Source organism: Denticeps clupeoides, chromosome 10 (assembly GCF_900700375.1).
Source record: "Denticeps clupeoides chromosome 10, fDenClu1.1, whole genome shotgun sequence".
NCBI classification, from domain to species: domain Eukaryota; kingdom Metazoa; phylum Chordata; class Actinopteri; order Clupeiformes; family Denticipitidae; genus Denticeps; species Denticeps clupeoides.
In genome coordinates this window covers 2,884,157-3,124,804 of record NC_041716.1, presented here as the reverse complement: position 1 = coordinate 3,124,804, position 240,648 = coordinate 2,884,157, and the positions used below count along the sequence as shown (strand labels likewise).

The following is a 240,648-nucleotide window of genomic DNA, read 5'->3' as shown; positions in this document are numbered from 1 at the left end:
CTGCAGGAATAATGGCAGAATAATTTGGCATTAAGTGATGACATCACAACAATTTACGATGGCGTTAAGACTGTGTACGGCCTAGTGGGTGAGCGGGTGGTAGTTGCCTAGTGGGGTAACAGAAGACCCAGGTTCAAACTCCACTTACTACCATCATGTCCCCGAGCAAGACACTTAACCCTGAGTGTCTCCAGGGGGGGACTGTCCCTGTAACTACTGATTGTAAGTCGCTCTGGATAAGGGTGTCTGATAAATGCTGTAAATATAAAATGTAAATCTTGCGTGGAGCTCCAGATGAAGCTCTCCACACGCTGCTCCCCACACGCTGGCATAACCAACAAAGAAATGAAACTGATTTTGGTTTGGCTGGAAGCGAGAATCATTCCATGTTTGAGTTTCGATGAGTATTAGTGAGCATTTCTGGCCACCCCAGGTCTTTGGGGGTACCGTCTGCTTCCCCCTCCTCCCGCACGTGTTCACACTTGATTACATTAGCACCCCATGGCTGAGATCCAGATCTTAAAATTCATTGCGGCGTGGCACCTGTTACCCAGATCCTGGGTAGGCGGGAGAGGGAGAGAGAGAGGAAGAGAGAGTGAGGGAGGGAGAGAGAGAGGGAGGGCAGAGCAAGTGGAAGGGAATAGAGAGAGAGAGAGAGAGAGAGAGCAGCAGCAGAAGAGGGGGATGTGCTGCCTTCCGTAGCATCCTGAAGAATTCCGGCCGCACAAAGACGCGTCTCCCCGTGCTCAGCGTGGGACAGCCGGGTGGGAATACCTTCCCCGTTCTCCTGCTGCAGTGGGTGGGGGGAGCACGGTGAGGGACTGCTGGGAGCGTCCTCCGCTCCTCCGCTGGGGGAATTTGCATCGTTCTGTCCTGCGCCGGACGGTGATTTTCTGCACGGGCTGGAATAGGACGCAACTTCTGGACGTGTCCTGCACTTTCCCCCTGGAACAAGGGCACGGAAAGGATTCCCCACTGCAGAGCTGCAACGCAACCAGACTGGATTTTACGTGCGACAAGGGGAGGCTGTTGCCTTTAGAGAAAGAAAGGAAGGAAGGATGGAAGGAAGGATGGATGCAAATTTTGCTCTTCAGACATTAATCCCCTGAATTCATTTCATTTCGATTTCATAGGATAGGATGCAAATTAATTTTATGGAGCTGATTTTCGATCCAGCTTAAATCCATTCCTGTTTCCTTCATCCCCCTTTCTTCTCAAACTCGGCACCTCGCCGCGTTCCTGAGTTACACGTCTGGTGTAAAAAGCAACTTACGCTGGAGGAAGTGTGTCAGTGTGAACGAGTGTGTGTGTGTGTGTGTGTGTGCCTGTCTGAGAGCATCGATCAGGCTGCCTGTGAAGAATGGGACGTTCTGGACTGGGCTGTGGGCTGAAGGCCATTAGTCCAGAATTCCCACTTCATGATGTGAGAGACGTGCGTTTTTCCTCCAACCTGGAAATCCGCGTCAATACATTTCAGAGGTCAATATGCAATTAAAGGTGCTTATTGATTATTATTTTTTTAATCTGCTGAGGGGTGAAATTTAATTAGCGTGACCCCGGGTCGTCATATTAAGCAGTTCCGGGCTCAGTGATGCCCGGCACTGAATCCCCCTCACTGTCGCTTTGTTGATGACCGACGGTCTCTGCCGGGGACGGGACAGATACAGAATGTAGGGTGGGCGGGGAACCGCCGGCGTGTCCTGGCCTCGCTCCGCTGCGCAAACACGGGTGAGGCATGTTCTCGGTGTTGGTGCAGGGGAGTCAAGATGAACTTACCAGAACCCAGGCCGAGCCAGGCCGGGGAAATGGCCCTTTAGAACTCTGCGGGACAGGAAGAAGGAATTGTGTCTTTGACATCAGACTCCTGGTGCTTTGAGGATTAAGAGTAGGGCCCGGGGCCTGCAGAGCGTGGTGACAAGGACGGGGACTGGTTCGTCTGCCTTTCCATCTCCAGCGGACCTTCACTGTGTGGTCTTCATGTCCAAAGCCCTCCCACCGTTCTTCTTACTGAAATCTGATAACAAAATTTACAGATTTGTCCATTTACAGTGTTCAAACTTATCTCCATCAATCTTTCTACCCGACTAGCAAACTAAATCAACCGATGCATGCAAAATAGAAGCAGACATCACTTTCAGCAGAGAAGGATGGAGACGGAGACGGATGGCAGAGCGGCGCAATTGCAAAAAATGCGACATTTTTGGTTCCAAAAGCGCTAGAGCTGAAGTGAAAGGGCCGGCTGAGGACTGAGGGCCACCAACGCTCAGACTGGCTGCTTGTCGTGACTTTTCCTACCACGGTCTGACATTTGGAGAAAAGTTTAAGACATTCTACCCTGGGTTACTTTCACCCCAGGTGTCTGCTGCAAAGGGCAGGAACTAAGAAAGAACTGAGTGTGGGGTTTGGTTCGGACCGGAAAAGACGAAGCGAGAAGACGACACCATGGGGTGCAACATGTGTGTCGTGCAAAAGCCGGAGGAACAGTACCGGGTCATGTTCCAGGTAAGAGTTCACCCTTTTTACCCCTCCCGTCCTGTCATGAAGCCCCTTGCCCATCTTTCTCCTCCTCTTTTGGTCTTGGCTCCGAGGGTGAGGCGGACGTCTGGCTGGTGTCGGCCTCCCTGCTGTTCCTCGTGACAGCTCTGCCCGATGCCTCGTGTACACACGTCACCTCCGAGTGGATGAATGCCCTCTGAACCAGACAGAGACGCTTCATGCATCGCATTGAATTGTTTTGTGCATTTCTCATAAAATTTTTTTAAAAAAAGCAACATTTTTCATCCATTGTCCTTGACCACTTTTGGAACTGGTGACCTAAAACCAAGAAATCACAAAATGAAGCGTGTCAGTGAGAGAAAAAGCACTAAATTCATGGTTTACCAAGCAAACTCCAAAACTGCTGCACACAAGGAAAGGAGTCCAAAAGCAAAGGGGCGGTTGACGTTGGACATACATGTCCCTTTAACGCTATCAAATACTGTATGCGATTGATTAAGGGGTCCAGCCATGATACCCTAGTGGAGAATTAATCACAGTCATCGAACCAATTAGAAAACCCATCGAAGCTACTGTGTTCACCAGCCATTAGCGCTCAGACGCACGTGGGTGCAACCGATGTAATTATCGTGATGATGATGATGATGATGATGGACCGCAGAAACGTGCCTTCTGTTGGTAAAAAGACTGTCCAAACGTTGAAACGTAACAGGCTCCGAACATCCATTATTTATTGGGCTGGGACACCAGTCATCCGTCTCGTGTTAATGATTGTACACGGCATATTTCAAATGAACATTTTCTCAACCGAGGTGATCATTTATCCCGACTTTGTTGTTCTGTTGATGTGAAGGAGAGAAGTAATGATGAAACAGTAGCTGAAACTTAATAATGTCACCTAGAATGAAGAGCGAAGATGAAATCAGATAAAGGGAGGTGTGGGCCAGACAAAAGAAAGCAGGGTGGAGGACCGAAGGACTGCGGGGACGGCGGCGGCCGCTTCTGAGCCGCTTGCCCTCAGATGCCAGACGTAATTGATTTCTGTGCTTCACGGAGCAGGGATGAATGGCCGGATTTGAGTGACTTGCGTTAGCCTGGAGGGGGCCGTCTGGGGGCCGCGCCCGACCGTAAATTCACTGGAGATTTTTAATAGAGGAAGGGCACAAGATAAATGTGTCCCACACTGGAAATTTCCCACAATATACCTGAGCAAATATTGAATCACATGTCCCTAACAAATGCTTGGAATCCATAAAAATATATACTGTAAGTGTGCTTGAACTAAAGCGCCTGATAACCTGCATGTTGGTGTTGGTAGTAGTGGGTGTGGTCACGTTTGTGTACAAGGGGAATTAGAAAAGAAACGGTGGAGAAAAGGAGGAGATGGGCGCTGTGTTACACCCGGGTGTGTGACTTATGGACAGGAGGGGGTTTAAATTGTGCATAATGTGGGTGACAGCCGTCAATCATGCTTGCAGGCTCCTCCCATTTTAAAATTGTGTTTATGTTTATGAAATCATTACAGTTCATTTTCTGGGTGTCAGAAAAATAATTACACACCAACAAGAAGGGATCCTCTTGAAAATGAATTAAGTACAAGTTAATAATGTCTGGCCTTGTGTTTTTTTTCTGCCCATTGTTTAGCAGATTTCTAATGACATTTTCTATGAGAAATTAAAAAAAAAAAAAACGTTGGCGCAGCAGCAATTAAAAAACAAGCGAGTGAACAAAAGCAGCAAATGTCTCAAAGGAGGCTAATTGCAATGAAAAGCCAATGGCTTAAAAGAAGCTGTGCATTTTCTCAGAACAGAAACAGAAATTGAAGCATGAAATCGGTTTAGAGTTGTTTGTTTCCACTAAAAAACGTGAATAACAATGCCCCATAATTAGTCATTTTCGGCCGGTTCCATTTACATGAATCAAATTTTTTAACCACAGACATTTCATTAACATTTCAATATTGCACAAAAAAATCCCAAGATGCACTTTGCATTCATATTGCACTTTTTATCTATTATTTAGTTTGGAGAGCAAATCAATCAACAAGTCGCCTATGCATTCAATGTGTGGAAATGCAGTGATTTTGTTACGACTGACTTTCGAATATACAGTACATGCCACACTTCAGCACTTAAATCTTCTCCAGGTAATATGACTGGTAGATGGCAGTCTGCCTGTGACTTGCGGTGTCGCAGAACATTCTGGATGCAGACAGCACTTAACCAGTGGAGCCTGAAAAACTCCGGTCAGAACCAGGTTCTGTGAGCCAATGAGCTCATCGAGCTCGTAAAGCTTTAGCATTATTTGTGGTGAAGAAACATTAGAAGCGGGTGATATTAACAGGCACGCTGAAACGTGGCAGCGGGGACTGGAAAAATCACCAAGATGGTGGGGAAAATGTAATCGTCGAAATCCTCGTAATCGCCGGTGGACAACACCATGGACAGCTCCCCTTCCTGCTCAGTTACTGTGGCCGACACGCAGGTCTGAAACTAAGAGGCGAGCAACAGCGGTACACACAGGAGACGTCTGGTGGGGTGACACCAACACAAGGAAAGTCCTCCAGTGGCCAACTCCAATGGTCGTCAGAAAAATGACGCCCAATCATCTTGAGCGATTTCTTGGAGAAAGAAAACGACAGCAACAGAAAGGGACCGTAGATTTGGCATTCGTTTCTAAGACCAAGCATCGAACTATTTATATTTTGTCATTTCATTTAGACACTTTGACATTGTTGAAGACCTTCAGTCATAAACTCCCATTCAGGACCATGGCAGCTCCGCTGGTAGTAGCCTAGTGGCCAACACACTCGCCTATGAACCAGAAGACCAAACTCCACTTACTACCATTGTGTCCCCGAGTGTCTCCAGAGGGACTGTCCCCGTAACTACTGGCTGTAAGGTGCTCTGGATAAGGGCGTCCGCCATAAATGTAAATTGAAACTGGGGCCATCAGCATACCTTCACATTCCTTACATTACACTTACATATTACCGCTCGACCAACCATTTTTGTGTAGTGCATTAAAAATGTCATGGTGGCAAACATGAAATATGCATTCATTTATTAGTCATGGGTTTTTAGACACACCAATAGACACACCAATAACACAGCTCCATCCGCCATGCAGGAGGGATTTGCTGTAGGCACTCCATTCAATCAGGAGCCTTTTTTTCTGTGGTGTCAGGGCAGACTTGCTCAGTTGTGAGCTATTAAATCTTTTGAAATGAATTACATGTGATATTTTTGGATAAAAACGAATATACTCGGCACAAATCTGTGCCGCTAAATTGAATTATAGTCAAACTTTTCATTGAGTACAATATCCGTGCTCTGTTTTTGCTGGCGCCTGCAGGTATATAAAGGTACCCTCCCAGAATTCAATACTTCCCTTCGCAAAGGGATCCGATCACCATGGAAACCAGAGTCATTAAGGCCGTAATGTGCTGCCTCTCACTGATAAGAAACATGTGCTGACATACGTGCCATCCGGACCTCGTACACCGACCCAAATCGTCTTATGGCCAGACATAAAGCATTTCTGAATGTGGCTTTCTCTCTCTGGATCATGTTCTGCTGTACAGCGATCGGGGGGCTAATCACTTATCTCTTCGGTGTTAATTAACAAGAGATCGTTCATGTTTGCATCTGGAATAATAATTCTGAAAGGGCACAGCATTTTTTTCATCATCTTTATCATTTTGTGGATGTCCTCACAAACACAACAAATGCTTAAATACTCATTACACATTCACAATACACATGTTATATATTTATAACGCAAGGTCCTCACAAACATGTTCCACAGCTGTGACCTTTAACCCTGTCAATAGACATGGGTCACATGCTGCATTGTCCATGGGGACGCTTTTATGAAGTGACACAGTCCAGAGCTGGTTAGGTAATACCTGTTGTAAGCCCAGAGTTGCGGCCTTTAGCTTTTTAGCTGCACCGTAAGTCTGGTTAGATGCAAATCGCCCACTGAGTATTACACAAGTTTATATACAGCAACTCTGTATACCACCGATCACTGAACAGGGAAATAATTGCACCTGACCAATATTTCCACAAATAGAAGTAAGATCAATGGTTGCAGAAAAACAGACCAATACTATTTTGTGGGTCATGACATCAGTCATATTGATAGTGTATGAAATTGCCATGCTCTCAGGACAGAGTGTGCATGTATGCGTGTGTATACACACACACACATACACACACATACTATACATATACACACATATACATTTACATAAATATATATATATATATATATAAACACACACTATATATATATATATATGTATATGTGTGTGTGACACACACACACACACACACACATACTATACATATACACACATATACATTTACATATATATATATATATATATATATAAACACACACACTATATATATATATATATGTGTGTGTGTGTGTGTGTGTGTCACACACACATATACACACATATATATATATACACACACACACACAGACACACACACACACATATATATATATATATATATATATACACACACACATGCACACATACACATACTGAAAGCATTGCAATTTCATACACTATCAATATAACTGATGTCATGACCCACAAAATATATTTTATAGCTAGGACTGTGGTGCAGGTCCAGGCTTTGGTTGAGGGTGGACTGGAATGGTTTAGTAGGTACTGGTTTAAGAGCAGCAACGATGGGCCCGGAAGGTCATTAGCATGCGCCTTGCATGCTTTTCTGGCCGATGCGCGGTCCCACCGCTTGTGTATTCATCCAGCCTCGGGGAGCCGGTGGAGGGGGGGGCGCATTTCAGCAAGATGGCAGGAATGTAGGGTCTGTGGTTCGCGGGAGACAGATGTAGCGGTTATCCATCAGCGATAATAGTGCCGCTGTCTCACCGGCCGCCACTCGGTCATGTTCGCGTGTTTGTCGGTTTCTCGCACTCGGATTGAACAGGGGCTGGAGCGAAGTGGTGCAGAGTCACTCAGGCCTCATTATTCCAGGACGTGTGAGCTGGAGCTCGCGCTCGGCTGTGGAGCTGCAGCGAGTGTGTGTTTTATTGCACGCTGCACCCCGAGCCAGATTACAGTCGCATCGCCGTTATTTACCACCTCCCAGCTCCGCCCCTCTCCATCTGCCTTCCACAATTTCAGTCCTTTTTCTGCCCTCTTTGTACTCCCGGCTCTGCTTTTATCCACCAGCCACCCCCCTGCTGGGCCTTTCTGAATAATCGACTGACAGAAACAATCAAAAATCATTTCGGCTCATTTTTCCACGATGAAATATGCCAGGCTGCAGCGCATCTGCCACTCTGCAATGAGGGTGGTAGTAGCCTAGCAGGTAACAGACTGGCCTGTGAACCAGAAGACCCAGGTTCAAACCCCACTTACTACCATTGTGTCCCTGAGCAAGACACTTAACCCTGAGTGTCTCTAGGGGGGGACTGTCCCTGTAACTACTGATTGTAAGTTGCAGATAAATGCTGTAAATGTAAATGCACTGGGACTGGCAGCTCCTTTCTGGGTTCATGTGACCCAGCTAAAGGACAGAGGTCAGAGGTCAAAATGAGGAAAAATTACAGTCGCCGACCCAGACAAAGATGCCGGTGTGGAGTTCATTATCTTTCACGGATAATTAGCGGTTTCACGCTCTTCATCCTGGTCTCTTGCTTGCTCTCTCTCTCTCTCTCTCTCTCCGCGGGGTGTCTGCAGTGTTTACCTGGCTCCACCACACAGACGGTGTTAACTGCGACTTCCAGCCCCCTCCATCTTCTCCTCGCCGTTGGAGACGGAGGGGAAAAGCAGGCCGAGGCGAGGGGCGCGCGTGCTTCGAGTCGCGCTCCTCTCGATCTCTGTCCCGGCAGGAGGGCGGGGCGGGCGGGGCGAGGGGAAGAGAGCCGCGGAACTGTCACCCTCTGTCTGCCTGGGGTTTGCATCCTTTTAAGGAAGAGACGAGTGAAGCCAACAGATGCTTGACAGTCACCGCGGTTCACTGTGCATAAGTTCCATCTGACGTTCCACGAGTTCCACGCGTGCCACCTCGCTTATTTCGAAAAACGGTGCATGGAATAATTCCCACAGTCACATTAAACCAATGTCAGAAAAAAATGCACCTACAACCTGTTCAGTTCCATGACACAACAATGCAGTACTCCGGTTCCAATGACTGTGACGGTGAAAACTCCAAGGCTTTGCTCGCGTAGTGAAGGTTCGGCTGAGCCGATCGGCGCCTCATTAAGTTGAATCAGATCAACGCATGGACGGACACATGCACAGCGGTGGACGGCGTTCGATTAGATTAGAAGTGGTGTGCTGGGGACAGAGGAATATATCTGTCACCTTTAGGGAGAGAGGAGAAACTGCTGCGCCAGCGCTGGCCAGTGACAGTGGGTAAGAAAGACATAGAGAAAATTATGGGGCGGAGAAGAGGAAAGGAGAGAGTAATGAGACGAGCGAAGAGAAGGCGAAGGTGCTTGAGGAGCGTGAAGTTTTTGTGCTCGACTGCACCGAGCCGCATCGATCTGAAATGCAGTTATTCGAAGGAGGACAGAAGAGAGGCGGGGCGGTGAGACTGGGGGGGGTGAAGACATACATTTGGTTGTAAAATGGCATCACTGCGGTGGTTCGCCAATGCTTATGTAAATCTGCCTGAAGGTGAATGTAACGTCCATCGGTGGGACCTCGTGATGCTGGTGACCAAGTTCGGGTTGACCTCGGCAGATTGACACGCCCAAATTCTCAATAATCACCGTTAAACCGAGACAGATAAGAGAACGAGAAGGTGCGATCAGACTCCAACACACCTAGATGGGAACGTGAGATTTGGAATGGAGGCCTGCGAGTTAATTTAAATTGGATTTTGCTTCAGAAATAAAAAAAAGGATCTTAAAGGGCACGCCGGGATTAATTTGATGCTGTGGGGTCACAGGTCAACGGGGGGGTGTGAGACTGAGGTCGCAGGAAGCTCACCGTCCTACTACCAGCTTAACTCTGTACAATGATTAGTATGACGCAGTTTCTAATACAGCACTGGAACGGGGATACGAAACGAGTTCTTAAAGGTGAAGTCACAGGGCGTATTCCTACTCCATTAAAAAAAGGGGGCAGTATTTCACCAGAAACCTGGTTTGTACACACAATGGAAATACAGGGCTATCGCAATGTTTACATCGAACTTGCCAGCTAGTCACTGTGGTCATGGGTGACACGTCTGAGCGAATTTCCCAGTTTACCACCTGATTGCGGCTGAACTGGGACGTATGAGCTCACATTACTTCTCCACCTTCTTAAATTACTGTCACATTTATGGGGCAGGGGTGGCCTAGCGGTTAAGGAAGCAGCCCCGTAATCAGAAAGTCATGGCTGCCCACTGCTCATTCAGCGTGATGGGTTAAATGCAGAGGACAAATTTCACTGTGTGCACCGTGTGCTGTGCTGCTGTGTATCACATGTGACAATCACTTCACTTTAACTGCTTTAGCCATTATTTTATTGTATAAAAATGCTAATTAGCTTTAACTCAATGTTGCAATTAGTTTGAAACCACCTGAAACTGTCACTTGATTCACAAAATGATCTTTCTTCTGATCTAGATATCGTGTCATTATTTGCCAGTCTATGAATAAACCATTAAAGACCTTTACAGAATAGGAATGGCCTAATTTACATGCTTACATCAGTAAATATCAAATTTCAGTGTCACGGGTGGGCTGGACATGGCGGTGAAGGAGGGTGGGCTGGACATGGCGGTGAAGGAGGACGCATTCGCATGATCACAGGACAGGGGTTTAATACGAACTTCACGAGACAAGGGAACATTAACACGCACAATGACCCGACGTTGAACAGACACGAACAGGATAGCTTTATACAATTATATAAATAGACACCAGGTGAACACGATCAGGGAACATCACACGAGACGAACATGAAACTCCGGTCCGGACCCCGGATCCGGAGTCAACCCCTGCCGGTCCGGATCATGACATTCAGTTATATTTTAAGTAAAGGTTTAAACTGGAAATTGAACACATTGCCGCTTTTAAGGTAGCTGCTTTACAGCTACTGAGTATGAGGTGAGGACGTGCACCAGACGCCATACAGCATCGACACACGTCATGTCCTGTCCCCAAGCCGTCACTCGTGTCTCCAGTACTGCACTTCTCCTCTGCACGCTCAGCCTTCAGGCAAACACTGTTTTCTCCTCCACTTCTCGAACTTACCCCCCTCTCTCTTTTTCTGCGCAGAGGGGTCACGTTAATAGCATGCTGTGGAACGGTCACCTGAAGGTTCCAGTATGACCTTTTCTTCTCTGTGTTGTGTTAGAGAGCACCGTGTCTCGTCTGTCTCTGTGAAAGTACATGAAACGACTGCCTGTGGTCATGACAGTACGAACGTTCTGATTATCGCTCTAGTAATTCATGTTTTCTCTTTTTAAAAGCACCACATTGTGCCAAAAACCTCCCACTAATGTCTGTCCTTTCTTTAGTCGGTTTCTTTCTTACGTCAATGCACAGAACAGGACTCACCAGCATGTTCATTAGGAACGCCTACCTTGCACCTACCATTACACTGTCCATCACCACTGGTAACCAGATGTGATGAGAAAGTGTTACGACACACCTACTCATATATGGCAGTGGTTGGACTCGCGCGTGAGGAAACGGACCCGTAATCAGAAGGTTGCCGGTTCGATTCCCGAACCTCCAAGGTGCCAGTGAGCAAAGCACCGTCCCCACACGCTGCTCCCAGGGCATCTTTCATGGCCGCCCGCTCCTCACCAAGGGTGATGGGCTAAATTCAGAGGTCACAATGTGCTTCGCGTTCGCCTAAAATGTACGCGGACCCAGAATGGTTATTTTCTGAAACGGGTTTCAAAGTGAATTTCTCTTTTTTGCATATCCATGTGGACGGGAAAAAAAAATGCAGACATATTAACCCAACCTCCAACTTGACCTCCAACCCCAAATGTGTCATATATACAACAATGAAGGATCACACACCCGTGGTCGGGCTGCAGCAGCTGCAGGACCTTATAAAGCATTTCTACGTGTTTAACGCTGGCGTCCAATGAAGGAGAAAGTTGCAGTTTTTTAGAAACCGAAAACCCGTTTCAGAGAAAATCGTTCTCGAGTGGACGGGGCCTAAATGACATTTTTTCAAAATAGGCCCCGAGCCTCCATAACCTCTATAGAGTTAGTCTGTCCAAACTTTTGAACGGATCAGTGCTATGTAGAGTGGTACACCGCTCAACAATACCCAAAATGCAGCAGACGGGGGTCAGAAAATGACCGCTGATACGTGAACAGAAGATGCTGAACACAATCAACATCCAAACTCATTTCTGTGTCTAGCAAATATGTACGTTTTTAGCGTATTGTCTCTTTTTTAATGTATAATTTCTCTTCCTGTACCTCCATCACAACTCTTTGCTCCCTGTCCACCCTCCTGGACCGTAGGTCAACGGGAAGGAGCTCTCTCGCCTCTCCCAAGAGCAAGCTCTAGAGGCGCTGCGCTCAGGTCGGGAGCCGAGGCGTGGCCCCCGCCGGAAAGCGGGCGCGCCCGGGCCTCCGGCCGCGGCGGCGCCGGCCGACTGCGTGGACAGCGGCACCCAGACGGACATCAGCTTCCAGCGCATGTTCACGCTGGGCCGAGCTCTGAATGGACGAGGAGGCGGGACGCCGCCATCCCCGCCTTCCTCTCCGCCGCTGCCCCCCCTCCCTGGGCCCTACCTGCTGAGCGAACTGTGAGTGCGATTGGCGCGTAATTCAACTTAAAGGCGGGCCTGTCCATTACAGGGAACCATAACCGCCTCCTCTTTTCCCTCAGGCCGCCCTTGGAGCCTGACTACTACGATCCCAACGACTACTTTGACATCTCCCAGCATGAAGTGGACAGGCAGGACGAGCTGGAATATGAGGTAATGTCCACGTTACGTAACCAGCCGTCTCTCCTCGTATATTCTTCCACCAATTAACGAGGGAGCCTTTCACCACAACTCATTCTCCCCTCTTCCCCTCAGTCATTTATCCGCACTGTCTCACTGAGGCTCTTAATTTGTAATAATAATGTAATAATCCTTTGGTGTCTGGATCGCTGCTGGCACGAAGGCCATGGGGTTCATCAGTCAGATCTTTGGCCGGAAGTGCTTCTTTCTACAGAGTGCGTATATTCAGCGGCTGCATAGACGTAAATAAATGCCAAAAAAGGTGTGTGTGTGTGTGTGTATATGTGTATTTGTGTGTGTAACAACCTGTAACAACATATTCATTTCGCACAGGAGGTGGAGCTGTATAAATCTCGGCAGCAGGACAAGCTGGGACTGACTGTGTGTTACCGCACCGATGATGAAGAGGACCTGGGGATATATGTAGGAGAGGTAATAATATTCACCAGAGGAGACATGTGCTGTGAAGTCTGAGCTATATATGAAAATCTAGAAAAATAATAAAATAAGAACACATGCCAATAATGTGTTATACTTGTTAGCATATAATACTTTAAGTATTATATGCTATTATGTGTATTATATAATATTTCGTGTGGCAGTAGTGGCCTAGCGGTTAAGGAAGCGGCCCCATAATCAGAAGGTTGCGGGTTCGAATCCCGATCCGCCATGGTGCCACTGAGGTGCCACTGAGAAAAGCACAGGAGCAGGTAAAAGGATGTCAGGATTAGGACACGCTGTGGGCGACGGTGCATGATGGTGGGTGAAGGTTTGCGTGCAGAGAGGAGGTAGCCTGGTCACCTCATGATTGTGAGGTGATAAATGAGGCGTGGTTAACACTGCACGCGGCCGCTTGGGGCGTCGATCGGTGCCTGCTTACCTGCTCCCTGTTTCCCGCAGGTTAACCCCAACAGCATAGCTGCCATGGACGGCCGCATACGAGAAGGAGACCGAATATTGCAGATAAATGGGGTGGACGTCCAGAACCGCGAGGAAGCAGTTGCCATCTTAACCAGAGAGGACAGCACCAATATTTCTTTGCTTCTGGCCCGGCCAGACATAGAGGTGAGCATTTACTGCAGCCAGCATCAGGCTCTCCGCTGGTGATCAATATGGCGTAACAATCACTAGTTCCCTGATCAGAGTAGTGGACGTGGCCCTCAAAAGTACACAGAACAGAAGTTAAATGGTCTAAAAAAAGGAATGAGGAAGTAGGGTGTGCGAGAGTAGTCACCCACGCCTACAAACCCCTCCCCTTGTTCATGAAAACATCATTAAAATTCATCTTCTGGATGTTAGAATCAATTGACCACCAAGGAAAAGGGCTGGGTGGGTGGTTAGATCCTTCTCTCAAACATACGCAAACCCCACTTGCTACCATCATGTCTCTGAGCAAGATGTGTCTCCTGTGGGACGGTCCCTATGGATAAGGGCGTCCAGTAAATGCCATAAATGTAAATGTTGAAAACATTTTGATACTAGTGAACACACCTCATGCATTGGGGAAATATGACCTCCTTGTTGCACAGTAAATGTATGAAGGATTGATATAAAGCGCAATGTTCCTTGAATCTGTTTTTGATTGAAAATATGTTGAATATTGCCGCGGAGCTTCTATTGTCTAGGTAGAGCTGCTCATGCATGGGTGACATATCTGCACCTCTCCATTTACGAATGAGACGAGACAGGGAAGGTACACAGAAGACTTGGGCAGGCATGTGGGAGGGAAGAGAGTGGACCACAGAGGGACAGGAGAAGAATAACGAGAGGGACAGGAGGAATATGCCAAAGGGGGAGGGGCAGTTCTCCCTCAGCCGACGTGGAATTCCTTTGTTTCCCCCAAGGTCGTGTTAGGAGAAGGACAACAGATAGCCAATGGCATGTTGTATGGATCTGGGCCTATAACTGATGGAGTCTAGGAAGGAAAAAGCACCATGTAATCACCATACATGGAGATATGAGTGTTGCAGACACACTTTACAGTAGATGCATGCACACAGGCATATTTGAAGACACACGCCTAAGGGCAGGTAGGGCCATTAAAAATCCCTCTGTGGTCACACACACACTCACATGTTGAGGGGGACAAGAGAAAACGTGTTATGGAGTGGCAGGGATGGAAAGAGAGAGGATTAGACGCTGGGGGAACACAGACTTCTGAGGAGAGAAGCACATTAATAAATGTAGGAATGGAGATTAGGGGCTTACATGTCTGCCATGGAACAGAATGGAATGAAGATGAAACAACAAACAGGACACAAAGGAAACCGCGGAATATGAATTCAAGGAATAGAATAACACTACGTGAGACGGGTGAGGTTCTGAGCACTGCTTCAATTGAAACGGGATGAAAAAGGGCAATCAGTGCCCCCCCCCCATTTCAATCAGTAAGCCATTCCCTCCTCATAAATATCGATTCCCCTTGATGAGGCCTGACAGTTCTCTGAGTGAAGCTGCGGCACGTCTGCAGCTTATAAAATTTATTGGGTGCGAAGTCGGGGTGACAGTATGTTCAATCTAAATGTAGGGGTATCCTGTTCATGGCATCAAAAACAATATAATGTATTTACTGTATATATATATATATATATATATATATATATACACACACACACACACACATATATATATATAGTTGTGCATCTGAAACATTAAAATATTGAGAAAAAAATCTTCAGTCTTTCCACCCGAACCAAGAAGATCATTTTTAGAAACTGCACATTTTTGTGCTGAGAATCATTTTATTGTAATACTGTAAAAAACGTGACATTCTGGATTTAAGATGGATTTTGCAGAAATGGGAGGCGACGGACCCGCAGTTCAGTGTCGTGGTGCGTGACGTCTTCAGCGCATATGTGCAAGTGTAACGATACGACCTGAACCTATGTAATAGTTTTAAATATAACAGCAAGTATCAATTAAAAAATTATTTACAAAAACGCACAATTAATTAGTGTTGAATTTATTGATTTGATTGATTGACAGCACTAACTCTGATGTATGATACAGTCTGGGTCACTGGGCCTGGCCGAACCAAATGGAAGAGTCTGTCTGGACCCGTAGGCTTGCTTTGTCCCTGACCCAAATGGCAGAGTCGAGTCTCCCGCTGTTTCAACATGCCTTAACTTGCTGTGGGTGGGTGTGTCCCAGAATTGTTTCATACTGCCATCTGGTGTTCATATATTAAACAGCAGCTGAGAAGATCAATTTTCATGCACTACCAGACAACAACTATTATGTAGTGAAAATGCTTTTAGGCTTTTCAAATCACCTTCATTCAGTCACATTAAGTTATTCAATGGGAAAGACTTGTTGCCGCTTTTCCTTGTTAATGATCATCTCTGCCACAAAGGCAAAGAGTACTAAATATATTCCCTGTATTCAGTGTTGGGAAGCTTACTTTTAAAATGTATTCCATTTCAGATTACAGAATACATGCCCCAAAATGTAGTTTGTAACATATTCCGTTAAGTTATTCAATGTGAGAAACGTATTCTGAATACTGGGTAATCCAAAAATGGGTTATCCATTTATTTCAACAAAGTAACTGTATTCTGATTATCACTCATTTAAACGGTAACTGTAACAAAATACAGTTACTCATATTTTGTATTCTAAATACATAATACATGTATTCTGTTACTCCCCAACACTGCCTGTATTACATTCTTCAAAATACATTTACATTTAAGGCATTTACCAGACGCACTTATCCAGAGCGACTTACAATCAGTAGTTACAGGGACAGTCCCCCCCTGGAGACACTCAGGGTTAAGTGTCTTGCTCAGGGACACGATGGTAGTAAGTGGGGTTTGAACCTGGGTCTTCTGGTTCATAGGCGAGTGTGTTACCAACTAGGCTACTACCACCCTACAACCAAAATAGCCTCCAGAGTAGGTGTGTACAGACTTTTAATTAGTAGTCTATATGCTATATTAATTATACGTAAAGTAGAATATATTTGCTTTTATATTTATGGCTGATAACTGATAAAATTTGTGTCTCAAATTATTATAAGATTACTTTTGATCCGTTAAAAAACAGTGAGATGATCTAGTATAAAAAAATCCCGAAGAATAATGACTTATTTCTGTTCTTCTTTAGAATGAGAACCAGCTAGACGTTGATGACCTGGAGATGGAGCTGCAGATGGGCCTGGAGGTTCTGGACAACGCCGCCCACTTACCCGGCCCACATCTCATGCAGAAACGCGGGCCGCTCCTGAGCGGCGTCGCGGGGGGTCGCAGTGGATGCTGGTCTGCGCGTGACACGCCGCCGCCGCCGGCCGCCCTCTGGCACACGGTGCTGAGCAACAGCCAGGAGCTGGACAGCGGCGTGGGCCGCACGGACGAAAGCACCCGCAACGAGGAGTCCTCCGAGCACGACCTCCTGGCCGACGACGCCACCAGCGCCTGCACCACCGATGCCACCAACACGCCGGGAAGTCTGCGCAAGTTTCGCGCCACGCCGCCCCCCCAGCTGCACTTCAGCAGCGACTCGCTGCCGGGGCCCGAGGGACAAGCAGAACGGATCTGCGGCCCCCCGCCGGACCCCTTGGCTTGCATGCTGATGCCGGGACTGACGGAGGAAGAGTCCGTGCGGTACCGCGAGCTGCTGCAGATCCGGTGCTACTACGGGAAGAGCGGCAACGCGCTGCTGCTGCTGCAGAGAGAGGCCGGCCAGGGGACGGCCCCCCTGGACGCCAACCGCAACGAGGAGCTGGCGCGGCACGAGATGGCGCTGCTCGAGGAGGAGCTGCGGCACCTGGAGTTCAAGTGGCGCAACGTGTTGCGGGCGCAGAAGATGCAGCAGCTGCGCGAGCGCTGCATGAAAGCCTGGCCTCCCGGGGAGGACGAGGGCGGCGAGTCGGGCGGGGCGACCGGCGGCCAGGCCCGCGCCGAGGAGCTCCTCCGGCACGACCTGTCCGACATCAACGAGCTGACCGAGAGGGAGCGCTCCGACAAGGAGAGCACCAGCGCCTACAACACGGGCGGCGAGAGCTGCAGGAGCACGCCGCTGGCCGGCGAGCGCTTCCCGTCCCCGTCACCGCAGGGCCCTGACGGGGACGCCCCCCGAAACCACGCGCCTGCCAGGCAACGTGCCAGGCCGGAGCGATTGGAGGCCCCCGAGCAGCCGTGCAGGAAGGAGGAGAACCCGGGCGCCAGGATCAGGTCGCTCTCTCGCAGCGGCGGGACGGGACAGAGGCGGGGCTCCGACGGGGCCAGAGGGGCCGCGAGGGCCAACAGTCCTTACCTCGCCCGCCGCAACTACGGGGCGCAGCTGCCGCAGCGCTACCAGAGCTGCATGCAGCTGCACTCCGCGTCCGCGCAGAAGGAGGAAGCCCCGCCCCTCTCGCCCCCACCTCCACTTTTACCGCCGTCCCCGCGCATGGAGTGGAAGGTGAAGGTCCGCAGCGACGGCTCGCGCTACGTGGCCAAGCGGCCGGTGCGGGACCGGCTGCTGAAGGCCAGGGCCATGAAGATCCGCGAGGAGCGCAGCGGCACGACCACCGACGACGACGCGGTCAGCGAGATGAAGATGGGCCGCTACTGGAGCAAGGAGGAGCGCAAGCAACACCTGCTGAGGGCCCGCGAGTACCGCCGCAGGAGGGAGTTCATGATGCAGAGCAGGCAGGACTTCCTGCTGCGAGACAGGGAGCGAGACAGAGACCAGGGCGCCGGGGGCCAGCAGGACGCGCTGGGGCCCGCCTCCATCCTGGAGCTCAGCCAGAAGAAGAGCATGAAGAAGCGCAACCGGAGAATCCTGGACAACTGGATCACCATCCAGGAGCTGCTGGCCCACGGAACCCGTTCCCCTGATGGGAAGAAGGTCTACAACCCTCTTCTCTCCGTCACCACCGTCTAGGTCATGGTGGAAAGCACAGTCACAACTGCGTCACGTAAATGTTCCTCTGGCACAAGCAAATTTTAAACTTCACGCACACGTCTTTTTTACCATTTGACGTGGGAGGGGCTTCAGTTGTTTTCATCTTACCATGTTCACAGTGGTTTTAAATTTGTAAGCTTGAGAGGGATACTTACGAGCACGAAATGTGACATTATTGTGATGACACAAACACACACACAAAAAAAACTATTTGGATGGAAATTAATGAAAAAAAAAAAAAGCAACAGAAATGGAAGCAACGGCCAAAAAGATGAATCCGATGCTGCTATTATTTTCCCATAGAGCACAATGAAACCACGCGAGGGTGGCAATACACTAAATCCTCAGAAGAACACGGGTTCTCTGCGTTTCCTACAAATCTACACCAGGGGAACAACGCTCTCCTTTCCACCTATCGGCAAAAACAAGCAAATAAAAAAAAAAAAAGAATGTAAATTTTTCATGAGAACTCTTCCAATTGTTTGGTGCCTATAATTTTTTTAACTCAATGCCCATCATGGAACAATATTTACTACAAGCCTGCAAAAAAACCCAACATAATGTGAATGTATGAACATTTATATCAAACGTCTTTACATTTTATATGCCAATCACAGCATGAGAAAGAAGTACCCCCCCCAAGACACAAAAAAAAAAATCCACTTTTTAAACCAACACAGAGGTCAACAATAATAAAAGGGGGCTAATTATCAGACCAAAAATTACTGAAATCCTGTGATGGAAAGCCTTCCGTTTTATCGAAACCTGAATTTTTGTATTGTCCCGTGTGGAATTGTTGTGTGCCATAGTCGTAGTTTTTATATAGCTCGCTCGTGAGTATTTTTAAGAGCACAAGGCCTCTGAACGGGAGACGTCCCGTCCCACCTTCGAACGGTCTGCCGACAGCGGCCTGCTGAGGTTCGGCCCAGCAACCCAAGCGCATTCGTTTACACGGCACGACCGCCAATCGCTGGTTTCGACGAGGACGAGGAGAGATTAATAAAGGACGTGAAATGCTTCACGCTTCAGTGGGCTTTTCTGGAGCCGTCAGGATGAGCAAACCGCCATCCGCTGACATGTTTTCATGCCGGCAGACAGAAAGAACCAACCGGGGAATCTGGTCGTGTTAAAGTACTGCATGTGGGGTTTTTTTTTGTTCAGATATACAGAACTTAGGTGTTAGGACGATGTGTGTGGCTGGAACCAAGTGTGCAGTTGTCTCTCGTGGGTTTTCTTCTCCTCTTTTTTTCTTTCATCTGGTTAATATCTCGGAGCTTCACGGTGTATTTGTCGTTCTGTAGTGTTGTAGATACGGCTTATGTGCAAAATAAAACTTTTTTTTTTCCCCAAATAAAAAAACAGGTTTCAGATATGTTGCAATAAACACCGACCTAATCATATTTTTTAATTTCCAACTGCTGATATAATATTTGGTCAATAACGAATGGGGGGATTATATGGTCAGTTAATAAATCAGTTGCTGTGGTTGGAATCTTTCTCAATCGGACTCGTGATAGCGGATGAGATTGTTAAAAAAATATTTGACATTTCATTTTAAAAAAATCTTAAGGAAGTAACTGTGATGGAAAATATATTTGGTGCCTTTTTTTTTTTCTTATAAGTGCTAGTTTAGCAATGGCGTTCAATTATTCTGACACAAATGACATGAAATATGAAATGAAATTTAAGCCTTTTGTTTTCTCGCTGTTGAATAAAATGCAGATTACTGGACTTAATATTCAATTCAAAAAGTCAAAAAGGTCAAAAAGTCTGGACACACAAGGCCTCTTATTATGTAATAACCAAATATAATGATTAAACTTTGACTTAACTTTGAAATAAACCAGTCGTTTTCTCCACGTGAACAAAGTAAACCGCAGTTGTTCACATCTCGTTTTTTAATCTGTAAAAAAAGCGCGCATGTGACTTTAATGGTAATAAAGTCGGCGACGGCGACGCCTCCGCGTCACGTCACGCCACGCCAGCTCCCGGCGAACAGGACAAACCCGCGCCGACTCCGACCCGCCGACCCGCGTCCCAGCCGAAGCTCGCCGGCGGAACCCGTGGCCGAACACCGACCGACCGACCGACCGACCGGGGCCGTGGTCCGTGGAGCTTGACCGCGGCCGGGCAGATGAAGCGACCGGCGGGCCTGTTCCAGCGGGGACGGCGCTTGTGAGGCGGCGGTGCGCGGCCGGCGGTTCGGGATAATGCGACGCCGCCGGGACTGACGAGCCGAGCCGAGCCGAGCCCGCGACGCGCAGGTAAAGTCCCCGCCGCCGCCCGGCCCGCGGACGGGTCGCTGCTAGCCGCGTTAGCCGCTCGGGGCTAGCAGCGCCTGGCCTGCGGCTCCCGGCCGTGTTCCGCGCAACGTTAACCGGCGCGGCCGAGTATAAAACTGCAGGTTCGGGATTTACAGAGCGACTTACAACCAGTAGTTAAAGGGACAGTCCCCCCCCCCCCCCGGGGACACTCAGGGTTAAGTGTCCTGCTCAGGGACACGATGGTAGTAAGTGGGGTTCGAACCTGGGTCTTCTGGTTCATAGGTGAGTGTGCTACCCAATAGGCCACTGCCACCCTGGTAGTACCCTGGGATCAGGGCTGCTAGGTGCGCGGAGCCTTGCCACGCCACAGGTGTCCCGTCATGTTCCTGCACAGAGGTTCTAAGTAAACAGAACCCCCCCCTGTCGGCAGGTTGGGTTTGACCTCCGGTGACCTTTTTATAAGGAGCCCTCAGTCGCCCTGCTTTGTCACACGGGAGGCGAGAGTTCAGCGCGCAACCGGCACGACTGGTTGTTGGACGGCGTGCCTGAACCCTCCGGCTCCTGTTGCTTATCCCCTTTTTTTTTTTTTTTTTTTTTTTTTCTTCTTCCCACACGAACCCTTCGCACGGTAGCACTTGGCCGCGTAATAGGAGATAAGCCGAGCGGCGTTCGGCCCAGACCTGCGCCCCACAAACACCCCCGTGTTCACGCCCCCCTACTGCAGGGTATCCAGGCCCGTATGTGTGCCACCTCCTACTTTTTTGGCACGGCCCGCGGTACGCACGTGCATTATTCATTTACTCGGCTTGACCTTGGCACGCTCGACCGTGTTAAACGGCAACGGAGGCCGGCTGCCCGGTAGCTGGTGCTTCTGAAAGCTGAACGTCCCGGGGCGGTCGCCTGAACCATGACCTCTGTGCAGCGTTTCGGCGGCGGGCCTGTTGGGAAAGTTAGATGGAGAAACCGCGCGCTCGCCCAGAGGTGCTGCAATACGGCACTATTACTTTTCTTTTCATTTTTCTTTTCTTTTCTCCAAAGCGACCTACAAGAGGACACAGCAATTCTCATTCGGTTTCCATAGATTTTGAGTTACAAAACTAAGAGCCCCTGATAAGGCCGAACTTGTCAGGAAAAGAACATGCTGGGAATTGTTAAGTGCTAGACGAATATCACATTTGTCTGTCTGTCTCTATCTATCTGTCTGTCTCTATCTATCTGTCTGTCTCTATCTATCTGTCTGTCTCTATCTATCTGTCTGTCTCTATCTATCTGTCTGTCTCTATCTATCTGTCTGTCTCTATCTATCTGTCTGTCTCTATCTTATCTGTCTGTCTCTATCTATCTGTCTGTCTCTGTCTGTCTGTCTGTCTGTCTGTCTCTATCTGTCTGTCTGTCTGTCTGTCTGTCTCTATCTGTCTGTCTGTCTGTCTCTATCTATCTCTCTGTCTCTGTCTGTCTCTATCTATCTGTCTGTCTCTATCTATCTGTCTGTCTCTATCTATCTGTCTGTCTCTATCTGTCTGTCTGTCTGTCTCTGTCTGTCTGTGTGTTGTCTGTCCTCTGTCTGTCTGTCTGTCTGTCTATCTAGTAAGTTAGTTAGTTAGTTAGTTAGTGTTTAAGTCTCATATGAAATACTTCTTGAACAAGTGGGTTTTCAGTTGCTTCAGTAGTAGTCTCGGCTAGTCGAATGGAGCAGGACAAGTTGCCCCACCAGCCAGGGACGACAAAGGAGAACAGAGTCGGTTGGGATCGGAGACCCAGTGAAGAGGGACATTTTTAGTCTGTCTATTAGTCAGATTTGTGTTTTTATGTGTTTTATGGCAATTCTTAAAGGTCCCCGGACATGATTTTTAAAGGAGGGGACGAGGCGGAGAGCGCCCAATAGAAGTTGAGGGGACGTTCGCAAAAATGACTTAATCAACACCGTTCACCAACCACAACGTTCGGTTCAGACAGGAAGTAGTGTTGCGTTTTTTTTCCTTTATGAAGTTATAAAGGGACAAATTCCAGATCCGACCGTCAGAGCTGCCGCTCTCTAAACGTTGAAGCGGAACGACCGAAGCACGCTTAGAGGAACTTGTATTAGTTAAAGAATCTCACGTCATGGGACCTTTAAAAACCTTTAAAATGTTTTACTGGCACCGAATTAATGAAGTTTTCCGTAAATTTCTCGTCCGCATGTGTGCAGGGAGGTCATGTCTGCGACCTGATGAAGGTCCGAGAGCTTTAGCCGCCATGGAGGAGCTCCACCAAGCCACCGCCGTGGCGCAGAGCGACCGCCAGGCAGTCGGGGGAGCGGTGCAGGACGCCGCCGAGTCGGATTCGCTGCAGACCCTCGAGGACGTCGGGTGTGCGGCTCAGGAGGCGGAGCACGCGTCCTCGGGCCGCGGCGAAGCTCCTGACCGGCAGGGGCCGGCGTCCGGTAACGGAGTGGCGGCAAGCGAGGAGTCCCCCGGCGCCGCGGAAGGTCAGCAGAATGGCCACGGAGCCGAAGAAGACGGGCAGGAGGAGGGTGGAGGTGCTCAGGCCAGCTCTGTTCCTGCAAACGCCTTCACAGGTACGAGGCCTGCAGCCATTACAGCTCATTTGTTCTACTATCTATCTATAGATCTATTATTATGGCCCAGCCATATGACGCGCTGATAACACACAAACTAGGGATCCCATGATGCATTTACATTTAAGGCATTTGGCAGACGTCCTTATCCAGAGTGACTTACAACGTGCTTCCATGTCACCATTGATGAAGTGATCAGTTCTGGTTCACTAGGACCCCCAACTATGAATACAATCTTTTTATTCACTCGGTTCTAGTTTCTATACACAAGTCAGACAAGAAGAAGGTTACAAGTTCATCTAAATATTCTCTAAAGAGGAAGGAAGGTCTTGAGCTGCCGTGTGAAGGTGCTCAGTGACTGAGCTGTTCTGACCTCAAGGGGAAGTTCATGCCACCACCGAGGGGTCGAGACGGAGAAGAGTCTAGATGAATGTCTTCCTTTTACCTTCAGAGATGGAGGGACCAGGCGAGCAGTACTGGAGGCTGGAGTATACGAGGTGCAGTGCGAGGTGTAATAAGGGATGTGAGGTAGGATGGTGCTACTACATGTTTGGCTTTGTAGGCCAGCATCAGTATTTTGAACCTGATGCGTGCAGCTACTGGGAGCCAGTGGAGGGAACGTAGCAGAGGGGTGGTGTGGGAGAACTTGGGAAGGTTGAAGATCAGTCGTGCTGCTGCATTTTGTATGAGTTGTAGAGGTCGGATGGTATATAGAGGTAGACCAGCTAGGAGGGAGTTGCAGTAGTCCAGTCTTGAGATTACTAAGGACTGAACCAGTATCTGGGTGGTCTGTGTTGACAGATAAAGGCGGATTTGTCTGATATTGTAGAGAAGGAATCTACATGAGTGGGAAAGGTTGCTGATTACATTTACATTTACATTTACGGCATTTGGCAGACGCCCTTATCCAGAGCGACTTACAACGTTGATGTGAGTCAAGAAGGAGAGTTGGTTGTCTATTGTTACGCCAAGGTTGCGGGCTGTTGTAGAAGGAGAGAGAGCTGTGAGTTGTCCAGGTTAATAGCAAGATCCTGATGTGGTGAAGAATCTGCCGGAATGAATATTAGTTCAGTTTTGGTGGGAGTGAGTTGGAGGTGATGGGCTGCCATCCAAGATGAGATGTCGGTTCGACATGCAGAGATTTAGCTGGAAGCAGCATGTAGATCAGAGGGAGGAGTAAATGACCTCACCAAGTGATCTCGTGTAGAGGGAGAAAAGGAGAGGACCTAGCACCGAGCCTTGAGGGACACCAGTGGAGACTCTACGTGAGGCAGAGGTGGATCCTTTCCAGTGCAGTGCTCAATTTGGGCAGACTAAGGACTTTAAATTCACGCTCCTGTACAGATTCAGCTGCAGTGTAGAGTTAGGCAAGGCAAGCGAAGCGCTGCATTGTGGGATTTGTAGTTTTGAGTGTTATCAGCGCTCCGTGTAGGCGGACCATAACGATAGGTCTATGTGAAGGTTGACGGCCCTGGTGCGAGGTCTTTATTTATACGTATTTCTGTAATGGTAGCGCTGTTGAAATGAAACGTGAACTGGCCGCGACTGTAATACACGTTTTCGCCAATTTTATTTTTATCTCTTTCCTAAACCGTGCGCGTACAGATGCTTCGCAGACACGGTCGCTCTCGCTCACCGAGCATCTGCGGCTGGGCCGCGACGACCCCGCTGCCGCCGGGATCAACGTGGAGTGCAGAATATGTGGGGACAAAGCCTCCGGGTTCCATTACGGTGTCCACGCCTGCGAAGGCTGTAAGGTGCGTCTCTTCCGTTGGGTGATTTTTTTTTTAATTTTTTTTTTTTTTTGTGGGAAAATCCGAATTTCCGCACACCCACAGCACGTGTACCCAGATTGCGGGGCTGTTGTATCTCCTCCGAGGTGAACGGGCGAGACGTCCTGTCTCTGGCCCACCGTTACGGTGCCGTGGGTAAAAGCCCTGCTAGAATCCATCGTCTCATTTTTGTCGGTGTTCCGCAGGGGTTCTTCCGGCGCACGATTCGGATGAAGCTGGAATACGAACGCTGCGAGCGCACGTGCAAGATTCAGAAGAAAAGCCGCAACAAGTGTCAGTATTGTCGATTTCAGAAGTGCCTGGCTTTGGGAATGTCCCACGACGGTGAGTGAGGCCACTTTACAATTCTCCACATTTTAGCGCGGAAAGACGCTGTCGGCAGCATGCAGCCGCTTTACTGAAGGTTACGAAATACTGGGCCTCTTTCAGAAATCATTCCCTTTAGCACGCTTCAGCACCCTAGAGATTCCTTGGCAGACGTGACGTGAAATGGTTGATCCAACTGCGATTGATTGATTTATTTATATATTTATTTATTATTATTATTATTATTATTTTTTTTTTTTTTTTTTATAAATTTAATGCTACTGCTTTAATTTATTACTGCAGTTAACCACCCTAGGTATGCATTATTGGATGATTGTGGTTAAACTGTAATTATAATTGCAGTAAGAGCATCGTGGCTAACCCCCTTGATAAAATGTCGCAAACCGTCGCCCCCTTCAGCAATCAGGTACGGTCGTATGCCAGAGGCTGAGAAAGAAGAAGCTGTGTGGCGGGACTGCTGGCGGGGGAACAGAGCGTGCCCAACCCCGGAGGGCCGGACCTCAAAACTCTGGCAAAGCAAGTCAACACAAGCCTACCTAAAAACCTCAATATGACCAAGAAGAAGGCTCGCAACATCCTGACTGGCAAGACCAGCTCCTCTGCGGTACGTCTGATGGCCAAAAACCGCGATTAGTGAAGCGAAAGCGACGTGATTGTCATGGTGACCCAGCGAAACGTGTCCTCCGCTTTTAAATACCACCCTTGGTGAGCAGTGGGCAGCCATGACCTTCTGATTACGGGCCCATTTCCTTACATTTAATCATTACAATAATAGACATATAATTATACATTTTAGCATACTCAACGCACAAAATATCACACTTGGCGTCTAAATATTATTGTGCTATTTTGCTTGCATGGTTGTCAACTTGAATAATATCTATATAGTAATAAGAAATACGTATATCATCGATCGTTCTGGAGTTTGATGATGACGGCCCAGTTTTCAGCTTCAAGTTGTTTACGGTGGAACGACTCTGTTTGGACGTTTCCAGCCCTTCGTCATCCACGACATGGACTCCCTGCGGCAGGCGGAAAACGGCCTGGTGTGGAACCAGCTGAACAGCACGCCGCCCAACAAGGAAATCGGGGTCCACGTCTTCTACCGCTGCCAGTGCACCACCGTGGAGACGGTTCGGGAATTGACCGAGTTTGCCAAAAACATCCCAGGCTTCGTCGACCTCTTTCTCAATGACCAGGTATGGGGGATGGAAATATTGACAACTCGCCTCCGAAATGCCCAAATTGGAGCGACGGCAGTTGAACTGCATTTTTTTTTTTCGGTCCCCAAATGTGGCGGCAAAGGGACGAGCCGGGTGGGTGATATGGGCGTGGTCAGCACTGCGAACGCGTGGCCAGCGTGTCCTCATTTATTACTGTTGCAAAATATTTTACTTCAAATTTATTCATAAAGCACTTTATGACCAAAGTGGCGTATGCAGACAAAAGAACGCAGAGTTAAAAAAAAAAAAAAACAACCACAATAAAACCGTAAAAACCAACATCTCAGACTGATTTAAAAGCCAAGCAGAATAAATGTGTTTCGAGGGGGCTCTTAAAAGCGGGAATGGAGTTCAAGGTCTTCGGGCAGCGACTGAAAAAGCTCGGTCACCCCAGAGTTTCCTCCTCGTCTCAGGGACAACAGACAACGACCTGAGAGCACATGGAGGAGTGTACGACTTTTAGCTGCGGACTACTACATAGACAAATGTCCAATAAGGGGATGATACTTTATAACAGCCAGGTGGAGCTGTTGCTATTTGTGTTAAAAAAAAGTTTGATTTAAATGATAAACTCTGATCCAGGACGTTTATTCAAGCCAAGGTGGTAGCTTTCTCCTCACTAATGTTGCGGAAATCAGACAAGCCCCCCTCTGCGAAAAACTGCGATGCGGTCAAGCCAATCGTCAGGAAAAGTTCAAGGAGATATGGTCACCATTTATTGATTTATGTTAAATCGTCCGGTTCAAGTCCAGCATAGGCATGTCGTTTCCTAAAGCATATTCAAAGTAAAAGAGGAGACCGCTTTTAATTTGCACTCGTTATTTATTTATTTATTTACCTTCTCCTTGCTGTTTGACGGGTGTGGTTGAGGGTGGATATTGGTCAACAGATGTTATTTGTTTGTTGTTGAAAAATTGAAAATCACAAACAGAACATAAAAAAAAATAAAGAGAAAATGTTCTATGTGCAACCTTCCGCTGGCTCTTCTCCTGCCTCCCCCTGGAGCAATTTAGGGTTAATTGTCTTGCTCAGGGACACAATGGTAGTAAGTGGGGTTTGAACCTGGGTCTTCTGGTTCATAGGCAAGTGTTACCCACTAGGCTACTACCATGTCCACCTCTCGGCACGGGACCTACACGTTACAGGTATGTTAGGTGTTAGTAGCCTAGTGGGTAACACTTGCCTATGAACCAGAAGACCCGGGTTCAAATCAAACTTACTACCATTGTGTCCCTGAGCAAGACACTTATCCCTAAATTGCTACAGGGAGACTGTCCCTGTAATACTGATTGTAAGTCGCTCTGGATAAGGGCGTCTGATAAATGCTGTAAATGTAAATGTTAACACGTCGGAATACCGCAGCGCATCAGAACACACTGGTGTCGAGCGAGTGGACGTGGAAAAATGGTCTGGACCCCACACACAAGGTCCAGAGGTCTGTGAAGGTTCTCTGTCATCCAGGCGAAATTGTCTGGAAGTTGAGTCGTGCCAACTGGACTTTCCCAACGTTCAGACAAGGTCCAGACTAATACACGATCGTTACACTCTTATTAAAACGCTGTTCCAGGTGACCTTGCTGAAGTACGGCGTCCATGAGGCCATCTTCGCCATGCTCCCCTCCTTCATGAACAAGGACGGCCTGCTCGTGGCTAACGGGAAGGGGTTCGTCACGCGGGAGTTCCTGCGCAGCCTCCGTAAGCCCTTCAGTGAAATTATGGAGCCCAAGTTTGAGTTCGCTGTGAAATTCAACGCGCTGGAGCTGGATGACAGCGATCTTGCCCTCTTTGTTGCTGCAATTATACTTTGTGGAGGTGAGCAATTTTCCGGTTATTAGTTAAAAGTAGGTCAGTTCAGAAACGGCGTAAACAAGTGAACACGCCTCCATTTGACTCTCTGAACTCACACACTGTCCACTTTCCTAACGTGCCCCAGATTCAATTCAGATCTTATTTTGAATCATGTCTTCTGGTAACACCGTTGCAATAGGACACTCAAGAGACCAATAAGAATGCAGGCTTTTTTTTTTGTCAGCAGCTTAATCTTTTGTATTCCATAACAATCCAACATTTTTTTTTTTTTTTTTTTAAATAATTTAAATATTACCTGTTAGATAAATAAAAATGACACATTTCCTTTGGGCTGCACAGTTTGGTCAAGCACCAAGTAGACAGCTATGATCAAATTCCCCTTTTTAACTATTAATGTAAACGGGAGGTCAAGTTACAAGTCAAATTTTGCTCTTGATCATGTGATATTTAACTCCAGATACAGTTATTGAGTGAAATACCATACATTAACAGCATTTATCAGACGGCCTTATCCAGTAGTTACAGGGACAGTCACCCCCTGGAGCAATTTTAGGAATAAGTGTCTTGCTCGGGGACACAATGGTACTAAATGGGGTTTGAACCTGGGTCTTCTGGATCATAGGCGAGTGTAACAGACATTAGGCTACTACCTAGTTCCTTTTTTTTTTTAAACACAAAGTTACTAACGTAAATGATTTATTTCACTTCTTTTCCGCCCGTTTCCGTTTCCAGACCGTCCAGGTTTAATGAATGTCCAGCAGGTGGAGCAGATGCAGGACGGTATCCTGCAGGCCCTGGACCAGCACCTTCAGGTGCGCCACACGGACTCCCCACACCTCTTCCCAAAGCTGCTGCAGAAGATGGCCGACCTGAGGCAGCTGGTCACGGAGAACGCTCAGCTGGTGCACATGATCAAAAAGACCGAGTCCGAGACGTCGCTGCATCCGCTCCTCCAGGAAATCTACAAGGACATGTATTAAACCGTCTCCAAATGGGAACTCCTTTAGATGCTGTTATTGAACTTTCTAAGACACTGTGTTGAAAATGGCTGTTTTTTTGTTTTTTTTTTATGGACGTTCCTACCGCAGAGTTACAGCTCACATCTCTTCTCTGCTCTCCAGCCCTGCGTCTGGACTAATCCTTTTGAATGTAGCGTGTCACTATCAGGTTTTCAGTTTGGATTTTTAATCGGTCGAAAAGAGTCCGTTTCCCCACATGGCAGAAAAACCTTTCTTTTTCGTTTCACCAAATCACTCCCATTACAATCAAAGAGCTAAAGCACGTGACTCTCAAGGCTTCTCTGTACAATTTAAACCTGATTTTTGGTCTCTGTATGTACATACAGTCAGTGGTGAGGGGATATCTGCACCCATCTTGGGTGCACTTTTGCACAAGTGCACCCACCAGAGATCAGGCTTACGGCTGTTAGGAGATGAATCCTGGGAACTAGTCAGAATGCTGGTGTGTTTTTTTGTTTTTGACCCCAGCGGAACTTTTGACGTGTAAAACTGTCATTTCTGACCATGAGCTAAACAGGAAAATACCTCGAGAATCCATCGTCATAGGACCACTACGTTAAAATGCACTGCAGGTACGTGTTCGCTAATTCTAATGGTGGACGACGGTTACGCTTTCACTCCCTCGGTCCGAAACAAATAAGCCATCCCTCTACGACGGCGTTGACTTCGTATTCGCACGTGCTGCACATTAAGTGAAATACAAAGGTTATTTGTTATTATGAACTATGCAGATTTTTCATATTGATTTCCGTGCTTTGTTTTTTTTCGGTGGAACTTGCTTTGTGCGTCGCTGTTACGATGGTTTCCGTGCCGGGAAGATGCTGGTTAAGCCTGGTACGTCGTTTATGTGCAATATACACGAATCCCACATTTGTTTGTGTAAAGATGTCACGACGTCATGGCATGTGACACTTCCAACACCTCCATGTCCCGAAGCAGGTCGGATATCTGTGTGCTTTACGATGTTTTGTATGCAACTGAATAATCTGCATTCATGAATATAAGATCTTCTGTTGCTGAAGTAAAGAAAATATTTCTTCATAAAATTAACAGGTCTGGTTTCAGATGAAAACCGAGAAGAAGCAACAGATCAGCAACTAAATATTAAAATACATTTCTCTAATATGCAAAGACTAATGCGGCGAAGGGCCAGCGATGCGATGAGAAGTGTCGCATGCCGTCACGTCCTGCATTTGTTACGGTCTTCTTCCCAAACAGACTTTTAAGATGTTAAGTGACACCAGGGTCGCGGTGGGCCTGGCGTGGAGTTTTTATTGCACCGCGGAGAGAACGGTGTTTGAGTTTTGTGAGTTGGTGGCCCAATTAAAGTGTGAAAACTCATGTGGGTCAGATTCATGTTTCACGCAATACTTTTCTAAAATATACCAAGTATATTGGGGATGGTAAAACAAAGCAAAAACACCAGAAATAAAAGTCACACACCGCTGGTAAATAGGGCAAATAAATAGATTTATTTAATAAAGCGCTAAAATACTATTTATTTAAAAACATGAACACATGTAAAAAAACTGCCTAGTTCAGGCATCCTTGGTTGTGTAAAGTGTCGTACAGTGAAATAAAAAAAAAAAAAAAAAAACACAAATTCTGCACGCTAATGGGGTTATACGCCCGCCCGCGAACCAGAAGACCACCGAGTCCCAGGTTCAAACCCCACTTACTACCACGGTGTCCCTGAGCGTGTCCGGGGGGGGCGGTCCCTGGCACCACCGGCTGTCAGCCTTTCTTGGTAAATGCCGTAAGTGTAAATGTGAACGGGTGGCAGGGCCCGAGAGGTCATAAGTGATAAAGTGAAGTGATTGTCACATGTGATACACAGCAGCACAGCACACGGTGCACACAGTGAAATTTGTCCTCTGCATTTAACCCATCACCCTGAGTGAGCAGTGGGCAGCCATGACAGGCGCCCGGGGAGCAGTGTGTGGGGACGGTGCTTTGCTCAGTAGCACCTTGGCGGATCGGGATTAAAACCGGCAACCTTCTGATTACGGGGCCGCTTCCTTAACCACTAGGCCACCACTGCCCCTAAAAAAATAAGTCAGTCGAGCAGAACGCAGGCGCAGCCCAGGCTGACCATGAGCGCCCTCCTTGCCAGGCGGTATTGCCCCGCGCCCGGACACCTGTGTACGTGGTAGACGTGGATTCTGTGCTGAATGGGCAGCGGCCGGGCTCTGGCCCTATCGAACCGGCAGTGGGTCGAGCACTCGGCCTGGCGAATCTCCTCCGGGATCCGTTCTGCGTCGGCGTCACTCCTGTAAGAGAGGCCGGACTGACATGACACACTGCACGCGGTTCACACGCCAACGGCGGCGCGCGGTGACACTTACTGATAGTTCCACGGCGCCAGCGCCTTCTTGCTCAGCTTCATATTGTGGACGAAGGTGTACTCCTCGCTGACTCGGTTTTTGAACCGGTCGATGTCGCTCTGTGTGCAGTTGGTGTCGCAGCTGGAGCAGGTCCAGTGGGCCTCGGCGTGGTGGTGCCGGTGGGATGGAGCTGCCGCGGCAACTCTCGCCGACAGCAGGAGGGTCTGCATTCAAACGCAGAATAAACGGCCACGCCTGCTTCACATCGACTCGAGAGAAAACGCGGACAAATTTCAGCTTCATCGGAGCGTTCGTTGCCTTTGAGCTTAAACTGATATATATAATTGATACGGTATACCAGAAAATCGTGTACAAAAGTCGCAAGCAGATCCGTTCTAACGTAACAAATATATCGACTCGCATAAAGGGTTTAATTACAAAAGAATGTGTGAAGAGAAAGAGACTTGTCCTCCATCTGTAGATGTTTGCTTGTAGGAGAGAGCGAGCGAGAGAGAGACCTACACTCGCACCTCGACATACCAGCGTCCTTCACACGTTCACTGTTTAATCAGTGGGTCACCCGTTCGTGAACCTCCTCAGGGTCAGATGCTGTGAAGATGAGCTCACCAGCAGGACGCAGGCCTTCATCCTGACGGCCGATGGCGGCGGCGCTCCCTTCGTCTTGGCGGGCCGCGGCGGGGACGACGAGCCTCGCTGGACCCGGTCGGCTCTCGCGCCGCCTTATATGCTCTGCCGAACGGCGCGGGATGCCCCTGGCGCAGCAGCCGATTTCATTCACGCCGGCTTTGCATATGTGGGCACGCGGCAGCGTCCCTTTCCGACCGCTGATAATATTTATAGCGCCTGAGATAACGTGGCCAGATTCCCATGATCTGGTCCACATACCAGGTCCTGTCCCATTATACCGTCACACATTGTGCCAAGTTTATCTTTAAAGGAACGTACCGCAACCTGCAACATGTTCGTGGAAAGACAGTGTGTGAGTGTGTGTGTGTGCGCGTGCATTTACATGTTGTGCTTGGATGTGGTTTCCTAAAGAGCGCAAACGGCAGCAGCATAAACTGACCAAAAAAAAAAAGGACACGCAGCCATTTTACCGTCAGCTATCACCACAGAATCAGATAGCTTGTGTGAAGACACCTCGACAATCATGAAATGAAGAACCAGACTGAGTCCGCTCCACGTTACGTATCAACCGAATTAAAATCAATTCATTTTGGTGCATCTGCCAAAATGTCCTGCTGTGATCGTATCATACAACAAATATCGTACCGTGGCTTTCTACAGGTGTGTGTGTGTTTTATATATAAAACCATGAAGATGGTTTTGGTGAGCAGTGTGCAGCCATGATTACGGGGCCACTTCCTTTGCCCAGCAGGCCACCGCTGTCCGAAATGTGTTCGGTAGGTCGGCGAAGAATATGATCGACATTTTCTATTCAGAATGAACTGAAATGAGGGGAACGGAACAGATACAGAAATGTGTGTGTTTATTATTATTCGGCTTTCCAGCTCTCGTGCTGTGGTTAGGTGACCAGTCCAATTCCTATGGAATCTCAGCCTCTGGTCATCCCCACCGCACCTTATCTGTCCGCCGCTCTGTACTTTGCCTTTATGTGTGTGTGTGTGTGTGTGTGTGTGTGTTTTTCTGACCCTTTATTGTGCATAGTGCGGAGGCGCATACTGAAAACAAACAAGGAAGTGAGGGGGGGCAAAATTTATACATCAGAAATTATACCTGAAAGTTGTTTGTACAGGACAGATATGATGATTTTTTAAAAAACCTTTTAAATTGGTTCATGTGGTATTAAAATACTGCGCTTGAAAGCGTAATTTTACTTTTTCTTTTATCACCCCCCTCCTTCCTCGCAAAGGAGGACGCTGCAAGTAAAGAGAGTCGTACTACAACATCTGATCCATCTGTACCGCTGAAACGTGAATATTGATTATGATGGTTATCGTCAGCGTCCCGCTGCAGTCGCCGCTTTGCCTGCAGTTTTGCATGTTCGAAGTGCGGTGCGGCCGGGCGGCAGAATAACCTCGTCGCGGGGCGAGGCCTCGGTCGGCCTGGACAACAATGCATGCCTGAGACTTTTATGGGGTCAGAAAAGAGGCGCGTGAGCAATTTAATATTCTGCCTGGGTGACCAGGGGAGCCAAAGGGTGTGAATAATTCACCATTCACCCCATTTACATTCCGTCCTCAGCACATACCTCCTCATGCGGCAGGAAATTACAATATTCATTACAGTGAAAGTCTCCCATTATGAGATTTTAGTCTTAAGACGTTTTAGTCATTAGTGAAACTAATTAAAGGTTTTTTATTCTTTTATTAATTCCAACAGTAGCTCTGGAATAAATCTGAAATCTAAAAATATAAAACACACAAATAATACTAATTGAAAGACCACATTTAAGTGTCGGTAATATTAATACAAATAATAATACATTTATTCACAAAGCACAATTTCAAAAACAGAGAACTGTTCACCAGAGTTCTGTACAATAAAAGTAATAATGCAACAAATGAAAACAATAACAAAAAACTGTACTGTTTATGTTCATGTTGAGATGTAGAGATGTTCTAGAAGAATAATGAGATTAAAGAATAAAGTCTACAGATGGAGAACAGCATTGTATTGCTGTTCAGAGAACAACAGGAGAACCGAGTCTCTTTCTCTACACGCGTCCTGTCATTGATTCATGAAAATAAAGAAATTCTGCAGTAAACACCTCAGGTTAATCAATATATGATCAACTGGCTTTCGTTATCGCTGGTTCGTACTGGTGCGCGCGACTTTTGCATAGTTCTGTATAAGCGAAACAGAAAAAAATTAAAATTTTAAAAGGTGACACAGGCACCAGGGTTCCCACTCACTCCCACACAGCGGAATCCCCGTGACATGGGTCCTCTCTGTGGGCCAGCCTGTTTGTGAGTGGGTGTGTGTTTGTGTACTTTGCATGTGGAAGCGGCGCGGAAACAAAGACAACAACAGTCCAGTTTCGCTACAGGCACGCCGGGACTTATTTAGACAGTACTAGCATGTTGGAATTGTCTGGTGTCCCAAAGTGGAAATGCTGAATCACGGTCCACACAGAAAAAAGTACCAGTTTTTACCACGTCCAGGGGCGGCCTCAGCCTGTTGGGTGCCCACAGCTCCTTATTGGAATTGTCTGTTCCACCTTAAAAACTGCATGCTGCAATACTAATTATTTTACATGGAAATGTCCATATTCATCATAAATGTGCACATGAGCGGTGGCCAGTGGTGGCCTAGCGGTTAAGGAAGCGGCCCCGTAATCAGAAAGTGATCAAGTGAAGTGATTGTCATTGTGATACACAGCAGCACAGCACACGGTGCACACTGCATTTAACCCGTCACCCTTGGTGAGCAGTGGACAGCAGCATAAACTGACCAAAAACAAAGGACATGCAGCCAATTTACCGTCAGCTATCACCACAGAATCAGAATGTTTTTGGGTTAAACAGTGAAGACACCTTGACAAGACTGAGCCACGACAGGCTCCCCGGGTGTGGGGGGGTGTGGGGACCTTCTGATTACGGGGCCACTTCCTTTGCCCAGAAGGCCACCGCTGTCCGAAATGTGTTCGGTAGGTCGCCGAAGAATATGATCGACATTTTCTATTCAGAATGAACTGAAATGAGGGGAACGGAACAGATACAGAAATGTGTGTGTTTATTATTATGCGGATTTCCAGCTCTCGTGCTGTGGTTAGGTGACCAGTACAATTGCTTTGGAATCTCAGCCTCTGGTCATCCCCACCGCACCTTATCTGTCCACCGCTCTGTACTTTGCCTTTATGTGTGTGTGTGTTTTTCTGACCCTTTATTGTGCATAGTGCGGAGGCGCATACTGAAAACAAACAAGGAAGTGAGGGGGGGCAAAATTTATACATCAGAAATTATACCTGAAAGTTGTTTGTACAGGACAGATATGATGATTTTTTAAAAATTGGTTCATGTGGTATTAAAATAATGCATTTGAAAGCGTAAATTTTTAACAACCCCCCCTCATCCCAAAAAATGTGCAGATTTCCACGCAAAGGAGGACGCTGTAAGTAAAGAGAGTCGTACTACAACATCTGATCCATCTGTACCGGTTGCGGTAAAAACCGTACTTTGTACGGTTCATACAGTTACCGGTTAAGGAAGTTGCCCCGTAATCAAAAGGTTGCCGGTGCGAATCCCAATCATGGCTCCCCACTGCTCACCAAGGATGATGGTTAAATACAGAGGACACATTTCACGGTGTGCTGCGCTTCACAATCACTTCACTTTCAAAGTTCCCAGGTCAGTGGGAGTTTTCAGTTGCCTGGAGCTGTTAAACTAGGGCTTTTTTTGTAAAACAATGCCATTCATCAATCCAATGCACAGGTCCCAGGTGAAATGTTCAGTGAAATCAGCATTGGGCCAGACAGGTAACGCTTGATACCATTTCTAATAGTTCAGAATTTTGAGTGGTCACATAGATCATCATCATATACAGATTTAAAATGTGGGAAGGAGACCCATAAAGGTTGCCGGTTCGAATCTCAAGCTGCCAAAGTGCCACCGTCCCCACACACTGCTCCCCAGGCGCCTGTCATGGCTGCCCACTGCTCACCGAGGGTGATGGGTTAAATACAGAGGACACATTTTGTTGTGTCACCATGTGCCGTGCTGCAGTGTTTCACAATGACAATAACTTCACTTTCATTTATTTCTGAAACAGATTTCCTGGCTCCAGGCCTCACTGAACTAGACAATACAAGTATTGCAGCCTGCAGAAAAGTATTTAAGGTGGAACAGACAATTTGAATAAGAAGCCACTTCAGTGTCGCGTTTTACTGTGTGAGCTGGTTATTAGAACCCAAACCAGTCAGAGCAGCAGACGCACCTGGCAAAATGAGGGCGCCCTTACTCCCCGCAAATGGATTATGGAAAACCGATTGGTGGCTATGCAATCATGATGTCAGGGCGATGTCACCCCTATCAAAAAAACGTCACTGACTGTGCATCCAACTCAGTGTGCGTGAGAACTTTTCTCATTTTCTGCCATAAACATCATGCACTGAATCATGTTGTCATATGGGTGCAGATGCCATTCTGGGAAAAAATCGAGGGGTGGGATTTAAATGTTTAAATTGTGTATTAAAATCCCACAATTTAATAGAATATCACAAAATAAATCACTGTTTAAATCACACAAACAGTAAAGCATCCTCAGACCATTCATCCAAGGGAGAGGCCTCACAATTTTACCCAAGAGCATAGCCATGAGTAAAGAACGGTACCAAAACATCCTCCGACAGCAACTTCTCCCAACCGTCCAAGAACGATGCCTTTTCCAGCATGATGTAGCACCATGTCAGTGAGAACTAAGTGGCTCAGGGAACAAAACCATGGGTCCATGGCCAGGAAACTCCCCGGATCTTAATCCAACTGAGAACTTGTGGTCAATCCTCAAGAGGCGGGTGGACAAACAAAAACCAACAAATTCTGACAAACTCCAAGCACTGATTATGAAGAAATGGGTTCCATCAGTCAGGATTTGGCCCAGAAGGTTGATTGACAGATTGACAGGCCAATTGAAGAGGTCTTCATAAACTTGAAGTAATTGTCAGTAAAAGCCTTTAAAACTTTTTAAATGCTTGTAATTATACTTTAATACACCACAGCAACAACTGACAAAAAGATCTAAAAACACAAGAAGCAAACTTGAAACTAGTATTTGTGTCATTCTCAAAACGTTTGGCCACGACTGTATAGTTAAGCAATGAATATATTGAAACTGGCACAGACACATATTTTTTTGCAATATGGATACTTTTGCACCTTTCTGAAATTTTCCACATTACTCCTGTAACATGTTAGAAGCTCACGTTACTGTAAATGACACACATTGTATACTTTCCTTTGTATTTTTGTAGTATGTATGTGTCTATGTGCAATATACACAGTACAGGCCAAAAGTTTGACACACCTTCTCATTCGATGTGTTTTCTTTATTTTCAGGACCATTTACGTTGGTAGATTCTCACTGAAGGCATCAAAACTATGAATGAACACATGTGGAGTTCTGTACTTAACTAAAAAAGGTGAAATAAGTGAAAACATGTTTTATATTCTAGTTTCTTTGCTCTGATTACTGCTTTGCACTCTTGGCATTCTCTCGATGAGCTTCAAGAGGTCGTCACCTGAAATGCTTCTCCAACAGTCTTGAAGGAGTTCCCAGAGGTGTTTAGCACTTGTTGGTCCAGCTCACCCCAAACCATCTGGACTGGGTTCAGGTCCGGTGACTGTGGAGGTCAGGTCTCCACTTTTTGTTAAGTACATAACTGCACATGTGTTCATTCATAGTTTTGACGCCTTCAGTGAGAATCTACCAACGTAAATGGTTATGAAGATAAAGAAAACACATTGAATGAGAAGGTGTCCCAACTTTTGGTTTGTACTGTACGTTGTTTAGTTTTTTGAACAGCATTGTATTGCTGTTCAGAGAACAACAGGAGAACCGAGTCTCTTTCTCTACACGCGTCCTGTCATTGATTCATGAAAATAAAGAAATTCTGCAGTAAACACCTCAGGTTAATCAATATATGATCAACTGGCTTTCGTTATCGCTGGTTCGTACTGGTGCGCGCGACTTTTGCATAGTTCTGTATAAGCGAAACAGAAAAAAATTAAAATTTTAAAAGGTGACACAGGCACCAGGGTTCCCACTCACTCCCACACAGCGGAATCCCCGTGACATGGGTCCTCTCTGTGGGCCAGCCTGTTTGTGAGTGGGTGTGTGTTTGTGTACTTTGCATGTGGAAGCGGCGCGGAAACAAAGACAACAACAGTCCAGTTTCGCTACAGGCACGCCGGGACTTATTTAGACAGTACTAGCATGTTGGAATAGTCTGGTGTCCCATGCTGAATCATGGTCCACACACCGGAGTCTTCCTCACTGAAGGAATTTTGTCAGCCGGTGTTGTATTACTCAGTGGTGTCGGACCTTATAGTCTCTTAACATTATGAACCATACAATTTACCGGTTGTTGCTGTCCAGCTGAACATCCGTGAGAACTTTTCTCATTTTCTGCCATAAACATTATCCACTGACTCATGTTGGCGTATGGGTGCAGATGCCATGCTGGGAAAATTGGGACACCAGAGGCTAGTCGCCGTTTCACCCACTCAGCATTCATTTTTTTGAAAATTAAAATGCACAACCTGACGACGGTGGACGGGAATTGCAAATCAAACATTTCATTAACATTTAATACAACATTTTTAACACTAACCAAGACAAATTTACAAGCAGCGAAGTTCGTCCAGAAGTTCGTCACGCTATTATGAGAAACACACAACTTCTATTCTGACTATCTCTTCCAGTAACACATATTGTCATAGACTGTGCAGTGGTGGCCTAGCGGGTGAGGAAGTGGACCCGTAATCGGAAGGTTGCCGGTTCGACTCCCGAGTTGCCCCTCAGGTGTCACCGTCCCCACGCACTGGTCCGCTTTTCATGGCTGCCCACTGCTCATTGAGGGTGGTGTAGTGTGGAGGACACGTTTCGTGGTGTCACCGTGTGCTGTGCTTCACAATCACCTCACTTTCAATCTCATTATGACGAAACTTTCACCTACAGAACAGCGCCTCTACCTGTGTGGAGTGCACTACACCGAACAGCCCAGAGTGTCATTTACACGTTGCAACATCAACAGGAAGCTTTACTGTTAGTGCTGCTACAGGCTTGATTCACCCAGTAAGACTGGGGCCTTTCTCCTGTTCATTTCTGTTCCACAACTGCATCTCTGCCATGCAAATCCGCGCCTAAACCTCTCATCCGTGTTTACCTTGAGGGGCACTACTGTTACATCGTGCATCGATTTGCTGTAAAAGGCAAGTTCGGCCTTATCGGGGCTCTTAGTTTTGTAACTCAAAATCTATAGAAACCGAATGAGAATTGCCGGTATCTTCCTCTTGTAAGTCGCATTGGGTAAAAGCGCCTGCCAAGTAAAGTAAAGTAACGTAAAGTAAAAAAGCATGTCATCACAGCCAGATTAGCCTTGTTTTGCTAATGAAATAACTACAATTATTATTGCAAATTATGGGATTTTTGGAATTATTTACATTTACAGCATTTATCAGACGCCCTTATCCAGAGCGACTTACAATCAGTAGTTACAGGGACAGTCCCCCCCCTGGAGACACTCAGGGTTAAGTGTCTTGCTCAGGGACACGATGGTAGTAAGTGGGGTTTGAACCCGGGTCTTCTGGTTCATAGGCGAGTGTGTTACCCACTAGGCTACTACCACCCCTATTTATCGTGCATCGCACAGAGGGTAAAATTATTGTACAAATCCAATAATTAAATGGCTTGTCTGTAGAGATGGTACTCTGCACATATGAAAATATGAGATTGTTTTCTCTTTACTTCACAATTTTGCACACCTTCACCCTACCTGTTATACATATTTTATATTTAGAAACATAAAATTGTAATATTTGGTTATGTTTAAGGGTGGTAGTAGCCTAGTGGGTAACACACTTGCCTAAGAACCAGAAGACCCAGGTTCAAATCCCACTTACTATCATTGTGTCCCTGAGCAAGACACTTTCTCCAGGGGGGGACTGTCCCTGTAACTATTGTTTGTAAGTCCCTCTTTGTTAAGGGCATCTGATAAATGCTGTAAATGTAAATGTTTGAAGTATTTGCATATTGGTTCCACTTGAATGCTTGCAATATTTGCAATATTGAGGTCTATAGCAGTCGCAAAAGCATTTCACTGCATACCGCGTATGACTGTGTTCGTGACCAATAAAATTCTCATTTGAATTTGAAGGTGCGATGCTCCTCCCGGCCGCTAGCGGGCGACAGCGCGCCGCGTCGATCTGAAACCGTAAACGCTGAGGGCGTTACGGAGAACAACTGGCGGTGAAGTCCGACATGGACACGGAGGAGCTGATGCTCCGTTTCCCCGGACGCTGCCGCCTGCTGCTCCAGTCGCTCCTCGCCGGGGCGACCGGGGTCCCGAGAGCGCTGAAGGTTTTCGGCCGGCAGCGCAGCGCGGACCCCGGCTTCACTCCCCACCGGCTTCTGGAGACGCTCTGCCAGGAGGAGCCGTGTCTGGCTCCCGGTGCCCGCACTCTCGTCACGTGAGTGAATAAAGACGAGAGTATTCCATGTATCCCATATAAAAGACGATTTATTCCATAAATAATATGTAAGTGAAGTGATCGCCACTGTGAAACACTGCAGCGCAGCACACGGTGACACAACGAAATGTGTCCTCTGTATTTGACCCATCACCCTTGGTGAGCAGTGGGCAGCCGTGACAGGCGCCCGGGGAGCAGCGTGTGGGGTCAGTACCTTCATCAAGGCACCCCAGTGGCACCTTGGTTCCGAGACGTATGGAAAGCATATTGTTTAATTTCACTCTGTACTGTCTAACTGTCACCACGGCAGCGGTGGCCTAGCAGTTAAGGAAGGGCCCCCGTAATCAGATGGTTGCCGGTTCGAATACCGATCCGCCGAGGAGCCACTGAGCAAAGCACCGTTCCCCGGGCACCTGTCATGGCTGCTCACATTATGCAAATCCTTCATTTTTATTGCTGCTTTTGGCAAACCGTTGAATCTGGATTTAAAGAATTGATCTCTTCATCGATGGTAACTTAAGCACGTTGTAAGTCGCTCTGGATAAGGGCGTCTGCCAAATGCCGTAAATGTAAAGTCTCAAAGCATTTAATTTCTATACATTTAACATCTTCTCTGGACTTTAAAAAAAAATTGTCTTTAATTCTTGTGGTTTTTGCTGTTTTAACCAAATTCATGAATTAGTGTCTATGCCGTCACAGAAAGCCGCTGGTCTGCCTTTTCCCCACATCGTTTCAATGGAGCCTGCTGTCCTTCCTTCGCCTTGTCCACCCCCTGCTCCCAAGGGACGGTCTTCTGTGTTTGGTGGACTGCTTCACGCAGGACTACAGCTCTCCGCCGTGGATTACTGCACTTGTTGGACAGCTTCAGAGGGACCTGGGAGTACCCGGGGTGGAGATGTTGACGCCGCGGTGCCAACAGAGGGTCAAGGACCTCTGCGGGCGGTTTAATGGTGCCGGTGGGACAAGGACGTGGTCCTCCTGCCTCACGGGTACTCGAGCGCTGAACGAGGCGCCCCTGTTCGATGCGCTTCAGAAGAAGCGGAAGAGCCAGAACCTGGAGCCTGACCCTGACGCAGAGGACACGGGGCAGCAGAGCAAAAGGCTCCGGCCTGACCTTCCGGTCGCCGCTGAAGATCCTGACGGAGGGCCCGAGGCACCCGCGCCGCGTCCCTCAGATGACGCGCCAGAGCCGGAGCCTAAGGACGCCCTGCCGGAGCCCTTGAAGGTATAAAGACCAGACGTCTGAATGTCCTCACAGGTCGTCCCGGGGTCGTCCTTGTGACCGCAGGTTTTTGTTTTGCTCCTCAGGCCGCGGTTCCTTTAATCAGAGAGCTTCTGGAGTCAGACGCCGAGGTGAGTTACCCGCTGCGGGGAACACAGTGGAACCTTGGGACTTGTGAAATGGACCCACACTCTGCAGGTTCGGGTCCAGAACTGGACACCAACAGCGTTGCCGATTTACCCTTATGGGGCAGTGGTGGCCTAGCGGTTAAGGAAGCGGCCCCGTAGTCAGAAGGTGCAAAAAGCAAAAGCACCCACTGCTCCCCGGGCGCCTGTCATGGCTGCCCACTGCTCACCAAGGATGATGGGTTAAATGCAGAGGACAAATTTCACTGTGTGCACTGTGTGCCATGCTGTGTATCACTTCACTTTCTTTCATGGAATTTTCCAGTAACTCATAATGTCACCTTCTCCTCGTAGATGGACGCATCTGTACTTGAGGTGCTAAACGAATGTGGCCCTGGTCAGGTGCGTGATTGTTATGACCATAAATCTTTTTTTTTTTTTTTTTTTTTTGGTACATAATTTAATTCCACTCTCCCATCAGGTCGAGGCGCTGTGTGGACTGCTGGGATTGTCTGAAGCTCCAGAACAGGCCTTGCCCCGTTTCTGCGGCCGATTGCTGGCTCTGCCCGCTGACCTGAGCCACAGCGTGGCCGCTGCTCTCGTCAGACACCTCCTGCTTGACAAGGTGCCGCGTCCAGCCCTTCGCGTGCGCGTACTCGACGTAGGCGGAGCCGCTCGGAACGTAAACCCTGTGCACACGCCTCGCAGGTGCTGTCCCTCGCTGAGCCGCCGTCCCGCTGTTTAATCTCGGCCGCGTCCTCCCTCTGCAGCCGCTACCCCAGAGCCACGTGCCAGGCGCTGCTGGGACCGGTGCTGGAGGAAAGGCAGCCAGGTGGAGCAACCGGGACCCGTACACCGCAGACAGATGGAGAGAGAACCTAGAACGCGGAGGAGTGTTCTGAAGAACGCCTCTGAACAGCTTTATATCTTTCTTTGCCTCAGAAAGTGCCCAGGTGGAACTGATCTGTCGGTTGGTGGAGGGCTCTCTAGACCCCCAGTATCGACTGCTGCTATTTCAGTGAGATTTTACCTTCACTTTTTATGGATAAAGTGTCATTACATCTATACTTAATACTTAATAAGAATAAAAAAAAAACTGTGTTCTGCAGTATCCAAGTTAAAGGACCTTCTTTTTTCCAGCATTGCTCTGCAGGGAACCTGGAATGAACATCTCTTGTCTGTTATTCTCGCACTGCTGGACACAAAGGTGACGTTTACATTTTACATTTACGGCATTTGCCAGACGCCCTTATCCAAAGCGCCTTACAATCAGTAGTTACAGGGACAGTCCCTCCTGGAGACACTCAGGGTTAAGTGTCTTGCTCAGGGACACGATGGTAGTAAGTGGGGTTTGAACCTGGGTCTTCTGGTTCATAGGCGAGTGTGTTAACCACCAGGCCACTACCACTACCAATGTGTGACTAAATAAACTACACGTCACTACAAGCATTAACGTTTCTAAAGTTAAAGTTTGGACGCACATACTTTTTTCTGGGCCATTTTGTTACAATATAGAACTAAACTGAAGACACGGGACTTTAAAATAACACACAAGGTTATGTAATAAATGGAAAAAAATCACAAGATTAGTGTCTCACCAAATCAGGGAGCTTTTGCTGTGATGGCAGCATCTCACACTCTTGTCTTTTCTCCACAACCTTAAATTGGACAGCGGGGACAGTTTCTTATCGTTCACTCACGTCAATGAGCATCTCGCGAAGTGGCTTTTCATGATGACTATAGTAAACAAATGAAGGTAAAAAGAGGCGACTCTGGAAAAAACAGCTTCATCAAACATGAAGGATGTTTCCTATGTTGGATTCTTCAACACGGTTCCATGTTTGTCTCCATGACCGCGGCAGAGTGACTCTTCAGAACATGCTTTAGTTGCAGGGATGTGCAATGTGTGTTAATGAATGATGGCACTCGTCCCTGTGACTCCCCAGCTTGACCTGACGGACGAGTTGCTGTGCCTCTTCACTACGCAACTGAGGAAACAGTCGGCACATTTCACCAAGTCCATGAAGTTTTCCAAGATGCTGCTTACCGTCCTCACCAAATATCAGTGCAGCGTGAGCGTCATACCCACCGTCACGTAAAAACCAATTCTTTCACGATATCCAACATTTCATCGTGAGCTGATGTGTGTTCTCTTGTCTTTATCTAGGTACGTGGGGAATTTAAAGATGCTCTGTCTGCCTGCTTGTCAGCTAATGAAACGTTTCTTAAAAAGTCCCTCCATGCTGCTTTCAAAAGACTTAATTAAAATTTTGCAAGATGTAAGACATGTATGTACAAAATAAAAAAAAATCGAAAAAGTGGATGCCTGTGATTTATTGTTCTATAAGTTTTTTAATACATCTCTTTTTAATGTAAATAGCGATAGGGCTCATCGTTAAATAAAGCTATAGCCAAACTTTATTAATTAATCATTTTTCACACAAAAGATCATGCAAATGAATTTGCTCTAGGTGCTCTAAAGCTGTAAACTTTTTTTAAAATCATTTTATAATAGCAAAATGTAAGGAAGGCAATAAACGATTCCGGGTAAACGAGGAGGGTTGCATCGGAGGACATCTGGCGTAAAGATTTGGCAAAATCTAATTTGAACATGATGAGACCCCTAACGGGGTCAACCAAACAGAGGTGACGATATAATAGCATAATGAGCTTAAATTATCCAACTTTTTCTGTTATTCAATGTCCATGTCTTTGATGGTTTGTGTAGTGTTTTCTAATAAAAAGTCTCTTGATTGAATGACCTTACTTCAGCCCGGGTCGACACCACCAATATGGCCGACCCGACGCGCCAAAACTACGTCACCGGCATTTTTATATGGCGCAGCTTCCGCTTCCTCTCCCTCTTTTCAGGTCTGTCCGAGGCGAGGGACGCGAGTCGAAATGAGGCGAGTGGAATTCCGTTTCTTTTCCAGAAAAACGCGCAGGCCGCTGCGCTTTCTCGGGCTGACCTGACTGTATAAGCAGTGGTCGAGTGAAGTTTCGTGCGGCTCCCGCCCAAACCGCGCTGATTGGCACCGAACCTGCGCGCACGTCACGCAGTGTGTTAGCGGCGCTAGCCGGTACCAGGCGGATTGCAATCGGAATCAATCCAGTTATTAATGTTCGCTTTTGCCGGTCTTCAGGTGGCTTTTGTGTTGTATTTACGTGAAACGATGAACATGATGGGCTTATTTTGTAGATTTTCATTTTTTTCCACCCAAAGACGCTTGTCGCCTCTAGACAGTTCCGCGTTTTTACTCTTGAGAACGTAACTTTTTACTACAACTTTACTCCTTTCACGTTGCAGTAAGGTTTCGAGAGACACGCTGTACGAGGCTGTGCGCGAAGTCCAGTCGGGCTCCCAGGCCAAGCCCAAAAAGTAAGTTCTGACCCTCACAAGCACAAGTCAATCCTGCCGGCTAGCTGGTCGCCCGGGACCGGTGTCCTGCCTGCTAGCTGGTCGCCCGGGACCGGTGTCCTGCCTGCTAGCTGGTCGCCCGGGACCGGTGTCCTGCCTGCTAGCTGGTCGCCCGGCACCGGTGTCCTGCCGGCTAGCAGTCGCCCGGCACCGGTGTCCTGCCGGCTAGCTGGTCGCCCGGGACCGGGGTCCTGCCGGCTAGCTGGTCGCCCGGGACCGGGGTCCTGCCGGCTAGCTGGTCGCCCGGGACCGGCGTCCTGCCGGCTAGCTGGTCGCCCGGGACCGGGGTCCTGCCTGCTAGCTGGTCGCCCGGGACCGGGGTCCTGCCTGCTAGCTGGTCGCCCGGGACCGGGGTCCTGCCTGCTAGCTGGTCGCCCGGGACCGGGGTCCTGCCTGCTAGCTGGTCGCCCGGGACCGGTGTCCTGCCGGCTAGCTGGTCGCCCGGGACCGGGGTCCTGCCGGCTAGCTGTAGAATATCGCAATATATACAGCATCACGATATATCGTAATATAAAAACATTATCCAATGTATCGTGATGTAGTGTCTCATGAGACCCTTTCCAGTACACACTCCTACCTGTTACTGAGACGAGTTGGGCCGTTGTCTGGCAATAGGTGACGCTTGATGCTGTAGGGTTTCTGTTGGGTTTCCTGCGAGCGTCAAGTTCAGATCTTTCATGCCTGTGTTCCTGCCAAGGTTCCTGGAGACGGTGGAGCTTCAGATCAGCTTGAAGAACTACGATCCCCAGAAGGACAAGCGCTTCTCCGGCACCGTCAGGTTCGGCCCTTTCCTGTCTCACCCAGCCTTCCCTCCGTCCATCTGCTGGCCTGCCTGGAAAGAACCACACAGCAGGCTTTTTTTATTAAATACATGCCAGCAGGCCAGCGGCAGGTGGAGGAGAACTGTTTTGGGTAGTCTGACTGAGCCCCCCCAAGTTCTGGGGTTGGTGATGCGGACGGACCCCCACCCTGGGTCTTAAAACATGAGGGGAGGCGGATGGTGACCGAGCCTGGTGCTCGTCCCCTGACGCCGACCATTTTGCTATGAAATGTTGGGTAAGGTGTCTTCGGGACTCCAGCCGAGGTGGTGTGGGTAAGACGCTTAAGACCCTTTTGGCCCGAGTTGGGTGGCATCTCCGGAGGGGCGGAGCGTCATTTCTTTAATCTCCTCCAGGCTGAAGACCACCCCTCGGCCCAAGTTTTCTGTCTGTGTTCTCGGCGACCAGCAGCACTGCGATGAAGCCAAGGCTGCAGAAATGCCCCACATGGACATCGAGGCCCTTAAAAAGCTCAACAAGAACAAGAAGCTGGTCAAGAAACTTGGTGAGCTCAGTGTCCTTCAGAATGTTTTAATCCAAAGTGGATTCTAGAAGGTCATAATGTGTTTTTATTTTATTTTTTTTTCTGTTCTGCAGCGAAGAAGTACGACGCCTTCCTGGCCTCCGAGTCTCTGATCAAGCAGATCCCTCGTATCCTGGGCCCTGGACTGAACAAGGCTGGCAAGTTCCCCTCACTGCTCACCCACAACGAGAACCTAATCACCAAGGTGGACGAAGTCAAATCCACCATCAAGTTCCAGATGAAGAAGGCACGTGCTGGTTCGTCCGAAAATGTACGAGTCGGGCTGGATTTGCTCTGAACGTGTCCTCACTTTGTGCTGCGCAGGTTCTCTGTCTGGCTGTGGCCGTGGGCCACGTGAAGATGACCGAGGACGAGCTGGTCTACAACATTCACCTGGCCGTCAACTTCCTGGTGTCACTCCTGAAGAAGAACTGGCAGAACGTCAGGGCGCTCTACATCAAGAGCACCATGGGCAAACCCCAGCGCCTCTACTAGAGATCCGACATGCTATTTTCTACCAATAAACATGGAGAAATCCAGCTGATTCTCTCGTTTTTTTTTTTTTTTTGTTTTTGTTTTTTCCTGCACACACACATCTCCATGTACCCAACTTGTAGAAAAGGTCCAAACTTATTTCTTGCTGTGATTTTAATTCATTAAAAAAATGAAACTGTACAGGCCAAAAGTTTGGACACACCTTCTCCTTCAATGTGTTTTTTTCATGACCATTTACGTTGGTAGTTTCTCACTAAAGGCATCAAAACTATGAATGAACACATGTGGAGTTCTGTACTTAACAAAAAAAGGTGAAATAACTGAAAACATGTTTTATATTCTAGTTTCTTTGCTCTGATTCCTGCTTTGCACACTCTTGGCATTCTCTCGATGAGCTTCAAGAGGTCGTCACCTGAAATGCTTCTCCAACAGTCTTGAAGGAGTTCCCAGAGGTGTTTAGCACTTGTTGGTCCAGCTCACCCCAAACCATCTGGACTGGGTTCAGGTCCGGTGACTGTGGAGGTCAGGTCTCCACTTTTTGTTAAGTACATAACTGCACATGTGTTCATAGTTTTGATGCCTTCAGTGAGAATCTACCAACGTAAATGGTCATGAAAATAAAAAAAACACGTTGAATGAGAAGGTGTGTCCAAACTTATGGCCTGTACTGTATATACTTCTATAAATCAGATTTATGGGCACTAATGTGTAGGACTGTTTTATTCCGAACGTCCTTCATGGCTTTGCCTTTAAAGCTTGAACGGGTCGTAATTCCTGGTCGGGTTTGCGCTCCAAGCTCTTAATGGGATTGATGAGCTCCGGTAACGCAGTGTGACCGCGGGTGCCGGAAGATCAGGAGCTGCTGCTGTCTGAAGTCGTAAACGCCACGCGTCGGTTCTGCGTGTCTATACGGAGATACGATGAGCGTGAAGGTGGGTTGTGTAGAACACCTACTTTTCTGTGAATTGGAACGTTCTTTCTGGAAGTTGACCGTGTGCTGTGTCCGTCCGTCCCCAGCATGGTGGCGCAGTGGAACCTGCTCGCTGCAGTGACGTGGACAGTGACGAAGGTTGGCCGACCCCAGGTGGAGGTCGCGGCCGCCGCCACCGGTGGGTCAGTGTTCACACGGCGGTTTTATTTTTTCCAGAATCCAGACACGAAGAGCTCATGGCCTGCCTGGACCAGCTCTCCATTTTGGAGCGTCTGCGCCCCAGCAGGTGAGGTGGGAATTCGGCTGCAGGGCGTCCCGATGCCGTATTTGCAAATTGATGCCTTGAACGCTGACGTTTTGTTAAAACTGTCCGCTGCAGCGATGACATGACGGAGGAGGAGGTGGAGGTAAGGGCTTCTCTCTCCTAATGCGCCACCTCAGGCCCACCGTGCCTCTGCGTACGAACACGATTTGTTGGACGTGTCAGGTGGAGAGCAATGGGAGGACATTCTTCCTCTACATACCTCATGTAAATAAGGGCCGGTGGTGGCCTGAGCGGCTAAGGGAGCGGCCCCGTAGTCAGAAGGCTGCCGGTTCGAATCCTGATCCGCCAAGGTGCCACTGAGCAAATACTTCACTTTCAAATAAGGAGTTTGAAAGTGGGGTTTGGGGTTTTGTCACATTCACTAAATTAGTAAAGGTGCTTGTACTGTAAATTGGGTGGTGGTAGCTTAGTGGGTAACACACTCGCCTATGAACCAGAAGACCCAGGTTCAAATCCCACTTACTACCATTGTGTCCCTGAGCAGGACACTTAACCCTGAGTGTCTCCAGGGGGGGACTGTCCCTGTAACTACTGCTTGTAAGTCGCTCTGGATAAGGGCGTTAAATGCTGTAAATGTAAATGTAATGTAAATTGCTTTTGGTACAGGCACACAGAAGCACCGTAAAATAATGAACTGAATAAACTCAAAAGTCTCAGGTTCTCCGAGCAGGTTTGCACTATGGTGCCGGGCCTGTGGAGTCATCATAAGTCACAATGACAGCTAAACGTCCATAATTAAGGACGTGGAATATTCCAGTGGCCGCCTGTCACCTCACATGAGGCTTTTATTCAGATTTGAAGACTTGTGTCCAGAACCTAGATCCAGTCCAGTCGTCCCTCCCCCCAGAACGGTTTCTGTCAGTACGCCCTGGCCTTCCGCAACGACCAGTACACCCTGCGCGAGAGGCTGCGGGCCGAGGAGCGAGCCCGCCGCAACGCCGAGGAGAGCCTCCAGCTGGAGCTGCAGCGCGGGCGAGACGCGCTGGAGGTACCGCATGGCCACGATTCCGTCTCTCGTCTCCCTTCTTCTCGTGGCTGAGCCCACTGCCTTCCTTCCAGACTCTGAAGGGCATGTGCCTGGATAGCCATCGCAATAAACACCTCCAGAGGCTGGAGCTCTGCCTGCACGTCCTGGGAGGGACCGTACGCCGCATTGCCAACGCGTCTGAGGTCCTAGGTGCTGCTCACCAGGCATGTCTCAGATAGCGTCCTCCATGGCTACTCCTCGGGGGTACCAGCCATGTAACGGTGTAACATCTCGCATGTGACAGGAGGCAAAAACGAGTCACGCGGTGCAGCTGATGGTTGCTCACGTGGAGAGCGTGAAACAGGGACGGGCCAGGGACCGCGCCCAGCTGGATGAGACCCAGCGGCTTCTCCAACAGTCCACCGAGTCCAGAGGCAAGTCCTGGGTCAAGCCAGCCGATGTAGACTAGCGCAGGGAGGATTCTGTGGAACTGTGGAAGTTCGTGATCCAGCAGAAATCTGCTCTTCATACCAGAACCACCACAACCATTATGAATTACTGAGCCTTTTTGATTCAATGGTTGGATGCTTTCTGCTAAATTGCATCTTGAGAACAATGACCACCTTTTTGATCATAGTGGCCATTTTTAAGTCGGCCATTGGATCCAACTTTTGTTTTTTCATTAGGAAGAGGGTCATGTGACACATCAAATTTATTGGTACTTTCACAAGAAAAACAATGGTGTGCTTGGTTTTAACGTAACTTTATTCTTTCATGGGTTTTTACAAGTTTCTGACCACTTATAAAATGTGTTCAATGACACCAACCATTCCCATTTTATTAAGGTGTATCCATATAAATGGCCCACCCTGTATATATCAACATAAAAAAAAAAGAACGAATTCCCCTGAAGTGTCTCTCATCGCAGGTGCCGTGGTTCTTCAGAAGAGCGGTAAAGACTCCCAGACGGTACAGTTCACACACATTAATAGTCCTGGTTTTCTGGCCCGGGAACCCCACATCCCTGCCCTCCCACATCCCTGTCTGTGTGTCTCTCAGCTCGCCGTGCGCCGCAGAGTCAACCTGAGCACCCAGGGCCAGGGACAGGTGTGTGACAATAATAATAATACATTTTATTTCAGGGCACCTTTCTAAAACTCAAGGTCAACCTCTAGAATAAATAGCAATGAAGAAAGCAGCACAATAAGCATGATCTGACAACAAAGTCGTTGGAGGTGTCAGATGGAGAGCAATAGGAGAACATTCTTTCTCTACATACCTCATGTAAATAAGGGGCAGTGGTGGCCTAGTGGCCCCGTAATCAGAATCGTAATGCGGGTTTGAATCCTGATCTACCAAGGTGCCAATATACAGAGGACATCTACCAAGGAGCAAATATACAGAGGACATAATCATTTCACTTTCAGATAAAGAGGTTCTGCAATTAATATAATATAATATTTGATTAATGTTTCACAAAACCATGTTTCCACTGGTTAGTAAAGGTGCTTGTACTGTATATCACACTTGGAACAGGCACACAGAAGCACCGTAAAATAATGAAAACGTGATTATTCAAGGAAAAGTATAATCACGACCTGTAGAGAAATATAGAATACAGCTATACACCCCAAATTGAAATATGGTAGACAGGTATTTCCAGTGGCTTTCACAAGTTAGTCCAGATGTGAAAGTGAAGTGACACACTGCAGCACAGCACACGGTGACACAACGAAATGTGTCCTCTGCTTTTAACCATCAGGAGATGAGAAAGCAAGAACAAGGCACAAAGGACAAGTCAGCGCTGGAGGAGAAACCTGGTAAGAAGTTGAGGTTGGAGCAGAGGGAACCCAGTAAAAGCAGTTCGGGTGAAGACTGTCCTCTAGTGGGCAGCAGGTAACACTGCATCCTCATGGACTACATTTATATATATAAAATATATATTTTTCAGAAGCATCTGATCAAACACTGGACAAATAGCAATTAATTAAGCCAATACTAAATTATGCCTTTTTTTTGGCCTTTTCTTGTCTTTTCAGGCAGTTTGCATCTCCAGATGTATGTGAAGGGGACACACTGACATTAGAAGACTTTCCCGCCACAAGCCCTGGGTGCTGTCCAACTCACGCCATGGCTGAACCAGGGACCTTGACGAACCTTATCAGGTAGGAGATGATGTGTAGTGGGCTCCCAATCCTGATCCTAGAAAGCATTCATAACCCTTCTCGACAGACCACCTCACAAGAGTCTTCGAAGGAGACAAAGGAGTAAGACTGATGTTTGTGGCACCTCCTCAAAAGGCGGGGGACCGGGGCACGATCACACCCCCACTGATGGAAGTGACCTTGGCCTGTGAGTGAGGTACAGGTCCATGTCAGCGTGAACTGGACTACTGATCCCAGAATTCTCACTTTGTCTCCCGTGTGCAGACGGCGCCTCCTGGAGCACTGGCAGTACCACTGCCGCTGGATTCTGGCCTACATCTACATCACCGTGCTGGGCTCCCTGGTGCTACTGGCCGTCTTCTTCTGGTTCCTGCGAACTCCTGTCCTTTGGATGTGAATCTATAGCAGAAGACTGCTTTCCAAGCCTGGTTTGTTCGTCAATATATGTAATATACGTTGTTGGATATCTCAGTGTTTAAAATGTATGTTTGTGTAGTTATTTTAATTTCATGACAAATGTAGCCCAAACGTGTAAATGAATGGAAGTTTACTCCTGCTGTGTATTTTTATAATAATACAAGAAAAAAAATAACCTTCAATTGTAAGAGGGCATTTGTATCCTGTTCATCTGAAAAATTCACACACCAATTATAATGGCATAATATTTTATTACAAATATGCAAAAGACAAAAAAAGTTGTTATCTCTCTCTCTCTGTATATATAAGGCATTACAAGGGTAAAGTATTTTCATGCTTGAAATTATAATACCTGCCCAAGACACAATATAAAATACAATATCATGAAGCAGCATCCTTATATTACTACGTGTGTGAATTAGAAAATAACGATTTAACTTAGCGAGAGTTTAATGAGCAACGGAAATAGGCATTGATGGGAAACCATTCATCATTTTTGTAGGAATGCGTGTGCCTGACACAGATTCTTCTTTCTAGAAATGTATTTTAGCAACAATTAAATAACAAAAGACAATAATAATATTAATAACATAGCAGGTGTACGCAAAACAGTTGAGCATAAAAACTCTAAATAAATAAATGGCCAAGTAGCCTTACAATGAAGTCTCAGACTTAAGAACTTCGAATGCATACGTCGTTGTTTTTTCCATAAATATGTTTTTTTTTGTGCCATAAAGTCTATGACATAACTACTGGTCCAATGTCAGTGTTCTCTGAAATGTCCTGCTTCTGGAAGCTACCTCAGGGAGCCCACTTGGATCCGGGCGTTTGTCACACTTGGCTGACGATTTCGGAGTCCTCCTCCTCGAACCACTGCAGTGGAGTTCCGTCTGGAGCCCGCTGCAGGACTACTTTCTGAGGCGCCTGTTTAAAAAAAAAAAAAAGTTTGACCGTTTGCCCTCTGGAAAAAATGCCACACATTGACAGTCGGTTGTTACCTGCTTGTTTGTGCGGATGTGCTGATAGGCGGGCGGATTGCGGTTGGGCGCACGCCTCGCGCGGAACGACCCCTGGCGGTCGAGGGAGCGAGGACGTGGGATTCGGAAGCTGTTGTTGCGCGGGGGCCAGGGCCTCAGGTCCTCGGACGAAATGTCTCGGGGTAGCATTCGGGTAACGTAGGTGGGATACTCCCTCAGGGACGGGGCGCGGGCCACCCTTGAGTAAGGTGGCGGGGGCTTTTTCGGAGACTCCTCGGAGGAGGTGCTGCCCTGGGCTGAAGATCTGGCAGGTGAAGGTGGCCCCGGGCGAAGTTCGGCCCCCCTGGAGAAGCCGGGAGTCGTGTGTGGCTGGTTGTTTCTGTGATGGGCGGAATCGCTGCCTGGTCCTTTATGGTGGCCGCCCAAATGGAAGCCGTACGGAGGCGGGCGGGGCTTCACCGCCTCAACGGGGACCTGGCGTTTGGGGGAGTTCGCGTAGGACGGGACAGAATGCTCCGAGCTGCTGTCCTCTGAGCTGGACTGATACAGCTGCTGAGCGGGGCGCTGTGGCGAGACGGGAGCGAAGTCGGACACCCTGCGCCTGGACGTCCTGGCTCTGCTCCGACCCTGATCTGACACAAATTCCGGACGGCTCTTTGGAAGCCTGTCGAGTATAAAATGAGACATTAGGCTCTTAGAATTTGTCCCCTTCAGACTAATTGATATTAAAGAGGACCTTTTGTCCAAAGCGAGTGCTTGTACCTAAAGGACTGTGAGAAGTGGCGTCGCAGGGGCAGCTCTGGTGTGGACGGGGCACTGCTGGAATGGGATTGTTGCGCTTTTAGGTTCCTCATGGATGCTGACTGGGATGCTCCTCCCACTCGAGGGTCTGGCTTCACTGAGATTCCAGTAGGACTGCTGTTCACACAACCAGAGCCCTTTATCAATACATGGTGCTCCATCACTTTTACACAAGAACCTCGAGTCTGAAAGTCCTGTACCTGGATCGACTGCTGGAGGCAGAGGTGGACTTCTTGTTCTTCAGGTAGGGCTGGTCCAGACTGGTCTCCTTCCACGGGGAGTTCTGAATGGGAGAGCGCTCGTACTCCAGGCTGGAGCTTGAACTGGTGGCGCTGGGAGCAGACGCGTGGGGTCCGCGGCGGGGCGAGTGCATGGCCATCAGGGCTCTCTGCGCAGCGTCTGCAGAGCTCGTCTCCGAGGACGCGCTGAACTCTAGGTCTGGGGACGCAGAGCCTTTTACCAACAGTGCACTCACCGTTGTGGTTTTACATCAAATTGGAGTTAACGCTGGACCAAAATCAGACCAAGCAGATGTTGTGGTAGTGGCCTAGTGGGTTAGACACTCGCCTGTGAACCAGAAGACCCAGGTTCAAATCCCACTTACTACCATTGTGTCCCTGAGCAAGACACTTATCCCTAAGTTGCTCCAGGGGGGGACTGTCCCTGTTACTACTGGTTGTAAGTCGCTCTGGATAAGGGCGTCTGGTAAATGCTGTAAATGTAAATGTAAGCCCTGATGGGGCCGAGAGCCCGGGGGAGCCGGCTTACCTTCGTCCAGCGGCGCAGCATCAGACAGGGAGCTGTCGTCCGACACGCCGAGGTCTGCCGACGGAAACCAGAGACACCAATCAGGTGGGAGCACATTTTATTCAGCGGAAAAGACAGACCCTGGCACGGCGGGGCGCGCACCTCGCTGTTTGGAGCAGCAGTCCTGCGGGGACGAGCAGCCATGGCGAATGCGGTGCTCCAGCGCGGCTCTCTGCAGCTCCCTCAGCTTCCTCTCCTCAACTTTGCACTGCTGCAGTCGGCTCTTTTTCACCGGCTTGCTCAGGTGTTCCTCCAGGGACAGTCTCCGGGCCGCCTCGTATATCTGCTGCTGCAGGGCCAGGTCGGCCTCGAGGGAGTGCAGCACGGACTCCTGAAGCAGTTCGCGATGCACTTTAACCAAACTGCTCAACTATACGTCATAAAATGCAGCATTTAACGCTAAGATGTTACATAAAAGAAAGACTAAATATCGCAGCATCAATTCTAAACATGCAAATATAGGGTCCCAGCTTATAACGAACGTTCTGAATGTGCTCACTGTTACCTCTCCCTCGTTCCGAATGAAACCCTCATCCAGCTTGAACGCGGCTCCGATGCGGCGGCGGACCTGTGGGGGCTTTTCTTCGGGCCCCAGCGGGAAGTCTGGGGACATCCTTCCCGTCAGCTCCTGTGGACCCGGACACGCGTTTCAGCACATCGCCGTCTCCTTGCTGGGAGAATGGCTCGGTCCTACTGATCTGGCCGCGGCGGCATGTGGCCCTTTCTGATTTATTGGCCTACATGAATAGCATCTAAAGAAACATCTGTCCTCCTCGGTGCCTGCACTGTCGGCTCGCTTGCGAAACACATTGCGCACCACGATAAACAAAAGGTCCGTGATTTACGCCCGGCTCACCCCCGCCAGAAGGCCGGAGACTTACCGCCTCGCGAATACAAAGCTTCCTGAGCTCCAGCAGGCACAGCTCCAGACGCTCCTCCAGGGCCTGGTGCTTCAGCCGCATGGCTCGGGTGTGAGTGCTGAGGTCCTTCACCGGAGATGTTGGGCTGTCTGGACCTGGCAACGTGGGGAAAACAATATGAATCGAGGAAAAGGCCGAATTGAATCTTCTCAATCAAGACGTGTGCATGTCCTCCACATACCTGAATGCACCACGATGCCACTGTCAGTATCACTGATCTCCTCTTTACTCTCCATGTCGGTGTATGGAGGCTTTCTCCTCGCAGAACAGAAACGTGCAGACCCGGTTCAGATATCACCTGTCAGAATACAAGATGTTTCAGGCAGGACGCATGAGGGGATCTTCATCCAGCAGAGGAAACATGCCGTCTGACCATTTCTCCACCAGCTCAGCACACTTCTTCAACTCCCCCGCCCGCCCCGCCCCCCCGAAGACTCCTGCCGACACGCTCGGCCTGCACAAAAGGAGCTGACCTCGCCGCTCACGGCGTGTGAATGTGCGGGTGCCCATTCAAAAGGCAGCGCCGCGGAGTGTGTGTCGCGATGGCAGCGCGTGTGAAGGACCGCCATTGAGCAGCCAGTGACCCCCCCCCCCCCCCCCTCCCCAAAGAAAACAGATGGCCGCGGGAAACAGCCCCCCGCTTGTGGGCTGCACCTGCTCCCCGGACCCCCCCCGACTCCCCATCACTTCCACTGCATTTCAACTACAGTCATTTCACCTTTTGCAATACGTCGACACTTGTGCATCTTCCGTAGTGAGAATATCCAGAGGCGAGGACCCCAAGGGACATTTTTGGTGAAATTGGATTGAAAGTAGCTCTCTCTACTGGCAAGAGGTTATAAAAAGATTCTTCATAAATGTCCCAATTCTTCATAACCTCAACATGGCAAAAAATGTGCTAGTTACAGTTTTTCTAAATGTTTCTGAATAAAATATAAAATATTGTTCACTATGAATTACATCATCATCATCATTTATTATGTAAAGTTGCCAAAATGTCACTTATGGTTCTCACCCGTTGATATGGTGAAAAACCAACCAGTTTCTGTGTTTAGACACATCTTAGGTAATTTTCTAGTAAATCGATATTTGAAATCAAAACATCCGAAAGTTTACCTTTATGAAACATCTAGATCTATAGTTATCAAGGCAATTCCCTATTACAAATGGTAAGTTGCCAGTTTACATTTATAACATGACTTTGGGTCACCTTTGTTCTCCTACTCACGTGTCCATCATCAGTCATCATCTGACCTGCAACTGTCCGCGTCCTTACAAAGAAGCTTCTTGAGCCGCTAACAAAATTAGGTGATTTGTCTCCTAGGACTCAATGTTCCGTATTTGGTGGGGTTTTTTTTTTCCACCTAATGGCAACACGCCGTACGTCGTTTAGTCCTGCATTGTCGGCCATGGAATTTATAATTTACCACTTTTTGTAAGACAGGATATTATGCTGGCCTTGGGACTGCAGCCTCGTGGACAAATGTAGCCGAGGCCAGCACAAAAGACACCCCCCAAAACAGGCCCAACAAAAAGGCCTGTATCAGCAGGCCAATCTGCTGAGGGTACAGGATCTGCTGACATCTCACACCTTTGGAGGAAAATGGCGGCCTGAAAGCTTTTCCAACACAGATGACCCCTTATCAAGGAACTCATGTCTCCATCATGTCCATCTACGGCTTCCATCAAGAGCTGGAGCGACCATCCCAAATGGCCGAAGATGCCCTCGGGCCAGACACTGTTCCGCCCATCCCTGTCGCTCACTGGGACTTAGAAATGAAACATCAGCGGAAACGGGTGTTTATGTGCCGTCGCGGAGTCGGCGTCTGCACCGACTTCCCGGACCACCCTTTCCCAGGGGTTTTCACAGAGCAGCGATCTGCCGGAACGCTCCCGCCTGTGGTCTGGCTTGGAAATGCCGATGATGCCTGGGCTAGGAAACTCTGAGGGATTCTTGAAACCAGACCAGACTGCGTGTGCAACCTATCATTATCTGAACGCTGAATCTGGCTGCAGCGGATGTTGAAGGTTCAAGGCCGAAGCAAAGCCTGATCATGACACCCGTTTCACCTCCAACTTCTCACGCCCAAAAATACTCATTTCTGAGATAACAGAAACATAGACAGAAGAAACCTTCTAGGGCCACGTCTGATCAGTGAGGTAGGGTGGCTGCTCCGAAATAATCAAAAATCTCTACAAAATTGTGCGCCTTGATTTATAAAACATACAGTGAAGACCAACAACAACCCATTAAGCAAAGTCGGTCCTGTCAGGTATGATGGTGGCAACAGCGCTGAGCCAATAAAACCAATTTCCAGACCTTCTTAAAAGTCAGATGGCCGTGGTTTTATCTCAGTCTGTATCGCCTTACTTGTGGACGCCATTTATTAGGAGTCAGGAGAACCAACATGGTTCTCCTGACTCCTGACTTGGTGGCCCAGCTTTGTGTCTTGCAGAAATCCAATTAACTTAAGAGGGTACAACAGGTTTCCTACAAAGAAGGATTACTGGTGCCGCTGTTGTCTTTAATTGCTTTTTAAGTGCCACCAATCGTGGCATTTATTCTGTACATGCACAGTCCACAAATATTACAATATCACAGACCACAATATTATTTCACGTGTATGTACGCCGCATGTTTGTGATCTTTTTTTTTTGCTATATAATTTTCATTATGGCATAATGTTCAATATACAGTTGCAAGAAAAAAAAAAGACTAACTACATTAATAAATGAAAAGACGACTTCCTTCTTATGCTAAAATATTATTTTATCACACAGTTACCTTCAGGGAAAACTAGTTATCGTTGTACAGTTGGAAGTGTATTGAGGTAAGTATAGATTTTTATTTTTTTTATTATTATTAATAATATTATATTGTTGTTTTTACCTTTAACAGCGATCATTCCATAATTCCTCCGTGGCGAGTTGCGTACTTGATCCATTCCAGAGCGCCTGGAAGTTTTACTGGGAAGCAGGACGAGCATCAGCTGTCGCGCCTGGGCCGTACCACTCGCTCAAATCTCGAGGGGGGGGAGTTCTGCGTACTTTAGTTCCGAAAAACTTACTCTGCCGACGCATCTCGCCTCCGCCGAAGCCTCCGTGCTCGCTGTCAACGCGGTAGCAGTTTATCTGCTCACGGGGTCTTTGGGGGGACTTTTAAAAGTTCCGTTTGTCAGTCCCGGTTCGGATGCGCGCATTATTCTGGCGGCGGGGGGGGGGTGAGAAGTTAAACAAGAGGCGAGTGCCGCGGACAGCTGGCGACCGGCGCTTTTCCAGCCATTGTGTCCTTCATGTGCCGAGTATCACTTCCAGCTTCTGAAAAAAACTCCCGGCCTTCTCTTTTATGGCTTTTTACCCCCTTCGTTAAAATTTTCAACACAACGAAGAATCACATGTCTGTGTGTGTGTGAAATGGATCAACATCTATATAAACACCCCCCCATCCCAATCCACAAACTAACTTCGGTCCCTTGTTTGACCTAAAGGTCACCGGCTACTTTACACCGGGTGTGGCGGGGGTGCGAGCCGCTCCCCCGGCAGATGGTCAGCTTTCATTCCCCGTCCTGCTTCGGAATGAAAGGGATCAGCTAATTAAAGGCGCTTTATTTCCATGATAATGAAGGAAGGAGATCCGAGGCTCCCCAGGGCTTCGGCAGAGAGCCACCTGTGAATCCGACGGCCGCTTCCAGCAGCACCGATTCACACAGGGGATGGTCCTGCGGGGCCGACCCAGCAACAATGTACAGCATGGCAATAAGAATTGAACCCCTAATAACAGTTCCTAACAGTTGCAGATACAGTCGCACTGCACATGAAGTCAGATCCGGCTCAATTCTAATCTTTTTGACTCCGTACACTTTCATGGGACCAAATGAACAATCTTAAGTCGAACTTTCCCTTTTATTACTTGAAGTCTGGAATGTATAAACAGCACCAGCCGCTGGTTTACATCCCGGGTTCTACTGCATCTGTCCGCAGTTGCTGCTTGTTCTTGGGCCATTTTCCATTTGGGCCAGCCACCTTGGCGGCCCGGGCTTTGAACCGGCAACCTTCCGATTAGCTACTTCCTTACTCGCTATAGGGAAATTTTGCTCAATCTACTTCAGAATTCCCCCTGCTGCTGTTTGTCGGCAGTCACATCATCAATAAGTACGAGGGAACAACTTTCATTGGCGGCCATTCATGCCCACGCCAGGACACCACCTCGCATCACTCATCTGCCCATAGCACTCAGTTGATGTTGACTTTGACACACACACACACACACACACCCAGGGGTGTAACACACGCCTGGCCGTCGGACAGCCATCCCGTTACTTTACAAGTTGTTGTAATTCCTACACCGTTCACCTGATCTGGATGTAAAGCTGGAGGGCTGCAGTCTGGTTCGGTTACACTGCGGTGGTGAATAGAGCCAGAAAAGGTTAGGATTGTGTCGATGTCCCAATATTTATGGACATGACTGCACCTCTTCTAATGCACCAAAACAATATCTCTTGTGAACATCCTTAAGGGTGCAGTGTGTAAAATTCCCATTTTGCACTCGATTAAATAGGGAACCGTTCGCTAATGGGCCCAGTCGTTGCGGCACAATAATGCAGGTAGCGTACTGGGACAAAGTGAAAAGTGAAGTGATTGTCATTGTGATACGCAGCACAGCACACAGTGTCCTCTGCATCTAACCTGTCACCCTTGGTGAGCAGTTGGCAGCCATGACAGGCGCCCGGGGAGCAGCGTGTGGGGACGGTGCTTTGCTCAGTGGCACCTTGGCGGATCGGGGCAACCTTCTGATTACAGGTCCGCTTCCTTAACCGCTAGGGGAGGACGTGTCTTCCTGCTAGTCATCTGTGTGTTGTAGAGAAGGAATTAACTGGCCACCCAGTGTGTAATTATTTCTGATACCCAGAAGGTGAACTTTAATAATGTGTTTATGGGTATTAATAAAGGATCATCTTATCTTATAAGGGGAGGAGTCAGTAGGCGTAATTGACAGTTTTCACATGATTAAAACCTGTCAGTACGTCTCAAGCCCAGGTGTAGCACGCCGTCCATCTCCTCCATTTCTTCTGATACGTTGAGTGGTTGTTTTGCACATTGCGCCTTGAAGTATGTTGTTTTCATTTTACATTTACATTTACAGCATTTATCAGACGCCCTTATCCAGAGCGACTTACAACCAGTAGTTACAGGGACAGTCCCCCCCCCCTGGAGAAACTTGGGGTTAAGTGTCCTGCTCAGGGACACGATGGTAGTAAGTGGGATTTGAACCTGGGTCTTCTGGTTCATAGGCGAGTGTGTTACCCACTAGGCTACTACCAGCTGTTGTTACTGTAGGAAGTGTATTTGCCATCGTCACGTCAGGCCCTGTCTTCAGACGTCTGTATGTGTCGCAGGTTCTCCTTCACGCGCACAAACTCGGGGATGTTCGACGGGCCCTGCTTCCTCCTCTGCTCCTCCTCTTCGTACTGGAGGGGACGGGAGGAAACGTCAGGGTCAGCGCTGTGAGGCGGACGGCGCCTCCTCCTCTACGCCTCACCTGGCGCAGCTTCTGCTGCCTCCTCCGCAGCTCCTGCTCCAGGTCGGAGGGGGGCCGGAGGGCCAGCTCCTTCTCCCGGTCCTGCTCCAGACGCCGCCGCTCCAGCCGCCGCTGCAGCTCTGGCTTCTCCTCCGGCAGCCGGCCCCTGTCAGGACAGCATTATATCTTCTGGCCTCAACGCTCGGTAAACACTAGTGCATGTGCGGCCCAGAAAGATGCCGGGTGGGTCACCGTTTGTGGCTCAGGAGCAGCTCCTTGTGTAAGTCCTGGTGACTGGGCATGTCCCCCGTGGAGCCGTTCAGCTTCCTGGGTACGTTGACATCCTCACCGTTTTCTGTTGACTGGCGCGATAGAGGCGGATGCCGCCCGGAGGTGTCTGTACAGCATGATTACAAAGAAAAAACGGCAAATCAGATTTAAGTTTAAATATACAGTACAGGCCTAAAGTTTGGACACCTTCTCATTCAATGTGTTTTCTTTATTTTTCGTGACCATTTGCGTTGGTAGATTCTCACTGAAGGCATCAAAACTATGAATGAACACATGTGGAGTTCTGTACTTAACAAAAAGTGGAGACCTGACCTCCACAGTCACCGGACCTGAACCCAATCCAGATGGTGTGGGGTGAGCTGGGCCAACAAGTGCTAAACACCTCTGGGAACTCCTTCAAGACTGTTGGAGAAGCATTTCAGGTGACGACCTCTTGAAGCTCATCGAGAGAATGCCAAGAGTGTGCAAAGCAGTAATCAGAGCAAAGAAACTAGAATATAAAACATGTTTTCACTTATTTCACCTTTTTTTGTTAAGTACAGAACTCCACATGTGTTCATTCATAGTTTTGATGCCTTCAGTGAGAACATAAATGGTCATGAAAATAAAGAAAGCACATTGAATGAGAAGGTGTGTCCAAATTTTGGCCTGTACTGTACATAAATGATATAACACTCCAGGGACACACACAGACACACACACACACAGAAAGTGCAATGCTAAATACCCAATACCTTTTCTGCAAATTCGAAATCCTTGTCGCTTAAAAAGATTAAAAAAAAAACAGAGTTTATGTCATGTTTCAGAGAAAACATGTGACAGTTCCTGCTGGATATTGTTGCTCAAGGTTCCGTAGTGTATGAGAATGGCAAACAGGTTCTTCCGGCTCCTCAACCTGAACTGAAACATTTTATGCAGCAATTTCTTTAAATGCCGTGACGCTCTCTGTTGTGTTGCTGCCACAACTTACACATTTATAAAATTTCCGCACATGTAAACTTTGCACCGGACTGGTCAGAATATTGCGAAACTGTCACATCGGACAGGGGTGGCCTATCGGGTAAAGAAGCGGCCCCGTAAACGGAAGGTCGCTGTTTGAATCCCAAACCGCCAAGGTGCCACTGAGGTGCCACCGAGCAAAAGCGCCGTCCCCACACACTGCTCCCCGGGCGCCTGTCATGGCTGCCCACTGTCACCAAGGGTGATGGCTAAAAGCAGAGGACACGTTTCGCCGTGTCACCGTGGGCAGCGCTTGGTGTGCATCATAAAGAAAATCCCGTCACTTTCACATGTGACACAGCACAGCACGCAGCGAAACTGTATTATACACAGAATTGCATTTCGCTGGGTATTGCCGGGTCTAGTTTGGTTTGCGTTCTGCCTTGTTCTGCTCTGCTTCCGTGTTGCACCGTGGGCCCAGAGAGACGTTGCGTCGTTTTTTTACTCTGCACTGTGTGCATTATAGCAGTAACAGCCGTCCACTACAACTTCGTGTGTGAGTGCTCCTCATTTACAAAATGTCCATAAAAGCTTTGGACGCGGAACTGCTTATGTTAAATGACCTGTCGTGCGGGGAAGAATTTATTTATTTTTACATTTACAGCATTTATCAGACGCCCTTATCCAGAGCGACTTACAGTCAGTAGTTATAGGGACAGTCCCCCTGGAAACACTCAGGGTTAAGTGTCTTGCTCAAGGTCACAATGGTAGTAAGTGGGATTCGAACCGGGTCTTCTGGTTCATAGGCAAGTGTGTCACCCACTAGGCTCCTACCACCCTAATTTTTGTATGTTTTTGCCAAAATAAAATTGTTATCTGGTCTGTATCTCAACTCAATTTTAGCCTGAGATATAATAATAATAATAATCATCATCATCATTATGGTACAGGAACTTGCTTATGTAAGTCTGCTCCATATTACATATTCTGCCTCAGATATGCCACACGGCCTCCACGGGTCCTTCTGTTTATGTAGGGTGTCCGGAAATGCTCAATCTCAGACTCCGGTGTGTTAATGGCGTACGTCTCGTCAGGGGGTTTTATCTGGAAAGGAGGGATAAATATGCCGGCTTATCCTCACGGTGGCTCTGTGTGTGTGTGTGTGTGTGTGTGTGTGTGTGTCTGCCCTGACAACTCATTTCCTGTTCTGAACAGCCAAACGTCACATGGCACACAGTGGATTGTCTTCTCTTTTTACCCTTTTTAGTGCATATAACTGTATGACTAGAAATCAATCCTTTATCAATCCTTTATCCTAAATTCTGAATTAATTTACATGTTGATCATCAGAAACAAAGCCCAAAAAAAAGGGTTCTTTTGGATGACACCAAAGAATGTTCCTCAACGGAAGCAAACCACGCCGAACGGTGAACCCGATCAGATCACGGCACCGGGAATTTTAACCCTACAACATTAAAATCGTGGGCTTTGATGAACCAGAAAGCGACTAACCTCGGCGCACGCGGCTGCCTGTTTCCCCGCCGCCCCGAGGTCCAGCATCGCGCGCTTGGCGGTGAGCGCCGCAGACTCGCTCATGGGTCTCGTCGTGCCGTTCGGGACTGATCTGCTCAGTCCAGGATGCCGACGGGACGCGGGATTAGCTAATTGCGGTCGACGGCGGCGCTGCTTTTGACCCAAGTTAGTGCGTAAACTCTGCCCCTCACCAGCGGCCTTAAATCCAGCCGGTCTGAGCTGGCTAACTTTATCTGGTCAATGCATGTCTTTTACGTGGACAGCACCCATGTTCTTGTTTTAGTTGACCTGCAGATGGCCTGCCAACGTTTTCACCAGGAACCTGGATGTGGTTTGCGTCTCTTAATGCCATTAGTGCTTAATGGGTGGTAGTAGCCTAGCGGGTAACACACTCGCCTGTGAACCAAAAGACCCAGGTTCAAACCCCACTTACTACCATCGTGTCCCTGAGCAAGACACTTATTCCTGAGTGTCTCCAGGGGGGGACTGTCCCTGTAACTACTGATTGTAAGTCGCTCTGGATAAGGGCGTCTGGTAAATGCTGTAAATGTAAATTAAAAAGTGCTCTGACTTGTGGAGTTTTTTAGCAGTGTTCTTTTTTTCCCCCTCTCTTTGAGATTTTAACAGGGTGGTAGTAGCCTGTCAACCAGAAGTCCCAGGTTCAAACCCCACTTACTGCCATTGTGTCCCCGAGCAAGACACATTTACATTCAAGACGTTTGGCAGACGCCCTTATCCAGAGCGACTTACAACGTGCTTCCATGTTACCATCGATGAAGTGATCAGTTCTGGTTCACTAGAATCCCCAACTATGAATACAATCTTTTTATTCACTGTTTTAGTTTCTATACATAAGATAAGATAAGATAAGATCAACCTTTATTAGTCCCACAAGTGGGAAATTGCATTTGTCACGGCAGAAAGTGGACAGAAACAGAGTTAATAGCAGCCAAAAATAAATATGTATATGTATATATCTTCACATGTACAATTGAAATCTACACATGTACAATGGGTAAACCTGTACAGTTGGTAATTACCATGGTGTATTTGATGTGTGTGTTTGTGGTCAACTGTGAGGTCTTTGTTATAGAGTCTGACAGCGGTTGGAAGAAAAGACCTTCTGAACCTCTCCTTCCCACATCTTCCCACATCGTGGGTGCAGCAGCCTGCCAGTGAAGGAGCTGCTCAGTGCTGTCAGAGCATCCCGCATGGGGTGGGAGACGTTGTCCAACTGGGATGACAGCTTAGCCACCATTCTCACTCACCACCTTCACTGGGTCCAGAGGGCATCCTAGAACAGAGCCGGCCCTCCGGATCAGCCTGTTCAGTCTCTTTCTGTCCCCAGTGGAGATGCTGCTGTCCCAGCAGACCACACCGTAAAAGATGGCTGATGCCACTGCAGTCATAAAAGTCAGACAATAAGAAGGTTACAAGTTAATCTAAATGTTCTCTAAAAAGGAAGGTCTCGAGATGCCTTGTGAAAGTACTCAGTGACTGAGCTGTTCTGACCTCGAGGAGTCTAGATGAGTGTCTTCCTTTTACCTTCAGAGATGGCGGGACCAGGCGAGCAGTACTGGAGGCTCGAGGTATACGAGGTGCAGTGAGAGGTGTAGTAAGGGCTGTGAGGTTGGATGGGGTCTCCAGGACTGTCCCTGTCACTACTGGTTGCAACTTGCAAGGCGCTCTGGAGGACCACAGGGAAGGGAGGGACATGGAAGTGGCGGCCACACGGGGGCGCCGTGGCGACGTCCCGTGGCACTATAAATAGGCCTTAACCCGGAAGTTCCTCCATTGTGTGAGAGCGTGTTCCTGACTGCTCGTGTGTGTGTGTTTGTGTGTCTGTTTGTGTGTCTGGGTGAATGGGATTTGCGAGAATGTGCCGTGTTTGTTCGTCTTCGTGTATTACCTTCTACACCGTGATCTTATTTGATCCGGCCGGATGCAGGCCCCGCTCCGGCCCGGAGATGATAGGACCCGGAACGCGAGCCGCTGGCGGCAGTGAGCGGGAGCATTTCGAGCCCGGGGCGTCCGCAGGCGAGCTTGCGGTCAGACGTGATGAGTTGATCAGATATACTAGTGCAGACGCGGTCGCCCGCTCCGCGCCATGAGTATACCGGCGATTCTGATCTCGTCGCGGCTCTCCTGCCCGCCCTGCTCGGTGCTTCCAGGCCAGATGCCGACCCGCTCCCCCCCTTCGTGCGTTAACGCGGCTCCGCGTTCTTCCTCGAGCGGGCCAGGAGGCTTTGTTCGCTTGAATGTGAACTTTTCGCCCGAACACAGGCGCCCTTGAAACGAGCCGACCCGGTAAACCGGGAGGTTCGAATCCCGAACCGCCGTTCCCACACGCTGCCTCCCGGGCTGCGGTGTTTCACAATGGCGGCCACCTCTTTTGTCTAAAACGTCGACCTCTATACAGTACAGGCCAAATGTTTGAACACACCTTATCCTTCAATGTGTTTTCTTCATTTTCATTACCACTTACGTTGGTAGATTCTCACTGAATGCATCAAAACTATGAATGACTTAACCAAAAAAGGTGAAATAAGTGAAAACATGTTTTATATTCTAGTTTCTTTGCTCTGATTACTGCTTTGCACACTCTTGGCATTCTCTCGATGAGCTTCAAGAGGTCGTCACCTGAAATGCTTCTCCAACAGTCTTGAAGGAGTTCCCAGAGGTGTTTAGCACTTGCTGGTCCAGCTCACCCCAAACCATCTGGATTGGGTTCAGGTCCGGTGACTGTGGAGGTCAGGTCTCCACCTTTTGTTAAGTACAGAACTCCACATGTGTTCATTCATAGTTTTGATGCCTTCAGTGAGAATCTACCAACGTAAACGGTAATGAAAATATAGAGCACATTGATTGAGAAGGTGTCCAAACTTTTTGCCTGTGCTGTATATAATAAATAAAAATGGTTTCCGCTTTTCCCATGACTGCTTTTAAGATTCTGCCTTCCGTAACGTGTCACTTTTAGAAAATATATACTTATCTTTCCAAGCATGTAACACTGACCAGAGTTTACCAACCAGAAGTAATCTTATTTGCAACAAAAACATCTGACCAGTGACCCTAGGGTCACGAGATACGACTGCCACAGAATTTGGTTGTGTTTATCTGTGTAGTAATTTTCTGGCAGTGCTGTTTTTCCATTTCTGAATTTACACTGCCATGCTGATGCACAAATCCCACTGATGACTGTGTCCCCGGTTGTTTTGAAAGGTGCTTTAAAAAATGTTAATATTAAGTCCTGTTAGAACATAAGAGTTTTCCACTGCTTTTACACAACACGTGTTTTTAACTGTTCCCTTCTGCTTTTTATGGTTTTGTGTGTTATTCTTATAATATTGTTTCTGCTCCATGCGTTCTTTATTCTTGGTTGGTTGAATAACTATTTTTCTATCTAGGAACATGCCTGTGTATTAAAAGCGCTCAAGAAATAAAGTTGCTGTGCGTGTGCAAGGCTTTTTCACGATGAAGTTTTATTATTTTATGTTTATTTCTATAATGTGCTGATCGGAGGACGAATGAAATCATGTTGAGTAGAATCCTCCATCATGTTTCCTGGAGTAGCCGCGGTTGGTGGAGGCGTTATGGTGAGATTCTGTTGGTTTGAACAGAATAAAGGACATCAGAAGAGTTTGCTTGTAAATGCCTGGCACGTGAGGATATAAATAAATGCAAAATACCTATTGCCCCCTGAATGCTGTGAATGGACCGCTTCTCTTTGTGCACTTGTGCTCTTGCCTGTGGTGTTCCTGTGCCACTCTGGTTTGTGTCGTTTCCTCTGAAAACGGAGAAAAATGAATGAAATGAAAGATGGTTTGATGGTGACTGCCACTGATGTCCTGTACGTACTGGTCGCCGTCCAAAAACGTCTCTTTCTGGTAGAGGATGTGGTTCTTTTCCCGGAGGAACTCTTGGTGGTGATCGTAGGTGGAGCTCAGGTGGAAGTCAAGACTGTCCTTGGGTGGCTTCGAATTTAGAACACCAGAGAAGTTCATCTAATCATCTAATAAAGCCAACTCTATATGCAAATGTACCTGTCATGTACAGTATGCATGTCATTTCCCCAACTTGCATGTCAATGACCGCATGATGTGCTTGAAGATTGTGAATTATGAAGTAAAATGTACATGTTGGTCGCAGTGCAGGACATGTCGCTTCATGCTGGCCACTGTCGCCCTGTCGCTCAGGCGGCTCCACGGCTCCTGGATTTGTGCGAGGTGGGTCGGTGTACTAAAGTCCCGTTTCTGATAAAAACACAATAAGAAGACTTGACGAACTCGATATGTTTACATTATGTATAATTCTTATTAAATTTTTTTTTTTGCTCCCGAATATTTACCTGAAATCCCATTATCCCGGTAAACGTTCGGTCGTTTTCATACCTCGGGAACGGAAACGGGTCGCGCTTTTCAGACATTTTCTATCCGGTTACAGCTCCCGCTGAGGATAATAATACGTAAAATAAAACTACATTAGCGCTGATCGCGGCTGTGTCGGAATGCGTGGCCCCGCCCACCGTTGCCTAGAGACGCTTTGTAAACACGGAAAGAAGCCCCGCCCCGTTAAGATGATCTCAGATCAGTGTTTTAAAGCCGTTTGTTTCCATTAAACCGTGAAACAAATTACAGAAAATATTCGGTAGAACTCTTTAATCTGTCCAAAGTACCAAACACCGTTAGATGTATTTATATTTATAAAAATATACATAAATTATAAGACCCTTGCTTCACTGTTTCAGACTGTTCAGGTGCATATTAGTCTGAAAATGATCCAATTTGCATGTAGTCTGAAAACATGGTGATTGCAGTCAAAGTACGGTTCCTGTTATAAATAAGTTCCTCTAATGCAAACGCTGTCTGCTCACACTGGTCAAACAATTCCCAGATGCAGATGCATGTATCAAAATCAAGACTTTTTGCTGGTGATTAACCATCATGCAAATATATATGCATATATATATAATATTAAAAGCAGCCTACGACATGAAAACGGTGATGAATTTATCACATGTTTTATATATGTATACACACACACACACACACGGAGAGGGTTTTTCGTGGTACACGTGTGGTAAGGTGGTTTACCTGGGAAGAGCGCGCAGCCAATAGGAAGCGGCCGCTGGCTGGTACCTGAGTCCGGCTCCCCGCGGCGGACAGGCTCATTCCCGACGCCGATCCCGACCAGGCCGCCCGGACCATGCGACGCGCCGCGCTCCAGCTTCTCCTCCTGACCTCCGTCCTCCGGACCGAGGCGAAAGACCTGCCCATGTGTAAAGAGGTAAGGTGCGCGGGGTTTCGCAATCGCTGTCTGCTTACGAACGTAAACCGTCCATATGGGCCACACGCCCCTAATAACCATCTGCAAACAGAACTCGTGTGAGCTGGGGTGTAAAAAGTTTGTAAAAGTGTCTCTTCACTGCAGCATCTGTTACTGATGTTCATGACCATGCAGTCTGGAGTTTTTAAGCAATTTTAAGCACCAACACACACCAAAGCATAGTCTCACCATGTCAAATATTGATCAAATATGGATTTACCTGAACATGGTTGATGCAGAATTTCCTTGTTTTCCTCGACGGGTGTTGAGAAAGAGACACTTTTAAAAAGCATTATTCCTTGGGTTTTTAGATAGTCCCTTCCTGAACGCTTTCAGAATTACTGTTGAAAAACCTTTAAAGATGAAAAATCGTTCATTTAGTTCCACAGCTGCTTTAGTTCCACAGCTTGCTGAAAGTTCCCCTTATCTGGGGTTGGCAAGCCTCTGGACTTCTTCTCGCACGTTCTCCGGCGCGCGTGGGAAACGGACGTGTGTGCCCTCGAGAGGGGAGTAAAAAGCCTCAGGCCCGCCTGTTCCAGCACCAGGCGCCATGTGTCCAGCGTTATCGCCATTTCTGCCGGCCTACTTTTACGTCGCTCTTTATTTGCATAGCCATTGTGGGACACCGATAAAGCCTAAATTATATATATATTTTTTTATTTCAGGACGCTAAGGACGTAACTGTGCGACTAGTGATTTCTTGCGTCTGTGCCAGCGTTTGAGGACAACAAACCACAGAATTACATTTACATTATCAGACTCCCTTATCCAGAGCGACGTACAATCAGTAGTTACAGGGACAGTCCCCCCCTGGAGACACTCAGGGTTAAGTGTCTTGCTCAGGGACACGATGGCAGTAAGTGGGGTTTGAACCTGGGTCTTCTGTTACCCACTAGGCGCCTACCACCCTTGAATATGTCATGTTTGCTGGAACATCAGGCCTTTAATATTCGTAATGGAGCCGCCGCGGTGCGTTCAAGGTGAAGGGAAAGATCCGGCTTGCGTTACCTGGGGTCGGCGTCGACCCCGAGCTCCGGTCCGGTCGCCATGGTTCCCGTCGATGTTTGTACGGAGGAGTGGATTATGGGGGGTAGTTCTGGTGGCCCGGGCACCTGCCTCCCCCGCCGCCTCGCATGCATATTCCGGCGTCCCTCGCTAATGATTAATCATCCCGCCTCGTAAACATGCGCAGAACACCGTTTATGTAAAGGCTTACACCCCGGGCCTACCCCGCGCCCGCGTGATAAGGGGATGATCCTTCTGTGAGGACAAGACTCGCCAGACATCCTTGCCGAGGGGGATGAGATGAAGGGCGCGGCGCGCTCCTGGCCAAATATTGATCGGCCCCGGTGTTTGAACAGGTGCTTGGTCGGGTTTCAGAGTCAACTTTGGGAGGCGCGACGTGTTCCGGCGGGTAACGGAAAGCCCGGCAGCGGGAGGCCGGTGGGGGGTGGGCCAATGTGCATGGAGTGCGTGACCGGCGCGTGTGTTCCGCTTCCCCCGCAGTCGGATTACCATTTTGAGTACACGGAGTGCGACGTGCTGGGCTCGCGGTGGAGGGTCTCCATACCCAACAAGCCGGACACCTGCACCGGCCTGCCGGACCCCGTCAAAGGCACCAAGTGCAGTGAGTTCCTCTCCGGGTTCTCCGGCTCTCGGCGTTAAGCACCGCTCAGAATCACGAAATGTCTCCCCTCATCCCCTTTGCCGAAAGCGTTCTCCTGCAACGAGGGCGAGTTCCTGGACATGAAGACCCAGGAGTGCCAGAAGTGCGCCGCGGGGACGTACTCCCTGGGCACCGGCGTGGCCTTCGATGAGTGGGACACCACGCCCCCGGGCTTCATCACTCTCGGCGTCAACATGAACGCCGGCGACATCTACATGAACTGCTCGAAGTGAGTCCGCTCACTGTTATCCAGCTCGTCAAATGAATTCCAAATGAAGAATATATTGGATTATGAATATGTTGGATTAAGCAAGTCCATAAATCTCTATTAATGCTCTAAATACATTAAATAATATTAAAACCATCTTGCTGATGGGCATTTCAGATCTTTCGGTTTGAAAATGTGGGCGGTTTTGCTCTGTTTTGGTGTGTGTGTGTGTGTGTGTTTACGTTGTGCATTGGGGTAAAATGGCCTTGTGTCGGTGTGACGCAGCTCAACCTGGACTCCAAAGGGGGACTACATCGCTTCCAACACAGACGACTGCACCTCCACCCTGTCCTACGCCGTGACCCTGAAGAAGCCGGGTTCCGTGTCCTTTCAGTACCTCTATCCCGACAACAGCGTCTTTTTTGAGTTCTACGTGAGTCTCGCGGGAAAGATTTAGTAAAATTCTGGCCGGGGTTTAAAGTGTCCAGCATGTTACCAATCATTTACACTCCCCACACGAGGAAATGGGTCCTTCAGGGCTTCAGGCACAAATGAGACCTCCTTTATGGCCCAAAACTCACGTCTCGGCAGTAAGCGAGGAGGGTTCCCTCAGTTCCCATCGCTAACGTTGCCATGGTGACGTGTGACCTGACAGGTACAAAATGACCAGTGCCAGTCGACCGAGTCAGAGACGCGATGGATGAGGACCACCGAGAGCGACTGGGACACCCACATTGTGAGTATTCGGCAGCATTCATCTGCGGTTGGCTGATGGTGACCGCCACGCGAAAATGACGGCCACGCGTCTCTCTGCAGGTGCAGCTCAGTCGCGGGAACAATGTCCTTTACTGGAGAACAACTTCGTTCGCGCTAAACCCCGGCGCGGTCAAACCGGTGCTGCTGCAGAACGTCGCCATCTCAGGTCCGTCGCCGTGGCCTGTCCTCTCAAATTAAGATCGCTGCGCGTGAATTCCCTCCGATTCCGGATTACATCGGTGGGCTGATGGGAAAACGGGACACACACCCACGTTGCATGTTGTATGACTGCAGGGGTCGCCTACACATCGGAGTGTTTCCAGTGCAAGCCTGGCACCTACAGCGCTGAGCCGGGCTCCGCCCGCTGTGCCCCCTGCCCAGCGAACTCCTACTCCAACAAGGGTGCCACCGTGTGCCAGGAGTGCGAGAAGGACAAGTACGCTGGTGCGTATGCGGCTCTCAGTATCGCTGGATACCAATGTGGGACTTTCACCCTCAATCATGGCAAAGGTCATATCAAGGGGTGAGACCCATATGTGCCATTTTGGCTGGGATTAAAACATTCATAAAAACCAGTAAACAAAAATCAAGTTACTGAAATTTTCCAAATTTCGATTGCATCTATATTCGGGGCAGTGGTGGCCTAGCGGTTAAGGAAGCGGCCCCATAATCAGAAGGTTGCCAGTTCGCATCCCGATCCACCAAGGTGCCACTGAGGTGCCACTGAGCAAAGCACCGTCCCCACACACTGCTCCCCGGGCACCTGTCATGGCTGCCCACTGCTCACTCAGGGTGATTGTTAAAGGCAGAGGACACATTTCACTGTGTGCACCATGTGCTGTTCTGCTGTGTATAAATCACTTCACTTTATATGGTTATTTTGTAATCCATTTTTTCCCTGGACCATATATATTTACAACAGTTAACCCTACACAAACCCATTCTCACTAATATCCCAAGAACATTTTTCCCCAGAAAACGTACTCCTTGACCTTCTATAATATGAAATACTGTAAACTGTAATGTTCCTCCTGGGCTTTTTCCCATCTTCCCTCCATGTTTCAGGTGTGGGCTCAGGGTCGTGCCTGCCGAGGCCCGCCTGCTCGGCCAGCGACTACTTCTACACGCACACGCCGTGCGACTCTGCAGGCGAGGTAGTAGACCCAAGCCTCCCGGAACGTTCTCGTACGCGGTCGCCTTACACTCCTAAACCAACGCCAGACCCTGTGTTTGCCCCCGTGCTCTAAGACCCAGCTCATGTACAAGTGGATCGAGCCGAAGATCTGCGACGAGAGCGCCGAGGGCGCCGCGGGGCTTCCCGCGTCAGGGCAGATGGAGGCCTGTCCCCCCTGCAACCCGGGCTTCTTCATGAACAACGCATCAGAATGCCTCCCTTGTCCTAGCGGCTTCTACTCCAACGGAACAGGTACGCCAGCCGTCTCAGAGCTTGGGATGCGATTGGCTGAGAGGCGTTTCCCATGCCGTGATCTGACTGCTTTTACCATCATTTCCAATTGCTTACTTGCAAAGCGCATAGTTCCGGTTCTAAAATCGGATTGGTTGAGGCATATCAGTGTTCTCTTTTATGCAGACTCAGCCATAACGTGCTAATAAAATAGTTTGGATTTACACTTTCAAAGCGTGCGCTGAGTGCCCCGCCGGGACGGAACCGGTGGTCGGGTTCGATTATAAGTGGTGGAACAGGATGCCCAGCAACATGCGGAGCTTGGTGTACAGCCAGGAGTACAGCGATTCAGAAAGGACCACAGGTGAGTGCCACTGAGGTCCCCTTGATCAAGGCTCCCCGGGCGCCTGTCATGGCCGCCCACTGCTCAGTAAGGCCGATGGTTAAATGCAGAGGACACATTTGATTGTGTCACCGTGTCACTGTGCTGCAGTGTTTCACTTTCACTTTTCAAGTGTTTGCGCCTTCATTTTTGTAAATGTTCAGTATCTAATGATACTGAAGGTGCTGAGGTGCCACTGACCAAAGCACCGTCCCCACACACTGCTCCCCAGGCGCCTGTCATGGCCGCCCACTGCTCACTCAGGGTGATGGGTTAAATGCAGAGGACAAATTTCACTGTGTGCACCGTGTGCTGTGCTGCTGTGTATCACAAGTGACGATCCCTTCACTAATTTTGACCGTATTGCAGCGTGGGCGGTGGCTGGCGAGTACGTCTACACCACGCCGGGGAACATGGACTCCGATTACATGATGCTGGCACTCAGTGTCAAAGGCTACAGGTGAGAAGCTCACCGTCTCCGGCCGCCGGCACCGTCCATTCGCCAGTAATTCGTTCGCCGGTAACGGACTGAACGCTTTTCCCAGTTTGCCTCGGTCCGTGGCAAAAGACGAGGAAAGAGGAGAGCTGTCCAAAATCTCGTTTGTCTTCGAAACAAGCTGCACAGCGGACTGTGTTCTCCACTTCATGGTGGTAAGAACGGCTCATAGCACCGCACGGCGTTTTCCGTTAATTCTCCTCAGCGGTGCTGGTTCCATGTTTGCGTCCTTGCATCTCCTCCCAGGGACAGAGCGAGAGGACCAACAGGGTGGTGGAGACCTGGAAGGGAACCCATGGCAAGCAGTCCTACACCTTCATCATCCAGAGTAACTCCACGGTCAGCTTCACTTGGGGCTTTCAGCGCACCGCCGGATACACCGCGGTAAAAAAAAACCCCGACTTGCTACGTAGATTCTCTGGAGCTGGAAGGGCCGGAAGTCATGCTCTCTCCGCGCTCTCTCTCTTCTGGTCACAGGAGAGCAAGTACAGTTCTGACTTCGCCAAAATCTTCGCCATCGGCATCACCAACGCCATGGATGGCGTGGCGTCCCACTGCCGGCACTGTGCCCTCAGCTCCGCACGCAGCCAGCCGGGCTGCGTGCCGTGCCCGGCGGGCGATTACATGCTGAACAGCACGGGGGTGTGCAAGGCCTGTCCCGCCAACACCTACATCAGAGCGGAGCAGCCGGTGGGGCGGGGCGCCTGCGTTCCCTGCGGCCCCAACACGCACAGCAACAAAGTAAGTGGCTCCTGCCGTGTGAAATGCTGCAGCGGAGCACACGGTGACACAGTGACATGTGTCCTCTGCATTTAACCATCCCCCTCGGTGAGCAGTGGCCAGCCATGACAGGCGCCCGGGGAGCAGTGTGTGGGGACCGTACCTCAGTGGCACATTAGTTTGGGATCCGAACCTGCAAGCCTTCAGCTGCAATTCTGTATCGTTACCTGCTAGGCCATCACTGCCCCACTAGTAGTTACAGTAACGCAGCCAGTAATGGGAGGGTCGGCTGGAACTTTCCAGAAAATTGAAAAGTGGAGAAGTTTATTGCTCTTTTGTGAGCAGGGTGGGATGTAATCAACCTGGGGTCATAAAGTAAAAAAAAAAGAAGCAGATTCAGACAAAAAAAGAGAAAGATAAACATTAGTTTTATTTGTGTATTTAAAAACTTGTCCACGCCTATATAGCCAAGTAATGTAAAATATATAGATATTTTTATGTCTTATTGCAACTGCGAAGTCACCACGTGGCCATTTTTTCAGCATTTTTTTAGCTGAAGCTGGAAAGGAAGAACACAAACACATGACTCTCAAACACAGGGATTTTTAAAGGAAGAATTAGGGTACAGTGGCGGGTCAGTGGTGGCCTAGCGGTTAAGGACACGTAATTAGAAGGTTGCCGGTTCGAATCCCGATCCGCCAAGGTGCCACCAGCAAAGCACCGTCCCCACACACTGCTCCCCGGGCGCCTGTCATGGCCGCTCACTGCTCACTCAGGGTGATGGGCTAAACACAGAGGACACATTTCACTGTGTTCACCGTGTGCTGTGCTGCACATGCTGTATCACAATGACAATCACTTCACTTTATAGGGACCCTCTCATAAAAGGCAAATGACAGAATGGACACACTTATAGTCATGATAACATATGAAAACGATCAAGACAATCAGGGAGCACGCGACAAGGCAGACACAAAATCCTGGTCTGGAGTGCCGGGAAATGTCCGGATCGCGACAGAAACTAATTTTGTTTGGCTATATAAAAAAAAGAGGGAACACCGGTTGAGAAATGTGGCAGACCACAATGCGGCGTAATGAATATAGAGAGTGCAACCACATGTGCCGGAGTTAAATGGTTACACTAGATTTATAATTGTATTCTTCTTTTCTTGTGTCTTTTATTTTCTTATTTTCTGAAGACTTTTATTTTGTTTACCTGTATTCTGATGTGGGTAAGGGAATTATAATGATAATCCGGGTGTTTGTTCAATTGTAGAATGTTAAAATGTGTTAATGTTTCTGGTTATGTTAAATATGTTTCTGTATTTTTGTTTGTTCAATTTATGATTCTTATAAAAAGTTATGTGGGTTCTAAAACTTTGATCAGTGGTTGGATGCGGCCGTGCCCTTGGGTTAGTGGGTTGGAGACCCGGTTTAGTTCTCTTAGACACATGGCATGAGCTGTGAGAGAGAGAAAATCTCGTGGGTGTCGGCTCGTCATTACGGTTCAAGAAAAGAAATAAAAAAAATGACACAACGCAGAAGAAGAACCGCTACACACGGCAACGGCTTTTCCGTCTCCACAGGCCCGCACCGCTTGCCAGAGCACCTGCAGGCTGTCGGTGAAGCAGGAGGCAGGGTGGGCTCTCCAGTACGACTTCTCCTCCCTCGCCAACGCCACCGCCTTCGGGAGCAGTCCGCTCTTCACCAGCAAAGGACTGAGATACTTCCACCAGTTCGGCGTGGCCCTCTGCGGCACAGAGGTACTGCGTTTTACAGAGATGTGTTCAATAGGACTGAATTTAAATGTCCGTAATTAATCAATACAATTAACAAGGATTCAAATTCCCGTAATGTAGCTTGGAATCGTGCATAATCAGAAACAGCTCTTAGTTCCAAGGTTTTTTCAGCCCTTGTTCTACAAGGAAGCACCACTAGATGGAGCAGCATCCTTATTTTACATTTACAGCATTTACCAGACGCCCTTATCTAGATCGCCTTACAATCAGTAGTTACAGGGACAGTCCCCCCCTGGAGACACTCAGGGTTAAGTGTCTTGCTCAGGGACACGATGGTAGTAAGTGGGATTTGAACTTGTTCTTCTGGTTCATAGGCGAGTGTGTTACCCTCTAGGCTACTGCCACCCTACTGTGGTATAAACAAGTATCCTCGAGAGCCTGTAATTCCTGATTTTCCAGGGGAGAGAGGTAGCAACATGTGTGGACAACGTCACTGACAGCAGGAAGGAAGTGAGAGGTTATGTCTGCCAGGCCACTGTGGTGCCTTCCGACGTTAGGGGACAGCGGGTGGTGTCCTCCCAGCCCATCAGTATCGGTGACACTCTATTAGGTGAGACAAAAGTGCCATTCCCTGTCTGTTAAAACATCCCCAACGCTTTTACTTAACCCCTGAACTGCTATTTCAGGGGTTACCACCAAATCAACTCTGGACAGTATATATTCTCCCAACAATTACTTTCCCAGTGACTCTAAACTGCCTGATGTAATATTTCACTACAGGTGAGCTTAACCCTTCAGGTTTTAACAATGTGTCATTGCAATTATGTATCTTTAATCATCCCGCAAACTTCTTATTAAATGAAAACGTGAGGAACCGAGCTGTATGCATGTTGCAGGGGATCCGAAACGACGCAAGCGTGCAAAGCGGGGAGGACGACAAGCATCCGCCTGAGGTGCGACCCCACAGTGTCTGCGCCGAATGAGATTTCCCTGCCGAGGTAGGCGTCCATTACTCCGATCATGTTTAATGTCGCGAGTACTGAATCTGTAGACAAGCCCACAGAAACTGAGCTGCCGCATGAGCAGCTATGTGTGCCGTAGAAGGCATGTAGTAGCCTGGTGGGTAACACACTCGCCTATGAACCAGAAGACCCAGGTTCAAATCTCACTTACTACCATTGTGTCCCTGAGCAAGACACTTAACCCTGAGTGTCTCCGGGGGGGACTGTCCCTGTAACTACTGATTGTAAGTCGCTCTGGATAAGGGCATCTGGTAAATGCTGTAAATGTAAAATGTAATGTACAGGGTGGGCCATTTATATGGATACACCTTGACAATCCAACACAATGGGCAGCACATTGAACACATGTTAACAGTGGTCAGAAACTTGTAAATAACTCATGAAAGAACAACATTAAAACCAAGCACACCATTGTTTTTCCTGTGAAATTACCAATAAATTTGATGTGTCACATGACCCTCTTCCTATTGAAAAAACAAAAGTTGGATCCAAGATGGCCGACTTCAAAATGGCCACTATGGTCACCACCCATCTAGAAAAGTTTGCCCCCTCACATATACTAATGTGCCACAAACAGGACGTTAATATCACCAACCATTCCCATTTTATTAAGGTGTATCCTTAGAAATGCCCCACCCGGTAGATAAACACGTTTTAGAGTTATGGTTACATTTTTATGTCCGACTGCAGCGAATGCAAAGAGGGCACCTGTGACGGCTGCTCCTTCCACTTCCTGTGGCGCTCTCAACACGCCTGCCCACTGTGTTCGGAGCGCGACTACAAGAGGATCGAAAGCGCCTGCGTCCAGGGAATCACGGTAGGCCCGAGGTGGTCGGCACACACGCGCCGCGAACTCAGGAAAGCGCCCAGACTGAACCGCGTGTACCCGGCTTGGCTTCCCAGCACACCACCTACGTCTGGCAGCAGCCCGCGCGCTGCGCCGGGGGCGTGTCCCTGCCGCCGCCGACGGCCAGCGCCTGCGTGACCCTGGACTTCTGGCTGAAGCTGGGGGTCGGCGCCGGGACCGCCGCGGCCGTGCTGCTCATTGGCATCAGCTGCTACTTCTGGAAAAGGACGCGCAGGTGAGCGCCACTCGGGGTGTGGCCTGTTCAGATCGATGACCCCACGCGACCCACCCCTCCCCTCTCCACCCAGACTGGAGTACAGGTACTCGAAACTGATGACGGGCTCGGGGGACAGGGAGTGCCAGCTGCCGGCTGCCGACAGCTGCGCCATCATGGAGGGCGAGGACGCGGAGGACGACCTCATCTACCTCACGAAGAAATCCATCTTTGGGAAGATCAAGTCCTTCTCCAGAGAGGTGACCTGCTGACTGTGCAAATCTTTTTTTGGAGACCGAAAAGGCCCAGAAAAGGTTGACATACAGAACTGTGCAAAAGTCTTAGGCACCCATACAAAATCCCTGTTCAAATTTCAGCCGCACTTAACTTTATTACAACTTTATAACATTATAACCCACCCCATGTCAAACCAATTATTAATTTACCTGAAGCGGTTATTGCAGATTTAAGAAACAATGACATGTCTAGAGAAAGAGAATCTATTGTTCTCTGACCTTTTTTAGCACATCCCGGCCCCGTAATCAGAAGGCTGCTGGTTCGAATCACGATCTGCCAAGGTGCCACTGAGCAAAGCACCGTCCCCCCACACTGCTCCTCGGGCACCTGTCATGGTGCCCACTGCTTACTCAGGGTGATGGTTAAAAGCAGAGGACACATTTCGTGACTGCAGTGTTTCGCAATGACACTCACTTCACTTTTTTTAAGTCAGTATTATTTGTGTGTTTTGCACTTTTAGATCGTCCCTTCCTAAACTATTTCACATTTGCTGTTCAGAAATATATTTTCACTACTGACTAAAGGTTTTGCAAAGTGATGTAATGAATTTTGAGATTTTTATTTTTTAACCCCCTCCCCACAGAGGACATCGGACGGATTTGACTCTGTTCCCCTGAAGTCCTCCTCTGGTATGGAGATGGAAATGGATTAGAGCTGTGCCACCACCAGGGTGGCGACAAAAGAAACAGCTGTGACGGAGGAGAAGGACATCGGATGGACGGGTGCAGGATCTGTATACGGGCTCTTGGTTTTATGGTGTATGACATGCATCATGTAAAATGATGCTCAGTAAAATGAAAGGATGGAGTGTTACTGGAAAATTAATTTGCCCACACAATGTGTTTAGTACATACTTTTAATGGGCGCCGCTCATTGAATTATTAATGCATTAAAAATGGATAATGCAATTCTTTACATTTTAAAATCTTTTTTTTTGTCATTTTAAATATGCGTGTGTGCTTTAAACAGGAATATGTGGCATTTGCTTGTATTTTATTGTGTCTTCTTTATGTTTCAGATAAAGTTAATAAACAACATCTAATATATGCTTCTCTTTTTTTAATAAGGTTTGTTCTCATATTGCTCAACTGTTAAAAAGCACTGGAAGGTTTGCATGCGGCCTGCATCATATAATGTTATATAAAAATATAACATTATATCCTCTCAGAAGATTAATTATTTTATGGTGTGGCCACAAGCTTGACACATTTTGCTCAGCATAAAATATTGTTGACACTGTTGCCATGTCATAATATTGGTCTTTGGTCATTGTCATAAACGAATTGTTTTTGGTTTATTTTTTTTCTGATTGTTTGGCCCTCATACCTAATAAAAGACAAATTCAATGAAATATAAATTTATGACGTTACCACTGACAAGCTCCAAAGTTATTTTTTCCCATTCGGAGAGTAGGAAGTCACGACCGCTCGTGAAGAAAGTCATATTGAGTAATTACATCGTATCTGTAAATGATTAATATCTTACATGCATGTTATTACTCATCCTTTCCATGCACAACAACATTATGACATAATCCGCCTGCAGTAAAACGCAACGATACTTCTCGCGAGATCCGAATGGTTTTGGAAAACGTTGCCAGATCCGCGGTTTTCTCGCATGTTTGGCTACTAATGAAGTGAAGTGAAAGAGCAATTGCAACAACAATAAGATTGCAATTGTGCTGAACAACTGACTAATACGGTTTACACTCAATACTAAATTATACAACGACAACTATTTATATTCGCTAACATTCATAATCGGGTGAAGTCCACAACAGTGGTTCTCAAACCCTTATTCGGCGGTCTTTAGCTGATACGACCGTCCACATGCTGAAACTCAAGCGAATAATCGACACGAAATGCGTGTCGCAGACAGAGCGGCCGCCCGGCTTCCCAGGAACCCGCCGCCAAGTGGCTCTCCTCGGCTGGGGCTTCCGGCGTGCCGCGCCGCACACCTGGCAACCCGCGCGGCGGTCCTTGGAACCAGGAGCCAGACGGAGCCAGAACGACGACCGTCCGCGATGAGACGCCGCGAACTCCGGCGAGCCTAGCCGCGCGTTGCTCGTTTCGACACCCCGTCGTCTTTCTCCGCAGCGACGACGACAAGACAAAGGCGGCGGCCGCCGCTGAGGAAAAGCAGAAGTCCCCACCCCCCCGGTTCCCCTTCCAGCCGCTGCAGGAATGTCGCAGCAGGACAGGCCCGCGTTCTACGGGCAGGAGATCAACAAGACGCTCTGGGAGGTTCCGTACCGCTACCAGGGCCTGAGCGCGGTGGGCTCCGGAGCCTACGGATCCGTCTGGTAAGTGTTCCGGCGCCCGTTCGGCGGGCCCACTCGGCTGGCGCTAGCCCGCTAGCAGGCTAACCGCGGGCCCCCCCGTCGCGGAAGCGTCATCTTCCGAACGGCTCAGTTCCATTTTATCCGCACGCTGCGCCGTGATATTTTTCAACCACAGATTATATATGCATATATAATCTTGAAAGGATTTGTCTTGAAATGAGCCGGATTTCGCTTCGCTGGTGATATTTCGGAGACCGGAAAGCACATGGCGAGATTCTGCAGCAACACGGCCGCCGTTAGCGCATAAATGACGTTTTTTTTTCTTTATTTTTTCTCCTTTCCGCTTGTTCACAACTCGCGTCCGGGGTCGAGGCGAGCCGAGCGCCGCCGCTGAGCAGATCCGTTGCCCCCGCGGCGCGCACGACGCCAGGTCCCGGGCCCGAGACGTCGCGGTTCCGCCCGGGACCTGGCGGCAGGGTGGCTGGGTGTGCTGCGTCTGGTTGAGTCGCTGCATGGTCGCAGTATGCAATAAAGCCGCGCTCGACGTTCCCGAGGGTTTTAAACCGAGCTTCTCCCACTGCTGCGGGATTAAAAGAGTGAAATGTGTTAAAGCTGCACGCCACACAAGGACGTTGTGTAGAAGGTTGAGGGTTCGAATCCCGATCCGCCAAGGTGCCACTGAGCAAATCACCGTCCCCACACACTGCTCCCCAGGCGCCTGTCATGGCTCCCCACTGCTCACCAAGGGTGACGGTGAAATGCAGAGGACAAATTTCACTGTGTGCACCGTGTGCTGTGCTGCTGTGTATCACAAGTGACAATCACTTCACTTTAACTGTGAAGAGGCCCAAACAAAATCACTTCATTTCAACGTGTTAAGAAAAAACTGAAGGTTTCTCAGACATTTCAAACCTCTCGCGATGTGGAGATTTTATTAACTTAATTTCAATTCAAAGCAAATTAATACCGCAACCCAGGCATTCAAAGTTAAGTTTATATGTGTTATGTTGAATAGTGCATCAGGCTTAATTCAAATATTCGTACAATGCACCACATTGAGCTGTTAGTACTGGCTATCAAATGTTAAACCTTACTGCACTCGTGCAGCTTTTAGACCAGAGACGACGTTGTTTCCGTGCATCGCAGAATCTTGGTCATTTTTAGTTGTGTGCATTGGTGTTGCACAAACATAATTTTATTGAAGCGTTGCACAGTTTTGACACACATTATACAATTGAAATGTTTGGTGCAATAGTTTTGTCTAAATGCTAACAGAGTTTTTTTGTGGAAGTTGGTCTTAACAAGTGATGCTAGTTTTCTGTGTCCCGTGCATCACACGGCAAGTTTTCTAACCGACCGTGTGGCAGTTTTGTCATTACTTTATATCGAAGTACCCAGTAATAAAGTACTACGTACGGGTCACGCATGTTTATCGTTCTGACCACTAGTTATGGGGACAAAGTAAGTTATCCAAATGTCCCGTGCGTCACGTAGAGAGTTGTCCAGCAAATCTTCGTGGTTGACCTTTTTTTTTTTTTTTTTTTTTTTTTTTTGCAGCTCTGCGTACGACAAGAAGACCGGTCTCAAGGTGGCGCTGAAGAAACTGTCCCGTCCCTTCCAGTCCATGATCCACTCCAAACGGACGTACCGGGAGCTGAGGCTGCTCAAGCACATGAAACACGAGAACGTACGTGCAGTTTTTTTTTTTTTTTTTTTTTTTTAAATAAGTCCTCTGGATCGTGCAAACCTCTGCTGCCCGCCGTGTGTTGCAGGTCATCAGTCTGCTCGATGTCTTCACGCCCGCCACCAGCCTGGAGGAGTTCAACGACGTGTGAGTGGAACGCTCCGTTCCTTGTCCAGAGCGCTCTGGCTCGGCGCCTGGTGATGGCGAGAGGGGCTGGAAGTTTCCAGAATTGCGTCGGAACTGAAGTGCATGCGCTGAGTGGCGCAGTAAAGGCTTTGGCGAGCTTTGTTTGCGCACGCCTGCTCGTCCCCGAGCAACGACCTGCAAATGCTCTCCGGAGAAAGCGGGAGCCGGAGACGCTGGAGAAAGGGGTCAAGGGGGAGGGGCTTAAAAAGAAAAAAGAAGCAGGATTCTGCCGCTTCCATAAATACAGCATGACTCAGTCGGGAACAAGGGCGTCTTCCGTGGGCCCGGGATCAAACCGGAGCAAACCGGAGCTGCCTATAAATACTTTGCGTTTCCACACGCAGCACGACGCGCTTGTTTTTGTATTATTATTATTATTATTATGAACGGCGAGGGGATTCATTCGTCGTGAAGCCTGTAGCGGCCCGACCTGTTTTGAGGATGAGCTGTTCAGCGGCTTCGTGAAACAAAAGGCTGGTGTGTCAGTCAGGACGTGTGGAGATTTACCCTCAGGCGCTTTCCAGCGAAGGGTTTTGTTTAATAGCCGGACGTACCTTCAGGGACAGTCTCCGGGGGGACTGTCCCTGTAAAAAGCATGACTTCTCTTTGTAGTCAGTACAGAATGTCTACCGGGAGTCCGTTTTCAACCCATCACCCTTGGTGCTTTGCTAGTAATTAGTGAAAGTGAAGCGATTCGCTTGCGATGCACAGCACACGGTGCACACAGTGAAGTTTGTCCCCTGCATTTAACCCATCACCCTGAGTGAGCAGTGGGCAGCCATGACAGGCGCCCGGGAAGCAGTGTGTGGGGACGGTGCTTTGCTCAGTGGCACCTTGGCGGACCGGGGATTCGAACCGGCAACCTTCCTTAACCGCTAGGCCACCGCTGCCCCCGCTGCCCCCGCTAGGCCACCACTGCCAAAATGCGTTAGTTAGCTGCTTGGCCAGTGCCAGAACACACTGTAAAAAGACGGATTATATGGAGAGAAAAGGTCATAAACACCCATTGCTCAATTATATAAACTTGAAGGTGAATAATCGCGTATATACAAAAGAAGCATGTGGCTGTGCCCACAGGTACCTGGTGACCCACCTCATGGGCGCTGACCTGAACAACATAGTCAAGTGTCAGAAGCTGACGGACGACCACGTGCAGTTCCTGATATACCAGATCCTCCGAGGCCTGAAGGTGAGCCGTTCGCCAGCGTGCACCGTGTCTGTCCGCTCTGCACCGTGGCTCTACCTTGCATCAATATTTGATTTTGCGCTTTTGTGATCGCTCTCTCTGCAGTACATCCACTCGGCAGACATTATTCACAGAGTAAGTACCTTCCATTTTTTTATTAAATCCAGCAGTTATCATCATATATTGTAGTAATGAGCATGTATAGAGATTTTTAGAAAAATTCAAATTGTGATTAATTTGAACACGGGACACATCTGATTGGTCAGCATGGCGGTCTAACATCAGCCCAACGCCAAACGTGCAGCCCTGCAGTGCAGATTCCCAGCACTGATCGCAACACTACCGGCGCTCCCATGCAATTGGATGTGAAACTTGAAATCTTTCCAGTTCGTGCCGGCTGAAGGGTTTATATGTAAATCCTGATCATGGATGTTGTTTGCAGTGAATCGTTCTCTCTGCTCGCAGGACCTGAAGCCCAGCAATCTGGCGGTGAACGAAGACTGTGAGCTGAAGGTGAGACGAGACCAGTGTGTGTGTGTGTGTGTGTGTGTGTGTGTTTGTGCGACAAGCAGCCGCCGGCCTTCGCGTTTATTTTTTTTTGTCTTTCCGTTCTTAGATCCTCGACTTTGGCCTGGCCCGGCACACGGACGACGAGATGACCGGCTACGTGGCAACCCGGTGGTACCGAGCCCCGGAGATCATGTTGAACTGGATGCATTACAACATGACCGGTACAGATCCCGACTGACTAGATATCAGGGTCTGTTCACCAGACGAGCTATTTCAGGGGTCTGACTCTGGGCCTCGCTCTTGACCTTGAGCGGCAAAAATTAGCCCTGAGCTCATCTGCTACCTGGTAACTGTCACCGTTCCCACGGCTGGTAAAGATAGAACTCCCAAAAGCAGAACAAAGCCACATTTGCTTAGTAAAGAGAATGTAGGCATCCGTACATAGCTGAACCCCATCTTGAAGGTAAAGTTAAATTACAATGCAAGTGTTAAAGATTTGATATCAGCCCCTTGTGGCCTTCGCCAGCTGCTATTACACACTACAGTAAAGTAAATGAATTGGAAAGCACACAAATTTGGAATTTTTGTAATACTGTGCATTTCCTCATTTTATGTTACAGCCTTTTGCCGAAATGTATTAAGTGCATTATTTTCATTCTACACACCTGGGGAAAAAAAAAAAAAGGTTTACTTGAGGTTTTGGCATATAATTTGTCAAAACATGCCAGACTGTCCCTTTATCAGTCTTAATCAGTCCCAAAGCCAGTGATTTGTTATACTTGTTTCAGTTTGGGCGAATTGAAATAATCCAATTTTTCCTGTGTGTGTCTTAAGTGGACATCTGGTCTGTTGGCTGCATTATGGCAGAACTTCTCACTGGCAAGACCCTGTTCCCAGGCACCGACCGTATCCTTTTATTCTTATTACCTCACGTTATGCTTCTGCAAATGTAAGTGTAGAATACATGTGCAACTTGCATGCCACGTCCCGCAAGATCAGTTTATATAGGTCTGTGGCCTGGCGATAAGAAGCGCTGATAACACAAGCTACAGATCCCCCAATGCACTGTACACTCTGCCCATTTTCTCATGGTGCGGTTTCGCACGGTGCTTGGGTAACTTTGAAGCACGAAAGGGGAATTTTGAGTTGCTTCACAAGCCATTTGCCGTCGTCGTGGAAACTGCTCTGGAAACTACTACTGGTGGTAGTAGCCTAGCGGGTAACCCACTCGCCTATGAACCAGAAGACCCAGGCTCAAATCCCACTTACTACCACTGTGTCCCTGAGCAGGACACTTAACCCTGACTGTCCCTGTAACTACTGTAACTAAGTCGCTCTGGAAAAGGGCATCCGGTAAATGTAAATGCTGAATACTGTACAGATTCAGCTGCAGTATAAATATTGTGTTTGGCAAGCACTGCATTATGGGACGTGTAGTTTGTTATCAGCACTTCATATCACTAGGCCATAATGATTGATCTATATAAATTGATCTTGTGGGCTGCGACTTTGACACCCCTGGTGTAGAAGAATTGGGCCGTGTGATTGGCTCTGTGGCTCCTCTTCTCAGCCGCTGGTTGTTCGCGTGCCAATTTCACCCTTCCTCCCTGTTTTTCCCCCCGCAGCAAGTGTGTGTCTCACCAAGATTAACGCCGCACTCCTGCTTCACTGGTTTGATGCACTTTGTGTTCTTTTCTGGCCGCCTTTGTTTCTGTGCCCCATGGTAGCGCTCCATCAGCCAGCTTTCCAACGTTGCCCGTCAACATGTTTTATCCCCTCCTGCTGTTTCCTTTTTTCCTGTCTTGTCTTATCAGCTTTTTCTTTTCTCTCACAGCTTTCTCTACCCAGCCTTTCTCTGTGGGTGTTCTTGTGCCACAGATGGGATGGAGTGTAACCGATTCTGTTTGCCTTCACATCTCCCAGGGACTCCAGGGACAACATGACTCTCTGATGCTCGTTTCATGCAAGGGCGCGTTTGTACTTTTGCTTTTGTGACTTTTTTTTTTTTTTTTTCCCAGCAGTGATGGAGTCTCACTAGGTTGGGGCGAGACTCCTCAACGTCGCGCTGCCCGTCCTTTTTTCCTTGAGTCACATGTAGACATTGATCAGTTGAAGCTCATATTGATGCTCGTCGGGACTCCCGAGCCTGAGCTCTTGACGAAAATGTCTTCGGAGTCTGTGAGTTGACTGACTATGAGAGTGCGCTTTTCCTTTTATTAGCAGACTGGCTTTGGTTGTGTGATGTGATCAACAATCTGCATGTGCTTCTCACAAATTAACACGAATGGTCTTCTTCCAGTTTTGCATTCACTAAATCCCTTCTTTTCCTGTCTGTCTGTCTGTCTGTGCTCACAGGCTTGATGAGCTGCGACAATCCAAGCAAACTCTGTGTCACGTTGAATCAAATGAATACATTTTTTGTTGTTTCCCAGATTGCCCTAACATCAAATGTCTCGTCCGCCTCTCGTCCTAAAGCTACGCTGAGTACGCTATGTGCCCTTTTCGTGAATGCACCCTCATTTGTTCAAATTCATCCTTGTTACACAATATGAATTTCTTCTCCATACGTCATTAATAATATTAATCTAAAGTAAAGTTCCCAACTTGTTTGGCTTATAAATTAAAGTGTCATAATATAAGATTCTACATATCATTACAATCTTGCTGCGTTTGTGCACATGAAGTGGACTCAGTGTAGCGGCGGGTGGAACGTGCACGCTGTCGCTTCTCCTACAGCAGCCCTTCCTCGCGCATGCTTTCAAAGCGAGAGAGAAGTGCACTGTTCTAGTCAGCATTTGTGACATGTGGCCCTTGACCCGGGCCTCAAAGATATAAACCAGCTCCAGCAAATAATGCGGCTCACAGGAACGCCCCCTGCCTCTCTCATAAGCAGGATGCCCAGCCACGAGGTGAGCCCGCCATGCTTTTATCCAGCCCCACGAGCGACCCCCCCCCCCGAGCTGGACGCTTCACCCCCATTCCGCTCCCCCGTTGGGTGCCGTGACTTACCGCCTCGTGCAGTTTTACCCATTGAAGATGGGTAATACTGCAACTCTTCCGAGCTCAAATCACTTGCTTGCGGCGCTGCGTGATTTGTTGTAAAGCGCACTCACTGTCTCTGTTGCGGTCTGTTGTGCTCGTGAGGGCTTAATCTGCCGCCGAATGGCGTGTGAGTGTGACCCGTGTGTGACTGTCGACCTCTAATGGCACGTAATGCTTACAAGTTGATGCGGCGTGCCAAAATACCCGCACGAATTGCAAGTGAAAGCAACGGCCGGGTCTCTTGTCTCATCTTTTACCTGCTGTTCTACAGGCCAGAAACTACATCAACTCGTTGCCATTCATGCCCAAAAGAAACTTTGCTGATGTTTTTATTGGAGCCAATCCCCTGGGTAAGTAGCCTCATATATTACCCTGAAATCTGTAGTAAATCATGTGACATGGACATCTTTGTCTGATGCATTGCCCGGGAATTTTTTGATTAATATTTGGCATCGTTTGACCTGTTGAATTGATATGATCCTGTAGCTGTGGACCTGCTCGAGAAGATGCTAGTGCTGGACACGGATAAGCGCATTACTGCGCCCGACGCTCTGGCCCATCCGTACTTCTCTCAGTACCACGACCCAGACGATGAGCCAGAGGCTGAGCCCTACGACCAGAGCTTTGAGAGCCGCGACCTGAAAATCGAGGAATGGAAAAGTGAGTGACTACTTACAGCCTGGACAGGAACACATCCTTACAGCAGATAATCTGACTTGTCTTCATCATCATCTGTGTGCCCTTCAACAGGTCTGACCTACGAAGAGGTGGTCACTTTTGAGCCGCCAATCTTTGATGAAGATGAGGAGGAGTCCTGAAGATCAGACCAAAATCTGCTGGATGCCAATTTTTTTATTTTTATTGCTTGCATCACTGTGATTTTTTTTCCATTCTTTTCTCAGTGTCCCACACAAACCTAAATTATCATTTTAAGTGCCTGGATTTCCCCCCCCACTGTGGCTGCTTTCAGCCAAAATAATGTATTTAATTCTTAAAAATAAACTACACTGGGATGAGGTTAGTGAAACGAGATAAGGAGTTCTGTTCTTACTAAGAGGCCAATAATTCAACCACTAGTTTGTGAGGAATGTCTCCCTTATTCTCTTCTCTTTCATAATGCAAAATGTTTATACGTGTATGCTGGGGACATTCAAGTATTACATTTCGAAGCCGTTGTTTGTAGCTGTGCTCTTGTCTTTTTTTAATTGATTATTGAATCACATGTATTATCTTTGTAGTTTTCTATGGTGTTGTGTACAGTTAGTAGAAGGCCTACATTTTACACCAGGGTCTGCCACAGTAAATATCATCTTAAGTATACTGGCGTCAGGGTCACTTAACGTCTGATGTGGAGCCAGATATCATGCATCACACGATTGTCGACTGCTTTTCCTTTGGTACGGAGTTTAAATTGTGTGTAAATATTATACGTGTTCAGCTTTAACGGCAAAAAAAAAAAAAAAAAAATCCCTGATGTGTGTCTGTGTGCCATCCTCATGAAGCTATGTTTGCATGATCTTTTTCTATGTGAGTGTGAGCGAGTGTTTTACTATATCTGCTATAGTAAATATTTTACTATGGGGCAGTGTGGATTTGAGACCCCCCCCCCCCTCTTTTTTTTTGGTTTTGCAAAGAGGAACATCAAATGAATGTGGAGACATAGAAAGAGAACGATATATTTATACTGTACACTGTGGATATTTATAAACTGGAGTGTCTGCTTCTGTGTTGTCCTGTCCAGGCCATACCTGACTGAAGCAAATGCCACCCATACACCGCTCTTTATTAAAAATAAAGCCGATTATTTTTCAACCACCGCGTCGCCCTGCTTCATGTAGCCTTCGTTCCCTTTTTGCTGCATTAGTCAGCGATTAGAACGTTTGTGGCCATTTAGCCGCGTAAAGAGCACAATTACAAATGAAGAATTGCTATTTGCCGCCTGGGCGCGGCGAAGCGCCGCCGCTCTGTGACGTCACGCGGGCGCGCGCGCGAACATTCGCTGGTTTTGAGCGAGGGGGCGTGGCCGCCCGCGTCGGCCCGCCTCAGCCATTGGCCTAAACCGTCCCCGTCGGCCGCGCATGCGCGTTGCGCGCAGGAGCACGAAGCACCGGGCCACCATGGAGAGAAAAGGTAATCTCTCTTCCAGATTAAACACAACGGGAATAATAATGGTGACCAAAGCCCAACTGCTGGGCCGGCTGCCGCCTCTCCGCGGCGGCGCCTCCTCGCAGATCTCCGGCCGCCGCGCCTCCGCCCCGCGTCCTGCGCGTTGGTCGTAGAGGCGCCTTGTGCCTCTTGTTCTCCTTTAGCAAGGCTGCTAACCAGCGGCTAGCCCGCAGCGACTAGCGGCGTGCTCGCGTCTCACGCCGCAGCCTTTAAATGCAGAAGTTAGACGTTCGACCTTCGAACTTGACCGTCGCGAGTTTCTTTTCGCGGCCGCCGTCGGCGGTACGTGTGGCCGGAAAACACGCGTCTGCTCCGGCGCGTCAGGTGTCGACCGCCGGAGCGCCTTCGCGCCGGACCAGCGCGAACACGTCGCGTTTCCTCCCGAATCCCACCTGTGGCCGCGGATCCCGGTCGAGCTGAAACTGACGCTCGTTTCCACGCTGCTTCTCTTTCAGTTCTGGCGCTCCAGGCGAGGAAGAAGAGAGGAAAAAAGAAGTCCACAAAGAAGTGAGTAAATTCCTCCTCCTCCTCCATCATCATTATTTTATCAATGTACGTCCAGGAGCTTGTCTTATTCTGCTTATGATAATGACAATTTAATTAAAAAAAAGAAAAAAGTTTTTCATACACTGGGCGTTGTGCATCACAGGCATTGCTTTTGTACTCGGCACAGTCACTGTCATGAGGGGATGGGCCGGGGTCATCTCAGTGGCATGTGGCAGTTTTTAACGGTCCATTCACGCGCGTCTTGTCCTCCAGGCCAGCGCACAACCCGAGGGGATCAGCCCAGCAGCCGCAGCATGCGGAGGCCCGGCAGGAGCCGGAAGAGGAGATCCTGGGCTCTGACGACGAGGAGCAGGAGGATCCCAACGACTACTGTAAAGGTGAGCGGCGTTCTGGGCTCTTGCGGCCATTAGAAAACACAGAAAAAAAGTCGTGCCATTTGAAAATGGAACTTTCCAGGTTTCTTAATGCAAAATAAACAAGGTCAACTTTGTCATCTCACCACATACAAGTACACAGAGAGACAAGATGGCAAAGCTTCGTGGATCCACAGTGTGCAAAGGGAAATAACACTCATTGTACAGCGACCTATAATATAGTGCAGGTCGAGACAAACCAGATGGACAAGTAGCAGCGATATGACAATATATCCAATATATCCATGTATCCAATATATATATCCAATATATCCATGTATCCAATATATATATCCATTGTCACTTCGTCACATCACTTATCACTTCGTCACTTTAAACTTACCTCTGTTGCACTACATGGTTTTGCACTCTCCACCATGTGCCCTTATTTGTATATGGTGTTTTTAAAATTGTATATTGTGTTTTTTTAATTGTATTTATACTTTGTATTCAATGTTACTGTTACTGTTTTTGTATTTAATGTTACTTGTATGGGTCAGAGAGTAACGTAATTTCAATTCTCTGCATGTCCTGTACATGTGGCAGAATTGACAATAAAGCTGACTTGACTTAGTATAATCTGTACATGATATGCTAGTAGTAATGATATGACATATAAAGTCATGGAAAAGTAATTGAAATCTGATGAAACTGAAAGTGATCGTCACATGTGACAGTGCACTCAGTGAAGCGTGTCCTCTGCATTGGTGAGCAGCCATGCAAGGCGCCCGAGGAGCAGCATTCGAACCCACGACCATTCGCTTCCTTACCTGCTAGGCCACCACTGCACTTTTGACACATGAATGAATGAATGAGTGGCGCTCGAATGTATAACGAAGTGCATAATAAGACCGCACGAGAAAAAAAGTCGTGTAAATTTTAGCCGGTTATCTATGCTTCTCGGCACTCATTCATGCTCTCGTTGCCGAACCGCCCACCTACGCTAAACTGCGTTCGACCCACACGAAGCACACACATCTCAACAGGCCACGTTCGACTGTTTACACCCGGTTTGCTCGTTTACTTTCTCTCTCAGTCTAGCGCTCGTAAAGCATGCTGGTACAGTCGGGGTAGCCAAAAGCTGCTAACCAACATCGATCGCACTGGTAATTATCAGTTTTAGGATCAGTTTTACTCTATATTAGCTTTTTTTATTCATCCTCGCTTCAGGGCCTTAAGAAAACATTTAATAATAAATTGGTCAGTCTTACTTTTTTTTTTTTTTTTTTTTTTGTTAAGGAATTTTACTGAACGTGTTGTCATGAAAATTTGCCTTAGAGAAGTCCTGGAAACGCTTTGGTAAAAATCTGCAAGAACCTGGGTCCAAATCCTGCCCTCGCAGGTCCCTCGCGGTTGAGGATCGGCCGTCCGTCAGCGGCGTTTGGGTGGGGCTGATAATGGCCACGCCTTGTCTTCTCCAACCACAAACTCTTCTTCTCCTGTTTGGCCAGGTGGATATCACCATGTGAAAATCGGAGACCTTTTCAATGGAAAGTATCACGTGATCCGCAAGCTGGGCTGGGGACATTTTTCCACCGTGTGGCTGGCCTGGGACATCCAGTAAGCATGCACCTTTCGGCATTTGCGTTTTTGTCCATTACGAAACACACACACACACACACTTTCATCTGCAGAGTTGGGAAGGGCGGCTTTTAATGTGGTGGTGTGTGTTTGCAGGGGAAAGCGCTTTGTGGCGATGAAGGTTGTGAAGAGTGCGGAGCATTACACAGAGACGGCTGTAGATGAGATAAAGCTGCTGAGAGCTGTAAGTGGCGGTCAAGTGCCGAGACGTTTCGGGGACGGTGGCAAAAAGCTTTACAATGCTTTTGGTCCATTGAGTTTTTGGACGTATTTCGTTAGTGCCACAGAAAAATGGCTCGTTTGGGGTTACCCATGTTTCCCTTCTTTTCCTGTGATTTTGCTAGGTGAGAAATACCGACCCCGAGGATCCCAACCGAGAGAAAGTGGTCCAACTGCTTGATGACTTTAAGATTTCAGGGATCAATGGAACTCGTATCCTCTCTTGAGATGTAGGATGTGGGCAGCAGTGCATGTGCTAGGCTTGTCACGATAGTCTACTTTCAAACTCTATACCGATGCTGATTGATAGTATTTTTTTCCAATACTACAGGGGGAGAGAAAAACACAGGATTTGTTTTTAAATAGAGCGATTTTTTTTTTTTTTTTTTTTTTTTTTTTTTTTAATGTAATATTTTTTTGTAATATTTAAAGTAATAAATATGGCTTTATATGGTAGCCGACTTAACCGGCAGATGCAAAACTGGAACTTAAGTATCGTTACCAGTGCTAATTAGTATCAAAATCGATACTGAATTTTAGTAATACCTTACAATGATTTTTTTTTTTTTTTTTTTTTTTTTGCCAACCCTAGGTTGTTCAAATGTCAGATCGACCAATCAGAATTCTTGAGTTAAAATGCTGATTAATTATGATTTTTTTTGGCAAAGAAATGGTTATGTACATTGTACAGAATGAGGAAATATATAACTACTACATTGTGGTTCACCTTCTCGCTGTCAAATTATTACACACACAATCGAAAACCTGCTTTTTACAGGTTAATTCCGCTTCATTAAGCAGATTATTAGCAAGCATTTACTTTTATAATTGGGCTAAAGCCATCATTGGATCGTGTGAGTTTATACGGTTTCTCATGACTGTATCTTCCCCTTAACGTGCTGTAAGATGTGTGCATGGTGTTTGAAGTCTTGGGACATCATCTCCTCAAGTGGATCATAAAATCCAACTACCAGGGTTTGCCTCCGCCTTGTGTGAAAAGCATCATTCGGCAGGTACGGCCTGGATTTTTCTTGTCTCCCCACCTTAATACTACTAATTTGTGTTAGTGAACTTTGTTAATCCTTTATCACTACTTGATCCACAGGTGCTGCAAGGCCTGGATTACCTTCACTCAAAGTGCAAGATTATCCACACGGACATCAAGCCGGAGAACATCCTCATGACCGTGAACGAGCCCTATGTGAGGAGGTTGGCTGCCGAGGCCACGGAGTGGCAGAAGGCCGGCGCGCCGCCTCCGTCTGGATCTGCAGGTTGGCCCTTCTTCACGCCTCACTCTCTCGTTCTTCTTTTTACGGAAGCCTCTGCTTGGGCAGCTCTTTACTAATTGATCAGTAGGACGTTATTATTTCGCTATTAGGACGTCCAGTGTCTGCACAGCTCTAGGCTCAAGACATTGTTCACGACATTGAGTAATGGGGAAGGTATGTATGTATGTATGTATGTATGTGCTCATATGTTATTTTTCTTTTACGCTTTCAGTGAGCACAGCGCCAGCTCCCAAACAGGTAAGCTGCCCCCGGGCCGTTTGTGCATTTTTGTTGTGTTGAATTGTCAGAGACCTCTGTGCTGAGTGAACTCCGTTCAGAGCTAAGAGGGTTGCAGATGAACGTGGTCGGGGCTTTTTTTTTTTTTTTTTTTTTTTTTTTTTAATAAACGAGTGAGACTGGTGTAAAGCCTCTTAGAATCTGTAAATATTAAACTAAATGGGTAGGCATTTTCAGAAGACCACTGCATGTAATTTCAGGTGGAAGTGTGCTTTTTCTGACTATGTTATCCATAGCGTTATAAAATACAGCGAGGGAGACCTACTTCCCGCAACAAATCGTGTCCGCCATGTAGCCAGTTGGAAGTGTAAATTCATATTAAGTGCGGTTCTTTCACTCTGGCGCAGACCACAAAAATGTCCAAGAACAAGAAGAAGAAACTGAAGAAGAAGCAGAAGCGACAGGCAGAGCTGCTGGAGAAGTGCATTTTGGACCTGGAGGAGATGGAGCGTTGCCCACAGGGAGCAGAGGAAGACTATGAAGATGACCCCCAGTCTCCCAAGAGCCCCTCCTGCGCCCCGTTGCGACAGGTCTCACTACAGGAGATCGCAGATGAAGACCTAGAAGGTGAGCAAGACACCCCACTGTATTTATTCCTGTGGGTTCTGAGCTTAGTAAATGCAATTTGTCTGGATAACAGCATAGAATTAATACAATTTACTGAGCAAAACAATTACTTCTTAGACCATTAATATTAGAGATTCATTATCCCATATCAATTCATTTCTCTATTTCCACATTATTTGACGAATATAGCGAGTTATACATTCTAATTTGCATATCTGAATGGAAGGAAAAATTAATTTAACATTTCAGTACATGTTTGGAATGTTAAGAAACTGTTATATTAAGAAGCATATTATTAACTTATAAAGTCATTGAAATATGGCACATGAATGTATATTGAAGACATAGATTTTTTTTCTACATTTACAACTAAAACGTTTGAGTAGCGCAGGTCTGTAGTGTCTTTGCTATGTAGTGAACAATGTCACGTTGTGCTGCGTGCATTGCTTCCATATTCCAGCACCTTTTAAAAGGCAGCTGATCTACGCATGTTTGTGTCTATTTTAATTTAGCTTAACATTTTGTGTTATGGGAATGCGGTATCACTGCCACTGACACTCTCATTGCTGCTACTCACCAGCATGGCCATCTTTATTTTGGGTCCAATGCATCGACTTATAATGTCTTGTCTTGTCTTTGATTTTCCTAAAAGACTGCACAGAGCAGTCGAACCCTCAGCCTGAGGCCTTGATCTGTAATGGCTACGTGCCCGGCTCACCTATTTACGTGGACGAAGAGGAGAAGGTGGAGAGGCGAGCCCAGTGGAACCAGGAAGACCAGCACAACGCCAACGCAGGTGTCCCGGAGCAGCAGGGCCCTCCGCAGGACCACGGCTTCCAGTGCTTCAACGGCATGGAGTCCCCCGAGCCTGAGGCTAATGGGACCTTCGGCCAACCAGCGTTGGGCCCGTCCAGCCCGATGGAGCAGGGCGAACTACGATCTCCGAAAGAGGAACAGCGAGAAGAATCTGCTGAAGGTGCTCAGCTGGACCAGGCCGGTGTTGAGGAGAGCCTCAGAAATGGTCAGTTAGCCTCAATGTTCTTAATTATATTCTGAAACATGGTTTTGATTGGTTCCCCCTGTCCCAATGTGACAATGCAGCCAAGATGGCCGCAGGAAACCTGCTGGTCAACCCCTTGGAGCCACTCAACGCGGAGAAGATCACGGTGAAGATCGCGGACCTGGGCAATGCCTGCTGGGTGGTGAGTGGCTTTGTCTTCGTGAATAAATTGGCGGCCATTGAAACATCGACTGATGCTCGAACCGGTGCTTTCCGGACTCCCCCTTGTAGCACAAGCACTTTACTGAGGACATTCAGACGCGGCAGTATCGCTCACTGGAGGTGCTGATCGGCTCCGGCTACAGCACGCCTGCAGACATATGGAGCACGGCCTGCATGGTGAGCTTTTTTTTGAATAAATGGGATTTTGTAACTCCAGACTCCATAGGTTAATGCTGTGTTTTTCAGTGATCTTCTTGTTACGCCCCCACTAGGAAGCAAATTAGTTTTTCTTAAAATCGTTCAGCCCTAGTTGTCATGCTGAAACGGTGTTTCTCTCCCTTTTGGAAGAAGAACCGTTTCATTGATAACTCCACGTTTACGTTTCTATGGCAATTATCTATGTCAATTTGATGACTTGGTAATTTTACCCAATCATTTATTGAAGAATATAGAGTAAGCGTATGATATATTTTAAAGAATTTTTCCAGGCCTTGAATAGTTTTGGAATACGAAATAAACATAGTCATGATGAAATCTGACACGCGAATGTGTAACATGCGGAAATTTCTGAGAACGTTTGCTCATGAGAATTTGCCTTGTAGTAGTTGAAAAGTCATGGAAATTCTTTTGCGTAAGAATCCTGTATAAGTGGAATTGATGGCATTAAGTTGCATTGTGTCTCCAGGCATTTGAACTGGCCACTGGGGAGTATTTGTTTGAACCACATTCTGGGGAAGACTACTCGAGAGACGAAGGTATTTTATTTTTTTCTTCTCCCCCACATTGTCCTCCTGTTGCAGTATTTCACACAATATTTTAATCACAGTAATTAAGCATGCATCAAATATTGTTAATAATTTGTTCTTACCAATAAGCTTGTAGGCCTAATTATACTGTATTTCATACATTTCTGCCTACTGCAGTTTAGAAAAGTCCTTTTTATAACTACTTCCAGTCGGTTTTCGTGTATATCTGCAGTAGGCAGTGTATGTATGCCGCTGTTTTTTCCTGTTTAACTTGTGACAACCTGTGACTGTTGCTGTCCTGGCCTAAAGGAGAAAACAGGATGCATAAATCATCTTGAGGACACACAGTGTCCAGCACCTAGATTCCTGTGTCCATTTCCCCTCTTGATATTCGGAGCCACCTGAGGATGGGCCTGCAACACCTCGTCTTCCTTTCCAACTCTCTCTACTCACCACTCCTCCTCTCCTTCCCTCTCCCTCTTATTATACCGTTTTTTTTTTTTTTGCTGCCTGCTCAATCATTGTGTGTGGAGAGTTAAAAATGGCTGCATGCTTTGCAACATTGCTGTCCAGCTAGTCTGTCGTGGCATCCTAAGCCTCCTCAGGCCGGTAGGATGTAGTGGAGCTCATGTTACAACACAACTCGTGCCATTTAAAACCAGTCCTCCTTCCTACTACCCATATTTACCTGCCTGGTCCTCCTTTCTGTTTACATCTTTCCATAGAATAAATATCACTGGTTTACACACATTACAAACATCTGGCCGTATTGTTTAAGACCTACTTAAGACCAGATTCCTAATATCTGAAAATCAAAAGAGAAGCAAAACAGGAAGTAGAATAGGGCCATTTCCTGCATGTGTCTGTACGTCTTTAAGCTGCTGCTGTTGCATCCCACTGCTGAATCATCAACCATCCCTCATGTAACGAAAGGCACACATCTACTGTACAGAGACACCCCGTATCCCATCCAGTACTGAGCTGGGCCAGTTGTAGCTCCATCGTACTCTGAAGGATACTGCACTGGTCTCATGTATTCATGTTACTGATTTAATCAGCTTCCATTTGTCCTAATCTGGTGTACCTCATGGCTCTCTTTTGGTGCCTCCTTTTTCTCACCCCCCCCTTCCTTCCTTCCTTCCTTCCTTCCTTCATTCCTTTTCTTCTCTCTTGGTCCTGTGCTTGTCTCCTCCAGACCACCTTGCTCTAATTATTGAGCTGCTGGGGAAAATCCCCCGCCACTTTGCTCTGAGTGGGAAATTCTCACAGGAATACTTCAGTCGTAGAGGTACGATGTTCTGTGCGTGCTGGTGCCCCGCCCTGGGACCCGGGTTTTATGGGAGGAGCCGACGAGGGGCATCTGTTGCTGCGCAGCCCACCACATTTCTAAGAAATTTGTCTAAAAATTGATTTTAAAAATGATTATTAAAACCGCTTCAAAGAAAAATCTATTATTAAAAAAAAACCTATAAAAAAAATAAAATAATTATATATATAAAAAATTGTCTGCGGTTCATTCTGTTAACGAACCTCAAAATATGAATCGTATTGGAAGCTGGCTGCATCGTTACATCCCGACCAGTTGTTCCGGGTTCTCGTACGTGTCCGTCTGTCTCTGGATGTGGTCAGATGCCCCTGGCCACTCACCCTGTGACACCCCGACCCAGGGCAGGTGACTGGATGTAGTACTGTGTGTGTGTGGTTTTCGTTTTTTTTTTTTTTTTCTATGGTGAAACTTTTGTTGTTTGTCTCGTCCTCTCCCTGCTGTCTGTCGGGCCGTCTCTTATGGGCAGACCACATTGCATTGATCATTGAGCTACTGGGGCCTGTCCCGCGCAAACTCATTACGGGCGGGAAATATTCCAAGGACTTTTTCACCAAGAAAGGTAACACAGCGGTAAACTCTTAATGTCACCAACTGTTATTATTATTATTATTATTATTATTATTATTATATATATATATATATATATATTTATTTATTTTTTAAAAGCTACTTCGTGTTAATGAGCTGTAGTAATTATTCCATAAAAACATGATTAATGTTCAGCAGTAGCTGGAAATGCAATGTAGAATTGTGTGTGTCTCTTTGTCTCCCTCTTGTTGTGAATAAGTTTGAGTAATACTTTTTCCAATGCATGAGGTCGCTGGAAGGGTCTAAAATTAGCAGACATGCCGGTGGGCGTCAATCTAGTTTTGCTTTCTTCTTTGCTCTTATCCGATTGGCCCTTGCTGAGCTCCGTCGTTGTAGCTCGGTGTGTGAGACGCGACGTTCTCTCTACCTATATCGGATCTCTAAGCAGGATTATGGTAGGGAAAAACTACTGAAAAGAGCCAGGGTCTTTTGTTCTACCAAATCCATACCATACGCTTTGAATGAAACCCTGCAGTGATTGAACTTATTTTTTGTTTTAACCAAATATTTTGCGAATTTTTATTTAATCTTATTTCATATATTTATTATCTCCTAAATGAGGGAGGGATATTTTATCCGCTTTGATCATTTTAAAATCAATACATTTGTCCTCAATTACAACAAATAAGAAAGTATTCTGGAGTTCCTGTAGTCTGAAAGTTTATATTTTTTGGGAATGCATGAGAATTTATCATTAAATATACGAAGCATCTGAAAACTACATTGGCCAGCAAACTTGTTCCCGCAAAAAGCTAACTTTAGACCCTGTGAGTGTGAGCGAGTGAAGTGTATACGGTACTGACCCCATGCCGTCTCTAAAGGTGACCTGAAGCACATCACTAAGCTGAAGCCTTGGGGCTTGATGGAGGTCCTAGTGGACAAGTACGAGTGGTCGAGGGAGGAGGCGGAGTCCTTCACCGATTTCCTCCTGCCCATGCTGGAGCTGGTGCCCGAGAAACGAGCCACGGCGGCCGAATGCCTGCGCCACCCCTGGCTCACCTTCTAGGTGCCCCCCCGCCCGGGAAGAGACTGTAACAGACCACGTCCCTGTTGGATCACATCTCATCCTCTTTATCTTTTGTGTAAAGATCTGTCTTGTTTTTACATAGGAACATGTTCAGGAAGGAGTTTTGCTGTGCTGTTTGTCTCACGTGTTACTGTTTCCGTTCGAAGTGGAGGGATGATGCACATGATGGCCTGGAGATGGCGCTCAGTTCTTTTTTTTCTTTTTTTTTTTTTTTTTCCTCCGTTTTATTATTATTGATCCAGAGACCGAACTGTCATCATTTCACTCAGCGCTGCGTCTCTTTAGCCTCTGCAGCTTGTCTTTATTGTCCCCGCCATGTTTCAACAGGCTTGTATACGTGGAAAGAGTGGGAGAGTCTGAGATGATGGATAAATTGTTCTTCCTTCATATGAATAACTGTTCAACCAAAAGAAGAAATCTGCCGGCCGTGTCCATCTGTGTCTCCTTGTGTCTGTCTGTATATACCTGTACCAAAGAGATTGCCTTGATCTGTATATTACAGTTGTGTACAGTTTTTAAGAAATCCTACTATTGTATTGTAGCTAAGATTATTTAGCTGGATAGTGATGTTTTAATAAAGCATTTGGAAGAAGTGTGCAAGCTCATTTGTTTGGCTGCCTGGATTTTGAGATGCTAGTCATCTGTGAAATGTGGCTTGGTGACTAAGACTAGTTGTACATTATAATTTTTCTTAGTCTAGCACCCAACAATCCCCGAGCATGCTCTTCAATGACAAGTCTAAGCCTTATCAGGGCTCTTAGTTTGTAAACTCGATATTCTATAGAAATCGAAGGAGAATTGCTGGTGTCTTCCTATTGTAAGTCGCTTTGGATAAAAGCGTCTGCTAAATAAAGTAAAGTAAAGTAGTTGTAAAAAAAAAAAAAAAAAACAAATGTCATATTTCACCTGATTTAATTCATATAAATTAAAAGATGTCTTCAGTGTCCGGCTCCTCTTGCGGTTGATTGAAGCCTTTAGGCTTTCTCTGAGGGGGGGAGAAGGAAAAAAAAACTCAATCCAGCAAGTCTCCCCATGTTTCCCACTCGGAAGGCCGAAGTGGCCACTTCGTCTTACCTGCCGCCTGACCCTCGATCTCGAAGTCGTCCGGGAGCAGCTTGTCCTGCCGGTTGCCCAGGGTGAAGGCCAGCAGGGAGAGGATGAGCGCGTCCATGATGCTGACGATGGCCAGGATGTAGACCCAGCGCACCGTGCAGTTCCCCAGCGTGTATTTGCTCGTCCGCTCGCCGCACATGCGCTTCACCTCCGGGGCGTCCCACCCGTCAGGGTAGATCAAGCAGCCCATCGTCATCAGAGCTGCTGCAGCCCACAAGACACGTTTGGGGGTTTAAAGCATTGTACCAGTAGTTCTATTGCACTTGTACAAACAGGTTATAAACAGTCCTTCAACACGATCAGGTTCACCTCCTTATAACATATTTAAACTTTTCATTAAAATTTACAGTTTGGCAGACGCCCTTATCCAGAAGGTTACAAGTTCATCTGAATATTCTCTAAAGAGGAAGGTCTTGAGCTGCCATTTGAAAGTACTCAAGAGGTACTGGAGGCTCGGAGAATACGAGGTGCAGTGCGAGGTGTAATAAGGGCTGTGAGGTAGGATGGTGCTACTCCATGTTTGGCTTTGTAGGCCAGCATCAGTATTTTGAACATGATGCGTGCAGCTACTGGGAGCCGGTGGAGAGAACGTAGCAGTGGGGCGGTGTGGAAGAACTTGGGAAGGTTGAAGATCAGTCGTGCTGCTGCATTTTGTATTAGTTGTAGATGAATTTCACAAACAGAACTTCCCATGCTGTACTTATATATGAAAAATGTTTTGTCTCTTGTACGTTCTTCTAAATGGTCTGGACCAACCACCTCTAGATACAGGGAATGGGTGTTCTACAAAAATGTTAGTCCATCAAAGCAAAAAAGAAAAAGATTTTTAAAATATAAAACATTTAAAGCTACCTGATCATGGAAATGGGAGAATATTGAACATTAATACAAGTTCCCCCAGTCTGTCTATGGCTAGAAATGGCGATAGGTGTAAAAAAATGCTTTGCTTCGCACAAATGTATTTGTTTATTTTCCTGGAAAAATTGCAGACACTCCTTCCTGTCTGTGCCAAACGTTGAGGTTGGTGAACGGTGTCGATGACGTAATTTCCGGGAACCCTGGGGAGATCTTGTTGTGGGACTGGGTCAAAGTGGCTGTAATTCAGCATCACGGCTGAATTTTGGCTCACCACTAAGACCTATATAGAATAAATAAAAAAAAACGTTTTCATGTCAGGGGACCTTTTAAATATAAAATTTATACCTAATAAATGTCACGTGGTTCATGTTGACTATTTGAAGATACGGGCATTGAGTGTAAGGAAAAAAGGAGGAAACCCCTCACTATGGAATCCGGACCCTTATCCCGGGTTTCCTTTTATTACGTATCCTTCAGCCAAAGCAGATAATGTGAGACGTCGGTCCTGACGCGATCGTCCTGCGGTTGAGCAGTTCTTCATTGTTTAGGTTTAAACCTCCAGGCCATTAGTTACAATTTCGGGTGCTAGTAGCCTAGTGAGTAAGAAAGCCCACAAAGTCCCAGGTTCAAACCCCACTTCCTGCCATTGTGTCCCTGAGCGAGACACGTAACCCTGTTGAATGCCGTAAATGTAAATGCTCTGTGCTTATTAGTGACAAGCGAAGAACTGTTCCAACCAAGAAGCCCCTCACCCGAAGCCAGCTGCATCCAGGCGCAGATCTTGTACACGCTGCCTGCGTTGAGGAACCAGAACAAGCCCAGGCACACGATGCACGCCACAATCAGCAGCATGGAGCACCCGACAAAGAACAGCGCCGTCCTGAAGGCCGGCGAGGGGATGGAGCCGAAGTCCAGCACGCTGCCCTTGCAGACCAGCTCCGAGGTCAGGGCGTTGCCGATGCAGTAGTAGAAGAGCCCGAAGTATCCGGCCTGAGGGGTGTTCACGCTGTCCCCGATCCAGTAGGGCTGGATGAAGACCACCATGGTGATGATGGTGAAACAGATAGTGAAGATGGCCCACAGAACCCCGATGGCTCTGCTGTTCCTCACGTAGTTGGTGTGGTAGATCTTGGCCGCCTCTTGGGCTGGCAGCATCTTCTGCATCTTGGCGAAATTATTTAATTTTTCCTGGGATGGAAGTTCTCGTCCTTCTGAATGAGCCTGTAGAAACAAGGCGTTCCCGTGTCTGAACTTCAGATCAGGTTTTCAGTTCCTGGAACTGTGACGTCATCTCCCATGGTCTTTAACTGTCACACACAACATAAAAAATAGATTAAATGAATTAAGTGCAATAATTACAGCTTTAAAATATAAAGTAATAATAATAGAAGTCATTTTGTAGCAACACAAAAGACTAAAAGTTGTTTCTAACCTTTTATTAAAGGTGTTGGAAGCAACACTTGTGTCACGCAGAGAGTGTCAAACGATTAATTATTAATTGTAAAGTGACCCTGGGAGTGAGGTGGCAGGAAGGCAGAGTAACCGGAGATGTGCCTTCATCTGCTCATGAACCGATTAGACGTTATGAGTAGATGATTTGATGGAATTATCGTTTCTGGTTAAACGTAATGAAGGCGGTGCTCGGAACGCGCCTGCCTGCGCCCCTGAGAACAGGCCGGCTGTTCTTCTGGCCAGGATGATGGGAAGCCACCACTGATTGCACAGGTGTAGCTGGGAGGATGGAACCGGTGCATCATGGGAGTGAAGCTATATAGCCCGACGTCCACCGTCCTGCCGCGACCAGAGTGGACAGACAGCATCATGAGGACCCTGGCGCTGATCGGCGTCGCCGCCTGCCTGGCGGCCATGACTGCGGCCGCGCCTTCAGAGAAGGGCATCATCATCAATCTGGTAGGTGCTGGCTCACGAATAAAAAAAAAAACTTCTTGACAGCTTTTCCATAAGCAGCTTGTCTCGTTTTTTCTTTGTTTGCAGGACAACGGCAACCTGTGTGTCCTGAGCGCGCAGTGCAAGAGTTCCTGCTGCCACCGGCGCTCGGCCACCAGCCTGGCCCGCTGCGCCCCCAAGTCCGCCGAGACCCACAAGTGCTCCGCCAAGGTACGGGCGCTGCCTGACCCCAGCACAGGGACGGGGGGGGGGGGGACAGGATAGGGCCGCGGAGACGCCATGTAAGGTCTCCTGGGGTCAGACATTAAAGGGGGGAACATAATAGTCGTCTCAGAATGTTCTTGTGCTGGCTGCCTTCTTCCTTTGATGATATTTCATGCTAGACGCTGTGGTCATTAACAGCTAGAGAGGTCACTATTTTGTGTGTTCAGAGTTCACTTTGATGCTATGAATAAAGTAAAAAAAAAGAAAGAAAAACCAGAAGACCACCAAGCTCACGACTGTAAAGGCGTTTTCCATGGAAATGCAGTCAGTATATTGTCCAAAAATGTGGCTTTAAGCGCAACCTACATTCATACTCGTGTGCCTCTGCCCCACCCCAGAGTCTGTACGGCTCCTACTACTTCTGCCCGTGCGAGGACGGACTCAAGTGTGACACGGACTGGTCCATTGGGGGCTCGATCACCAACACCAACTTCGGAGTTTGCGTGGACCCCAACGCCCCCAAATCCAGCGCCGCCTGAGAAACGCCCTGAACGGGCTGCCTCGTGCCGAATAAAAGCGTGTTTAGTGCATGAGTTTGCATCGTTGCATTCTTGCAACGCATCACTGTGGATGTTGTCTTCTTGGCCAAATTATATTCACTAAGAAGTGTGTGAGAATATAAAAAAAAACTTTCTACAATATCACACACACACACACACACTGCACTGGACAATACAGGTGCTAAATGATTCTTTAAAATATTATAATTCGAATATTATAATTATGCTGCGAATAATGGGTGTAATGGCGATTTATGCTCACATTTTCAGACACAATTATTAAACGTAAAATAAGATGGGAAAGTAAGTGTTTAAGAAAGTATTTAGCAGCTGTCGCTGGGTGAAAGGCCTTCATCCATGGACAGTCCACACCTTCAAAAAGAGGTAGAACATTGTCAGGAGAAGAAATCTGAACTTCTACGTCACTTCTTTGCTTAGTTGGAAACTGCTTTTACTGTTTAAACACATGCAGTCCAACACATTTTCATTCTTTAGTGGTCTTCAGTAGTTCCAGAAAATTCCAACCCTTCCATCCAATTCAAGGATTGTAAAATTCCATTAATTGGAGCTAATTGGCCAACTCTCTCTTTCACGGAGAGACAAATAAGTTCAGTATTTCTGTAGTGAAGTACTAGTAAACACACACACTATATGAAGAAAAAAAAAGGCTTTGAGGGCCGTAAATCTTGTCTCAGGAACTAATATGAAATTCCCACCGGCAGCTCCCGGCGCCTCGCCATTTATTACATTTACCGCGCTTTATTTCATTTCCCTGTTGCGGTTTTATGATTGGAAAAGAAAAGATGCATTGGCCTTAGATTCCTTGTGACATCGCCGGCAAATGCAATTAACTGCGGAGGATTTATCCGCGTTGAGGCGTCCGGGCCCTGGGCTCCGTGCCTCACCGTCTCTTCACACCTCAGTCTGTCCGGCCACTGCGGCGGACCGAATCAGTCCAGGATCTTCAGCCCGCAGCCACAAAAACCCAACACTTTATGGGCTGTTGTCCGGACTGGAGGGCCGAGGCCGCCTGTCGGTTCGAGATTCATTATCTCACTATCTGCCCCAGTGAAGCTTCTTCCTTCAGCCAGAAGGGGGCAGTAGAGCACCGCATTACACCAGTGCCTCAAATGCATTCACTCCACCCCAAAAAGCCTTTCTAGTTACTTGGGGGAAAGAATTTAGTAGAAAACATTTTTCTTTCCTGTGATATGTGCTACTTTATTCCACATTTAGTTTACACACTAAACTAAACTCTAATAACTAAAACAAAATCTTAAATACTGTGCATGTAGGGATCATGTAGGACGCTTGTAAGTGGATGAATTGGATATTTCCCTGGGCGCCTGTCATGGCTGCCCACTGCTCCCTCAGGGTAATGGTTAAATTCAGAGAACAAATTTCATTGTGTGCACCGTGTGCTGTGCTGCTGTGTATCACCTCACTTTCACTTTATTGTTGTTGAGTTTAACAGTGTTCGGGTGATGGCGGTGCATTGAGAGCTCTGACTGCTTGGAAAGTGAAGTGATTGTCACTTGTGATACACAGTGAGCAGTGGGAAGCCATGACAGGCGCCCGGGGAGCAGTGTGTGGGGACAGTGCTTTTTGCTCAGTGGCACCTCAGTGCCTTGGCGGATCGGGATTCGAACTGGCAACCTTCTGACAACCTTCCTTAACCGCTAGGCCACCACTGCCCAAGGGGGTAGGGGAAAGAATCTCTTGCAGTGTCTGGCAGTTACGGTTCTGATGCTATGGAACTGTCTCTCAGATGGTAGGAGGGAGAAATAAAAAAACAGTAAGAAGAACAAGATTCTAAAGGAACATGAGTTTCTCTCTTTATCTTGAGCAGAGACTACAAAAATACCATATCTTACTGAGAAAGTGGCTAATGCTGCAATTATCTGCTCCTCAAGTGCCTAAACATGCACATGCATGACGAGCCCACTATGCTCCCTTCATACTTTGTTCTTGACTGTTTTGCTGCTATTACCTCTGTTTTTGCTGCCATTATCTCTGTTTTTTTGCTGCTATTACCTTCTGCTTCTGTCCACTTTCTGCCGTGACAAGTGCAATTTGCCACTTGTGGGACTAATAAAGGTTTATCTTATCTTATCTTATCCTATCTTATCTCTTTAAAAGCACGGCCCACATTTGGTGGTGTGTATCCAGCCACCTCAGGGGAACAGCCAGAAGTTCTTGCACTCTGATGAGCTTTTGGTGGCCCTTATAAGTACCCAATCCGTACAGTTCCATGAATGTAAAAAAAGAGAAAAAAGCGTCCTCTGAAAGCCACCATTTTTTGGCCTAAACCTAAACCTAACCCTAGCCCTACCCCTAAACCTAACCCTACATCGAAACCTAATCCTACCCCTAATCCTAACACTACCCCTAAACCTAACCCTACCTCTAAACCAGTGGTGGCCTAGTGGTTAAGGAAGCGGCCTCGTAATCAGAAGGTTGCCGGTTCGAATCCCGATCCGTCAAGGTGCCACTGAGCAAAGCACCGTCCCCACACACTGCTCCCCGGGCGCCTGCCATGGCTGCCCACTGCTCACTCAGGGTGATGGGTTAAATGCAGAGGACAAATTTCACTGTGTGCTGTTCTGCTGTGTATCACATGTGACAATCACTTCACTTTATTTTTAATCCTAATACCACCCCTAATCCTAACCCTACCCTAATCCTAACACTAAAGTAAATAAAATATATAAAAACTAAATTTAACACTATCACTAAACATAACCGTGATGAAGCCGACATGACTAATTTTTAACATGTTCGAACGTGTTCGGGGAAGAGAAGAGATCTGGTTTAATCTAACTTCGCGGGGATACGTTAACTCTACACACCTTACTTATCAAATTAAAGACAACATATGCAAATCATGAAAACACTAAATATTGCAAAGAACTGTTTACTCACCCCAAGAGGCTTCAGAGTTATAAATGCTGCTCTAAGTTAACAAACTGATTGACTGGATGCAGCCAGTCAATGTTATTTCTGCTTACTGTGTGTCTCACTTTTGTACACAGGGGCCATACATTTTAATACCATTGTGCAGCTTTGTGTTGGTGTAAATTCAGCGGCAGGTTTTTTTTTTTTTTTTTTTATCAAATGCCCTTTTATCGAGCCTTTTAAAATGTCAGCGCTAATTTGTCAGTCATCAGCATAGACCTGTCCGGATCAACTCTGCTGCTGGGATAAGCCTGGAGTCTGTATGCAGTAGGTGGAAACTGTCAGCCTGCAGTTGAAAAGAAAGAGACAGCATGAGCGTCAGGAGCTAACATCTTCAGCACTGCCTACCACAGGTTTAAATTGTCCAGAGCTGTCAATCATACCTACAGGCTCCTCCTCTTTAAATCTTAATAATGACATAGCAAAAGGGCTCTGTGGGTAACTGGCAAGTAGATAGTTATTCTTTCTGTCTGTTTAATTTTTGATGCTAGATGTTACATTAAAGAGCACTCGTGCAAGCATCAGGTTCATAGTCTCTTTTTGTTTTTTTGGTCTATCTTCATTCAATGCAGATGCATTACATGCAAGTAAACAGTAAAACAAGGTATAAGTTTGTCTAACTCTGAGTACAGATTGCATTCGCTATATTAGTTTAAACTGCATGTATTGGCACAGTAACAGTTGTACTTTTCCACATTATTGTGGTACTGCACTAGAGTACAAACTCGGACCGCAAATAATTGCACCGATCCCTTTCATCCTGGATTTAATAATCCTGGGTATTAGGAACTGTAGAATGAGTCACTTCTGTTCAGATTTCAGATTCTCCCACGTCCTCACATCCAGACATATAAAATGTTGTGTTCATTTTGGGTTGACATCTGACACTATATCGTTTCATTTCTGTATTTTCTCAGCAATTGTGGGATGCACATCTTTTATTTGGTCACCACAGGACATCAGTGAGGAAATGTGTGTGTACATACACATCACACACAAACGGCTGTCGCACGTGGCAGCGCCATATGGTGGGTGTCAGGTGCGCTGTCACGTTCTGGAGCGATGGCTAGAAGCCTTAGGGAGGCGCCTCGGGGACACAAATGCGAGCTGACACCTCCACTGTGGAAAACATGGAGGTCGCCCAGGCCGCTAGTCCTCCTACCGGACCCGCCTTGTCAGTCCAGCTTCTCCACTCGTTATTGGCACGTCACTGTGTACCCCTAATTAATTAATCAGGGGGAGAACGATTTCCTCACTGGTCGCCGTGACCGATCGACAGCAGCCGAGAGACTCGCGCAGTTACGGAATGTAATCGTGTTATTTCTGAATGGTGGACTCTCTGGCGTCTGTTTGCCGTTGTACTTTCGTCCTCTGATTTAGAATGCGGAGGTGTGTGTGACTTCTCAACGGGGCGAAATAAGCCACGGTGACCGACCCGTGAACGTTTCATTATGCATTCGCATGCCGCGACGGTGGCCAGGCGGCGTAGCGATTTCGAGGACGATGTCGGCATAAAGCGAGCTAACATGTTTACACCATTCATTACGGGAGGTCACTGACACCCAAATAGCCACAAAGCTAATGTCTTTGTTGTTAGAGTTTTTCATCTGATCGGAGGAAGTTCAGAAGGTTCTGGGGTCGCTTTTGCCATTTAAAAATTCTGATTTAGTGATCCAGGAAGTTACTTGAACTTTGACACGTGATACGTGTCCTCTGCTTTAAACCATCTAAACCACCAGAACTTGGCCCTCGAGGGCCATGAAGCAGAATAAAACAGGAACTGCTTCCTTACCGAGCCGATGCTGTTAAGGAATCTCTGTGGGCCGGCAAAAAAAATTCAATTACATTCCGACTGACAGCGGCGCCGGTCCGCGCGCACGAGCTACGACAAGAAACAACTGATAGGCAGGAATAGGAACCCGGTGCCGAACATCTCCAGAGACAAAGGATCTCTTTCAACGGGGACATGGAGAACAACAATGAGAACAGGAAAAAACATCTCCCATGGATCCATGCGTGCAGATGTGGCGGTGGGACTCTGCATCTGTGTAGGGACACGGTTTAACATAAAGGACCAACATAAAGTGACTGGCATCAGATGCACATGCAGAATGTAATGGCAATAACTTGAATTTTTCACCTTATTAATGTCACACAATTGTCAGTTCGTCCAGTTAGTGCACATGGGACAGTAATCACCTGAATTCTCTCTGTGACACGGTGTCTTGGTATTCAAAGTCCTTGAATTTGCATGCCATTAAATAGTCTAGCCTGTGCGGTGCCCTCGTTAGCAAATGCAAATCCTCATTTACATATTGCTGCTTCCACAAAGCATGGAGGATATTTGCCACCTACTTTTGCCATCTTTAGTTTGCCCCTGTCCTGGTGAAATGTTGCTGCCATTAACGTGATGCCATTAAACATGTGACGCTTCCCGTCATGTTGTGGAGGAGGCGAAGCCACAGAAATCCGATTGGCTCGTGGTGTTTTTGCTGCATGAATTAACACTCGGAAACATGACGGAGGTCTCGTTGTCACCACCGCTGCAGCTAAAGCGCTGAATGCGGCGAGTTGGCCAGCGACTCGCACGCTCATGAACGGGGGATTATCGATCGAGACGAAGACGGAGATGAAGGGTGTGTACGTGCAGAAGCTTCCCATGGTGACGAGTGCGCTGGAATTCTGGACCCGCATCCAGATGATCTGAAGTGAAGTGATGTGATTGTCACTTGTGATACACAGCAGCACCGCACATGGTGCACACAGTGAAATTTGTCCTCTGCATTTAACCCATCACCCTTGGTGAGCAGTGGGGAGCCATGACAGGCGCCCGGGGAGCAGTGTGTGGGGACGGTGCTTTGCTCAGTGACACCTCAGTGGCACCTTGGCGGATCGGGATTCGAACCGGCAACCTTCTGATTACGGGGCCGCTTCCTTAACCACTAGGTGGAGGGAGTCAGGACGGCCATCAATCCGAACATTATCGCTAAACGGAGAATTTTATATTCTAAGGGGTTTCCGAGCCACCAGGGAGCCAGGCCTGAGGCGGTGACCCGGAGGAGGAGGAAGCAGGTGCCTTCCACAGCGGCGCCCAGGAGCGCGTGGGAGGGGAGAAGGACGAGGAGATGCTGCAGGACGCGGGGGCTGCTGGTTTCCCTCTTATCCAGGTCATCATCCCTACAAGTGTCACCAGGGAAGGGGGAGGGGGTCGGCCCGGCGCTGCAACAGACATAATGGGGCCGCTGGATCCCATTTCTCTGCCGAATCTGTGCTTTCGGGTTTTGCTCTTTGCAGTGCTTCTTGTCTGTCCGACTCTACATCTAGTCTTGAAGTTGTGTCATGCGGAAACGTACAAAAGCCCCCGTTCTCTGCACATTTTTTATTAGGGATCGCTGTGCATGGATTGTTGATGGACAACCTGAATTGGATTGAATTGGAAACGACTGAAGATGGGTACAGCAGCACAGCTCGCAGAACGAAGACGTTACCCTGGAGGCTGGCGCCGGACCATGCGCTGATCTGCAGTGCGAACCGACGACTGCTGCAGCAGAAACCGCAGACATCACTGCACATCACATTCACCACGTCTGGGATCAGGACACAGTAGTTTTAGATGTTTTAAAAAATGCCGTACAATGTCAGCGTTTTAAATAAATGATTTAAAAATGTTAAATCAATAGAGTCTGAAATGTCATTAAGAGTGGGCTGACGAAGTCCACAATGATGATAACTCCTCTAAAAGTTCTTTTTCTCTTATACACCTTTTTTTTACCAGAAGCAAAATGGTTCTGTTCTGGTTCTGCACAATAGGTTTTGAACGATTCTGGAGCTTTTTGCACCAAGATAAATCAACTTGTAACCTAAACTCTTGGTTCCTAGCTGGGACCAGGGTGAGGTAATAAATCAATCCGACAACGTATTCTAACACTTCCCCTCATATTCCTGAGAGACAAAAAAATGTCGACAGAAGTGTCCGTGTCTTTCTGCTGTGTGGAGATGATTACCGGTTCCTCGCACACTGGTACTGGTTCCTTGTGCAGCAACCTCTGCTGAAGCATCCTTGATGGCAATCAGGCCCCATTTCAGGACCCTTTGGGGACCCCAAGAAACCCTATTCAGCTGAACCAGGCCTGGCTCCAGGGGTGTGCTGTTTGACATGGAAAAATACGACCTGAAAATAAAGTAAAGTTTAAAGTGAAGTGATTGTCACTTGTGATACACAGCAGCACAGCACATGGTGCACACAGTGAAATTTGTCCTCTGCATTTAACCCATCACCCTTGGTGAGCAGTGGGCAGCCATGAGAGGTGGTAGTTTGCTCAGTGGCACCTTGGTGGATCAGGATTCGAACCGGCAACCTTCTGATTACGGGGCCGCTTCCTTAACCGCTAGGCCACCACTGCCCCGTAAATCGATCTGTCTACAAACAATGCGACACAAAGTGTTTGGAAGATTACCCTCGAAATGTAATTTTTAACAATAGATGTGTAGTATTAACTAACCACATCTGATTACGTTTTGTTTACTTTAGTAAATTATGAATGAATTTTGTTAACAGTAAACCATTTTGCATAAACTAATTGATCAATTAGTAAAGATCAGGTTCACTTGTTGGGTACAGGGTTGGGCTCTTGCCCATGTGAAGTCTGGACCGTTTCCCACATATATGGCAATACATGTCAAAAGTAACTGTACTTAAATATCACAATGCCACCATATTTTAATTAAATGCCACTTTAGTCTTTATTAGTCTTAGTCCAGTGGTACCGGTACCGGAGGGTAGTGGCCTAGTGGGTAACACACTCGCCTATGAACCAGAACACACAGGTGTAAGCCCCACTTACCACCATTGTGTCCCTGAGCAAGACAATTAACCCTGAGTGTCTCCAGGGGGGGACTGTCCCTGTAACTACTGATTGTAAGGCGCTCTGGATAAGGGTGTCTGATAAATGCTCTAAATGTAAATGTAAATGTAAAAGGAATTTTTTTTTTATTTTGCAAAGCAGTCAACAATACTACATGATATTTTTCATTATAGTTATTGTCACATGACCAGCATTGACGAAGATATTGTGTCAAAACTGTGTTGATGGTAACAACAGTGCTTGGTACTCCTGGTGTTGCCGAGAGATCTTTCGTAAAGCCTCCTGGATGTGATGCTGAGCCGAGGAGCTTGACTGGCTCTTTGATGGAGAAGTCCTGGCTGTGTCTGTGCCTTCCAATGGCGGGACTGGTGGACTGATGAATTGACTCGTACAAACGAGAGGGCCTGCCAACTCCATGTCAGGCTCAGTGAAAGGCACACATGCCGGGGCACCTGACGGAGGGCTGGCTCCAGCTGAGAGGTGTGTGATGTGTGAAGCGGGCCAACAAAAGCCAGTGGAGGAAACACTCTTTCATTTAAGTCAACAATAAGAGTCGTGCAGCCGCTTTGACAGAGCGCGGGATTGGTAAAGGTCAGCGGTCTCGCAAGGCTGACACTCTGTCGTTTCGGTCCCTGTTGAGGGGTTTACGGTGGCATGAGGTGACACGCTGGCATTCTCAGCTGGGGACAGCAGTTGTCATGTTGGGATTTTGAGGGAATTCGCCACTTGAGCACCGATGGTGCTGGGGTGATTTGTGAAAGTAGTCGTTTGTGAAGAACCAGGCTGTTCTTCTCATGCAGCGTTGCAGAGCTGGACGTGTGGTGGAAGTTTCAAGTGCTGCTCAGATTTAAACTTTTCATTTGATTTTTTCATCTTCTGGGTGTCAAAAATAAATACACACCAACAAAAAGGGCTGCGTGGTTGTTAGTTCCTCCTCTCCAACATACATATAACTAGAAAGCAGCCACTTCTTGTTTCTATCTGTTTAAGACATAAATACTGTCAGTTTGCTACTATAAGTTCTAATGTGTAATATCACAATTTATACAGAACTGAAATAGTAATGTCTTCCTTCTGCACCTCAAAAAGGGACTGTTTTTTGTTAACAGTCAGTGTACTAGTGTTGCGCCACAGTGTCCATGACCCACCAGGTGGCACCACTTCCCTGTTTTACAGTCCTTATGACCCACGGGTGCACATTATTAGGTTTGTCATGACCCATAAGCTTTAACCCATATGCTGTTTGTTCTTTTGCATTTATTTGGGTGTTCCTGACTATTCCGGCACTTTAGAACCAGAACACTGGTTCTTAAGCAGAATTAATTGGAGTTAAACCTGACATATTAAAAGTGTAAAGACTTCTTCCCAAATCACATTTTTTCATGAAAAATTTGTGAAGTGCATTTATTTTGCTTTAATGCCTCACCTCAATCCTATTTAATTAAATCTCAGCAGATGAATATCCAGAGTTTACATTTACATATACATTCAAGGCATTTGGCCGGAAGCACTTACAACGTGTTTCCATGTTACCATCGATGAAGTGAACAGTTCTGGTTCACTAGGACCCCCAACTATGAATACAATCTTTTTATTCACTCTGTTGTAGTTTCTATACAAAAGTTAGACAATAAGAAGGTTACAAGTTCATCTAAATATTCTCTAAAGTTTAAAGACTGTGGCGACTTAAGCACGGGTCAAGCACGGGTCAAGAATCACAGAGTAGTCTGATTAGTGGCTGCAGATTAAGATTATGCCGGTGGAGCTGTTACACGTCTCTCCCTCTTCCGTCATTTTGCCTATTTTCTGATTGTAGCAAATGAAAACAGATTCTTGGTGTTAATAATAATGCAATGAGAATGACCTCACCGAGCTTAATAATTGGTGTGATGTGTATTTTTGTAAAAAGAAAATGGAAAGCTGGTTATGGAAAACCAGGAAGATTAGAATTGCATTTAAGTTTCAGGAAATGTCTACTTCCACAGAAAATCCTTACCAAGAAACTACACTTGAACGCACAGCTTTGTGACACCAACAGATCTTTTATCAGTTGATATGCAAAACTGGACAAATTTATGTTGAATAAGAATTACAACAAATTTGTAAAAATAAAGAAATATATTAATGTAAAAGTATAAACATTTGCTCAACATATATGGCTATTAAAATCTAAATAATATAATAATAATAATAATAATGCTTTTACTAAAATTGGCTTTAACAGTGAAAACAGTATGAACACTGTACTTCTCAGACCTTTCCTTATTAGGTGAGGTTTGGTTGATGATACCATCTAATCAGCACATAATCATGTTGAAGTAGGTGTTGGTGCTTAAGTTCAACTAATAATGGACCTGGAACTGCTGCGATAGAAATAGAAAGGCGGTATGTTCATATGAGTGGAAATCTCCATGATTGTGCGGCTCTGTGGAGGGATGAAGATGTTGTTAACACAACAACCATCTGCATGCGGTCTACGTTCTTTCAGAGAAGAACGCGCCTCTGCTGTGAATAGTGTACTTCAGCTCTCTAATTCCAGCGGTAAAACACGATTAATAATAACTGGAGGGAATTACATCTTTCTCAATATTGCATTAAATTGGTTTCCTTGCTGAGAATGGTAATGTCATGGAACTGTGATATTACGGTGTCCACACAAAAGCCTTATGTCTGAGTGAGTGAGTACAATGCCACCCGAAAAACTTCCTAAATCCCCCCAGAGACATCGCTGGACCATGTTATAGCCTGAAAACCACAGAACAGCTTTGGTGAGGGTGTTGAATAACACTCTGGTGTTATTCAACGAATCAATCAATTAATCATTTTAATTAAGAATAAAGAGAGAGCAAAAGCATGAATCTAGACAAAACCGGCCATACAGTGTGAAAACCTGCGTGCAAAGTATGTCTAGGTCACTTTTTTCTTGTTGTCTACCAAGCAAGTATTTAGTAACTTGCTCTTGTTTTCACTATGCGTAAATGACATTATCACGATGGCTGGACATGGCAAGGAAGGAGGACGCGTACACACGACGTCACGAGACAGGGGTTTAATACATAACTGCCAAGACAAGGAAACATCACCAGACAATGACCCGACAATGAACAGACACAACAGGGCAGCTTTATACACTCATATAACACTGGTCAACAGTAAAAAAATGTCTAACTTTTTATAGCTGATCTAGGATCATTTTAATGCGCTAAATCCAAAAATCACATTGGTTTTGCGCTACGAGGTAATTGGATAAACTGATGCCATGCAAAGCATTACGTAAGCTACATTGTGTGTGTGCGTGTGTGTTTCTCATTTATAGGCCTATACTTAAACTTTTGTTGCTGCATATTACAAATATTGTTATTTAGGGTTTCAAAGTTAATGAGATGGCATCATTAAGAAGATCTTGCAGAAATAAGCCTGATGCCTTCTGTTACATTTGCGGCGAATACACTCTTATTCATAACAGGAAACCAATCACAAGTTTCGTAAAGCGTGCTTACCTTGCTTATTTCAGTATGGCACTAGGTGACCAAGACAAAGCTTGGGCACCACACATGGTATGCAAAAACTGCACTGAGCATCTGCGTCAGTGGACCAAGGGTCATAAGAGTTGTCTGAAGTTTGGAATACCCATGGTCTGGAGGGAGCCGAGAAACCATGACACTGATTTCTACTTTTGCGATATTGATGTGACTGGGATAAACAGAAAAAAACGGAACAACCTGACATATCCTGATCTTGAATCAGCACGTCGTCCTGTAGCTCATTGCGATGAAATCCCAATACCTGTCTTTGGAGAACTTCTTGTAATTAGCGACCAAGACTCTTCCAGTGTTGAAGAAAATGAAGAAGAATATGTAGTTGATGAAAGCGGTGCGCCAAAGCTTTTCTCTCAAATGGAGCTTAATGATCTAGTTCGTGATTTACATTTACATTTACAGCATTTATCAGACGCCCTTATCCAGAGCGACTTACAATCAGTAGTTACAGGGACAGCCTCCCTGGAGCAATTTAGGGTTAAGAGTCTTGCTCAGGGACACAATGGTAGTAAGTGGGATTCGAACCCGGGTCTTCTGGTTCATAGGCGAGTGTGTTACCCACTAGGCTACTACCACCCTACCCCTCGTGATCTCAGCTTGTCAAAATCATCTGCCGAACTATTAGCATCCAGATTAAAGGACAAAAACGTACTCTCAGACAGCATTTGCATCACATTCTACCGCAACAGACATCAAGACTACCTATGTTATTTCTCTCAAGAGAAGGATTTGGTGTACTGTTCAGATATTGCACAACTTCTACACAAGCTTGGAGTGCCACAATACAAACCCACAGATTGGGACTGTTCATTGACAGTAGCAAGCGATCACTGAAAGGTGTTTTGCTGCACAATGGCAACCTCTATGCCTCTGTACCCCTCGCACACTCGACTACACTGAAGGAGAAGTATGAAGCTGTGAAGTACGTTTTGGAGAAAATTTGCTATGATCAGCATCACTGGTATATTTGTGTTGACTTTTTGTTGGGACAGCAGTCGGGGTTTACCAAGTACTCCTGCTTCCTTTGCATGTGGGACAGTAGGGACAGAACTCATCATTACATACAGAAGGACTGGCCTGAACGGAAGGAATTGGTGCCTTGCAGAGCAGAGAACGTCATCAACAACCCTCTGATGGACACAGATAAGATACTCGTCCCACCACTGCACATCAAACTTGGTTTGATTAAGCAGTTCACCAAAGCATTGGACAAAGCTGGTGGCTGCTTCATTTACTTGTGCCAGGCTTTTCCAGGATTGACCATTGAGAAGTTAAAGGCTGGCATCTTTGACGGTCCTCAAATCCGTCAGCTCATCACAGATCCTCAGTTCGAAAAGTCAATGAACGAAGTGGAGCTGGAAGCGTGGAAGGCTTTTGTTATGGTTGTGAAAAACTTTCTGGGCAACAATAAGGCCCCTAACTACGCGGAACTTGACACAAATATCTTGACTGCTTTCAGGAACCTCAGATGCAACATGAGCATCAAAATGCATTACTTTTACTCACATATGGATCGGTTTCCAGAAAATCTTGGATCTATGAGTGATGAACAGGGCGAGCGTTTCCATCAGGAGATGAAGGAGATGGAAAACAGGTACCAAGGTCGGTGGGATGCATTAATGATGGCGGACTACTGTTGGAATCTGACTAGAGACATCCCTACCGCTGGACATTTCAGAACTTCAAGGAAAAGGAAATTAAACCCCAAGTTTTGAACAGTGATGATTGAACATACAATTTGCATATATAATGTTCATTTTGTGGTAAATTAAAAATTTTCGAGACAGAAAATCGCACTATTATAAAATCAACTTAGCTGAAAAACCTGACCTGATCTACAAAAACTGATGCCATATTCGTGTTCTGTGGGCCAGAATATGTTAAATTAGCAGAAATATATTAGACAACTCACAAATTTTTTTTTTTGTAACCCAGTGTAAATATACACAGGTGAACACGATCAGGGAACATTGCACAAGACTAAGATGAAACTCCGGTCCGAACTCCGGACCCGGAGTAGCCCCTGCTGGACAGGATCATGACAGACATGCATGCCATATATCAGGTTCTCCAGTGTAACATTGTAAATTATAGCACATCTAACGAACACATTTATGGCAATAGTGATTGCTAGCTGGTTATACTCTTCTAACGAAGCCAAAAAGCTCCATATTCTACTTTAGCAATAAAGTTTTGCAAGCCTTATTTCAGAATGTAATCTGCACTTCCTGTTCTACATTTTCTTTTCTTTTTTTTATTTGCTCTAAATCAGTTTTGCTTTCCAGTTTTTGCATTCCATGGCTTCAAAGCGTCTGCTAATGCTGAATGAGTGTATGAACTCCTTGCTTCGGTCGGGTTTTGAGGTGCCCGTGTTTTAACGAGTCTGATGTTTCGTGGCGCACTGTGGGAGTTTCTCTCGAGCGTTTGAAGGTGCCGGCAATTTCCCGGGAACCTATTCGCTTTGGTGTCTTTCGCAATCTCCGACATTTTCCTCCCTTCCCTGTAAGTGATACTTCATCTGAAGCCTGAGAGGAGGGTGAGGAGGCAGCGCTTTTCCACTTCAGCGTTTCATTTGAGCGAAGCTCCTTTTGGAGATTTAGTTTGAATTGACTAAGACAGGGCAATAAAGTAGATCAGCTACCCCGCCACAAAAAAATCTTTATCGCTCATACTGGGGAACCCAATACAAAGTGCTGCAGACCTAGCCAGTTGATGATCAGTTTTCATTCCAGTAGTTATGCATCGATCTGTTTTTATAGGTTCAATGTGATTCATTTTCTGGAATTAAAAAACCCAGAAGGTCGGTGGTTAAAAATGAAAGAACTTTCTCCAATTATAATAATGACATGTTAATTGAACTGGTTAAAATTCAGTCTGTGCTTTCTAGATCGTGCAGTGGTCATTATTCAGCAAAAATTACAACATAATCCCGTTTAAAGTTGGGAAGCACAGATCGCTTCACAGTCAGAGTTTGTAAAAGCTTACAGACCGAAATCAGCAGTTGCCTGATCACCGGTGTGAAGAAGGTTGGTGACTCATTGGTTGTGTTCATGAACTTGTTGGTGACCTGTTCTCATATCAGAAAGTTGTGTAGCAGGAATAGTACAGAAATCTGACGACTTTGTGTCATTGGAACTAGCATCAAACAATCATACATTTACATTTACATTTACAGCGTTTACCAGATGCCCTTATCTAGAGCAACTTACAATCAATAGGGTTAAGTGTCTTGCTCAGGGACACAATTCAGCATCCAAATCTACATCCAAAACATTGTTACTGGCTGTTGTTATTCTTAGAAATGGCACAAATCGTAAATTCAGGAGATTTGGAACTTTCAAGCAGTAGTCAAACAATTTACATTTACTGTTGTTTTCATTGATCAATAATTAATAATACAATTAACAATAATATAGTAGTTTTCTCAACTTTCACTATTAATGTATAGTTAATTTGTTCCATGGGGGAAGTCTGAGCATATTTTAGCATTCAAGTGAAGAACTATATCTGTCTCGATTGGTCCCTCACTGGTTTAAAAAAATCTAAATGCTTTATATTGGCGGGTTTCGACTCATACATATTCATTCTGAACATATTTTCCCCTAATTGTGCAATCCATGACATGCCAAACGCTCTTGAGTGCCCCATTAGGGAAGACTCCACCTTGTGCCTTTTCTTGCTAAATGGATTGAACACTTACATAAAATGAAAGTATTTTAGTGTGTTTCTGCTGGCTAATATTAATAGTTTTGCTACTGATTTGCAGCAGTCCCTCTGATCAACCTGTCTACAGCTGGCTTTAAGATAAACCATGCCTAATGTATTAGAAGAAAGAATTTTCTAATACATTATTAATTCATGCAGGAAATATTGTTACCATTGCAACAGCAAGTTCATGTTAAGTGTTAAATATTAGGTAAGCCAAAGTGCTGGTCAGCCATGTTGGGGAAATTACACTGCTGAAGGCTATTCCCATTTTAATTAAAGGGACCTCCTGATGAAATATTGTTTCACTTTTACAGAGAGCTGAAAACATAGTATTAAAAAGGGCCTTGTTCATTTTTATAGCCCTAAGGAGGCTGATTTTTTAATGCATGCAGTAAATTTTCAGCATTTCATCTCATCTCAGCTCCAGAGCTTTTATATGGTGGTGTGTTGGGGGGAATGGGATGACAGGATCACCGCAGAGAACACAAGCTGAACAAACTCATAAAGAGTTCAATACAGAGTACTGATATCTCTCCCCAATCTCTGGAGCTGGTGACAGAAGAAAAAACAAAGGAATACCAGTGAACCATCATGCCACGGCGGGAGCTTTCATGTTCCACGGGCTCAGAACAGCTATTAAGGAACGTTTTTACAGCACCTGGGAGCAAGACAGACGACTGGCGAAGACCAGTGGTGCTCAAAACCAAAACCTACCAACACTTCAAACAAAATCCACCATGTATGGCTGCTCTTGACTGGGTTTGTGTTGATGACTGACCCCTTAAAAGATTTACATTGTGATTGATGCTTTTGATAATGTTAAAACTGGGGAGAGTGGAGTTAAAAAACTCGCTCTCTCTACACACAAAAGCACCGTATCCAAACCACTCCAACTTGTTACCTAGCAGAAAGAGGCGTGGCACAATAGAGGTTAAAAGGATGAACAGTTTATTATTATTGCAGTTACATGTAAATATTGTATGTAAAAAGGTACCAATGTTACAGAGAAAAACCAAAATGAAAGACAGGAGGAAAAGATAGAGAAAGACAGCACAGCCTGAACCAAGCTTCAGAGACATCACCTGATCCAGGAGAAAAATGGGAGGAGAGAAAAGACTCGAAAGCCGGAAAGTCCGGTTTCGGTGGAAAAGCAGCTGAGAAAGAAAGTGAAGTCCCGCTACCACACGTGAACAATCCTTTATACACCTGGCCTACAGGAAGCTGTCACAGACCAATCAGAACCTGTTGTTTCTGACGTCACGCCCCCGGTGCCTCCCGCCTGGGGAGGACAAAGAGAGCAGGGCGGGGTATCACACGAACCTGTGGCAGGCATTTCTCACCTCTTGCCATTTGACAAAGATATGGAAAACAGAGGTGTGGAATCTCCATGCAAAACAAAAGCACAGAAACATCATGTTCCCATCTTACAATAATCATTGCAAATCATTTGGTTTTCATTGATTGCTATAATCAGGGATTTCAATGTGTGAAGTGGTGATATTTGGTAGTCAACATTTTTGGGACGGTGGCGTAACCTCAGGAATCTTTACTTTACTATATGTCTGTCTCCTCTTGGATAGACTGGGTCGCTTCTTGTCACATTCTATGTGAATCTGTTCAAACATTTCTGTCTGATATAATTTTTTTTGTCTTGTTGGTCGCCTAATTCTGTATCTTTCCGAAAGTCAGTCTTGGTGCAGAATTACAGCCACTTTGATCCAGTCCCACAATGAGATTTCCCAGGACGCTCCGTTTCGGTATCTGTAGTTTTAAATGCTAATGTGGAGGAGAGAGGCGGGACAAGGAGGAGAGCGCCCTATAGAAGTTTTTTTTTTTTATATCCAATCACCAAGCAACCGCAATGCTTCACACATTTGGAAGCCATGACAGTGGAGATAGTGTTTCAGGGGTGGGAAATTCTCTGTGTGAAAAAAGCATGAGAAACGGGAGGTATCCTTTCCCTGTATGACGTCATAAGGGGAAAATTGCAGATCCGACTGTCTGAGCGAGCTGTTGCTATCTGAACAGCGAAGCAGAATGACCAAAGCACTCTTTACACCTATCGCCATTTCTAGCCACTGCAGGACCATAGCTCTGGGAACCCTATTAATGGTAAATAATCTCACAATGCCATTTTTATGATAGGGGACCTTTAAAACCCCTTGTCATTTTTTGTGCTTGCACCCAGTGTTACCTGCAAAGAGAAAAGTAAAAGCTGTCTCCACACAGCTCTGTCACCTAAGAACATCATTGTAATATTGACTTTTATTTGCATGTAATTGGAAACCAGTTCTCTGAAGCATTTCTGTATATCAGCAGTGTCAGTGTTTTATTCCCACCTGTACTGAAAACCTTGAAAAAAATGTTCACAAGAACTTTTGCAACCAGGATGATTCCAGGGGCATCACCTTGGCCCCCCGTCAGTTGATAAAGCCAACTTAACACTTCCAAACCCCGCTCTCTGTTTTCTCCATCTTTAATTGAAAGTTAAATTGAAAGTTAACACAGCAGCACTGAACACGGTGCACACAGTGAAATTTGTCCTCTGCATTTAACCCATCACCCTGAGTGAACAGTGGGCAGCCATGACAGGCGCCCGGGGAGCAGTGTGTGGGGACGGTGCTTTGCTCAGCGGCACCTTGGCGGATCAGGATTCGAACCTGCAACCTTCTGATTACGGGGCCGCTTCCTTAACCGCTAGGCCACCACTGACCCAGTTAATTGCTATGAACTTCCCACCCATGTAGTTGTGGAATAGACGTGAAGATGAGAAAACTTGAAAATGCTTCGCAGCCGCCTGGAACTTCAGGCTGGTGTTAGATGTCAAAACCCTCCTTATTCCAGCCACGCCGGCGAGCGTGAAGCTGTGATGTGCCGGAGAGGAACTCATAGATTTATGGATCACTCCCCTCCCGTCGGCGCCCAGTACCCGCAAACGCCCGGGTTTACCGGCCGGGTAATGAAACACATTAGTTACGGCCAACAGAGTGGGAGACTCGCTTCTCGTTAGCCTTCAGAAGTAACAACTCCGAAGGCAACGGCGTTCTCCCCGATGGCTACAGGCCATCGATTCGCAGGCACTGGAGGAGAATGCTGATGGTGCCCTTGTTAAAAAGACACGGCGGCTCACGTTGGCTTTTATAGGTGGCATCTGTCACCGGCACCGCCTGCGGGCCTCCTTCCAGCGTGCGTGGAAAAGCTCCATCATTGCACCCATTGCCCTGCACAGGTGTGGTATGCAGATTTCTCCGATTCTAACCAGGAGAAATATGCATATGACTTGCTGTCTTTTTTTTTTCTCCTGTATGATCGATATGAACAGCTTTCTTGTTCTTGGTTTGCTTTATTTATCTATTTATCGACTTTTTGTCCAGCTGAAATATTGGGTTCACGGGTTCAGCCTGTTTTCTTTTTAAGGATCAAAGACTCTCTGCTCAGAAAAAAAACCCTCAGTAGTTTCAGCCCCGTGTGTCCCCCATGTGTCTCAATGACAAGACAGACATCTGCATCACATTTCTAACCAAAAGAGTCTTTTTGAACATCATAGTCTGATACAAACTGTTTCAAACAACACTTAAAAGTGGTTTGCTGCTACTGGTCAAGAAGGCCGGAAGAGTCAATCTCTCCCTCTCTCTCTTTATATATATATATATACACACACACACACACACACACACACAGTGTGTGTTTCAGTGAGGGTATGAATCACGTATGCTGTGGAATGCTTTCCACCCCGAGCGTAACAATACCTGTTTAGTTGCTGAATGGAGTCTAAGCTGCTGAATGCTGCGACGTCCTGCATTCTCGGTTGCATATAACCTGTCAGAATGGCTCAGGGTCGGCTTCGCAGAAGTCGCTCTCGCTCAGCTCGGAACCCGCGGAACGCGGTGCGATAAAAGCGGGAGGTATAATGAAGTGAAGATTCCCTCGGAGGATATTTTTGAAGTATTTCGGTCTCGTCACGCTATGAGGGGATTGTGACTTATCTGTCATTAAGAACTGCAGCGTGTTGCTTGCTTTCGAAGATCCTCTGATGCGAAATTCAGATTCTGGATGGATGGGAGTCGCAGAATAGCCTGTAATACGATTCGATCACGATGATATCGCAGTATATGACAGAAAAACACATGCAAGCATTAAAAACTGAGACAAATGGTTCACATTTTCAAACCTCGATTTTTGGGACGCAGTTTGATACGATTCACCTTGATAACTGTGCCGCATGTAGTATTTACATTTACATTTACCAGATGCCCTTATCCAGAGTGACTTACAGTCAGTAGTTACAGGGACAGTCCCCCCCTGGAGACACTCAGGGTTAAGTGTCTTGCTCAGGGACAAGATGGTAGCAAGTGGGATTTGAACCTGGGTCTTCTGGTTCGTAGGCGAGTGTGTTACACACTAGGCTACTACCACCCTAGACGGTTCATGCGTTGAACCGGCACCGACTCATTAGGCCAATCAATGGCTGATGAATAACGCTGGTGGGAGATGTTTAGAGTATTCAGAGGTTCAGGCTCCACCCATCGCAGCAGCGGTGCGTGTAAGCGCTCTTCGTATTTGTACGTGCCGTCCGGGCCTGTAATGAAGATGCCTGCCGTGACAGATGCTGATAAGTTGCGGTTCCGCGTCTCCCCGGCCAGTCGAAGACTTTCTTCTCCGCAACGGGTGCCACGCAGCGCTTCCTGTAGGATATCCTACTGAGCAATGTGCTCTGTTTTTTAGATGTGGGTCAGCGGAGACCAGGAATCTGGTTTATCCAACAAAGAACATAGCATTTAGAGAAGGTGCCAAAAAATCCTTAACCTGCCAATTTCAAATACAACCAATCAGATTATATTTATAGAGCGCATTTGTGGCAAGGAAAAAAGTCCCCGAAAACGGAAGAAACCTTGAGAGGAACCCATCCTCCTCTGGTCAGCACTGGATTATCCTGGGTTGTTGAATGAGATTCATACAGAGGTTATTGCAGTCTGGCTGTGTATTGTGATGCAGTGTTGTGGTCGCATATTAAAGCGAGGGATAAAGAAACGAGAAGGCTGTTTCAATAAGTCAACTAGAATGACAATAGGTGACCAGAGGACTAAGTTAGCTGATCAGTTGGCTGCATGTTTCCTTTTATTTAACAAATGCCTTTATCGTTCCCTCGCACAGCTTTTAAAACATTGCCCTACATAGCTAGTAGTTCTGTGATCACCGAGATTAAATTCTTCATCCTGCACCATGTTCATTCTTTTTTTCTTCCTCTTTTGCTTCAAGCAACGGAGAGCGCTGACCCTCACACTGAAGGCACAGGCTTGAGTCACAGCTGCTAGCAGGCGTGTTGCGAGCTTCTACCGCTGGGAGAAGTAATGGCGAGAGGGCTCGCGGCGCAGAGACTGACTCACCTGCACGTAGCGGGGCTCAGAGCACGGGCCTTGGCCCTGAGATACGGAGACGATGCACGCTGGCCACATATACCGCATTACGCAACATCAAGTGCAACCTTTTCCTTTTTTATTACTGTACAATGCATATGCGGCGCATCCAAGCACCCAACTGTAGAAGAACCATTCAGTTTCATAGTTATTTTCATAGCTAACAAATGCATGCAATAATCACTCCATTAAATGATATATTAAACCTAGCATGCTCTTTTGATGCATTGATAATATTATTGGAAAATGTTTTTAGGGCCTTTCCGATATGACAAGGAAAAATCTTTTCATGTTTAAAACTGCTAGCGATTTAACTGGTTTCAGTGTCTATTACTATTATGCTCGCACTTACACTGACAATATTGTAATGAAATAGTCATTTTTGTATTCTTTTTCCTTTCTTGTGTTCATTGCACACTTCTTGCTGCATAATTTCCAGATGTATGCGTTTTCAGACTCGTTTTCTGTGGTATGGAGCGTACATGCTGATAAGAGTGAAACATTTATGGGAAACGGTAATAAATGTGACCATTATGAAGAAGGGCTCCCCAGGGCTCATTTTTTAAAGTCCTGTTTATCCCCAAAGCGGCTAATAAAATGGAGCACCTAGCCGAGCGCCTAATAACTGAGCCGGTGCAGGATGAGGTCCTAATTAGCACAGATCGATACAACAGGAGCCAGGGAAGCCAGAAACAACTCGGCACCCCCCCGGTTCTCACGTGTGCCGGGGGCTCTGAGACTGACGCCTCTCATTCTGGCTTCATCGCGCTCCGCCGGGGATGAATTCGGCTGCTGAGGTGTGAAATCGTGGCTGCAATTGCATTAGCTTAGACGGGCTGTTGCGACGGACGATTGCTTTTCTCTTTTTTATTAGGAGCGCTGGTCAATCAGTGCCACCGGTGAAGGTCCTCGTCACTAGTCACTCTCGGCCTCCCTTGCTGCCTTTAGCCAAGTCTTTAAGGCCGTTGGGACGTGACTGGGACCTGAATTTTCAATAATGTCCCATCCTTTTCAGAAATAAAACAAGAAGTGACTGCAGGCTATCCTGGAGAGGAACTAACTACCCACCCAGACCCAAGTTTTAAAAGGGGGAGGAGCCTGTAGGCATGATTGACAGCTCCCACACCCCGCCCACCTCCTCATTCTGGGCAATTTCAATCCCCAGCGTCCACCTCCTACCTTTCTCCACCGTTTCCCTCCATTCTCCACACTCCTAATACCCCTTGCACACGCATGTGGCCACGCCCACTACCAACACCAACATGCAGGTTATCAGCACATTACTTTAAGTGTTTTGATAGGTGAACGAGTGAGTCTGGATGCTGTTACGTTTGTTTATGAGGCTCTAGTTGCAGAAATTCACAGTGGTTAAGCCACTGTGTGGTTGGGTGTCAGAAACAATTCTGTTTATATATTTTCATGCACTGTTCGGATGCTCAGACACACAGGGGTCGCCGGGAGCCAATTCTTGGTATAGCCTCGCACACCCGGTGTGCTTTCCGCTTCTGAGAAGCTTTCCCCCGTCACCAGCAGAATCCTAAAGATGACATTTACCTCCGCTGTGAGTAAGGCATGTGCAAACAGGTCCAGGAAGACTGCGGCGAGGTGGACGGGTCTTTTCCTCCAGCATGGGGTCCTGTCAGCGGGCATATGGGCCCTCTGCTCCCCCGCAGAGCCTCTATTTGCAATTAGTAATTATACCCTGACTGCGGCGGAAGGCGGTGAGGGTGCCGGGGAGGCGGCCCAGCATGAGGGTGTCACGTTTAAGAAGAAAAAGAAGAAGAAGAAAGAAATAAAACAAGAAAGAGGGATTTGGGCCCAGAGTGAGGCAGGCGGCGAGCGAGGTGTAATTAAATCTGACCGCTGATGAAGACGTGTCCAAGCTGCACTGAGGAACGGGGGCTGGGGTGTGTGAACGCGGCTGTCAGGCCTCCGCCTCGCACCACGCCGGGGCCTCGCCTCGGCGTTCTCGAAGAAGCGATGTGCACGTTTGCTTATGCCTCTGCTTTGTGAGAAAATGAATATAATATTATCACGCACTCAGAACGCCCACAAGCAGACAGAAAACAATTTTCATGGGAATAAACTTGCTAATGTATTGCGATAAGCAATGTGCCTTCTTCTTTAAACGATCAAGAAAATATAAATGGAGCAACTCAAGGGAGAAATCTGATTTTTAACGATTTTTTGGAAATTGCTGGAATGGCAGGATATCGATAAAAAAGCATGAGCATCCTGCAGGATGGTTGCATCTATAGGTTTAAATGCAACATTTTGCGTTATTAATTCACACATCACAATATAACTACGTTTTAAATAAATCTAATAAAGATATTATCAGAAATGTAAATAAACAGATACAAGATGACATTTATCTTGCTGACATATACACTGATACACTGCAGCCATATATAGCCATGCTGCATTTCAACCAGTTTAAAATAATATGGGTTTTAGAGAAAAAAACATTTCTGATGAGCATTAGAGAGTCACAATTGAAATGTAATTGTCATGTAATTGACATGACGAGGAAGAAGGACGCAGAAGCATGATAGACAGGTAGACAGGACAAGGGAAACATCACCACAGGCCAAGCGCCTCCGGTCCTCCTCCCAGGCTCTTCCAGTTCCCACTCCCCGTGTGACCACTTGTCCCCTCGCTCCAAGCATGTCTGCAAGTGTGTCCCCGTTGACAGTAATATATGTTCTTTATATTCAGCTAACTGGCACTCCAGCTACTCACCATGTGACTCAAAATTCTAAAGGTCATTAAGAAATGGTAAATAAAACAATATTTAATAAAGTTTAAACCACTAAATTGGGTTTATAGTCACTATTAGATCTTATATACATATAAAAACACTTTAAATTTTGAAGGGTTCAACAGTCAAAGCAGGAAGGAAAATGAGAGCTAAATCCAGTGGTTGGTCTGGTGAGATTTGGTTGATTTGATCATGTGATCAGCAGATCTTTTTGAAATCCAGACAATGAGGGACATGGAATTGTAGAGAAACAGAAATGCATGTTCACACAGAATTAGCCATGGCTTACATTCAAGTAAAAACTTCATCGCTCTTTCCGACAGTTTAGCTGTAGATTTTTGGATCCACGCCCTGGTGTTAGCTGGATGAGAACCAAATTTGTTGAGCCCCAGGCTACCACCAGTTTTAAAGCCGCTTATTCGTTTCGAACAGAACTTATTCCCTTGGCAGGAGCTGTCCAGCGTCCCGGTCCTGAAACTGCAGTCGGGCCAACGCGGGCTGGAAGTTTCCACTTTCATCATTATTCTACCCTGGCCACGATTCAGAATATGGCGCAGCCTGTCCAATATGAAGTGTAGTCATGAGCCACGTCCTGTCCGATTTTCAGCTACTTTCTATAAAGAGACATGAACTTTGACCCTTCTTCACTGGGAGATACGTAAATGTAGTTCAGTGTAGTTAGAAAAAAAAACTGCTGCTGATTCCTGCATCATCAATAGATAAATGACCCGATTGTACCTTTAGGACTACGATGGGTTATTTCAATGAGTAACCGTACAACAGAACAACAAACAAAATTTACGTTTCAAATGAAAGTTTCTACTGCCACAAGGGTAATAATAAAGTTATTAAACAAAAACTAATGACTAAATACACTGAACACTGTTGGTGCCAAAAAGGTGCTTGTGGCATTTTTTTAATGTAAAATGTATGTATGGTCTAAGCTTGGTGTCCAATGCTCCACCACGTGGAGTTCCTTCTGGTGGTCCCTGATCAAGACACTTAACCCTGACTGTCTCCAGGGGGACTGTCCCTGTCACTGCTGATTGTACATTCAAGATTCAAGATTAGAGATTGGTTTATTGTCAGTACAACATTACGCACAGTATACAGTGTATTGAAATAATGTTTCACATAGACCCCTGTAGTGTAATCATAAAAGAAAAAGAAAAAAAAAAAAAATATATATATATACTGTATATAAATCTTAAATACTGTAAAGGTTTCTCTGTAGGAGAAAAGTATTTTTTTTCTGTAAAATGAACAGGTCGAACAGGACATAACATTGTAAGTGGACATGTTGGATATTTCAAACAGAACACACAACACAAGACAAACATGTGCAAAATGTGCAAAAAGAGCAGAGATGTGCAAAAATGGCCAGTCCGGGTGTGAAGGGCGTCGTGTAAATGTAATTCGTGGGACTCGGCTGGACTCTTCCAGCGATCTGGAGTGCTGTGGAAATGTCTGGGGTGCAGGGGGGGTGCGTGTGTGTTCCACACGTTTCCAGTCACCGGCTGAGCCCCTTCGGACGCGCTTTCCGCTCCACGACGGGAAAGTTGCGCAATAATCGAGCCGTCGTTTCGATCCGAAGCGGACGCGCCGCGCGTAAAAAAACCTCCAGCCTCCGACGGAGGGGTGGAGTCCGCGCCTCCCACCCCCCCCAAAAGACCCCGATCCTCGGCGCAGCGCAGCGCAGAGCCAGTCCGGCGCCGTCGAGGACAGCGTCATCCTCCTCATCCTCATCATCATCAGCAGCAGCAGCAGCTCCCCGCCGGGACTCCGTGGGTTGGCGAGTCCGGGACCCGCAGCGGGTGAGGCGCCCGCGCCATGGAAGGGGACGTGATGGACAAGCTGGGGGACAAGGACGTGGCCCCGGTGTACGAGTTCGACCCGATCACGGGCAACATCCCCGCCACCAAAGTGGAGATCTCCGTGTCCTGCAGGTAAAAAAAGTTTATTTGTGGCGCGGAAGTAAGTTTCGTCCTGCGTACAGCGGGGTGGGTCCGAACCGAGTCAGAACCCCGCATGCGTCTTTCACTCAGCCAATGTCGTCTTTTTTCCGATGGAATCGAATTAAAAAGCAGGAACGAGGCGACGATGCGCCGTTTTTATTGCCATTCGTCTGCTGATGGAAGGAAAGTGGGTTCCGTTAGACGCGATGCGCCCCTCGATGTCGATTAACGGGACTTTTTGTGCAGCTCGTATTATGGACGACGCCGCGGTTCGGTGATGGAGTGCTCTGACCCGGTAATGGGGGCTCCCGGTAATGGGGGCTCATAATCTGATAGGTGGTCAGTGTCTGGCCGGGCCAGGTTATGAAAAGGGGGGGTGCTCCGGGTCGTTTTTTTTATGACACCATGGCTTCAGATTGCAACAGGTTCGAGTCCCGTCACCCGCCGAGGACAGAGTGGACTCTGTCTCGTGATGTGTAGCGCTCATGCAGATGAGCAGACAGACAACAGGCTGACGAGCGCAATTCATTTCGATTCGGGGATACTCCCTACGCAACACGGTGCGCATCTTTCGTGGTGGACAGATCCGAGACATCCCACCCGTCCAGTTTTGTGGTTTTGGACGCGTGAGCTGAATGACTGAATTTGCATTTGGAGCGACGGCGAGATCTGGGTTTGCCTTGCATGCGGCAGAAGAGGTAATCGCCCCCCCCGAACCCCGAGGTCCGGCCCAGTGGCGGGGTCTACGTCTCCAAACGGCGCGATGCAAATGTCAACGCGTCCCCTACGGAGGCTGCATACTCCCATCGACTTCTTTCACTCAGGCCCCTCCCACTCCATCACCCAGCTTCTTAAGACCCCGCCCATGAGCCATTATCTGCACTGACAGCCTTCCAGACACGTCAGAAGCCGGCTGGGCTTCTTCCCTCACGCTCTGATCCTCCTCTGTGGGGTGGAGATCAGACTCAACAGCAGGTCCTCAGAAGCTGATGTCTGGCAGTGTTCGAAGTCCCGGCGGCGTCTCTCTCATCTCGCGGCTCCTGCAGGTGCGCAAGGGGCTCATCAGCATTCACGAACGCACCCAAAGGGTGACTGCGCCTCCCAATGCCGCTAAGTTAGGGTGAGCCGACGTCCTCTTCTCCCCCGAACGTGTCCGGCCGGGTTTTCAGACTCGTCTGGGTGAATAAACATTCGAAAAAAAAGTCTGGAAACACCCCTGTTCCACAACCCAGGCATGTCTGGATTAATGGGTATTCGATCGGAATGACACTCTGCTCATGTGTGTGTGTGTGTGTGTGTGTGTGTGTTTATTCGCTGCTCTACCATGGGGGGGGGGGTTATGTATTTCTGGATGGGAAAATATCTCTTTCAGGAGGGGGGGCTTGGGTTGTGGCGGGCGGCGTCACAGAGCGCGGCCAAGCGGATAATCGTTTACGCACCGCGGACGGAGTCAGGGTTTGGACGGCGTCTGGTCCGTCTGTCAGTCGGTCCAAGAAGGCGGTTCGATGGAGTCTTGTGCTGTTTGGAGGGTGATTGGCTTATATTTACATCATATTTTGTCCTTTTCTGAAAGCTGTTATGACGTTTTTGGTCTTTGAAAAGTCCAGAGCGACTTACAATCAGTAGTTACAGGGACCGTCCCCCAGGAGACACTCAGGGTTAAGTGTCTTGCTCAGGGACACAATGGTAGTAAGTGGGATTTGAACCTGGGTCATCTGGTTCTTAGGCGAGTGTGTAGCACACTAGGCTACTACCACCCTCTGGCCTAACGGGGCAGAGGTGCCCTAGTGGTTAAGGAAGCGGCCCCGTAATCAGAAGGTTGCCGGTTCGAATCCCGATCCGCCAAGGTTCCACTGAGGTGCCACTGAGCAAAGCACCGTCCCCACACACTGCTCCCCGGGTGCCTGTCATGCTGCCCACTGCTCACTCAGGGTGATGGGTTAAATGCAGAGGACAAATTTCACTGTGTGCACCGTGTGCTGTGCTGTCACTTCACTATTTACTTCACCCCTAACCAGCCTGACTTGACACTTCTGTGTGTGTGTGTGTGTGTGTGTGTGTGTGTGTCAGTGAGCTTATTTAAACTTCAGTGATGAAAACAGATACAAGTTTGAGGCCGAGAGGCAGGATGGTGGGAGGTGCATTGACATGAGAGCACGGCATTGTGGGATGGAGATGTCAGAACGTAACACAATTACATCCCGGGCTGCATATTGCTCTGGGCATTGAGGCTCGCTCCTTCCGAACTTCCGCCCGCCTACGGTGCGTCGCCTGTCATTAGCCCTCGGAGGCTCTGACTAATCGCGTCTCCGCTTATCTGAGGCGCGCTTGTAGTGCGAGATGGAGGATTAGACGGGATCCGGTGTTACCGACTCGCCTCTCCGCGCCACTAACAGCCACCCGCTGTTCGGTGCAGTTTTCCAGCCAAACGGGCTGAACTTGGGGTAGCTGTGGGATGAGAGTGAGGTGCAGGGGGGCTAAATTACAGTTGAGTGGAGTTTTAAAGGGGTCGTGAATAGCCTCTTAAGACACATAAACCGCCATTTTGAGCACAATCTGCTTTCTTCTGCTCTCTTCTCCCAGCAATAAACAGCCAAACGGAATTTTGCATCATCTGTAGAATTCTAACCCCGACCAGTTTAATGACCCGTTCTCTTCTGGTACTTACCAAACAAGATGGTTCATCTGGCCACTTTTCGTTCCCCTTGCCAGGATCTTCAACAATAGCTTTCGGTGATAACAATAGGGGAGAAGGTTATAAATTCTGCTTTCCCGCTACACATTTACGGCATTTATCTAGTGGTATATATCACACCAAAAAAACTATATAGGTTTTATTTGCTGATAATCCTAAACAATGTAAATACTTGATTTGACTTGATTTCTGGTGCAGGAAAAGGGGTCAGGGAGCCTAGACCGTAATAAATTGTGACCACAAAGAACACCGCATCCTAAAATCCTCATTTTAAATCCTAAATCCTACCAGTGAAACCTCCGGCAAATGCAGTGAGGTCTAGGTGCAATAATATATATTTTTTTATTCCTCATTCAAGTGTTTTGTTGCAACATCCACCATCTTATGAACCAATTACCACCTGCAAGAATTGTGGATTTATTTTGGAATGAATCTATGCTTGGTGCTGTTGGTCTTGCATCTAAACTCCCTGGTCATGGCTTTGTGTCTTCTGGTTCCCAGGGTCACATGCACTCTTGCTTTGGGGTCGGAGGTGGGCGTGGGTTGCATCTTTTAACAGGACTTTGGGCCTCTAAATGCTCTTTATCAGCTGAATACAGTACATTAACCCCGCCTTTAATATTCATACCAGCCACGAGATGAGGCTTACTGGCGAGGGACTCAGCTAATAAAGCAAGGCAGTATGGCATTTGTTCTCCCAGACACGATATGAGGCTGATAAGCCGACGCTCAGCACAGTACCAAACGGGCGAGAGCAACAATGCGGTCTATTCCAAGGGGAATGGAAAAGGTGGAAGCTGTGCTGATGCTTCTAGCCCTCCATTATCTCCCTGGGGTAACATTTTAGCACCGATCGTTCCGCGCCACCCCCTGGTCGCGGCGCAGAAATAGATCAAATAGATCAAAATGACCCATGTCTGGTGATGCAAACAAAAAAAAGAATCAACAATAAATAATTTAGAGACTTTTGCAACCTTCTTAACCTGTGCACCCTTTTATGACCTGTACACAGCCCCATGCAATAAGCTGGTTGCATAAGTGTGTACCCCCTTAAACTGCATGTGTGCGCTTGTCCACCATCCTGGGCAGCAGACATGTGATGAAGTGCAACACCCCCCCCCCCCCCCCCCCCCCCCCGCTGCTGCCCGACCGCCAGTGGCACTGGTGTTGGTGGCACGGTGCTAAAATAGCTTCCCCCTTCGGCGGAGGTGCCAATTACGGTGCCATCCAGCCGTGGTGGAGCCGGGGTGAGCGGGGGGCACCGATCACGCGTCCAGCGGTGTGAAAGAGCGGCGAGGGCACGGCTCTGTAAAAAGCTCCGAATTAATTACAGATTTACCGAGTCAGTGGGGCAAAAAGAGCTTCTCTCTCCCGCTCCTCTCCCTTTCATTAACGCTCAGCGGTCGGGGCGCAGGAACCGTAATGGGCTGGTCGGATGGGTAGAACGTCTCTGACCCTGCATTGCCAGTTTGTCCACCATCGCCGCAGAACTTCCTTCCACTTTTAAACATTGCTGAGTGTATGGTAATAGACCGCTTTTCTCCCTCTGCTTGGCTTCATTTACTATTCATTTGTCTGACCTTTCGCGAGCGGAATGTAGACTGCGTCTGGCCAAAGTCTCCAGCAATATTAATTTCTTCTTCTCTTTTCCTTGACTGATTGAAAAAAAATTGACGTTTTTTTTTTTTTAAATCAGAGGTGTGTCGTGCTCTTGAAACGCCTATGGACCATCAGACACACACTCTCAGTCCGGAACCTTCTGGCTTCAGATACAGTCGACAGGCACGGTTGCGGTTTATTAATGTGTGCTTAGCTTAAGTCCAGTTTAAGTCCTGCTGCCCGAAGGCATCACTGGGAAGCCTCGAGAGAGTCCGAGTCACGTCACATGAATAATATAACACTGACCCATCGAGCTGCGCCGGTAATGAAATGAAAATTCTATTAACTTTGGATTAGAGGTGATGGATGCTGTTTCACTGTTTGTCTCTGAAGTACAGCTAAGGGTTGGGCTTTGTGTCTGCGGACCTGTAATATCACCTCCGGAATAGTATGCCATTAATCAGATTCGTATTCCCAAAGCAAGTAAATAGATAAATCTTCTCACCTCGCTAATCCCAAACAAATTCTCTTCTGCAGCTGAGGGCGCTGACAGCATTTCTGTCTGAATGTATAATGAGGACTCGATGGTTTGGACCAGGTCTTTAGAGTAATGAGTTGTGGTGGTGTTCACTTGATGACATATTTTCTTGAGGTAGCAACGTATGAAATACCAGCTTAGTCTGGAATAATAGTTGGAGACCAAAAAAGGTCGAAATAAAATCTCTAGGCCTTGATTAGTATTAGTATTAATTAGTATTGTTGCAGTACAATAATTGGTTTTGGTAAAATGGATATTTACATTTACAGCATTTATTAGATGGCTGTATCCAGAGCGACTTACAACCAGTAGTGACAGGGACACTTCCCCTGGAGACACTAAAGGGGTAAGAGTCTTGCTCAGGGACACAATGGTAGTAAGTGGGGTTTGAACCTGTGACATCGTGGTCTTCTGATTGTTTTACCCAATAGGCTACTAACATGGTATTAAAGTGTTTATAGTGTTCATAACCATACAAACAGTTGAACTTAAATAGTTTTTCTAATTTAATTTAATAACTTTCTTTAATTTAATCTCATATTGCTTTGTAATTTACAAAGCCTTGTTCACGTTGTACTTGTATTTGTGATATATAAAAAAAGTACAATCTTAATTTATTCTTTCGGTAAAGAGTTTTATGGTTCTGTTTTGGATGTACATAGTTAAAAAAATAAAGTTATAAAAATAAATATAATAGAAGAAACAGGGAAATTAAAACAGAATAAAAACAAGATTTAATTAATAACAACCGAAAAAAACACGGAAATAGGGGAGAACCAAAACTGACCCGAAGGCGTGTGTAAAGTTTCAGGAACTATGCATCCACAAAGTCCACATCAACCTCACAGTTCTTATGGAGTCCTGGTCCATCAAGCCTATTTGGTTTCAGCTGGGAGGGATCAGGACTCCATAATCATTTGCAGGAGCTTCTGCTGTGATTGGCCCATTGTCCCAACTTCAAAAAGTTGAATTAATCTTACGTTTATTTTGTCATCAACGTAATGTAATTTATTGGTTTGGTCAAGCTTCCTTATGGCCTGAGGATATGCAGGAACATTACTACAAATACAATTAGACTGAAGTCCTAAAGGTGCATCTAATGGCAGAATTACTTGGGATTTGTTCCCTTGGAATGACTGTTTTGTGTGCGTGTACATCTATACAGTGGGCATCAAAGTGCCAGATAAATGTATGTTCTTAGATCCTTATTATTTAAATCTAAAAAAAAAAAACAGTCCAGCAGTTACAGTAGATTTGAGAACCAATCACTTTGGGGTCATTTTCATTAATCCTCCTGGCATCATAGTCAATGATAATCCACGGAGACAGAACTTTCTAGAAAATATCTAAAAACAACAGCAGTTCTTGCAATAGACTGAGAAGCTGAAGCTGACGACATATTGAACTATGGCCCAAGTGTCTGTTCGAGGTAAACGTGTTAATTAAAGCAATATTGACTTTCTCAGGTCCCTAGACAGAGAATGGCAGTCATTGATACGAAAACCTTCGCCGGTCTGTTGGACATCAGCATTAACACAGGATTAAAACGGACAGGAAAGCTGCGGGCGAAATGTGCATCCTATCCTCAGCTCATGCAGCAGTAAACGGAGAGGACTGTTCCAGAACGAACACGGAATGATAGAGGAAAGAAAGCGGTGCCGGCTGATAACCGTGCCTCATTATTTCTGTCACCCAGGAAACAATCTGTAATGATGTTTCCCGGAACAGAATTTAAAGTGGGAGGAGCCCAGTGATTGACAGGCGTAGCGCTGCACTCGGTGCCAGTTTAAAAACGGTGCCCTAAATGTGAACGTGTGAATCTAGGTGGCATCTGTATCTGTTTTGGGGTATAAGGTGTGAGGGTTATTAGTTCATTTTTGTGACTTAATCGGGGAGAGACACTCGCACTCAGACAAGGTCGTCTGTAGAAATACAGAATGTACAGAAATATAGAAGCAGAAATCCCATTCAGAGGCTGCACTGTTATAAATGACGTTTTTGGAAACGTAAACATCGTATTTGCTTGCTATATTGTTACACTGTATAATGCAATAGTGATATTGCGTATTATATTTTATATTATATTGTTGGAAACTGTGTTCGTTACAAGAGATGACAGTTCAGTCGGCGTCTGGCAGTCAGTCAGTCAACCTGCTCCTGTTTTCCAGGAGGTGTGCCCATATGGTTGGGTCTGGAACCCCAAAAAAGAGGTGAACCTGAGCTCTGTTGGAGCCGAACGAGCGAGCGGTGAAAGTCTTGCAGGCAAGATTGCACATATGGAGGAGGGAGCGTCGAGGCATCTGCTTTTTCAGAACAACAGGGACCCTCCGTGGTGCCGCGGGTGCCTCTTCACTCCCGTGAATTGTAGCTGTAGTTTTAATGGCTGCTCCGCTCTGACTCTAACTCCGATTTGTGATGAAGTGGGGTAGGGGGAGTGGAGGGCTCGGTTTCTAGATGTCTCTCAGCGGTAATATTCTAGAGTTATGATGGTCGTGTCTGAATCTGGTTCAGGATGAGCTTCATAGTGCAACTTTCAAAGGACCATGGCGTGTCTCAGATTTGCTGCAAGGCTTATCCAGAGCGCCTTACAACCAGTAGTGACAGGGACAGTCCCCCCCTGGAGACACTCAGGGTTAAGTGTCTTGCTCAGGGACACAATGGTTGGAATTGGGGTTTGAACCTGAACCTGTGGTCATTCAGTTCATAGATGAGCATCTAAGTCGCTAGGTAACAACCACCCTTTTACATGGAACAGGAAAAACATCAAAATCATTTTGAATGAACCACATATTCTTGAACAAATTTACATTTTGGCAATATTTGCAATTAGATGCTGGAAATTATACTTGTTATAATTTATACTTATACCATTATACTTATACCATTCTTAGTACATTTGCAAATGTAATTTGTTAAAATTTACCCTACCCTACCCTATTCAAAATGAAATGAAATACCTATTGCATTTGACTACAATTTAAATAACATCAAATGTAATCCAGAATCTTTCAATAAGTAACTAATTTAAATAGATTACAATTATAGTTTTTTTTGTTATTAAATTACGTAACTAATTATTCCCCTACACTGCAGGGAATTTGTATTTAATAGAAAGGCATTCCATTGTGATCCCCTTTGTTTTGTCTCAGCAGACTTCAGTAAATATTAGCAGGTATAATAACAAAAAAATTCGATTTAATACTGATTGTGCGGTACTCAACCTTTAACCTCATGCTCTGAAACCAGCTTGCCAGTGCTAACACCAGCAGTGTACATATTTCATGCATGTATTAAATAATTAGGGCATTTCACATGGTCTAGTTTAGACTAGAAATGAATATATTTAGGCCATAGGCATATTTTAAAATTTAATTCATTCAAAACATTCACTGGCTGCCATATTTTGCTAATGTCGCTCTTTTCTTTTTCAGGGACCTTTTAGATCGAGACACATTCTCCAAGTCAGATCCATGTGAGTAACACCCCATTTTGTGTATTTGTGTAGCTGTTCCAAGAAATGATGAGAAATGACGTTCGCTGAAACAGTTCCTTGACTCCACCTCACGCTGATCTGAGTTCAGCCGCGGCCGCTTAAGCAAACTGACCACCCAACCGCCACATTTGCATATCAATGTGACGGCCCTTCCTCGGCATCAACACGAAGTGCACTAATGTATGCGCGGTCCAGACCCCGGCCCTGCGAATGCAAATGTGGCAAATGTGGCCGTCCCATTCCCTGTTCCTCGAGAAGAAGCTGAGAGGACGCTGAAGTGCTCTTCTTAATCTCACTCTCCTCCTCCTCCTCCTCCTCCTCGGGCAATTGGTCCACTCGGCATCAGACTCAACGTCCTCTGCCAGTAAAAAAGGGAACGAGCACGGGGGATGAAGAGATTAGACTTGCTTCTCTGTTTCTCATCATTTCCGGCTCCGTCGAAGTCGGTAGTCTGATTGCCGGGGCGACTGCACGCGTGCGCCTCCATGGAAGAACGTGGCCCAATAAACGTGGGGCAAATCGCGTAATTAGCAACGCTACGTGAAATTAGGCGCCTGTTCATCAGTTGTGGTGGAATGCTAATTAGCGCGTCTCTTTCTCTCCCTGCAGTGTGTATCCTTTACACCCAGGGGGTGGAGTCCAAGCAGTGGCGAGAGGTAAGAGCCAATCAGCCGCCGTTTTGTCCAATCAGCACCCGGCGTCCAGGATCATGGCAGACTGCAGACGTGCCGAAAGCCATGAGCTCCGGGGTCGGTCCACCACGCCGTCGTTCGAAGTGGTGGTAGTAGCCTAGTGTGTAACACGCCCGCCTATGAGCCAGAAGACCCAGGTTCAAATCCCACTTACTACCATCGTGTCCCTGAGCAGGACACTTAACCCTAAGTGTCTCCAGGGGGGGACTGTCCCTGTCACTACTGACTGTAAGTCGCTCTGGATAAGGGCGTCTGGTAAATGCTGTAAATGTAAATGTAGAAGTGAATTTCGCTGAACGTAGAGTGACTTAAACGGGCCAATTAGTGACGGCAATGTAATTGCTGCCTCCTGCAATTGGCTGGTGGATCGATGGCCGGATATATGTCCCTTGCCACAAGGATCTCGGGGATTTCGCGTTAAACTGCCTCCCTCGAAGGCCAATGCCGAGCTGATCAGCCCACGGTTTTGTTTAATGGAACAGGTCGGTTTGCCGCCACGCGGGCAACGGCCCAGCTGTACGGAGTTGATAACGCCGGCGCTTCCCTCTCGCCCCCTCCCGGACTCCCCCTCGCTTTTGTCCTCTGCAGCGCAGAGTCGCTCGGCGCCCAGCGTCGCCGTGTCAGAGTCGCGGCGTAATCCAATTACTCCAGCGGGGAGACGCGCAGACGGAGGGGCTTCATGCCCTGTCTGGCGCAGCAGAAGTTCTTATGATTTACTGAGAGCGTCCGGAAAAAAAAATTCACGACCTACAAGACAACAATCTGCTTCTTATCTGCCATACTTCTCCTAAGTGGAAGTGTTGATCTATACCAAGAGGGGCGTGGCCAGACACAAGGCGAGCTAGTAACAGTAAGATCCTGAAATATAACACGAGAAGCAAAAAAGTTCAGGTTTACAGGTTCCGGTTGCTTAGCAATGAACCCGACCAATCAGGTGCAATCAAGAACTATTAACACTTAATGGCGTCTGTTTTGTGTATGTAGGCTATAGTGAATGTGCGTTTCACTTCTTAATTATTTGTTATTTTGTGATGTCGCTCAGTCATTAACGATTCATTAAACTCAGCTTGGTTCGTTTCAATGGTGTCGTCACATTAATGGCAATTTTACTCCTTTAAACAACTATGCCGGTCAAAATGATGATCGCAACATTGTCATAATCTATTAGCCGGAGCCCAAGGCCGACCAACCTTGTGGTTTTAATACACGATCCGGAAGCCGCTTTTCTAAGAGACTTTCTATGCCTTTTACTTTTGGGCCTTTGGCAAAATGCCTTTTCCAGGTTATTAACGCTGACTATACAGACCCAGATCGGGTGATGGCTTCAGGATGGGATATTGCCTGGCTATCAGGGGTTATATAACCGAGATTTTTCTCGGGCACCTCCGCGGTCCATTCCCAGGGACGAGAGTGAATTTAAAACCCGGTTATTGACAGAGACAGATAAGTGGTGTTTTCTCCTGGGGAGCCTCTTACCGTAGCTGTTCTTCTCCCAGCTAAGGCCAAGGAGCGCAGTCTTGGCCCCCAGCCACTTCCGCCGACCGGCGTCCTTGAGATCTCTATAGAAGACCATCTATCTGGGTTCTAATGATGTCTCACTTTCGTTTGTGCACAAGGAGGGTCTCAAGAAAAGGGGAGAGGGAGGCTGTGAGGATGTCTTTGAAGGAACGTGGCCAGGAAAAGCCTAGAAATGGAACTCAGTCCTCAGAGTGGCTTTGAAGTGCGTGTCATTATTCAAAAGGACCAGCAAAGCCGTTTACTGTAGATGCAAACCAGTGCGTATTACATAGAATAGGAGGAAATGAGTAACTTAATACAACGTATGGACTGTGTAAATCAAGGTGGACATTTCTGTCATGATAAATCACAGGCAATTTTCGAATAATTTGAGATATCAGCCATAACGTTCAGCATAAAATGAATATAGCATGAATTAAGGTTTATTATGAAAAGAGGTGACTTAAGGTGTTCTACGTTTTTGAGATGTGTTGATATATATACGGCATGCACATATTTTAGATTTAGCAGATTTGAAAATGCAGATGTGTGCAGATGTTCCTACATTGTGCAGCTTTGGCTCCTCGCGGCGAGCTTAAACTCTGCAATTATTCATCCCCTATGTCAGTTTATGGTGACGCTCATGCGCGGGATCATTTATTTATGCATTTTTTTCTTTCATTAAAAAAAAAAAAAAATTAAAAAATCTGCCTCGGATGCTGAATTATTCATCGCAAACACAATTAGCTGCGGGAGTGAGCCGCTGTGTCCTGGGCTCCCATAAAGGGAGGCGGCTGATAACGCTCGGAACTCGAGCACGGCCGCTCTCTCTTGCTGCTGTGTGGGCGCCGTAGTGACAAGAGGGCAGGAAACACACACAGGAAGTGTTAAGCAGACTGTGAAAGGAATTCCACATTCTAATTCTAACCTGCAGGCCCAAACACGCATTAACTGCACGAATGAGAAGTGTTTTTTTTTGGTCGTGGGTAATATTCTTATAATTTCACTTTACACAGCTAATATCACATATATGAATATGAGTTCAGTTTTCATGACTTGCTTCATAAGTTAAGAAATTTCAATGTCTTCTCATGATAGAATCCGACTATTATTTATTTCTAAACATTGCTGCTGATGACGTGTACAGTGCATTAATTGATATGTAAAAGGTGTAAATGTTGTAGGTCCGCTGGGTTTTCCTGAAATTTGCAGAACAAATGTGGAGCGTGGTTGCTATGGTAACAGTACTGTGAAAAAAAAGAAAAGTTTAAATAGTTAACTCGCTGGTTTCCATTCCTGAGCAAACCATGTTTGAAGGCGAAACAGTAAAAGTAAAATTAACTTTGCGATAAAATAATTTTATGAATGAAATAAAAAGGGCCGGTTGCCAGTGGCTGCCCGGTTTCAGGTGGTACATTTCATCCCTGCTGTCCTCCAGCTGACAGAAGCCGTTAGTGTCGCCGGCTGCATTTAGGTCCATGCGTATGAATATTCAGCTCCTCGAGATGTCTGCTAGCTGTTTATTGGCATGCGCAGCCACAGTAACGCTCCTTTTTTCTCTCTCAGCACATCGCAATCACGTTCGTGGCACCGCGAGGTGCGGATGAGCATGAAGGAAGAAGCTGTTTTCTCTTAAAACCCGACTCGGTGACAGCAACATCCCCACCCCCACCCACCCCCTTGTTCACACTCTCTCTCTCTCTCTCTCTCTCTCTCCGTAGTTTGGGAGAACGGAAGTGATCGACAACACGCTAAACCCAGACTTCGTCAGGAAGTACATCTTGGATTACTTTTTTGAGGAGAAGCAGAATCTGCGATTTGACATGTAAGCAATTCTGCGGCAGTCCCTCCGTGGGGAGCTGCGCCCCGAGACTCTCCCATTCCTTACGTCTCACTTGTCTCACGGAGATCTGTCCTGATTGTCATGCATTGGGAACAGGGCTGGTAAGGGGGGGGTGATAAATGTTTCATGGGGTGTCGGTGTCTTCGATCTCCATGCCCAAAATGTCCCCTCAGCACCGCTGTGGCATTACGTCATGTCGCTGGGTAGGGTCGTGGGCGGAGTTGCGTAATTATTTATGATCCAGAGGGGCGAAATGCGTGAAAGCATGAAGGCTGTTAACACGATACATTCCAATCCCACACAGTTAATTGGTAGAATTAATGAACATGTGACATTTTGAACCATCCGCAGCAAAAATGCATATATTTCCATATTGTGTTCCACACCTGTGTTGATTGTGAACAACCTCAAAAAGGGGTCAGTGTTGCTGGTGTGTCCATTTCTCATGTGTACTTTCAGTATGGATGGCTGAAAGGCTCAGATGAAAATGCACTTTCCTTATTCATGCTCTAATCATTTTAAGGAACAAAGTTTCTTAATTACAGCGTAGCAAAACACTACGGATGTCGCGAAAGGGTGTCGCATTAAATCGTTTTTGTCACGTTGCATCACGTTAACATGTTAACCTCATTAAACTCATTAAAACACTAACTTTGGCAAGTTATAGCTCCTTCTGCCTGCAAAAATGCGATCATTTACAGATCATACGATCACATGATCGCGATCCCAGGCTAACCTGGCGAACATACATGAATGCGGCGAGCCTTTTGAGACTTTTGTCCGTTCGATTTGCGTCCGAGTTGCCTTGCAAGTAGCTTAATTAAAAAAAAGAAAAGGAAAAAGACGCTGTTGGCAAATAAATGGCAATATGCACCCGGCCCGGCGAAAGCAATTTTGTCCCTCCGTCTTGTATGATAATTGTGAAGGACGTCAACCCGGAGCCGATCATTGTCAACACCGCCGTGACTCCGGCGGCACATTTTCTATCCCGTTTCCTTCCCCCTCTTCCCAACCCTTCATTTGTTAGCTGCTTTTCATTGCCTCCCCTCACTCGCGCGCCTGTGTCTTTCCAGATACGACATCGACTCCAGAAGTCCAGATCTGTCCAAACACGTGAGTGAACGCACGAGGCGCCCCAAATGGATGTCTGCGTTGCGCCGAATGGAACCGCATGCATGCTCTCGCTCGCTCCTCGTTTTTTGGTTTTATGCAAATCCTACAAGCAGTCATTAGCACACTCAGATATATATATACACATATATACAGAGAGTAATGACTTGGCTGTTCCCATTTTTTTTTTATGGAGATGCAATACTATTGCATTAAAACCCTGATGTCGATATGTGAACGCACGGAGCTTGTTCGCCAGCGTAAGGTCAAAGGTGTTGCCATAATTTACACGGATTCATGCATTAAGCAACAACAATACGCGATCTTTGCCCATGTGAAGAACTGATGGTTTAAATCATCCAGAATTTCTCTTCTTCGAGGTTCGACGAAGCCCTTGATCTTATACTAACGAACAAGCCCCATGCTCGCGGCGTGTAGCTCTGCTCTTTCCAGTTTGAAAATAGTGCCCACTGTGCCCATTGTGTTTTCAATTGGAAGGCAAAGTCGCCATTTCATCCTCATCAAAGCTTAAATTCCCTTCTGCTGTCCAATTTCTCACTAGGGGCCACAGCGCCAAGCCACAATAACCAAAACCACACAGTGGTGTTTTATTGAGGAAAGAAGCTTTGATAAGTCAACCATTATCCCTCATACAATGCCCCGGACTCCCAGAATATATTTGGGTGTGACAGGAGGTTTGCATAATACCAAAGAGAACTCATTATTTTACATTTTTCGGGTTTCATTTATGATTTATGTTCTGGTATTTGTTGTTACTTGCCCACTTTTTTCAAGCACTCTCTCCCCTCCTCTCTCTCTCTCTCTCTCTCTCTCTCTCTCTCTCTCTCTCTCTCCTCTCTGGCCGCACGATCTCATGCACTCGTTTTTTATCAGAGTCTTGTATTCTGGTCTTGTCCTTTTCTGTTCCACGACGTGTTCCGTTGTAAATGCTGCCGCCTGCCTTCTTCCCCCCCCGGAAGCCCTCCGAATCCAACGTACGTTCCCGCATCTCGAGATTTCAAAACTGTACAACGCGTCCGGCGCCGCCGCTCTCTGACCCCCGTCTCTCTCTCTCTCTCCCCCCCCCGAACAACCTGTCTGCACACGGGCCCGTCAGCAGGACTTCCTGGGCCAGACCTTCTGCACTCTGGGGGAGATAGTGGGTTCGCCGGCCAGTCGCCTGGAGAAGCCTCTTGGGTAAGGAACTAGTGCGGCGAGCGCGTGCCGCTCCTGTGGCGAAACCCCCACTTTTTTTTACCGTCCGCTCGACCGGCGTTGCCCTCGGTTGCGTGATGAAGGCAAGGCGTCGCTCGTGCTGGTTCGAGTGATGGATGCGCCATCTGCAGCTGGCGTGGGCGTGACAGATGAGCCCGGTGTGTGTGTGTGTGTGTGTGTGAGGAGCCTGCGGATGTTTAATTGAACACAACCAGAGGCTTCCACTCTGGAAATTACCGCCATTAGCGAAACGTTGAGCGCAGGGGGCACTGGCAGGACGAAACGCGGTGAAACGTGCCCGTGCCTCCAGACGCAACAGAAGCGGCCTGTCAGGGGAAGCGCACGTAACCCTGCAGTGCGGATCCTGCTCACCGCCTGGCCGAGTTAATGGACTACCTGTGGTTCGAATCCCGATCCGCCATGGTGCCACTGAGGTGCCACTGAGCAAAGCGCCGTCCCCACACACTGCTCAGCCTGTCATGGCTGCCCACTGCTCACCAAGGGCGATGGGTTAAATGCAGAGGACAAATTGCACCATGTGCTGCGCTGCTGTGTATCACAAGTGACAATCACGTCACTTTCACAAATGGTGTAAAAAAGTTGCTGTTTTATTAGCTTGCAGCATACTAAGAAGTTATTTACACATTACATGTACATTTACAGCATTCATCAGACGCCCTCATCCAGAGCGACTTACAATCAGCAGTTACAGGGACAGTCTCCCCCTGGAGACACTCAGGGTTAAGTGTCTTGCTCAGGGACACAATGGTAGTAAGTGGGATTTGAACCTGTGTCTTCTGGTTCATAGGTGAGTGTGTTACCCACTAGGCTACTACTACCCTGATTGTTTTTGTTTTTGTGTCCTCCACATTTCTCCCTGCATCACCCTCACCGAGCAGTGGGCGGCCATGACAGGCGCCTGGGGAGCAGTGTGTGGGGCCGTCAGGGGAACCTTGGCGGTTCGAGATTCGAACCTGCAGCCCTCCGGTTACGAGTTTCACCCGTTATAACGGGCTGCATTTTCTCGCCGCTACATCCGAATGTTCACTAACGTCACCTCATTAAAGTACTCTGGGCTCCCAGATGTACATGTGTTCAAGTAAGAAAATACTGCTTGCTCATTATCCGCATCTTGCTGAGGAAGATCTAACTATCCACTGGACCAACACCAACATGCAGACAGATTGTTTGTACATTAAAAACGTTCAAAAAACGTAATTGTGACGTGCCTACATGTGCTACATCTTGTGAATTACCTGGAGAGTAATTAGTGCATTGATGTGGGTGGTAGGGGTGGTAGTAGCCTAGTGGGTAACACACTCGCCCATGAACCAGAAGACCCAGGTTCAAATCCCACTTACTTCCATTGTGTCCCTAAGCAGGACACTTAACCCCAAGTGTCTCCAGGGGGGACTGTCCCTGTAACTACTCATTGTAAGTCGCTCTGGATAAGGGCCTCTGCTGTAAATGTAAATGTTATTGTATAGAATTGCAATATTAATACAGAATGTGGCCATACAAGCTTAAACCAGCTCTCATTGCAACTCCCCTCGGGTGATCACAGCACTCCGCTCCAGAGTGGAGTTGACACCGCATTTAAGGGGTTTCGCCCCAGAAATCGCCGAGAACGCGGTGCCAAAATAGCCGCTGTCGGACAGCATTTGTCACTGGCCAATCACGGCCTGTCAGCGTCACATCAGTATTCCTGTTGTCAGCGCACAGACTTTCGCAGATGGAGCGCCGGGCAACAGTACATTGCAGCAATCCTTTTCAGCAAGTGCACTATCTGGCAAGGGTGCCGAGAAAGCTACAGCGGTGCAGGGATAATGAAGGGGGTCTCCGGGGTTTAAGTTTGCAACCAGCTGTCAGTTTCCTTGGACAAATAAAACCCCTCATCACCACTTCATTTAAAACGCTAGTTGGCTCCATATAGCAATTACAGAATGTTTGTACAAAAGTAAGGCTGAAAAAACAGGAAAATTGTGGTAGTGGGTGGCAGTAGCCTAGTGTGTAACACACTCGCCTATGAACCAGAAGACCCAGGTTCAAATCCCACTTACTACCATCGTGTCCCTGAGCGAGACATTTAACCCTGAGTGTCTCCAGGGGGGGACTGTCCCTGTAACTACTGATTGTAAGTCGCTCTGGATAAGGGCTTCGGGTAAATGCCATAAATGTACTGATATTTAGTACACTAGTAATTTACAGGTTTTATTAAGGAATCTATGGATATTAATTACTGTCGTTGCTGTTACTGTGCGTATACCCACCCAACAAGGTGGGTAGAAAAAATGAATTACCTTCACATGAAGACACACACTTCCCTGGAAAGGGGTCACAGGCTGACCTCCTCAGTAAGTGGCCTCCTGGCCAAATGCCTCTGTATTCTTTTACCTGGGTGTGTACTTCCTGTGCCACCAGGATATTGCCAGTTGGAAGCCAGGAAGACAGACCAGGCAACGAGGGTTTTGCGAAGAGGATAGCGGGGACCCTCAAACCCCACGATTTCCAACGTGCCCCCCCTGTCTCCGCTCCCCCGTTTTCACCCGCCTCCGTGTAAACAGTGAAATGTTAGCTCAGGAGATTACGGCATGACAGATGCTTTGGAGCGCAGGACGGATCTCCTGTCAGGAATATTTGATCAGGCTTCGCCCCAGATGCGATTGCGGGTGCCGTTTCGGGGAATCCGGTTGAGCAGCTTGAGAATTCGGGCCTGATTCATTACTGTCTCGGTTCGGAAATGAGGCTCATCTATCAATCAGCTGAGGATGCCACCCCCCCCCCCGTGGATGAAGAGCGTTCCGAACAGCCTTCCTAAAAGAATCGCTGCTTTCCTCCCCCCGCTGGCTTGACTGATAAGACCTGATTAAAGCCGCAACTCCGACTATACCGTTTCATTGCCACACTGACAGATGGTGCCATATGTCTGTAATTAATGGGACAGGTAGAGGCTGGCGTGGGATGCCAATTATCCGGCAAACGCCGGAGAAAACATTTGTCTCATCTCGACTTCTGAGGCCGAGGGTCTTTCTGCTCTCGGGGGAAATAGCTGGAGGAGAAATTCGCTCAGACTTATTACATTTTATATGTTTAAGTGGGAGTTACCAAAGATTAATTCTGGTTGATGGTGTCACTCAAGAGTATAAAGAACAACAGCAACACACAATAGAGTATAGTATTTTTCAGTATATACAATTTCTACAATATTGTACAGGGTGGGCCATTTATATGGATACACCTTAATAAAGTGGGAATGGTTGGTGATATTAACGTCCTGTTTGTGGCACATTAGTATATGTGAGGGGGCAAACTTTTCAAGATGGGTGGTGACCATAGTGGCCATTTTGAAGTCGGCCATCTTGGATCAAATTTATTGGCACTTTCACAAGACAAACAATGGTGTGCTTGGTTTAACTTTATTATTTCATTAGTTATTTACAAGTTTCTGACCACTTATAAAATGTGTTAAATGTCACCAACCATTCCCATTTCATTAAGGTGTATCTATATAAATGGCCCACCCTGTATATTGTTTTTCTTTATACTATTGTGCTTGAGAGACACCATTGACCAAAACCAAATTTAAATTTGACCAAAACCAAATTCATCCTTTGCCGTGTCCCATCGTGACCTGTTTCATTTGAAATATACCCTGTGTTTTGCGCATTTGCATTCCTGACACTAACATATTTAATCAAAACTTTTACACGCTTGTTCTTGCATTTTGTCTAATAATCGTTCGATAATTCTGCATCGTGAGATTATGTACGGCCGAAGAATCATCAATCATCATCACGGTCAAGGCAAGGACAGAAAGACGCTTATTTATGGAATATCGATATTGCTGATCAAGTGAAATTCTGCTACTTTACATGCGGTTTGCTGTTAAGAATCCATATTATTCCAAGGCTGGAACAATTGGACGGCGCGTGGCAGCTCCCGCTTTTTTCGGATGCACTCCATCTTTTGTTCCCGTATCTTGCAGATCTCCCCGTCGTCTCCGGAGAGAGTCTCCGGTGCGATGCCTTCCGCTGCGGGGGATTAAAAATGCTTTATGTGCGCAGCTAAGAGAGCCGGACCTCCAGCGAAATAACTTACAACGTGCCTCAGTTACGAGGGACCAATATTGTCTGCAGGAAGCATAAACACACTTACCGACACACCAACTGGCCCAGATGCACTGCACTCTCCTTCTCTTACACACACTCACACACACACACACAGAAATAAATGGATAGTTGCCCTCGGGTCGTGGTGAAATGACATAACGGAATTACAGATATGAATGCCATCGTTCACTACAGCAGGTGAGGGCTGCGAGGATTACCACTCACGCCACCGATGACCCCGTGACCTGTGAAAAGATGGAGGGATGCTGTGGGTTTTTTTTTTTTTTTTTAAAAGCATTTTCAAGATATGACACATAATACGGAAATGTCATTTGGGCACGCGGCGCGCCGCTGGTGGAATACGCCAGAGGGAGGTTCATCACAGGGAGAGCCCCCTGATGAAATGAACAAGAAGGAGGTGAAGCAGGACATCCTTGGGAATTTCACAGTCTCCATCTTGTATTCTATGCGGTTGAAGAACAAAAGTAGAGGAAAGACTGACAACAGAGATATTAAAGGTGGAGATTTCGATCTTCCTGGCTGTGGGGTCTTCAAAGGAAAAGCAGAGCAAATTTGGAATGGAATCCCCAATGGGAGACTATTTATTAATATTCAATGTCTTATGCACTAGACTAGAAAATTCAGACTCCATCTTCTAAGATCTAACACAAATGAATGATGATGGACAACAGAGAATAGTAGAACAGCTGCTGCAGCTTGAATTGCTGAAATTTTTTACTGCTGGCATTTATGGGAAGGGTTCACTGCACACAGTGCATCCACCACATTGTGTTCTGTATGGGGCTGCAGTCCTTCCAGCGTCATGCTGACCCATATCCTGAGATAAAAGAGCCTGCAATGGTCATGTGAGCATCAGAGATGGACCACAGAGCTGGATGTGGTTAACCGGGTCAGCTAAGACATGGCACCATGATGCACTATGGGGAGAGGGCCATGTTCTACCAAGAAAACTTGGCTCCTGTATTCATGTGGATTATTATTATTATTATTTGGAAACTGTATTCCCTGATGACATCAGAACTTGGTGGATCTACTGAAGGATTTACAACTCTTGGTGCTATTTTGGATGCAGTAGGGTGCCTAGATCAGGGTACCTAGGTTCAAGTAGGTATGGAAGTGGGCTCATAATCGTAAGGGTTGCCACTGGGCACCTTTCATGGCTGTCCACTGCTCACTAAGGGTTATGGTTTAATGCAGAGGACAAATTTAGTTGTGTGCTGAAGTTGTTACTTTGTTATTTTGTAACTTTAACAAGCAAACAAACTCACAAACACATTGGCAGAGGAAAATGCCAACAGTATCGTTGCTACACACAAAATGTTCACTTTGACAGAACATGCCATAAAATGCTATATTTAAAGGCAGGCTTTAGTAAGGTAGTCTGTGTCCTCGATACTATACGTACACAACCCTATAACATAACCCTAGGTCTAAATGGATATGCAAATGATTTGTCCTTCTTGTGAACAGTTCCACAACAGTGAGCCCGATTGCTCTCGATTTACCATAATTCCACAATAATTTCCTCCGCAAGACACAAGTCTTGCAATGTTGACAAATGTAATATTTTGCAAATCTGTGAGAGAAGTTGTGTAGACTCTCTGATCCATTTTCATTTGCCCAGGTTTTCTGATGTGTTGATGCTCGATGGGGACTCTACTGACACGACGATTGCATATTATGATGTGATTGTCATGATGAAACACTGCAGCACAACGAAATGTGGGGGCGGTGCTTTGCTCAGTGGCCCCTCAGTGGCACCTTGGCGGATCGGGATTCGAACCGGCAACCTTCTGATTACGGGGCCGCTTCCTTAACCGCTAGGCCGCCACTGCCCACCACAAAATGAAAGTCATTAGGTCGTTTTAATATGGAAAGAGCAGTAAAGATTTTTCAATGTTTGCTTTTACACCAGCGCTCGTGTAAATCCTGCTTTATTGAAGGATTATGTGTGACAATGCCTCATGGTTTTAGTGCCACGTGGTTTAATTATTTGAAATCCTGAAGTCAGCGTATTTATTTATTTATTTATTTATTTATTTATTTTGTGTGTGTGGGGGGGGGTGGGGGAGTAGGGGGTGATGGTCGGTGGTCTGGTTCTACGCTCTTATCTCAGCCACGCTGGTGTTTGAGGAGAAAGCGTCCCGTTGAACAGCTTAAACCGCCGTCATGCTCCAACCATGTGAATAATTTGCCCGTTCTGTGAAGAAACCTGCCAGAACCTTCCACTGGCTTTCCCCGCCACTCGGATCTTAGGCCTCAGGCATCTCGGAAGCTGCGCCCCGTGTGTGTGTGTGTGTGTGTGTGTGTGTGTGTGTGTATATATATATATCTGGGCCCTGCGCTCTTCCTGCTTTAAATACGTCAACTCAATGTTTCATCCTAACAACTGCATCCCATCAGCCACATCTCCCCCACCTGTCAGCCGACGGGAGAATGCGGGCGAGGGAGCGGGAAAGAACGGCGTGATCCCAGTGGGCTGTCATGTTTTTTTAAACCGACTACACAGCGGGCGCTCCACTTGTCGCAGCGCCGCTCCCTGTCCGGAGCGCAGCCCTAATGCTGACGAATGGAGTGTAATGTTGCGGGCGATAGCCGCGCTCCTCCCGCCGAGAAGGCTGTTTAGGCCGGCTAAGCGCGCCCATAAATCAGCTCCGTTTTCCGCGTGCATCAATCAAGCCGGCGCAGCCCCGTTCCAATAGGCGGCCGGCTGCCGTAGGGCAGAGAAGAAAAAAGCAAACATGTTCTTTTCTTCCGCCTTCCCCCCCTTTCATGTGCATTCAGTATGTAAAAATATTCGTCCATTCATCACTCCATCCTGCCTTCTTTGTTTGCGTCCTTTGAAAACTCTTGTTTGATGGCGCTGCCTTTTGTTCGGAAGGACTTCCTGTTAAATGAGCCTGAGGAGAGCATCCGCCTGAGCCTGTAGCACCGTCCCTGTCGTCCCTGTCGTCCCTGTCGTCCCTGTCGTCCCTGTCGTCCCTGACATTTAGCGCTGACCTTAGGAGGAACAGTTACATGTTTTGTTACAAACATACACAACTCAATAGTTGATAGTCTGTTGTAACTCATTATTTAGCCTCAAAGGCTCAAACTTGTGGTCATTGAAGAAGAAGAAGACATGCCAGGCGTGTGTTTAGTATATTGAAATTCACTCTGCAAGATGGAAAGGCAAAAAAATGCTGGAAAGGATCCAGTGAATCTGCTGTGATAAGGTGGACTTTCAGGAGCAGTGGTTGCAGCAGTTTTGGAGCATAGCATGTGCAGAGCATGGCGGCCTTTTTCTCAAATCCAATGCAAGGAACATATTTAGTTTTTTCTTGTAGCAGGTGAATGCGAAGGGCCATCAATAGACTAAAAATGTAAGCCACAGATTCATCTCGATCAGTCACAGTGAACTCTTACGGCCAACGCTTGCTAAAATATTTAAAACTATTACAGAGACAAATGTGTGAAAGAGTCTCAGCAAAAGTTTGGATGCACGTACTCTGTGGCGGTTATGCAAACTAAATCCTCAGCTATTTGCCTTATTTGTTTCATTGTCCTGTGCAGTTTTGGTCTATAACTTAGTAAGTGCGTCCAATATTTTGACTGGTAGTGTAGGTTGTTTACATTTACATTTACAGCATTTACCAGACGCCCTTATCCAGAGCGACTTACAATCAGTAGTTACAAGGACAGTCCCCCCCTGGAGACACTCAGGGTTAAGTGTCTTGCTCAGGGACATAATGGTTGTAAGTGGGGTTTGAACCTGGGTCTTCTGGTTCACAGGCGAGTGTGTTACCCACTAGGCTCCTACCACCTTTAGCAGGTTGTTGAAAGGTAAGGTCCCAAATTGGCAATATAAATAAGAGAGAGCAGATTATGGCGCTTATCAAAAGTTAATGGCTCCAGGATTGCATATCTAGCCCCAAGTATAAAATCCTCTTCAGTCTTCGTCAGCTCTGCTGAGTTGGACCAGCGCCGTGATTGTTTTTAAGTGTTTGTGGCCCCCGGGGATTTCTCTTTGAGTTTAATTGACCCCTGTTTGTCCTCCCCCTCGTCCCCTGTCCCCTCGTGGTGTAGATGGGAAATTGGAATTTCTGTGTAAATGTTAACCCGCTAATTTGTTTGGCTGAATTCCACGCACCTCCGTCCTGTCACTTGTTTTTCGACATTATTCTGCTGCACGGCTTTCATTTGTGCACTTTATAAAAAAAAAAAAAAAAAAAAAAAAAAAAAAAAAAATATGCAGCGGGAAGAGGGGTTTGTAAGCCTCATTTGTAACAAACAGGCCGTGCGGCACCAAGGGGAGACGTAGCGGGAAATTGAACTGGGGATTTCGAGCGCTTTCATCATTGGACGATGGCCTTTCCCCACCACTCCGCTGCAGATGTTCTATCAAACACTCGCACGACCGCCAAGATCCTCAAAAGTGTGTTTTGTTCAAGAGACACAGAATCCATGATGCCCCACCCACCATGGGGGGTCTCCCTCCAAGCCTCTCGTCAGCCAAATTAATGATTCGAGGGCAACTAAATCAGATTGCAATTGTGCCAGAGAGTTGCGGGAACAATAGAGCTGTGAAAATGAACTGCCATTGTTCTGACCGGTCCCCTCTGATGGTTCGGTGCTCCAATAACGGAAACCAAAATATCAACTCTTGGTGCAAACAAGTGGCTTCTCAATAATTCAGCTCTTCACGGTCTTCACCTCTTCCAGTCCCATGATTTCAGAAATCCACTTCATCCGAATTCTTCAAATAGACGTTTGTTACGTTGAAGTCTCGACTGACCTGTTTTGAAGAACAGTCAGTAAACACCAAACCAATCTTAATGTCTTAATGTTAGTCTTAATGTTAGTTTTAGTCTAGACTTGGTGTCAGGCTGTCATTTGACTTTTTATTAGTCACGTCCATACTTATTTTATGTAATTGTCTTTAACCCAGTCAATCTAGTACAAGTACTTGGTAGAACAGACAAACAAAACTCAATTAGTCGAATTGATTTCATAATTAAATCTTATTATTATATAATTGTTACCTTATAGACTCAAGAATACTCTACGTTCATTCCAGACACAGAAGATGCTCTGATTCGTTCCATCTTTCCCACTTCGTTGTAACCCTCATAATCTGAAAGGTAAATTATGCTGCAAATCAGGGTTGTGGAAGTGACATCATCTGTGCAAAAAACAGAAACACTGCATAATAATTATGCGATTAAATTAGAGGAAATAATGTCATTTTCGTCCACAAAAGAGACAGGACACATTTTAGTAGTTTTTATTTTATAACCCACATTTAGTCTCATTTTTATTCATCACCAATACTACATGATATATTTAGTCATAGTTATTGTCACATGACCAGCATTTGCGTTGCGTCTCGTTTACGTCATGCCTTAAAGGCTCGTTGACGAAGGTATTTCGTCATAAACATGCAACATGCAAACCAGAAGGAAGCAAGTTATCGCCGAGCTGCAAAAAGATGCCAAGCAGAAGCATTCAGTGCAATCCTGCCAAAAAGGCAACTTGTAGATTTGAATGCTTACGCCATTTCAACAGGCCTTTCCCACTTCGAGGTGTCTGGCATTATCCTCGCCTTCCTACCCATCGGTTCCGCTTCCACAGGTTATTTAGAGTCTGCCGTGCAGGGCCCTCCCTTCAGCATCTGCCCCTCTGAGCCCACAGGTTCCTCCTCATGAATAGTAATCGGTGGAGGTCAAGGGTTCTCCGGCAGCCCAGACAGAATGAAGGAGGTGTGCTGGGGTTTTAAAAGAGCTGGATCCGGAGAACTGGCTTCTATTGTAGATCCACTAATGATCTACATAGATTTTTCTAGGCAACTGTATTGCTGCTGTATTCCAACGTTAGGAATATTTGAATAAGATGTGATCAGAGTGAAATCAGTCTGAGCCAATGCAAGATTTGTACTAATTGTCACATGTGCATTCATAATTTGCATGAAATGTGCTGGACCCAAGTCATTGTAATATTGTATAAAATAACAGCAGTTTGACATTTTGCTTGGTTTGGTTTTAGTGGCATCCCTGGGAAGAAATGTGGCACTGTCATTCTCACCGCCGAAGAACTGGGCAACTGCAGGGTGAGCCTGTCTTCTTTCATTTTTCTTCTTTTTGTCATTATTATTATTATTATTATTTCATATTCCCTGCCCTGTTTGCACTGCGCACGTCCATTAATGTCCATTCACCGAGACGAAAGGAAACGGATCACTTTAATTCCCATCGCACCACCGCTGTAAGAGATGACGCTCAGCCCGAATGTAATACGCTATTAATCCAGCCACTGAAAGTGGCATTTTATTGTACAGGGCATTATTCCCTGGTAGTTGAGGATAATAGCCCCCCCGATAACTGCCACGCGGCTCTTACTTTGAAATGACGGTGATAAATGCAGCTTTGTAAGCGCGGCCTGTCAGATAACAGTGGACTGACAGGCCTCGGTGGGTTGAATAATGACCCCCCCCCCGGTAAATGATGGCCCTGTAACGCAGTCCATTAGCCTCTGCGAATTAAATGGCACCCATCAGGTGCACAAAGATAATAATGATAATAATAATAATACCGCTAACCTGGGTTTTGTTATTTTGCGCCTCTGAACGGGCTTAGTAGAGCAGAGCAGAGCATCACCTGGCAGATTTCATCACCGGTAGGAGCGTCGCCGTCCTCAGAGCTGGAGCTCAGGCACCATGTAATTGGAAATCGGTTCCCTTGCTTTGTTCCTCTCTTGCTTGAAGCTGGAGGTTTTTTGGAGTCGACCAAGCCTCTGATGTTCCCAGTGCAAAAAGCCTGTGCAGTCATCTCAAGAGATGTTGTGCTTCTTGCGGTCTGCTTCAAAGCGGCTGGGACTCACTCTCGGATCTCCTTGGGTCGTGTTCGTCCTTCGGACCCCGAAGGGTCAGTCAGGGAGTGAAAGTGATAGTTTTGGTCATTGTGATTTACAGCAAGCACAGCACACGGTGACACATAATGAAGAGCAGTGGGCAGCCATGTTGGGGACTGGGACCCACAACCCTTCCATTATGAGTCTGCTTCCTTAGCCTCTAGGCAGATAAGAGTCTAGTCTAAGTGTTGGTTACCATAAAAAAAAAAAACATAAATTCTGTAGCCCCGCCCCCTGACGGGTGCTTCCCCAGCTGTAACCATACGGTTCTAACGAAACAACGAAAAATAAAAGGTTCAAATCGCAGGTATCATCCTACTGTTAGAATTAAGCACAGTAATCAGCCAGCCTTTTGGCGGTGTGTTTTAATGGATTTTCTCCACCGTGGATCAGGCCCATATCCACACTGTTGTCCTGCCCATGGCTTCGTCTTGTCTTTTGCGGCTAGAATGTCATCTACATTTGAAAATGTCCATGATGAAAATTCCCGACATTATAACTCGACCACCCCCCAACATACACTTACAGATCCCATGTCTGCTAGCTGAGAGATAACGGAATATGCAATGAATAAGATGAATAAATATTCAAGGAAGCACTAAAGTTCAAAAGTTTAAAGCCCACAGAGTCTAGAACTTCATGTTGATAGGTACTGAGGTTGTTAAATGAAAGAGGAAACACCGTAACCCTGTAAAGTGTTTTTTATTTTAGGGATTTTCATGAAAGACGCCATCCTGTATCCCTCTTTTCTTGTTCCTTTTTTCCCGCTGATTCGGCCCCCTTTAGTCATTGCAGGTCCTCTAACCTTCTAAAATCATTATTCATTGAAAGGCTCCAGCATCAGCTGCAAGGAAATCGCATCACAACATGGACCAGAATAACAACCACCTGCCCAGCAGGGTCCTGACAAACTCGAACCTGAGCGATTTACCCCAAAACTGTTTCATGTGATGGTAGTCAGTCTCAAATCTTCTACAGACGGAGATGCACTCATGTAGAATTGTCTGAAATTGTAGAATTTCTATAGCATTGTTTGATTCCAGCATTGTTTGGATTTTTACTGCTGTTATTACCATGTTTTTTTTTTTTATCAATCTACTGAACGCTGCAGTATCATATCATATCATATCATATCATATCATATCATATTAAATTCAATAAAATATGCAATTTAAGCCTGGCTACTGAACACAATACCTGCTGCTACAAATGGAGTGACATTCCGTACAAAGTGTGGAGGGACATAATTGGTTCCTTTAGTTGAGTGTCTGTGCGGTTAATGTCCATTGACTCTGGAGGGATGGCCACTATTGTTACAAAAGACCCTTGTTGAGTGTTGCCATGGCAGTGGTTGTCTAGGACGTCTCCCCAGCGTCTCCCATAGGCGGTCCAGGCATCATCGTCCTGGAAGACGACTACAATCCAATCAGGACAGAAATGTCATAGGACAAAGGTGATCACCCACAATCACTTTCTATTGATGTCCAGAGACCATGTTGCATTCCCCACTCATTCAGATTCGAGATTTTTCCCCACTAGACCTGCCACTCTCGGACACAGATACGTATCCGTAGGAGAACATATGCATAGCCAGCAGACGCAGTCATCATGCCGGCGTTCTCCAGACACCTCAGGCCCCCCCTTAATGGCCAAGAACCTGCAATGCAGCACCTGCGAAAATCTGTGGGAACATCAGCCCGATGCGGATCTCCGGCCCACAAATTTACATTCAGCGCGGCGCCAGCTCCCAGCGGGGGCAATTTAGCATTCCTTATCAAAACTGCTGCCTTCACCACGCCGGTGCCAGGCCTTTCACGAGTCCTCTCCCGCTGCCAAGGAGGGATTACAGCGATGGCAGGGGAAGCTGGCAACAATGGGAAGCTGATTAATGTGGGCCGGTGGGATCGATTCGGCCAACGTGCCCCATCAGCTCTGCCCACAAAACTCCGTCTGCGACTGGACCTGCTTCAGAGGGGCTTTCCAGCATGCAGCAGTTGCATGGAACCGCCATGGAACCGCATCACGATTTATTCCCAGAAGATTCTCATTATTACCGATTCTCCAGGTTCTGTTCCTCTGCTGGAGAACATGCCACGTTGGGGAGCCACCTCCAAATCCCCCCAGTGATGAGTTGGGTGTAGATTCGGCAACTGAAGGTCATATCATCTGATTTACATAATTTTTCCATCAACCAGTCAGTGTTATGCGGAAGGGTTTCATCACATGATGATTATGAAGCGATCGCTCATTGTAACCTGTCCCTTAAGGGGACTTGTGGATCAAAACCCATTACGAGAACCCTTGGCTGCTGCAAAGGATGGTGTAAACCATGGCAGAGGAGAGGGAGTTTCTGGAAGTCACCCACGTTGGTGAAGGGTTTTAAGAGCACCGCTGGCATCTTGCCCATCACGCTGTCCCACTCGGCAGCGGCGTCGGCCACTTCATGACGCCTCCGGCGCAGAAGGGTCTCTGCCAGCGTCTCCAAATGATCTCCATTATGGTGCAAAATGACGCAAAAAAAACACGAAACGTCCCCAATTACTGCAATGCCGAGGCTGGAGATGAGCCAATAACAGCAGTTCCTCCTCCTCCTACCACGGCTACGTGGAACAAGACTCACATGCAAACGCGAGAGCCGTGCTTCGTGTCTCGAAGAGCATCTGAGGGCAAAATTAGTCCCCAAAATCATTCACAGAGACATTCGAATGACATTTTACCATTAGATTAGTGAGGCGACTGCGTTCTCACAGTTTTTCTTTGCCATTACACGCGCGCAGAACGACCAAGACGTGATGAAACAGGCACGCGGAAAAACAAAGACGTTGCTGTGCTGATGCGGGAAATCAACAGGCCCAGGGACGCGGCGACTTCAGCCTGTGCTGAATGTCGAGGGTCACATAAAAGCGGCACAAATTCCGATTTCCCCATTCAGACTGAGGTAAATAAAAGTAAAAGTGAAGTGATTTGTCACTTGTGATACACGGCAGCACAGCACACTGTGCACACAGTGAAACGTGTCCTCTGCATTTAACCCATCACCCTTGGTGAGCAGTGGGCGGCCATGACAGGTGCCCGGGGAGCAGTGTGTGGGGACGGTGCTTTGCTCGGTGGCACCTTGGCGCATCGGGTTTCGAACCGGCAACCTTCTGATTACGGGGCCACTTTCTTAACCGCTAGGCCACCGCTGTGTGTCTGGAATGTGAGGACCGCATACTGACAGTGGCCCTGATTCAGATCCTGTGTGACTTCCACTGATCTCAGCAACAAAAAAGAAAATAAGAACAAAACTCTTGGGACGCATTTGCCTTTCTCATTCATGTGCATAATTTGCTGCCACCCACCCTCAATCCAGATTAGCCCAGCCGTCAATCCAGGAGACAGATTAAAAGACTCAGGTCGTGTTGGTGAAAGATGCGTTTTCCCCACGAAAATAGAAACGCTCTATTTGCATAATGAAACACGCAACACTATCAGAATAGGCAGTGGAATGGTGAATGCAGCTGTATTAAATATGGCGTGCAACCCACTGGCCAATTAGTCCATAATTAGTCGACTGTAGTCGGCATCACATCTGTTCCTACTGTACACTTGGTGCTGAACGATGTGTTGATACGGGATCAATCCTCGTTTAGACTGGTTTACTGCACTACCAGCATCATAAAAGCTGTGAGACGGCAAAGGGGGGCGGGTTGCCTTTTCCCTTTTATTTCCTGACAAGTAGGGCGCACCAAGACTGACTTTACTACCGACGCCACCCTGTAGAAAAAATACGTCATTCCGACAGCGCGGCGTCTTTAAGATGCACGCGGCGTCTTGTTTTTATTTTGCACGTTGAAGCTTTTTATTTTTACATCCAGAGCGCGAGAAGGCGAGGGTCGTAATCCTGCTGGATTTACAGCCTCATCTCTCCCTCTCTCTCTCTCTCTCTCTCTCTCTCTCTCTCTCTCTCCATTGCTCATTTTCTCACAGGATTGTGCTACCATGCAGTTCTGTGCCAACAAACTCGACAAGAAGGATTTCTTCGGGAGGTCGGACCCCTTCATGGTCTTCTACAGAAGTAATGAGGACGGAACGTGAGTCTGACAGCATTTCTTCTCAGATGCTTGAATGCGGCGGTGAGACGCCCGTCTCCCAGGGGAGGAGGCGGGAAGAAACGGCAATCGAGGCCCTTAAATGCGCTCTGCAGAGATACTCGCACCCAGCCACACTGCAGTCGTCTCCGGGTCTGTGGTTTCTGATGTGGACGCTCTCTTCGATCTGTGTCCAGGTTCACTATCTGCCACAAGACGGAGGTGGTGAAGAACACGCTCAACCCCGTCTGGCAGCCGTTCTCCATCCCCGTACGAGCGCTGTGCAATGGAGATTTTGACAGGTATACTACATGGACATGGTCTGTCTGACACACACACACAAACAGTGGATTTCGATCTAATGTTGGTTTCCTCTCTTCTCAAAAATAGTCACAAAATGCACCAAAATGCATCCAAAGCTGCTAAGTATTTTTGGACAAAAAATCAAATACAAAACCGTCCAGTCTGGCAGCAGCGTAGCCTGAACAACCTGGTTGTTCATTTAAGTCAAGATGCACCTTTAACGTTTTAACTTTAGAATAGCTTGCATCTACAAATAACGCTCAAAAAACATGGCTCCAAACACAAACATCAGCGTCTCGGCACATCCCTACTAGACCAACATACCAACATACCAGGTCCATGGAGGGACAGACACCGTACTTCCATACGGAAACTATCAGTCTGGCAACGGTCCACCCACATTTTATAATTGAAATGATTTTCATACTCAAACATTAGGCCATGCTCATGTGGGCACATGCAAATCAATTCTACTTTGCACTGATTTGCAATGGGTCAAGTAGACCCAAATCACGGACCCAATCATTCTGTGCTCTGTCTGTATGTGCCCCACAGCGAAATGGACTCAGTGGCGCCGTTCTAATCATCTCAAAACAGTTTTGTAATCCGCAGATCTGGCATCATTGATTTTCAGCCGTGATTTTATCTCGGCCCATCTTTGAGGTATATTGTGCTTTGAGCGTCTGCGAGGCTCGGCCGTCGTGGCGGCGGGGCTGCTGATATTCTTCTGATTGATTGCGCGTTCGCGAGGCGTCGCTCGTCGCATCTGGACGTGTGTGGGGGAGGTGGGACAGGCCTGCACCCAGGGAGGTGCACCTTCATCTATAATGCAAGCTGAATGGGTCTGAAGGCTTCTACATGACTGCACTATGCACACTGTGCATATGGTTCTGTGGTATGGGGCCGCACATCTATGCACATTCAAATAAAAATTTTCCTGACCTCATTTTTCAGCAGCAGATGTAGGTTTGCCAACTTTTCACATCCAAAAAAAGGGAGTGTGCCACCCCCTAGGCTTCCACCACCCTATTTGCATCCAACTGAAATGAGACAGAATAGAGGTGGGATGAGTGGTCACTTTGGACTGTGGCATTCATGTGTGTGTGAGGGAGTTTGAGGCTAATTAAATGCGACTGTAAAACTGCAGTCGATAAATGGGACGTGGGAAGTCCCATATGGGACACACACCGCTGGCTAACAGAGGACAGTTCGAAGTGAATGTGTGTCATATGTGTTGCAGAATCAATGCATAATTGTGTCATTATTTAAGTAAACAAGCTGCACAAAAATGCAACTGGCCACTTTCAAGTCCTGAATTAACAACCATAACTTGGTGCTGAAGCTGTATCCTTCTCAAATGCTTCATGCATGTACAGTACAGGCCAAAAGTTGACACCTTCTCATTCAATGTGTTTTCTTTATTTTCAGGACCATTTACGTTGGTAGATTCTCACTGAAGGCATCAAAACTATGAATGAACACATGTGGAGTTACGTACTTAACAAAAAAAGGTGAAATAAGTGAAAACATGTTTTATATTCTAGTTTCTTTGCTCTGATTACTGCTTTACACACTCTTGGCATTCTCTCGATGAGCTTCAAAAGGTCGTCACTTGAAATGCTTCTCCAACAGTCTTGAAGGAGTTCCCAGAGGTGTTTAGCACTTGTTGGTCCAGCTCACCCCAAACCATCTGGATTGGGTTCAGGTCCGGTGACTGTGGAGGCCAGGTCTCCACTTTTTGTTATGTACATAACTCCACATGTGTTCATTCATAGTTTTGATGCCTTCAGTGAGAATCTACCAACGTAAATGGTCATGAAAATAAAGAAAACACATTGAATGAGATGGTGTGTCCAAACTTTTGGCCTGTACTGTATGTGAGTGACCCCCCCAATAAACTGATCAGCCTACATCTAATGCTGATGCTGTCTAGCCAGGAGTTAAACCACCTTCTTATAAACTTGTGAAAGTGCTGGATTGGCACCAGAGCATCATGCTTTAGAGGAATACCCACAGAGATGAAGACACCTTTATATTAACCGAGGAGTGAACAGAAGCAGTCAGACCACAGAGGAGCCATGTGTTAGAGTCAACTCAACGTCCTGCACTGTGCCCTGGAGGAAACTTAAGAATGAGCGTGGGAAATTGCCTAGCAGCGATTGCGCGCGGTCAGCACACTGGCTCAATACCGAGGCTCACTGTAACGGCTGTTGTTTTTTTGCTGTGTTCGGAATCACCTGCAGACGAGAACATCGCGGTGTGTGTTTGATCCGCTGCCGTTGCCTCGGCTCTCCGATAGATAACGACCGGCTGTTATCCACCTTGAAATAGCATCGCTTGCGCGTGTGCCTGATTTATCTCTCTTTCACAAGGGCGTTAACTCAGACTCACTGCAGTGCAAGGGACCCTGGGGCCGGGCAGATCTGAGATGGGCTTCAAATAACTTATAATAATGCAGCCAGTATTAGCAGTGCTAACTCGGCCTTAGTTGCTGTGTGTGTGTGTTCATGATGCATAACCAGGTCCTTTCCTCAGCTTTCACTCTGTACGAGGCGTGATCGAATTTCTGAAGATGAAATGCACCAAAGCAACTGTGGCCCTTGTAACGCTACCAGAAAACATTGTCATTGTCATTCTCTACCCAACTGCCTCCGGCGGCAGACCAGGCTCGTATATTATTCCGAAGCTGCCTTGGTGCGGCTGAGATACCTCCTGGTTGGTGGGCTAGTTGTCCTGCCTGTGTGTCTGTAAAGTGGGTTTGAAATTGTCTCTGAAAAGGTCCCTAGGCTGAAATTCGATGTCAAACCCCCCTCGTCCTCCATTGCACTTTGTGTGGCCTTGTCTTCTGATTAAAACAAACTATTTAAATATAGCTACAGGGTAATAATCATTTAATTATATATACATTGTAATAATAATTTCCATCCAGTGATGCTTTATTTAGTTATTATTTATTTATATTTATTTATTTATCTATGTACCGGGTGATTCCTCTGTTCTGTAGTCCATGAGACTTTAATCCCCTCGTCGAGTCCGGTGTTTCCTCTCGGACGCGCTGCGGTTGATTACGGTGCCGCCGTTCTGCCGCCCTCCTGTGCCTCTTCATCACCACCAAATGAGAACAAATTCCCCTTGACTGACGTGGCAGAACAATCGCTTGGCCTGGGAGTCGAAACATGTCGATCTGTCTCCTGCACACTGATAACAGCCCAAAAAAGGCAATCTTGCCCCCGCCGGCAGCAGACCCGGCTCATATATTATTCCGAAGCCCAATTCCACTCGCAGGGACACAGAAAAAGTGATCAAGGTTCAAGTGCGCCACACACACACAGATAAATCTGCCTTTGTCCTTGTCCTTGTGGGGACCAGGCATAATAAATATGCATTTATCCACTGCATTATCTGTATTTATATTAAAATCAAGAATACTACAAATGTCAAAATGGGAAATTAAAACATCGGAATTTAACAGGAATTATAAAAACTGAAACTAAAACATCAACAATTAATTAAATTAGTCAATTGAAATATTTCTCAATTAATTTTATTTGGGCACATTTAGCACATTGCTTCTATCTGTCAGTATATCCCGTCAAAGTAAGTGGGCGGGACTAACATTCATCTAGCCTTTGTCCTTTCCAACATGGTGTTACCATTCATGTGCACTACCGTTAAGAGTTGTTGTTTGGAAGATGCTGAAATAACTTCAACTACCTTGATAAATTCCCCGTGCTGTGACTGCTTTAACGTATTCATATTCCCCTACGTTGATGTATTTTACAAACTCTGCTGGCTAATGGCACCTTGTTGGAACGGACACAGTTTCGGGTGGTCTGTATAGTCCTGTATAGTACTTTGATTAATGTTGATTATTTATCTATTTTAATTATTTATCTATTCTTTCTGGTGTAAATGTTCCTTTGCCCTGAATCATGTACCTTGTTCGTAAATCTTGATGAAGGCGGCACACATTTACACATTAATCTGTAAGATTTGTCTGGGGTTTTCACAGAAAGGACCTTTATGGTGACGTTTCATCAGAATCTATCGATTATTAGTTTGCCGTCATTATAAGCAATACTTTTGTGATTTCTGATTAACTAGGTGTTGATAAATTATGTAACACGTACCTTATGAAAAAAGACTCTCAAACACTGCCCGAGTATCCATATCCCCGGTGAGGTCTGTGTGTGATTGACAGGAGTGTCACATTAGGCTTGATTCTTGTCACACGTCACACAGATTTCACCGAATCTTTATTGCATTCAGCACTTTCAAGGCGCTTTCAGCTCCTACTTCCCTCCTCAGTGGCACAGGCCTACGATGAGAATCAAATTATTTTTAGTGCTTATTTTTTATTATTTTTACTCATGAGGTGTGTTCGGATACTCCTCTGTCTGGCAGTGCGCCGCTCCGCCTCCAGTGGGGCTACGGTTACGGAATAAAGCGAAGTGGCTGCGAGTGTTTTTCGAAGTCATTCCCTTGCGCGATTACCCGCCGCCCTCTCGACGGCGCTTCGTTCCCGGCCTCCGGGCCTGAGGTTTGCTGAGCTCTGCCTGTCTGCACCTGCGTTACAACACCAGCAGGGCATGCTGGGAGCTCCGCTCCGCTCCGCTCGGCGTTAATCGAGGTTCGGCATCTACCGCGAGTTCATCAGCGTTCAGCACTTTTACCCTCTTTACCTTCTCGGGTCTTTCCAGACTCTACCGTCTTTAATTAATGAGGTTACCCCCCCATACCCACGCCCCCCACCACCCTGTGTAATTGATCAAATTAGTTTGAAATGAACAGAGCACGTTCTCATTCACATGGCGCTCCAGACGTAATTAAACTATTAAAAAGGATGGAAAATATTCTTTTCAAACTTGCTCCGCTCCTGCAGCTTCTCGCTGTAAGTGGCGCCTGCGTAATTCACACTCGGCCCCCTGGCTAATGCGACGTAATTGGTTGGTTTCGCTCGGAGATTAAGTGCACGGCGCGCCGCCAGGTCCTTTGCATTGATTTTTTTTTCAATCACACCAGATGAATTGTGCTTGTTTGGTGACCTGCTTCCGCTTCTTTGTGCACCACAGGACCATAAAGGTGGAGGTGTACGACTGGGACCGAGACGGAAGGTGCAGACACTTTCACATCCCATGCTCTTTCTTACCCAGAATATACTGCACGATTCCTAATGAAATTAAATTCATATCTAAATAAGCTACAGATGACTTTTATTAGCCGTATTTATAAAACTCTTATTGAAGATCATTTGTATTCATATTTATCTCACATATAAGATCTGAGGGTTGTTTATGTTGTAAAATCAGTGCTTGATACTGAAAAAGTCGTTCCGTTACATACATTTTCCTTCGGTGACAAAATTTTTGTTTTGAATTTTATTTATCTTTTAACCCCTAAAATTCTAGTGAGTTTTGTATGTTATTGATACAACACATTTTTATACAATCTTTTTTTTTTTTTACAATATATAAACCACATCTTCTTCTTCTTTTTCTAATGGTGACGTCCAGCCATGACTTCATCGGGGAGTTCACCACGAGCTTCAAGGACCTTTCCCGAGGCCAGAGCCAGTTCAACGTCTATGAGGTGAGAACAGAAGTGTTTCGTCACGTCAGCATAAGATTAGGCATCTGAATTGGATATTTCCAATTTACGTAGCCGCCTTACTCTTTTCACAAATGCTAATATCCGGCCAATGTGGGTTTAAAGGGTCCAGGGTTGCCTGTCACACCTGAACCTCTCTGACTGGCCGGACTGAGTTGCTCATTAGGCGATGTGCTGTTGAGAATTAGTCTGGTGGGTGGCTGGAGGAGGTGAGACGGCGGCGGGGAAGCATCAGACGGTGCCCTTTCACACTGCTGACACCGGAGAATGAGCTGTATTAGTTAACCTTCAGCAGGACGGGGCTCTCAATCACCCTGGCAACAGCCACTGGTGGCCTGAATACTCCTCCGTGGCTATCATCAGTAAGACCGTGCAACTTTATGGATTTAGCATTTGGCTTAGTCTTTTAATTTGGCAGCAAATTATGAGCTGGTTTTATAGCCTTGTATTCTTTTGTGCAGGATCTTCTCCTACATCCATAAATCAGCCTACAATGACAAACTCCCCGAAACACCTTAAGTCAGTTGCCTTTTGGTGGCGGGGTTGTGCTTTAACCGGGCATTTCAGTCACCCATCAAAGCTCTGAGACAGCCAGCAGGAAGTCTGACTTGACCTTGAGTGGGATGGTGGAGCTTACAGAGCTCACCATGCTAACACTCTTCTCTCTGGAGCTTGTGGAACTGGTGAACTCCACCAGGCTTGTTGGTGTCCAACATTTGTGTTCATTTGCTGTTTTGCGGTCCTTAGGTGGTCAATGCCAAGAAGAAGCTGAAGAAGCGGCGCTACGTCAACTCTGGCACGGTGAGTTAACCTCATTTGCAGGGGGGGCGTCTTTCACTAAATAATGACTGATGCACGTGGAAGAAAAAATCCCAACCGCCCCTCAGAATGCATCCCCCACTGCAAAGAACGTAATTAAAACCCAAGTGGAGTGATCCATCACGCACTTTCATCACCGTTGTTGATAGGTGGTGTTCATGTGATGAAAATATCAATAGCCAAGCATGGATGGTGAGATGCCTGTTGCTAATTTGAACTGTTAGGCTTGAAATGATGGCCGTAATAATTGGCTGTTTGGAATTTTCTGCCTTAGGTGAACCTTCTCTCGTTTTCGGTGGAGTCTGAACACACCTTCCTGGACTACATTAAGGCAGGGTAAGCACGTTCGCAGGAGAGGCTCAATCAAGGGATGTGATTAAGGGTAAAAACCGAAGGCTCAGCCGTCCTGCTACCGGATATGGTGTCAGCTCAGTAGCAGGAACAGCTTGACAGAAAGGCTGATCAGATTCCGAAAAGTTCTCAAAAATTCTCATTCAATGTGTTTTCTTTATTTTCATGAACATTGGTAGATTCTCACTGAAGGCATCAAAACTATGAATGAACACATGTGGAGTTATGTACTTAACAAAAAGTGGAGACCTGGCCTCCACAGTCACCGGACCTGAACCCAATCCAGATGGTTTGGGGTGAGCTGGACCGCAGAGTGAAGGTAAAGGGGCAAACAAGTGCTAAACACCTCTGAGAACTCCTTCAAGACTGTTGGAGAAGCATTTCAGGTGACGACCTCTTGAAGCTCATCGAGAGAATGCCAAGAGTGTGCAAAGCAGTAATCAGAGCAAAGAAACTAGAATATAAAACATGTTTTCAGTTATTTCACCTTTTTTACATTTACATTTACATTTACAGCATTTATCAGACGCCCTTATCCAGAGCGACTTACAATCAGTATTACAGGGACAGTCTCCCTGGAGCAATTTAGGATTAAGTGTCTTGCTCAGGGACACAATGGTAGTAAGTGGGATTCGAACCCGGGTCTTCTGGTTCATAGGCGAGTGTGTTACCCGCTAGGCTACTACCACCTTTTTGTTAAGTACATAACTCCACATGTGTTCATTCATAGTTTTGATGCCTTCAGTGAGAATCTACCAACGTAAATGGTCATGAAAATAAAGAAAACACATCGAATGAGAAGTTGTGTCCAAACCTGTACTGTATAGGTACCAATTCAACTCAACTCGATACAAGTACCAGCACCTCTCTACTCTCTATCTAAAAGAACAGGTCTGCACTTTACTTCTACGCTTGTGTCAGTGTAACAATGTAATTGTTTAAGATCCTAATTTGAATAGAGTAACTGAAAGACTTTCCCCATACATCTATGTTCAGGAATATATAAGCCTCTGTCACGGGTGGGCTGGACATGGCGGTGAAGGAGGACGCATTCGCACGATCACAGGACAGGGGTTTAATACAAACTTCACAAACATGAAACTCCGGTCCGGATCCCGGATCCGGAGTCAACCCCTGCCGGTCCGGATCATGACAGCCTCATTCCTTTAAATGCCAAAGGTTCAGTCCAAATTCTTTGTTGTGTATTTTGACAGGACGTCATGTCTAGTAAAGCAGAAGTTTTTGTTGTGAATGTAAGCTTCCTTATCCCTTCCATCAAATCCTGACCTTTCGCTACGAAAATCAATTGACTTCCTTGGCACGGTCGATATCGACAAGCTTTGGTATTTCTGTCTTCAACTTCACGCCCCAAAAGAAACTGCCCTCATAAATTAAAAGTGTCTTTTAGTGTGCGAGCTTGAGCGAGTATTTATCTGGCTGCTTTTTAAAATCTAGAAGGCTTTCTTTTGTACAGAAACAAATAAAATTGTTCCAATGTGGGGAAAAAAAGAATCGTGAAAGAATCTTTCATAAGAACCTGAAAAAGCCAGGGCTTTGATTCTCAGACTCAACCTACACTGGTGCTGTTGGTCTACACTTACTATAGAATAAGAGAGCACACGTTTGTCTATTGATCTGTGGCCAGCTTGGTTTCCACTATGGTGCCTTGGTTTATGGTTCCTGTCTTCTACACAAAGATTGGGGAGATTGAGTCCAGCTTCCATGTGACCCTTAATTGTAAGGGGGTTGATGGATGGATGGAAGATGTCAATATTAGTTTTTAGTTTTTAGTAGAGCTTAAAATGGCTGGAGGTTGGAGGATGTTCATCATCACTTGAAACATCTCTGTTGATATTCTTTGAGCCCAAATGGGGTATTCTTCAGTTCTTCTCCACATGTTGAGGGAGGTCACAGACTGTCTGATCTTATCCATGGTGACAATAGGCCTTTGGTTTATCGCATACTGATGCAATTTGGCTTTCATTAATTTTCAATGGGTTGGGACGACTGTACTGCAGGTCATTAAATCTGTAATGTCACATACATCACTCTTGTTTTTGAAGGTTAATGTAAAATTTGAGACCTTTTCAGTGAGTGATTATTGAATGCTTAATTGCATTTTTGACTATAAGATTGCTAATAGCGGTAGCTCCATCAGAGCCTCTATAGCAAATACAATTCCATCCGTAACATTTATTGCGGAATATTTTTACACTGAGGCTAAGAACGATGGGCTGTTTTGTTCCATTCTTTCCCCCTTCAAAGGCAAGTTACTTTTTCATTTTCTCTGTTTCATTTCACTGTACTTTGAAGCCATACAAGATAAACGACAAAGGCAAAACAAACACATCTTTTTTTGACAACTGTTCAAAAACTTTATGTGTTTTTTGATTGACTATGACATTTTTGTTATACCAATAGCGGCAACAATTTTCTGTCAAACTTTGTGGAATTGCCGCGTCAGCCGTGAGGAATCCCTCCTGCAAGATAAAGGGCAATTCATAACCCACGCCGCTGTTTTCCAGCAGTATTCCATCAACCAGACACACGCACACACACGCATAAACGGACACACACACACACACACACACACACACACTTTTCCATCACACCAGTGAAAGAAAACATAAAGGCTGACACAAATGGCACAAGATATTTGCCCCGCGTTGAAAGACGTGACGAGAGTCTGGACTGTTCAACTCAACAAATGTCTGTTTACTCACCAAACTCTTAGACAGAGTAAAGAACATGGAAAGAGAATTGATTATAAGATATCGACAAATTCCTCAGTAATTACTGAGCTTATAAATAAAATCTAATTAGGCAGCAGCAATTTTGGTAACGTTATAGACAGTTGTATTTTTTAATCAATGTAATGAACATTATATGAGAAAAAAAATCTCTATGTCTGAATTTACCTTAGACAACATAGGTGATCTGTGGTACTGTAATGCATTTTGCGATGATAATGAATCATCTTCATAGGGGATGAGAGACTCGTGTTCCCATGCTGAATGTAATGAAAACGACGTCTCTGCAGGCTTCAGTTTCATCTTGGTCCTTCCTGTTCAAGACAAAGATGAAGGAATATCCGTGTTGGACAATCGAGAATCCCTAGTGCTGTGTGTGTGTTTGGTCTGTTTTAGCTGAAAGACGAATGATTGTAATAACCCGCTTTGTTGTATTTTATTATTTCATCTTTCTACGTCAGTTGGACTCATTCATGTTTTTTCGGTTCTGTCGGTTTTGGCCAAACATTTCAGTCCAGAAAAATACTGAATGAAGAGCAGAGCAACACCGTGAAAAAGAAGGAGAATTTTGCTCCGGGGGCCTTTGGAAAAACGTCCTTGCTCTCCCATGAATAAAACATGAGCGGAGAGTTTGATTAAGAGACGCATAAATATATCTCGGGCCGAATACGACCCGCATGCTGCGAAAACGCGGGCATCTGTGAGCTCTTCCCGCTCGAACATTAAGACGCCGCACACTACAAGCATTCAGCATCCGCTGCGCGGCCAGTGAAATCAGGACTTCGGATCGCCGGATTCTTCTGCCGCCATGACCTTCCTCAGACTCTGGGAGCTGGCTTTCTGGCCACTCTGTTACTCGAATTCATCCCGAGATGCCTCATGGAGGAACTTGTGGTCGTTTTTGGTGGGATTGCGCTCTGCATTTTACTGAATGTTTCTCATCAGTTGTGCAATTAATGGATAGTCAATATGGATCAGCTATTACATCCAATTTTGGGAAAGAGGAAGTAACAATTTTGCTATTCCGACAGATTCTTTAACAAGAAATGAGCCAATGAGAATGGCTGATCCCCCCGCCTGTAAAAGGCAGGTATTCTTCACCTAAATATCCTGCTGGCGGAGGCACTCTATAAAAACCGACGGGGCGGAAAGCTGGGCCCGGTCCTCCACATGTGATGGCGGCAGGACGAGAGCGAGCGTGGCCGGTGTGGCGACTGAGCGGAACGGGGAGATGGAGGTTGAGTCGGTGGGGCCACTTGTTCTTCTCCGTTGATCTTTGCTTTCACCCTCCTTCTCTTTCAGAACCCAGATCCATTTCACCGTAGCCATCGATTTCACCGCGTCCAACGGTAAGCTCCGCTGTGTTTCTCGTTCCTTCCGCATCGGCCTAAGCTGGAGACTCCACCCATGCAGCAGATGCCGTAAAAACAAATACTTTTTTATTTTCCGGTTGTACTTTATTCGCCACGGCCCCCGGCTGCACGTATACGGAATATCACAGTGCAACCGTAATTCCCAGCGCATCTATTTACCGTTATTACAGCCAGTCAGCACTTGTGAGTAATTGCTTGAATTACGGTGATTTATTTAATCTCGGCAGCCCGGGCGCCGCTGCGAAACGTATTCAAATTCCAATCATGATTAAATTAGTTTTCAGATTTAAATCCACTTAACCGAAGGCCGGCAGAGATGAACCGAGGGGAAGTCGGCCCTGGCGATGCCGGCCCACTCGTGTACTTCATTTCCCCTGGGTAGAGTTGGGAGGCTTGAGATGGTGTTGGGCCCCTAATTTGCTTGTTGGTCCTGAATCTCCGCAGGGAACCCGTCACAGTCCACCTCGCTGCACTACATGAACCCGTACCAGATGAACGCCTATGCCATGGCCCTGAAGGCCGTGGGGGAGATCATTCAGGACTACGACAGTGACAAGATGTTCCCCGCCCTGGGTTTCGGGGCCAAGCTGCCTCCTGATGGACGGGTGTCGCACGAGTTTCCGCTGGTAACAGAAAAGTGACAAATTAAAAGGAAGAACCTGAATAGATGAGTGCAGAAAGTCATGGCCACTTGTAGGGCTTTAAATTAACTCCTGCCAATCTGCCAAATGGGGGTTATAATTCATTTTGCCGGGTATAGATGAAACCTTATTGGTCAGTTTGGCTGCTGATGTATGAAACAAATCATTTAATTTTTTTTACCATGAGTGTTGAGGGGGGGGGGTGAAATAAAACCGTCAAAACCACCCCCCTTCTAAAGCGAACACCCCCATTCCGTCCATTGTGCTGTGTTATCAATGAATGCATAGGTCTATTGAGTAAAATACTGTGAGCACAAGACCACACAAATTTACCTGCAAAGCAAAGCCTATTTAGTAGTAATTGTAATAATAATAATATGTAAATTTCCTACGAGACCACCCCCTTATGCATATGCCATATATTCCTCACGCATCTACATACAAACCTCACACATACATCAAATATTCCTCACGCATCTACATACAAACCTCACACATACACCATATATTCCTCACGCATCTACATACAAACCTCACGCATACACCATATATTCCTCACGCATCTACATACAAACCTCACGTATACACCATATATTCCTCACACATCTACATACAAACCTCACACATACACCATATATTCCTCACGCATCTACATACAAACCTCACACATACACCATATATTCCTCACACATCTACATACAAACCTCACACGTACACCATATATTCCTCACGTATCTACATACAAACCTCACACATACACCATATATTCCTCACACATCTACATACAAACCTCACACGTACACCATATATTCCTCACGTATCTACATACAAACCTCACACATACACCATATATTCCTCACGCATCTACATACAAACCTCACACATACACCATATATTCCTCACGTATCTACATACAAACCTCACACATACACCATATATTCCTCACACATCTACATACAAACCTCACACATACACCATATATTCCTCACACATCTACATACAAACCTCACACGTACACCATATATTCCTCACGTATCTACATACAAACCTCACACATACACCATATATTCCTCACACATCTACATACAAACCTCACACGTACACCATATATTCCTCACGTATCTACATACAAACCTCACACATACACCATATATTCCTCACACATCTACATACAAACCTCACACATACACCATATATTCCTCACGCATCTACATACAAACCTCACACATACACCATATATTCCTTACAGATCTACATACAAACCTCACGCATACACCATATATTCCTTACAGATCTACATTACATTTTTTACATTTACAGCATTTATCAGACGCCCTTATCCAGAGCGACTTACAATCAGTATTACAGGGACAGTCTCCCTGGAGCAATTTAGGGTTAAGTGTCTTGCTCAGGGACACAATGGTAGTAAGTGGGATTTGAACCCGGGTCTTCTGGTTCATAGGCGAGTGTGTTACCCACTAGGCTACTACCATCTACATACAAACCTCACACACACACACACCATATATTCCTCACACATCTACATCTTCTGTATTCTTATTTTGAGCATACAGTTCCAGCTATGTACTACGCATTTGCACCTGCGGGAGGGGCTTATTTAGCATGCTGCAGGTCAAACACTCATAACATAGCACAAAAAATCATGTAAAACAAAAAAAAAAGATTACTCCCTGTTGTCTCAATATAAGCACGAAAGGGAACGCTGCTCTCATGTTTTATGCATTTTATGTCTGTAACATGTTATAAGGTATTTTTTTGTAATCCTGCCCCTGCGCTGGTATCTGTGTGGGGGGTCTGGCCTTCTAACCCCTGAGCCCTCCGTTTCATGCTAATATTTTGTGATGCCATTGCGCGTCTGAATTCTCCCCTCAACCCAGAGCTCATCACCACCTGAAGACTATCGACTGGTCTGTCTCTGCCAGCTAATGTTCTGTGGGCCACGGTGCAACAGAGCTAATGAGCGTGGCCGCGATACAGCGTGCAACTTGCGTCTTGCTACATCCTGGCAGAGATTTCTCACCGTTGCTGCAAGGACGCACACAAGACTCTCGGAGGCCTTTCTTTTCCCGGCTAATGTGGCGGCTCCATTACTGCTGACAGCGTAGATGTTCATTAGGGGTCAGATATCAATGCTGAGCAGATGAGACGCAGCTCATTAGTCAGCCGAGAGGGATGGACCAACTAATTGCAGAACCATCCAGAATGCATAAACATACCAAAATGCAGACAAGCACGGGTCTCTGAACTTCCTGGAATATTTAAGCTGGTTCTAGTGTTATGTCAATAAGGTTAATGTTCTTTGAAGAATAATTTGTGAAAATGCTCATTGCATAATAAACTTTGCATGACATAGGTGTTAATGCGTTGACTCGATGTTGTGCAAGGGTTAGTTGTATGTTAATTGTAGTGTTTCTCTGTTTATGATCTCCAGAATGGCAATGTGGAAAACCCGTACTGCAACGGCATGGAAGGGATTTTGGAAGCCTACCATCAGAGCCTTAAGACGGTGCAGCTGTACGGGCCGACCAACTTCGCTCCAGTTGTCAATCACGTGGCCCGGTAAGCTGGAGGCACTTATTAAACAGCCCCATCATTGTCATCACCATTTCAGCCTTTCCCAACGATGTCAGGTGAATAATTGTTCAGCATGTGGGCCGGCATCAAATGGAGTGTCACTAATCTCGCTGGCATGTTGACTGGACAGGTCAGAGGTCAAACGGTGAGTGGGTGGACATCGTTGTGCATCTGGCATGTAGAGAATGAGAATATTTCCTGTGGTGTAATTCTAGCTTCAGCCAGCATTTAAATAATGCTGTCCTCTCAATAGATGCTCACACGGAAAATAAAGGATGTGACCCGGAGATCCACTTATCATTTGAAAAGCCTACATTTGGATAATAGGGTGAATTGTTGTGTTTTTGTGTGTTGTTGTCAGGTAAAGGACTTCCTGTTGTTGACTGCATGCTGTATGCATTGTGACCTGGGTTTCAAACACAGCTTATGATCCCTGCTTCTGTCCTCATTGTCGTCATTCATCAGTTAAGAGCAGCTCACTGGGGAAAATGCGTCACCTACTACACTAGCATTCAAGTCAACAGAACCTTGAACAGAACATTGTCTTGCAAACCAGATGTGTGTTAGGTAAAATACAGATAGCAAATAGAATCAAATATTGATGAGTATTATACGGTGGCCGACAAGTGCAAAACAAATTAACATTTGTTAAAAAAAAACTAAACACTTAATTGAACAAATTTACAAAAATGCGAGAAATTTTTTGTGTTTTCTGTGTTTAGATTAAAAAAAAAAAATCGTCCTCCCCGAAACTGTTTGATTGAGAGTACAGGACGCCACTTCTAGTCTATCATACCTACCCATCACTCACTGTTGGTAAAAGTGTTTTGCGTTTTTGTAAATTTAATTTGGTACATTTACATGTTGATTTGTTTTGCACTTGTCGGCATTTTAGATGGAAGGAATTAGACTTAGACTTTAATGGAAAGGAAATGTGTGGTGACACGAACAGGTTTAAAATATAGTCGCCAGAGGCTTGCCTCCGCTTCACCTCCTCGGCATCCATTTTCGCATCTCTCTCACGATCGATTCAAATGAACATTTTTACCAATCTCCGTAACAAATTTACAAACAGCAAATCGTGCGGAGAAGAATAGGCGGTGTAGACCGGAAGTTTGCGACCGCTCATTTACTGTGCGAGCACGGCAAAAATTCTATAAATTATAGATGGTCTGTAGGTTTATTATCGCTCCTTGTGGTCTGCGATTAAAGTTCAAATAAATGAGCAAGATAGTGCTGGCCATTTTTAATAAATTGATGCCTCAATTTTGCATCAATAAAACAACCCAAATGGAGGCGTAAAGTTTTTTTTTTCCTTTTTGCTCTTAAAAGCAATGGTCTTATAGCGTGGCTTTCTGATGCTGTGTGTTTCTTACAGCTGAATAGAATAAAGTAGAACAGAATAGTGACTACTTGCCTCATTACTGCAACAATGTCTGGGTAATGATGTGGGGTTTTAACGAATCGCGCAGGTACGCCGCAGCGGTGCAGGACGGCTCGCAGTACTTCATCCTCCTCATCATCACCGATGGAGTCATATCCGACATGGCCCAGACTAAGGAGGCCATAGTGAATGTGAGTTGCCGCAGTGTCTCGCCCCTCTCCCCCCTCTCCCCTTCTGCGTCTTCACCCTCCCCGTAGGCAGAGAAGCAACTCCGGCGCCTTTTATTCCGCTCTCACTTCTCACTGCTCCACTTTTTCTGCCTTTGAATATTTCATCTGCATATATTTATATATATATATATACTTTATTTTTTATTTGTATTATTTTACAGCAGCACCTGAATGCATGCGAATCCTCACTAAAGCTGAATTATTTGTTCTTAAACAAGCCGAGAGTTTGACGCGAAGGGCGCTTGGCCGGCACGACAGGATCTGACTACCCAGCAGACTGGATTTAAAGGGAATTTGCGACTGTTAATCAAACCATTAGAACAGCCACACCTTCCTTTTAAGATCTTGTCTGCTGCTCTGTCTCGCCTTCACCATGCCGCCACGCCCGCCCGCCTGCCCCGTCTGTTTCCAGTGGTTACGTCAGGCCGCAGTCTTCGGGTGACAGCCCGGCTCGACAGAAAGTTCTGGAAACGGTGCCTGCAAGCATCCGTGTGAAAATGTGGAGTTCTGTGTTTTATCTTTGCTGGTTCATCCTTTGTTTTTTGAAGTGATCATTCTGGCTCGCAAAGTCCGAATATTTCAGAGACTGCGGGAGAACAGTGACAAAGGTCTGTGACAAGTGGCATTCTTGTCACATACCAGGGTGAGGTTTTCTTTCATGTTCATTAGAAGCAGCTCCTGCCTTTGATGTGAAGGCCCCCGCTCCTTAACGCTCTCCTCGCCGCCACGAATTGTACAACAGGGTTCCCCGACGTGCCGGGCTGAGAAAACGGAACGACGGCCTCTAGTTGATCTGTGCCAGTCTACAGGGCTGTCACTCTTCCCCGGTTTCCTGTGTGTGTATGTTTCCTTTACGTGTGCGAAGGCAGGAACGTGTAGGAGGTGCAGGGATGTGTCGCTTGCCGCTACTCTACTGGCGTCTTTGTTTTTTGAATATAAATGAGCAGCGCGATGTCTGTAGTGCAGAAAAAGGTGTTAAAGAGTTTTGATTAAAGTGTGTGTGTGTGTGTGTGCAGTCAATACTGCTGTACCTGTTTCTGCTGTTTATATACTGTGAGTGTGTGTGTGTGTGTGTGTGTGTGTGTATGTGTGTGCAGTGTTGTGCAGTGAATACTGCTGTACCTGTTTCTGCTGTTTATATACCATGAGTGTGTGTGTGTGTGTGTGTGTGTGTGTGTGTGTGTGTGTGTGCAGTGTTCTGCAGTCAATACATCTGTATTTGTTTTTGTGGTTCATCTCCTCCACCCCGAGGCCCACTTTAAGGAGAGCTGACCCACTTCCACAACTCTTTACATGCATTTCCCCCACCCCCAACGAAGACCCTCAGCGATTCTTCACAATCCACTTATGTCATGATTTTAAGCCTGATTTTACCCACGGAAGCAGATCATTGGTTGATTGCGACCAATCATGTTCAATATCTGGACAAGTTTACAGTGAGAACGCAGGACATAGGACATTTGGACATTTAGAGCATTTGTCAGGACGATGGAAAGGCATCCAACTTTTTGTTACAGGATATATATTTTGTATTTTTATTAAATTGGCAGTCCTGTCGTACGCACTCTCACATTCTTTCATCAACGCCAACATGATAACTAATATATACATCATCTGTGCGCTGTGGGCGCGGCCTGACCTGCCACATAGTTGCAGTTGTATATCGGAGAGTATCGACCTGCAGCGGTGTGATGTGTAGGGAAGGTTAATGTCTGGGAGGTGTGATGCAGGGCTGGGCTGCAGGAAAATTCCGGCGAATTTGAGAATAAAGATGGTAATGAGCAGGTCCCTGCTGTGCCAGCGCCGGGGGGGGCGCTTTTCCATAGGAGGTATTAGAATGCAGTGCTGAGGAAAGTCTAATTGTGCAATATTGCATGCCGCTCCAAGGTGTGTGTGTGTGTGTGTGTGTGTGTGTGTGTGTGTGTGTGTGTGTGTGCACTACTGTAAAAATCTATTTGTGTGTGAAGTCCCTGGTGGCATTCCAACTCCGACCAATTCCATTACGGCCCGGGCTCATCAATCTGCCCGCGTGTTCCAGGCCGAGATATTACCCCTCTTATTATTCCGCCTCGGCTATGGGGCCGATTTCGTCACTTTCCTCGCCACAGACGCGGCTGAAGATGCATCTCCTTTCAAAGCGCTTCCACGGCACGCGTTATAAATAAATGGCCGCCATCCGGGGAGGCTGCCGCATACATTTTAATTAACACATTAAAGTTATGACACCTTTTTCTGCCTCGATTCGGCGTTTGTCTGTCGGAGCAGGAAGGTTTTATTTATGCAGCGCCATGGTTGCTTATGCGCCGGGCTTGTGTGGTAATGGCGCTCAATAAAACCCTTCAGAGGCCGAAATTGTTCCGGAAAGGGCCCGGAGTCTCAGAGAGACCGAGTAACGCTGTCAAGGAAATAACCAAATTCTGACACATGCATCTCTTCCGTTCATCTTGGTGGAACCGGCTTGTCAGTCAAGGTACGCGTCATTGTCAAGTAGCACACAAAGACCCTAAATAATGCAGGGCTCAGATGAAATGAGGTGCAGAAGCCCATGCCGAGTGAAAAAGCAGTAATAATACAATTAATCCCGTTAGTGGTGCCTCTTTAAATGTGTGTTTTATATGAAAATGTGCACCATGTAGCATTCTGAAATCTTCCATTTGTGGCATCTATGAGAGTTTTTCCTTGTTTGCAGGCCGCTAAGCTTCCCATGTCCATTATCATTGTTGGAGTCGGACAAGCGGAGTTCGACGGTAAGAAACAGACCTTCCCCCCCAATCGCCGTAAATGTCAGCTGATTAAGCAGGGAAATGCAAAAAATGTTAATGGACTATTGTGTGACAGCGCCCTAAAATGTGACATATTTACATTCGTATCGTCACAGTTTTCCCCAATTAAAAAGTTATTAAGAAGCTCATCTGCGCCATAAAACATATTGGATGGGGCTGAATGAGACGGATTTGAACTAATTGGCAGTGCCTGCAGATGCCAACCTGCAGGATTTTATTCCGAGGCCACAGCTGCTGTGCAGAATTAAGGTGTTGAGCCACCTGGCAGGGGACGCCGGCGTCGGGGGTGGGTTCGCCATTCGCCCGTCAGAAATGGAAATGAACGCAAACTGTTGCCTTCACTTTTCCAGCCATGGTCGAGTTGGACGGTGACGACATCAGGATCTCCTCGCGGGGGAAACTGGCCGAGCGAGACATCGTTCAGGTCAGATTTTTTAAAGCTTCTTTTTCCAGTTTCTCTCTGACGAGCAGCAACAAGGAGCTTCTTCCTTCTTCTCGCAGTTTGTACCGTTCCGGGACTACATGGACCGCACAGGTAACCACGTGCTGAGCATGGCGCGCCTGGCCAAGGACGTCCTGGCCGAGATTCCCGACCAGCTAATATCCTACATGAAGTCGCGGGGCATTAAACCCAATCAGACGCCACTAGACTCCTCCCCGACTGGACAGACTCCGCCCACTGGCCTCTGAGACCTTCTGGCACAGATCCACCGAGGAATGACCATCATGACTCCGGAGGGGGGTAGAAAAATGAGCAGATGAGGGAGAGGGGCATACATCGGACACGATGGCGGTTTTCTCGACCCGTTAAGTGAGCGGTAATTAAAACAACGGCAACAACCTTTTACCTACACGCCATTGTGTTGGACAGAAGATGTGCCTGGAGAACGGGTCTTAAAAGGACGGTCCAGAGGTCTACAGGTCTGCAGGTCCTAGGCCTTGTTAGCATGATGGAAGTTTCAGTTGTAGTTTTACATTATTATTTATTGATTTATATTTAGAGCAGTGATTGCTGTAACAGTTTTGTACTGTAAATACTCTTGTAAAGCATGTAGAAAAATACAGACACCCCACTGTACAGGACATGTTCTTGACTGTAAAATCCTCCTGGGTATTAGTTATTAATCACATATGAATATGAATCAAATCTGAAGCACAAATTCCATAAAAGTAGTTTTATTTAATTATGTTTATGCAAATTCCAGGACAGATAAAGCTAATTACTATCCTATGTTAAATGTATATTTCTTCTTACTGAGCTACAAGATGTCAGTTGGAGGCTCTGGGGTGTGGAGTGGGATGGGTGTCATGCTGTAATTTGCCTTCTCTGGTACCTTTTCACTATTTGTTTGGTTCCAGAAGAGTTTCAGAAGTTCTCTGTAAAGCGTGGCTTCACCCTCGTATTTTAAGAGTGCATTTCGTACACATGGAGGAGCAGTGTCCGTGTCAAAGGGAGGTTGCGAGTCTTCACCTGAAGGCTTGTACAGAATGCTGTGCATTCATAGAGAGGCATAGATGGCACTCAACCCTTTTCCCCTGGATGATATGCAAACAACTCTTCACACCACATCACAAACCATCGATCAGATTACAATTAACACAGTAAGAAATATGCATTTTTCCATCATGCAAAGTAACGGAAGCCTACCAATTAATTAAAAGATCCATACTTCCATCACACCGCACTGTATTATTACTATTAGGGTCAATCAATCACATTTTTTAAAACCTATAAATCCCGCATGTTGCCTCAAGCCATAAGCTCACGCTCTCTCGTATGTGCTGAAGGCGTCAGCGCACACCATGCTCTTCCCGACTGAATCGCAGGTCCATCGCAGTAGAAGTCAGCAAGTGCAATGGCAGTTCATGCAATATTCCTCAACACGGGTTTATTGCGGGTTACGTTGTCGTGATTGAGCGCCACGCACATGCCCACCCTCAAGCGTTGACGCAGTAACGGCATTTGTTCATTTTAATGCCTCGCAGAGACTAACGTGCTCAAGTTGACAGACAAAAGGTTAAAAAATGTTTTTGGGTGAAGCTTCGCTTCGCTTGGCTTCTTGGCAAATTTTCCTAAATGTCGCGCCTGTCAATACGGCGGCACGGTCAAAAACAGATCACAAAACCGCACTGACCCCTGTTGCATGATTCATATGCAAGCATCGCAATATCAGCCGCGAATGCAATCATTCCCGTGGCTAATTATCGTTGTCGGCGTGTGATTATACATCGGAAACAGTCCTGCGAGAGCATGGTGGAGCAGGAGATCGGGAAAACTCTACACGCTCGGTGAACAGTGCGTGTCTCAGGAGTTCTGCACCTCAAGCTCAGAATTAGGTACAAATTTACTCTGCGTCCCTGTGCTTTTACATGGGTTTAGGTAAAAGAACAATAAGTAAAATTCTGCAAATAGGGAAAGTATAGTTCTTACAAGGTTTGTGTGTGTGTGTGTGTGTGAATTCTTAACACCTCAGAGTAGGCTGTCCTGTTCTTTGAATAGCAGGCCAATTTCTACTAGAGCACTCTACAGCTTTTTGATATTTAAAGATTTAAAAGTCACCATTCTGCAGCGGGCGTCAGACTCTCCATCGCCGTTCTCTTCTCATCCCTGCATTATTTAGCGGGGTTCTTTGATCAAAGCATGTCAGGTAGCTTTTTGTATTTTTTTATTTTATTTTTTTCCCCCCATTCTCATCTGTATTCTGTCCTCTGATGATTCACATTCTGCCGGATCCAAATGTGCCTAGGAAACTCTTCTGCATATCCCAAATAATTCCCGCTTATCTGTGCCGCTCCCTTTCATTAAGGCATTGACATGAATTAGCATTCCTTTGCTGGTTTCTTGTGCATTAAATATTCTATATTAGTGAGCCATCATGGTGACATTAGCCATGTCTGAGATCAAATAAAAAATGTATGGTTATTTTTACTGTCGTCTTGCACAGGATTTTTAGGGTAGATTTTTAAAAAATAAATATATCTAAATATTATTTCTTTCTTTATTTTTATTTAATTTGTGTAAGTGGATGAGGTCTCCTGTTAATGTAAGATGTAGGAAAGTAGTACCAACAAGGCCTGTAGTGCTCCCATCTTGAACTGTTTGTGCATTTGGGTTTGATGGATGTTTGATTGACCCTTTTATTACCCAATTTATTGTTTGATGACGTGAGCTTTCAAGCAAGTGGACAATTTGCTTTAATTTAACTGCTCACGGCGCACACATGACAGCGGACGCTGTGCATGCTTGTGCCAGAAAATATGAAGGAGTTTTGGGCTTCACGTGGGTGTGGTGTACCCGCACTTTTTGCAAGTGACTCAGCATGTTGCATCCCTTTATTTTCCTCTCCAGGTTCCGTTTGATTTGCTCACCTCTCTCGCTCTCCAGTTTGCATGGTTGAATTATTTCCAAACCAGACATCATTGTTGTCAAGTGGTTTGTGAAGGAATTTCGTTTTTTGATTGCCTTAAATGAAAAAAAAAAAATCAATAAAAAAGACAAAAAGAAAGTTTTACAAAAATAATGGTGTTGTCTGTTTTTCTGTCATTGTTGGGCATGATGGAGGGGCATGAGGTTCAGTTGCCTGGCAAATATGCGATTTAATTCAAAGTTGGTTCACAAACAAAATCATTGAACCCCTCACATATATAAAAGACTAATGATGGCTAAATTGTAGCGATGTTTCGAATGATTTGTTAAAAGCAGACTTCATTCCAGACAGAAGTGAAATTATTTGAAATAATTGAATAAATGGCAATCTCATTGCTTTTCAGAATCAGAATTGTGTATTTTGGCCAATTATGTGAGTGAAAACCTACAAGGAATTTCATTCGATTATACATCATTCAATGTTTATACATAATTATTATTATATTAATAAATGAGTTTACATTATATATATATATTGTTAATGATTTACAAGGTCCCACCCTACATTGTTATTATTATTATTATTATTATTAATAATAATAATAATAATACACCACCTTACAGCACCCAGGTCTCTCAGATCATGCAATATGGAATCTACTGCCACCTGACACAAGGTTCAGAACTCATATGTATGCCCTGGCCTTCTTGGCCCTATGATTTCTGTTTCACTATATTTGTCTGTGTCTGGCTTCTCTTTTATTTCATGTTTATCTTACTTTTTTATCTGCAAATTTGATGTGACTTGATAAATCTGCAGTGCATTCCATAGGGTCACTTGTCACAAAAACGTACTAATCCTAATTAAATTAAAATCTATGTTTAGTATTTAAATTCTCTTATTGATTTGGTTTGGGGACGACTTTTGGACAAGGTGCAATTCTCACGATCCCCTCCGTCTCTTTTTGTTTCTGCCAATTTATTACGGGCCTATTTCAGCAATTAGCAATTAGGCTCATATTTAAATCAAACTTACACCTAAAAGGTCCCCTATTTAGAAAATTTGACCTGGTGAGATTATTTGTGGGTTGCCAGTTCGAATCCCGATCTGCTAAGGTGCCACTGTCATGGCTGCTCACCAAGGCTGATGGTTAAATACAGAGGACACAATTCGTTGTGTCATCGTGTGCTGTGTGGCACTGGTTGCCAATTTACTTATTTTACTTATTCAACATTTATTTTCCCCTAACCTGTCTATGGTCCTGCAGTAGATAGAAATATTGATGGGTGTAAAGAGTGCTTTGGCCGTACTGCCTCACCATTCAAGAGAATTTCCCCCCCTCCATTATCTCGATACATGAAACCGAAATCTCAAGCGATACGGGTGCCGGATCCCATTTTGGGCGCAGGGCAGGGACAGATTAGTCTGTGTTCTTGGTATGAAGGCAACTATTGATGAGCATCAGCCGGACTTTTCCTATTGGTGCATCACAAATGTCTGCAGCATGTTCAGGCTCAAGTTTTTTTTTTTTTTTGCCAAATCATTTAAAGGGAAAGTGAAGTGATTTTCATGTTGATGCACAGCAAGCACAGCACGCGTGACACAATGGAATGTGTCCTGTGCATTTAACCATCACCCTTGGTGAGCAGAGGGCAGCCATGACAGGTGCCCGGGGAGCAGTGTGTGGGGACGGTACCTTGATCAGGGGCACCTTGGCGGTTCGGGATTAAAACCGGCAACCTTCCAATTTTTTTACCCACTAGGCCACCACTGCCCCTATACAACATGTGATGAAGTTATTCCCACTCAATGGGCTCTGAAAAGCGCAGCTTTATTCCTGGACCTGCGAGAAAGGTAATGAATTCTTTCATTACCGCACTCTCCCCGTGTCAGGTCTCGCTGTCCAATCAGTGCGGCCGCCAGAGACCCCATGAGGCACGGGCCCTCTCTCCCGGCGGAGCGCGCTTCCTCCGTGGGTTTTAATGAGATGCTCTGCTGACACATCAAACTGTCCACCTGGGGGGAAGAGAAGCGCAGCTGGGCCTGCAAATTACTCTCAAAAGTGGATTCTGCTCTCCTCCCTCCTACCTATTCCCCCCCCTCGCCCCGCTCTCCCGACGAGCCGGGTAGTGTAAGTGAAAGGAGCTCTGATGACAAGACGTTGTCAGGAAGGAATGAACTGAAGTGCTTCAGGAAGTGGAGCTTGGTAGGTCTCCTCATCCCCTGTTGATGGGGATTGCTGGAAATCACTGGCTATTGTGCTGGATGTGCTGAAAACGGGCCTCCCACAGGACGCTGACACGCAGTGAGCTGCAGCCATTATGCGGGCCTTTTATTTCTTTACAGGGTGTGAGTCTGGTTTTCGCTCGACGCAGTACGTTTAGGGTTTTTTTTTTGTGGCCACTGGGGTTTTGAAGGCATTTGAACGTTTGACACGTTACTAGGGCTGTTACTAGGGCTGTAAGAAATGTATTCATTGTTAATCACTGCAATGAATTAAAAATAGCTTTAGACGTTAACACCATTAATACAGATTGTTTGTATACTGTACGTTCATATGCAATAATCAATCAATTTTTTACTTGTACAGTGCTTTTTACAATGTACATTGGCACTAAGTGCCTCGCATTAGAACAGCAACTCAACACCGTAAGTGAGCAGCCAGAGGCGGCAGTGGCAAGGAAAACACTCCCTGAATAAAGGGAGGGACCAGGAACCCATCCACTGCAAACTCAAACGATTCACCAACATGTTTGTGAAACTTTCATAAAAATGTACATTTACATTTAAGGCATTTGGCAGACGCCCTTATCCAGAGCCACTTACAACGTGCTTTCTAGCTACCGTCGATGAAGTGATCAGTTCTGGTTCATTAGGACCCCAACTATGAATGCAACCTTTTTTTTATTCACTCTTGTTGTAGATTCTGTACACAAGTTGGACAATAAGAAAAATTGCCCTTTTTTCAGTTTCTGCAGCAAGCAACGTGAAGCAGTGAACCCACAATTCAGTTTGGCATTGGACGACCTCACGCCATTCCAGCGGAATAGGAAGCACCCCTGTTGATGCCTTCAGCATGTACACTACCAGTCCCAGGTCTGGAAACACCTGCTCATTTAGGGATCCTGCTTTTTTATATTATAGAACAAAACTGAAGACACAGGGCTATGAGAGATTAAAAAAAAAGTTGATTATTTGCATCTCTCCAAAATCAGGGAGCTTTTGCTGTGATGGCAGCTTTTCACACTCATGTCTTCTCTTCGCTACCTTAAATTGGACAACGGGGCTGGATTCCAACGGTCCTGAAGGTTTATACTGAACACTTTTTCATCTTTTGATGATGATAATGTTGAACGAAGCAGCCATGAACGTAAAAAGAGGGAAAAAAAACGATTCATCAAACATACTTCACCTTCTCCTCATACAACAGATACTACTTCAAAACGGCTCCATCTTAGTCTCCAGACCACCACAGAGTAGGGGTGTCCAAACTGAGACCCATCCACACTTGTCTTTTTACTAATATTTAATAGTTTGAAATATTATAAAGAGCATTAGTCATAAGAATGAATTGTGATTAATTGTGATTATCTTTAATCGATTTTCAAATTATAGACCGATATCCAACCTTCCGTTCATATCAAAATTCTTAGAAAAAGTCATAGCCCAGCAGCTGAGCGCATACCTAGACTGTAACAATATCCATGAAGTATATCAATCAGGATTTAGACCTCATCATAGCACTGAGACAGCGCTGGTTACAGTGGTTAATGACCTGCTGTTGGCCTCTGATCAGGGACGCATCTCGCTGCTTGTCCTGCTTGATCTGAGTGCAGCGTTTGACACTATCGATCATGCTATTCTCCTTGCCAGGTTAGAGAATGTTATTGGGATTAAGGGAACAGCCCTTGAATGGTTCAGATCATATTTGACCAACCGATATCAGTTTGTGGACATCAATGGTGTTTCGTCTTCACATAGTAAAGTCGAGTTTGGTGTTCCACAAGGTTCTGTCCTAGGTCCGTTACTTTTTTCTCTATACATGTTACCTTTAGGCGACGTCATCCGCAAACACGGTATTAGCTTTCATTGCTACGCTGATGACACACAGCTGTATCTGTCAGCATTGCCAGATCAGAGGCAGCAGCTGAACAATATAGAGAATTGTCTGAAGGACATTAGACAGTGGATGCTCACCAACTTTCTCCTGTTAAACCCTGACAAGACAGAAGCGCTTGTACTTGGGCCTCAAGCAGCCAGGCATAAACTGGCTGACTTTACAATAACCCTGGATAGCCTTTCTATCTCACCGAGTATTGAAGTGAAGGATCTAGGTGTCATCATTGATGCAGGTCTCTCATTCAATTCGCACGTAGATAATGTCACTAGGATAGCATTCTTTCACCTTAGAAATATTGCGAAAATAAGAAATATCATTTCAATGCATGATGCAGAAAAGTTGGTCCATGCATTTATTACATCAAGGTTAGATTACTGCAATGCATTACTGTCTGGATGCTCTAGTAGGTGCATGAGTAAACTCCAGCTAGTACAGAATGCTGCAGCCAGAGTTCTAACTAGAACCAGGAAATTTGACCACATCATCCCAGTCTTACAATCACTGCACTGGTTACCCATCAAATTTAGGTTTGACTACAAAATCCTACTTTTGACCTATAAAGCTCTAAATGGTCTCGCCCCACAGTACCTTTTCGCCCCACAGAACTTTTGGTTCTTTACGAACCGCCACGCCCCCTTCGATCAATGGGTGCGGGGTCTCTACTGGTACCAGAGGTGCAGAAGGTCACAGCTGGGAGCAGATCCTTCTCCTATAGAGCTCCGCAGTTGTGGAACAGCTTGCCTGTCAGTGTCCGGGACTCAGACACAGTCTCAGTGTTTAAATCCAATCTCAAAACCTATCTCTGTTTTCTCTGGCTTTTTGCTAAAGTCCTAGACCCTCATTTCACTTCATTTTGACACAGTGTCAATTATAAAGTCCAGTTTATCACAGAGTCCCCCTGTTAGACACAGACAAAGTTAAATTCACCAGTTAGGCTGTCCTAGTTAGGCTACCGGGCCACTGCAGCACCAATATACCACTATTACCACATATTTCAGTATCGGTCGTACAGTGCAACCGTCTGCCGCTGCTTCTGTTTGTTTTTCTCCGAGACACGGAATCAAGCACCCAGACTACTGGCAGACCCCAGTGAAGAGACCAGCAAATAAATCCTGGTTCCTGACAACTGCTAAACAAGGACATACCATGAAACAAACCAGAGGGTCACTACAGCCACCACCACCGTTACAACTACAGCTATAGGGATCTTCAAATGGACCAGTAACATCATTATGGACACGTAATCTAGACCATGACACTGACTACATCCTGGACTTCTCCAACCCTACAACTGTAGGACTTATTATTATATCATCCCCAACCCTGCACTGACACCATTTGCAGGCTCACTCTACCCTGGAAGGGGGTCCCTCTCTGTATCACTCCTTCCCAACGGTTTCTTCCTTTCTTTTTTTCTCTCTCCTAGTTTTTTTGTGTGGAGTTTTTCCTTGTGTGCAGAAGGGTCAAGTGTGGGGGAGTCAACTGTAGGGCTTGTCAAAGCCCATTAAGACATACTGTATGTGAGATATTGTTGTTGTTGTTGTTGATTGCAGGGGTAGATACACTGGTAGAGTGTATCGCATATTGATGTATTGTTTCCAACATAACATGTACACATTCGAAGTACTGGTGACAAATGGCGGCTCAGCATGTAAATAATACTCTTCAGACGTTCTCCATCGATCAGTCGCAGCAGCTGGGTGGAGCACATGGCGGCGCGTAGACACAGTCCACAGTTTACTATGCGGCCTCCGTTCTCGTTCCACCGCTAATTCTCCCCGCGTGAGCGCTGGAGCAGGAAAGAGAGGGATCGGCTTTTCGCCTGTTTGACCCAATCAAGAGCCGCCTTGGGTGAAACGATTGACCTCCGCAGGCCATTTTTCTGACCAGCCCCGCCCCCTCGCCCTCACTCTGAGCACCTCGTAAAAAATGCAGCGCAGGAACGAATACTCGCTTGTGTGTTCGTGATTCGCCCGGTTCTGCTGTCTGCATCAGAGCTGGTCACATTTTCACGGGCCGTAAAGACCATCTGCTTCTCGATACGAAGTCACGGGCTTTTCACTCAGTTAGCCCAAGGACAGAAATGCACTCTGTCAAGCTTCACGCTGCTCCCATCCATGAAGTCGCCTGTGGGGGGAGCTTTAAAGAAGCCATCAAAACGTTGCTGCAGACGGCATCTAAAATCTGCCGTATTAAAACAGGCCTAAAAAACGGCGTAACCATAAAATCGAGCCATAAAAAGCATTATCTGCCTCTCATCTGTGTTCCTCGGCTGTCGGAATTCCAACCTGGAGCCGCGGTGAGCTCCACTCAGCCGCTCTGATGTTTGCATGGCAGTTTCATCAGTCTGTTTAAAGGTGCTTTACGCCGCGACCCGGGTGCAATCAAATCCTCATAATCAATCGGCAAAAATCCCGGCATCAGCAGCGCGGCCTGACAGTCACGGCTCGATAATTAGCCTCGTCACGCCGGCCTCGTTAGCCGGCAGCCTTTCACACTCACGGATCAATGCACCTCCAATTGATCAGCTGGGAGCTGGACAAATGGAAAATTCCTTTAAACCAGGACGAGGAACGATTCCCGCTGGACGCTGTGCAAGTGGGCCTGCGGTGCGAAAATACGGAAAATATGAATGAATAAAAGTACAAAAGTGCTGCCAGGGATCTCTTTGGAATAGAAATGCAAAACCAAATCGTGGGTTGCCGAAAGTGGGTGATGTCATCTTGACACCGGTCGGAATGCTGGGAAAATCGGGATGCAAAACATTAATTTCACTCAATGGGTGCACAGGCATAATAATATATTCATACTCATCACTCTTGTTAGCCCAGAATAACGGCATTGGGGTCCGCGGGAAAATAAATTACACTTTATAAAATGTCAATGAATGAGAAGAGTGTTTTGAAGATTATTATTAATATTACTGTCATGTAAGGCTTTGGTGGACCAGACCCTGAGCGCAGGAGCCGAGTGAAGATTACTGAACTGGAGGGGCCTTTTTATTTATATCTCAAAAAGCTGAAGGTAACTCTGCACACTCAGAATTTGTGATGAGCTCTCAGCAGCGTGAATCAAACGTATTATTTGCTCCGTGGACCAAAAGAATGAAGACACTTCTTAAAAAAAAAAAAAAAAAGCATATATATATATATATATATATGTGTGTGTGTGTGTGTGTGTGTGTGTGTAGATATATATATATATTTTAATACTTTCTCTATTAGAAGGGGGAGGGGGGTTAATTGAAAATCTCATCTGTATCTTGCAGATTTGATTTCATGAATTCCTGGTGCTGTCAGCGGCAGATGAGGACAGCGAGATATCCAACGTCCCAAATGAAATGCAATATCACGGGGAAATCAATTTAATTGCATCTGCGAGAAGGAATGAGGGGGTGAGATACGACCGAACCGCAGTGGAGTGAATCAAGATGGCCCTGTGTGTGTGTGTGTGTGTATGTGTGTGCGTGTGTGTTATTTTATTCTCTTTTGCAGTAAATAATAGGAATGGAGGTGCATGCTGTAGCGCAGATCTGGTGTTTATAATCAGGAAGAAATCTGTGGGCGGGGAGGGACAATTCTTGCTGACCGAAGGTGTAACAGCTGAAGAAAGACCCCTCAGTGTGCTGATAATGGCTGGTTGTGTGTGTGTGGAGTGGAGTAGAGCTGCAGCCAGGAGCTGGTCTCCATCACGCTGGGTCTCACGGCCCCGTTGACGATGGCTGATGCCTTCATGTTGCGTTACGGCGCGGGATTGGACCCCCAACTGTGCTGAAGACCACATCCACGTCCATCTGTCCTTGTTTAGCCTTTTAAATTAGTTTACGTCTGTCCCAAATATGACTATTATATACACAATACAAATACATTAAATGCAGTCTTGATATGTGTGACAGGTCAGCTGTTTAGGAGGGTGACCGCGAGGGAAAAGAACCTGTTCCTGTGTCGCCTTCTACATTGTCTGCCCGAGGGCAGCAGATTAACAAGTTAATCTGTCCAGGATGTGAGGGATCTGTGATGATCTTCCCTGGATCTTGAGAGCAACAGGTCCTGGATGGAGGGCAGGGGGGACGCCGGTGATCTTCCCTGCCGTCACCGATTGACACGTGTAACAGTGGCAGTAGTCATGTCCGATGGAAGGAGAACGGGTGAACCAACGATGCACACGCGCTGAAGAACAAGTGAACACTGGCTAAAACTGGCTGAAAAACGGAAGGTTTGACCGGGTTTATTTATATTATTGTCACGACTCTGGACTGATGGGTGAAGAAAGCTCAGGAGCGAGGCACTGTGGATCAAAAGGGATTTATTATGGTGCGAGGGCCAAAAGGAACAGAAAGGGAAAGGTGGAATGAACAAAAACCCAAAGGTACGGACCGTCCACATTAATGTTAATGAACTGCTTTGAAGGTGTCCTGAAGGCGTCCTTCATCTTAGATCGCTCAGGACTCCGGCTCAATATGGCTGATCAGAGTAGATCTCTCCATCTCTGTTTCTTCATTTGTAAGTCAGTCTGCTCGTTTCTGACTGGTCCCTGTTTTTTTTTTTTTCTGACGGTCTCCTTTTCTGTCTGCATGTCCTCATTCTTTTTCTCTACAATCAAACCGTCTGTCTCTCCAGGTCGTTCTACCCGCACATCTGTTTGTCTGTCTGTCTCTCCCTCTTTCATTCTACCCGCCTTTCTTCATCAGTCTGTCTCTCCGGCTGTCTTACTCGCTGTCGTCTCATCTTTCTGTCTCTCTTCATCAGTATATCTGTCCATCTGTCTCTCTCTCCCTGTCTGTCTCTTCCTTCTCCTCCCGTACAGCCGTGAGATCTTGACGGGGGGACAGCCACGTCCCCCGGCGTTTGCGGCTCCGTTGTAGGCAGACGGTACACAGATGTCACCGACTCAGGGAAGACAGGGGAGGGGACCACCGGCTCATTAGGAGGGACGCCTGTCCACGCCGCTTAAAAGGTCCTCCTCCTCCACCCAAGAAAAAGGTCAATAAATAAAATAAAGCACAGGGACAGGCCCCATATTTAATTAATTCAGAATCCAGGCTGGAGGAAAGTTGTCCTCGTCTCTGTCTCGTGTTGGAATGCGGAGGAGTTATTTTGGGGTTGCAGTCGTCGGTCTGTGTCTCCTCTCTTTCCCAGCCTGTGCCGCTTCTTCAGAGTTCTATTGGTGGAAGGGTGTGTGTGTGTGTGTGTGTGTGTGTGTCAGGGGTGTGAACAGCACCCGCTGGGTGGTGCCTAGAAGAGTAAAAAAAAAAAAAAAGGAGCCTCGGTGCCTGGTGCTGTTCCAGCGGCGGCTCTGACTGGAGATCAGAGGAAACCCGGGCGTCTCCGGGGAGCGCGGCGCCGCAGCCGGCCTAATGAGTCAACGCTCCCCCATTACGCAACTTCACGAATCCGCCCCAAAACACGAGCTCTGATCAAATTCACAGTCATGCATGGTATGATATGCAGTGAAATGCTTTAGCGACTCCTATAGACCTCAATGTTGCAAACATCATGAACATTCAAGAATATATCGAGAATGATCAAGAAGAACCGCAATATTATGCACATACAAACGCTGTACCATCAGTGAGACAGAAGTGCTAAGAACGAATCTATTATTACTACTTTCACAGCTCTTAATTGGCGCTTCTGAGGCGGCGTCATTACATGAAGCAACGCTGTCTACCAAACCAACCCGGCACTCAGACTCTCAAACCTCTGAAAACGCAGCCGGAAGGTCGAAAGGTTCCTCACGCACCATTCCAGTCCCTTTTCACAGGACAGAGGACGAACGCAGGAGACGAACTGGTCACTGGTCACTACTCTACGGCAAGACATCACAACATTAATATGAGAGAATATGAACTGTCAGTAAAAGCACAGCGCTGGGTTCTGACTTCTCATGCTTGACAGGACAGGCGAATATTTTTGGCCAGTGCTTCTAAGTTGTAAATACGAAAATTTCACAAAATACAATATGTTCAAACGCTCAACTGGGAAATTCACTCGTCTCATAAATACCGAATTGTCACGGGTGGGCTGGACATGGCGGTGAAGGAGGACGCATTCGCACGATCACAGGACAGGGGTTTAATACAAACTTCACAAGACAGGGGAACATGAACACGCACAATGACCCGACGGCGAACAGACACGAACAGGATAGTTTTATACAATTATAAGCAGGTGAACACGATCAGGGAACATTACACAGGACGAACATGAAACTCCAGTCCAAACTCCGGATCCGGAGTAACCCCTGCCGGTCCGGATCATGACACGAATAAATAGTAAACCGCGTCGACTAGCTGCCTAGCCAGTTAACCAGGGAAAAGCAGGAATTATGGAGTTATTAATTGTCACAATGTGACACTTAAAAAAAAAAAATTTCACCCTGTAAGGGGCGGGGCCATTTTGGTAATGGTAAAGTCCTCCATCATGGATATAAATTAGAGTAACGGGGAACCCGGAGGAACTCGTCCCTTCGCTCCTGACACTAATTGCGGGGACCGGACTGAAAAGAGGATCTGTGGAGAAATGGAGCGCTTTTATCCACCCCCCCCCCCTTGCCACTCGTGTCCCTTTTATTTATTTTTCATCCGATTCTTCTATTTTTTAACAGTTAGGGTACTTAAGGCCCCGCGGTAAACAGCCCTTCCCTTTCTGACGGTTTACTGCAGTAGCTGCTGCGTCGTTGGCGAGGGGACGGCATTCTGAAGCTGCAGGCCCATCTTCTGATTATTCACGAAGGGTGAATATCTCACTCACGCGTTTATGAATATGCATATGCAGCCACCACCACCTTTCCATGCTTCTATACAGGTGTCCAAATACTGAAATGGGTGTGGTCTGCTCAGTTAATATAGAGCAAGTGATCAATCGTGCCAACACAGAAACAGACTCGTAATCGGAAAGGTTGCCGGTTCGAATCCCAAACTGCCACCGAGTGAAACTGTCATTGTGAAACACTGCAGCACAGCACACGGTGACACAATGAAATGTGTCCTCTGCTTTTAACCGTCACCCTTGGTGAGCAGTGGGCACCATGACAGGCGCCCGGGGAGCAGTGTGTGGGGACGGTGCAATGCATGTGAGGTCCCCTTGATGAAGGTACTGTCCCCACACACTGCTCCCCGGGCGCCTGTCATGGTGCCCACTGCTCACCAAGGGTGACGGTTAAATACAGAGGACACGTTTCACCGTGTGCTGTGCTGCTGTGCTTCACAAACAATTCCATTTATCACAGAATCAGTATTTTTCAGAATTTCTTAAGGCTGTAGGCAGCTTTTTCTGAATACGGAGGCTCTTCTAAATGATGGTTGGCTGGGCCCACCCGGGCAGGAGATGAGGGAGAAGTGTTTAACAGCCAGGCTGCCGAACGCTTGCGGCAGAGGCTCTGAATCTTTGCCGGGCTGCAGCCACCATGTTGGCAGAGAATTAAAGTCTATATTGTTTTAAGTGCTGCAGAGAGGCGGGTGCATGCCTGCCATAGACTCATTCCCAGGGGCCAGTCAGGGCATTCTGGGCTATGCGGCCTCCCACGGAAGACGCCGCAAGCCCGCTGGGATGCTAAGAATGACGGATCTCGGCACATTAAACCCCTCCGTTGCGGTAATAAAGCCTAATGCAGCACTTACAGGCTGCTGGAGCCAAGGAAGCCAACTGACAAATCAAGGACGACCTCTGACCTTTAATATCTGTACTAACTTGTTTATTACCGCAATGACCGCTCGAAGAGAGGAGCTGGCACCCATGTTCATGGCCCAGTGAACTACTGCCATCTGATGGCCAAACCTTCTGTATGCAACCCAAGGTTGTTTTTTTTTTTTGTTTTTTTTAAGTGTCCTTATTTCCCATCAAAGACCATATGCTGATTTGCATAACGCTTTGCATACTATTAGCCGATAATGAATCCTCCGCCGTTCTAAACTGCTCCAGATGTAAATCCTGCTGAACGGCCCCTCGCATTTTTAATTCATAGTGGCAGTCGATTGTTCGACGCGCCGCTCGGCACTCAGGCTTTGTTGAGAGCCGATTTAATTTGATTTGCCCTCACGTATCAGCGGGCGGTGTCAGTAGAAGCTGCCAAGCGGGTCCTTAATGCACAACTAATCAAAAGAGAAACCTCAATGGTTGCAAGTGGAGGGACGGATTTTCCAACTGAAAGTCAAACGTTGAGTATGGAGAGAAGGCTGACGGTAATGAGCTGAAACACTCTGTTCAGTAGAGGGCGGCGCCTTCCAGTTCCATGCGTGGGTGCAGCATGGTCCAACTCAGAGGAGTATCGTCCTCTGTCCACTCAAGATGGTTTAGATGCCCAAACAGACATCTATAGCCTCTACTAGTGCAATTTATCATGAAAAGAGTTGGAATATCGTGAAAAGGCCCTATGTTCATAAACAACAAAATAAAAAAATGTCTTGAGGTTTAAAAACGTGCAAAGTTTACCTTTTGGAAGTAAGTTACTTTTATTTTTACACATGCATAGTGGTGCCGTGGTGAAGAATTACAGACACTTTGATCCACTCCCACAGTGAGATTTCCCCAGGGCGTGCCGTTTCAGTGTCTGTAGCTTTAAATGCTAATGAGGAGGAGAGGGGCGGGATGAGGAGGAGAGCGGCGTATAGGGAAGTTGAGGGGCATTCACGGAAATGACGATTCACCAACTCCATTCACCAACCACGATGTTTGGTGCAGACAGGGAGTCGCGTTTTTCCAGAAAAAAAAAAAAATCCCCCCATGACTACATAAAGGAATAAATTCTAGACCTTGCCGTCTGACCTGCCGGTCTCTGCCAAAAGTTCTCTTTACACCTATTGCCTTTTCTTGCCACTGCAGGAGCATTGACAGGCTAGGGGACCTTGTCTTTTTTGATATCTTTAGACACATGGATGACAGTTTTTACAGTAAACAATATTTTATTTAAAAAAATAATAATTGTTATATAATTGTCACAAGCACCTTTTTTTGGCACCAAGTGCTTCTGTGTGTTCAGTGTTAAGTCGTCGTTTTTTTTTTTTTTTCTCTTGACTCGAGATACCATGTGTCAGTAGAGTTTCATTTGATCTTGACCTTGTTCTGATCATATGAAGAACTGATTAGATCACAAAAACAAACAAAAAAAAAACAGAACCTCCATTTAAACACAAAAACACTTTTGAAAAAGGCTGAAAGTTTTTCTTGTGCAAAAACAGCATTATACCAGGCACCATTTTAACAGGCACCATTATAACAGGCACCATTATAACAGGCACCATTATAACAGGCACCATTATATCCGGCGGTGGGGTCAGAAACAGCCGTCTGGCACGTGGACATCGACAAAGCAAATACTTTCAGCCAAAAGGCCGACACATGATCATAACGGTATATATTTCATCCAAGAGAGAAGCTGCGTCTCTCCAGAGCAGCTTCAAATGAGTCCCCCTGCCTCTTCGGGATGTTGAGGGGACACAAGTTAAAGAACCTGTCCAGGCCATGCATGACCTGGACTTGGCGTGGAAGGTCCTCCTCTTCAAAGGTGAGGTTCTCGAGGAGCCACTTCTCCATTTCTGCTGAGTTCTGGACGTGCTGACGGGGGGGGTTGCAGCGTGAGGGCGTGGGGGTAGAAAGGGCGCCGGCGGCAGCAACCCCCTTCCTGTCGTGCAGGACGATCCTCTCCAGAGACGAGCACCTGTCCTGCAGATGGCCGTGTCCCGTCTGCGGGCTGCTGCTGTGATTACGGTGCGACCGCTTCACGCTGTGGGGCTCCAACCGGATGAAAGTCCACTCATCGCTGGCTGCAGTTTCCTGCGACCCCTCCAGAACCGGCCAATCAGGACTCTCGTTCCCGTCTTCCACCACAACGGCAGGATTCTTCTCCAGGTCCAGGAGGATACAGTCTGAAGAGCTCATCTCGCTGCTGGCATCTTCCAACCCCTCGCGGTCCGCTCCGACCGTTCCCTGCATCTGGTTCGTGGTGCAGGGCTTCTCGGGCGAGTCGAACACCACCCCCCTCGGCTCTGGGCGCAGCGGGCGGAAGTGGGGGTTGGACTGGCCGGAGTGCGCGGGCTCGGGCTGCTGCATCATGAACTGCTGAACCGACTCGGGCACCACCACGCACCTCCACTCCCTCGGCGCGCTGAGGAGAGACGAGAAATGAGACGCGACCTCCCCCACGATGGGCACGATGGAGAGGGGGTTGAGGTATCTGATGAACTCTTTCAGCTCCTGGAACGAGGAGTGGTCTGAATATGGCACCACATACATGTTGGGGTGGTAGGAGATGATGGGCCGGCTGGTGGGAAGGATGGCAATGGTGGCGTGCTCCACGTTCCACTTCAACAGGTTGCCGGGCTTGATCTCTGATTGGTCCACCACACGAATTCGGCCGGCGCCAGGTTCACTGGTGAAGACGTTAGGAAGCCCCAGGGCCTCCAGGGTCTCCAAACGTTCAATGCTGACCTCCACCCATGTCTTAAACTCCATGGCCAGGTCAACCAGCAGAGACTCCTTTCCAAGGGAATACAAGCCTAAAAAAAAAAAAAGAAGGAGGTTTGGTTGTGCGTGTCTGTGTGCGAGAAGATAACATGATTGGCCACGAGAGAGGACCTCACCAATCACGACATTGTAGCACGGATGGCTGCGGATGATCTCCTTGATCTGCAGAGTGGCTTCATGCCGCGAGGGCAGGGATCGGGTGGGGTCACAGTTGGTGTTGTCCAGGTACAGCACGTCTATGGTGGTGCCTTTATGGAGGCTCGGCTCGCGGAACATCGACACCTCGTACCGAAAGTCCCCTAGGAACCAACGGCAGCCAATCAATTATTCTGTCCCATGAGAACAGGAGTTAGTATTTATGGCTTTCAGCTCATCAACTTCCAGTCTTATTCAATAGTGGGAATGTATATATTATATACAGTACAGGCCATATGTTTGGACAACTTCTCATTGGACGTGTTTTCTTTATTTTCATGACCATTTACGTTGGTAGATTCTCACTGAAGGCATCAAAACTATGAATGAACACGTGTGGAGTTCTGTACTTAACAAAAAGTGGAGACCTGGTCTCCACAGTCACCGGACCTGAACCCAATCCAGATGGTTTGGGGTGAGCTGGACCCCAACAAGTGCTAAACACCTCTGGGAACTCCTTCAAGACTGTTGGAGAAGCATTTCAGGTGACGACCTCTTGAAGCTCATCGAGAGAATGCCAAGAGTGTGTAAAGCAGTAATCAGAGCAAAGAAACTAGAATATAAAACATGTTTTCACTTATTTCACCTTTTTTTGATAAGTACATAACTCCACATGGTGGTGGCGTTATTGAAACATAACTATTTTCCTATTTGTGACCAATTTCAGCTAATAAACTTTTTGATGACATTTGCAGTTTCGGTTCAAATATCATCAGTGGTTAATTGAAGGATATATTACAAAGCAACCAGTATGTTTTATGAATCCATTTTGTTGTATCCTTCTACAATGACACTTTGAGAGCCGTTGAATCTTTTATTTGCTTTATTTTTTTTTATTATGCCGGTTGTTGATGCTCATTTTTTTTTTAAACTGTTTCCATTCCAAGCCTATTCCTCACCAGTGTATAATATGGTGCCGAAGTATCCTTGGAAAAGGAACATGACCGCTCCAGGGCAGTGGTTGGCATCAATCAGGGTGACCGTCATCCTTTCTTTGCCAATGTCATCAAGAGGCAGCAAGTGGGGCTCCCCAACCTCCAGAGGATGGATCCATCTCTCCTTGACCTGTGTTGTTTCCAAGGGGAGAAAAAACACACACAAACACACACACACACACACACACACACACACGGACCTTATGAGAAGATGGCAGGTGACAGGATATACAGAACAGGCCAAAAGTTTGGACACACCTTCTTATTCAATATGTTTTCTTTATTTTCATGACCATTTACGTTGGTAGATTCTCACTGAAGGCATCAAAACTATGAATGAACACATGTGGAGTTCAGTACTTAACAAAAAAAGGTGAAATAACTGAGAACATGTTTTATATTCTAGTTTCTTTGCTCTGATTACTGCTTTGCACACTCTTGGTATTCTCTCGATGAGCTTCAAGAGGTCGTCACCTGAAATGCTTCTCCAACTGTCTTGAAGGAGTTCCCAGAGGTGTTTAGCACTTGTTGGTCCAGCTCACCCCAAACCATCTGGATTGGGTTCAGGTCCGGTGACTGTGGAGGTCAGGTCTCCACTTTTTGTTAAGTACAGAACTCCACATGTGTTCATTCATAGTTTTGATGCCTTCAGTGAGAATCTACCAACGTAAATGGTCATGAAAATAAAGAAAACACGTTGAATGCGAAGGTGGACCGAACTTTTGGCCTGTACTGTATTCTGCGGAGAAGGAAGCGGCCCGCAACTCTGCCGCAACCCTCAGCAGGTTCGAATCCCGAGCAACTGAGGTGCCACCGTCCCCACACACCTCTGTCAAATACAGAGGACACATTTCACCGTGCGACTGTCACAATGACAACCACTTCACTCTCGCTTGCGTCCTTACCTTCAGCTTCAGCCTCAGCAGCTTGGCCGTGGTGGGGGAGCAGTAGATGGCGCGGCCGCTCCACGTCGACGTCAGGCCGCTGGTGTGGTCGCTGTGCATGTGCGACAGGAAGAACAGACGGACGTGGCTGCACTTGCGCACCTGCCAGCAGTCGACGGCCAGCGGCGTGTGCGGGATGACCTTCCCGTTCATCTTCCTCCTCCTCCTCCTCCTCCTCCTCCTCCCTCGAGGCGGAGCAGAGAGTTTATGCAACTCTTTCGCTCGATGAGATCACGAACGCACGGGTCTCACGTCATTTCCAAATAGCGAACGCATGTCCGCGAAAACGACGACAGTCGCCCGGCTAACAAAGAAGCAAAAGTGCATTAAAAACGATTCACGCGGCTCACGCCGTTTTGCCCGTTCGAAGCCATTAGGCGCAAATACGAAAACGGCGAGCGAGCCGCCGCCATCTACGCTGCAACACGCGTCCCACGTACGAGCACCGTGCGCAGTACAACCGTCAGGCCGGCAGCATCCACGCCCACCCCGCAGTTCGAAAAGTGCGCACAGCCGCTGCTGCCACTAACAAACATGGCGTCCGGCGTGCCGTAATACTTCTAGTATGCGCAGCCGCGAGAGGTACCGTAATGCCTCAAGAAAACATCCCCGAATCGCGATCTAAAAAAAAATGGATGTATATTATTCCTAAAACATGGCCGTGTCAAAATATTGATTGTGTTTGTTTTAGGCATATTTTGCTGCCTACAAAGTCAAATAAATCCATAATCTATTTAAGCATGTGATCAGGCGCTGTCAAACCAAGTGTAATATACTCAACTTCATTTTATCCAAAGCACGCCCTGGGGTGAGGCCTGGTTTGATGTAGGGCTCTCCAGGTCCCTTTTGCCTAAAGCGCCTTTTCAAGGATGTTTTTTTTTTTACAGAAAAGCACTGAATAATGGAATTCAGAAGCTCGGAGCTCCAGCTGTTTTCCCAACGTCTTCCAAATGCTGTGCAGTTCAGGTGTTGTGGGCATGAATGTGGTAAAAGCACCACGGGCACCTGTAAAGTGGAATACTGAAAATGTGTCACTAAAGTGCCCTCTAGTGCCTGACAAAGTGCATACTGACTGTCCTTTATGTGAATAACGGGATTTTGTACTTTCCTGATGTGTTCCATTGAGTGCCCTGATATGGCATTGGAGTGCCATTTTTAACTTGCATTGCATGCATGCTGCCCCTTGATCATCACAGGTCTCTCAAATTCCCTTTAGAGGACCTTCAGTGCCTATGGAATAACGCTGGCTGAATAAATGTCCCTGTTTTTGTGTGTCCCTGTATGCTTATCAATGTGGAAAATTGTCCAACTGGGTTCCCCTCCAATGAAGCCGACATTGGAATAAATATGAGGAAAAATGACCTACGTGCTTATGTGCACACGTCTCCAAAATGTAATATTTTGGATTTGGTTGAATTATGTTGCCCCTGCCCCTCAAAAAGCTTGTGCAACATTGCATATTGCTGGTGATTATTTTAGAAATGATATATTTAATACACTCTAGCTTGTGCCTTGTACACCCCAACCTCAAGGGTAGAACTGCCACTGATCATTGCTGTTGTGCTTCAGACCTAAAAGGAGCTGACCTGACATAGACACGCTGGCCTTAAGAGGAATCAGAGTGATGATGACAATGGTGCCGTTTGTATTTTTAACACCTGTTTTGTTCTCCAGGCAGATCTGTCTGAAGCGATCGAGTCACGAGAAGAGCTGTTTCATTTGCGTTGTTAAACCCCGAATCTCTTACATGTCCCCGCCAGGCCTGTTGGACCAGTGTCCGTGTGATGCTCCACACTGGGCATCATTCTGTTTTGTCCACTAGAGGCTGACACCACCATAGGGATGGTGTGATAACAAGGCCATGACCACCTAAGCCTGCACGGGGTTCAAATCTCAAGAACCCACGGACATTTACATCAAACAGATTATCTTGAAAGAATAAAAATACATTTAAAAAAGATTAAATGTCAGTTCTTTGACATTTCATCAACCACGTGGATTAAATGAAAGATTAGTAATCAAACCTTCTTTTTTGTGTATGCACAAATTGCCCCTTTCTGTGGACAGAATGGCATATTTTGAGAACCATAACAACCATGTACTGAGTTTTCTGTTGCCTAGCAACCACATGATAAGCTCCCATTCCACATATTTTTTTGCTCCATGCCTAATGGTCTCGGCCACCCCTCTCATTTTCAATTTTGACTGAACCCTCTGGAAACACAAAAGGAGGGGAGTTGGGAGAAGAACTGCAGACAGCTCCATTGAAGGACGTTCTAATGTGTGGACCTCTGAAAATCTCATATTAAGACACCCAGCAGGGGGCTTTTTATTCCTCCTGTAGTGTGCTCTGTGATCCGGTCAGGAGATGACACAGAGGGAGAGAGAGACTCATATCAGCGAGGGGCCAACATCACAATGCGCCTTCCTGCGGCGTTATTGCTCAGTGCTTTAGCAGGATCGGACGAAAACACACACCCAGCTGAGTGATTTCTGGCCTTTTTACAAGCCCAAAGCCACTTCTGCCTGCAGCAGATAAGGTCTTTTTTTTACGAGCATGTTGCCTACCTTGGCTGTTTACATCAGGACCTCCATCAAATACATAACACAACTGCTGGGTAACCAGAGGGGAGCAAGTCACATGGTCCCTGAATAAAGCGTCGCCATGAACATAGACGATCTCCGTGTATGAAGGACACACGGGTGACTAGAAAAGCACCTGGATCACACGGCAGAGTTTAATCTGGTTACGTTTCACTCGCACAGAAGTTCATGTTCACAGTAAACACCTTTACTGCTGCATTCAGGCTTGGATGAAAAAAGCAATATGAAATATTTTGTTTAAACTTAGAAAGAAATATATTTATATATATATATATTTTTATGTTGCTTTATTAATCTCGCATCACTGTAATTAATTTAAATTAAATCCATACATGATTAACTCACTCACTATCTGTAACCACTTAGTCTTGTTCTTCAGGGTCGCTGCTGTTGGAGCCCATCTCAGTTAGTTCAGAGTCACCAAGTCACCTAGCCTGCACGCCTTTTGGACAGCGGGCAGAAACCGGAGGACCCGGAGGAAACCTGCATCAACAAGGATTGAGCATGCAAACTCAAGGTGCCCACACAAGGTTGGAGCCAGGATCTTGGTAACCGCCGTGCCAACTTCAAGAAAATCAATAATCAGAAAATAATTTTCAGACATCTAGGAAGGATCCCCATTAATTATTAAGAGTGCAATAATTATGTGTCCAAAGTAATTGAAATAACCAGCCAGGCCAGCGATTTCTCTCATCATCGTGCAGTCGTGCCAGGAGTGGCTGGGGCCTGCGGTGACTGATTGTTTAGAACCTGTGTCGTGCTCGTCTCCCTGAATTCCGAAGCCATGGCACGTTCCAGCCGCGCCGTGACTCCACCCAGCTGATATCCGAAAGAGGCGAACAGCCGACGTCACGCGAACGGTTTCCTCCCTTTACGGACGTGCTATTCTCCAAGCGTGAAGGGTATTGATTTTTCTAGTGTATTTACAGCCGGAGTCCGGTTTCGGCATGATTTCATGTTTAATGATGACCGTAGTCGTGTGCCAGCTGTGCTCGTGTTATAGTTCGTCTCATATCCGTCATGTGGAATTGTTATTCGCACGTGCCCATGTGACGGGTGAGTAAAGAAGCCCTCTACTCATAAAGGCAGCTGTACGGCCTGGAAATGGCGGTCTTCCTATTTACAAACTCAGCAGCCTGTGGTCTAGATAAGCAGGAATATGATCATAAGCACTGAGTGTTGCATGTTTACAAAAAAATGTAAATAAATAAATTCACCCGCACCCCCGTGACATCAGGTTAGTGTCTGTTGGTACGTGAAATGGCACCAAACATCTGTTCATTGCATAAATGCACGACCTGGGGAGCTGGGCGTTAATTATTACCTGATTAAAAAGACACTCAATTCACAGAGATTGTCCCAAGTTATCCCTTTTGTGACTAAAGCATCATTTCAGATAAATGACAATAATTACGTATAATAATGTATAATTAGTATTGCGTGAAGTGCACAGGAAATCAACGTCACAACGTATTAAATATAAAACAAGATAAATGCAATCTGTTGGAAGTAGAAAATGACGTCTGTTGTTACATCAGCGGTATTAAAAGGGGCAGCAGCCAGAACCAGAGATGGATTAACGGCATCTTAAGTGCTTTTTTCTCTCTGCGAAATTGTAGTTTCTACCGTCGCCAATGAGCCGCGGCTCCGTCCTGCTGGCCGAGACGGAGCTCTGTTAACCCCGCTTCGTCCCCGCTGTGATGAATAAGCACACAGACGCTGAGTGGGACAGCGGAGACCAATGGGGCCGATCCGGCAGTCCTAACGTCAGCAGGCACCCATCCCTGGAACGCCTCGTCGGTGAGGTGCATCATGGGCCGACTGCATTTGTGCGTCATATATGTTCATATCGGGTTGTTATTTATGGGTTGTGTAGCATGACGACGGAAGATGAATTACAAAAAACATGCCTCCCAGAAAGGATGCAGAAATTGGTGGGCCACGCCCTGTTCAAGACACCATCGTGGTCAGCAGCATGTTGTTTGTCCAGGTCCATCCCTACTGTACATTCAGATTCTTCTAAGGGCCAGAGTCTCAGAGCCCCGGAGCAAACTCCGGAGCTCCTGACCGGTTCCTGGTCACATGTTGTGCTCCTGCGAAGGTTCTGGCCTGAGGTTGTTGGGCCTTTCGCTCGGCCGGCTTTCCAGAGGCGGAGACTCCTTGCAGCAGAAGTACTGCTTCCAGATCTTCAGGAACGCCACGCGGAACTTCTTAATGCGGAGGGCGTAGACTATGGGGTTGACGGCCGAGTTGCCGTGGGTGAGCAGGATGGCGATGTAGACCAGAAACGCGGGCTTTTGGCAGCTGGGGCAGAAGAGGGTGATGCAGTTGATGGTGTGAAGGGGCAGCCAGCTGATGGCGAAGAGAAAGAGCACGAGGGCGAGGGACTTGGCCAGGTTGAGCTCCTTGTCGTAGTACTTGTTGGGCTCGACGTGTCCCACGGCCACCTTCTTGTTGAGCTGCTTGTGGATCATGTAGAAGATCTCGGCGTAAATGACGAGCATGAGGAGCAGCGGTGGCAGCACCCAGCCGAAGAAGTTGAAATAGACCATGTACTCCATGCTGATGACGTTCTCAAACTCGCAGGTGATGACGAGGTCAGAGCTCAGCGAGCCGTTCTGGCTCTTCAGGTTCTCCAGGTTGTTCCAGCCCAGCATTGGGGTCAAGCCCACAATGAAGGCCACCGTCCAGCACACCACCACAGCTACTCCGGCCCGACGTGGCGTGACCACCCTTTTGTAGCTGTGAAGATAGAGCAGAAAGTTGAGATTTTGCAGTTTTCCACAAGACTCGTTACATAACAACACAACATTACAATCGTCCACATGAGAACGTTTTTCTCTAAAACTGGAAAATTTCTTTAGAAACCCCCCCAAAAAAACAAAAAGCATTCTCATGTGGACAGGGGACTAATAAAGCTATTTAATTATTGATGTCATAGCACACAGATTATAAGATTGTTCATGTATTTTTGTGTTTAAGGAAGTCTAAAACGATATATTTCTTTTGCTGACATGACAACTGCATGCCCACAAAGAGCACAAAGAGCAGTCAGCATGGGAATCATTCCCTTGTGTAAAAGTTCTGCACTCACCCACAATAGCTTCGTGTGCCCCTACAAAAGAAACATAATCTGGCCCGGACCTCTTCGGGTTTCTGCGCGAGTAGCTCTATCTGGTGGTTCTCCCTCATTTTTCTGTTGTAGCTGTTTGAACTATTCCAAGCACATTTGAATATTTCAGACGATGCAGGTTTAAAAGAACATCTTGGTTTTGTCAGATCCACCAGAAGCCCTCGAGCTGTTTTAGACTGACCTGAAAACGTCTGCTCAGCCTCCCTGCTGGCTTTATTATAATTCCACGGTAGATGAGACACAGCTCCATACATTACACTGTACCACAGGGACCTTGAAACAAAAGGTGCCTATTCTGCTCTATTTTGAGATAATCTTGGAATTCTTCTCTGGTGCAAGCAAGAGTTATCTTTGCAATCTCGTCTCTCCGTGGACTTATGGCATACGGTGAGATGACAATAAAGTTGACTGACTTATTTTATCCGAACAAGGCACCGGCACATTCCTCATTTTATACTTCAGCATTTTATTTCGACAGACTATGGAAGCGCTGTATGCTGTAGGAAGACTTTGGAACGTGTGTGCATTAGATACAGTAATGCCAAACAACTGACTAAACTAAATGGTTAAAGCAGGATTCTATAATGTAATTATCATTTAATAGTAAAAATTGCACTAAGATGGGTTCGACAGTCAAAACAGGGTTGATTTCACATCAGTGCTTCTCAAAATTTCACACACACCTTCCTGCTGCAAAGCCAACTTTCACCCACTGGCAAAACACGTAACTGTATTCAGGAATGTATTCTGTTACAATACATAAAATCTTCTGAATACTTTTGGAATACAAATGAAATGTATGTTTTTCACACGTGAAAAAGCAGCGCAGCGTCAATATTTCTTCATTTTGGATTACAAACTAGAGAACAGTGGCAGCCTAGCGCATAAGGAAGCAGACTCAAATCCCAAACCGGCAAGGTGCCACTTAGGTCCCCTTGATAAAGGTACCGTCCCCACACCGTTACATCCCTGCTTCAATGACTAATTTACATTAGTGCTTAACTAGAAAACTTTAAATAACTAGAAACCAAATTATCGGCACCCCTTCAAAATTGTGGATAAAAATAGATTTTTTCAAGCACGTGATGCTCCTTTAAACTCACCTGGGGCCAGTGCCACACCAAGCGTGGACAACAGGAAGAGGAAAAGAGAACAATCTCAAGGTTACAAGCCCTTTGTCCACAGTGCGCAACATTATCAAGAAGTTGGCAACCCATGGCACTTATCTCCCATAGCTAATCTCTCTGGGCGTGGACGGAAGAGAACATTTGATGAAAGGTTCCACGCAGGATAGTCCAGATTTACCAGACGTCCTTATCCAGAGCGAAGTTGCTGAAGCAAAGAGAGTGTTGGTGTGAAGCAAGAAGAAGTGAAGGACTGTGACCAGAAGACAAGACTAACTTAGACTGCCCAGACCTGTTTTGTGTGTGTTCTGTCCTGTTCTGTCCATGTCCTTGTTTGTAATAAACGGTTAGCCATAAGCATTGTCGCGTTGTTTTGGAGTTTCCAAAATGTCCCATTTGTTATGTCCCTGACCCTAGACCAGGGACATAACAGGCATGCAACCGAATAGTAAGTTAAGAGTGCCAATAAATTTGTCCAGCCCATTTTTGGAGTTTTGTGCGACATTATGTCAAATCTGCTCTTTTTCCCCTCCTGTTTTTGATTTGTTCCAATACACACGAAGGGAATAAATATGCGTAGAGCAAAACGTGTTCTGTGGGAAATTTTGGCCATGACTGAAATTATTACGAAAATGAAGCAACATCATGTGTGATTAATGTGTATTTTCTGGCACACTCGGCGGAATCCAGCGTCTCCTACACACCCTGTAAACTCCTTCTCGCTCGCAACCCACATTCCTTACCGGACACTGAGAAACACAGGAATGCGAGGTGGCAAAATCCACAGAATACCCACAAAATCTTGCATCGAGCTCGGAAAACCTGGCGTGGATTTCCTGTAAGATCAGGCGATCCCTTCGTGTGTATTGGAACAAAACGCTAAACAGGAGGGGAAAATGCAGATTTGACATAATGTCACACAAAACCCCAAAAATGGGCTGGACAACATGATTGCCGCTCTTAACTTACTATTTGGTTGCACGACCTTTGGGAAAAAATAACTGAAATCGGTGGCTTCCTATAACCATCAACTGGCTTCTCACACCTCTGACCTGGAATTTTGGACCACTCTTCCTTTGCAAACTGCTGGCGTCTTCCTCTTGTAGGGGCGGCGGTGGCCCTAGCGGTTAAGGAAGCGGCCCCGTAATCAGAAGGTTGCTGGTTAGAATCCCGATCCGCCGAGGTGCGACTGAGGTGACACTGAGCAAAGCGCCGTCCCCACACACTGCTCCCCGGGCGCCTGTCATGGCCGCCCACTGCTCACTCAGGGTGATGGGTTAAATGCAGAGGACAAATTTCACTGTGTGCACCGTGTGCTGTGCTGCTGTGTATCACATGTGACAATCACTTCACTTTATTCACTTGTAAGTCGCTTTGGATAAAAAAAAAAAAAAAAAAAAAAAAAACGTCCACGCAGCTCCAAATAAAATGGCCTTCCATTGATCAAAAATGAATGGACCTTTAACGCATCATCAGCTCCTGACAAACGTTTCGTTTGGTCACAATATGAGAGTGTGACACAGCGAGTCACCGACCGAGCGCTTGACGTACGAAGCCAGCAGCGGTGCTGCTGACGTGGGTGTGTCTCCCCCAGCCGGATGTCCCCTCTGCAGCTGGAATAACTGGGTCTCGTATTTTAAAACACAATTCTTTATTATTATTTGCTCTTTCTGCCACGCAACCACAAGTTATTATTATCTATCCATCATCGTGTATGAAATGTCTGTGAGGTCAGTGAGCTCCTCCACACGTCCCGAAGCGAGCGGCTTTGCCATCGTAGGCATGTGGAGGCCGAGAAGCCGGGCGGCCAGAAATAGACACAAAAGCGTCTGGCACGTCCTGCGCGGCGTATTTCATGTGCACGGCTTACCGCGCACGTTCCGGAACAACGGGACCGTGCCCTTCTTACCACGACGCCCGGAGTGTTAAACCAGAGCCAGGACTCGTGAATAAATGATTCCGACAAATGATTTAAGCGGGATTGAAATCCAACATATACATGAATAATTCAGGTGGGGGGGTTATGAGACAGGAGGCATCTTACTCACACGTTCAGCTAAAAGGAAAGAAGAAGAAAGAAAGAAAGAAAGAAAGAAAGAGCCGAGCCCTGCTGAATGTGGGACCAGAGCAAAGCCTCGTCCATTAATCAATGTAGAGAACGGTCCAGAAAATAAGATGCTGTTGCTAATGGCCTCTTTATTACCCCCGACCCAGTGATTACAACGTCCGAGTGACCCGTAATGACACGCCGCGCTTTTATGGCTAGAAGTATTAAGCAGTTAATTGACGACACCCTCCCGAGCCGCTTTTACCTGGTGGGGATCTTGACCCTCAGGTACCGGTCGATTGCGATGGCCAGGAGGGCGAGGATGGAACTTTGGGTCAACACCAGCACCATGCAGGCCACCAGCAGGCAGCTGTGGAAGTGGGTCTGCAGCCCGATGCTGATGGTGATGGCCAGGGGGATGACCAGGGCCCCCACCGCGATGTCGGCCAAGGCCAGCGACACGATGAAGCAGAAGGTGGTGTCCCTCAGAGACTTGTTCATCTTCACGGCCCACACCACCATCACGTTCCCGATGACGGAGGACAGGGCGATGGCCACCTCCATGCCGATGTAGAGGGCTTTGGAAGGTGGGATGGCTCCAGGCATGTTGGCGGTGGGTGTAAACTCCAGATTATAACTGGGGATTAGAGATCACTCCCCAAAATGCATCCCACGGCCCGCCGATCACTTCGTGAGGAATCCCGACACCGGCAAGTGACGGGACCGGTTAATTCCGAGAAAAGGGGGGTTTGTGCACCCTTCCGTCCCCACCTGCGCCCCGGAGCGTCGCGACTCCTCATCTGTTTTCTCCCTCTTACAACTCCCGGTCCGACCAGGCGGGGTCTATGCAATTCCCATCTTCCGTCTCCCCGATCGTCCGACGCGGCGCCCCGAAACTCGCCGCCCGCGCCCCCAACTCCTTTGTCCTCGTCCGACCGCCGGTCTTCAAGGCTCCGACTCCGGAGCGACTCCGACCGCGTCCCAGGTCCACCGGCGCCGACCCATCCGCTCCGCGCACCGCACCGCACCGCACCGCACAGCGCCGCGCCGCGTCCTTTTATTCTGACGCGCGCGTGCACGTCGCCCACGGGAGGAACGCGGAGCTGCGTGACGTGACGCGGCTCGTGGCGCCGTGGCGGGGAGCGGCGGAGATTTCCATTGGTTAATTGTGGACAGGCGGCGACGATTATCAATTATAGTCACGGCAAAGGTGAAATGTATCGATTCATATATGCAACTGTTGCCAAAGTGAAAATTGATCAAATCAATATTTTGTTCATTATAACAAAAGGAGCCCCCCTCTAGGGCAGCATTTTTTACAATTATTATGAATTCTGCGATAATTTAAAAAAAATCGAAAACGCCTTAAGAAACATGCGAAAACCCACTTGTTTAAAAAGTATTCCAAAAACGAGTCTGACACCAACACGCACACACAATGACAATCACTTCAACAAACCGCATGCACACAAACACTTTTTTTCGTCCAGCACTTAACGATTTCCCTGCATGTTCTATTCCTGACAAGTTCGGCCTTTTCGGGGCTCTTAGTTTTGTAAACTCAAAATCTATGGAAACCGAATGAGAATTGCTGGTGTAAAGTAAAGTAAATATCCATACCACAATAACATACATCACATTAATTCTATTCTATGTGTGTGTGTGTTCACATAATAATTCTGTCCAAATCTGCACCCAGCACTCTAAAAATCAGAATATCTCAAAGGGATCCGGTGATTCAGAACTCAGACATAAACCATCAGCGGTGAGTCAAAAAGGGATAAAACGGCAGATTTTCGGACGCCAGAGTCATGTCCGAGGTCTGTGGCCGGATCTGGATCAGACGGGCCTAGAGAGACATCGCACGTCCACGCCGGGGCATGACTCTGCCCCTATCTACAAATACCTCCCTGCTTACTAACAGAGTCCACGTCGTTGTAAAGTTACTGCCACGAACTCTCACTGGGAGCTTCTCTCCCGGACGTGAACAATACATTTTTTTGTTCAGGAAAAGTATGTGCATGCAGCAGACGTGAAAAAAGACCACAGTGTTGTCGTTTTCAGTTGTAATTCGACTTTACCGGAGCGCCAGGGTGTAAAATGCGGGCAAAAGGAGCACCAACTGTCCCATCGGTCCTGTTTCTGCACGTGTGCGTGTGTTTCCTGCCTCTGTGCGTGGACATGATCCAGATGGTGCACAGCGGCTGCTGGCTCTTACGTAACGCTAAAGACGCATCATGAAAGTGAAGTGATTGTCATAGTGAAACACTGCAGCACAGCACATGGTGACACAACGAAACGTGTCCTCTGCTTTTAACCATCACCCTTGGTGAGCAGTGGGCAGCTCAGTGAGCTTGTAAAGAAAATAAGGGCACAAACACGGTATTAAAACCCTCTCATCTGGCGTGAAAGAGGCATGATGGCACAGTAGAGGTAACAAGGTGTCACAGCACGACAAAGACACAGACGGGGATCTTTACGCGAGACAAAAGCGAAGTGCCATGGACCTGGGATTCCCCATCTTACAAGCTACTGGGGTGGAAAGTGAGTAAGATTTACTTTGTGTTGGGGTTCTCCAGTCGTCTCAATGCAGCAGACAGGTCGACCGAGGTGCTTGGAGAAACAACTCCCAAAATGTCATCACACCAGGTGTTTCTTAATGGTCTTAATGGTTAATGCTCTGGGTCAGTGGTGGTCTAGCGTCTAGAAGGTGGTCTAGAAGGAAGGGTAATCAGAAGGTTCAATCTGCCAAGGTGCCAAGAGATGAGATGGCAACACATAGTGCAAATGGAATAACACACAACACATTTACATTTACAGCATTTACCAGACGCCCTTATCTAGAGCGACTTACAATCAGTACTTACAGGGACAGTCCCCCCCAGGAGCAACTTAGGGTTAAGTGTCTTGCTCAGGGACACAATGGTAGTAAGTGGGGATTTGAACCTGGGTCTTCTGGTTCAGAGTCGAGTGTGTTACCCACTAGGCTACTACCACCCATTACACATAAACATGACAAAGGACATTGTGGACGTTGTGCCCCGACCCATAAAATGGTGCAGGTCCAGACGAACTAGACAAACTAGGCAGACATGTAGCAGCAATATGACAGTATGCCAGTGTATGGATGTACTTAGTATAAAGTGTATGTGGTATATGATATGCTATTATAATAAAGTGAAGTGATTGTCACATGTGATACATAGCAGCACAGTGAAATTTGTCCTCTGCATTTAACCAGGCGCCCGGGGCTTTGCTCAGTGTAATATTTGTCCTCTGCATTTAACCAGGCGCCCGGTGCTTTGCTCAGTGCTCAGTGCAATATCTCAGTGGCACCACAGTGGCACCTTGGCGGATCGGGATTCGAACCGGCAACCTTCTGATTACGGGGCCGCTTCCTTAACCGCTAGGCCACCACTGCCCCTGTGGCTGTAGTAGTGATATGACACAGTGATATAGCACAGTGTGAGGTGGTGAGCGATTATCTATGCCAAATTCGCCCTTAAATATCGGAATTGGACAATATCTGGTAAATTGTGTCCAGGATATGTATACTTTTAAGACATGAGCAAAACCGAGTCCGTGTTAATCGCACATGAAACCCCGCCAGATACTTGAGAATAAGCAGCAGGTTGACAGCTCACACTTCAGCCGGGGCAGATGGTTCTCCTGCTGGATGTGGGACACCGGTGGCGCGGCACGACGTTAAATTTAGAAGTGAGGGGGAAAGGCGGCACCGAGATCCAGGGCAGGGCTGGCATTGTGCGAAAACGTCTCATATCTGATGACGGATGCTCGGCCGCATTGACGGCACCGGGGCTCTGCTTCCGACCCGAGGTTGAACCGCATGGCACTAAGTGCAAAGTGTCCTGCCAGCGCCATGAATTTTGCTATTGATTTGCAGTCGGCTCCGAGACAATGAGCTAATGCATCATATTTTAGCGCCGTGCAGCTTTGCCTTGGAAGATCCATCCTTGTATGTGGATTTAGCACATCGAGCTTAAATCATGATGTTTTTCCTTGGAGGAGAGAAAAAGAGAGCTACCTACATTGATTTTCTGTGTGTGTGTGATGTGTAGAATACACACACACACACACACACACACCATACAGGCCAAAAGTTTGGACACCTTCTCATTCAATGTGTTTTCTTTATTTTCATGACCATTTACGTTGGTAGATTCTCACTGAAGGCATCAAAACTATGAATGAACACATGTGGAGTTATGGACTTAACAAAAAAAGGTGAAATAACTGAAAACGTGTTTTATATTCTAGTTTCTTTGCTCTGATTACTGCTTTGCACACTCTTGGCATTCTCTCGATGAGCTTCAAGAGGTCGTCACCTGAAATGCTTCTCCAACAGTCTAGAAGGAGTTCCCAGAGGTGTTTAGCACTTGTTGGCCCCTTTGCCTTCACTCTGCGGTCCACCTCACCCCAAGCCCTAGTGGCCTAATGGCCTCCTAAGCAAGGGATTGTGGGTTCAAGTCCCATCTAGGGTGATGAGCTAGGGGTAGTGGTGGCCTAGCGGTTGAGGGAGCGACCCTGTAATTAGAAGGTTGCCGGTTCGAATCCCGATCCGCCAAGGTGCCACTGAGGTGCCACTGAGGTGCCACTGAGCAAAGCTGCTCCCCGGGCGCCTGTCATGGTTGCCTACTGCTCACCAAGGGTGTTGGGTTAGAAGCAGAGGACAAATTTCACTGTGTGCACCGTGTGCTGTGCTGCTGTGTATCACATGTGACAATCACTTCACTTTGATCTGGATTGGGTTCAGGTCCGGTGACTGTGGAGGTCAGGTCTCCACTTTTTGTTAAGTACAGAACTCCACATGTGTTCATTCATAGTTTTGATGCCTTCAGTGAGAATCTACCAACGCAAATGGTCATGAAAATAAAGAAAACACATTGAATGAGAAGGTGTCCAAACTTTCACACATTCACACACACACACACACATATGACAATGACATCCACACATATACATGTAAGATTATAAAAGACAGACAAGCATGCAATACGACATGAATTAGAAATTTTGTTAATTAAGAAAGGTAATAGTGTTTTTGTTCTGTTTTTCTGGATGTTTTTCACAGTTACATGGCCCATCTGAATAATGTTGTGGTGGAGGTCACGACTCCAGCCTTGTCATTGGCGGGTTTGTAAGGTCATCATCGTATGTGAGCTCAGTCTTGACCATGAATCCTGTCTGACAGTAGGATGTCACATTAATTACAGGTCAAACCACTTCATGGCTGCTCCAAAATACAAATTCTGGGTCCGAGCTCACGGTCCAAACAGCCGTCCTTCCTCTTCGGTCGGCATTGTACTGCTTTCCTGTCTGCCTGCATCCCAAATTTGTATGTCATCTTTGGGCACGACTGAGTGTGTCGCCTTCTGTCACTCTCCTCCAATTTGCTGGGAACAATAAAGCCTCATAGAGCCAAAAGGAGTTTTTTTTTTCTCGAATCAGTGACTGCAGAAATAAAGGCGCTGCAGCGCTCTGCCAAGTGTCCGACTCGCTGATTTACGCCGCCAGAGCCAGTTCTTGGCGCTTGGCGGCCGGAGACGTGTGCGGTAAACGAGTGCCGTCTCTTCTCGGTATGTGATATCGGCGTGATGAATTTGTCTCCTGGGCGCCACGACTCCAGCGCCATGTCGCTCGTTCGCTCTGCCCTCTTCAGCGGTGCACGTCTGCGACCCGAGAGCGGTGCATCCATCACTGTCGGAAGACCCGAGTTACCTGACATCGTCGATTTCTGCCGCGATTCGATTCGTCACACACGTCCGGAGACGAAGTCCCGGAGCCCGCGTGTGCGGTGACGAGCGAGTGACAAGAAATGGAAATCACGTCTGTCAGGAGACTCCTACAAGCCCTACAAACACCACGTGTTGGTGTAAAATGGCCACGGTGGTGCAGGCCGATGGCGGTTCCTCACAAACCCCAGAGAACGGCGGCAGGCTTCTTCGTTCTGGGACCCCCCCCGCCAAAGTCTGTTGACTGATTGCACGCCTGCGGGTGCTTTACCGGTTTTGGCCTTTGGGTGTTGAAGTCGCGCACATGGCCTCAGTGGCGGGAAACTGCAGTGAAGAAGAGGACATGTCAGAAGACATGTCCCTGTCCATGGAACCAGCATCACGTCGCTGTGTTAAGAATAAAAAGATAACAGGAAAATGGCAGCAGACACTCATTGCCTGGGCTCGTGTTCTAGTTTTTACCTGATCTGGGATCAGCGGGGTTGTGGATGGTGCAATAATGTGTGTACACAAATCGAAATAAAATTTTCATTCTAGTGCAAGTATTTGACAGTTCTGCACTCTCAGGACAGCATCACAATGATGTCCCATTTCATGGCAATTTGAATAAATTTGAACCCTGTGATGATGCAATGGCGCACGCTTCTGCTGTTAAATTGCTGCTCCCTCATCATTTCTTTTTCTCCTTGTTGCGACAAATTGATTGACCTGGAATATTCTCTCTGCTGGCGTGGACCTAAAAGCTTCATTTCCCAAACTGCGGTTGATTTTGACAGTTTAAGGTTGGGATGATTTGATTGGCCAATGCCATTCACAAACACAGGGCCCTTTGGCCAATAACAATGGCCAACAGTCAATGGCACTCTGGAGAGGCAAAGGATATCTACTTGTTGGGAAAAATTTTATATTGCTAACAATGAAATATAAATAAGATTAAAAATATATATATAAAAAAGGAATATTTACACACACCCAAAATATATAAACACAATGGTGTTTAATGGTAGTTGTATCTAAGTAATAATCTTTTTATGCACAGTGTTTTATATCTAAATCCTAATGGTTTTTCTTTTGTTTGTTCTGGCTGCATAATTCCACACAGCTCTGCTTTTATCAGCATAGCAGCACGTTGACCTTTCAAGTGAACGAGTAATTAACTAACTCAGCATGAATCAATACCATTGTGTTTTTATTTTTTTACCCTCCTGCTGAAGTTATGGTTTTACAATCCTCTGAGCTTTTACAGCACTCTGAAAATAGGGAGTTAATCTCCATTATTTATGGCGTGCCTCCTGGGGCGCTGCTGTGGAAGGGGTTTGCCTTGCTGACATCTGGAAGACGTCCAGGAGAAGGAGGCGGGGCCTGAGCGCGGTACCACGCCGCTGCAGATATCCCCTCGCCGCGGCACACGCCACTCCCACAACGCGATTAGAGCGCTCATGCACCACCTATCTTCCTCCTGCACCACCACCTACAAAGCCCAGCGCTTAAAATAGCCCGCAGAATAGCGTCCTCCACGCCCCCACCCACCCTGCTTTATTAGGAACACTAATTCACCATACTGGAACACTGCAGGGGTGTAACAGCCCACTTGCCACCCACCACCCCACTCAACAAGGGCCATGGGACCAATACAGAGCGGAGACCACCCCAGCACGCCCTGGACACATGCTGGCCGATGAGAAGGGAGATGCTCCTGAAGTAATACACAATAGCCTATATTTGACATTATAGACATTATATTGTGCACATTATATACGAGTACATTGTTATTTAATCCTTATTTATGTGTATTTATATTTTTTTTGTTATGGATGGTTTTCAGTAAAAAGCCACCAGTGCCAGCAGACGTAGGTGGTCCCCGGTGGCCTATTGTCCGCGTTTGGCAGCAGGACCTGGACGCGGAGCTTGTTGACTCTGACGGCCCTGGGGGGGAAGCAGCCTTCATCCCTCGCTGAGCCTGGCAGAGCCGCCCGGATGCTGCGGTGCCTTCTGCCAGGCGGCGGGGCGCAGAGTTTGCGGGGAGGGTGGGAGGGGGCTTCCGCAGCGCTGCACGCTTTGTGGAAATACCCCTCCTCCAGTCAGATTTTTATCATTTCTCTTGGAGGATTCGTAAAAGGAAGTAGCTCTGGCCTACTTCATCTGTTCTATTCAAGTAAAGAGATTTCCATATATGGCGCCGACCCCTCTCCGCCGCAGAAAAGAAGAGACTCTCACACAGCCCATCGGCCCACCTTACTCATGAAAAGGAAGCAAGCGGTTCATCCACCACAGAGGGGATTTTTCAACATGCTGTGTATTTACAGCTGCTGTATCTTCATAATTTCGTAACCAGTCAGAGGCTGTGTTAGTCCTCCCTCAATTCACTTTTTTGATGATTTTGTCTTCTTTCAAATTGAAATCTACAAAATGCAGCAAACAATGATCATCAGAGCATCAGGAATAAGTGACCTAAGCGACTGACTGGTGACACCACAGCACTCAGGTCCCCCAAAGAGAGCTTAAAACGTCAAGACATTTAATAATTATGAAAATAAATGATAGAAATAACATTGACAAATGTAAACATTAGTGGTAATAATGATCAAGTTAAACACCTGTGGTGCAAAGATGGCATTGGGGTCTATGTAGAGCCTCATAAAGGCTTGAAAAGGACCTTAACAGGTTTTAAACCCAAAAGTACAAAAGTGAAAGTGAAGTGATTGTGAAACACAACACAGTGCACTGTGACACGGTGAAATGTGTCCTCTGTATTTAACCATCACCCTTGGTGAGCAGTGGGCACCATGACAGGCGCCCGGGGAGCAGTGTGTGGGGACGGTTCTTTGCTCAGTGGCATCTTGGCGGTTCGGGATTCGAACCGACAACCTTCCGATTACGGGTCCATTTCCGCACCCGCTAGGCCACCACTGCCCCACCAAAATAAATGTAATTGCTTCGTGAACATGAACAATAATGCTGATGTTGAAATAGAACAATCATTCTAAATAATGTTGCCAGCCCAGGAACATTATGAGCCATTTGTGTTGCTGATGTGGTGCTCAGGTCTAATTTTAGTTCCTGTCCAAGTAAACAGATGTGTCAGATTTGCCATATTTGTCACGTTTGTCACGTGGGAGCTGGGTGTTCTGCAGCCCTTTCGTCACGTTGCATGCAGATTCTGTCACCAGAACCCCAAACCCAGGCCCATCAGCGCCTCTGCAGGAGGTACAGCTTTAATTAGAGACAGGAGGACGTGCGAAGAAGATGGTGACGGGGGTGGAAGGAAGGAAAACTGTGGGTGCCTTCCTCTGCCTCATCGAAGCTGTTCTGTCCTGGAGAAGGCAGGGGTCTCTTGTTTCTCTTGAGAACGACACATTTAAGTTCTTCATAAATCTGTAATGGGACTGTTCCTCTTTACTGCGGGCCGGCGCACCGGCTGAATTGGAGACATCTATTTCTGCTCTTTCCCCACCACTTTCATTTCACAAGTGACTCGTCTCTGGAGACCCACAGAGTGGCAGGCGTGAGCTGAACAGTAAAGTATATATTATTGTGTGGAGATGAAGAAGAAAGACAATACAGAGAGAGAGAAACAAATGAGTTTCCAGCCAGAAAACCAATTAAAGGACATATTCTTTTGCACTTAATGAAAGTAAACTGGGATTGTGAAGTGAAACATTTTATTTATTATATACTTTAAAATATGTATGTACATATATATTTTGTTTCCTTAATAATAATTATGAAAAAGGTCCTTTAAAAATCCTGTTGGTTACATAATATAACACAATATAAATAATGGTTACATAATATAAATATGGGGCAGTGGTGGCCTAGCGGTTAAGGAAGTGGCCCCGTAATCAGAAGGTTGCTGGGTCGAATCTCGATCCGCCAAGGTACCACTGAGGTGCCACTGAGCAAAGCACCGTCTCCACACACTGTCATCCTTGAGCGCCTGTCATGGCTGCCCACTGCTCACTCAGGGTGATGGTTAAATGTAGAGGACAAATTTCACTGTGTGCACCATGTGCTGTGCTGCTTTGTATCACAATGACAATCGTTTCATTTTTCACATTTTACGTAAATCCGAGTAATTTAAGTATTTAGGAAAGCCCCTGTATATCAAACATTAGGCACCAACACCTCGAATGATAAATGACCTCAATGCCGGTATCAGTGCCTGTTTAAATGAATAATACATGAATCCACATTTCAATATTTAAATGCATGTGTGCTGCTGAATTCGGCCTAATCCACAGGCATGTTGTTGTTCAGTAATCCCGCTGGGCAGGGCGGGTCAGGGGGGGGGCGATATCAGCACGTGCCGCCTCCCAGTTGACCAAGTGCAATTTTATAAATGAAGACAATCTGCTGCGAGTGATTGGATTATTACATGGGAAGTGGAGTGCTGTAATTTCCCCCCCAGCGGCATGAAGAGCGTGTTGTGGAGCGCGCCCATCTGGAAACGAAACGTCCCGTTCTACAAAGGACACGGTTCTAGACGGATGGTTTTAGCCGAAGTGAATTGTGCAGCTACTTTAGTTTGCCCGTGGATTAAATAAGTCCCTGTAGAGGACGCCGTGGAGTTGATTGGCCTGTGTAAAGCAGATAGCGCCACTCATCTGATTAGTGCATGGCGGGCAGCCGCGTGGAACTTGCTGCGTTTGTTCAGGGACGTCCTACAGAGGTGTGACCCCCCGAAAGAGAGGCCATCAAACACACATTTCCTCCCGCAGGCCCCCGTCAAGGTTAAATCCGATGGAGTGACACCTCGGAAGAGGTTCTCATGTCCAGGTACAGGACTTGAGTGCCAAACCACACAAGGCCTTGTCCTATGACCGCTGACAGGGCCTCTTCATGGCTTTGTGCCGGTGTGTTGCCATGACAACCAGCAGGAAGCAGTTCGTCTTCTTTCCAGAATTTGATAAAAGGACGCTTGTTTTCCCTTTAAGATTGAGACAGACTGGGTAAAATTGGTCAGCATGGGCGTGTGATGCATTACCGCTAATGAAACGCTCGCTTCCATGGAACATAAACAGTTGCTACGCCCCAAATCTCCGAGGAAACCAGGCACGCTGCGCTCGCTGCCGCATACAAATGCTTCTCTGTTGGTTTGCCCGGCGCCCACCGTCTGTCGTGGGGTAGGAGGAAGTGCCGAAGCTTTCAAGGGCCGTTTTCACAAGGACGTACACGGCATGTGAAGGATCAGATTTGAATTCAAAACAGAAAAGACCATTTATCTTGTTTCTCCTCAGATGTCACAACCAACTCAGAAACTCGAGGACAATGACATTGTCTTTTTTTTTTTTTATTCTTTAAAAATTAGCATTATCTGATATTCTACACGTGTGGTGTCATGATGAAAGTGAAGGTAAACACTGCAGCACAGCACACGCTGACACAGCAAAATGTGTCCTCTGCTTTTAACCATCACCCTTAGTGAGCAGTGAGCACCCATGACAGGAGCAGTGTGTGGGGACGGTGCTTTGCTCACCTCAGTGGCACCTTGGCTTATTGGGATTCGAACCGTAACCTTCTGATTATGGGGCCACTTCCTCAACCGCTAGGCCACCACTGGCCCACATCAGTGTGATGTAATGGTTCTGTAATGTCCTAATCTATTTGTGCATTATGAAGTGTAGTTACCCCAGTTACAGGAAAATAATCAAGCTACTGTGGTAATTTCATAATTTCATTAAAAAAAAATTTTTTTTTATTGAACTGGACCACATTTCCTGATAATTATGAATCTATGAAGTGTTCTTTACTAGCAATTTCATGAATGTATGAAGAATTAGAATGCCTGATTCCTGAATAAGTACGTAGCATTTTGAATTTCATTCCTCCAACACGTTCCAAAAGAGCTGGCATCTCCTGGCCCTGATGCGGAAAAATGAAAAAAAAAAAGTACTCTGAGTCCACATTTCATTTATGGAAATCATGGACGTCCGGATGGTTTCAAAAGCCAGCATCTGTAATGGTATGGGGGTCCGCTAGGCCAACCACTGGTCCACCTTTCCCTCATTCTTCATTGTATTCTGTTTTCATTTACATCCCAACTTCATTTGAATCGTAATAAAATAATGGATTTCTTGGTGATGGTCCCAAGCTCGGGTAAATAAGGGTTGTGTCATCCGGTGTAAAACCTTTGCCAAATTAGTTGTGTGGACGATCATCTGTTTTATTATTTCGTTTTTGTTTTTGCTGCCCTGCCCATGTTCATTGGTTTGTTCTGTCTATTTCTTCATCCACTTTTTATGTGATTGCACCACAAGATGGTTGGCAGAAAATTTTAATAATACGTCAGTGTCATGCAAGACTTTTGGTCCCCTTTTTGTGACATTATTTGCACATTTTACACAGCACATGTGGTAGTGGTAGTAGCCTAGCGGGTAACACACTCGCCTATGAACCAGAAGATTCAGGTTCAAACCCCATTTACTACCATTGTGTCCCTGAGCAGGACACTTAACCCTGAGTGTCTCCAGGGGGGGACTGTCCCTGTAACTACTTATTGTAAGTCGCTCTGGATAAGGGCGTCTGATAAATGCTGTAAATGTAAATGTCCTGCAGAAAAGATGCATTTTACAAATCATATTCATCAAATGGCCATTTGCAAATTTCTACTTTACAGGCGGTTTACAAATTACTTTCTAGATCAGATGAATAGTTAATTGTCCACATCCATGAGATGAAAGCAGCTAAGGTTTCAACCGGGCACTTAGGAGGCCGCCGGACGGCTCAACCAAGAATAGCAGGCAACGCTCCGATTTTCCAAGGCGCTGCCCTCGTTCTGATGTGTGATGCTCCAGAAAAGCAGATCTTTGTCACTTGGCTCCATTAAGAGACTGCAGGGGAGAAGGAAGTCCCCCTCCAAGGCTTTTGGGCTTCTTGGATTCCGCATGGCCAGACCAATCCAATGATGCAAATGCGCCAAAAAATTAATATTTAATAGTCAGGCAATAAAATATTCAATTCCTAATCTCCAGCTACAGGACCTTCTGTACATTCTGTGCTATAGGACTGAGTTCTGGGCGCCAGTTCTGTTTCGGAGCCAGCTGGCATCGTCTGGGCCATAAATATTCTGGTCTACGTCGGCATCCAATCAGCTCATTGGCCTTCAGGTCCTCGTCCAAAACTCGGGCCGTTTTCAGGCCGTTTCTCTTTTTTCAAATGTTCTCATGCCTTTGCTGATATCTCGCTTTAGGGAATAAGCATTTCCTTCTACCAGCCGTTTCATCACGACAGAGACACTCCCGCCTCAAATTGGCCAATCAATCACGGCGCGCCTCCTTTCCTGCACAGTTCAATTCCAGCAAGTATCACTGTGATTAATCGGCAGACGTCCGAGGCAGCTCTTCAGAGTCCATCAGCTTTCGCTCGCACAGAGTTAGTTCGTAAAAAAAAAAAAAAAAAAAAAAAAAACCTGAATGTAGTTTTTTGGGATTTTTTTTTGACCACCGTCACCAAATTTACTCAGAAAGACAGTCTGCTGGGAGAGAGATCGCGGCAGGATCAGTGGCGTCTGGGAAGATGACAGCGTGTGAAGTATAATATGAATACTAATGGTGTCCAGAGTGCTTGTCTTCTGCTCCGTTTTCAGTTCAGTTTATCTCATGCTGAATTTGTAGCGCCTTTAGATTTTTCTTAATGAAGCACCTATTCTGAAGATTCCTTGTTCACCACAGTTCCTTGATGGGAATGAAAGACCCACTGTGGAGCAGGCGATTACGTGAAATTTGAAGACCACCGTACATACATTTATTCATATTTGAGCAAAATAAAACCAGTCATGAACATCCTGTTCTTGTGGTTCACTGGTGATCAAAGTCAAGGTCACTGTGATTATGATGTGATCATGATGTATTTGCACCTTGGGGGAATTTCTTCAAATTAGTCACACAGGTTTACTGGGACTTTGATTTTGGACCCCTGCCCTGTGCTCGATGATCTGGGAGGGACTTGGGCATGGCCCATGAGCCTGTTATGGGTAGTGATGGTTGGTGATGGTTGGTATTGCTCGCAGGAAACCTCTGGAATGTTCTGAATCGCAGTGCGTGAGTGGTGTGCCTGCCGTGTACAGCTGTGTTATGGAAATGCATGTAAATCCCCCCGGTATCAGGGAAGGCCACCTGTTCGTGCTGGAAAAGAGAAGGCCGTTTGTGAGCGCTCATTTGAATAGAATTCCCCACGGAAAGTGTGTCGCTCTCTCCTATCCAATTTCACATCGTGAACGACTCACAGGCACCTTGAGGAACCGTGCGACGGAAAACACAAACTTGATGCCCATCTGTTAGGATAACAAATGAACATCCTTTCTAAAATAATTGTTTCTTGCTAAACCCACGTCTAAATTAATTTCACCCTCGGCAGTGATGGGATGTCTCACCTGCTGTGTTTTGACCAATCTGTCAAATTCTAACTTTGCTTTAACAAATTCTAACTCCACTTTAAAGTTGTCAGACAATTTTAACAGATTACCTAACAAGATTCAGAGACGGATTTTCCAAGCCCCATATTAGGTGTAGCATGTGGAGTATGATAACCAAATGTCACAGTATTTATGTTGATACAGATAAAAACAAGATGTGTTCTGATGGCCTTCTGATGGCGGAAGTAGTGAATGTGACGTGCCACACACTACATTTTAGGTAGCCATGGTGTCACTTGCCATAGTGACAGTTGCAGTGGCCCAAGGTAAGGTAGGGGGACACCTTGAGAGGTGTCCTCCTCAACACTGGATAATAACTAATATAAATTCAGAAAATACGATGACCCTGTCATATATTAGGTGTCATAAACCACATCATTATGTATAGTACAGCTGGTGTTCACAAGCTGGTGTCAAGTGGAAAGAAGGACCAATTCGGAGGGCATATGTCAGTCTGGTCAATGTTGAAGCTTCATCAAGTGAGGATGATGGGGGGATTGAAAGGGGTCACATGGTGTCATTAAGAGCAGCAGCCTTAATTACAGGTAATGACTGGACTCATCAAATGCCTGGCAGCACAGGGCCCCCCGCTAGGCAATGTTTATGACATAAATGTCATAAAGGTGTCATTAACCTAAACCTGACCTTAAAAAATGTAAGCAACTAATAATCTGCATGGCAACAGAACTTTACTGAGACCCTTGACACTGAACATTAATAGTTGTATTTCTGGAATTACAAATAAAAAAATACATCCATGTGCTATTTATGCCAATACGTCACATGACATTCTGTATCACATTTCTCAGAGCTGAGCCATAGAATTCCAACCACGTAAAAATTAACCCGCACCACCCCCCAGAGGGTTATGGGTTCTGGGCGGTTTTGAGTGAAATGACAGACGAATGAAATGCAAGATTAATGTCTGCTGAGAGGCCACTGATGATTTATAGCTGACAATTTCCCAGATATTCAAATAAAACATTAGCAGTAAAAGTTGGTTATTTTATTTATTTTTTTATAATTATTATTTCTTCTTGAAATGTCTGTATTGGAAATGAAGTGAAGTGATTGTCATTTGTGATACACAGCAGCACAGCACACGGTGCACACAGTGAAATGTGTCCTTTGCATTTAACCCATCACCCTGAGTGAGCAGTGGGCAGCCATGACAGGTGCCCGGGAAGCAGTGTGTGGGGACGGTGCTTTGCTCAGTGGCACCTTGCCGGATCGGGATTCTGATTACGGGGCCGCTTCCTTAACCGCTAGGCCACCACTGCCCAACTCAGCATCTGACATCTGGAAGGTTTAAATGCATAGAATCGCTGATACTCTCTATAAAACAACTCTTTAGTGTCAAATGGAAAGGATATTTCATACATATTCATCTTGTTTCTCTTTATTGCTCTGTTGGCGGAACAGAAGCAGAGCTCTGTTCTGAGCCTTAACTGGGGCACGGCATACATTTGACTAATGAATTCATATTTATGCTGTGAGCTGCATGAAACCACCAGGAAGTGGGGCATCATGGCGTGCGGAGCCTTCCTGCCTCGCCAAACACCCCGACATCGCCGCTGAAATGTCTCTCCGAGTTACGCTCAGGCTGCCACCGTTGGAGCGGTGGAGGGAGCAGGCCGACAGGCGGAGGGCTGGACGTGCAGCAGATGCATGGATCAGCCGGAGGGAAATCGTACGGGCGACAATACACCACTCACTGAACTGTCTTTAATCCCCAGTTTACTTTAAATTATGCCGAGGGGTTGTACAGGCTCAATGTCAGGGCTTTAAAAGTCCAATGAATTAAAAAAAAAAAAAGCTGCTCGTTCAGGCTGGGGTTATTTTTTGTGTTTTTATGAAATACCGGAGACAGTGGGGAGTGTCTGTCTTGTCTGGTGTGGAAAGGCATATAAATACCTCAGGGCAATCAGTATTTCTGAACATGCACCCCTCTGTCTGGCTATGAGGGAGAATGAATAGAACAGCATCTCTTTGGGTTTCTTGCGAAAAAATAAATCAACACAACAAGTTGCAGTGAGAATTTAAGTTGAGAACAAATTGGACATTAATTATTTCACATTCAAATGCAGTAATTTATAGTAATGAGTTTTTTTTTATTATTTCTATAAACACAGCAATTATCCACCAATAGGAGTGGTTCTTTTGGTAAATTAGCAGCATGGGTGCAACCAAATATTAAGAAATTCAGAAAGCATGTAATGGTAGGGGTTTGCATGAGTTCCATTGAATTTCTTGGGAGAAATACAGTAATTCAGATGGCGGACTTCTGTTACACGTAAGAGTCGAAGTGACCTCTGGGCATTCCTTTCAGATGGACGCTGTTGCAATACTGAGCTGGGTCTGTCAAAACTAATGTTGAGAAGACCCTCGGAATGCATCTGAAAGCTGAAAGCACTGGGTCAGTGTGGGCCTAGCAGGTAAGGAAACGGCCTGTAATTGAAAGGTTGGAATCCCGAGCCGCCAAGGTGCCACTGAGGTGCCACTGAGCAAAGCACCGTCCCCACACACTGATCCCCGGGCGCTTGTCATGGCTGCCCACTGCTCACTCAGGGTGATGGTTAAATACATTTACATTTTACATTTACAGCATTTACCAGACGCCCTTATCCAGAGCGACTTACAATCAGTAGTGACAGGGACAGTCCCCCCCTGGAGACACTCAGGGTTAAGTGTTTTGCTCAGGTACACAATGGTAGTAAGTTGGATTTGAACCTGGGTTTTCTGGCTCATAGGCAAGTGTGTTACCCACTAGGTGTTACGTCCCTGGACGTAGGATCCCACGTGTGTTTTTGTGTCCTGTCTCTTTAAGGTTTACTTCATGGGAGGAGTTGAAGCCTACCAGCTCCATCTGCCTATTGGTCACCTCCACCTATATAAAGAGACTTCAGGTGGTGGTGTTCAAGAGGTCCCCAAGGTCTGATATGCCCTTACTGTTTTGGGAGGTCCCCAGGGTCCACGGAGATCTGCAAGGAGCTCCGTTGGGGATCTCATTCGTCTTGTTGCTTTGTGTGATTGACCCTTTGTTGTTAGCTTTATGTGCCCTTTTTGTTAACTTGTGCGGGTTTGAGTTATCCCTTCTGGACCGTCCCTTCCTTTAGGCTGTTTTGATGTTGGTTAGCTGTCCTGAGTCTGCTGATGTATTGGACCTGTTAGCTCACGGTAAATAAAAGCACTGTTTGTACGCTTTGTTTGCTTGTGAGTGTGTAACAGTGGACCTCCTGCTCTCCACACCCTTGTTGCGTTTCTGAGACCCCTAGACCTAGGAGCGTGACACTGGGCTACTACCACCCTTGGTAGAGAGGACACATTTCACTGTGTCACCGTCTACTGTGCTGCGGTGTTTCACAATGATGATCACTTCTCAAGGCTCAGTGCTACAAGAACAAATTCTGAATTTTGAGAAGGACTCAGGAGTCAATTCTGTGACACAAATAGGGCCCGACTGCCCGGAACTTAGACACACCCACCATCATAGTGCAAACGTCTGTGATTTTAGGTCACATGGTTCATATCATGGCCTCTCACCCCGGAACACGGAGATCTGCAGCTGTCTGACGGGAAGGAAGAACAAGCGAATCGGATGCATATTTAATGAGAGGCTGCAGACTGAGGAGCCTCTTGTTTCGTTGTAAAGTCCCCGGGGCCGCCTCGCGTCTGAAGTCCTGCTGAGCGAGATCCGGGGGGTCGGGCCGAGCAGGTCCCACGTCTGGGTGTCCTCTCGCAGTCTGGCTCCCTGCACCAAGGGCGCATAATTCACCTCAAGCACATCCTCCTGAGAGAAGACGATTCCGCTCGACTTTTCTTGACCCCCACCTACATTTTCATTTTTAGACAGAAACTCTCAACTGTAGAATCTATTCAGCCGCTTTATAAATATAAAGTGCCTGCATTCAAATAACGGAAAAAAGGGACCTAAGTAGCAAATATGAACCGCTGAGAAGGGAAGGAGACTCATCTACTTGTGTCCAAAAGCATTACTGACCTTCACCAAGGACGCGAGAGGTACAGGACAGAGTCTATTAATAAGGCCAAGATAAGAATTATGGATCACGGTGCATCGCAGCATCTTCCAGCACATGATCGTTTTTCATTGTTCCTGAAAAATTAATCAGCCATCTGCTCCGCAGCCAGAATGGGGGGGGAGTAAGCCCTTATTTGACAAATGCAGAGGAACAAGGCCATGACTGAGGACCACCACAGAAACATTTATTCCATTCTAACAAATCTCTTATTGCCTATGTTGCTTTGCTTTGGAACAAGCTTGAGGCTTTATTGTTTTACATCCGCTTATGATGTTTAATGGTGTTTGCCAACCTGCATCCTTCTCTTGCTTGAGATAAATGACACTTCAAAACAAGAAAACAGTTTACTTAATACAAAAAAATTATAAAGGGTCCCTATAACCTTCAAACGACACACTTTTTACAGAAATGATAGAGAGCGAGAGATGTATGCATAGGTACAAAGGTACAGGTCTCTTAATTTTTTTTTTTGTATCAAATTTCAATCCAATTTAACTCCGAAACTATATCAGCTCCACCAGAGAAACTTTTTTATTTTTCAAATCCACACAACACCTAACAAAATGCTATTAATGGTTCAATTTTGAGATGGCAGAGTGGGGGCAATCTATACCACATTTCTGCAATTTGGAATGTTTTTTTGACAATTTAGCATTTGTGGTTGTAACAAATTTTTGCACAGACTGTAATAATGCACCAATGTGTTCCAAAAGATGCTCATAACTTGGCAGGAGTGGAACCTTTTTATCAGAATCAGAACCTGATTCACTTTTTTCTAAACACCATTTTAATTGTGGGATAATTTCCCCTCATTTCCTTCTGTTCGACTGCATGTGTGGACATTTCGGGGTCCCAGGGTCTCCTGGAGGGCTGATCTCATCCTCGGTGTCTCACCGTGACGTCTTCATATCTCCATTTCACTGGTGGCTCTGAAACGCCTGACTACACCTTTCCCCTCGCCTGTCCTTCTTGCGGCTGTGAAGCCATGTGTTGCAAACCTCGTCCCTCCAGGGACATGGCGTGCCGGGACCATGTGCCGCTTGCTCTTTCTGTCTTTCTCAGGGCTGCGTACAAATGTGTTTAAAGGATCGATTGTGCAGTCGCTTGTAATTCTTGAGCTCGTCTCTCCTCATCAGTGCTGCTGCGGCCAGGAGTTCAGCTGACGCTTCATTTGCTGCAATGGAAGCTTCTCTGTACAGAGTTAGCGGAACTCATTCAGCCTTGTTCATGTCATGATTAATGCATGCATAATCATGAATTTTAGACTACAGTGTTTTAGAAAATCTCTGCATGCTGCAAATTACGCATATAGCCATTTCTGGCTAGCAGTTTCATTTGATGCCAGTTAATGCTTTTTGCTATAAAATGCTCTGGCCAGGCTGTATTTTGCATTTTTTAGATTGCAGGCATGAAAAAAAGCTGCTGTTTTCCCAGAGCAGAGAACCTCTGGCCTGGCTGATGTATGTACAAGTGGAGCTTTTGGGAGTAATAGATAAAACCATGGCACCCAGGGATTATCTGTTTTCTATTCATGCCTTTTCATTGTCACCAGTCCCATATTCTGCAGCGTTAAGAAAAATACGCCACTCGATTTCAGTCAATAACATGTGTCACCGTCTTAACGCAGCCGGCAGACAAACGTGCTCGTCAGTCTTTGCTTAACTGGCAGTTTTCCAAACCGTGCATGCATCTGATTCTAAGGCTTAATCAATAAATCAAAAGCATGTTGTGCTGTGTTGCTTAATGTCTTGAGTTAAGTAAAACCACATGCTGACTTTGGCTCCTGGGTTTGTCCCATATATATATATATATATATGACGACTTTTTTTTTCAGGGTCCCCGTCAGTCTGCCTGGGCCTGTAGGGACCTGATCGGCATATACACACCTTACAAATCTGATTTCCTTCAATGACACACCTACTGAGTTGGGTACAGATAGAACACAAAAATAAGATCCTAGATCTGAATGAATGAAATATTCTTATTAAATACTTTGTTCTTTACATAGTTGAATGTGCTGGCCACAAAATTACACAAAAATTATTGATGGAAATCAAATTTATCAACCCATGGAGGTCTGGATTTTTTGAGTCACACTCAAGTGGAAAAACACACTTCAGGAACGGGCGGGTCAGTCCATGGCATCAATGCCTTCATCTTGCAGGAATTGCTGTTACACTCCATCCACATGAGGTCTAGCATTATCTTGTATTAGGAGGAACCCAGGGCCAACCGCACCAGCATATGGTCTCAAAAGGGGTCTGAGGATCTCATCTTGGTACCTAATGGCAGTCAGGCTTCCTCTGGCAAGTGAATGGATGGCTGTGTGGCCTCAAAAGAAATGCCACCCCACACCATTACCGACCGGCGTTCAAAAGTGACCAAAACATCAGCAAGAAAGCACAGGAACTGAGAAGTGGTCTGTGGTCACCACCTGCAGAACCACGCCTTTATTGGGGATGTCTTGCTAATTGCCCATCATTTCCACCTGTTGTCTATTCCATTTGCACAACAGCATGTGAAATTTGTTGTCAATCAGTGTTGCTGAACATTTAAATTTTACAGACGTGTGATTGACTTGGAGTAACATTGTGTTGTTTAAGTGTTCCCTTTATTTTCTGAGCAGTGTACTGCTGTCTACAGTTGCACAGCTACATGTTGCGGTCAAACCAGAACACTGTGACATGCAATATCACATAAATGCTCTAGGTGCATGATCTAATGAGTTTTGCATGTGCTAAACATGAGAGATTACCCATAAATCCATTTGGTGGGTTTAATTTAAGGAATGTTTAATATAGGGAGTGTCTACTATGGATGTAAGGGTGCATTCAACTTGCATATTCATCACGGCACAAGTTTCTCTTCATTTGCTACAAAATTAGCTGCCAGACAACATATGATTGTTTGCCTTTTCATCAAAAAATAAAATTATTATGAAAAAATAAATGCAATCCGGCGCATTGCACATTATGGCTCCACTTTGAGCAGTTTTCCATTCCGCATACTAGAACACTTGCTAGTGCACCAAAACAGATTTTTAAAATTAAAATCAGTTTTAATATTCACACATTTCAATTAATTTATTGTCGATTAAACAGTGCATCGTTACATCCCAAGAGTGCAAAACCAACTTAATATGTTCATGCATTAAAAGATCCCAGAATGTAAACAGTGGTGATTCTGGCTGGTACGGTGCTCTGGGCGAACTCCTGCTTTGACCCCAGCTTTAGCATTTTAGCTAAATTATTTGGTCCATTTTTTCATTTTTTCATTTTAATTTGAACCCCCCGTGCTGGTTCCTGCATGAATTTTCATTTGAAGTACTGAAATATGTTTACTATATCTAATCTCTTTTCAACCTTCTTGTCTTTCTGAAGGTCAACCCACCACAACCATCCATTTTACAGCCATCCAGCCAAAAGGTCTAGAAATCATATCAATGAAGGTCTCAGGCACCTGCGTGAAATTATACTGCAATCGTGGAGTTCTTTATTGTTCCCTTAACGTCAGTCTACAGGGAATAAAAATCTCTTGTCGAGTCGAGTTCATTCACATGTCACACATTCAGGCTGCGACCCCCAGAACGTGTTCCTCAGAACCGTAAATCCCGCTTGCGGCCAGTGAAAGGTTGAACGAGAGGCCGCTGTGGGTTTTTCCTATTAATTCTCCATCTTTCCCTCCCTCCCTCTCTCTCTCTTTTTTTTTTTTTTTGCTCTGAGCGAGCAGCAGTTCTGCTCTCGTCCGCACACCGAGCCTCATAAAATGCGAATGAGCACCAGTCAGACAGCAAGGGGGGAAGAGCGAACAAAAGTGTTGACCTACTTTTCGTGAGAACACCTTGCTGGATGCTGCTTCTGGATCAGCTGACCAGGGGTGTTAATCCCACCACTAGCTACAGGCCCCGCAATCAGAAGGTTGCCGGTTCAAAGGTGGCGCTCCAAGGTGCTGCTGAGGTGCAACTGAGCAAAGCACCATCCCCACACACTGCTCCCCGGGCGCCTGTCATGGCTGCCCACCGCTCACTAAAAGCAGGGGACACGTTTCGTTGCGCCACCGTGTGCTGTGCTGCAGTGTTTTACAATGACAATCACGTCACCTTCACTTCAGCCTCCAACGGCAGGAACTTCCCATGGACCTTGAAGCTTCAAATACAAAAGTAATCACATGGCTGTCTGTCCCACGTCACTTCCTCCGCTGTGACATGGCCGGCTCAATACCTCCCAAATGGAGACAGATGTCAGCGTGATCACATTATCGGAAATCAGTCAGGTCCGCAGCCCTTTATGGAGGAGGAGGTGCGCTGCTGCTCCCAATCCAGGGACAATCGTGGCCCAATGGCCACGACGTGCACGTCTCAGGGTCCCAACAGACGTCAGAGGCAATGCGGCTGAGAGTTACGTGTTTAAATGGATCTGCAAGGGACCTTTCAGCAGTCCGTGGTAACATCTTTCATTTGACATGTAAATCAGGAATAAACCCAGCAAAACAGAAAGAACATTTGAATAGTTTAAGATAAACCAGAGTACGGTGAGGTAATTCATGCAGAGAGCAGAGATAGATCTTGCTGTGTGATGGACACCTCCATGTGTCTCTCTGGTTTGGAAAAGCAGTAAAAAAAAATTAACAGTTGGACAACGGACTGTTTTACAACAGGCATGCAACAATAAGATATGTGAGATAACAATAGATAATTAAATTTTTTCCTTAAATGCATTATTTTTCACAGAATTCTACACAGAACACCCCATAATGACAATGTGAAAAACTGTTGGTCCTTATATAGACCAATCAACAGTTTTTTCCACTGGTGGACTCCAATTAAGCTGCAGAAACATCTCAAAGATGATCAAGGGAAACAGGAGGCACCTTTATGAATATGTACAGTATGTGCATGTGCTTTGTCAGTCTTTTTGTTTTTAATAAATTTGTAAAAATGTTAACTTTTTTCACATTGTCATTATGGGATGTTGTGTGTAGAATTCCGAGGGAACAAATGCATCTAATCCATTTTGAAATAAGGTTGTAATATAACAAAATGTGTAAAAAGTGATGCACTGTGCACTGATACGGATAAATATTATTCCCTCGTAAGATCTCAGCCCTGGTCACCAGGAGCTTTAAAGGGGGTTCAGCACAGGGTCACAAGAACGATTCCTGTCTTTAGAGGGATATGTTAAGAGCAGAAGTTAACAGAACTGAATTTTACCTTGAGCAAAGAGAAACTGACATGATCCTGGTAGACAAGGTTCTAACAGCTCTAGGTGCTGTAGGGCGGGATCCCTTGAGGTTAAGCACTAGTATGAAGAGAGCACTCCGGCTCCTCCTGGCTCTTCGGTATTGGGTCAAATTGAGTGTCCTGCTTCCGTTCAAGGTCAGGAGGGGTAAACGCGTCTGCTGGGTGAGTGGCAGTTCCTTGATGGAATGAACTTTACATAAAGTTTTTTATATATCTGGATAAATATATTTTTGAATACCAGATTTTTTTATTAAATGGAGCATTTTGGGGGATTCACTCCCATGATGTTTTTAAATATCTGATTAAATATATTTTGAATACCAGATGTTTAAAAAAATGCTGCATTTTGAGGATTCACTGCCGTGCGGATGAGTAAATGTAATTACTTGCTGATTTAAGCTGAAATATGACCCTGCAAGGTGGTTCCTGTCTGCCGGGCCTTTTCCAGTGTTACCAAAAGCAAAAAAATAATGCAGAAGATTACAATTAAAGGCATTCTTAAATGCCTTTTTAGAACTCCGCGCCCCCAGTCATAGCCAAAGAGCAGGGAGCTCATTAAAACGCATCGCAGCCCAGTGCTGTCTCATCAGCTTTCACCTCTTTCTCCGTTACACCACGGCCACTTAGCTAATCATGCTCTTTAAGGAAGTCTGCACTACTTCTTCAGTAAAAACAGATGGGTGACCAAGCCTCTCCGCGCACAAAGCCACCGCAGGCGCTCCCGTCTGTCACTCCCAGCCGCCTCCCGACTGCTTTTGTTGAGGAGCACTCAGCTCCAGCTCTCGCTGCTCGGTCTGACTGCTGTTTATCCTGCAGATATGACAGGATCTCGAAGTGCTCCACTGAAGCGCAGCACAAAGAAAGGAAACTGAGATAGAAAGCGCAAAAGAGAAATGTTTCGTACAATTTCCATCATGCTGACTGCAAATACAGTAATCCAGGATCTAAATTAATTTTTGGCTGTTGATCAGATTATACTTTTAAAGCTGTGATATATTCAGATTTGACTTCTTATAGTTACAACACGGTATATAAGGATGATAATAGACATTACAGGTACAAGCAACTTGTATCTACTGTACAGAAATCAATTAAAGGAGCCGACTCCAGTGCTTTATAAAGGCAACATAACTACATAAAGACACCTTCGGGGTGATGAATGGAAGCCAACAAAAAACGATCATCAACGCAGACAACAGAAAGATCTTCAAGAGGAATCCGTTTTTCATGAACAATTTGCCACAATATGAGAAGGTGTGAACGTGAAGGGATTGTCATCGTGAAACGCCGCCTTTGGCCTGGAATTCAGCATGCTTTATCACGTGGTGCTTTTTCAAGAATCTTCTGCAGTGTCACAACATTTATTTTCTGCCAAATGAAACACTTGCATCTCCGTAGTAATCGGCCAATCAGAGGTTCTTCCTCGTCTGCAGGGAAGGGAGCTTGTTAAAATCCATTTGCATTTATTGCATTCATCGGAAGCCCTTATCCAGAGCAGTAGTGACAGGGACAGTCCTCCTGGAGACACTCAGGGTTAAGTGTCTTGCTCACGGACACAATGGTAGTAAGTGGGATTCGAACCCGGGTCTTCTGGTTCATAGGCGAGTGTGTTACCCACTAGGCTACTACCACCCTGGTATTCATCGGAAGCCCTTATCCAGAGCAGTAGTGACAGGGACAGTCCTCCTGGAGACACTCAGGGTTAAGTGTCTTGCTCACGGACACAATGGTATCGAGCGGGGTGTGTGTCTTCTGGTTCATTGCCGGGTGTGTTACCCACCGGGCCACTACCACCCTGATCGCTAAAGCCCGATCTTGAACATCTGTCACCTCGATCCCTCTGACGTTTCAGATGGGTGAAACCCCGCTGTGTGTGGTCATGACCAGACGTCGGTCTGGTTGAAGGTCAACACCGATCTCTCATCTCAGCAGCGCCGCGAGGCACCGACGGAATGCCAGTGCGTGTCAAGGATCCGTTTTCGTGGGGTTTTCGTGCTTCTCAGCTCAGGTGTGTGCGAGGTATAAGCAGCGGCCACTTGATCTGGGTCCTCTGATGTGCTCAGGCACGAGTGGCTCGTCTAAAGCGAGACTTTAACAAGGTGAAAATGAAGTGGCTAACGACGCCTCACCTTCGCCTCTTCCTGTGGAGAGCTGGTGTGATGCCACGAACTCACATCTCCGTGCTCTGCAGAGCATGTGCGGTCGCTGGAAAGTGAAATGGATGGGAATTTGTTCCAGTGCGGCGGAGCCAAAGCAGCCCGAAGGCTTTAATCAAACCGGCACAAAGAACGCAGAGGGAAGCAAGCAGCAAACCAGATAAATTAAAAACATCGAGCCAAAAACGATAATTAACACCCATGGATGACATTTAGCTATTAAACCAACTAGAGGAGCTGTCTGTGGTACTGATAAGCCCTGTAAATCGGTTTGTAGCGCCACAAGCTGTAGCTATTAAGCTATGACAAGTGTCATAAGGAGAGTGCATTGATGCGCGTCGCCTTAATGATCGGCGCAGCTATTTTTTAAACAGGTCCAAAATTTGCATAAACATTGCGTAATAGAGCAATATTGTGTGTCAATTTGCATGGAATTTGCATCGGACGTATGGAAATAACCGGCTAGTTCCATACCTGCACTAGTGTCTATTTACACAATTAGTGCGCTGCTTATCACGTGCTCAGTGCAGACAGTATCATTCCTTTTCAATGGTATCATGCTGCTGTTTGTTCTCTGTGTGATTAGCATGAAAATTTGGTCGAGCAGCATCACATGGCCACTGTTGCTAGATGCAGGCATAAATAACAAGATGCTGCTTGTCAAGAAGGTGATACGATGTAGCTATTTAATTCAGTTATGTAACATCTGCCATAAAGCATGAATTATTTGAGATGTTAAACTACTTGCATATCTGTATATCTGGATCAGTTACAGGGAAGGTCCTCCTGGAGACACTCAGGGTTAAGTGTCTTGCTCAGGAACAAAATGGTGGTAGGGTGGTAGTAGCCTAGTGAGTCACACACTCGCCTATGAACCAGAAGACCCAGGTTCAAACCCCACTTACTACCATTGTGTCACAAGACACTTAACCCTGAGTGTCTCCAGGGGGGGACTGTCCCTGTCCCTACTGATTGTAAGTGGCTCTGGATAAGGGTGTCTGATAAATACTGTAAATGTAAATGGTGGTAAGTGGGGTTTGAGTCTGGGACTTTTTGGTCTTCTGGTTCATAATTGAGTGTGTTACTACGTGAAGCTGACCTAGTATCTCTGATTTAAAAACCTGAAAATGACAATGAATTTCGCATCTCAATTACTTTCTATGGCACACATATTAACAGACATATTCATAGTGGTTTTGCTTCCACATTCATGATCCGATAAATCATTTAAAGGTTTAATTTAGAGGTTATAACTGAATAATTTTCTATTACTTGATACTGTAAATGCATGTGAATAAAAGTGCTCTTTTTGTTTCTAGGCCTAATTGCACAATCAGAGTGGCTGACAGCCTCAGTGATGAACAGCAGGCTGCTAATATCCTGAAGCTGAAATATTGCTGTGATTAACAATGCATTTGTAATTTAGTTCCTCCCTTCCTGCAGCACTCACACCCCTCATGCAGTTACATGCACAGCGACCCGTTCAGAAGGCACCAGAATGTTAATCATTATGAGAGTATTGATTATTTTGCTGTTGAAAAATTAAACAGCATGGCTGCGGTGCATATTAATCTTGTGGAAATATGTTATTTAACAATGATTTGTTTAATTTGGTACATATTTAATTAATTCTGCTGAAGCATTTAAAAAAATATGTACAATATGTAATTTTAATGAAACATTTTGACATTTATGCACATCTAGACATATTATTATAAATAATTGGTTGAATGGTGAGTAATTGCAGGGGAACCCCCACATCTCCAGGAACAGTTTTTTAATACACGTAATGACATCTCTTATGGAATGAATACATGAAATGAATGCAGCTCATGATGTGGTCCGATTTCAAGGTCATGATATTCTTTGACATTCTAGGACATTCTATTACTATGACATCAATTTAGACAGTACTTACTCAATGCAGGTAAGCATTCTTATTTTTCTATTCTCTTTGTTCTGAATCGTCCAAATGTGTATGTCTGTCAAAAGAGGTTGTGTAATACCCACAGGACACACAGGAGGGCGCTTCACTCACTCTTCATTTTTCTGTCCCTGAATTCCTGTGCTGCAGCGAAAACTACGTGAAAATGATCAAACTTTCATGATTGGAGAGTCTCAGATTGTTCATACGTCACTACTGCGTGTATCTGCTGAGTCGCTGTGCTGAAGATGCCCTGACCGAGCCACTCACAGTGGACTGATTACCAGTGGTGGCCAAAACTGGTTAGAATCCTGAACCGCCAACATCCCACCAAGGCCCCTCTGACTGCAGATTACCTACACATTTTGTTGCGTGCAATGTGTGCTGTGCTTCGTCACAAACCAATCCAATCACTTTCAATAATGGGGCAGTGGCGGCATCGCGATTAAGGAGGTCCCCACTAAGGTCCTCTCCAGCAAGGTACCGTTCCAGCAAGAGTGCTGTTCATGGCTGCCCACTGCTCACAATTGGGTTAAATGCAGAGGGCAGATTTCACTGTGTGAACAGATATAGGTGAGCAGATCTTACTCTGCTAGTCACGTACTGGTTTCTGTGTGTTAAACTGCTGGCTGCTGCCTGCCCTCTGCTGGCAGAAAAGTGAATATTTGCTAAAATACAAACTGTAAAACAACGTTTGAGAAACCCAAATAAAATATTGTTTTGTAAATATTTAATGGTTATGGTCTACAGACAGACCTTTCATGAGATTGACCATAATAATGTAGTTTAATAATGCTGTAAATAATAATATGGTGTAATAATATTTACAGCATTTACCAGATGACGCCCTTATCCAGAGCGACTTACAATCAGTAGTGTATAAAAGTGTGTGTGTGTGTGTGTGTGTGTGTGTGTGTGTGTGTGTGTATATATATATATATATATATTCCTTGAATATCATAAAAAGAGCTGTGACAACAAAGTGCATTTCATGGAAATACCAGAAAATAATGGCGAGTCCTCGTAAACCCACCCTTGTCTCCTCATAAACCCACACATGTCAGATCTTGGCTCTCTGACATTTACCTCTATTTCACGTACGTGTACCAGTCTAGTATACAGTGAGCAGGCCTGACAGGGTGCAGTCGAGGTGTAAGTGGCGCTGTGACGTCTGTTTTTGTCGGCCTGGTGTCACCAACCTGGATGTTGACATCCACTGACTCACTGCAGGAGCTTCGGCGCTGGAGAGTCCGAATGATGCACTCGTGATGCACTCGCTCCATCTGTGATTAGTTATGGCAGCGATGTGCCGTGTGGGCACATATGATTACATTTAAGTGAACCTGGTCACCTCGAGGGGAACTTGTTACACGTTTACAACTCTTCTACTGGCTACGTTAAATTTCCCACCCCAACAAATTCGCTGTTATACGGATATGTGGGCTCGGGCCGGCCTAGGCCTGCCACGAACACTGAGTGCTTTATTTACGTCCCGGCGTCCCAGCGGAGATCCAGCCTGAGAGCAACGTCCTGTCAGACTGGGATTGTGCAACCGTACAGAGTGAATGCAGCCCTGCTGTAGGTGCACAGACCAAACACTGACTCACGTCTGACTGTTCAGCTTTCCTGTTCTTTTTTTTGCCCCCACTTCTTCTTTTCGGAGCAATTTTTAATTTTATTCGCATCATGTGGGTGTTTATTTATATCTGTCTTTCTCTCAGTCATTGTAACACACACACATACACACACTGCAAGTTTTAATTAGCCTTTAATTGAACACTAATACTGAATATAAAGTTATTTGCCATTTTAAATAGACGCTTATACTTTACCTGCTCCAAATAAAATAAGCAAGTGATAGCAAAATACAGAGGTGAAGCTGTAGACTGAGATGTGAAATGTACAAAAAAAGTATGAAAAAAGCAACTTTATTAAAAATAAATTAATTGCGGATTGGCTGATTTTACTTTTACTGCTACAACAAATTGATTTATTATTTTTTACTGATGGACCATAATTTCAGCTATATGGTTTTGATTCATTAATGTTTTAAAAATGAGCCTAACATTTATGTGGCCTTTATTTCATTTTGTGTGATATTGGTTTCACTTTGCTCACCTGACAGCTCATTTGCATGTTTACAATCAGCGCCATCTAGTGGTGCTTCTTTATATGACCATGAGAAACTGTAGTAGCTGAGAGTTAAGGTTCATCTACTTAATTCGATCTCCAAAAAACGATAATTTCTTTGAAAACAGTTGGACATGTGTCTTTGCTGGCTTATTAACGGTCTTGTTCTTTATTTTTAGAGTGTGTTAACAACACAAATACCCCCACCATTGTGGTCTATGAGCCTGGCTCGGCGTCAGGGTAAATAGTGTTCTGTTGATGACTTTTATGTGGCATGGGGCTTCGCCACAGGAACGCGGTGTTGAAATCAGCGATTCAGGTTTCCTTGAACTCTGTTCTGCTGTCACATCCCTTTCTTTATGGCAGGAAAAGCAGGGCCTTTTGGTTTGGGTATAACTCTTATTTTTATTGCCTAATTGACTCCCGCTGCAACAGACTGGCGCCCTGAAAAACGGGCTTGTTCCTAACAGAGTTCCTGCCTGAAGTTAGAACAGAGTGAATGGGATGGAGGGATGACTTTTTACCCCGAGGCCAGACATTCTTGGGCGCAGTAATGACAGATGACACCGTTCCTCAGCAGCCTGCGCATTTAAACCCAGCCCGGTACCTGAAGCGGGCCGGTCCTCTCACAAGTGACTCAGAGGCCTGAGCTCCATCAGAAGACCGAAGCAGAACAACAGGCAGACATGACAGTCATCTCCACACATGGACCACTGACTCATGTGTCCCACCGGCAACAGACATAAGGGGATTTCTTTTTTTTTGCTTCCTACCTAGTTGCTTTTTTCAGGTTTGTGTTGTGAGCTGTGGCAGTAAGGTTTGAGTGAAGCCGTCCTGACCTTGTTGTCACCCAGGAATGTTTATAAGGTGACAGGGAGTGGCCAGGTAGCGGTTGACACACATGCTCAACAGTCTATAGGTTCCTGACCAAGAAACGGTTTAAATTAATGAAAGTTAGGCCTGTAAATAAAGTAAATGAACCACAACCTTCCAGGTACAAGGCCAATGCCCTGATCCACCAGGTAGGAGGACAGAGGCATGACACACAATGGGTGTGTGCATGAAGGGTTGCACAAGTGGCAGTAAAAGTGGCAGTGGAAATAAAAACCCAGAGCATCTGAAAACCATGCATGCAAGATGAAGGTTTTCACTTTATCAATCGATCAAACAGATGGCGACTGTTTTTGGCAGGGGACTGTGTGTAATACTTTCTTGCCTGAGGAAATAAGACCCACATATATAAAAAAAAAAAACCCTGGGCCAGTTAAGATATATCGGGGCTTTATCAGACATCCCAGCTGGCCCGGAAGAACTGGGGGGTCTCCCACATGTTGATATGTGAATGACCTCCAAGCTCCCAGAGCTTTAGGAACTTTTGAAGATCGAGATTAAGTGACTGGGCAGTGGCGGCCTAGCAGGTACGGAAGTAGACCCGTAATCGGAAGGTTGTGGGTTCGAATCACGATCCGCCAAGGTGCCACCTCCATACACACTGCTCCCCGGGCGCCTTTCATGGCTGCCTACTGCTCTGGTTAAAGGCAGAGTAGGAAACGCAAACACATGTTTCGTTGTGTCCCCGTGTGCTGTGCATCACTTTTTTCATTCTGATATATAGTGTTTATTATATTGTCCAGAATCAGACGTTTACTATATATATAAATCAGCCAACTTTGGGGTGTCTGTTATTTGAACCTTAAGAAACCTGGCAAGAACCAAATTATGTACCAAATTGAGTCCTGAGTGGTTAAAATAAACCCCACATAAAGGAGTGAATAATGACCCTTTTCTTTGGGAAAAGAGGGGAGTTTTGTTGGGAAAATCCCACCTACCTGACATGTGGGGAGTGATGTGGTTGTGTTTGATCGTGATTAGCACATTATTCCTGCAGAATCAGAACTACTCCTCTCCAGATACTCGCATGAATCACTCTTCCGGCGTGAAGATGACACCAAATGTTTAGAATCTCATATGTGCGGACGCAGCCGCCGTTGAGGACTTTTGTAGGCAGATCTTGCAGACGGAAGTGAGGTCAAGGCCAGTGGGAGGCCAGTTGTGGTTTGGCGTGTCAGGGTCCTGCATTTGGTTTGCTTCGCAGTGTTTATGTCCCAGTAAGGCAGCAGAAATCCGACGCTGGTGCTGGCAGGCTGGCGGCGCGTCAAGGTCTGTTTTGCAAAAACCTGACGCAACTTCCCACACTGCAAGCGATCGAGCTGACAGTAAGCACCGAAAAGATGTGGCTTCAGGCCCGAGCCCACACGACTCAAACACAAGCACACACATTCATATAGACGAAACCCACATGGCCATAGATCTGCTGTAAATAGCACTTTCTGGGCTAAAAATGATGAGCTGCTTTGGAGCTCATCCGAAGTCAGAAAGTTGTCTAAACTTTTGAAATCTAAAAAAAAAAAATCACATTTGGTGCTTTTAATATCTCTCTTGTCTGGAGTTTATTTTTAATACCTCTTTTATAGTCGCGTGATGTGTGTGGTGCATCTGCTGGTAAGTCTGAGTGTGTGTGTGTGTGTGTGTGTGTGTGTATAATATTTAATCCAGCCTATGCACATTTTCTGCATGAGCTCAGCAACGTCATCACAATAATTCCCCCGACCAAACTGTACCATTTCAACCAGGTTTTTAAAAGTGTATTTTATTTTCATTTTAAGCATTTTGGGACCACACCCACTTCAAAATGCTGTTTATTCCAACCCAGTGGCTCAGTGTGAAATATAGTTATAATTGCATGTAAATGTGAACATGTGTAGCTTGGAGAAAAGCACTCTCTACATAAACACGGATGGCTTCAGAAAGCCTAAGGAGCAAGGGAGTTGTCGCCTCTGGCTGAGGGCAGGGCCGACTGCGGCGCAGCGGTTCTTTACCAGACACCCACCTCTGCCTGCGACATTTAAAGCGTAATTATTTTCATGCATAAAACTGCGTCTCGTGAAATTGCGAACACTTTTGGGGCCTGTTGACAGAACCGCGGGCCCCGGCGTGGACCTGCAGGCTTTGCTGCTGGGCCTGTGGTTTGTGTTCCTGGTTTGGCATGGCGGCTGGGTGGCAGGATAAACAGCGGGCTCTCCTCCTCAGCCGTTAAACGCTCGACGCCACGCTTAATCAGCGTCAGATGTTTTGCGACAGAGCCCGGCTCCGGGCGAGCGCTAAAAACGAAGCAGCGTAAGCACACGAGATGGAGTCAAAAATAAACCCGAGCCTGGATTCAATTATTCTTCCTTCGGCTCTTCCTTTTGTTCTTCATGACAGACATGTACCCTTCTATGCACGTTTACACTACAGCGCATCTTCCTAAATCTCTAAACTGTAGGGCCATCAAAAAACTCGATCCAGTCGTTCGTTTATGGCAGTATCGTTTTTACCAGTAGCTTCACGTGGCGCTCCTGCAAACAGGCGTGCAAGTAGCTCCTCCACCCACGTTGTGTCCAACGTTGTAGAAGACAAAAGTATGAAATCTTAGCCTAGCCGCTGTCGAGCCATCGTTAGCCGTTTAACTATTAGCAATTAGCAGCCACATTAAACATATCAGAAAAATATCAGAAATACTTCATTGTCAATAGACATAAAAAGCTGAATAAAAGCTTTTCAGTAATAAACTCCAATTGGTAATGAAATTCTTGTTGGCAGAAGCTGAGAGGAAATGTTTATGGATAAACTTTACAAATAGCTTATTGCTAGGCAGAAAACATGGCC

General features: G+C 46.4%; 16 protein-coding genes and 1 non-coding gene across 31 annotated transcripts; 11 read left to right on the top strand and 6 right to left on the bottom strand.

The window, feature by feature from the left end:
* The first annotated feature begins 692 nt into the window (after positions 1-692).
* Positions 693-19,722, top strand: LOC114798889 (PDZ domain-containing protein 4). Of its 3 annotated transcripts, none has more exons than XM_028994975.1 (7): positions 693-2,502; positions 10,753-10,794; positions 11,965-12,251; positions 12,335-12,425; positions 12,786-12,884; positions 13,353-13,517; positions 16,557-19,722. In XM_028994975.1, the coding sequence occupies exons 1-7, from the start codon at positions 2,443-2,445 to the stop codon at positions 18,315-18,317; spliced, it is 2,505 nt and encodes an 834-aa protein (XP_028850808.1). In that variant the 5' UTR covers positions 693-2,442; the 3' UTR covers positions 18,318-19,722. The 3 variants fall into 3 exon arrangements, with proteins under 3 accessions (XP_028850808.1, XP_028850805.1, XP_028850809.1); XM_028994972.1 differs by having other exon boundaries at positions 10,753-10,800; XM_028994976.1 differs by lacking the exon at positions 10,753-10,794.
* A 586-nt stretch (positions 19,723-20,308) lies between these two features.
* ppardb (peroxisome proliferator-activated receptor delta b) lies at positions 20,309-30,855 on the top strand. Its single transcript, XM_028994977.1, is given in 9 exon segments — positions 20,309-20,602; positions 22,791-23,159; positions 24,765-24,916; positions 25,138-25,276; positions 25,679-25,723; positions 25,726-25,883; positions 26,275-26,478; positions 28,070-28,313; positions 29,043-30,855. Coding segments are annotated over 8 exon segments (1,512 nt in total). The 5' UTR covers positions 20,309-20,602; positions 22,791-22,837; the 3' UTR covers positions 29,291-30,855.
* Positions 30,856-40,541: 9,686 nt separating this feature from the next.
* On the top strand, positions 40,542-44,488 carry fance (FA complementation group E). The gene is made up of 10 exons (XM_028994099.1): positions 40,542-40,820; positions 41,520-42,045; positions 42,129-42,173; positions 42,522-42,569; positions 42,649-42,792; positions 42,876-42,999; positions 43,110-43,185; positions 43,308-43,374; positions 44,114-44,239; positions 44,335-44,488. The coding sequence occupies exons 1-10, from the start codon at positions 40,612-40,614 to the stop codon at positions 44,431-44,433; spliced, it is 1,464 nt and encodes a 487-aa protein (XP_028849932.1). The 5' UTR covers positions 40,542-40,611; the 3' UTR covers positions 44,434-44,488.
* A 529-nt stretch (positions 44,489-45,017) lies between these two features.
* Positions 45,018-47,470, top strand: rpl10a (ribosomal protein L10a). Its single transcript, XM_028993644.1, has 6 exons — positions 45,018-45,073; positions 45,475-45,546; positions 46,283-46,363; positions 46,760-46,908; positions 47,001-47,173; positions 47,251-47,470. The coding sequence occupies exons 1-6, from the start codon at positions 45,069-45,071 to the stop codon at positions 47,419-47,421; spliced, it is 651 nt and encodes a 216-aa protein (XP_028849477.1). The 5' UTR covers positions 45,018-45,068; the 3' UTR covers positions 47,422-47,470.
* Positions 47,471-48,044: 574 nt separating this feature from the next.
* Positions 48,045-52,768, top strand: LOC114798196 (protein MRVI1). 5 transcript variants are annotated; one of them, XM_028993684.1, is made up of 12 exons: positions 48,045-48,353; positions 48,439-48,490; positions 48,569-48,638; positions 48,732-48,759; positions 49,525-49,665; positions 49,737-49,868; positions 49,949-50,078; positions 50,573-50,751; positions 51,407-51,540; positions 51,684-51,809; positions 51,877-51,996; positions 52,074-52,768. In XM_028993684.1, exons 1-12 carry the CDS (start codon positions 48,342-48,344, stop codon positions 52,204-52,206), a joined length of 1,257 nt encoding a protein of 418 aa, XP_028849517.1. In that variant the 5' UTR covers positions 48,045-48,341; the 3' UTR covers positions 52,207-52,768. The 5 variants fall into 5 exon arrangements, 4 of the variants coding, with proteins under 4 accessions (XP_028849517.1, XP_028849518.1, XP_028849516.1 ...); XM_028993685.1 differs by having other exon boundaries at positions 48,439-48,638; positions 50,573-50,613; positions 50,704-50,751; positions 52,074-52,767; XR_003751029.1 differs by lacking the exon at positions 52,074-52,768 and having other exon boundaries at positions 48,439-48,638; positions 50,573-50,613; positions 50,704-50,751; positions 51,407-51,464.
* inavaa (innate immunity activator a) lies at positions 52,567-60,478 on the bottom strand. Of its 2 annotated transcripts, none has more exons than XM_028993681.1 (10): positions 58,622-60,478; positions 55,913-56,029; positions 55,693-55,826; positions 55,317-55,439; positions 54,914-55,142; positions 54,773-54,826; positions 54,205-54,442; positions 53,966-54,121; positions 53,225-53,867; positions 52,567-53,150 (listed from the first exon to the last, which is right to left on the bottom strand). In XM_028993681.1, the coding sequence occupies exons 2-10, from the start codon at positions 55,965-55,967 to the stop codon at positions 53,058-53,060; spliced, it is 1,725 nt and encodes a 574-aa protein (XP_028849514.1). In that variant the 5' UTR covers positions 55,968-56,029; positions 58,622-60,478; the 3' UTR covers positions 52,567-53,057. The 2 variants fall into 2 exon arrangements, with proteins under 2 accessions (XP_028849514.1, XP_028849515.1); XM_028993682.1 differs by having other exon boundaries at positions 60,418-60,478.
* A 142-nt stretch (positions 60,479-60,620) lies between these two features.
* On the bottom strand, positions 60,621-64,161 carry LOC114798198 (protein FAM107B). Its single transcript, XM_028993687.1, has 5 exons — positions 63,992-64,161; positions 62,275-62,302; positions 61,502-61,646; positions 61,271-61,415; positions 60,621-61,199 (listed from the first exon to the last, which is right to left on the bottom strand). Exons 1-5 carry the CDS (start codon positions 64,073-64,075, stop codon positions 61,092-61,094), a joined length of 510 nt encoding a protein of 169 aa, XP_028849520.1. The 5' UTR covers positions 64,076-64,161; the 3' UTR covers positions 60,621-61,091.
* Positions 64,162-65,800: 1,639 nt separating this feature from the next.
* Positions 65,801-66,146, top strand: LOC114798918 (small Cajal body-specific RNA 2). The gene has a single exon (XR_003751151.1).
* A 693-nt stretch (positions 66,147-66,839) lies between these two features.
* Positions 66,840-80,033, top strand: elapor1 (endosome-lysosome associated apoptosis and autophagy regulator 1). Its single transcript, XM_028993592.1, has 22 exons — positions 66,840-69,298; positions 70,844-70,964; positions 71,052-71,232; positions 71,497-71,644; positions 71,867-71,947; positions 72,028-72,133; positions 72,262-72,411; positions 73,033-73,121; positions 73,216-73,393; positions 73,608-73,736; positions 74,124-74,214; positions 74,300-74,405; positions 74,497-74,634; positions 74,728-74,991; positions 76,557-76,733; positions 77,169-77,319; positions 77,396-77,489; positions 77,606-77,707; positions 78,422-78,548; positions 78,635-78,813; positions 78,887-79,052; positions 79,673-80,033. The coding sequence occupies exons 1-22, from the start codon at positions 69,218-69,220 to the stop codon at positions 79,739-79,741; spliced, it is 2,928 nt and encodes a 975-aa protein (XP_028849425.1). The 5' UTR covers positions 66,840-69,217; the 3' UTR covers positions 79,742-80,033.
* Positions 67,478-69,322, bottom strand: cfap276 (cilia and flagella associated protein 276). Of its 2 annotated transcripts, XM_028993597.1 has the most exons (6): positions 69,106-69,322; positions 68,361-68,461; positions 68,149-68,265; positions 67,871-67,986; positions 67,702-67,799; positions 67,478-67,616 (listed from the first exon to the last, which is right to left on the bottom strand). In XM_028993597.1, the coding sequence occupies exons 2-6, from the start codon at positions 68,436-68,438 to the stop codon at positions 67,546-67,548; spliced, it is 480 nt and encodes a 159-aa protein (XP_028849430.1). In that variant the 5' UTR covers positions 68,439-68,461; positions 69,106-69,322; the 3' UTR covers positions 67,478-67,545. The 2 variants fall into 2 exon arrangements, with proteins under 2 accessions (XP_028849430.1, XP_028849429.1); XM_028993596.1 differs by lacking the exon at positions 69,106-69,322 and having other exon boundaries at positions 68,361-69,020.
* A 994-nt stretch (positions 80,034-81,027) lies between the features above and the next one.
* Positions 81,028-89,790, top strand: mapk14a (mitogen-activated protein kinase 14a). Of its 2 annotated transcripts, none has more exons than XM_028993595.1 (12): positions 81,028-81,391; positions 82,928-83,057; positions 83,143-83,201; positions 84,318-84,429; positions 84,532-84,561; positions 84,892-84,939; positions 85,043-85,157; positions 85,771-85,842; positions 87,035-87,114; positions 88,250-88,328; positions 88,465-88,638; positions 88,729-89,790. In XM_028993595.1, exons 1-12 carry the CDS (start codon positions 81,273-81,275, stop codon positions 88,794-88,796), a joined length of 1,086 nt encoding a protein of 361 aa, XP_028849428.1. In that variant the 5' UTR covers positions 81,028-81,272; the 3' UTR covers positions 88,797-89,790. The 2 variants fall into 2 exon arrangements, with proteins under 2 accessions (XP_028849428.1, XP_028849427.1); XM_028993594.1 differs by lacking the exon at positions 87,035-87,114 and adding an exon at positions 87,766-87,845 and having other exon boundaries at positions 81,029-81,391.
* Positions 89,791-90,056: 266 nt separating this feature from the next.
* Positions 90,057-100,511, top strand: srpk1a (SRSF protein kinase 1a). Its single transcript, XM_028993593.1, has 16 exons — positions 90,057-90,108; positions 90,600-90,651; positions 90,904-91,028; positions 92,516-92,624; positions 92,742-92,829; positions 92,990-93,077; positions 93,771-93,877; positions 93,970-94,135; positions 94,365-94,390; positions 94,777-94,996; positions 95,649-96,017; positions 96,098-96,198; positions 96,288-96,395; positions 96,904-96,973; positions 98,758-98,850; positions 99,701-100,511. The coding sequence occupies exons 1-16, from the start codon at positions 90,057-90,059 to the stop codon at positions 99,883-99,885; spliced, it is 1,959 nt and encodes a 652-aa protein (XP_028849426.1). The 3' UTR covers positions 99,886-100,511.
* A 290-nt stretch (positions 100,512-100,801) lies between these two features.
* Positions 100,802-103,142, bottom strand: lhfpl5b (LHFPL tetraspan subfamily member 5b). Its single transcript, XM_028994509.1, has 3 exons — positions 102,630-103,142; positions 100,981-101,223; positions 100,802-100,891 (listed from the first exon to the last, which is right to left on the bottom strand). Exons 1-3 carry the CDS (start codon positions 103,039-103,041, stop codon positions 100,881-100,883), a joined length of 666 nt encoding a protein of 221 aa, XP_028850342.1. The 5' UTR covers positions 103,042-103,142; the 3' UTR covers positions 100,802-100,880.
* A 434-nt stretch (positions 103,143-103,576) lies between these two features.
* Positions 103,577-104,528, top strand: LOC114798005 (colipase-like). The gene is made up of 3 exons (XM_028993357.1): positions 103,577-103,788; positions 103,873-103,995; positions 104,388-104,528. The coding sequence occupies exons 1-3, from the start codon at positions 103,633-103,635 to the stop codon at positions 104,526-104,528; spliced, it is 420 nt and encodes a 139-aa protein (XP_028849190.1). The 5' UTR covers positions 103,577-103,632.
* A 24,961-nt stretch (positions 104,529-129,489) lies between these two features.
* On the top strand, positions 129,490-181,873 carry cpne5a (copine Va). Of its 5 annotated transcripts, XM_028993463.1 has the most exons (21): positions 129,490-129,740; positions 138,013-138,053; positions 138,684-138,730; positions 141,985-142,088; positions 143,180-143,219; positions 144,197-144,211; positions 144,337-144,413; positions 154,583-154,646; positions 159,416-159,519; positions 159,714-159,818; positions 164,892-164,933; positions 165,333-165,408; positions 166,174-166,227; positions 166,520-166,581; positions 170,649-170,695; positions 171,164-171,345; positions 173,813-173,940; positions 175,428-175,530; positions 178,259-178,316; positions 178,703-178,776; positions 178,854-181,873. In XM_028993463.1, the coding sequence occupies exons 1-21, from the start codon at positions 129,625-129,627 to the stop codon at positions 179,040-179,042; spliced, it is 1,728 nt and encodes a 575-aa protein (XP_028849296.1). In that variant the 5' UTR covers positions 129,490-129,624; the 3' UTR covers positions 179,043-181,873. The 5 variants fall into 5 exon arrangements, with proteins under 5 accessions (XP_028849296.1, XP_028849297.1, XP_028849298.1 ...); XM_028993464.1 differs by lacking the exon at positions 144,197-144,211; XM_028993465.1 differs by lacking the exon at positions 178,259-178,316.
* Positions 181,874-194,962: 13,089 nt separating this feature from the next.
* dclre1b (DNA cross-link repair 1B) lies at positions 194,963-199,244 on the bottom strand. Of its 2 annotated transcripts, XM_028994018.1 has the most exons (5): positions 198,339-199,244; positions 197,398-197,563; positions 196,420-196,602; positions 196,071-196,335; positions 194,963-195,944 (listed from the first exon to the last, which is right to left on the bottom strand). In XM_028994018.1, exons 1-5 carry the CDS (start codon positions 198,528-198,530, stop codon positions 195,200-195,202), a joined length of 1,551 nt encoding a protein of 516 aa, XP_028849851.1. In that variant the 5' UTR covers positions 198,531-199,244; the 3' UTR covers positions 194,963-195,199. The 2 variants fall into 2 exon arrangements, with proteins under 2 accessions (XP_028849851.1, XP_028849850.1); XM_028994017.1 differs by having other exon boundaries at positions 194,963-196,335.
* A 1,952-nt stretch (positions 199,245-201,196) lies between these two features.
* adora1b (adenosine A1 receptor b) lies at positions 201,197-208,359 on the bottom strand. Its single transcript, XM_028993822.1, has 2 exons — positions 207,551-208,359; positions 201,197-203,723 (listed from the first exon to the last, which is right to left on the bottom strand). Exons 1-2 carry the CDS (start codon positions 207,889-207,891, stop codon positions 203,060-203,062), a joined length of 1,005 nt encoding a protein of 334 aa, XP_028849655.1. The 5' UTR covers positions 207,892-208,359; the 3' UTR covers positions 201,197-203,059.
* Between the last annotated feature and the right edge of the window lie 32,289 nt (positions 208,360-240,648).

Coding starts and splice junctions, on each gene's coding strand:
- elapor1 (XM_028993592.1), top strand. CDS start 69,218: ATGCGACGCGCCGCGCTCCAGCTTCTCCTCCTGACCTCCGTCCTCCGG. Junction 73,122..73,215: donor CGTGCGACTCTGCAGGCGAG/GTAGTAGACCCA, acceptor CCGTGCTCTAAG/ACCCAGCTCATGTACAAGTG. Junction 79,053..79,672: donor TCAAGTCCTTCTCCAGAGAG/GTGACCTGCTGA, acceptor CCCTCCCCACAG/AGGACATCGGACGGATTTGA.
- adora1b (XM_028993822.1), bottom strand. CDS start 207,891: ATGCCTGGAGCCATCCCACCTTCCAAAGCCCTCTACATCGGCATGGAG. Junction 203,724..207,550: donor AGGGTCAAGATCCCCACCAG/GTAAAAGCGGCT, acceptor CTATCTTCACAG/CTACAAAAGGGTGGTCACGC.
- cfap276 (XM_028993597.1), bottom strand. CDS start 68,438: ATGTCTGAAAAGCGCGACCCGTTTCCGTTCCCGAGGTATGAAAACGAC. Junction 68,266..68,360: donor CCGGGATAATGGGATTTCAG/GTAAATATTCGG, acceptor TGTTTTTATCAG/AAACGGGACTTTAGTACACC. Junction 67,617..67,701: donor CAGCATTCAGGGGGCAATAG/GTATTTTGCATT, acceptor TCAAACCAACAG/AATCTCACCATAACGCCTCC.
- inavaa (XM_028993681.1), bottom strand. CDS start 55,967: ATGGAGAGTAAAGAGGAGATCAGTGATACTGACAGTGGCATCGTGGTG. Junction 54,443..54,772: donor TGCTGCGCCGCTGGACGAAG/GTAAGCCGGCTC, acceptor CTGCGTCCCCAG/ACCTAGAGTTCAGCGCGTCC. Junction 53,151..53,224: donor ACATCCGCACAAACAAGCAG/GTAACAACCGAC, acceptor TTTTTTAAACAG/GCGCCTCAGAAAGTAGTCCT.
- fance (XM_028994099.1), top strand. CDS start 40,612: ATGGACACGGAGGAGCTGATGCTCCGTTTCCCCGGACGCTGCCGCCTG. Junction 40,821..41,519: donor GGTGCCCGCACTCTCGTCAC/GTGAGTGAATAA, acceptor ATGCCGTCACAG/AAAGCCGCTGGTCTGCCTTT. Junction 43,000..43,109: donor GCTGGAGGAAAGGCAGCCAG/GTGGAGCAACCG, acceptor TCTTTGCCTCAG/AAAGTGCCCAGGTGGAACTG.
- LOC114798889 (XM_028994972.1), top strand. CDS start 2,443: ATGGGGTGCAACATGTGTGTCGTGCAAAAGCCGGAGGAACAGTACCGG. Junction 12,426..12,785: donor AGGACGAGCTGGAATATGAG/GTAATGTCCACG, acceptor CATTTCGCACAG/GAGGTGGAGCTGTATAAATC. Junction 12,885..13,352: donor TGGGGATATATGTAGGAGAG/GTAATAATATTC, acceptor TGTTTCCCGCAG/GTTAACCCCAACAGCATAGC.
- LOC114798196 (XM_028993683.1), top strand. Junction 48,639..48,731: donor GAGCGTCTGCGCCCCAGCAG/GTGAGGTGGGAA, acceptor TGTCCGCTGCAG/CGATGACATGACGGAGGAGG. Junction 48,760..49,524: donor TGACGGAGGAGGAGGTGGAG/GTAAGGGCTTCT, acceptor CCCTCCCCCCAG/AACGGTTTCTGTCAGTACGC.
- cpne5a (XM_028993463.1), top strand. CDS start 129,625: ATGGAAGGGGACGTGATGGACAAGCTGGGGGACAAGGACGTGGCCCCG. Junction 144,414..154,582: donor CGCCTGGAGAAGCCTCTTGG/GTAAGGAACTAG, acceptor GTTTGGTTTTAG/TGGCATCCCTGGGAAGAAAT. Junction 159,520..159,713: donor AGAAGTAATGAGGACGGAAC/GTGAGTCTGACA, acceptor ATCTGTGTCCAG/GTTCACTATCTGCCACAAGA.
- lhfpl5b (XM_028994509.1), bottom strand. CDS start 103,041: ATGCAGAAGATGCTGCCAGCCCAAGAGGCGGCCAAGATCTACCACACC. Junction 101,224..102,629: donor CTGGATGCAGCTGGCTTCGG/GTGAGGGGCTTC, acceptor TGTGGGCTGCAG/CAGCTCTGATGACGATGGGC.
- LOC114798198 (XM_028993687.1), bottom strand. CDS start 64,075: ATGAGCGAGTCTGCGGCGCTCACCGCCAAGCGCGCGATGCTGGACCTC. Junction 62,303..63,991: donor AGGCAGCCGCGTGCGCCGAG/GTTAGTCGCTTT, acceptor AATCTTTTTAAG/CGACAAGGATTTCGAATTTG. Junction 61,200..61,270: donor GGCAGCAGAAGCTGCGCCAG/GTGAGGCGTAGA, acceptor CGTCCCCTCCAG/TACGAAGAGGAGGAGCAGAG.
- mapk14a (XM_028993595.1), top strand. CDS start 81,273: ATGTCGCAGCAGGACAGGCCCGCGTTCTACGGGCAGGAGATCAACAAG. Junction 84,430..84,531: donor AGATCCTCCGAGGCCTGAAG/GTGAGCCGTTCG, acceptor CTCTCTCTGCAG/TACATCCACTCGGCAGACAT. Junction 85,158..85,770: donor GATGCATTACAACATGACCG/GTACAGATCCCG, acceptor GTGTGTCTTAAG/TGGACATCTGGTCTGTTGGC.
- dclre1b (XM_028994017.1), bottom strand. CDS start 198,530: ATGAACGGGAAGGTCATCCCGCACACGCCGCTGGCCGTCGACTGCTGG. Junction 197,564..198,338: donor TGCTGAGGCTGAAGCTGAAG/GTAAGGACGCAA, acceptor GAAACAACACAG/GTCAAGGAGAGATGGATCCA. Junction 196,336..196,419: donor GTGCTACAATGTCGTGATTG/GTGAGGTCCTCT, acceptor TTTTTTTTTTAG/GCTTGTATTCCCTTGGAAAG.
- rpl10a (XM_028993644.1), top strand. Junction 46,364..46,759: donor CGCTTCTCCGGCACCGTCAG/GTTCGGCCCTTT, acceptor AATCTCCTCCAG/GCTGAAGACCACCCCTCGGC. Junction 47,174..47,250: donor TCAAGTTCCAGATGAAGAAG/GCACGTGCTGGT, acceptor TGTGCTGCGCAG/GTTCTCTGTCTGGCTGTGGC.
- srpk1a (XM_028993593.1), top strand. CDS start 90,057: ATGCGCGTTGCGCGCAGGAGCACGAAGCACCGGGCCACCATGGAGAGA. Junction 92,830..92,989: donor AGATAAAGCTGCTGAGAGCT/GTAAGTGGCGGT, acceptor TGATTTTGCTAG/GTGAGAAATACCGACCCCGA. Junction 98,851..99,700: donor GGACTTTTTCACCAAGAAAG/GTAACACAGCGG, acceptor CCGTCTCTAAAG/GTGACCTGAAGCACATCACT.
- LOC114798005 (XM_028993357.1), top strand. CDS start 103,633: ATGGGAGTGAAGCTATATAGCCCGACGTCCACCGTCCTGCCGCGACCA. Junction 103,789..103,872: donor AGGGCATCATCATCAATCTG/GTAGGTGCTGGC, acceptor CTTTGTTTGCAG/GACAACGGCAACCTGTGTGT. Junction 103,996..104,387: donor CCCACAAGTGCTCCGCCAAG/GTACGGGCGCTG, acceptor GCCCCACCCCAG/AGTCTGTACGGCTCCTACTA.